The 276,912-nt window shown below is 39.0% G+C and overlaps 2 protein-coding genes across 21 annotated transcripts in view; both read right to left on the reverse strand.

Moving 5' to 3' along the window:
• kdm4aa (lysine (K)-specific demethylase 4A, genome duplicate a) overlaps positions 1-8,791 on the reverse strand; it is a 27,032-nt gene extending 18,241 nt beyond the window's left edge. For all 7 annotated transcript variants that reach the window (XR_005707582.1, XR_005707581.1, XR_005707580.1 and 4 more), the window contains exons 1-9: positions 8,690-8,791; positions 6,969-7,138; positions 5,193-5,368; positions 4,893-5,007; positions 4,493-4,686; positions 3,451-3,500; positions 2,068-2,171; positions 1,756-1,893; positions 367-593 (exon numbers count right to left, since the gene is read on the reverse strand). Coding sequence is in view for 4 of the 7 variants with exons in the window: in XM_040128739.1 (XP_039984673.1) it covers positions 367-593; positions 1,756-1,893; positions 2,068-2,171; positions 3,451-3,500; positions 4,493-4,686; positions 4,893-5,007; positions 5,193-5,368; positions 6,969-7,106 (1,142 nt within the window). In the remaining 3 variants the exon portion in view is untranslated. The remainder of the gene's footprint in view (positions 1-366; positions 594-1,755; positions 1,894-2,067; positions 2,172-3,450; positions 3,501-4,492; positions 4,687-4,892; positions 5,008-5,192; positions 5,369-6,968; positions 7,139-8,689) is intronic.
• A 4,318-nt stretch (positions 8,792-13,109) lies between these two features.
• On the reverse strand, positions 13,110-234,789 carry ptprfa (protein tyrosine phosphatase receptor type Fa). 14 transcript variants are annotated; one of them, XM_040129771.1, is made up of 32 exons: positions 234,646-234,789; positions 226,615-226,756; positions 176,916-177,104; positions 168,618-168,728; positions 149,646-149,915; positions 137,579-138,160; positions 132,096-132,232; positions 131,434-131,578; positions 126,930-127,235; positions 117,029-117,222; positions 91,698-91,815; positions 89,974-90,555; positions 86,875-86,972; positions 84,602-84,858; positions 82,960-83,041; positions 79,572-79,784; positions 68,257-68,420; positions 61,818-61,829; positions 58,933-59,042; positions 52,674-52,706; positions 51,956-52,053; positions 42,322-42,445; positions 41,887-42,062; positions 34,430-34,549; positions 32,983-33,137; positions 30,266-30,551; positions 28,488-28,666; positions 21,444-21,570; positions 19,562-19,687; positions 18,001-18,155; positions 16,694-16,829; positions 13,110-15,969 (listed from the first exon to the last, which is right to left on the reverse strand). In XM_040129771.1, exons 1-32 carry the CDS (start codon positions 234,787-234,789, stop codon positions 15,901-15,903), a joined length of 5,640 nt encoding a protein of 1,879 aa, XP_039985705.1. In that variant the 3' UTR covers positions 13,110-15,900. The 14 variants fall into 14 exon arrangements, with proteins under 14 accessions (XP_039985705.1, XP_039985703.1, XP_039985702.1 ...); XM_040129769.1 differs by having other exon boundaries at positions 68,257-68,417; positions 86,875-86,984; XM_040129768.1 differs by having other exon boundaries at positions 86,875-86,984.
• Between the last annotated feature and the right edge of the window lie 42,123 nt (positions 234,790-276,912).

A 276,912-nucleotide genomic window follows, 5' to 3' on the forward strand; every position in this document is an offset into this window, starting at 1 on the left:
TCTTGAGTACAGGACTAGTTTTGTAGTGAACTGAATCTGAAACCGTTTGAACTGGCAAAAAACTGATTGTACTACTGAACTGAAGACAGTCAAATTCAGCACAGAAAATTTGGCTGCATTAGCGGTGACGTGTTCACTTTTGTAATAACATTGTGTATATCTAATTTAGGATTAAAATATATCCTTAACACGAGTAGTGCTGCAAAAATATGCCATGTAAATAGTTTAAGTAAAGCTTTCAGTGAGGAAAATTCAAGGCATTTCATAATGAATTACTGATCATTAATGTGGACAACGATTCACATCCACAGTAGAATAACCACTGAATGTTGTAGAGATGTATTAGTTGCGATTGTAAATCCAGACCTTTTGCCCTCCTGCATGGGCGCAGTGGGATTCTCAGATCCAGCTTCACTGTCTTTTGAAGTCTCAGTCTTGTCTTCTTTCAGAAACTCATCAGCCTCTGGTGTGGGTTTGGTGTGGTCGATCGGAGCGTTGTCTTTCCCTGCCTTCCATAACTTATAACGGTTGGGCTGAAACTTGCGTACAAACACATCCATGGAGATCTTCACCATGTCCTGACGGCACGAACACTGGGAGGAAAACATGGATCAACATTTTAGTCTAGGTTTGAACTGTGGTACTCAGAGCAGTACAGAATAATGCTTGGAGAAAAGCTGAATTAATTGTTGAGATTGATAGTATTCTCTTCAGTAATTCAGATATTCTTGTTAAGATTTGAATATTTGAAAATCTAAGTTCCGAGAGAATGATTCTAAGAATGTTTGGGGCCCCTTACCTTTCCTCTAGAGCAACCATCAGGTCAAAATTTTCACTTGTACACATGCAATGTTAAAATCTAATGGTTAGATGGAAGACATAATTTACTGAGCGCGCTCACAGTCCCCAGAGGATGAACCCTTTCAAATATGGAAAGTCCATGAGCTTCCCCTTTTACTCACCAATAAATCTGTCAACTTGGCACACGAAAGATCTCATTATATAGACTACCATAAAATATTATACGGACAACAATGGTCCCCTGAGGATGAATTCTTCTTATTTTAACCTCATGACCTTTGTGAAACTCAGGATTATTTTAGCCTTAGCATTTTGGCCTTGTAAGGCTTTAAGAACAGGATAATAATCAGTACGCTCCATCCAACACTGTCTTACATTTTGCAGGGTTTAATGAACACTGGAACTTCGGCGGTTCAGTTCAAACAAAGTCTGGTTTGACTTCCCACTTTACAATGATAGATGATTTTATGATGACAGATCTTGGCATGAATTCAAATGGTAAACAACTATTAAATCCATCTACTGATCATGGGAACTGTCAAGAAAGCGATCTCCCAATCTGTATAGGTGAATTTTCCTTCATATATTAGAAAGTGAAAAGCAGATAAACGGAGCTCTGTTGAGCTTGTGTCCTCCTCCATGTATTTAGCAGTTCATCGTGAAAAGTTAGAAAACATAGCGACTACCACTTGAATATTATAGTACGACGGTGCTCTTTTTTTCCACTTGTCCATTATTATTCATGACCCAATAATCAGCAAACAGGTGTGTCAGTAACCTTACTCTTCTTTTGGTAATTATTACTTGGTACTTGCAAGCTAGGTATTTTGACAAAATAATGTGACATAATAAACCACGATCCCTATGAATTTTTGAAATTTTGCAGCAACGAATCACTACATAGATGTGGCTGGAGCTTTTGCACGTGATTAATCACAAGCTGTTCATGTGTACCAGTGTTGCCTGTTTGCCGTAATCAATCCATCGCTCGGTGGCAAAGTTGGTGGACTCAGCACAGTTGAAGCCGTGGTTGAAACCAGCATGATAGCCAAATGGGAACGTTACAATGAACTGCCCAGCCTCCTGAGTGACCTGAATTAAAAACAACACACAGAATTACAAGGGCCCACACCTTTTTAGCTGAAAACTTCCACTCTTAATGATTAAATAATAATAATCTCATCGTTATTATTATTTAATCATTAAGTTTATTTTCTTTTTTCTCCACAATGTCATGAGGTCAACACAAAGTAAAATAAAAGTCACCTTCTCAAATGGTATGCCATATTTTTTCAGGATTGAGGGTGAAATTAGAGTCATCTTGTGGCGCAGGAAGGCTTCACAGCTCTGAGCATTTCCTGGGAAGAAACCTGGAAATACAGGAAACCATCAACACAACCAGTGCAGATGACCCTATTGCTTGTGTTCCTGTATTTTAATTTAAACTGTTAAATGGGATATGTACACATACTTGCTTTTGTGGTCTGCAAGGTACTTTCTACACAGTATAAAGGTTCACTGAAAGCAGTTTTTCCTCTTTAGAACCACTGAGCATGACAAGCTGAAGAGACATGTGGCAATGTGCTACTAATAAATGGAGAAATAAATCTATCTATCAGTCTGTCAATTTGTCTGTCAATCAGTCGGTCTGTCTGTCTATCACACAAACAGTCAGTCTGTCTTCCTTCCCTGTGTCCTTCTATTTTATGGACAACTACTCATATTATCGACTTCAAACTTCACCTGTGTATTCTTTACTTTTTATCCCCACGCAAGCATGATGATATATCAGGATTATTAACAGGAGGAACAAGTCATTTATGCCCCGCTGCTGTTATGGTAACATTACGTTGCACCATGTGTCATCTAACGTTGTTATTTGGCTGTTGTATAGTTTCTGTTTCCTTTAACGGCCTGGTGTGAGTGGGAAAATGGCTTCAACTGACGTTAAATAGTTTCAGATATTTTCTTCGCTGATGCAAAAATCCATTTGGCAGGGATTTTCTTAACTGCACATTACTCCAGTGAGGAAATAAATCTGACACACAGTTAGTAAATTAATCTACACTCACTTATCAGTTTATTAGGTACTCCTAGATAAAACTAATGCAGTATAATACAACAGGCCTGCAATAAATCCTCCCTTCATGAGGATTATAACATTCAGTTTTTATTGAATCTGTTGAAGAGGATGTTGATGTATTTTAATGGTCATTTTGGAGGCTGTAATTTGTGGTGCTGTTGAAATGCACTGGGTTATAGTGAGACGTGTTCCTAATCAGCCTTAATTCATATAAATGGATTTTATCTAGATGTGCTTAATAAACTGGCGAGCGAGTATGTGTGTGTGTGTCTCAGCAGTCCTTTTGAATTTGTGGTCCAGTATTTTCTGATCAGGTATCAAATGACAAATAGGGTTTAGTATTATTATTTATATCATAACACAGCACTGACGTGGAAATTAGATGATGATGATTGGATGATTGAATAAAATATTTAACTATTTATTGAGATAACAAGCACATTTTCAATGGGCACTGCACTAATTGGTTAAAATGAGAGAAATAACAGTATGAATGGTCCATTTTCATGTGGGATTTATTTAGATTAAAATCCCTTTATGGAGTTTTGCAAGAACCCATTACATACCCTTGGCAAGTCGTTCCAGTCTTTTCCCATGCTCTGGTGGGACAACATACCTGGGGAGCAACAAAAGTACAAATGTATCCAATATGATGATAGCAGGAGAGCAAACCTTGCCTCCTCTGAATACTACAGTCTTTGTAAAGTATGTTTTACTCTGGATGACACCTCTGCTTGTTTATGGTTTTTTGTTGTTTTTGAGAACGAAGACTATAAGTAATAACCAAAGAGAAGAACAACTCCTCTCAACAACAGCTCAACATTCTCAGGGTTACTGTAGTAACTTTAAGGCAGGGAACACCAATACATTCAGCAACAATTATCACTATCTTTGTGGGTTTTATCTTCCACAAAAAATGTTCAATGTATCTAAAACGAGAGCTGTAACACTACTATTTTGTTTCTATTTATCTCCTCCAGCAAAAAAAAACCTCATTTAAATGACAGTATTTTTTTAAACCATATTTCATAATTATTTAGCAGAAAAGAATATTGTTTAAATCGTTTTTTTCCAAGTTTTTCTTTCTTTTTTCTTTTTTTAAATTCTAGTTGCCGTGCCTAATGCTCTCTTCTGGTAAATATGAAAAATACAGATGTATGTGAATATTTTATACACAGATACACAGAGCTGTTGATTGTTCCGATTGTTCCAGTGCTAATGTCCTGATAAATCTAGAATCTTTCTGATTTTACTGTTAAAATCATTTCTAGGAAACTTCATAAATTTACAGGGTATTTTGGGTAAAGTGATTTCCAGAATGCACTGAATCAATGTTAATATAGGAACAGTAGGATGTTTTCTCATTATCTCAACAAAATCATTATATAACTAGGCATGTGAAATGTTTTTGTTTCACATTCTTGTATCTGCAAGTGACTATATGTCAGCAGTGGTAATTTAGAATTGTTGATAGTTTTATTGTATTTTTACATTTAGGTTATTAAAACAGATGCTGTGATTACATTTGCAGCAGTGAGAAGCTAAAAAGCAGAGACAATGTGTGAAGTGTCTGTCCAGCACGGTGTGACGGTGTGTCATTGACTGTACCAGGACTTTGGCTCTCCAAAATGCAGGTAGTTGATGCTGTATAGATCCATGTCCTCAGTGTGCCACGCAAAGGCACTCTTCCACATCCCAAAATACAGGTATGGTGTGTTGACTCCTTTGATCTTGATCCCACTCTCATTCTCCACAGTATCCAGAATGGTGTTGAGATGGCCAATGTTCCATTCAGTCACATCCTGCAAAGGAGGGGTTCATCAGAGGCTGTAAGTCACAGTAACACTGATGTAAAAATGAAACATGTAGCACGTTTAACTGATCCAGAAAAAAGGGGAAATTACTAGAGATGGCTGGGTGTGTGAGAATAAAACTGAAGGGTTTGTTTTAGTACAATGAAGAGATGTAAGTTCCAGTTGGTAGCATTATCCAACCTATTACCACTCACTGGATCGTACAGTGTTCCACTGACATCAGCCCCATAAAGAGGTGGGTTGAAGGTCAGGTTCTTCCAAAACTTCCTCTCCAGCTCGTCAAAATCCACATATCGTGGATTGCAGAACCTACAAAGAGAAATGTTTTGGGATAATTAGTGAAAACCATCTGATGTCCAAGGAGAGAGCTCATTTCAAAGATATAGGCCTATGGAGATCACATACTCTAACAGGTTGTCTTATAGTAAATGTGTGAAAAACATTTATTAATCAACTGTTAATCAGTCAACTATAATTTGGCTATGAAAACTGACTTGTCCATGTTGGAGGTCTTGCGGAACTCATGGACGGTCATTGGTTTCTTCTGGATGTTGTACTGTGTGAACAGTCCTGACTGGCCGGTTACCACCTGCTGAATGGGTGCTGGAATCACCAGGTCATCAATATCATCATAGGTCCGTCTAGGTTTCCAGCCTTTAGGGGGAATAACCTGCAAGAGGCAAAGAGAACATAAACACACTGACAACAGCATTTAGAGAAGAGCACCTCAGAGCAGCAGAGTTGCGAGAATGACATGACTCTGTTGTACTGATGAAAATATATCAAGACAACATGTCATGCACAGTTCAATAATTATTTCCAATTGCTTCAACTTTGCTACTGCTAGTGAAACTCAAATAATCCTCATCCGTTCAACATCAAACATCAGATTTTTCACATTAAAAGACTTCCAACAGCTCAAAGGGCATTATCCCTCCCTTGACTGGTAGGTTTTTAATGTGGAACATGCTGTTTCACTTACAGTAGCTTAACACCAATTGAAAAATTGACAAAGCAGATGACACTAGAATTATTATGCAAATATTATGCACAATGTAGCATGTAAACTATTAGAGTATAGATAGTTCAACTGATACATTGACACAAAAATGTGCCAATGTGTTCTGATTTAAAACCTGAGCTAAACTGTTACTCAGACAATCTCACTCTTGCCAACGCTGTCTGCTGTCGCATCAGACCTGGCAGTGTCTGTGCTTCTCATTTCGAACAACTCGATTAGCAACGCACTTCTTAGACTGCTCATTCTGCAGTAGGCAGCCAGTTGTCAATCAGCCTTTGGTTCATGATTCCAGCCGGAGAGATGTTTGCTTTAGCACTGCATCCATTCTTAATCCACCACTTTTCAACTCACCATTACACCAGGCTGAGCTAAGTATCTGCTGCTGTGTTGCTTGTGCTTTCATTCATTGATAACAACATGACATGTTTTGGCTCAGTACTAATTGTTTTTCATTTGCAACGCCAGAAAGTTAGCTATGTCTGCATCATTGGTGGCTATTTCTCAGTTTAGCCTGGCTGCTGTGCTGATGCTGTAAAGATGAAAATTGTGTTAAGCATGAATTATTGGCATTTATGGCTTCTGCATGCTTGCAGGTGATGTTGTGCTGCTGGCTACTCAGTTTGCTATTATGCCGCTGAATCTATGCGTATCTCTGCGGAATCTTTGTAGTCCTTGCAATGTATGGTGGGATCCAAAAGTCTGAGACCACCTTAAGTGGCATTTGTATTTATTTATTTAAATTGCAACATGCTTGTTTCATATTCAAGATGGTGGATTGCAGTGGTTCTCTTGTTTTGGGGGTTTCTATGCATTCCCTGCTCATAATTATCAAGCAAGGAGCAATAATTTTGTTTTGGGGGGTTAGATCCATCAGTGGAATCCACATCAATGCCTGGATTCACCGAGAGTTCCCTCGACACAGCAGAGCCTTTTTTGGCAGGGATTTGGTTCAGGTAATGTGTTGGGCTAATCATATTTTCAACTTGAATCGGGAAGCTGCAAATGTCCATCCAGCATTCTTCCATCTGTTCATCAGTTTTTATGTACTGCCTGCTCTGTGCACGATGAACTAGTAATTATTAACTACTGAGTCAAGCATGGCTAATAATGATGTCTTGTTTTAATATAATACTGCTTATCCCAAATACAAACAGTATAAGCTATAGGACATAAATTACATTTAAGGAGAGATAACCAGTCAACACTTTTTATCATAATAATGTGAAAAAACACAACAGACGCTACTTACTTTTGCCATTCCAGCTTTGTGTGCTCCTTGTGACTCCATATAGGCAATGTAGCGGCTGAAGTCCTTGAACTCCTCTTTAGAGGGGGTGAATGTCATTATCCTGGAGGCTACGCTTTGGGCTTGCGTGTCTGTGGTCATCTTGCCTTGGGTTTGTTAGTTTGACCTTAACTCTGATTGTTGGAAAACATGGACATGATCATGAAAACATCTAGGTTAAATGCGTGACAGTTACGTTTGACAGTGTCTGACTTGCTTTAAAGCAGTATCTTAAACTCTTTTCAGCCTGTGACCCAGACTGCATCAGTTTTGTGTCATCACTTGACAGTAACCCACTGGCTCAAGCACACTGCTGAAGTTGCTGTACAATTAAGGAGTTAAGGGGAAACTTAAGGGGTAATATTTCCTGGCCAATTCTATGTTGGCCATTTAAATGTATTGAAATTGTACTAAATATCATAGTAACAACCTTAATGCTGTTAAACTCCTTGTCAGATTAGTTGAACTTTTAAAATGGGTAATTGCACTGCTTTTTCTTCATCCAGACCATATCTAGCTCAAAAACCACCATATCTAGACTTAAAACCTGGATTTGGTTATAAAGTTCACTTCAGGGACTGTTTAAAACCCTACTTCAGTGTTGTGGAAGCTTTATTCTATTTGTTGAAAAAGAAAAAGGGAAGTTTTACTGTTTTCTCCATCCAGACCACATTAGACAAGGTCCAGAATAAAAAACAATACTTCGACCACATTAGACCAGATCGAGTTCAAAAACCACCATACTCTGACTTGTCAAACATGAACTAGATTAGCAAGTAGACTCCAGAGACCTAGTCCCACATTTGTAAAACCTTTATTCCATATTTAAAAATAGAAAAAAGGTATGCTTCTCAATTTTTATCAATCCCAAAACACACAAGACCAGGAGTAGAACACATACCACTACATATTTCGAATAAACTAACATTGAAACCCAGAGAACTATTTATAACCCAATTTAAGATATGTGAAACTTTTATTCTATCTGTGTAAACGGGAAAACTTTCTCCAAAATTGTATCCAAAGTATAAAGTTGTGTAATATAATAAAAATTGTTATTTTTTTTCGTTCACCGAGGTTCCATAAACCTCCACTGACTAAATTAGTTAAGTGATGTGCAACTACGAGAATCTCTTGCTGTACGGTAACCAACAGAGAAGATGATCAACTTTCAGCTTGCAGGTAATATACACTAAACCCTGGCTTTACGGACTTTACTTTGGGGGTCTGCCGTTAATCCTGACTGATTCTGTTCCTCAGTCTGTGATTGGGTGAATACCACGTCTGTTACACACTGTGGCCCACTGACAGCGCTGCTCCTGGAAAAAATATTTAGCTAGTGCGCTAGCTAACTTGCTAACAGCAAGATAGCTTGTTCTGTGTCCCGGGAACTAAAAGTGTAGTCAACAAAAACCAAACCATTGTCATATTCAGGAGTAAACGGCAAGTAACCAGCATTTACATGCAATGCCAGTTGCCTTTGTGAAACCGGATAATAATTTACTGAAAGCACAAGCAACCGCTAAGTGTGTAGCGGAGTCCGAGATCTGACAGCTGCCTTCGCTCAAAGCTAACCGACTAGCAAACACGGCTTGTTGCTGACCGTCAGTTTCTTGTGTACAAACTTAGAGTTATTTCTCCTCTCAGCAAAAGAACAAACTCTAAAGTGACAAACATTAACTTACACCCGCTGAAATGCAGACGAGTTTTTTTTTTTTTTTTTTTTTTTTTTTCCTCAGATCACAGGTAGTGGAGCAGAAATACAGCCATCATCAGGGTAGGAAAGACGGTCCTCCATTATTCCAGTGACGCATGCCCAGTGTTGTGTTTGTTTACATGGTGCTCAGAGAGGAGGGGCTTCCGTAGTGTCCTTAGCCAATCACAACGCCCTGTTTTCAAGCCCATGCCTCATTTATGTTTTAGTTGCAGAAAGCTCAGCTGATAAATGAAACTGCACCAGGGTTCGCAGTCTGTCAGAGACTAAAACAAACTGGTGTAAATTCTGATATGATAATTCTCTGAATATAAAGTTTCTTTGTCAAATTATAAATGTGCGCATGTATATAAAGTTTCTTTGTCAAATTATAAATGTGCGCATGTAGCTGTATAGTAACATATACATAGTAATTTTAACCAGTATCGAGACCTCCAATTATTAAATCTGATTCTAACCATCAAACTATTTTCCGAGTATGAATTGCATGAAAAAATTTACCTACTGTGATACTGAGATAGGCCCATAAGGCAGCCATTGAATGACATCAGCCATCCAGATCTGTCATAGGCTCGCTATAAGAAATGCAATATATTGTATTCCCAACTGACAGCCTTATGTTGTCCAAAGACTTAAAAACACTGCAAATAGATAGATAGATAGGTATCATTGAATCATTGTACAGATGGATGTTTGCTGGCAGGAATGACTTCCTGTAGTGTTCATTGTCAGAGTGGAGCTGAAGAAGTCTCCTGCTGAAAGTGCTCCGCTGTTTGACCAGCGATTGTCGAGGGGATGCGAGATGTTCTCCATGATGTTCAACAGTTTGTTCAGCATCCTCCTTTCCACAACCAACTGTAAGGGCTCCGGAGAAGTCTCCATCAGTTTGTTCACTTTGTTGGTGTCACTGACTCTGATGCTGCTGCCCCAGCAGACCGCAGCAAAGAATATTGTACTGGTCAAAGCAGACTGGTAAAAGATCCTCCACATCTTGCAGCACATATTAGAGCTAACATAAGGACCTAAGCTTCCTCCAGGAGTAGAGTCCGCTCTGTCCCTTCCTGTAGACAGCCTCTGTGTTACATGTCCAATCGAGTCTGTTGTTGAGATGGACTCCAAAATATTTGTATCCCTCCACTACCTCCTCCCTCCTCTCTGAAATCTTCTGCAGATGTCAGGACTCAGTTGCACTGAAAGTCAGAGGTGTATAGGGTGAGGAGGAAAGGTGAGAGCACAGTCCCCTGTAGCGCTCCTGTGCTGCTGACCAGCCGTTCAGACGCACAAACTGTAGTCAGCCCCCATTGGTGATGGGGGACTGTGTTGAAGTTCCTCCAGAACACCCCTCATGATTGGAACAATGTTAGCCACTGCAACTAATCACTGGAAGGTTGTGAAGGGGAAGCAGTTGTGGGGGCAGGGAGGGGTGTGTGGTTTATGTGGCTGGAGGAGGTGGGGGCAGCATTGTTTCGCTGGAGCTTGTTTTCCAGCTCCCTCCTGTAAATATCTATGCTCTTCCTCAGCCTCACTTTCAGTTCCCTCTGCACACTCTTCAGTAATTTCGTTACATAGTTTATAGTGAAAATGCCCAACTTTGAAAATACCTATTTCAGTTTACAGAGTGATATCTACCTGCTGTACTTACACAGGTGCCAAATTACAAAATAAATATCCTTACAGGACAAAAGGGATCACTGAATGGTTTAATTAGTATGAAAATGATGTGAATCATGTGCTGTGGCCTTCAGTCACCAGATCCTAATCCAGTCGAAGACCTATGGGAGATTTTGGACCGACGTGTTAGACAGCGCTCTCCACCACCATCATCAAATCACCAAATGAGGGAACATCTTTTGGGAGAATGGTGTCCATCCCTCCAGTAGAGTCCAGAGACTTAAAAAATATGACAGCGTGTACTCTGAGCCATAGCTGGGACTGTAGAAATACTAGGGTTATGAGACTTTTTGAAAGGCTGCAGGAAAAAAGCAAATGTTTAACTGTTAAAACATTTTTTTTGTATATAAATGTCAAGTTGAGTCATTTCTTTTATATAGTTTGTTTTATATGTATGTCCTATGATGCTTTTTCAATGCTGCATCCTCACTGCCAGGAATATTGTCCCTAGAGTGAAGAGAAACACTGAATCCCTTTTACTGATTTTTCTGCTCTTGAAATCATTTTTTTAAAGTTTTATTTACTTTTTTTTTCAGCCTCTAAATATGACACATTGTTATAACCTAAATGAAGTGGTTAAAATCAGCTCCACTGTGACCAATTTTAAAATTAAAATGCTGCTTACATGTGAGTGCATCACTAATAAGAATAATAATCCAATAATATATCTATTATATAACACTCTGCAAAGGGCCATTCTGCGTTATAAATAAGTACAACTTTGTATGATACTTGAAATATGATACTTTACTATGAGTATTTTTTTTAAATTAAGTATTCCTACTTTTACTTAAGTAAAGGATCTATTCCAGTACTGCACAATACTGCATTGCACTTATAACACTGATTTACATTACAAAAAAGTCACTCAGAAATATGTTTCACTTGTGAAGGAGTCTTGTAGGAATTATGCAGGATAATAAATAGTCCTGCAGGACTTGTTTGTAACTCTTGTTTGTACTCTAGTATACAGTGCATTCATAAAGTATTCAGACGCCTTCACTTTTTTCACATTTTGTTATGTTGCAGCCTTATGCTAAAATCATTTAAAGTAATTTTCCCCCTCATCAATCTACACTCAATATCCCATAATGATTAAGTACAAACAGAATTTTAGAAATTTTTGCAAATTTATTAAAAATGAAAACCTAAAGTATCACTCTGACTTAAGTATTCAGACCTTTTGCTTTGCTTTGACACTTTCGAAATGTAGCTCAGGTGCCTCCCATTTCTCTTAATCATCTTTGAGATGTTTCTACACCTTGATTCGAGTCCACTTGTGATAAATTCAACTGATTGAACATGATTTGTAAAGGCACACACATGTCCATACAAGGTTTTACAGCTAACAGCTGATGTATATCAGAGCAAAAACCAAACCATGAGTTCGAAGGAACTACCTGCAGAGCTCTGAGACAGGATTCTGACAAGGCAGAGATCTGGGGAAGGCTACAAAAAAAATTGTGCTGCATTGAAGGTTCCCAAGAGCACAGCGGCCTCCATAATTCTTAAATAGAAGAAATGTGAAACAAACAGGACTCTTCCTAGACCTGGCTACCCTATCCGACCTGAGAAATCAGGGGAGAAGGTTAAATCACGTAAGAGAAGTCACCAAGAACCCGATGGTCACTCTGGTTGAGCTTTTGGAGTTTGTAAAAAAGCACCTAAAGAACTCTTAGAATTGGAGAAACAAGATTGTCTGGTCTGTTGATACCAAGATTGAACAGTTTGGCCTCAAGATTGAACAGTTTGGCCTCAATGTCCGGATTAAACCAGGCACCGCCCAATACCGTCCCAACAATGAAGCGTGATATCGGCAGCATCATGTTGTGGGGGTGTTTTTCAGCAGCAGGGAAAGGGAGACTGGTCAGGATTGAGTGAAAGCTGAACAGAGCAAAGCACATAGAGTTCCTTAATGAAAACCTGGTCTAGAGCGCTCAGACTGGGCCGAAGGTTCACCTTCCAACCAAACAGCCAAGACAATGCAGGACTGGCAAAGGGACAGCTCTGTGAATGTCCTTGAGTGGCCCAGCCAGAGCCCCAACTTGAACCCAATCAAACATCTCTAGAAAGACCTGAAAATGGCTGTCCATGGACCGTCCTGATCCAACCTGACAGAGCTTGAGAGAATCTTCAGAGAGCAATGGCAGAAAATCCCCAAATCCAGGTTTGCAAAGCTTGTCGCTTCAAGAAGAGTAACCAAGAAGACTCGAGGCTGTAATCGCTGCCAAAGGTGCTTCCTCTAAGTACCGAGTAAAGGGTCTGAATACTTATGTCAATGTGATATTTCAGTTTTTGCTTTTTAATACAGTTACAAAAATGTCTATAATTCTTTTTTGGCTTTGTCATTATGGAGCATTGAGAGCAGATTGATGAGTGAAAAAATGAATTTAAGCGATTTTAGCATAAGACTGCAACACACCAAAATGTGAAAAACTCTGAATACACTGTAAAATTCACTCAGATGAATGTTCTCTTCGGTAAATTTTTTCATAAATTGGAAACACTGATAATCTAAACTCTGCTTAATAGGCAACAAAAGAGAGAAAAAGGGGAAGGAAGAGAAGTGTGTTAATGTGTATAATGCAACGCTGCATAATTTTAAACATCTGTCCTTCTCAGAGAAGCAAACAGGGCTGCAGGTCCACTGAGTGTCACCTACAGGTAACACGGAGCTAAGAAGTGAAAGAAATCCACCACTTTTATATTAAAAACCCAGTTATACAACTTTATTAACATCAAGGTTTTCAAGACATTTTTCTCTGCTTTTTATTAACAAATAGAAAACAGATCATGTATACAACAGATAGGACCCCATAGACTCCACCCAAAACCACCTCACTGTGTCATCTCATCCATTGAAAACCACAGATATCCACCACTGAACACTGATGCTGCTCTGAGTTACTAGTCTGTCTGCCTGCAAACACAGTGATAAAATAATTAAACTGTAAATATATCATGAATTGGGATCCTGTAAACTGCTTGTGTGTCATGTACATATAAAGCCTCGTATGCGAACAGAAAGGTGCTAGTCCTATGATGAGTCAGAAATGTGTGGGGATCACAAACATCACTACACTTTGCTGCATGATGTCGAGCGTCCTGTTGGGTGCAGTACATGTGGTCCATGATGTAATGGTACACAGTCCATACTCCATTGACTTGACAACAAATGCGTTATTTTTGTATCAACAAAATATCCAGAAATTTTGTGAAATGAGTATGAGCACAGAAGACCAGATTGCCATTTACACACAGCATTTTTTAATTATAAAAAATCTGGTTGGCTGAAGGCAACCTAAAGGTAATTGATAAAATAGGTTTTTTCTGTGATTTTGTTGAGCTGGCCCGTCATACTTTTTGATTTTTCGCACATGATCTAATAGTGCCCCCCAAATCCCAAATTTCCTCCAAACTCACTGTTAATGCTTTAAAATTCAGCTGAGAACTGTGTTGGTTTGAAAACATTGACAGGTTGTTAGCTGTTCTAACAAAATCAAGGAATATAGATTTAAGCTTTGTTCAAAGGAAAATTCCAATGATATTCTAAATGTTTGCTCTATCAAGAAATCCCATGTGCAGACCCAAACCAACAATGAATTGATTCTACTAACAAGTAGTGTCTGTGTATCAAAGAGAGACATATCTTATTCCTCTGTTCCACACAGCTCAGTTGTTGTCCATGCACTATTAAAACACATCAGAGAGCCACGCTGATCCACTGGGTGAAAACACTGTAGTTTATTTTGACTCAGTCCCACATAAGCTGTCCTGCTGCCCCAAACACTCACTAGAGCATCAAATCAGGATGCGTCCGGTGCTGAAAATAGTCCCAAACAAATGCATTTCCTCCTGTTTTGAGAAATATCCGCCAAAAACTACAGTGTCACCCTGTTATAGGAAATTACTGAACCTTTTTAAAAATTTCAGTAAAAAATGTATGTTTTTGATGGGAACAGCTTGGTGCTAAGAGCCACAGACAGGGTAGGGAAGTCATAAAATATTGAGAGACGGACTAACAAATTGTTGGTTTAAGTCTTTACTTGGGATTAGGTGACACAAAGAAAATATAGAAGAAAGCCAGTCTTACCTTTCAAGGTTTCGCAACTAAACCAATTTGATTTAAGTTCGGCATTGAGTCTTGGTCCAGTGCTCTAAGAAGAAGACATCTGGTCATAAACTGGGGTGATGGAATTCTTCTCTGGTCTCATAATCGATTTCTTTTCTTTTTTCATGCATGGAGCATGTGATCCGCAATTTACATCGTCACACTTATTTCACAAAAACTCTCAAGAATAGGGTGTCCGGTCTGCCTGAGTCCATGTTAAGAAGGGATGTGAAAACTATTGTGTATCCAACCTTTCCAACAGCTTTCTATTTCTTGTGTTGGAATTTTTCCTGGTCTCTGAAGGCTGTGAGAAAATCAGTCAACATTTATGGACAAGAAACTCTGTACATGCTAGCAGTTGTTCAGATGTGGCGGCTGTGGCTCAGGAGGTAGAGCAGGTCGTCCACTAACAGCAAGCTTGGTGGTTCGATCCCCGGCTCCTTGGGTTGGCATGTCAAAGTGTCCATTGGGCAAGATATCGAAGCCCAAATTGCCCCCCAACTGTGTGTTTGTGTAGAAAGCGCAGTATGTATAGAAAAGAGCGCTGTATGAATGTGTGTGTGAATGGGTGGATGTGGCAGTAGTGTAAAGCGCTTTTGAGTAGACGATGAGACTAGAAAATTGCTCTTTAAGTGCTGTCCATTTACCAAGTGCAGCCCACGTGACTAGTCTTTGCAAGTTTATAGCCATAGGTTTATTTCACACTGTAATTCACAAACTTTGTCTGTTGGTAGATATTATCATTATCACTCTGTTGGAAGTAAAGACATTAAGTCAAAACCCACATTTCCCTCTAAATCAGGGCCCACTAAGTAATGATCACTTTAGAATATCATATCTATGGTACAAAATAAAATTATTAGCAGCTGTGAGTATATGCTCTCCAGTATTAATAACTTTGAGCATGTTGAAAATACATGTCATCTGTGCTAATAAAAATAATAAAAAGATAAGTAAAATTAAAAAAAGACCCATTAAGACATATAATAACCATGGTAAGTGATTACAAAATAATTTCTAAATATTCATAACAACATAGTAATGATGAATATAAACGAAAATAGCAAAAAAATAGTTTTTGCTATTAGGAGGAGGCAGAAATTGGGAAGTGATGGAAGTATTCAGTCAAGAATCAGAATGCGGCATGACTACGAGGTTTTCAGGGTTAGTTTTTGGGAGGTTTGGGTGTTGGGTCAGTGGCAGAATCATGGCACAAGTCCAGTGGGAGGCGGTCCCATCTCCTCTCCTCTTTCTTCTAATCTTCCCTGTTTCGTGCTGTGTTCACCTCCTCATCAGTCCTCCTTGTAACCTCCTCATCAGGCTGCAAGGACTGATGGAGCTGAGTGGATATGGCTCAGAGAAGACACCAAATTCTTCCGAGAGTGTCTTTCTGGTTGGGGTTATGTTGCATAGTGATCAAAGCTTCCCAGGTACTCCAGAGCAGCCCGGTAGCACAGTTGGTACTGGTCCTAGGGACAAACAACAAAACCTTTTGGTCAGTGGGAAGCCAGAATTCAGACAATAATGAATATAGAATGAAGAATGTTGTAGAGATATTTCAGGTAGGACTTATGTTTGCTTTTGCAGGACTGCAGCTGCTGATCATGTACAAATGTTGGAAACTGTTATGATCTCAAAGTGTAATGGTGGAAGGTAACTTCAGTATGTTTACTTAAAACGGATTTTTTTTGGCTACTTGGGGGCAGCAGAAACAAGATGGGAACACAACACTGACATATTATCACCTCTTAAAGTGACATGTCAAACCTGTGACTACACATTTGTTGATCTGTGGATCCAGCAGACATGGAGCCTTCATCGAAACTGGGTTAAAAGTGTGATACGGCACACCACATGCCCCCATCCCTCCTCACCAACAACCACAAATAAACTGTCAACCTGTGAGAAACATTGCCTTAGCCAGAGTATAATGATTACTGACACTCTCTTTTGTCAGTGCATGCCCATTCTTAGATCTCCTTGCTATGCTTTGCTGCTGTGTTTTTCTAAACTTGGTACATCTGGGTTTCCTAGTATTTTTGAACCCAACATTCATCTTAACTTGTTAATATACTGGTATTTTTCAGTTGCATTTTGTTAACCCCTCGATGTTCTACTCTTACTGACATGACATTTTCTTATGTCTTCCTTTACGTCCTGTTCCTCATGCACTCCAGCAGTGGGTTATCATACCTCTGTCTGCACCATGGCTGGCCTCTGAGTTCGGAGCGTCTTGACGGTCTGGAAGAGGTCGACCACTCCCTCGTACCTCATCCTCTCCAAGACGATACTCAAGGTGATGAACACACCAGTCCGCCCAACACCAGCACTAATTGACACACATTATTAGACCCTAATGACAAATCACCATGTTCATCACACACACACGTATCTGAAGGACAAGTCAGCATGAAAACAGGAGCCTGATAGCCTGTAACACATGGAGTCAACAATTTCATAGCTGCTCAGGATAAAATCACAACTTCAGAAAATCTCCAAAGGATCTTGACATTGTAACTCAACTGTTTGTAAGTGTATTTGCCCATTCTGTCAAGCACTGTTCTTTCTAACTTTTTCGATATTCTGAAAATTCCCCTCCAATAGACCTGTTGTATAAAATAAAAAAATAAATAAAAAAATAGAGATAAATTAGTCAATTAATCAAATAATACTTGACTTCTTCTCTCTCCCGTAGTTTTGTGCTTTCTCGTCTCTCTCCTCCTGTCGCTTTCTGCAGGTATTTCTGCCCCTGGTGCTGCAGAGTCTGGATCTGTGACTGCAAACTACCTACTGCCCCATGATCCTGCTCAACACCCACTGCTTCAAATATTACGATTATTATCTATTATTATATTTTGTTTTATTAATATTATTATTCACCCTATTATTATAATTATTAGTTTTATTATTAGTCTCATTATTGTTACACATCTTTATGTTATACGTCTACTGGGTACCCCCCCCCTTTTCTCTCTCCCTCTCTCTCTTTCTCTCTCAACCCAGCCGGTCGAGGCAGACGCCCCCCCACCATGAGCCTGGTTCTGTTCAAGGTTGCTACTTGTTAAAAGGGCGTTTTTCCTTGCCACTGTCACCAAGTGCTTATAGGAGAATGTTGGGTCTCTGTAAATATAACTATAAAGAGTCCGGTCTAGACCTGCTCTACATGAAAAGTGCCCTGAGATAACCTATGTTATGATTTGGCGCTATATAAATAAAAAATTGAATTGAATTGAATTAGAAAAAAATCCATGTTGCATTAGACACAACCCAAAAAGCTGTGTTTTTTCAGGGGTTCCTTCATAACCTTGTTCATGCAATAAGTGCCTTTACAATGCATGCCTACAACTGAGTCAACCTTTACATTATGAAAAAAAACAAAAACAAACTATGTCTGTCTCTCTCTCACACACACACACACACACACACACACACACACACACACACACACACACACACACACACACACACACACACACACACACACACACACACACAGGTACCTGCAGTGCACAGTGATTGGTCCATCCTGTCCAAATTGCTCCTTAGTTTTATGAACTTGGCCAATGAAGTCAATGAATCCCTCGCCAGTTTTTGGCACTCCTTGCTCTGGCCAGTCAGTGAACTGAAACTGCCTGATGGTCCTCGACTGACCATCCTGTCAAACACACAGGGGAATGGAGACAGATACTGTAAGTAACTCACACACAAAGCTACAGCCCACTCCTGAAGTAGAGACCAGTGTTGGGGGTAAGGCATTGTCATGGACTAAGGTATTACTGTACTTTCACTGGCCATCATTTCCATAATACAGACTTGAGATTTTTCTCTTTAAGTCCAAGACATTTTGTCTAAATTGTTTATTTGGAATATTGTCACACACATATACCTAAATATGAAAGCAGTAGGTAAAAATTCCCATAATTTTCTATCTTTTCAACTAAAGTTGAGAGAAAAGTAACGACCAAGAAATAACCAAACTTTATATCTAAAGAAGAAAAAACAACAAAAAATTCTGCCCTAAACAGTTACAGAGCACATTTTAGATTTTTCCATCACCGTCAGCCGTCAGAGTTTCTCTGTTCATGCTCCTCCTTTGCAGTTAACTTAATTTTACATGTATTTTTTGCCAAAATGTCAAGAATGTCAAGAATGTCTTACAATGGTACTTATATTATTATTTTTTTTCTTAATATTTCCCTAATTTTGTGTGTTCAACAGGATTACCAATATAAAGTATCTTTATATTGGTAAACATTAACAAAAAAAACAAAAAAACAGGAGGAAAATTGAAAATGGTGCAGTCTGTATGTTGTTTTGAGCCCATTCTTCTCAGCCAAGAGAGGGGGAGTAATGGTGTTACGACGGGGTGCTTTCTGCAATGCTAACCACTGGGAGTCACCAGACCTACACAGAAGAGCTTTAACGCACAGATTACTTCTTCAATTGACTTAATTTTTGGACGGATTTCTAAAAGAAGCAAAATTGCCATTTTCCCTTCACCTCCTCTGCTGTTCTCCTCTGCACAACAGTAGTGGACTTCTTTAGCTAAAGCTTTCTTTAGCTAGCCAAAAGAGACTAAAGGCTGTATTTCCATGAACCAGTTGTTTATGTAGCAAAGCAAAGCCCCAAAACACAACATGGGTACATGAGACATAGTAGCAGATTTTTGGAATAAATTTTTGCAGGGAAGCATACTGTGCATCATCAGCAGATGTTGTAGACCAGGTCTCAGTCAGGACCAGTCAAATCACCATTTCTTCTTTCCCAGCAGGGGGAATTTCTTTCCCCGCACTGTGCCCTGTGTAGGGAATGCACAGCCCAAATCCTCCCACTTAAGTGCCGGGAAATTTGAAAAATGCTAAATACACAGACGGTAAAAAAAAAAAAGAGGTCTGTATGCCGTGAAAAATGTCACTCTGCCAGCACAAACGAACTCCGTTGGAAAAATAGCGCCCTAGGTGGCACTGATGTCCTTTCCAATTAAAACGAGCTGAGCTGAAGCCATCTTCCTGCCGCTGCTTCACGCAACAGCAGCAAAGATTTGCTGGGGTGAACACCTACCCTGGCGTCTGTGACCTTGAACTCTCTCAAGATGTACTGAGGCATGTTGTACTCTGCCATGGGGTCCACAACAAAGTACTGGTAGCGTGCAGAGCGCTCGGCAGGCCAGTACTGATGGCACTTTTCCTAAAGAATGGAGGGAGAAGATGTATCACAACATGTAGTGCATGTTATCAGGACATCTGAGTTTTTGAGTTTTGCAGGGAATTGCAAGCGACACCAATATTAAACAACTAGAATTATAAAGACCGTAAAAATCAGGCAACAGATTAATGTTTTGAAATGGACAGTCACTCTTAGGGGACAAATAGTAAAATATGTTCAGAGAAGGCAAGATCGGATTAACCTGTTAAGGCCCCTGTTGACCACCCCCACCTCCCTGTGTCTGTACTTTGTGTATGCACCCTGTTGCCTCCAAGTACATTGTACATAGCAAACAACTTCATTATTTGCACAGAAAATAAGCACTACTCCTATTCTACCTGGCTCCAGGTTTTCTGTATGTTAATTAGTTTGTGGCGATTTGACAAAATTTGATTTTGAAACACAGTGAACTGGTGGTTTTTGGGGGCCCTGGCAGTCTGGCGCCCCAGGCCAGCATTTGTGTTGTTGGCAATCCAGCCTTGAGTATGTGAGATAGATGTACAGTAAATGTGGTATACTGTGCAGCGGTTGTGGCTCGGGAGTTTGTCCAGTAACCAGAAGGTCGATGGCAAGATACTGAACCCTAAATTGCCCCTGATGGCTGTGCCATCACTATGTATGAGTGTGTGTGTGTGTGTGTGAATGCAATGTATGAATGTATGTGTTAATGGGTGAATGTGGCAGTAGTGTAAAGCGCTTTGAGTGGTCGATCAGACTACAAAAGCACTATATTCCATATTATAGTGCTATAGTCCATATTTGAGTGATATGTGTACATGGGTGTATAAGTATTTCTTTATATAAGTAAGGTCTCAATTGAGATCAGTTCTACAGGTGTATTATTTGAAAACCATGTCAACTATGGAATACAGATGGCGGAATTTTGGTTTGTTTGAGTTGAGCTGTGACTGACGGAAGGGCCCAATGTCTGAGAGAATTTTAGCTAATTCGAAAAATATTTATTCTGAAAGGAACACAGCAATTGGACACAGGCTAATGTAGTGTAATCTCATCTCTTGCCTGAAATCCGAGTAAGTGCATTTAATATAAAATGGCAAGCAGGTAACTGCGGGATTGTAGCGCTCTGAAACAACTTGCCATGTCATTCTTGATGGATCATTCTCGTGTGAAGTAGTCTCTGCTGTTGTTTTCTTCACCATTCGTCACTAGACATTGTAGATGTTTATATACTGCAAATGTGCATGTCCACATGGGTATGTAATGACTTAGGGAGATACCGTACATGTGACGATATGTTCATTGTGTGTATTTTGTGTATCTGTATAATGTCTCAAAATAGCACCACAGTCAATTCTAATCTAATTATAGTCAAATATATAATCAATTACCATATATAAATATATATACATATACACATATAAAAATAAACACATATAAAATGCCAGATTTAGCAAACTGCAGACACATTTCATATCCTCCCGAAAAACAACACAATCATGGTTAATCATGCTACAAAGAAAGTGAACCAAGTACTAATCTTAAAATAAATTCAGTATTTCTATATTTTGTGCATGTTTTATCTGGCTAGGAACCATGAACATTTTTAGCCTGAATTAGCACATTAAAAACAAATTTAGCTTTTTGTCAGAAATGTAGTATATTTACGAGTAATATCTTTTACTCTTTGATATGATTTAATACTTTAATTTTAGTCAATTTAATGTAATACTGTTTTATACTTGATGACATGATATAAGGCGTGATTGTGATGCGTTACCCGTCCCATCTCGCGGAGTTTGGTGAGCATGACTACAATGGTGGAGTTGTGTTCCCATAACATTCTCCAGAAGTCCTCTGTGGTCTCAGCTAATGGGCCCTGGGTGGCCATGTATGCTTTCTGCTGCCTGCAAATTGGAACAGAGACACGTCTGTGTTTACTCCTCAGGGTTCTGGCAGCACTGCAGTTATTTGGATTCCATTTCAGCTTTCTTCCTTTTCGGCCCTAGTGGTTGTTCTGGTGCAGCATTTCAGTATACTGTAATAAAGATATGGGTGATGGCAGATAAATAATGATGCTGTGGTCAATTATGACATCCTGTCATAATTATGTCATCATAAACAATCAAAAGATTAACATTCTGTTGTTTAGTTTGTTTTGCCAGGCTACGACTGGATGATTTTGTTTGTGGACATAGCCAGAGCCCACGGCTCTGCTGCGGGCTGCTTTCACCCCCCCCCTTTGCTCCTGCTCTCTGTAAGTGTTCCCAGATTTGACTAGCGCCAAAAAGGCTTTTCAGAGGCTGAAACATAACCAACTGTTGTAAAAGTAGCCCAATTTTTTTTTCATATTTTCCATTTAGGGGAGAGATTTTCATCCATCTGACATGTATTAAAGTAAGTGTAGCCTTTAACATTTCATTGGGGGAAACCGCCCAAATAATGCAAAGTAGCACAAGAGAGTGGAACACTGCCCAATCTCCAGACACTGTTCTCTATGGAGTAGTGCACACAAGTACCCATCTATATAACCAAACGCAGCCAACCATATAACCAACGCAGTAGAGTACAAATGGCATTTTAATTATGTTTTACCTGCAGCAATCCCCCTACTCTAGAGTATTACCTGGCACCTTTTCTTGTTAGTCATTTAGTAATAATTTATTTAATTGCAAAATATGTGCCATGTAAACACAATGTTAATCCAAGTAATAAAGGTCTTAAACTTTTTACACAACTCTATTTTCCTCCAAAGCATAAAACTTTTCTGTTTGCCACTGACCTCTTTTAAAATCAATTTGGGGCTATTTGCACTGTGATGTAATTTTTATTCTCCTGTTTATTCTGTACAAATAAAATGCAAAATACAAATACAATACCTGCTTTGCCCTCTACAACAAATAATGTAGAACCTATCACCGTGTCCTTATTGTATCAGCTGATAATGTACTTTAGTAGTGTGTAGTCCCAAACAAATCTGCAATTAACCACATTTTGGGCCCCTGAAGTTTGGGTCCATGGGGTGGTTGCCCTCTTTGCCTGGCTGTTTTTTGAATGTGTAAACTGTGTATATGTTAACTGAAAATTTAAATGAAATCTTAGAAAATGAGCATTAAGTCTTGTTGTTATCTTAAAAGGTGCAAACATTCTGCAGTATATATCTACCTATATTGTACATTAAGAATTACTGGCATTAACAGTATGTGAGCCTGCAATAATATTGCAAAAGTTGACAGAGTTAATTCACTTTAGCTGGATTTACCCTTCACCGCATCCCTTAATAGCTTCTAGTTCAATGACATCCCACACCTGTTGAATGAACATCTCAGGTGTGAAATATTGATTTTTACACACCCCCTTTACAGTAAATTTGATGAGTCAGCTGTTGGGAATATGTGCACTGATATTTTGATGGTTTTGCTTGAACACAGACCTTTGTTAACAGCACTGTAAACTGACAGATACCATCCCAGCTGCTCAGCCAAGGTCTGGGCGATCTGCTGGAGTACATACTGGACGTCGTCAATAGGGGGCGGTGATGGGCCATTCAGCAAAAGGCTTTGGTAATCCTCTCAAACCTGTGTGTCTGAGTGCGAATGCAACACATAGTAGGTATTTCTGTTGCCTGTATAAATCAGCGCTCTATCATTGGTGTGTGCCAGTGATGGCTGGAGGCACTGTTGTTTTTGGTTGTGTGTTCGCCCCTGTCCGGCTCCCAGGTTTACCTCTGCGCTGGAACAGTTATTTCAATACTTCATAATACAACAACCGAATATAAACTCAGAAACCAAAGCTAATGTATTTTGTTGGAACTCAAGCACCTCTGGCAGTGCTGCCCCTCTACCTCCTGGCTGCTCTTGCTCACCACTGCTGAATGATTAGAGGAGATTTGACCGGTAGCAGTGGATCCTGGATGAGTTTGTTTAAGGTCAGATGTGGGAGGTTGAGTATGAGAATTGCGTCATTATTGACCTCTGTGCATTCAAGTAAACAAGTAGTTTGGCTACTAATAAGCACCCCAAACTTTAAGTAGTTTTAACCGGCCAATGTTGCCATATGATTGATAAAAAATATATACTGAAAACTGAAAATTTAATTCAGAAATGTGTTTAAAGGACATGCTTGACTTTATTCATCTACTTTTCTAAATGTCTAAGAATCCTGTGAAAATTCCAAAATCAAAAATGGCTTTCCCTTCAGAGCAGTAGGTGTTGTTTGGCATCTCTTCCGGCAAGAATTTGCACGTTCCTACTTCAAGTTAGACCTACTGTAATTATTTTAGTTGTGTGCACACAGTTTTCTCGTGTAACGAGGGATTATCAGCAACATTTCCGGTGCACTCACTTTCAGTTTGACCTCCAAATGATGCTTTAAACAATCTGAATAAACTGCTAACCCATAGAAGCAATGGCCAAACCATCAAAAAGTAAGATTCCAGTTGCAGCATGTCACATTCAAACCAATCAACAGTTACACATTTTAATCAGTCTTCTAAAGGGAACCATAACAGTGTGCTATCAAAAGATAATCAGTGGTTTAAGCAGGGAGTCTCTTCTATTTAAGTCTTCTCTAATGTAGAGGTAATGATATGCTGGTATGAGGCTGCTATCTTACTCTCTATCTTGCATCACCATGGACAGGCACTAAGGTGAATGACTACAGCTGATATAGGTAGAGGTCACTGGACACCTACACTAGTCATCATATTCCTGTCTATCCCCCTAACCTTAATCTATCCTAATCCACACTGTGCACTTTAAAGAAATAAATCAGAGAGTGCCGGAGCTCCCTGTATCTCATGCCTCTCTTAATTACTGCAATAGGAATTAGAGAGGAATTACAGGACACCCCTGCCTCCTTCCCCATTCTCCCATAGGTGGGGGCGCCCAGGGGACTTCATTAGGTGCTGACAGCCCAGAACAAGATACACCCACCCTTGCTGCAAGTAAAAGGGGAAGTCCTGTTTCATTAGCCTCTGCTTTACTCTGCTACAGCCCTGAAAAGTATTTGCAATTAGTGTTTACATTTTCATAAAAGATATGCTTCTCTGAGCAGCCTGTGATTGGCTATTTGTCTGACAAAGAACTATATCAGTGCTGATGTGTAATATGTAGGGTTGCGTTAGCATATCAGCCAGACTCGCTTTACCTCTCTGTGTTTAGCTGTCACACAAGTGAGCACACATGCAAATATAAAAAATAAAGTTGACTTAGACAGAGGATGTCTTTAAATGATCATTTGCTTTATTAATTAATTTAACATTGAATGATTTTCCTTGTATTCAACAAATCCAATGTGCTGACCAAAAGCAACATTAAATGTATCCTACTAAAAGGTATCCAAGTATTCAAAGCCTGATATATCTTATTTTTCTGTGCCATAGAGCTCCACTGTTGTTCAAAAACTATTAATAGCACATCAGTGAGCCACACTGGTATGACTGGATGACCTGTTCATCACCATGAAAACACACACTGTAGTTCAGTTCGACTTAATCCCATATATAAAGTCCTATTACCCCAAATATCACTAGAGCAGGGACAGTGTGGGAATAAAAATCGGACCTTTGACTCAGACTGACCCACCAAAAACCCATCTGGAGACAAACACCATCACTTACGACCCATGTGTTTAGTAATTAACAGAGGTTAAATTACCAATGATGATTTGTAGAACAACAGATGACATAGAAACACCTTCACATGTATATTTATATAATTTTGTGATGTTATAATGTGATTGTTATTTACACACTTCAGGTTCAAGTTCTATGATGATTTTGTTGCTGTTGTTCGTAAAGAAAAACTCAGTTTTTTATTACAGTCCACAACTACGACAACAAAGTAGCTACAGGCTCAAAAATGATCGCATAACTGAGTCCAAACACGAACAAGTATCAACAAATACTGAACTGCTCCTCAGATTGAATTGTATTGAACCTTATTACTATTTTTCACTTTCCATTCTCTATAACTACAAGTTAGTATCTATAAAGAGTGTGATATTAGAATTCAAACTGGACAATCCAGCAGTAAATACAGCACCAGACATATTTTAAAGGTCCAACATATTAACACTGTAATGGTATTCACAAAAAAATAGTGTTGATTTGATTTCCCCCACTTTTCTGAGGGCCTCATTCTGTCCCAGCCAAACATGGTCAACTTTTGCTGCCAGGCAGAGGTAACCACCCACTATTCATCAGCAAATGTTCTGATTAGCTAAGCACAGATCAATTCACAAGGCGGCCTTGGACCAGATTTGGTCGAAGGTTACAGTAAACATGGCTGCAGGTTCGGTAAGATGCAAAATGTGGGTCATTATATACACGTATAGCTACATTCACAGCTCACCCAGTTCTGAGCTCAGCACACCTCTGTCTTCTCACTCTCACTCCACTAGTTTACTATTAACCTTTAACCTGCACACTGCAGCTAAAACGCTATTGGTACCTAGAACTGTCAAGACCACCCAAATGGCAAAGCCCTTGATCTTCAACACAACTGCTAACAAAACTTTCTGTCCTTAGCTTTCAGTTACCGACACAAGTTTGTTTACGATGTCTTACCCTCCCACAGACAACTCAGCTGCCGGATGCCTGTTGGTTATCAAGTTTTGACGAAGAACTGGGTCAAATTCTGACTGGCTTAAGCTTAAGTAAGTCACTTCATATTTTCATAGCTTTTACTGTACACCTCAGAGTTGATAAAAAACACAAAACACAATCCAAACCCATTTTCACGATATGGGACCTTTCATTTTAGTGGCTTTTTCCTCCTTCATTGGATCGTTGTGAAATAAAATCCTGTAGGTCTCAGCTGATCATACACACTTTGAGTACTTTAATTCATGTATTAAAATTTATGATGAAACCAGAGTAGAAAGGAAGGAAACTATACATTATCCTGCTGAATAAACTCAGACTAACTTCACCATATCTTCTGCTCACTCCTGTTGTAGACTTGACTGGTGTTTGTACTGAACTCACTGGAGCTATGGTCCTGACCCCACTTTTCTGCTCTGCTCTTCTGCTCCACAGTCTGCAGAATTATAGCTGCTAGATCCACAATTATTTGAAGCATTTGGATTTTCCTGGATTTTCACTTCTTTTCTCCGAGCTTTTCAGCCACTCCTTTACGGGATTTTCACTTCGTTATTCATGCAAAATGTGAGTCAGTGACCGTCCACTGCTGGCTGCTTCAGTGTTTACACAATGATAAAGATACCGACACATAAACGGTAAGCGGGTGGGTGTAGCTGTGGGATCGAACCAAACCTAGTTAGCTAGGGAGAAAGACAGATGTTGATAGCCACAGAGAACCACGGTGGGCCGCGCAGTGTGCTCAGTCACACAACTAGACATCAGACACATCTATCTCCCTCCCTCTTGCTCTCACCCTCTCTCTCTCTTTCTTTGTCTCTCTCTGATGTTTTACTTCTTTCATACTGAGCCACCGGCCCAATTTTGGTAGTCGCCCACCAGGAAAAGTCCTGGTTCTCTCGATTGGCCACTTTACCACTGCACTGGAGTGCCAAATGTGTAATAATTCTCCACAGAAAATAGTCCCCAAACAAATGCTCTAAAAATCCATTAACAAACAGAAATTTAAAATCGATCTGTGGAAGTGTTTCTTGATCAGATAAAAACCAGGGGCAGGGAAGCTGCATCAGAACTACTTGTCAGACGGTGAAATAGCTTGAGACACTTTTCTGATGTTGAATTAGGCAGGTTATGTACGATAATTACTGTAACTTTCTGAAACCAATGATCTGACATTCACACCCACTTCATGCAGCGATTGGTCAACTGTGTGTTGGTTAGAAAGTCAGGGTTTGAACTTCTTGCTCTATTTTTTTTTTGTTTTGTTTTTTTGTTACTCAAATTCAAAATTAATTGCACTTTTCATATGAACACCATGGATTGCCTTGAATGTCTTCCAGGAGAGAGACGGAAATTTGAGACGTCTCCCTCCTCTCTATGATGCCAGCTTTTCACTCTGCCTTTAAGTGTGGTGGTTTGGAACAAGTATAAACACTTTTTGATTTCTGACGAGGTCAGACAAAACGTTGTACGAACGAGTTCTTTTTTGAGCATAATCTGACCAGCACAGTAAAGCTCTGATTATACTCGAAAAAAGGTTTGGTTCCGTTGTGTCTGCACAGAGGCCAAAACTCAAACTTTTGTTTTTACTTTACTGCTTACTTTTGAAATTTGACACAGCCAGGCTAACTGTACCCCTCTGCTTTCAGTCTTTAAGCTAAGATAGGCTAAATACATTCTGACTCCAGCTCTGTAGTTAACACACACACATGAAATTGATATTTGTCTTCTCATCACATTCTTTGAAAGAAAGTGAATAACAGTATTTCCAAATGTTGAACTATTCCTTCAAAGTAAGACTCTGTAAGTGACATCTGACCTCTGTCTCTTGAGAGCATTGAGTGAAAAAGTCTTGCGCTCACAATAGGAGCAATGTCTTAGTAATGATGGAGATATTGGTTCATTTCTCTAGCTTGTCACCTGTCTCTAATAGGCTATCTGTTTATAAGGGGGAAAAACAGAAGAGAATTAACAGGCCTCTCAATAAGACCATTTGGCTTTGACAATAGACACAACAGAAGGATGGTCAGCAGTGAAACACTGGACTCTGTGACATCCTGTTATTTAATACTGTCATCTGCCAGAGAAAAGGTCCACCTCCTCACTCATTAGAGGTGCAGCCGCTGAACAGATTCTGTTTTGCAGAAGTTCAACCATCCCTTGAAGAGTTTTTCAGTGTTTCACATTTCACATTCCGCCCTGAAATGATTTCTGTGAACTCACCTATATCCGTCAATGAAGCTGGCGTTGATGTAGTCGGAGCCCTCCACCCCTCTGATTGGCTGCAGGCAGACACGTGTGGACTCAAAAGGCATGATGTTCACCAGGCGGTTCTTGAATTTGTTACACGGCAGGTTGGAACTGATGAATCTTGAGGTATGTGCTTTAGAATTGGCCAGTTTCTGTGGACACAGAGAGGAGGACACATCTGTCTCTGATGATCCCCAGACACCCGATCCTCAGCCCAGAGGTGACTGCACTGCAGCTTCACAAGTACATCCACAGTCTCAACTGTCCGCCGCCAGTCTTTCAAGTGCTAATACAACCAGTCTAGGCGGAGTATCATGTACATACAAGGTTGTTAAAAGATACTGGGAGCTAACATCCTTATTGATGCATGGAAATTATGCATTTTGAGCTGATCCTCTTTGTTCTCTGACTTCAAAAAAAGCTTGATGCTGTGGTGTGTTAAAACTCATTCTGAAACAAACTCACTCACATTTACTGTGAGCAGAAGTAGACAGACTGGTGCCAATGTATATCAAACCAAGGAGAATTAAACTTTTGAAAGCATCATCCCAATTAAGTGTTTTTTTTTTGGGGGGGCCAACTTTGCTGACAGGCCCTAATGGGATTCCCCTGCACTGCACGGGCAAGTGTCAATTTGCAAAGTGCTTGCAAAAGAAATTTGCAGTGAGCGGAGGTTTTAAAACCTAATTATACTCTGTCCGGATTTACAGCCGCCCTGCTTGCTTGAACAAGCAGCATAATTTAGGTTGCCTCCCCCCCAAGACGGGGCTGGTTAAATCCCTGAGGTGTCGCTGAGCACGAAGCAAGCAGTCGGGGGTGGTGGAGTGCTGCAGCTGTGTAAAAAAGCCACCTAACCCATGTCCACATCTGACCATATCTTTAGGCTGTCAGACATTCAGTTCATCCTGGCCCTCTCCCCTTCACGCTATCACTCTCTCCCTCTGCATTTCCGGCACTCTCCTTCTCCTTGGGCCTGTTGTCTGAAGCTCAAAAGTTAAGCCCTCGCGGATGCAGTAACACGTACACATGCATTGTAAGTTTTTCACATCTAACATTTTCACTTGTCAAACACAAATTAAATTAAAAACAGGCAATCGTCAATTGCTGGATTCCATTGCATTAATTGCTGTAATGGAGAATCATTAATATTATTAGTTCCAGCTGTGCCTTTCCTTATAAGACAAGTCAAAATGCGTGCCGTGAAAAGGGGCGTATAAATCAATCTCAGCAAGGCTACTGAGAATCAGGTTATCAACATTTATTTAAAAAGCAAAACATGTAAAGTGCAAGACTGACAAAATTTTGACTGGGAGGAAGAGTAAAACAGGTGACTTTATCGTTCCAAAATATGAAGAAGCTTTTCTGTGTAAAAACTTTGGCAGTTTGGACAAAGTTCAACCTGCATTCTTCATTTGTACAACAGAAAAGTGAAAAAATAAGTTCCTGTTTGTAAAAAATGTTATTTAAATAGAATTAAAAATGTTCCGGGCTCCTTTAGTAAGTTGATTTCCCAGTTACTGGTTGACAAACATGCAACGAATTTACACCTCAGATTGGAAGGAGCATGACAGAAAAAGGAACCACTAGGTTAAACTACAACACCCTTCTAATTGGTTGGTATTTTATAATGCCACATTGCATCCCAAAGTCTGTCAAGACAAACACAGCAGAGCCAGAAGAAGACTATCAAGCTGTACAAACTTACTATGCTCTCCAAATTAAAAACACAATCACAACCAAAAGGCAGTTACCTTAAACTCCAGTTCCATGGTGGAGACAGTGTCTCCAGGAGGGATCTGGGTGAGCTTCTGGATGTGGGCGTAAAGGTTGCGGGCAGGGACCTCTGTGTTGCCACATGTTGCAGCTTCAAGCAGGGCCTCGTGGATGAATATGTACTGATCCTCTGTCTGCACCATATAGTTCCTCTGGGCTCGCATACATGTGACATGACCGTAAATGTCCACCGACTTCTCGTGTTTCATCCTCTCCAGCATGGCTTCGATCACAATGAAGCAGCCTGTCCGGCCCACACCAGCACTGACAGAGCACAGAGAGAAAATATGGTTGACACTAAAAAGGAGCTTCAATGTGAGGATAAAGAGGATGCACAAGTCTTGTTTTCTCTGTTCACACTCATTATTATGCTCTTACAGTCTGAGGAATAACAAAATACAATATAATCTTGAGTTACTGTAGTTACTATATCAATTGGAGGAATTGGAATTATCTAAAGCAAGACTGTAACTTTTGAGAGAAGAACGTAATCTTCCTCTTACAAATAAAAAGTTGAAGGCATGAGCATTAAAAACACCCTTCTTTAGTATCTAAACCCTACTAAAGCCAGCTAATGTTAGCAATTTTTTGATAGACTGTGCTGCATAATTCGTGTAAATATTACTCAGTCAGTTTGCTGATTTTGTTACTCTTCTGTACTTGTTACTGATAAGGTGTGTTCAGTCTGACTTTAAAATTAGCAAATTTTAGAGATGGATTGTGTAAAAAGCATAAAAAATTAACCTAAAGATGTGAGTGGACAGAGATTCACCCTGGGCAGATTGGAATGAGGTTAAGACTCGTCATGCAAATTGAGAATGTCTCAGATTGAGCAAAAAGTATGTGCTTATCAGACATAGTATAGAGTTCCCAGTGAGTTCTGAGATCAGCCATAGGCTGAGCAGTTAACGCAAACAAAGACCCACTCTACACAAGGTTGTTGTCTAGATTGCTAACTAGGAATAGCTAATGTATATATACTCGTACACATTGGCTTTTTCGAAGGCAATAAACCCAGATGAACAAAAACACTACAGCAGTCAAAATATTCCAAAAAATAGAGGCGCAAATTTGCTTTGCCTGCAGTCTGAACACAGTCTTATGCTATGTTTTACTATATATGATTATCCTGTAGTTGTCACTTGTGTCCACAGTGGCTGCTGTTTAGCAAAATTAAAGATCCAGTGTGTAGGATTTGGTGACATCTAGTGGTGAGGTTGCAGATTGCAGCCAACTGAATACCCTTTCCCTCGCCCATCCCTTTCCAAGCTTCTAGTGAAACCTTTGGTGGCCTTAAGGTAACATAAAACTGTGAAAAGCCCTCTCTAGAGCCAGTGTTAGGTTTGTTCGTTTGTCCATGGAGGAGGATCCGCTCCCTACGTAGATATGAAGGGCTCATTCTAAGCTAACAAAAACACAATTCTTAGTTTCAGGTGATTATCTGTAAATGCTAACGAAAGCAACTGAACTTGCTTGAAGTTCTTGAAGACGTTTCTTCAGTTAGAACTGACTATTGGGGACTTCCAGGTATTTATTCTCTGGTAAGATCAGCGACACTTGTGAGTTGTTGAGGTCACATGAGTTGTTGACCCTCCTGGTCATCATGTGAGTCATTAGGATCCTAAAGACTCGTGACCTCAACAACTCACAAGTGTTGCTGATCTCACCAGAGGATATTTACCTGGAACTCCCCACTAGTCAGTTAGAACTGAAGAAGCCTTTCAGATGAGAGGTGAAACGTCTTCAAGAACTTCAAGCAAGTCCAGTTGCCTTCGCTTAGCACTTACAGAATACCATGACCTGGATGACTGAGAATCTTCACAGACATATTTCAGGTGATCACACACTAATAAAAACCTTATCATGAGTATTATATTCAAAATGTTTATAATACATAATTAAGAATTAAGTGTCTTTTGTGTGTCTTTGTAGCTTCAATCAAATTAATCATACAAATAGGGATAACTCACAGGTGTCTGTTGACTAGCCTTTCTAATGTCAAGACTGGTCATTGCAAGTTACTATAGTTTCTATTTAGGCATTTAAAAATGTATAAAATTTTCAAAACAGTCTGATTGTTAATGGATGAGTTGGGTATTGGCTAACTCACTTTGCAATGGCCTTGGTTTGTAAGTGCTTGTGTGCTTGTGTAACATTCTCTCTTATAAAGCCAATTAGGTCAGACAGCTGAGTGTGAAACCACTGAGTGCTAAAAAACTATAGTACTGTCAAACAACATTAAATACAGGAAACAAGTTTAGTTCATGGTCAAAGCTCCTTACTTGCTCCAGAGTATTTAATTCTCTATTCATCTTCATTTGACAATGTTAATATTCCCCTACTATGTTGACCTTACTGTATGATGTTCCCACAAGTGCCCAGAAATTACCTGTGGGTAAACCCCTGAGCACCCATGGTACAGGCGCCTATGATTCATTGTGTTTTACTCAGTTTTACACACAAACAGTGACAAAAGTAGTTGTGTGAAGAATGAAAAAAGATCTCCTTTCACATGTCCATACAAGTGACCAATAACTGCATAAAGTGAATGTTCTCGTTAGTTTGTCTGTTTCAGAAAGTTACGCAAATTGATGGATGCCATTGCAAAGGAGATTTCAGACTATTTTGGACGATCCGACACACACTCTATCTGAAGCATAATTAGGCCTTTGTGTTGATGTAAGAGGAATTTCACCTGCAGTGAACCACCATGGGTCCAGCGTCTGGAGGGTTGCAGGCCTTGATTCTGCGTAGAAAGGCCAGTGTTGGGGTTGGATACTCAGGCACTCCATGGTCAGGCCAGGCCATGAACTGGAACTGTCGAACTTCTCTCTTCTCACTCGAGCCATTCTGTTCAAACATATTTACACATGTTTGGTCATTGATACAAGTGCGATTCAATCATTCATCAGACTGATTAATGTGAGAATCTCACATGACAAAATTACCATGCATCACAAATGCATAAATAGAACACTTTCCAAAGAGCCCTTGATGAAATATTAACATTCAGCATTGAGTACACTTGTATAACCCTATCAATCATTTTATCAAATCTATAGTAAATCCTTGGTAATTTTTATTCAGCAAGCTGCAGTTTTCATATTTTCTCCAGGCAAGTGCAAATCTTCTTAGACTCTTAAGTCCTTGTCAGACATAAAATTTGTAACAGTGCTAGCTTCACATGTCTGTTAGTGATATTTTTTTGTCATTCAGATACAGGTGTCTTTTACATAAATGTTTCTTATGGCGTTCTGCAGACATGACAAAATTTACGGGAAGAGCTGTGCGATTGTGTGATATTTGGTTCCTGGTGAGGGAGTGAAAGAGAGAGAGACAGAGCGAGAGAGAGAAAGAGACAGAGAGAGAGAGAGAGAGAGAGAGAGTGAGGGGTGAGTTGAAAATGTTATGACAGCAAGGAGGAAGACTTTTTTTTTATTCTCTCAAAAGGCTGCAGCAGTGATTGATTTTAAAACCGATTTTGCCATTGAGGCCTGATACTTGGAACCTCTTTTAACAGTTCGCATGAATAAAAATTGAAAATATGGGAAGAGACTACATGACTTTTGGACTGCTGGTCAGAATATATTATTATTATTCCTATTCTTATTAATATTATTGTGTGTTTTTAACCTTTTCCGCTGCAGTCTCACCATGAGGGGAAAATGGTTTTTGTAGACTGATCTGATCTAAGAAGAATCTCCTAACAATTTAATATTGGCTATTTTTCTGTGTTTCCTAGTTTATTATACTGATCGTGTGGTATAGAGACGGTGATTGAGATAATAGATTTATTACAGTCATGTAAAAGCCCGATCAAGACACGGATTTAATCTCTTTCTCTGCATGTCTACACTTGTAGCTGCTGCAGCCTTTATGTTAATCTGATGGCATTTAATTCAGACTGGTACCATGTTGAAAGTGTGGAAATGATAGTAGCTCTGACCTAGTAAGACTGCCATCATGACCTTTACATAAAAGCGACTCCAACACGTTAAACTGCCATCACATTTACGTAACGAGGTACACATCTGAGAGGGCTTTAATGCTCTTTCAGTCCTCTGCTGTCGATGAGTTATGCCTTGCTTTGCTCTCAAACACAGTCATATCCCATATATACAATATACATATAAAGTTCTCACCTTATAGAGGGCAAATGTGCGTAAATTGTACGTAGCCAGCTCCACAGTGTCCAGCATGGTCACCTGAATCATCCCATATGTCTCTGTGCCTCGACTGGGCCAATACTGGTCACACTTAACCTGCACACAGACACACAACACACACAGACACACAACAAACACACACACACACACACGCACACATACATACACACACACACACACACACACTTTTTTCACTAAAAATAGTGTTACTGTTGAAGTTAGAGGATAGAAGGAGAGCTAAGTGGTGAAAAGGGTCTGAATCTTTGATTACTGTTCTGAACTTTTACATTTTCTGGCCTGCTAGCGATAGCTCATAACGTTGGTGATGTTGATCAGATCATCTGACCATCAAGCTGTCAATACAAACATCTAACACTTTCGTCCAGGGCAAAATGTGTTGACTACTGCTCAGATTGACATATATTTTGCTGTGGATATCCCCAGAGAATGATTCCTACTCATTTTGCTGACCCCTCATCTATCTTCTAACACCATTCTTGGGCCAAAGTCTCAGTTTGAAAACAAGACATCTTAGATTTCCATGAAATTTACTAAGCACACTCAAGCTTTCGACAAGATAAAACTTTTTGATTTGAATCACCTCATTGCCTTTTCTTTTGTGTCAATAGCAACTCATGTCTTTCTAACTCCACACCCCAGACTTCTTTCCTTTTCAAACTTGTAGTCTTCAGCCCCGACCAACGCTGACTCAAGGGACATCACTTGAGGATATTTTTCAGACTTTGTGCAGCTCTCTCTGAAGACATGAACTTTTTTTGCGTATAAGCAGTAGTGTTCCGCTACAAATGTAAACAGACTCTGATGTGTAAAATTGGTGGATTTCTCTTTTAAGGGTAACACATTACTGATTAGAATTTGTTATTATTATTAATAAATAATAATATGCAAAATTATGTGTATTTACTGAGGAGTGAGTGAGGAACAATTCGGGAATGACCTAATAGTTGATGAGTCATTAATAAGCAGTTCCCCAAAGAGTCCAATGCCCGGACTATGATGACGATAATGATGCGTCACCAGAGAACAGCCTGGGATATTTTATAGTAATGAATTAATAGGTAATTATTAGTCCATAAATGTGAATTGACATACTGACCATTTTTTTCATGAGTCGTTCCTCATCGAGTCTGAACCCAACGCTGAGCGGCACAAAACAGTATCTGCTCATGCATTACAGATCACTTAAACATTATTGTTTTTGTGCACCACAAAGTAAAGTGATACATCCAATACAGTAGATACTGAGAAGCCCCTCAGTACTTCATTGTTATATCACAATAAGTTCCTTAACAACAAATCAGAAACAGCAGGTTTCCAAACAAGTATTTTAATTATAAAATTCAGACCACATACATAGAAACAATATAATGTTGATATACTGACGTTTGTAAGACTGGAATTTACGTTGGCCGAAGAACTGAGGGTCTATCCAGTAAATAGTCCATACGATATGATCACTTTACATTTGGCTGAAGAAAAATGGTAGGTAATGGTGAGGTAATGAGAGACTACTTTGTAACTAATCGGTAGGATGTATCACTTTACTTTAGAGTGCATGTAAGAGTAATGCTTAAGTGATCAGTAATGCATGAGCAGATACTGTTTTGTGCTGATCAGTGGTGCTTTACTAGCTACCTCATGATTCATTAATATAGTATCTCCCTATCTGTTCTCTAGTAACTCATCATTATCCAATTTATAGTCCTGGCATCAGAGTCATTAGGGAACTACGTATTAATGACTCATCAAGTATCAAGTCCTTCCTGAATGGTTCCTTTTTGTGTACCGTACTGTAAAGTGTTGACCTTTCAAGTAAGCAGCCTAGCTGAGCTGTTGGATCCAGCGTTTGCTTTTCTGAGTCAATCTGTGTTTGAGTAAACAATCTTCTGTTGTCGGAGTCAAGTGCCTTAGTGCATGAAGCTAGTCAACAACATTGTTAGTGTTTAAGCAAAGGCCCTCAGTAGCCCCACCCAGCTAAACAATCAACAGCCACAAGTGATGATCGGTATGCCCTTTTTACCGTAAAAGACTTCAGACTATCCATTTTTGCACTTTTGTCCATACTGTGATTCTACCTCACACATTACTTCTTACTTTTTGCATATTTACATTTGCACATTTTTCTGTTCACCTACTTGGAATTTATTATCATCACTATTATATAGTAGTTTTGTAGTAGATTTTACTTTTTTACTTGTTTTTCCTAACTGTGTGTTGAGTGTTGAGCAATGATAACAAAACAATTTCCCTGTGGGGATCATTAAAGTTTTTCTGATTCTGATCCTGTTTGTAACCACTCTTTAGAATGACACACAAAAGGGTTTTCTGATCTGAAGCCCCCATCAGGATGACATCTGTCACTGTTACTAATTACTTATGAAAAATTAATCAGTTTATGATGTGACAGTGTTCTGGTTAAGATTTGGTTTGTTTAGGCACAGAAAGAATGCGACTGACGGAGGACAAATCACAAGACTTCCCATGTGCCAGCGATAATCAATGTTGTTTAATTAATCCATGTCTTTTTCAAATCCTTAACTGCATGTTTATTTTTGTAACCATGATAATGAAGGTCATGTAACCATGGGGGAGTATTTATTTTAAACCAAACCACAATTTTTCCTTAAACCTAAACAAGCAGTTCTTGTGCTTAAACCTAACCAGCCCATGACTGTTCCACAATCTTAACCGCGTGTTCATTATTTTTACCATGATGATGAAGGTCTGGTACACCTGCTGCTGGTATGCTCCTATGGGTCATTTTATTGTTACTGTGCCGACAAAGGTCCGGTATGCCTGCCGCTGGTACATGGTTGGTTGTATCCAAGGGTAGGGACAAATGACCTGTAAGGCTGTTTAGGTTGGACGACTTGTCGATAATAGCATAGTTAGGGTTAAGGAAAGATCATGGTTTGGGTTAAAACAATAACTTTGTTAAGGGCAGAGAAACGTTGTATGGGTTAAAATGACTAAGTTGTTAAGGTAAAGGTCCTTGGTTGTCATAGTTACAATAATAACTACTTGGTTAAGGTTATGAAATGATCATGGTCATGTTTTACAAAGACAGCTTTTGGGAAATAAACAGCTCTCAATTGGAGTTGTGTTTCCTTCCACTGCATGAACTGAGTCCAATATTTTACCCTCTTTTAGCTCTGTTTTTGGTCTTTGTGGGAAATATCTGGCTCTTTAGCAGCTAAATGCTCCACTATGTTCACCAGCTGGTCCCCAACTATGTCTGTCTGCTGTTTGGTGCTGAGCAGGTAGTGGACAGTGGGTTTTTAGAGCTTTTTTCGCTAAAAACAGCTGCTGCTGCGGCGGAAAACGAGGCTACAGTATGAAGGTGGTAAGGGTGAACCAGAACAGTAAAGTTATGGGCCAGAGAGATAAACAATGAGCTGAAACTCTATAAAGTTCTGTAGAGCTGAGGGAAGCTGCAGATTCAGGTGATAATTCTCTGTAGGTTCATCATTATGAGCGACCCCTTTCACATCATCACATTGTTTTCACATTTCATACATTGTTATTATAAAAATAGTAATAAAATATAAGAAATTAAAAAAATAGCCATTTTAAGCACTTTGAGGACAAAAGGAGTTTAAATTAACACTGATATAGCAACTGCTGTTTTTTCTTAATGAGCTCTTTGGACTTCTCCCTTGCTAACATTGACAATCAAGAGTTTCAGGGTAAGTAAACACAATATAATACATATTACTTGATTAAACTTGAATTAAGAAGAAATAAATTAAATTCATAAATTAATCAGTTATGAAATGGCAGATTTAAAATATACTACAAATACAAGTTATAAATACACTTTGTGAGCTTTGTGATGCCAAACAAAAAGAGATATAAAGTGAGACAGAGTTCAAACAGGGTTCCTCAGATTAAAAAGACTGAGTCATAGAACAAATTGGTACAATCAGCGTGTGCCCTGTTAGTGTTGCTGTTGTTATTCCAATCTTGGCTGTGGGAGGGTTGGACACAGAGGATGACAGGAACACACATTTGGATATCAGTGCTGACTTTAGGAGACTGCTGGGTGCAGGTCGCAGGAGATTGGCATAACAGATGGTACGATTGCACTTCATAGACCTGGGTAGGGGTGTCAGTGTGGGGAGTGGGGGTTGTTTGGTGAGGCCTGTGGCCAAGCACAGGGCCACATGGCCATAAGTCAAAGTGATGTGAGGAGCCGGTTCACCAACTGTACACATCACACACAGCTCATTAAGTGTTACAAGAAAACACAAAGTTAACTACAGATCTGAGAGACAATCCTCACTAGAAAAACAACAGCACTGGCCTTTTATTAGAATGACAGTGATGTACGGTTAAATTTTCCTGACAAGCGACCTGTCGTACTCGTGCAAGTAATGCCTGCCTTTGTGTGGTTATTCTTAGTGTGATGCTGTTATAGCACTGCGAAATTTGTTGGGCAAGAAGTCTGGTAATGCATACGAGACTTTGACCCCAGTGACCATGGGTCATGTACTACTAGTGGTCAAAGTTGTTTTTTTTTTGCGTGGAAAAGGGGTGGGAGGTTGGGTGGTGGGGATAGCAACCAATTAAGACACCACTACACCACTGGCCTTGTCTATGTTAAAAGAGTTAATGGTTGCTGTAACTATTCCTCATTCCAATTACCTTAACTACACTGTAAGAAATGGGAGACAGAAATCCTCATTACGTACAAAAATGTATCCAAAGGTTCTGCCAAAGGGAATATGAGGCTTCAGCAGTCTGAGCTGGTCAATTAAAGTGGATATGTAGGTCAGGACTGTACATTTACAAGATTAGATAGACTGCTTTTAGGTAGCGGTAGTCATATTAGTTGTTTAGTGGTAGTAGAGATTTTATTTGTTTAATTACCATATGGATGCTTTTAATAAATGCAAAATGTGGTGAATGTTTTGTTTATGGTTTTGTAAGTTTTCAGCTATGGAAACCAACCAGTACTGCCATAATGGAACATTACCTGGCATAGTTGGTGCTTAGGTGATTAAACACAACTTTATTTAGATATGTGTAAGATGGGAGCACTATACATATACATACATACATATATGTATGTATATATATATATATATATATATATGGATCCTTCTACCAGACAGAGCAATTGTTGATATTGTTCTGTATTGTTTATGTTGTACAGATGCTCAAAAAAAATTTCAGGTACCCTAACGTAGTTCAAATTTGAATATAAATTAAGCAGTTACTTAATTTCTGTCCATTAAATAATTTTTTCGAACTGAAAAACTTTAACTTCAAGCTGTTATTGACCCAGACTCAGCATCACTGCTGTTAAATAAAGTTCTTGGTCTGTTTAACACTTTGGTACAGTGCCGACTACATTGAAAGCCAGTGGTCAGATTTTCACTAAATTTGCAGTGGATATTCATGTACCCTTGAGCTTTCCGTCAATGCTGCCAAAATGCCAGGCCAAAATTACACACTTTTACACAACGAAGATCAACATCTAGTGGGCAGGAGGTCGAAAAATTACTTAGGATCATTAATTTCTTGTCCTCTGAAGAACAGCCACATCATTTTTTTGTAAAAATGCCTTAACACAACAAGGTCAGGATTTTCTTAGACAACATCAATTTGCAGTAATAGTGTGTCATTGTTATACAGCCTCAAAACCTTGCAGGGTGGTAATTTGGGGTGAATGGAAGGGTTACCAAAGTATGTGACTTTAACATGGGAGACTACTGTTCTCCTCCTGTGTCCTGCCAACAGTCATAAAGAACAGTATCAGTAGAAACAATTTGGTTTTCTGATACTAGCATCGCATCAGAAAGTACTTGTATACTGCAGGTCATTTTAGAAGCCAATGAGGAACAACAATTTGTTGTTTAGTTTGGAGAACCTTGGAGAAAAGTTGTTGGCATGGTGTTTTTTCTTTCTGTCCATCATATTAGTATGGTGGGGCGTAGTTAACACTGCACTGTTGACACTTACAGAAAAAATGTAAAGTTTAGACTTGTTTCAAATTGATATGTAATTAATCACAGAATATTTAACATAGCCGCTTTGAATTAGGGACATGTAAACTGTAATGCATGAGTCCCTCACATCAGCAGAGACAGTGGACAAACAGGTTGAGTTGGGGTACCAGCAGCAGCCACGGACGGGTGTCACTGGCTCCAATAGAAGGCTGATTGTTTCTGTCACAAAATAATGGTACGCTACTGTGGCACTCGGTTGTGCCCTTTGGTGTGGTTATTAACAGTGTGAAGGAGGGCTGCCACCATTACTCATCACTTCCTCTTATCTGCCATGTGACTGGCTGTGAATGCGTCATACCTCATGTCCACCAGCAGGGTGATGCTGTTGTAAGCCAAGCTCATCTGTAACACCGGAACTAGTGCACTACATGCAGAACAGTATATCACTAACAGTGTTGGAGTGAATGACCACTGCCCTTTGTAATGTTATCATCAACTGTACCCTTCAAATACATTTACATTGAACACATAAGACAAAAAAGACAAAAAGACAAAGAAAACAAACAAACAAAAAAAACTCAAAAATTATAAAACCTAAGCAAATGGGTAGAACATTGTTTTACAACATGCACACTTAGCATTTTAGGTGGTCAAACACTTAGCGTACACATAGGCTGGCCACACTGGAGGCATTACTATTGCTGGATAGCTGGATAGACAGGTTGTTTAGAACACTGCTTGAGGACTGAGTGACCAGACTTCAAATCCCAGGAGGAGCACTTCAGCAAAAATATATTTGGCAGTCAGATAGTCGATTTGATGAGGTTTGCTTGATGTCCAGGAATGCAACTTCGGTGATATGTCTGATTCCACCAACATGCTGTAATTGCAAGTCATGACCCTAGTGATAATAACATGCACAGGCACTAGATAACAAGCCCTGCCCCTTTAGAGTTGTAAGCCCCATTATTGGCATGCGACATAGTGGCCTACCCGTTGCAAAAGTAGCAAGCTCTGCCCACTGCTAGAACATGATGCCCCACCCTTTTTTTGTTAGTAACAACTCCCACCTCCTGCTGCACATATGGACTCAATCCTGCTGATAACAAGCCCTGCCCCCTGCTACAATGTGTTACCATGCCCCCACATTTTGCATCATCAAGCCCTAACAAATCTGGCCCACTGTGATGGTTCCCCGTGATGGCACTTGGCCCAAGCTAAAGATGGCAGTTATAATGATTCTAAGGGAACATTTTGAGTGGGCCTGAGTTTGTCTTTAAAAACGTAGCCTTTGTTTGTACGAAATGAAGTGGTTAAATGTCTACTGCTGCTGAAAACTAAGCTTACTCTATTTATTTACATAATTATTCACAGGACTTTGTGCCTTTGGACTTTACGCTGTATACCATGGCCACTGTCACCAAAGTATAATTTTAATTATTTTAAAAATGAGAGGCTCACCCGTGACTTCTCCTCTAGGCGGGTCATCATAATGATGGTGCAGGTTCTCTGCTCCCACACCATCCTCCAGAAGTCACTCAATGTCTCCGGCAGTGGCCCCTGTGTGGCGATGTAAGCATTCTGCTTCCTGTAGCCATCAATGTAATTAGCGTTGATGTAGTCGCTACCTGGAACTCCTGTGGTGAGGACCAAGTTGGACAAAGTTAGCAAGCAAATTAAAATGGGAGCCAATCAGATAACAGGGAGGTCTTCTTACTGAAATATGATAACATACATTTTATAAAACAGGGGAAATCAACAATAAAGATTTGTCTCCAATATAAGCCTGTTTCAAATAAAGGCCTGGTTCTCTCTGCATTTGAAGTAAATAAAGCACCTTGCCACTATTTGAGAATTTATGGTATGTAAAATCCCTTCTCTTGAGATGTCTCTCACCATCCACTGGTGTGAGGATGACCCTGGAGTGGTCGTAGGCGATAACATTGGCATAGCGGTTCTTTGGCTTGTTGACCTCCAGGTTGGAGTTCTCCCAGGTGAACTGCTGTCCTGGATCAATAGACTAGCTCACAGGAAAGGGGGGCAGAGAGAGGGATACATGGAGGTGGTGGTGGGGGTGGGGGGGTGGGGGTGGGGGTAAACCATTTATTGCAATAGTGCCTGTATTCTTTTCGGTGGTTTACAGTCTGTTAGAGTTTGGAGTGCAGAGTGCAGATCAATAAATGTGACACAGAAACTAATTTGCCATTGCTCCTCCAGCCTGCAGCTTTATAATATGAAAAGCCCTGAATGATGCTTAAGCCCTCTTTAAGGTATACACTGGACTTTTTGGACAGTCTTAAAACCCCCTCCAGCCTTCCACTTACTAACTCAGTGCCTGAAAAAAAAAACAGAATAAAGAACTGATGAAGGGAGGAAGGGTTTGGGACAATGATCTTGGATGTATGTTTCCCCACAGCCTACATTAGTTTGAGTGATAGTACACCACTAACAATAAATCAAAAGTGAGGAGATGCGGGCTTGTGATGGATTTTATTTTTAATATAAAGCCAACAGTTAAGCAGAGGAGATAAAGTAGTGATAACTCAGTGAAGTTTGGTTGTCTGCATTAAAACACAGTCTGGCAATGCTTGGGAAGCACCAAGTATAGCTGTGGATAGGCACTGTGTAAAACATGTTTTGATCCACACGTGGGCATGGGTATAGTAGGGAAAGTAAAACAGGTACTGAGATACTGACGCCTACTGTATTTGAAAAACCTGTGTCTGTCAGACTTCATCATTTTGATATGCCAACCTTTCTACCTAATTGAAGCCTAAAAACGTTTTTGTGATAAATTGGCTTTTTTTTTTTTTTAATTTTTGTTAATTCACTTTTATTTTCAAATTATAAATGCACATAAAAACAGGTGGGTGAAAAAAATACTCTGCCCATTAATGCTTTACTTTTGGCCACGCTACGGGAGTGGCTAAATAGGGATGGTGATGCCTGTCAACCATTTTGATCCAGATTGAAATATCTCACCTACTGGGTAAATTTGCCATGAAATTTGGAGCAGACATTCATGAGCCCCAGCGGATGAATCCCACTGACTCTGGTGATATACTGACTTTTCTTCTAGCACCAATATCTGGTGAAGTTTGGTTGGTTGTTTGGTTGTCACAAAGCTGCTAACATGTCTGTAGACTCTAGTCTAGTCAAAATTTATGATGAGCTGTATGTTTTATGAACAGCGGGGTGTAGTCATTGTGTTAGTCTGGCCATTTACATACAGTAATGATGTAAATATTTCACACGTACTGCTTTGATGCTTCAATATCTTGTGCTACTTTTATTTCAGTCTCTCCTTGATTGTTAGATCGATGCTTCATTATACAACAGACAGCTGAAACTGCAGAAATTCTCAATTTTATGTGATTCTTTAGGTTTCAAGACAAAGAAACATGCGATTGTGAAAGATGCTTCTCTAAAAAGTGTTTTCTACTTATTTATTTGTACTTTAATGAGTTGCGTCAGTGGTGTGAGAACCCATGCCTGTGATAAAGTGATAGCAGTGATGGTGTGTGATATGAGCTGGCCAGGTTTTCACTATGCTGCCTGAAGATTGGTCTCTATTGATGGCTGGCTCTTAACGCAGGCGCACCTGAATAATGTCATGTTGAAGATTGTTATTCATGACTGATCTTTCATGCTCTATTACATATCTTACATCATCTGGAAAACAAACAGACACCTATGCACATTTCACACATACACAGGCAAAATGAAGCAGCGATGAGGAATGTAATATCCTGCTGCTTTTCCTCCTGACTGGCTGGATGACTGCTCAGCCCCCTACTCTACAGCTGATAATTATGAGAATGGAGGAAGAGGTTGAATGCACATCTTATTAAATAGCCTGTTAGGTAAGGCTTCCACAGCACTACACTGACAAACAACTCACATTACTGCTATGCGCTCTGCAGACATGTAGATCAGTTACTCAGCATGTCAGTGTAATCACAGTCACAGAGCTGTGTCTTCCCCAACAAAAAGCAAAACAGGTAAACAGATAGAGGAACAGCCAGGCGTGAAGCCTGTGGATCTGTGTATGGCAGAGCTCTACAATAATCTGGTCAGCAATCAGTACCTGCTGCCACATTCACTGAGTTAAGAATGATAATTGAATTTAGCTTTGATAAACATTACAGGAGCCCTGACTAGCTATGCACTGGCTGCTCTTAACACTAAACCTAACTAATTACATTGGAAGTCATTTTCATCAACTTCGGTGAATGTTGTTTAAATGAAACAACATAAAGAAAATAAACTGGTGATTTCTCTCTGTTTCTTGATGTTTTCTGTAACTTACAGACTTACTTTGCATCACATGTATATGGATGTGGAAAAAACACATTTCTAATTAAAATGGAACTGTACTTTTGTTAACAAACACACAAATACAGATCTACTGAATATATGTATAGGTTATATAGTCGCTGTATAGTAAAGCCCAACAACTCCCTACAAAACAACAACATAAATCACTTGTCCATGCCCTCTAGAATTAAAAAAAAAAAAAGAAAAAAAAGTTAGGTTTAGGGAAAGCTCATGGTTTGGGTTAAGATAAGTAATATGTAAAAGCTGAACATGTTGAAGTTAGGGGACCTTTGGTCACAGTAATAACCATGTGGTTGAGGTTCAGGGATGATCGTAGTCATGGTTTAAAAAAAACAAAAAACAAAAAACAACACTGAGTGTTGGTTGGAAACAAAAAGCAGTCTCCCATGTTAAATAGGTTTTTTTTAAACCTTCTATCCACCCTAACCCCTTCTGTACGAGAACACTGTTGCTCTTTAACAATGTCACCTGACTTCCTGCTTTGTTCTCTTCATAATTAGTATGGCTGCTGTTGCTGCCTTGTCACTTGAATGCAAACATAAGTTTTTTTTTAAGGGCACTTGCTGAAATGACTGATTCAATAGTTTTTTTTTTTCTTGGGAGGACAGTCTCGTAAAGTTATGGGTCCTCAGCTGTTTTGTGCAGGAATCCACTTTTCTGTTGTGTCGTAATTAAGCAAACCATAAGCAGAAGTAGTTTGATGACCACGACCAAGATCGTTCCCTAACTTGAACCAAGTAGTTTTTGTGCCTAAACCTAACAAAACCTTATCCATAGCGTTGGCAGATTAGGAAACTATCATATGAATCATAACAATTTTGTAATCAAATCATAACAAACTTGGAAGAGTTTTGAAAGTAACTCACAAATGTCGTTAAATGTCGACCTGCAGATATGAGATATCAGAGCAGAAAACACTAATATGGATTAATTTTAAAGGAGATGAGAAACAACATCTTTTGTTGTTTCATTTAGAAGATATGTTCAGTCACTTGTAGTAACGTGTGTTAAAGGAATACTACAGTTTATTACAACTTTGGTTTTATTTGTTCAGTTCAGTTGGTCATGATAACATTGCACTATCCAAAGTAACTGCTGAGATCTTAGAATTATCTAAAAATCGGCTCAATGGGGAAATAATAATGTACAGTCAGACAATCAGACAGGTACAGGACAGGATTGAATCTTTCCATCAGTGGTCATATTCATAGCATTAGGTTACAGATATTGCTACTTAGTAAGCAGCTGTTGTAGGTTTTGGTTTATCTCTGATCAACCCCCCCGACCAGCCATCCTGCTGTGCTGGTAACAGAATCCTGAAAAAACAGCCCACATGAAAATCATGGCATATAGACATGCCACTCCTATTGTTAATACTTGTGTATGCTTGTCTATGTGTCCCTGTACTGGCCCAATGAGCCTATTTGTTTGCATAAAGAGACAGTTATAATAAACTCTGGGCAGCTGTCCAGTCTGAGATAGATATTAATGATAGCAACATAGACAGTAATCCTTACCAATGCAGAGGGTATTGGATGTGAATCAGATATTGAAAAGGCTGTGCCAAGGAGTCCTGAGGCTCAGTTAGCAACCTAAAATAGGTTTTACTAGAGAAAACCAGCTTTTACTCATTTAATGCAGCTAAAAAAAACAGACATAATTACTACCATGTAACGAAGAGAATTTGCTGTTGTAGAGGCCATATGCATTATATAAAGTGGTCTCCAGTAGTCCCCAAACAGCCTGGCTCATTCATCAGATGTAACAATCTGTGAGATCCTCTGGCAGGTCTCAATTTCAACACTGCTATTATCAGCTTTTCATTTCAAGCCCTGCTGGTCTCACCATGGACTAATGGCTGAAAACCCCTATGCAAAAAGATGCAGGGGGTGGGGGTGTGGGGGGTTGGGTGTGTGTTTGCCTGTTAGGGAAGGTTTACTATATTCGTGTGGGCCAAAAACCGGAGCCCATTATACCTGTGGGGTCTGAGACTGGGTTTTAGGGTTCAGGTTAGAATCTGGTTTAGGTTAGGGTTAGGTCATTTGTGATGGTTTAAGTTATTGTAAGGGACTAAGGAATGCCTTATGTCAATGAGCGTAGCCACAAGGATAGTGGAACAAGTCAGTGTGTGTGTGTGTGTATGTGTGTTTTTGTGTGTGTGTGTGTGTGTGTGTGTGTGTGTTTGTGTGTGTGTGTGTGTGTGTGTCTTCGTGTGTGTGATAGAGAACTAATGCCACTGTCATTGCAAGTCTACATATTGAGTTCTTGAGAATCAGATAGTTGCTGAGCATCTTACACATCCAAAAGTAGGACCATATATGTACCTTGGGTAAAACTATCCAGTCTACAACATGTGTTTTTTGGTGAGTGACGTGTTTTGTGACACATGACATCTCGAGCACACTGGGTCAGTTTGTGGCCGCTTGTGAAATGGTTGGGATGAGAGTCATCACATCAAAATCTGAGGCCATTGCACTTTGTTAAAAAAAATGTATTGCTTGCTCCAGTGTGGGAACGACTTTGGGGGTGAGGGTAAGTTGGAATGCAAGATGAATATTGGGTTGGTGTAGCATAAGCAGTAATGTGGGTATTGTACAAGACTGTTTTGGTGCGGAGGGAGCTGAACCTGATGGTGAAGCTCTCAGTTTACAAGTTGATCTACGTTCCAGCTCTCATCTATAGTCATTAGCTTTGGGCAGTGACCGAAACAATGAGACTATGTATAGAATTGGCCAAAATGAGTTTCCTTTTCAGGGTGGCTAGGTAGAGAAATGGTGAGGAACTCAAACATCTGAACTCCACATTAGCTGAAGTAATTTGAAGTAGGAGAACTGCTGATTTGCACTGAATTGAGGCAGTTGAGGAGGTTCAGGCATCTAATAATGTTGGCTACTGAACGCTTCACTGTGGAGGTTTTCAGGGCACTATACAAGTAGAGAGCAATGTTGGGGCAGACCCAGATAATGTGATTACATATCCCAACTAGCCTGGGAACATTTTGGCATCCTCCAGGAAAAACTGGAGGATGTAGCTGAGAAGAGTGATGTCTGGATACCCTTGACATAGCCTGCTGCCACTGCCAACAAAACCCAGAAAAGGGGCTGAAATTGGTGAATGGATGAGAGTGTGAAAAATGGGCCCCTAGGTCATATGTAAAAGCAGCTTATTATGACCCATATTTACTTTTTATTGTCAGACGACATCTAGCGGCCTTAGTAATTATGGAGCAAGGGAGGAAGTCGGGTAACGGAGCATATAAAGACAAAGTACATGTTTGTAGGAGGTTGGGGTGGTTGGATGGGTCGATAAAAGACAGGATTTTGACATGGGAGACTGCTGTTCATATCCCGTTTGAAACTAACAGTCATTGTTGTTTGTTTTATCCATGACCATTCCGCAACCTTCATTGTGTTTTTATTATTGTAACCATGACAATGAAGCCCCTCTAATCTTAAGGAAGCTTTTATTTAAACACAAACCACAATCTTTTCCTAAACCTAACCATGTAGTTTTTTTCCCCCAATCTAACTAAACTTTGAGCGTTCAATAAGCTTAACTGCATGTTTATTATTATTACCATGACATTGAAGGTCCAGTATTCCAGCCGCCAGGAGACTCTCCTATGGGCTGTATCAGAGGGTAGAGACAAATGATCTAAATGGTTGTTTAGGTTGGAGTACTTGTTGAAATGGATGAATGGACTGCATTTATACTGTGCTTGTGTCCAAAGTACTTTACAGTTCAATTACAGCATAACTATGGATGAAAGAACTGAACAAAGATGTGAATTCTGTGTGAAACTACAGTAACTAGTTACGATGTAGCAGTTAGTGTTGATTTTAGACTTGAACTTATGATCAAACTTACATTCAGCTAGTATAAAGGGTTGCTGGACTGCATCCTTACAATCCCATTGAGGGCCACACTGGAAACAAGTCTTGGACTTTTGTGTCAGCGTTGACATTTTGTATGGAATACGATTTAATGTCTTTCTTATAATAACTAAACAACAAACCTCATCTTTTTAAACATCCCCACTCTAGTACAAATGTGTACATCTCTCTCTCTCTCTCTCTCTCTCTCTCTCTCTCTCTCTCTATATATATATATATATATATATATATATATGTATATGTATATGTATATGATCTGACCTGAATGCTATCTTTTGGCAAACAAAACAACCTTTCTTCAAAATTTCACTCCATTTCACCACAATAGGTAAGAAAAAAAACTGGGAAAGGTAGAAAAGTTGATTCAGTTGCTATTTCATAATTTATATGCCCCCTTACTTCTGCTGTGCATAAACAGTGCACCCATCTGTCCTGGTTTATCCGTTTAGAAATTCACCACTTTAAATGCAAATTACCTTCCTCTGTAGGACTTCCACAAGCCATAATCCCTCACCGGCTTTTACAGTAGGTAAAAGCAGTGGAATATTATTCTTGGAAAGGAGGCAGAGAATTCATGCATACTTAGCAGCATCCTTTATTTTTTTTATTTTTTATTTTTTTACCAATGCTGAACTTAAACTCTGTAACAGTAAGCCAGCTCTGTGCATGAGTATAATCATTTCGGGGAAAAAAGCAGTACATAAGTATTTGGACAGTGACACAGTTGTTTTGTAATTTTGCCTCTGTACACCACCACCACTTTGGTCAAGACTAAAATAACTCAACACCTATCTGATGTATTGCCATGTAATTTTGTACAACCATTCAGAGTCCCCAGAGGATGAATCCTGATGAACAATAAGCACTATAGGAACTATAGGTAAAGTGATCCCCTCACTTTTCCTATAGTTCCACCAGCAGGTAAATTTTCACATATCCTGTGAAATACAGTTACGTACATAAGCATTCGGACAGTTTACAATTTTTGTAATATTTTCCTCTGTACACCATTGTGATAATGGATCTGAAATGAACCTATCATGATATGATGACGTGTAGACTTTCAGCTTTGTTTCGAGGGGTTTAACAAAAATATGACATTAACTGTTTAGGAATTACAGACATTTTTATACATAGTCCCTCATTTTCAAAGGCTTCAGAACACAATTATAAATATATGGATTATTTTTAATGCTTGGATGAAAATCCTTTGAAGTCAATGACTGCCTGAAGACTGGAAGCCATGGATATCACCAAATGCTGAGTTTCCTCCCTTGAGATGCTTTGCCAGGCCTTTACTGCCGCCTTCAGTTGCTACTTGTTTGTGGGTCTTTCTTCCCTCAGTTTTGTCTTCAGCAAGTGAAAAACAGGCATGAAGAATATTGGTCATTTGGGTCATTATCAATCTGTGATAGTGTGAAGCACCATCCTATCAATGTTGCAGCATTTAGCTGAATCTGAGCAGGTAGTAGAGAACTATACAATTCAGAATTCATCCTGCTACTTCTATCAGCGGTCACATCATCAATAAACACCAGTGACCCAGTTCGATTGACAGACATACATGCTTATGCCATAACACTGCCTTCACCATGTTTGACAGATGATGTGGTGGCTTTGGATCATGAGCCGTTCCTTTCCTTCTCCATACTCTTCTCTTCCCATCCTTCTGGTACAAATTAATCTTGGTTTCATCTGTCCAAAGAATCTTGTTCCAGAATATTGCAGGCTTTTTTAGAGGTTACATTCATGAAGGCGTCTCTTATTTGTAGAGTTTGACAGTGATATGCCTACCTCCTAGAGAGTGTTCTTAACCTGGCTAGATGTTGTGTAGGGTTCTTCTTCAAGGAACGAATTCTGCGATCATCGACTTGAGTGGTCTTCCGTGGTTTTCCAGGCCTTTTGGTGTCGCTGAGCTTGCCAGTACATTCCTTCTTTTTAAGAATGTACCCAATTGTGGATTTGGCCGCTCCTAAAGTTTCTGCCATCTGTCTGATAAGTTTGTTTTTTCAGACTAATGATGGGCTCCTTCACTTGCATCAACATCTCTTTGGATCATATATTGAGAGATCCCACAAACAGCTACCAAATGCAAACTTGGTAAAAAAAACACTTGGAATCAACTCCAGACCTTTTCTCTGCTGAATTTGTCATGATATAACGAGAGAACAGGCCAAACCTGACCATGAAACTGATTGTAAGTCAACTGTCCAATTACTTCTGAGCCTCTGAAAATTAGTGGCTATGTATAAAAATGGCTGTAATTCCTAGACGGTTAATGTGATATTTTGTTAAAACTCTTGAATTAAAGCTGTAAGTCTATACTTCAATCATATCTTGATGGCTTCATTTCAAATCCATTGTGTTTGTGTACAGAGGCTAAACTACAAAAATTGTGTCATTGTCTAAATACTTATGGACCTAACTGTAAATTTAGCTTCCAACATTAAACACACTATATAAAAAGAAAAAAGAATCCTGCAGGGGCAATAGAAAAAACTCCAAGGACTGTATACTATATTTCATTTTGAGTTGATAGTTAAAACAGGGAATGTCATTGTCTGCAGTCTCTAAAAGCTCTAATGACACCTGCCTCACCTTCCTGTAAGGAGCAGCTCAATCACATTAAACTGTTTTATAAATCTGGCTTTCAGTGGACAGCTTTATAATTCCTGAGTTGCTGCTTCAGAGGCGTTTTATCCTGACAAGAATTAATTATAAATAAATTATTTATTTCTTCAATTTGACACTATAATGGTGCTCCCATTAAAAATAAGTTTATACCATCATCAGTTATATACCACCACTGATGATGGTAGTACCATAACCTATTCCAAAACCAATATTACAACATGAGAGTGTTTTTTATTTGCATCCTGCTCCATTTCATAATTAACTGAAGTGATTTCCATAAAGTTGTGGGACTTGCAACAGACACAGAAAAAATATTGAAACTGGTGCAGGTGAGGCTGAAATATCCTGACCTTTTCTCTCTAACATGGACAAAGCTACAATGATGCTGGATCCTCCAATGCCCATATTGTTCCTCTAAAGCATCTTTTACATAATAATCCTGGTGACATTACTACCACATCTTCAGGATATTTTGACATACTAGATTAGATTATATAAGCAGCAGTAATATATTAAATGCATCCAAAATGTGTCAAACCTAAAAATAATCAAAGGAAAGCAATTCTGTCAATCATTTATTTAGAGCTGTAAAATAAACAGGAGACTTGCTAAAAACGGTGTGTTGCTTCATTTTTAAAGCCATGTGTGAGAGCATTAAGTGTTACCTCGTATTCCTGAGAGAAGCGCAGACCATCGTTGGCCCCGAGTCTCTCTATGTGGTCTCCCAGGTCAGGGACAGCAATGGGAGGATGTTCTCTCATCCCTGCAGTGAGAGGTGGAGCAGTAAGTACAGTCTATCAAATACAAACACACACACACACACACACACACACACACACACACACACACACACACACACACACACACACACACACACACACACACACACACACACACACACACACTCACACTCACAGGAACTGGACAATGTAACCAGAGTGCAGATGCATGTCGGAGGCTCAGAGCTAACTGGCCAAAGGGGATATGGGGTGACAGTGGGGGTGCTGTGTGCTGAGCAGACGGATGAAGTGTGACTGTGAAGCTCTTCAACAGCATGCTATACCCACACTACTGATATGAGCATCAATGAGCATGCTGATTCGTTAAAGGAATCCTACAAAGCAATAGGCGAGTGGGAAGGTTTGGGTGTACGAGTATACTGACATTTGTTTCTATGTAACTTTGATTTATTGATGTCTTTCTACTGCATTTCATTTCAACTCTCAGTTTTGATGATAACAATTCTGTGTAAATGGCTGACATGGACAGAGCACGGGGAGAGGAGGTGATGGGGTTAAATAAGAGGGCAAAGAAAAAAAAGAGAGGGAAGGAGGTGGGAATGGGAGGACACATTAGTAAAACACAAGAGGAATGAAAACTAACTTGGAGTGTTTGGGCAACTGAGGCCACTGGAACCTGTGGGGAAAAGACCATCAGAACAAATAAGCACAGGGGTCAGTTAGGAGGAGACAGAAAAAGAAAAGAAGACAGGGAGAACTGAGACAGGAGCTGTATTTCTGTTTTGTCCTCTGCACTGTCCTCATCCACCACAGCATGGATGAAATCACTTCAGTTTTTAGCCATATCAGTGGGATGGCTCTAAGGATGGCAATATTGGTCAGTGGTTGTTGGTCAGTTGGTCAGACAGTCCATCACCTAAGTCCAGATGGAAATATTGTGATGATTATTGGATGATACTCAAAGTCCCCAGAGGATGAGGCCTAATAAATTTGGTGGTCACCTGACTTTTTTTTTTTTTGTATCGTTATCAAGTCACAATTTTCATTTGTCCAATATTTTGTCTCATGACCAAATTCCTGCAATACTAATGACATTCCCATCAGCTTCAGCTGTACACTATGCTGATTTGCATGTCAGCAAATGTTAACTCGCTAAACTAAGATGGTGAACAAGGCAAAACATACCTGCTAAACACCAGCGTGTTAACACTGTCAATGTGTGAGCATGTGAGCATGACAAGCTCTACCTTACCAGCCACAACCATTTGTACATTTCCTTCACCACATCTGCTAAGGATCAAAAACATGCTGTGAACCGTACAATTTTTCTCCATTTTACAATGTGGTTTTCTTTACCATGAGCATTACAGCCTCATAAAGCTGGTGGCAATTAAAGAACCATATCACAGTGTTTGCAAGTTTTAGGTCCTTACACACAAATCATGTCACATTTTTGCTGACCAGTTTTGACTACAAGCAATAGGTGTTTGTTTTTTTTCATATATCTCTCAGGCATCCTTAGGTTTCCATCATTTTCTGTTGAATGATATTTCTGTTGTGTGATAATCACTAAGCAGCGTCTTAAAAGTTGCATTTTTCGTCAATGTTACAAAAGTATACCATAGCAATGGTATAATTATTGTTCACTGTAAGAGATTACAGAACTCAAGCTAGTTTCAAGTCATTGGATATCTGGAATGGTAATAAACAAACAAACAAACAAACAAAAACATTAAAACTTCTTAAACACTGCAGCATGGTTAACAAAATAGTTTGCTAATAACAAATATACATAGTTTGCACAGTTTGTAATAAATGAGCTTAAACATGCAAAAGCCCATATATAGCCCTTTAGAGTCCTTTCAGACAACAGCTTTCAGATTCTTCTATCCAACCTGTACTACAGTGTATGCTACTGGTTGTTGCTACCCACTGCCATATTGTAGCCAAATAGAGCAGTTTGTGGCATAAAATAGAGAAAATGGTTAGCAATATAAAGTTAAGCACTAATATTATAAGCACTATGTATTTGCTCTTACAGGATAATAAAACTTAAAAGCTGATGGGGCTCCAAGAGCACTCGCTTATAATTGATATCTTTGTTCACTGCTGGTGAAGAGGTGTATCATTCTAGGAAAATGTATCTTTCATCATTTTCTCCTTTTCCTCTGTGTGGTTTCCGTATTTGCAGTCATCACACAACAAGCCACTGCAGAATGTTTAGCATCATCAACTCACATGGCAGTGCTGTCGTGTTTACACTGAAGTGGAGGCCGTGGCAACTGTTTGCTGCCTGAAAGTGCCTTAATACAGATCATTCCGTAAGAACAGTAGGGGAAAAAGAATTCAGTCAAGCTAAAGTAGAAATGCATTGTAAAAATACTCGACTGGAAGTAATTGTTTAAAATACTTTCGAAATGACAAAATGAGGCTCTGGGTTTCAATCTGCGTCGTTACCAAACAGCAAGGACGATTTAACATGTCATCTTCTAACACAAAAAGCAAGAGGCTAACTTGCCTGAGCACGCTTGACCAACAGATTAAACTTTGCTTTAACTGCAGTAGAATCAAGAAACATAAAATTGAAATACAGAACAGTAAAGTGTCATTAACATTTGAATTCGGATTTTACTTCATACCATGATACTATCATCTTTCAGTTTGTTTGTGTTATGAGCTTTCACTGAAGGGGGAACAAAGGTTGGCAACTAAATGAGCTGATGAATTTATGTTGGTGTAAACAACATCTGCCAAATCCCCTCCTACTGCTGCCAGGGGTAAATGCCAGCCATGTGATTGAGAGAGGATAATGGACAAAAAACAATGACAAACTGAGTTCAAAACCTCCCACTGAACGACAGGTGGGGAAAAGGGATGAGAGAAGTAGTTGGAAAGGTGTAGAAGAGATGAAAAGGTACCAGGGATCAGGGAAATAGTCATACAGGAGAGTGAGTGAGCACACAAAGAGAAAGTAAAACAGAGAGATAGTTGTAGACAGAATAGAAAATAAGAAACAGGTTGCGAGGTTCATAACACTTTACGATGGGAGCAAAGGAGGAAGTCAGGTGATGTTATTATAGGGCCACAAAGTTCTGGGCGGACCCAAACCGGAATCTTTCCCTGAAACCTGACCAAGTTGCTTTTGTGCCTAAAACTAACAAAAAAACAAACAAACAAAAAAACCCCCTAAATGTATTTGTCAACAGTGATTTGTAACAGGAACAGACAAATGATGTCATCCTGCTGATAGGGGTGGCAGATCAGAAGAGACTTCTGTGTGTTATTCTAGAGGTCACTGACAAATTATGTATTTTGTTGTTTAATTTGAAGGACTTTTTGCTCTGGCCATAGTCTTTACACCAATTTCTAAAATAAAAAAGAAACAACAGCTTATATTCAAGTATGACAAGCACTTTATTATTCTGACCTGAGGTACTAAGGAAATTTTGCACTTATGTTTTCCTAGTCACTAGCACTAGGTTAAGCTTTGGCTAGTGATATTTCCTATCTTGCCAATCACTGTTTTAGATACAGTATATCACCACTTGATCTATGAAGCAGCTAATGAGATATGTTTACTGTGGGATTAACCTGCAGGATATTTTGAGTTAATAAAGAGTCCTATTTTAACCGCAATACGTCCCCTTAACATATATGAAAAATGCTTTTAAATCCAGAGCACCCTGGAGTAAACCCACTATTCTGACGTCATTCCAGTTACACATGTATTATGGCAATAATACATCTTCCATCAAGTTGTACCTCAGATGCCAGAGTTTTAAATTCTTCTACAGTTGCCAAGCATCAGGATGTATTTGCTGCTACTGAATTTTTGTGATAGGTGTTTCTTTCAATCAGTGCGTCATGCTCGTTTTTGTAACTTTCTTCCAAATCTGTATTGCCATTTCACATTTTTCTTTAAATGATACACTCAGCATTGCTTATCATAGAAACTCAGAACCCTCTTGGATGATGTGACAATGCAGGTTTATGCTATGTCCACCAGCTTTAAACACCTTGAAACCTTGAATTTAGCTCAATTCTCCATGTATTTTATTTATTTATTTATTTTTATCAATCACGCTTTATAAACTTAGCAACTCCCAGTAACTTTGTCTATACGTTGAGTCAGCTGAGCGTAAATCCACCCCTATTTTCCTGATTCTCTATTAGAGACTTTTAATCAGTTGTGTCTTTTCTGAATAGAACAGCTCCTCTTAGACTTAGAAAAAAGCAAGCAGGAAATACGTATGTTCCTTGGCTAAATGACCACATCTGTAATGTGAAAAGAAATGTTGTCAAGCTGAGCATAATTGAAGAGCACAAATTTAAGTGCATTACATCAGCAGTTCATGGAGCTTATGCTAGTTTACAATTCAGATGTAAAACCTGCTAGGAAAACTTATCTAATATTATCTCAGAGAACTCCCATAACCCCTGAACCATATTCAAAACTATTGGCCATCTTACTGCCAACCCTAAACCTGCTCTTGAGAACCCATTCCCCTTATGACTTTGAAAATTACATTCTTATCTGAGAGAGTAGAAAATATAAGAGGTCAAATTGTTCTCCAAAATTATGAGTCAAATCATATTCATAATGTTATATAGAATAGGAGTTGTTTTCAGTTTTGATCTTGTCATACTCTCTAAACATTGTGTCTTCTATAAACTCATCTACCTGTTCGTTCTCCTACCTGACATTCTACCTACTAAACTGCAAAAGGAGGTTGCTAAATTGTTAAAGAGTTCCAAAAGTTTCTTTGAGAAATTCTAATCTTGTTTTAGGTCTGGGTATAGCACGGAGACATCTTAACTTCTTGTCTCAAATGACCTCCACTTAGCCGTTGACGCTGGCCTTTGTTCCATCTTAATTCTGCTTGACACTAACAGCTGCATTTGATACTGTTGATTATAATATCCAACTTAGTCAATAATAATGTCAATACTGACAGTGGAAATAGGGACTTGGCTCTTGACTGATTCAAATCCTAACTCTCTGATAAGCAGTTCTCAGTTGAGCTTGGTAACTCCATATCCTCTTCAATGAAATTGTCCTGTGGTGTAACTCAGGGGTCATATTTGGGCCCCATTCTTTTCTCCACCTACATGCTTCCCCTTAGTCACATAATTGAAATTGCAATTTATTATTTCATTTCTGTGCAGATGACAAACAGTTATTCTATTTGTTCGTGTCAACTGATCTCTGTTGCTTGTATACCATAGAAAATTGCTTTCTTGATATTAAGTGTAGGATGTCTTGCAACTTTCTCCCGCTTAACAGTGATAAAAAAGAGATAGCTGTATCTGTCCCACCCAGCCTAACAATTTAAATAAATGGAAAACTTGGCTTCATGCCAACCAAAACCAAGCCCGGTGTAGATTGTGACCCAAGTTATCTAATCTTGCTTTTATCAGTTGATAACCATCTCTAAAATCAAACCAATTATTTCTGCTGTTGACCTGGAAAAAGTAATTCATGCTATTTTTTCATCCCGTTTCCACTATTGCAACTCTCTGTATACTGCACTCAGTAAAAAAATAATGAAATTCTTCAGCCGGTCCAAAACCCAGGATCTCAGCTTTTTACTGGAACTAAGAGAAGAGGACACATGATACTAGTTTCAGCATTCCTTCACTGCACTGCTATTGCATTTAAAATTCAGTTCAGAAATTCATTAATCACTTATAAACAGTAGGTGGATCACTTATAAAACTTTGAATCGTTCCATGCTCCATGCTACATCTCTGACCTTTTGGTCCATTACACTCAAGGACACACTCTTAGATAAGCAGAAAAAGCTCGAAGGGTGACTGTGCTTTTGCTGTTTTAGCTCCTAAACTGTGGAATGACTTACCACTCAATCTGCACAGCTACCTCTGTATTTTCTGTAAAATGTCTGCTTAAAACACACCTTTATAAATCTGCCTTTAACTGATCTTTATAACTTAACTTTTTCTAATTATTATTGTTTTTATTTTATCTTATATTTTAATCATTATGTATTTTATGAGTTTTTACTTTTAGTGTATAATTTTATTACTGTCGTGCACATCCTTTATATAAAGGATAAACTGCTATATAGATCTTAAGTTATTATCATTATTATTATCATTATTTCAACTTTGTTTCTGAGAAATCAGGTTTTGTTTTGTCATTTTGGCGGATGGCTATAAATACTACATTACCGATGAGCCTTGGCTGATGTTGCCATGGAGAAGAAGCCAGTCAGAGGCACGAACGAGCGGTAGAGAATTCAAAACACTTTGCTGTTGCAGTTTTGAACAAAAGACAGCATCATAGTTGCTGAAATTATTCGAATCGGCCAAGAAATTTAAGGTGAACTGGTTTAAGATGCAGTTTGTAAAATCAGTTTTTCTCACTAGTGCAGTCTTTAAATTCTGACCGCCAATAGTGATGCATATAACAAAAAATTTCAAGCTTCACGATTGGGAGTCGTAGCTAACTAATACCCTGAAGTTTTTATGTACACAAGCTTTTACCTTTTACTTTTTTTTTTAACTCAAAGCCAGTTGTTAATCTCTTGTACTGATGATTCAACTGGGCTTTGGAACCAGGGGTGTCCGAATTAACTCCTCCCACTTCACAACTCGCAGGTGAAGTACAATAACTATTTGAGAATTTATTTCAGAGTATGTGCAGATAGGGCCAGGGATAAAATCTTGGACAGGAAAGACAAAAAAAGAGAAAAACCTAAGCAGATATCTGCCAGGATTATCACAGCCACAAACTGTCATACTTATAGGGTACAACGGAGAGATCATTAGGACCTCTGTAAGAGTCTACCTGCAGGCATGATTGTATGTGTGGGTTTGTATGACAAACATGAACTTATAGGTGCTGGGAACAGTTGTGTGTGTGTGCGTGCGTGCGTGCGTGCCTTGTGTCTGATAGTTGAGTCTCCTCATCTCCACAGGGTCTGAGGAGTGATCCAGTAGTGAGTCCTTGACCCCTGCGATGTGCTCATCCTTGGCTGGAGATGTTCGCTTCCTGGGAGAAAGCAGACGTTGCATGATGAGAGACGGTAACCATGTAACCAAGTTGGGACAGGCCGCAATGACTAAAAGTTAGTACGTTTTCACAAATTAGGGAAAAATTTTGAATGAAATTTTAAAACACAAAGTGGAAATAATGTAATAAAACATTTTTGTTTTATCAGTGACACGATTTGCTCCTCAGTTCCTCTCAGCCCCTGTCTCCAGCCCTTGCTTACTCCCCCCGGCCATGTTTGTCCCTTTATCTCCCCAAACATGCCATTTTACACATTTTACATACAGACTTTTTTCCTGTCTCTATACCCACCTGCTCACCTGTTTATCTTCAATCTCCAGAGCTTCCTTGCCCACTCACACACCTGTTCCCAGTTACCTCATCACCCAAGCCACTATTTAAGCCTGCAATTGTCACCAGTTCCTTGTCAGTTTGTGTGTTTATGTTCCCTTGTGTTCTCCTATATGCTAGCTACCTGCCTTTCGTAAGCTGTTGTCTATAACTGCCTGCCTGCTTGTCAACTGGTCTGCCAGAGGCCTCTTTTTCACTGAATAAAAGCAACTTCACTGCATCAGTCCATCTGTGTCTGCGTTTGGGTCCTCATTGCCAGTTCTATTACCAGCAGTTGTGACAGTTGTTCCATATCAGGATTGATAGAATAGATGCACAAGAGCTGCCAGAGTGAGGTAGAAAATCTCCCAATATCTTGTAAAGGAAAAATATTCCCCTTAAAGCTACAAGTTTATTTGTTTTATGCTATGATTTTATCTGGAGACTTTATCCATAGCTACTATATAATCAGAAACTAGAGGAACGGAATTTGACAGAATGTAAAAAGCTTTCCTAAGGAATAATGTAGCATATTCAGTAATACAGTAATTACAGTATGTAACAACATAACCCAGATGCAGGACTACTACAGTATGTATCACAGTCCTGCATTGCTATTTTGTGGTACTTGGATGTTTCACTCACTGAGAGGCTCATAAAATTCATTCAGGGAAGAATGTTAATCATACAGGGAGGAGAGAGGAGCTTTGAGAGAGGAACCACAGGTGTATCCCATGTGGAAGTTTTTTTTTTTTTATCAGATGGCAATGCCCCTTCAAATGGAATCTGTTTACTGATTAGTCAGCTGATCAGATGGGAGAATAAAAGGAGTAGCCAGGCTGCTGTGGAGACAGCACTACCATAATATAAATAATATTGCATGATTTTCTTTTAAACTGTTATGTTAGTTTTTATATGAACAAAAATAATTGAGCAGCTTTAAGTGTTGTACTTTATTGTGATGTGAGATTAGCCTTTTTTGCACAAGTAGAAAAAACAATTACAAATTGGATTTTGAAATAACTGTGTAATTTTTTTTTATGTGAAAGAAACAAGCTAGTAGTCTAGCCTAAGCAAAAGTAACAGAAATAAAGATTAGGATGAAGAAACCAAGCAACTGATATAGGTGCAAAATCAAAGGGGTTGAAAATGGATTACGGTGTATTTTTGAACTTTTTCAACCTGGACAAGGCCAGGCTGGTTGACTTCCCTCTGCCTCCAGTCTTTATGTTAAGCTAGACTAACCACATCCTGACTCCTGCTCCGTTATTAACACACACACGACATTAATAAAAATCTTCTCAGCTCACTCTCAGAAAGAAAAAGACTATGATTAGCATCCAAATGTTGAACCATTTCTTTAAATTAATACTTTGTAAAATCAAAATACTTCCCTCATATTAATAGCAATATGTTACGACCTATATTATGGATTTGATAGTTTGTTTTGGTTTTGAGCATGTCTATTCTTAAGCGTTTGGCTATAAAGTTCAATGCCCTGTAATCTGAACACTGACAAAGGCATATTTTGAAGTGAGGGTGCAAACTACGAGTTAGAGCAAATTTTGGTATGTTCCAGGGCAGAAAATATTAATTTGGGGGAAAAAAAGTAAGTCATCTTGAGAAAAAAATGAAAATACACACACAAATTAACAATTTGAGTAGAGAGAGGATTAATTAAATATTATTCCCAGACACTTATCAAGCTCTATATTTATGAGTTTCTGTTGAGTGGAACTTTTACTATAGTTATATGACAGTGACTGCAGCTGGTTGTTATGGCAACAAAAGTGACTTTTTATCGGTAGATAGTTCAGTTCAGACTTCAATTTTTCTAAAAAACAGACCAAAAAAAATTACAATTGACTAATTCTTTATGTATTAGTGATGAAGACAGTGGATATGTATTATGCAGGTCATGCAGGTAAGACAAACAGAGGAGTGAAAAGGTTGTTACGATGGTAGTTATTGCCACTAGGTGATATCAGGATTGGGTTTGTCAGGCGTGGCGTTTGTTTTACAGGCGACGCTGCAGGTGTGTGAGGGTTTGAGAGGTGAATAAAGCACTGAGGGAGGATTATTCTGAGGGGAAGATCAGTGGGATCTGTGAACTCGGAACTCAGAGCTGAACAGCAGAAAACACATTCAAAGAAAAAATGCAAAAACGTCCTCAGATACTCTGACACACGAAGACACACATGCTTAGAAGTCCTGTAAACTGAAGCTGATACGTGTAAGAAAAAATTTCAGAGAAGCTGGCAAGACGATGAAAGTCTTACAGAAAGAATGAGCGTCCGTCGCTTCTCATCATCACTGTCAGAAGACACAAACACATCTGACCCAAAAGCATGTTTTACACATTGGGAAGGCTTTGCAGAGGCGGGCCAGCAGCTAAAGAAGGGGGGTGGGGGGTGAATTGGTGTGAGAACAGACAAAGTCACTCACCTTTCTTGTTTGCTGCATCCACAGAAAGAAGGCAGACAATGAACAAGGGAGCAGAGAGACAAAGGAATCATTTACTAGTTGTCAGAAGCGGGAGCACCACACAGTATGGCAGTGAACAGGAAATGCACCTGACAGAGCACATTACAGCTCCTGACTTACTAATCGTACTCCAACCTGTGCTCTTTATCCAATCCAGCTGTGTGGCGTCACCTTCCAGCTTCTGAGAATTTCAGCTTACACACATCTTCATTTTTTGCTGTTTAAAGTGCCACATCTATCAGTTTGATACATCAATATGTCATCTTCAAATTAATTAATGTAGTGATGTTCACATGGCCAAATAAGAGACGAAAGGCAGTGTTATTAATTTACTTATTCTGATTTAGGCCCTGTTCAGACCTGGCATTAACATGCGTTTTGGGGGATCCGATCACAAGTGGACAGCTCTGAGTATGTGAGTTCACACCTGGCATTAAAATGCATCTCCACATGCGTCTCGAGTGACCACTTGTGATTGGATCTTACCTTCCCGCTCTATATGCAAATATACATCAATTCTGTTTGCAAAGAGTAAATGCATTCTTGTTGTTAACTGGCAGGAGGCAGCAATGCACTTCCTGTGCCTAGTTTGCAGGAAAGAAATTTAAAAAAACATACTGGGTCTATTCCTTTGGAGTGTTCAACACAGACCAAAATGCCCTAGATGTTTGATGCACTCGTAATATATCTCTATGGACTTTTTAAAATTTCCAGATGTCATGGACAAAGCCACCTTACACGATTTATGCAACTTGTCTTTGTTTGCGAACGAGTATGTACATCCACTTATGCAGAGAACATCACTTGAGTGGGTGGTCCTTCAAGTGTGGCCCAGGAAACATTGATGTACACACTGCCTAAAGAATGTGACCAAATACGGCCAGGACCACCTCTACATGTGGTCTGAGCGATCAGATATCGAGCATCATCAATGCAACTTGGGCGTGGGTGCATTCACGCCGCTTGTGATTGGATCACCCAAAACGCATGTTAAGGCCAGGTACAAACGGGGCCTTAGACAAACACAGTGACGTAGAATAAACCTGGCATCATGACTCTGCTCCTGAGTCTAACAGTGAATGTAGAAAGAGTGACTGCAGCTATCTTACATAAAAACTATATATTTACTATGTAATTTCAAATTATTTGGTCAGTGGACATTTCTTATGCTCCCATCCATGAACTCTACTCTTATCAACAGTACTGATACTAAATTGTGGCACAAACATAGAGTGAAGAGTGTTGCAAGGGCCAGATCAACCCCAGGGGGACTCATGGCCATTATAATAACTGTGGGCCCCTTTTGACACCACCTCGCTCCACCCCTCTCTGCATAATACTCCTTTTTAGGCTGAACATGCCCCTTCCACATATACCAAAAATAAATTCTAATGCAAAGCACAACCCTCTTCCAGTCCGATGATATTGCAACATGTTCTACTCCCAACTTGTCACATATGGACCCATGGTCAAAACTCCTTGACTGACCACTTTTTTAATGCAGCGGGTACCCCTTTAACATCATTTCCCCATGTGGAGGGTAAACTACAGCATGAATGAGGCATTACATTTATTAACGGCAGCACAGCTGCAAGGAGGTGGATGGGTCGGATGGTGGGTTTACAAAGCGCACAACTGTCACACCAGTGACCAGGGTTCACATCCACAGTCCCGTCTGTGGTTTAGACAACAACAGCGCTTCGGTTAATGTTCAGGGAAAGATGGTGGTTTCGGTTCAATGTAAACAGGTTGTGTCTGAAGTCACTGTGAATTTTCTCTGTATTAAACCAGACCAGGATCTTTCCATGACATGAACCAAGTGCTGTGAGAGTCTAAACAGAACCATAGACCAATTTAATAATGCTGGAGTCACTACGAGTGGATATTGTTCTGCAAGATCAGATACTGGATGTAAAACAAATACTCTATAATGTCTGTTAACAATTTGCCGGAACAACAATGCCCCATTTTCCATTTTCATAACTTTTTATACAGAACAGTGAGGGAGAATAAAGGCACAATATTCCTGCCTTGAACAGGCTGTATAAAGGGGGCTATTGATTCGCTCAGCCCCTCCTTACCCCGCTCTCGCTCTCTCTCACATACGCTCTCTCTCAACACATTGACAACGAACCTGTCTGTGAATAGCCCCTCCTCTCCGTGCACACTCTGATTCAAAACATGATCTTCCACGGCAGGAAGGATTGTTGTTGCCTTTTCCCCACAGAGAAGGCGGCAAGCATAGCTACTAGTCAATACTAACTGCCTGTGCAAGTGGATAAAGTTAATGTTAATTCTTTAACTCTGATGCAGAATGTTTGCTCCTTCAATCTAGATTGCTCCAAATATATTTTCAAAAGCTCAAAAAGGCTCGTCCTGAGAAGGCGCAAAGACAGTCTGGACCAGAGATATTAGCAAACAGAGTACCTAAAAACTTAAGAAAACGTGTGTGTAAGTTGAACCGTCCGACCAGTGTTATTAGTTATCCAATACATTTGTTTCGTATTTCCAGGCTACAACCACTGCTGCTGCGGTAGCTGAAGCAGCAAGAAAGGGCCAGGTAGGCGGTAGCTAATGAAGAGAGAGACACAGGAGAGGAGGAGTGGGATAGCATGCTGCTGTCGGAGAGCCAGCTAGGGTCGACAGCCCCCCCCCCCATAATGTAGTGTCTCCAATATGGGAAACACTGCTGTATGGATGTAGAGAAATGTTAAGAATTCAAAGATGAACTTCGCACACACAGATGTAAGTCAGCATGTGAAATTTGCCTCATTTTATCGATATCTGTTTCTATCTGTTTCTACGCCTGTCCTCGGCTCAGCATGCCTCTGAAAATTCTACAGGGTCAAAACACAAATTTAAAATAGTTCACCTGACTTTAATGTCTTCACATATGCTTATGGAAGAAGAGTGAGTTTGGGACAGGTCTTGTGTTTTCCACAAAAAATGGACAAGATTTAACTAAATATAAATGGAAACACAGGAAGACACTGAGAGCCAGTAGGCATAGTTTTCCTTTCTAAAACTTATTTTTATTTTTCATTGTTACGTTTACAATCATTTTAATTTCAATCTTAAGTTATAACACTTGTTATGGGTGTGAGGACACTGAGCTTTGTTGGTGAACACATTTTTGTTATGTTGTAACCCTGCAGGAAATATAGTATCTATTAGCTCCTAAACTGCACTTTACACCCTATTTTAATGCAACTAGGTCAAATTTGGTGGGGAAGCTGCTGGATTGCTGCTTCTCCAGCTATAATAAATGGTGTTTATCTTTTCATATATTCCAATTTACCAGGGTAGGGAAGAAGGGAGCGGAACAAATAGGGTTTTATAAAGAAAGCGGTCCTGAAGAATAGGTTTGTGTTTTTTCAAGTCTGTGTTTAATACAGTGCTCACTTTCCCATATGTATGTTGAGTTTTGTATAAAGGTGATCAGATAGTGAAGAGACCCCTTTCCAGCAATATCTCCCTGTGAAAGATGGGGAATAAAATCCTCAGTCTTCGTTCTGTGTGAAAATGCATTTTCAAGTGCAGCTGAAGTTAATACGAGACAAATCAAGTTACAACCTCTTAAGACAGTGGCTCTCCTGAGCTGCAATAGAGGGATAGGAAAATGTACTCCACACACACATAACCTTTTGAACTTCTGTAGTGGTGTATTTATGTCCACGTGGACAGCTACAGGCCAAAACTTTGAGACTGGATCATCAGAAGAAATCATTTGAATGTGTCTGCCAAACACCTGTCTCTTTGTGAACATCCCTGAAAATACAAACCATTTTCTGTGACTGTCCTTATTATCCATAGAGTTCGGACAAAATAAGAGAGATTCTAGAAAATAAGAACAACAATGTTTTATACTGGGTCTGAGTCTCACACACACACACACACACGCACACACATACACACACACACAATTGTGGATCCTGTGATCGCAGCAATTCCACTGGAATACATTGATTTCAAGGCCAAACTTTGCTGTTCTATAAACAAAGACTCCTTTGTCGTACTCAGACTGCTGAAGACTCATATTAGCTTCAGCAACTCTAAAATCCAGAACATATCCAAACTGTTCACAATGCTGCTTGCATGGAGTAGAGGTAATGATTATATAGACAAACCATACTGTTATTGTTCTGTGAAACCTCATATTTCCAAATTTGAAAAGTGTCATGTTTTCATATAAATGCTCCTTTATGGGTGGAGAAAATTCACCGTTTTTCATAGGTTAACAAAGCTGTTTAATAACCCATCGGGTGAACTCCAAAATGCACAAAGATAAATATATTATTGGATATTAATACATTAAATGAGTTGTGTTTATATCCATCACATCAATTTTTACTTCTGTACCCTCTGGATTTGTTTTTCTCTCAAAAAAAAAAAACACTCTTCAGCAGCCTATTCATAATTCAGATTTGATACTCTTACAATGAGTCAACGGCAGATTTTTGGATTACCATGCAACCATAAGTTAACTTTAGATAAAATATAACTACATGTTATACATTCTACATTCTTCGTGATGGATTACTTAACTCAAGCAACTTTTAAGCCCTTAAAGTAGATTTTCATAGTGTACTGAAATAAATGGAAACTACTGGCTTCCTGGAAGATATGGAAAACACATTTAACAATCTACGCTGCTATTATTTGTTTGGGACATGTTGGGCAGTAATGTAATAAATATTTGGTTTATAGGAATAAAAGATGCAAAACATCATCTTGGACTTAGAAAAGCAAATAATTTCAGTTGGAGATGCTGTCTACATAGACTCCCCAAGAAAAATATTTCTGAACAAATTCAGACACATCAGGAGGGAACAAGAGCAAAAGGAAGAATGAGAAAAAGACAAAACGAGTGTTCCCATTTGAGCAGAGCAACAGCCATATGGAAGCCCCCATCAGCTCAGTCAGCAGCTCCAGATGTTTGACCTACGCACAGGACGCACGAGCCAACTGTTCGCCTGGAAGAGCAGGGCCATGGGGCAACTAACAGTGCCTTGCTCCCATATGCCATGGAGGACCTTTGCCTCCAGGCCTGTTCAGCCAAGTTGCATGTTTGTCTGAACTCTAGAAATACTCCACTCTGACCGTTTCTTGGTGCCCGACTCTTCTCTACTTGTCATCTGCTGTTCTGAAGAAAATGCTCCAGGTCTCTCTCTGGACTTTGGTAAAATGATAGATGATATGTGGAGGAACATAATGAACGTACTCTGCCTTCAAGGTCCACTGAAACTGTTGCTATCTTTTTTATAACAGATGACATAAAAGGAACATTTGTATAATGATACTACTGTTAAATGCTATTTCACTTGCAATGAGTGGGAGAGTTTGCTCTCTCACTCATTGCAAGTGACTACCATTATTATGGAAATCAACATTTCCATTATAATGGTAGTCAGAAAAAAGATATTTCTGTAAATGTCTGTATTATTAATGCACCAACACTAGTTACTTTCACTGATAGAGACCCAATACTTTGCTATGTAATGTTGTGTTTGCATTTTTACCAAAAAGAGCACTCCTTTACTGCCTCATCTTTGATCGATGTTCAGTTGTAGTGTCTTTTAAGGGGAATAATAACTGTAATTCAAATATATATTAAATGTTTAGTCATTAACACATGAAATGGTTGCAACCTTAACAGATTCGAATGTAGTGTTCTGATTAAATTTAAAAAAAAGACGTATACAGATCCCATTTAACTGGGAAAAGTAGGGCAGGTTGCTGTTTTTTTTCTTGGTCACGGAGAGGGTCTGAAAAAAACACTACAACACTGGGGAGGAATTTGTGTTTAAAAGGTGAAACATACCCAACCTCAGTGTTTTTCCTATAGTGCTTTCACAGATGCACTGCAAGCCTGATCTTATCTAGAGTTTACCCGGGGAGCAAATGTCTGAATCATTAAACGGACTGTACCCTACCAGCGCCCTAGTACAGTTTGTATAATGTCCGATTGAGCCGACGCGTGAATAGTGCAGCTCATTGTCTGGACCATTCACAACGTGCGAGTGGGCATCTTGATGACGTTTCTACCCTGCCTCCTGCACACTCTCCCCAGGCGCCACACCTGGCCTGCACCAAAATGAATATTTCCAGTAGGTGAGAACACGTCTGACCCAGACAATCTTCTACATGTGTGAAAGGGCAACTCCAGACCTGTTTTTCTGGAGAATCATGCCCGGACATTGTCGAGAGTTCATATTGTATGTGAAAACGGCTCTGTACTCCCTTGCCATATCCAGGGTTTCTATTCAGAAATAACTCTGCAGGAAAACTGTCAAATGTAACCATGCTCATCTGCAAAAAACTGTGGCTTTCAAAGGCTTCACCCCTAAAATAATAAGTATCTATTGTAACATATTTCTGCTGTTTTGTCTGTCATACTCACCTCTTGAAGAGTAGAATAGCAATGACTATGATGATGATGAGAATGACAGCCAGGACTGGACCCATCACCCACAGCATCTCTGGGTCCTCAGTTTGTCGGGTCATCCCACTCTGGAGCTTCACCATGAATGGCTCGGAGAATGGGCTCGCCGCAAAAGTTCTCTGCTGCAAATGAGCAGAGGATGATCCAGTGTCAGTTCAGGCACTAATTTATACACAACAGAACAGATTAGACTAGGGCCCTATTCAAAAGTGGCTTAACTACTTCAGGCTAACATGCTTTTATTAGGCTAAAATAATCCTGTTGATTCTCATCCAGGAGTGGTTCTTTGAAAGCAAAGTGAGGGTTGATTTGTTAATCCTGGATGAGTTTATCCTGAATAACAGTGTGCTCTTAATTTGAAATGAAGAGACAATGAGTACAGAGTTGAAACCATGATCAGCATTCATATAACTGGCTGAGTGTTGATCGCAGTTATATGAGATACAGTATATGTGTTGCAAACCCTCTCAGCACGCACTGCATTTTATGTATGTTCTGCATTGATATTGGTGTTATCTTGTTCTACATTGTGCTCCAAATAGGTTCCACTGTTTCCAGACATTCAAATTCCCATTTCATTTTCAGAGGGCCTTATTTTTGTGATGGTGCAATGACCGACACAATTTTCCCTGACTTTGAAATTTGTTTTGCCCGTCTGTGTGGTATTTTGGTGCCAAGAGCAGGGTGCACAATACGCAGATGGGAGGAAAGGCACAAACAGGTGAGAAGTTCATTCAAATGAGGCAGCACAGTTTGATTTGTTGGTATTTTGGTGGGAAATGTGTCTTAGATGTTGCTCTCAGAATAGATGTCTCTGAACTGCGTCTGTAATCTTAATCAACCTCCCCCAGCCAGTAGATGCATTTAAATTGCTACCAAAATGAACTTTTAATGTGGATAAAGCACGCTGAAGCATGAAATCGGTAAATCAGTCTGCATTGATCTATAAACGAATAAGATTAACTCTTTCAGTATCTGTTTTCCACAGCTGCTCTATGAAATACTTCACCTTTAATTTATTAAATCCCCCAATTCACAACACCTCCCTGTTTCCACAGCTACACTGCCCCATCCTGCCGCCGCAGCACACAATTGATTAATCCTGCAAGGCTATTGACCTTGTGCCTTTCTCCTTAGGAAAGTAACACCAGTAATTGTCCCACCTATGAGAATTTGTTAAGACGAGAGCATATCAGCTGACAATTGACCAGTCGACTGGGAGACTGCAGCCCTAGAAACTAGATTTACTGAGGAGAGTCAGTCAGATAATAACAGGTAATGGTGCCTTTTTGTGGTCAGTGGCCTCAGAATAATTTGAAGACAATAAAAACAAGAATGAATGACAAAAAGACCAAAATATTTCTGAGATGAATTTTCCTGAAGAAAGCTCGACTAGTGTAGTTTTTGTTGACAAATAACAAAAATCGAATTACTAAAATGTGTGTAAAACTAATATAAATTTTTGTCAAAAGACTAAAACGAAATCAAATCCCACTCATCACTGTATATTCATTTTTCCCATGAACCAATCAAATCATAGCAAAATGACGACCTTTATCAAACAAGTTAATTGTTTTCCTGCAAGTGTATGTTTCTCTGATGTCTGGAATAGTAAATAATCAAATTCAACACAAAGTCAGCTGAAGACATGGAAAAGAATGAATGAATGAATGAATGGGAATAAGGAGTCTTAAATTGAATGGCTTAATCTACTTGTGTTTTTTTAATGTCTTATACACTCCAGGGAAAACAGGTAGGGGGAAATACTGTATTTTGATGAAATATACAAAAATACATTTGGTAGCTATACTTTTTTCAGTTTACCGGTCCTTGATAGGCAACCCAAAAGGTTAAATTTGAATACTGGTGGACACGTGTTTGGTGAGGCAGGATAACATATTGGGGTATGGATGAGCTTTAAGTCCTGCATACATACACAGTGTGCTGGCAGGTTGCCTCAGGTGGAGGCAGCTGGTTAACTAGGACAGCGGTTAGGAAGCAGCAGGGGGATTCGGGAGCACAGGAGGACTGTGAATCAAAGGGCTGCTGTGTTGTCTATCCTGGATGCGGGAATGTATGGCTCATTGTGAAGCGTGCCCACTGAGCCCAGGGAGGAAGAAAGAAGCCCAGTGGAGGATATGCATCAGCAACATGCTTTGAGGACAAATCCAATAATGCCGCTAACTTCACTATACCCTTTGGACAGCAGTGGAGACCTGCAGCTAGCCCTAGCTATTTCCCTGCCATCATTAAAAAACATGGCAGCCTCTCCTCTCCAGACCACACAGGAGGAAGTCACACTGCTGCTAGGAGACACAGAATGTCTCAGAAGGTGTCAGGCTGAGCAGGTTGAGCTGTAATTAATCATTATCCATCACTCCTATCCAAACACACACACGAAAAAAAGAGCCTCTGAGCACCGTCCATCCAGTGATTACATTACCACCACGTTGTAATTGGGAAAACAGTTTAGCAGTATATGAACGTCATTTCTAAAAGACAGGGTTGTCTGATGTCTGTCCGGGTTGCTCCAGCCTGAGACTCCTGAGGTTTCTCAGTTCTATGCTCCTTTCAGGAAAAAGATGGTCAATTAAGGGATAAGGCTGGTTTATCTATCTCTTACTCTCAACAAATCTACTCTTAAACCAATCAATTTATTCTAAACCAATGAATTTCAACTTCTATAAGTAGTGCTTATAGTAGTAGTAGTGCTTATAGACTGCGCCTATATTATAATGCCACATACACCCATTCACACACACATTCATACAGCACCTTTCTATACAAACAGCGCTTTCAATACACACACATTCACACACCAATGATACATCAGAGGCAATTTGCGGTTCAGTATCTTGCCCAAGGGCACTGCGGCATGTGGAGTTGAGGAGCTGGGGAGTGACGACCCCATTTACCTCCCGAGCCACAGGAGGTACATCCAATACAAGTATTGATGTAGCCACAGCCTACTCCAGCTTACAGCATAATGCAATAAAACTCCACTGTCAGTCAACATGCAAAAATACGTGATCTGTAGTGGACAGATGGAGTTGTCGGTCTGCTTGTTTGTTGGAACTTTCGTCTATTTTCTGTACTTAAACATTCAATTTGCTGTATATTGCTTTTCAACAGCAATGTACTGTAGTATAAAGGATATAAACTGAATATAAAAATAGGTAAAATTAATACCTCTCTTCAGTAACCAACACAAAACAAGTATTAATGTGAATAGAAGTCTGCTTCTGTCAATTTTCATGAAATTTTTTTATTTACCTGAAGAGTAGAGACACAATCATTTATCCATTTTGCTACCATCTGTTGCTGCTCAGAAGAGTACTCCAGTAATTTAATATTTCACTTCCATTACATTCGGGGACGAGAGACAGATTTACAAAAGAATGGTCAAATCGAACCTGAGATGCCCTGGCTTTTAGCCCCCGTAGCATGGTCCAAACTCTAAAACCACTGGATCTTTTATTTCCCTCATGCAAGCCAATAGCATCAGTTTGCTAGCCTGTACATGCCCACATGATTCCATCTCCAGACCCCAGTTTCACACTTTCTGTTATTAATGTGTAGTCTCTGTGGAGTCAAGATTTCTCGAGTGATTTGAGTTCAGTAATTTTCTCAAACTTGACAAACTGCTCCGGAGCCACAGAACACACTATACAACTGTTTTCATAGACCAAGTCCCCCTTTAGTGGAGTGCCCCTTTAACAACATAAACAGCTGGCTATCAGTCTAAACAGAAGATAAGCACTTTAAGAAGTTGAGCCTTGTTCTAAAGACCTTACGCATGACGTCCTTCTTTCCTTGGAAAAACTCCTCTGGTGCATGGGAGTGCAGAACATAATATCATTAGAGGACATGAAAAATATTATTGCATCGTTAACTTTCAAAGTAAAATATTTTAGTTCTTGTCCATGAAAAATCTTCCCATCTTGAGTTCTTAGTTGCAGTTTTGTAAGTATTTGGATATTGGCACTATGATAAGCATTAAATATGAGTGGATAAATTTGGCATAATTCACTTTAAGTAACTATGCTGCTTGTCACTTTCTGTTCTGTGAGACAAGTGTAGCAAGTTGGACTGTGTTAGTGAATGAGACAATAAATATTCCTGTGAGCCTGACAGGGTTCTGGCTCAACAAGACTACAGCAGCTCCTGCTCTGGCTGCAGCTATTCTGGGTGAAAGCTGTGAACACAATTCAAGTATGCTGCTTTTTAAAACAATGTCACCACAGAGCCGGCTTTGCTTCCTTATTGATTAGTTAATTTCAACATATTTTTTTCACATTCTGACCACCAGAAATGAATTATACAGAAAAGATTTGTTAAACATTTGTCACGTTGTGGAATGCTACAATGAAACAAATGCAATTTGACCTGTGTGATCCAAGACTAGAATAATTAAGCTGGATGTAAAGTGGAATGATAAGTTGACTGAGTACTGGACAGAGGTACCTTGTTGTAAGGCATTAAGGATACACGCATAGTTCTTTTTTGTGAGAAACTGATAGAGTTCCTTTAAAAAAAGTAAAAGTCTAATGTATTTTACTTTCTGTGTTTTTATCATATCCATCTGGATAATGGAGTGTGATTAAAAACAAAAACATCTGTTTCCTGCATTGAATTATCTATTCATATCTACTATACTGTCTGGTCAACATCTAAGTTGGACTGCTCTCATTTTGCATACCCTTATATTATTGATATATTATTATTTTGCGGTACCTTTTTGCTGTTGGGGTTAGAGGCAACGCCAGAGTTTGAGATACTGTAGGGCAACGGAACACCCAATACATTACATTACATTCATTTAGCTTTTGCCCAAAGCGAGATGAGCCACCACAGGGTCCTCACAGCGACGGGGCGGCCAATCGTCCAGGGCTGGTGTACTGTACAGTTTGCAGCCCAGCCTCCTAAGAAATTATATCATGAAGTCCTCCAAATTAAATGTCAAAATAAGCTGCTTCTTCGTGGTGACGCATGAGCATTTTCTGATGACATCATTTGTCAATGCCTTCCAAAACTGTTCAAATTCACTGTTGAAAAATAACCCTTTTATGATCATTGGTTAAGGTTTGGTTAATTTAAAAGGGAAAAACAACTTGGTTGGGATTAGGAAAAGGTTTTGGTTTGGGTTTAAATTACTTAGTTCAGGTTAGGGAAAAACGTGTTATATGGTTGAGTCCATGACTACAGTCTCCTGCATTAAGTTCATACTACATGTCTATCCACCACCCGGCCCTCCAGATCCTTAATTTCCTCTGTGATTTATAAAAGACAACTTTCTGCCTTTTATATAGGCAAACTTTCTGCTTTGGTACTGAACATTGGCCTTTGATGTGAATCCTAAAGCGTATGTATGGACCAAATCGAGACGGTCCAACTAAGAACAACGATAGCTTTTGCCATTTCAGCAAATGCCCCGAAACATTATGACAATGACATTATGACATGACAAGACCCTCTAGCAGCTGTAGTAATTATGACTCTTGCCTGGCGGGAGCAAACAAGGAAGTAGTGCGACATTGTTATAAAAACAGAAGACACAAAATGTGGGAATTTAACATTGGGGACAGCTGTTCATTTCCTATTTACAACTGACACTTGGTTTCTTTTAACCATGACCATGGTCATTCCCTAACCTTAACCAAGTGATTATTATTGTAACCATGATGACGGAGATCCCCTTACCATAACTAAATAACAATCTGTTATATACTTATATTTGTAATGAAGGGTTTTAGTATCTTTATCATAGTTTATTTGCCATAACCACGGTATTTCCCTAACATTAACCATTAGTTTATGACTATTTAGGTGCGCAGAGATTGTAGAAAGGGAGAATTTGAAAGTGGCATTGATTGTAAAAAGAAAAGAAAAGAAAACAAACAAACAAAAAATGTGTCATTGAACATAATCCTGGGTTTTGCAGAAACTGCAATATTGATGTTGTTGTCCAGATGATAGGGTTTACGGTTTGACCATGGCTTCACAATATTTTTTGGCCTAAAATATTTCCATGAAATTGTATTTAAATTAACTGGAAGAAAAAATACTTCTACACATACTTTTAAATTTAGGTTTACTTCAGTTTATTTGGGGTTATGTTAACTTACTATGCTTCTGGAGAAACTAGAGAAGAATGCAGCCAAGTATACCCAGGTTAAAGTGAAATTAGTCCACAGACACAAAAGGGTCTACTTAGAATAACAGTGATAAAAGAAATTTGTGTCTTTCATTAGGGTGAGTCCCTCTCTGGTCAAAGACACTGCCTGTAGTCTCTTAACTTCTAACAAATTGGAACATTTCTTTAAGAAGACTGAGCATAGCCAACTTTCCCAACTCTGGGAAAGTAATAGTGTTTAGAAGAAACCTTGAAGCCTTAACAGCTAAAAGTTATGGAGCTTGATAACATGTTAAGCTCATCTGTCTCTTCAGCTTTTTCAGCTTCCTTTTCTCAGTAGCACTTTTTGGCCCTTTTAGCAAAGTACTGCATATGGCTTAGATTTTTTTTTCTTTCTGAAAAATGACAGTTTTCATGGATTTTAGACGCTGCAGAAGCATATTCGAAGGGATATTTAGATATTCTCAGGGGGGAAGTTTGGAAGTGATCAATCTCAGCAGCACTACCCAATAGATAGTAATCCTTCTGGGGTGAAAAATGTGCTGCTGCTACATCTGCAAGCTGGAGAGAGGAGGTGGGTTGTGCAAAGAAGAAAAATCATTTTAATAGCAGTTGGAGGATGCACATTTTCCAGAATCTCCCCCCAAAAAGTGGAAGCGACTGATAAATAAGCAGAAATGAGCAGCTCTGTTACTTCCAAGAACTCAGAAGATTTCCACCTCAGCTGGCACCTTCTGCTCGCAGTTTGTCTCTCTGCAACAAACTGGATGATCTCCAGTAGGATCAGTGTGTTTCCCACAATCCCCAGTCCTCTCTGCACTGCCATCCTTCTCTCCTTCTCTCTGTTTTTCTCCTCAAAGTTCGGCATCTCTCTTCCTCCTGCATCAGAAACTCTTTCAAGCATCCGTACAATTCTCTGCCCCATGATTGCAGCATTACCTGCCTTCTCGTCTGCGCATTCACCTCAGGCTACCCCCCCCAGAACCGATCCCCCACCCGATCTTATCCTCCCAGTAAGCTCCCCGTCTGTTCTCTCTCCACCTCTCACTCTTCTCCTCACCTCTCTGTCACTCCCACATGGCTTTGCATTCATAGAGAACTATTCCTCCTCGTTCCTCTGCTGTAAGTGATCACACTGTTTATATACTGTGTAGTGCCTTTTCTTTTATCCAATTTCACACATCCCAGCTTGTTTATCAGCATCGGGGGCCACAGAAAGCTGCAGTGCCCTTTTGCTTCAGTCACCCCCCTTTCTTTCTTTTCCTTCCTACTCTCCCCTTTTCCTCTCGCCTCTACCCTTCCAGCAGCTTTGCAGTAGCGATAAAAGCTGGGCTTACTTCCCGTTTTCAATGAATGTGATTAGGCTTCTATTTTTGTACAGGCTTGCATCACATTCAGCTGATGTCATTTAATGAATCTGGGATCTGCTGCTATGTTCCTAACACAATGAAACATGTATTGTTTAAGGCTAAATATTTTTGACAAAAGCTATAATGAGAAGGGGTTGAGAAAACTAAGACACTGTGGACTAAAAGCATGTAATTGCAGTGTTATCTGTTTGAATAATCTCAGAATGTTAGTTTAATTTAATGAACTAAAATTGATCCATACTACGCAGGCTGCAGGAGGAGGTATACAAATGTAAGACCGATCCCCCTCAGATAAATAACTAATCCTCTTTGACGAAGTTCTAGTGTGTTTTGCACATTAATGTTTGCGTTTGCACCAAGGGGCAGTTTAACCCACCAGGGGGCCCTGAGCGCAAGATAAAATAAAATAATGATGGCTTTAAACCGGGATTTGAACTCAGTGCCAAGACTTTACCCCAAGATTACATAATAAAGGAGCTGTGAAGGTAACAATATTACCAAATAAATTTACAATTAAATCAAATTACCACAACTTTAACTTTGTTTTTAACGTCAACAAACATGACACGAAATTCCATTCCATGTCCGATTAATTAATGGTACCTAATGCTGCTTTGTGTGTGAATGAAGCCGTGCACAAGTTGTAGCAGCCTCAAAGTTTGTGTTTAACCAGTGAGCAGTGGTCAGTACAGTAAACTCCACCCTGATTGTTCCTGTGCCATTAAACTTTCTGGCACCTGGAACTGTAGCAGTGGAACTAAATTTCACAAAGAATAGGTTCCTTTGTTTCTCAAATGGTTCCTAAGCTCCTACAAAAGTTCTTGCAAAGATAATGAGCTACAGCGCAAATTTACTTTTGGTGAGGACACCAAAAGTTGATTTAGATATGTGCATTTTTGACTAAATCAGTGGGTGATTTAGTCAAAAACGTATGTATCTAAATTTACTTTTGGTATCCTCACTTTGCCTCAAAGTTTTACCTCGTAATTTCCTACATCTCCCAAACTGACCAACCTTAAAGATACACATGAATTTGCTGTCCTACCCAGATAGGTAAAAAAAAGGTCAATACTTCAGTGGAGCTCTGTTCTTCCAGTAAGATCTGGGCCATATCTAGCCTAGCTTAACAGAGATATTGGAAGCAGGGGTAAATTGCTACTAGCTCCATTCAAAGTAAAAAAAATAAACCTCCCAACAACCCTGTTGGTGTCTTAATTACATGTTGTGACTGAAAACTCCTGGGTGCAGTCTTTTCAGTGGGGTTGCCAGGGTGAACACTGAACAAAGCTCAGGTGACTCCAGTGGACAAATATGCTCAGGCTAACAGTAGACTAAATCCAGCATGGAATGCTAAATAACCTGCCAGATCCATTGGGCTCAAGTTAGGCCGAGTTCTGCACTTCATCTGGAGCTGATTACCAGGGCCAAGTCCATCGATCAAAACCTGAGCAAAATCTGTCAGAAACTGAAGGACCAGAACTGGTCCTTTAGTCCTCCAAAGCCAGAACACAGCCCAGTGCGCCAACAGTCAGCTGCAGTTGGAGCTAGTTATTGACTTTCAGGAAAGGAGAGAGGCAGCAATACAAATTTTCATCAAAAATCTTCATTATATTCATATCTCATTTTTATCAGTGTTATTATGGAACTGAACTGGTCAGAAAACGTTTTTGCTGTGTTTAATAAGGCACAGTCCAAGTCACCTTTCCCTAAGGAAATTAAAGTTCTTGGAGGTCGGTAAGAAGCTTTCACGTTTTCTACTAGAGCTTTGTTGAAAGTGCATTGCATTATGCTGGTAATGCTAATGGCATTAATAAGACTCATGTGTTTATTAAAGGGTTTGGTCTTTAATAGGTTAGACACTTGATTGTGTAGAAATGCTCTCAAAGAAAAAAAAGGTAAACTGATTAATTAAGTGGCTTAACTACTGTTCTCTTGGAATTTGGCTTGATTTGTGTATTAACGTAAGTATTGTAGGCTATCGACAGTATGTCTCTACTGTTGTGGCTTGTCTGATTTTTGTGTTTGTTTCTTTCTTCTACATGGACAAGTAATTAATTAAGGCACTTCCAAACAACAAAATAGGATTAAAAAAATGGTATAATGGCATCTGCTGTTTTAAAAAGAAGGGCACTCTCTCAACACAGTTTAGTTGAGACCTTCTGGGGTTCTGTAAGGAATTACTTTTTAAAGGAAATAGGACAGAAGTCCCATCTGCTATTCAGGACCACAACCCTTCCCTCAGATCTTAACACATTTAAATGATGATGCCATGAGGGCAAATGACTGATCTGAGAAACAAAGACATTTGAAATTAGAGAGGCAGTCTGAAGATGCTATGCTCTGGAAGCAAGATGCCTGAGAGATATACCTACAGATGCATGCATGGCTCAAGGACGTGAGTCGCATCACTGAGAATGCCTGGCATGTGTGCACTTCTGCCCGAGGGGCTGCTCTTTTGTTCGTCAGATAGGGAACACCGAGGAGGAGAAACAATGCCATTCATGACAAACTCTGCTCCGCTACACACTGTAGATACAAGTACTATGATGATCTGGCTGTTGGCTGAGCAGATGGATTTCTGGCAGGTCAGACATTTTGGTCAGCTGTCTGCAGTTTGAGGAGTTCTAATTTCCCATATGGCTGCTGTCAACAATCTGTTATGAACTGTCATGAATTTATTTTAATATTATTGGCGTAGTATTTTACATGTTGTGACACAGAGTTCTTGACTGATACTGTGCTATGAGTAATAAGAAATAAAACTGACCAGACCAGACTGTCCACATTTCTTCCTGTCATCTGCGGCATTACATTATTCTTTCTTTCCTCGTGCTTTCCATTTAATGTAGAATTGCACAAAGTGATGTTGCCTCTCTCTTTTTTGGCATTATTTTCGAGGATGGCATCATCATCTTCAATGGTTTTTGGAGTTTTCAATGGTCCAAACTGATTGGGGCTCTGTGTTTATATTCAGTGTGAGCATCTCGTTGTCACCGCTTTATTGAGCAGTAGAGCGTAAGCATTGATGTCATATGTCTTAGATCCTTTGAACCTGTCTCATTAGTCTGGTAATATATACTGAGGTAGACTTCCCCCTGCACCAAGTGTACAGAGACTTACATAACAACAGAGAGAAAAAAAGCATATTGAAAGGAAGAGCAAACTTTAACAGGGTTCATCTGTGCAGAGAAAGAGTACAAAACATAAATAGAAAATTTAAAATTTAAGAAAAAGCCAGGAAATGAATACAATGAGATTATAGAAAAATTGAATATGAACAAAGTCAGTTGTTCCTGTGGGTTAAAGAGATAACTTAAGGATCAATAAAGGAAGGAAAGAAATATAAGTTTGATCTATAGTGAAATCGAATGGCCCAATCCGGTTTTTTTTTGTATGAATATATTAATCATTTTTGTTTAATGTACTGCTTTATTCTACATGATTTGTTCTGTGCATCTGGTTGCCCTGGAAGCAATAACTATGATGTTATTATAACACTTTTTCAAGTCCTTATACTTCTCTGTCACCTCACGTTTATCAGAACAATGTAAAGTACAGTATATAGTAAGAGAACTATAAACCATTTAGGCCCTGATGAAAAACCATGTCACCATGTCCATACAGCATTAGCGGGGAAGGGTGGTTCTCTTTTGAAAACATGCAATGAACGTCTTAAGGCCTAGACCCCTGAGCTCAACCACTGAAGCTTGAAAGTGTATTAAAGGTGCTCTACATGCTCATATCCTTATAAATACACAGGGGTCACTCACATACTCGTTGTCTGTCAGGTCAGCCATGACAAAGCAGCGATACTGCTGCTGGCCAGGGAGAGGTTTGTTGTAGTAGCCATTGTATTTCTTCTCATCACCCAGAGTGAAGATCTCAGGCAGAGTATCCAGCTTTGCTGCAATGTAGGGCTGCAGGAAGTCCTGGCTCTGTCTCCTCTTTCTCTGCAGACTGCTGTCAGCGCCAGCCTCTAGGAGCTGCCAGAGGGATGACACAGTAGGAGACTTTGGAATGGACATATCATGAAGTGGAATGACAATGGAAAATAACACAACATGACAGAACAAAATTGATCTCTGTAGGAGAGTGGTTTTTCTCATGCCTCCTTCCACACAGATGACAGGGGACACTGAAATGTTCTTCGCACATTATTTCTATTCTTCTTTTCCTATTTCATTTATTCATTTTTCTTCCCAAGTAACTTCTGTTGCTTCCAATCCCATCCCTATTCAGTGTTTTTTAATTTTGATTTAATTTTGCCCACATCTGTACAACGAACTTTTCTTTCAAGGTTTGGGAACTAATAATACTTGGTCATAAGCACAGCAAAATATGTTTATTAATAGTAAATCAATTATAGTTAAGTTAAAAGAATTGTTCATTATTTTGGGAAATACACTTTTTCATTTGAAAGTCCTTTCCAAGAACAAGATCATAATAGTGATATCAATCTCATGTGTGAGCATTAAGTGTGAGGCTGGAGTCAGGATGTGGTCAGCCTAGTTCAGCAAGAAATAGCCCCTGCATAAAATTCACCCTCAAACCAAACATGTCATTTTACATTTCTGGTTTTATACATATAATACTAACAATTCAAGTGTGTTAATAAACATGTTGGTAGGTGTGTTTCTGAACTTTGGGTAGTACCAGGCTAGTTGTTTTCCACCTGCTTCCAGTCTTCCAGTAACACATCCTGACTCAAGTTCTGTACTTAACACTACAATATGCAAGCTCTGGAAATCAAGTAAGCACTAGCAAGAGGTTCAAAGATGGACCACTCCATTCTTCCCAGCCCTACCCTCCCCCTGCTCGTTTTTGGTCCACTCAGCCTTTCACCTACATCCTTGTGGTGTTTGCCGTCTCAGCTATAGCAGCAATCGGGAGCTTGCTAGCCTGAGAGTCAGCCATAGTGATATCTTCCAACGGCAATTCTAGCTTGAAGCTTCAGTGTGACAGTTGGTGACCCCTGCCCAGCCTTTCCCCCATCACCATCCCAACGACAACATTTGAACTTTCTCAAGATTTCCACATTTCCATGACACTTACTAAACACTATTTGCTCTATGGAGGATCAGTGTCCACTTTGGTCATGGGATAAACATCCCTTTGGCACCATCATTAGGCTAAATGACCAACTCATGGCATTTAAGGGCCAGATTTTTTAACTAACTCACTCTAACTCTACCCTTAAATTAAAGTTTTCTGTTACACAGGACAAATAATATAGCGCAAAAGGCTGATTACTTTAAAAGTATCTGAGCACAATCATGCTCCTCAGAGGAAGAACCCTGTGCAATTTTGTGACTTCTTGACCTTTTTTGGGCATCAAACATTATACTTTCAGTCCCTGTAAAAGCAAAGCTGTAAAAATAGTTTAATCATCGCTACATTGTTTGCCCCATCCAAACTTTTCATATTGTTTTGTGTGATGAATATTACAGCCTCGGGGCTGCTAGAAGAGCTTTAGACTTTCAGTTAAATTGGCTGTGAGATGTCAGCCTGGAGCCAGTTAGTGAAAATCAAGATACAGGAAATAACATGGAATAAGATTGTGCAGTACAATAAACAGCCAAAGAACGCCAAAACAAATAGCAATGTGTTCTTCTGTAATCTACATGAATGGGGAGAGATTGCTTCATAATCACAGTATTTCCAGATCAGACCATGGCAGTGATATTCAAAAACTGCCAAAGTGTCCCTAAATTACAACACATGATCCCCATTTATGCTGAAGTGAAGCCTCTATACATTAGACTGACATTACGTTAACTGACATTAATTGGAGACCTAACTAAAACTAGCTCCAAACTTTAACCAAACCTGCCCTAATATAGTGCTTTTTCTACCTTAATGGACAAAGCGCTTTACAAATTGCCTCTTATTCACCCATTCATACACACATACGCTTATGGCAGAGCTACAATGCAAAGCACTGGCCTGCCCACCTGGAGCAACTCAGGGATCAGTGTCTTGGCCTGAACACATTGACAACTGGGGCTTGAACTGCCAACTTGTGCTTGGTGGATTAAGCTCTAACTCATGAGCCACAGCCACCCATGTATGATGGTTGAATTCCATTTAGGGGCTTCAGTTTCAGGGTGCTGACATTTTTCATGCTGGTTCATTGTCACAGCTTACTGGAGCAATTGAATAGAACAGTCACTATCAATGTTAATAGAAAATAGAAACCCGTGTTTTTCCTACTAGGACAAATCCAAATGTCCAAAACGAAAAGGTCTATTGTATTCACGGGCAGGTCCCTGTTTTCTTTGTATCACATGCTCTACTAGCATGTGCCCAAAGAAGCACAGATATGCACAAAGCATGTGGGTGTCACTACATACAATCCTGCCCACTACAGAGATCGATGATGCAATGCATGGTTAGACGTACTTCCGCTGATCGACAAGTGGTGAATTTAATGCAGAAGGAAAAGTATTAATTTCTTGAAAAAGTAGCAAAGAAACTTCTAGCTAATAAACATGGATGTAAAGAAAAATCAGGTTTTATCCAAAAAAGATGCTTTACAAATGTAAAAAAAGAAAATACATTCAACTCTTCTATTAGGCATCAAGGACTCCAACAATGTGCCTCATGCAAGATCGTTTTGAGATTTTTCATCATTTTCATCAGCTTTGCTTGTACACGTGTGAGGGATCAGACTCAGAACACCGTTCCAACAGCACAAACTTCTTGTAAATCATTTCAACATGGTGAGGTTTGATTATTAGCATAATTGATGCCCATAAAGCTCTGTATAAGACTACATGTGTTACTCTACTTGTGGGCAGGTTTCCCTTAAATTAATGTCATCTAAGAGTAAAAAGAAGAACTTCACACTGCGAGAAAGAGAAAAGAATATGTATATAAGAATATTCTAAATATGTACAAATTGTACAAGTGGTTCTTGCATGAAGTCTCAGTGTGTTTTGATGAGAAACACTGAATTTTAGTAAAACTTTTTTTGGTTAGAAGGAAAGGGTACTTTTAATGATAACCACTACATGCCTAACCCCAACCCTAACCAAAGCATTAATCAACCTGCAGCATTAACCTGAAAAATGTAATTATTTATCTTTTTGCGAGCAGCTGTGACTGTGTGGATAGACTTTGTCCCCTTTACATGGCCTGTACAAGTGTACATCCCCTCACCTCATGCATGTCCATGTCTTCTGGGTTCTCCCATCTGCTAAGAGAAGCCGGGGTGACTGGGACAACCACTATGTAGTACCACCTGTATCAAACACAGATACACGACTGCATCACACACACTTATGCCATGTAGTGTACATAGACACAAAACACAGTTTCATACATGCGGTGTCATTTCAGTCATCCACTGCTAATGTTTGGACGTAGTGTAGTGTCTTGAAGCGCTTTTCCGAATATTTGTTCTAAACTTTTTACATTCACTCTTCTCCACACCTTAACACCAATGGGATAAGTTTGGCTCTGGGACTGATGAAAAGGTCTGGGTTCATATAGAGATTGTATTTGGTTTTTTTTTCTCAATCAGCCCCACTTCTCTTATTACGGCTTACTTGTGGGTGATTTCTTCAGAGAAACAAACACTTGAAACATAATTAAGTCCACATAATTTGCAATGCCTGTCTTCTTGACCAAGCTGGGTAGTAATAAAAAGTGACCTTCAACTGAATTGTAGCCTTTGCATTTGAATTCTCTTGGCTGATTAATGGTGGTTTTAAAGCTCGACTCTTAAATAAATTGCTTTCTGGTATCAAGAGAGAGCTGGGGAGCAGTAGTGGGTTATTTTTAATATGGTCATGTGGTTATGGGTTGTAATCATTTCGTTGTTGAAACTGTTTTGTTTGTTCTTAAAACTACTTTGACTTAAAACAACTCTGTTGCAGCAGATAAATGGCTGGTTATGAACCGGCTAGAACAGGACAGCAAAGTAAATAAACCGGACTTGTAATGACCATTGAAAGAAATTTTTTCTATGATTTCTAAGCAGATTTATGTTTTTTTATGACTGTTTATTCCTGATGGACATGTGAGATAATGATATCCTCGGAAAGTGGAAGTTACACTGAATGATATCAACATGTGTTTAATTTCTGCTCAGATTTGACAGAGTTACGACACTGAGGAGTACGATTTTTGAGTCAAATTCACCTCACGCCATATCTTTGCCTCCCTTTCAACTCTCTGGCCCCGCCAAGGGAAGCTTTTGGCTTTCCCCTTTGCTTTTGTCCTGCTGAATGTCCATGTCTATAAAAGATCATATCCTATAATTAACTGATTTACTGGTTAAATGCTCTCCAGAGCGATGAGTTGAATTATTGAGGAGCACAACAAATATTTTACTCCTCTTGTGCCCCTGTAATGTTTATCCCGTCCAAATTGGGCTAAATATAGTACGGCAAAAACCAACAAAGAATCAAACAAAAAACAACAACTCAGATTCATGTTTTTAAAATCAAACCACTTGAAATGACTTATTTGAAAAGAGGGGATATCAAACCACGTAAATACAGAGAGGTAATTTTCAAAGTAAAAATATCTCAGTGCTTTAAATTCAGTGGTACGCACATTTCAACATTAAGTTGAAAATTAATTCAGTTGTGGTTAATTTCCACACTACAGTATTACACTGTAGTCATTAGAGCTATTATTTGCCTTTATACAAAGTCAGCCTTAATTACTTTCCACAACAATAAAATCAATGTGATATGTGCAGAGAAGAGAAGATATTTCAGAGCTGTCTCTGAAATCATGAATCATCCATTTTCTTTCATTATGGTTTCCCCTCAGACATACAGACAACACAGACCTGACAGGGGCTCCAGCAGGGGCCCTGGGCAGACTGACAGTCACTCTACTACCGTCCTCCACATCGTGTTGGTATCGAGCAGGTTTCATCTTTAGCAGGTCTGGAGCTGTTCGGATGGAAACTTGCTGCTGGAGGCCGCCGGCACTGTTCCCCCGGCTCATCAGCACAAAGGAATAATCAGTATCTGGCTGCAGTTGTGTGATCAACTTCCTCTTCAGGTTACCTTGAACCTCCACACTCTGCTGGTTATACAGGATCTGAAGGCAAAACGAAGTTTCTCACTAACACAGATACAGTTTGATTGAATAAGTAATGTTTACTACACTGGTTGTCTATGGTATGAATTGTAACTAATTCCAAGAAAAAACATGATTTTTTTTCTTTGTCTAAATCATAGGAATAGTTCAACACTGTGGGAAATTCATTTATTCTTGTTGAGAGTTAGATGAGAAGATTGATACTACAAGAGGTAGGGGGAAACAGCTAGCCTGTCTCTATGTAAGGTGAAAAAGTACGTCTACCAACACTTACAAAGCCCACTGATTAAAATGTTGTAGCTTGTTTGTTTTATCTGTACACAAACAGAAATCTAAATTGACCATTTCTGATTTTACAAGCTAGAACTAGACAACAACTGATACATCTTCCCAGCACTGTGCAGCCTCTCCGACCATAGCACAGGTTGACAGATACAGTGGGAACAGGTTTTGGTTTTGGTCTCTGTACAGGCACAATGGTACCAAACCTGGCAACCTCACTGTGACAGTAAGAATTCTGGAAGCTGCTCAGTCACTGCTCAGGATGTTGTTTCTCAAGAAATTGTTTCAGCACATAACTCCCCCTAAAACAACCCTGTCTCCTAGAAATGACATTTATTTACTGTACAACTAAACTGCAACAACAAATACATTTTTTGGAAATGTAATTGCGACCAGATTATCTTTCTAATTTACATACTTGGCAATTCGCAATTATGCTCATACTGAACATATCATTAAAATGTTCACAGACAACATATTTGTTTTCCAGCTAAATATCTGATCTTGAAGCTCAATATCCACTTGTAGTGACTCCAACATTATTAAACTGGTTTATGGTTCTGTTTAGACTCACACAGCACTTGGTTAACGTCGGGGAAACATCCTGGTCTGGTTTAATACAGAAAAAGTTCACAATGACTTCAGACCCAATGTGTTTAGGTACAGTAAATTTAACCAAAACCACTATCTTTCCTGAACCGTAACCAAAGTGCTTTTGTTGCATAAACCACAGACTAAACTGGGAATGCAAACTCTGGTCTTTGGTGTGACAGTTGTGCACTTTGTATGTCCACCATCCACCCAAAACATTTGCTGTTGCAAATGAGCCAGGCTATTTGTTTTGTCTTGCGTCCAGTCATTATGATGAACTAAACTAACCATGACCTCATTCCAGCTCCAAACTAAATGCACATGACACAAGACTGATATCAATCTCACCATCGGAAAGATAGTGACTAACTTGCATTCCCAAGAATATTGAAGAATTCTTTCAATAAAGATAGCTGTGCAGGTTGCTCTGGCTGTTGAACGGCCTTCGTGTTAGACACCAATGGTATCATAACCTTTAAAGCAGGTCAATTTCAATTTTTTGCTTTCTGTGGTCTGTAAACAAACTTTCATTAGTATTTCTTTATGCCTTCCTGTATAACATTGTTATTTATAGCCCTAATTCACTTTGCACTTGGAACCAACTATTGTGGGCAACTATTATTAGTTGCTGATTCACAGTCTTAAACTTGCACTTCAGCTTATCATTAGAGCTACATAGTGCCACTGGCTGAGTGACAAGACAGACAGGCACCTTAACAAATGGCCAGTCATAAAGTACAGTTAAAGGCAGAATTTAATATGGTACAAATTGATCTTCGTGATGATTTATGAGGCAGCTGTTCTTTTAAGGAGGCCAACACAGCAAAAAGTTTCACAAAGTGTGGAGTAATTGTTTGGTGATTGTATACATTTGGTTGAAATGTAAAAAATGTGTTTTTCATATTATGGTCATTACATTATGTTGTTTTAATGGTACCATGTACTGTCTGCGTATATAGTTCCTATGCCACAACTTATTTTATACCTAACACGAAACTACAACTCATAAATGGTTGAATGAACACTAACTATCTGGTCCTAGATCATCAGTAAAAAACCTTGTTCAGTTATTAAATTCAGTGTCTGTAATGTTTGTCTCAGTGTTGCAGCTTCTGTATGGCATGAGCTGTGAGATGATCTTACCTTAAGAGGCACTTGAGATTTGTAGGATTCTGGCACTTCCCAGGTCAGCAGGACAGAGGTTTTCATCACAGCCTTCACACCAAAGTTCTTGGTGAACACTGGAGGAAGGTCTGGATGATTATTAGGTGGTTAATTTAATTGTGCATAAGACTCAGATGATTCAAAGTTGATAAGGTGGTGCAATTTTTACATTATGCACCAATATTCATCAAAATAAGAGCAGTCTTCTTATTTTTTGACAGCATCATCTCAGTATTATTTTCTGTGATCATTTATAAACAAAATACCAATATGACTTAATGCTGCACTAATAATTAATTTTAATATCAATAATGGATCAAATGAATATATGTTCTAATAAGAGGTCACTTATAATGATCTACTCTACAGCTCTACTGTTTTAGCATTTCTCAGCTCATTGGTTTGAATTTGGGTTGAGTTTCCTTCAACTGTACTGTCTAGGTTCAGTCTCACAACTTACATTGTGCATGTTCATTTATCATATACTGTAATTGTAAACCATTGTGTTGAAATATTGCTTAGTTAGCTAGCACTTCACCATGGAGCTTTGACTGAAAAATGTCCATTGCAAGACCAGAAGAGACAGTAATATGGTGAGACAAAATGACCAATGATGCCATTAAATCACAGCTTCCAGCAAATTTAATTTAACAGAGCAAAGTTTTGATCTAACAGAGATGTTTGTCAGGCATCATCAAATAAACATCACTAAGCAGATACAGACACAAACACATCCATCACTCAGGTAGTTGTGATCTGCATGACTGAGACACCATCTGCTCTCGAACTGGACCAATCAGGGCAGACCTGGATAAAACTGTCTGATAGACCTGTATAGGGGACAAGGTGTGCCTCTATGGAAAGGGTAAAACTAGAATTTTTTTTAAAAATCGTCCCAGAACATATAAAATCTAATCCATCAAAAATACAATATCCCTCTGATGAGAGAAGCATTCTACACCTTTTGTAAGTATCACCAGAAATTTTGACCCATTGCTAGTTTGTATTTGCTATTGCAGGTTTACCCTTTTAGGCAAGTAATATATGAGCATTTTCTAATTTTCTACTTTTTCTAAATATTTTTCTATGTAGTAGTTTCTGTGATGACTTCTTCTGTGTGATTGTTGTGATTCATGCTTTACATTTGATTGAAATTGTGATGTATTAGATTCCATCCGTGCTGGTACCATTTTTTAAAATATATTTTCTAGTACCCTTTCCATAGAGTGTCAGACAGTGTTTTCTAGCTTTTTTCGGATTGGTCCAGTTTGAGAGTAGGTTGACTCAATCATGGAGATCATAATCTGAGTGATGAATGCGCTTGTGTATACATACTGCATATCATTCTTTTAATGTCGATATCGAAATGTTGCCCTGTTAAATTAAATTTGCTGGACACTATCATTGCAGCGTCTGGATCTTTTGTCTGATGTTTGCCTTCAGCTTGTTTTGTGATCCAACACCTGTAGATTTTTTTTGGATGTCTGTGTCCTACACCTTGTTTGAGTATACAAGCTTTTGCAACCAAAAGCTGATGCTTGGTAGCTGACTGACAGCATCCTTAAAAATACTATGTTAAATGCCTTATAATAAGTATTAACTGACAATAAAAAGCTGGGTTTTCACTCTGTTAACAACCTGTCTCTGTGAAAGAAAAGAACTGGCCACCTGTTGGTTAAACTGTTTCAAATGAAAAACAGACCACCATTTTGAGTTGGCTGAAAGTATAAAACCTATACAAGCAAGCATTAGTAGCGCAAGGTAAGAAGGGTTTACAACGTTTGAATGGAATATTTCCAGAGACTGCACCAAGTTGTGCAACACTTCTCTTTTGCTAGATCTATGTAAAATCTGCTGCTTTAGCCTATGGCAGACACAACTATGTCTTATTGGGACCATTTCATTTATTGGGTGGGAAACATGCCCAGATGTCTTCCATTGAAAAGCTTAGGGAAGCAGTTGTGCAATACTCTTTAATGAAAGCAAGTAAGTTAGTCTGACGTACATTTGCCAAACCAACCAGTTAGTCATCATCTTTGAAAACATACTTGGACAAACAAGACAAAGGTGAAATTTAAGCTCTATTTAAAGTGTTTTCAAAAAGTAAATTTTGGTTTTACAAGAGAAGAGACTTGAACGATGAGGTCTCTGTATGACCATCCAACATACAGTTTGGACATAAATCCTGCTTAACTTGCGCAACTCTGATAAAGCTGCTTCCCTAAACTTTTCTTGAGGAAACATCGATATTTCAGTTGATGGGACAGTCCCAGATGTGGCTAGCCAAGGCAGTGGCATAACATACATAGGAAACAAGAAGTCAGCAGATGTTGGTAACATTACAAAAATACCAATGAAAATGCAACCTGCTGCTGGATGAATGGTAAAAAAACATGTTTAGATGTTCAAGGTTTCCATTGAGAAGACTAAGGGCTCTATTTTCCTCCCAGTGTAAAACCAGACAGTTTTATGCAGTTTTCTTTCAGGTGCAAATTTTACAATCTCTGACTGTTTCGCTTATCTTATCTCTTATTTCAGACGCTGGGACAGTTTTTGTGTTTAGTTGACAGAGTTGCACACACACACACACACACACACACACACATACAGACCTCTCCAGAATCACAAAAACAGAAAACGCGTTTAATATGTGTTAAGTTTATCCTCCTTTCATCTGCTACACATTTTTTTTTTGATGATCTGTTTGATTTATTAATTGTTTAGACATCTATAACCAGCTGTGACAATATATCAGCAGCTGCAGCACCAACATACCTCAGCTACCTATTCATTCTACCATTAAGAGCATATTAGGGGTGTTATAATTTAATATTTGTGAATTTTTGTGGTTATGTTGTGTAGTTCTACTTTAGAACTTAAGGTACTTGATGGAGATGAACTTTTTTCTCTCTCTCTCAGAGACCTTAGCATCTCTCCTTCATTTCACCTGCTGCTGCTTTTAATGGGATCGAACTTCAACTAAATGTTGAACTCACAGAGTGCTGAGGTCACAGATGAAGCTACAGTAAGCTGCCCACAAGCACAATGCAGCACTGATAAATAGCTTGTTGTTCTCACCTGGCATGGAAGTGGACATGGTCCTGCTCTGGATGCTAGGGCTGATGGGACCTCCCCCCTTACTGGTGAAAGCTTGGACTCTGATGTCGTAGGTTGTGTCAGGCTGCAAACCTTTGACGGTCATCTGTGTTTCTGTGGTAATGTTGGTGTTGTTGTGCTGGCTATTGATATCTCGATACACCACCATGTACTTCACAATCTTCCCGTTCCTCTCGGCCAGAGGAGGGGGGTCCCAGGCCAGCTGGGTGGAGCTGGCAGTTAGGCCTACCACACTCAGATTCTGCGGGTAGCTGCTGGGAATGTCTTCAGGGGTGCTGATCTCCTTCACATATTCCTCTCCGTTGCCTGCTCGGTTCTTGGCGCACAGTTTGAAGATGTAGGTGGCTCCCTTGTGGAGGCCGGTGACTGTGAAATGATCGTCTATCTTTCTGAAGTCTTTGATAGTGAAAGCTTCCTCCTCTGCTCTCTTGTACTGCAGCTGGTATCCCACATGCTCCCCCACCATCTCCTTAGGGGGCTGCCACTGGATCAGTGCAGTGTTCCCTATGGTGGTGCTGATCATCATAGTAGGCTTACCAGGCACTGCAAGACAGGAAATATTCCTCAACATTCTCATGTCTCAACTCCTACATTACCAAATTCAAGAAACACTAAAAAAAAAAACCTTTTTCTTTCCAACTGTAGTACTTTCTCAGACGGGTGGAGAAAATCTGAATTTTTTAAATAGATCTCATAATTACAAGGTTATGATTTGGCTACCTGCACTGTATCGCCACAGTAATTTTTATAATTGTAATATCGTTAAAAATAGGTCAGACAGGGCAACAAGCATGAGTAGTCAGACTATCGTAAAGTAAATAAGCCAAAAGTTGCCTGACTAACCACCACTTTTGTGGCGGTAAAAATTAAAGTAAACGTACCCATAATGTCAAAAAATATCAATCACTGCTCAATAAAACTGTGTGAACAACTGAGGCAAGTGAGTTAAGTCAATGTTAAACCTGTAATGTTTGATGTGTAATCTGTAATGGGTGTTTAGAATAGACACTTTGAGTTATAAGTTCACCTTTGTTTCTTCCTCAAAATAGTTTGTAAAAAATTTTAAAAAAGTTTTACTAACCTTGGGATTTGTTTACAACATGACCAATAGCGCCAATGGCAGGAACAACAAAAACAGAAACCATGGTTTTCCTTTAGCCATGACCCTCACCTTTTAACCATGATGAAATCGGTTCCCTTACCTTACCTTTTGTTGTTAACCCAAACCATGATCTTTCCCTAACCCTAAGAAAGCAGTTTTTTGCTTAACCCTGACCAAACTTTAACCATAACAACGGAAGATCATGAAACTTTGGTAACAGTGATTTGTTATGATTTTGACAAACAATGTTGTCCCAGCGATAGGAGTGTTAGATCAGAAAATGCTAATTTTGGACCTGGACTTTTTAATGTCAATTAAGTTTGCAAGAAAGGTGGTTGCAGTAGAACTCCTGAGGGTGTTAAATTGAACTAGGTTATGGTTTGCTTATGAATTCACCTTATTCATTTTAAGAGGCAGAATTTGTTATTCCTTCACAGCTAACCACTGAATGTATGACGTTGGTGTTGGCAAAAATGTGAAGATGGACTCCCCTGTACTTTACAAAATGACTAAAAAGATGGTAAAAGAGTTTAATTTCATAATGTGTGTATGCAACACACATAAATCTACATACAACACACACCTGCTCCTGTAGTGGTGACCACCTTGGCCTTGCTGCGAGCTCCATCGCCTTTGGTGGTATACGCAGCCACAGTCAAAGAGTAGGTAGTGTCTGGGAGCAGACCTATTATAATCGCGTCCTGCATGGCAGGAGACACAGAGAAGAACAAAGAGGGAAGGAAAAAAAATAGACAAAGACACAGGGAGAAATGGAAACAGAGGGGAAGGGAATGGAGGAGACAGGGAGAAAATGGCAGCAACATTCAGTTTGAGAAAACGTCCTCAGTTGAATTGGTGTGTTGTCAGCCAGTTTACTGTACCAGGAACTCAGGCACATTATACAAGTCAAGCGCACATGACATGCATCAGCTTCACAATTACAGCACTCCGCACTACAGGCGTTTAAACTGCCCTTTTGAGGAAAAAGTCAAGTGAGGGTCATGAATGTAAACCTGGAGTGCATTTAGATGAAATGCTCAATGAATTTCATGGTTCCTGGTTCTCAACCGTACTGTTAGATGGTCTATAAGCTCACTCGAACCATGAAAAGAAAAATAGCACATTGCATATCATATCAGCTCCTAAAAGTAGGTATTGAATAGATACACTTTTATAGATGCTGCTGACCTATTAATGGCTATTCCAGACAATCTAAACCCTTTTAGATGGAGGTGGAAATGGCGGTGAGCACATCCAAATGTTGAAGATACGGTAGTACGATAGGTCACGGGTCTAGCAGGAAGTGGGTCTGTAAACTGTGGAACTGGATTATTACCTAAAAGGCAAATATTTTTACCCTTTATGTTTATTTTCCCCTTTAAATAAGTCTGACTAACCAGGAGGTTTGTCGAACTTTTTTTAGTGATGTTTTTGTACTTCCAGATGTCAGAAATTCCTGTAACTTGGTAGGTACAATGTTATTTCAGTCAGCCAACTCATCCAAAACAGAATATTTTGTGAATGTAGAATATGTATAGAGTAAATTTAAATTTGGCTGCTAGGCTCTGTCCTCATCACTCCATCACTACAGGTATAGACTGAGTTCAACACAGCAGGAATTGGAGAGAGACTATAATAACTTTGACTCATCTGTGGGGTCTATGGGGGGATGGTGGGGTTTAAGTGGTATCAACAAGTGACAGCTCCGCTTTCACTTCTGCACTCATGGCTTAAGTACAATGCAACAATGCAAAAGGTGAATTGGATGTATACTGTCGTATGTCAGGTGAAATAAGAAACAGACTCAAATGACTGCCTAAACTAGGTCCCAGGCTTAATTAGCCTTATTATTACCAATAGGAATGCCTGAAAATCTATGAAAGTAAGACCCGAGTCACAAGTGAACCAGACTTATCCTTTAAATCAGAAATCTATTAGAAAATTTGCACAAGTGTTTCTAATTAACTGGTAATTTCATATTCTCCTCCACATATTACAAGCACAAACATATATACGTTTTTGAAAACATCCTTGACCATACAGTAGAAAGCACACAAAGGCAAAACAGCATTCACAAGAAATATCAGATACATATCAAACTTCATAAATCCCCACAAAAAAAATGTCTGCCCACAAACATCAGAGAGCACACGTTCATACATATCCCTCCACTGTTCAAAAAGCCTTGTCAGTACAGCAACATGTACAATCTGTCAGCTGCTGGGAGTCCTTTAAAAGGCTTGAAAAAGACCCACTTCTCTCAGAGAGCAAAGGAAAAATAACACTGGGATGGTGACAGAGGTGTGTGGGGGTATGATAGTTCCAGCAGAGAACCCCCCCCCCCATCACACCGGCACCTTTGCCCACAGCCCAGTGCTTGCTGTGCAATGGAGATGACAGTGCAACTTAGCAAGGCCCTGTTAAAGCAGCCAGTGGTTCCAGAAACAACCAAAGTTCTAATTATTAATTTATGGTTGGCAATTTTATGTCTATCACAGGATGTTTAAAACGTTCCTCTTCTGCTAATTTAAGAGCAGACATGTACAAAGCAGATTTCAGCCTGGGCCTTAAGAGTTAAGATATTTTCCCTCCTTCCTGTCTTTTCTGCAGGGCAAAGAAGGTGAAAGATAAGAGGGAAATGTGACTCATGTGAAGCTACTAAAGTCTCTAAAAGCCTCATTATTTTAATCTGGTGGTTTTCCTTTTTCACTTTTGTTGCCAGAGACTTTCTTGCATTTGGAAAGAGAAGAAAAAGATCTAATTGGGCTTTCATCTGTCTTTTTGAAATGCAGAACACCAGGAGTCTTTGGGGATGTGGGAATGAATTCCCAAGGACTGAACAAATGAAACATTTTACATTGAGAAAGGAGAAATATCTCCTGTGAGGGAGAAGTCTGCTTTAACAGGAGCCAATCATTCAACAGTGACTTCGTGTTTGTCAAATAGCTACTGTTCTCCACCTCCCTCCCTTTTCAACCTTCATGGCCAGTCGGGGGGGGGGATTCCACTAATGTTGGGAACAACTCCACTACAAAAGCTCATCAGCATTTACTGCACTGTGCCAATTCATCCCCACTGGGACATCACGAAGGGAGGAGCACCTCTGACTGATACAAAATAAATACATACATATGGAAAGATTCAGCATTTCTCCCTACCCAAAATTTTTATTCCTGTCAGTGTGGCAAGGGCTTTGAAACAGCATTAAGGTATTTCAGACAATGAGCGGCAGTGCTGAGAGGGAGGACGGGAGCTACCACTCTCGTAAACATGCACGGCTATTTGCCACTGCAGTCTGATTATGGTTCAGCTTTCTCAAAATGCTGCTCACAGTGTGACCATGATAACCACTGTACCGATTGGAAACAATACAGGAGCTATATGTTTGATTGATTGAATGATCAATAAAGACAAAATTATCTTGGAGCAAGGTCAGCATTAAAGTTCTGTCCAGTGTGGAACAATAAATATTATTTTAGTTAGATTATTAATTTACATTTATATTAATTGTGTAATATTGCTAACCATTCCTTCTACTTTAAGCTACAACCCACTCTATTTGACTACTTGACAAGTGAAGGTTAATAGCACCAACTGTAGTGTATGCTAGACTAAAATTCAGTATGTCTCATTTGTTAGCCTTGGTGGGTCTGTTGTGCGCTAGTTCAGAAACTATTATTTTAGTTAGACTTTAGTTAATAGTGTGGAGTTTTTAGCACTTGTTTCTTGAGATCACTGCTCCATTTAAATAAACTTGCAGAAAATATAAATAACCAGCTAACTGAATATAATTGGAATTTAAAAAATCCAAATAATTAAAATATTTAGACACTTACTTTTTGGGGTTGTGGTTGTTGCGGGGATTTTAACTCGTGACTTCAGTATTTGTAAAATCCTGTATCCAGCCCTGTCCACACAGAAAGACTGGACCTTCTTGCAATGAGGCGACTAATACAAAAGATGAATGGAATTTCATTTGTAAGCTCAAATAAAGAAAATTATGTTCGAAAATTCAACAGTGATATTTCTCCCCAAAAAGAACATTGTCAACAGTTATTAAAGCAACTTTTCCTTCAGCAAAAAGTGGTTCTTGTACAAACTGTGTGCAGTATGTTCTGTGGATTCTCCAGAATAAACATGAACACTGCTTCTAGAAAGAGATCATGCTGCTGAATTTCTCACATCATTTTGAAAAACACCTCCATTGTGTTAAGGCAGAGGAAGGAATCAAGAAACAGATATCCTGTTCAAATGAAACCAAAACTATGTGGAAGGAACCACAGAAGTAAGTGAAAAAATATCTTGCTTTGTGATTTGGGTAAACTCACACTTTCTTTTTCTCAACGTATTTTGACTAGGAAGGTTTTTTGGTTATGTTGAAAATAATCAGACCACTTTGGCGTGACATTGTGCAGTAGTCAGTTCTAAAAAAGGGCTGACAGAAAAACAAAAATAAATAAAGTAGTCTTCACAACTGCACTTTCATGGTTAAAATGACTCAGTGGTCTACACAAAAATCTCTGACGAACCTCTGTCAATTCAGAAAGAACAAGCACTGACTGCCAATAATTTTATCAGCGGACTGAAAACAATAAACCTGTACAATTGATAGTTGGAATCTTGAGGCTCTGAACAACTAAAAGGACTGCATAGACCGAACTTGATGTCTCAGACAGGAAATAGCAGATATCAGTCTCTAGTAAGAGCAGCCATGGCTCAACAGCTCATGGTAAACATCTCATGGTCAGTATTCAGATTTCCACTCTCCCTTGTTTCTTTCAAGTGTGATTTTGTCAAATTTGCAACACCAGTGACTGGGTGAGAAGTTAATTACAGCCTTTCAGGGCTTCCAAGTTCTCTCCAAGCCTTAATAGACAACAAGACCGTTTAAAACTGTTACAGAAATGTTGCTAAAAGAAGGGTTGCACCCATCTTACTTACCTAAATTTCCACCAGTTTATTTCACATTACTTCAACCTAATTAGCTACTTGCTAGCAAGCTGTTAAGTCACCAAAATGATGTAACATTGTGAAAGGCAATATGAAAGCTGTGAGAAATTAAATCATGTGCTTGTTGAAAACTTTGTAGCTACATAAATGCAATTAGTTTCTGAATCTGTCCACTGCTAGTCACATTGAGTCATCAACATAGCTGCAGTGTGGACAAGCAGTGAAACTGACACTGCCATCAACTGGGACCCACATACTAGACATGATGCTGTGACTTAAAGAAACAGTCCATACAAAATACAAAAAAAAAACAAACAAAAAAAACTTGTCCTACTTTTACAACCCTAACCCTCTAGAGATATCAAGCCAAACAAACAGAAGCATTGGTTTTAGTAGTTTAATTGGAACTACTTTTTATTTCATAAATAGTCCCTGTTGACTGGGTATTCTGTGGATTACCCAAAAGTATAGGCACATTGTTTATGAAAAGATATGTTGCTGAACTTTTAATGTAATTTTTCAATGCTGTGGAGGCAAAGATCTCAAAAATGAATATCTGTAAACCTTGGCACATCAAACCAAAACTATCTGCATGGCTATAAATCACAAAAGGCATAAGAGAGAATATGTTTGTTTTTGTAATTTGGGTGAACAGACCCTTATAATCTTAATGTAAACAACATCTCTATGTCTACGGACATATGAAATGGTACAGGGCCCAGGAACAACAGAGACAGAAAGAAAAATAGAAGAATAAAGTATATAAAGTGTTTTCTGCTTTATATGTACATCATCATCAGTGGGCATGCTACCAAAGATTCTTGCGCCCAGAGCATGGCTATAACACTAAGTGTGCATTTGTGGTAAGTGTCTGATAAATAATGGAACCAGGAGCCCTTTTTTAATACTGGTTCCATACTGAGGAACTGCCCTCCAATAAATATCAAGTTGTCATAACCTAGAGGATTTTTTATGGGTGAGGTCAAGGCTTATCTGCAGTGACAGGTCGTTAATGAAGATTTACTTGAGTCATCAACTAGAAAAGTGTCTTGGGTCATAAACATGTATATGTTTCTTTCTGCTGGAATTTTATCATTCTGATGTGGGCATTTATGTGGGTAAGTTTGCATTGATGTAATTTGGTTTATAAAGATATTCAACTTTATATGTTTTTGTCTTAATTGTTTTTTAAAATCTTGGGACCATGATGAGAAAATGTGGTTTTACCTTGATGTGTGAGTCAGTGAACCTCATCTCTATTAACATGCAATCTTACCTACACTATCTGATAATGTGGTATTTGCATTTAAAATATTAATACTATTAATAGGCACTGTCATTAAAATGATTCAGCCCACATCGATATGGGTTCTCAATTAGCAAATTATGTAGGCAGATCTGAATGATCTATGAACACATTTGGTGTGTCTCAGATCCATGGGAGCAATGCAGGATACTACAAGAGAAATAAATGCTGTTTTCTTCCTGTAAATCCCTTATAGAGCCTACATGAAAACAATTTTGGTTTAGTAAATTCCTGCTGTCAGTCAGCCTGGTGAAGAAAATTGGCCAGCTGTAGTCTTTTCAGCTGCTGACAGGATAGTTGATCTTGACAGAGATGGCCGTCAGTGTGGATTGAACAGACTGGACACACTTATGCACCACTTTCACTTTGCTGTCGATTTGGACTCCCAGTACAAAGGTAATCAAAGCCAGTGGACAAGCTTGCTAGCATTAGTGCTAGCTTGGCTACCTCTTTCTGTCATGTGACCCTCTTGACCCTTGTTGCACTTTAAGGGGGAAGTGATGCTGTCACATGGGCTCTAGAGCCTGACAATGCAAGCTACACCATATCAATGTTTTCCGTGTGCATTTACACCTATACATATACAGATACATGTCACATCTTAATACCAGGTAGAAATCAGTGTATTGAACTTAAGGGTTAACAGTTGACAAAACATATTCCCATCTTGGTTCCTAGATGTATAAAACCAAGACAGACACTACATATAACATTAAATAAAAAATCTTTAAAACCCAAATTACATTAATATCAGCTACCTCCACCTTAAATAAAATAAAAATGTGATTGCTGGGATTCAAGTGAGGTGAGAGAGAATGCAAGAGACACTGAACTAAAGGCTCAACATTTGTTTGACAATTACTGGTGTAAACTCTGGGGTATATCTGTGTGTGTGTGTGTGTGTGTGTGTGTGTGCGCGTGTTCTGTAATACCATGGCAGGAACACAGATATTCCTCCCTGAGCCCATACAAACCATAACAAAATCAGAAGAGTGTTTACAGACAAAACTTCTCAGGGACTGGGAGGCTGTAATTCTGTCAAGACACACACCAACAGACTCACACACACACTGTAATGAGCTGTTGCAAAGGCCCATTATCCAGATAGTGTATCCAGATACAGATCACATGCTAATACCAGGTGGAAATGGAGCCATGATGAATGTACCGTATCTGTAGCTACAAATAAGATTTGTTTGGATAACTGCTGCCCACTCTGTCAGGTTTTTCATTTTAGAGTGGTGAAAAGACAGAAGGGCAGGTGGAAAAACAATTGTGTTAGTACACACACACAGAACAGAAGATGTTATGACAGAAAACACACTCCCCATAACCCCTGTCCACCCAACACACTCTGTGGCTACTCACGTAGTCTGCGGAGATCTCATCAGTCCACTGATGAAAAGGATAGACAGGGGAGAGGAGTCAGAAAAACAGATTGAACTTTTTCTCAGCTGAACTTACTTGAGGCCATTCTATAAGACGATCAACATGCTTGAATACTACAGCTATTAGTAACTGGTGGAGAGATGGAGCTGTCAGGATGGGGTTACTTTAAACTGCATGTGGTATTGGAGGTAATGTGTGAATATGTGTGTGTACATAACGAGGACTATTCTCCGTAGTGCCACCTGGTGAGACAAGTCTGATCTACGCTGATGAGGGTTCCCTGCTGGCTGACTCGGCAGGGTGGAATTCAAACTAGAAAGGCAATATGGCAGCTAATGTGAGTCTGCTAGGGGACCTATCTGTATATATACAGACAGATGTATATATACAGATAGGTACGTAAATATTTGGTGACACAGTTTTCATAATTTTGCCTCCATACGGTACAACAATTAAACTGAAATGAAGCCATCAAGATGCAAAGTGTAGACTTTCAGATTTAATTATTAGGGTTTCTTCACCACGGAAGGAATTCTGAGATCATCCACTTTAGTTGTCTTCTGTGGTCTTCAAGGCCTTTTGGTGTTGCTGAGCTCGCCAGTGCATTCCTTCTTATTAAAATAGTACCAAAGTGTTGATCTGGCCACCCCCTAAGTTTCTGCCATCTGTCTGATAGGTTAGTTTAGTTTTTTCAGCCTAATGATGTCCTCCTTCACTTGCATCGACACTTCTTTGGACAATGTATTGAGGGTTCACATTAACAGCTACCAAATGTAAATTAAACACTTGGAATCAACTCCAGAACTTTTATCTGCTTCATTTTACATTAAATAACGAGAGAACAGGCCACACCTGACCATGAAACTGATTGTCAGTCAATTGTCCAATTACTTTTAAGCCTCTGAAAAGGAGGGACTATGTATAAAAATGTATGCAATTTCTAAATATATTTTTGTCAAATCCATTTAATTAAAGTTGAAATCAACACTTCCATTACATCTTGATGGCTTTGTTTCAGACTCATTGTGGTGGAGTACAGAGGACAAAATTTTGTCACTGTCCAAATACTTAGGTATCCAACTGTATGCATATATATACATATACATACACACACACACGCACATATATATACACACATATATATATATATACATATATATATAAATACGCACAAACACACACACACACACACACACACACACACACACACACACACACACACACACACACACATATATACATATAAACTACAATGTGTATATAAATATATATATATAAACTACAGCGTGTGTGTTCATGGTAATGAAGGAATATGTCACCCAGTGCAACAGTGTGACTCATCGATGTGTTTTCAATAGCTTTTGAACAACAGTGGAGCTTTTGCCATTATGTCCATATATTTTCAAAACACCAGAAGTACACAGATATTAAATTAAAGTGTTGTTGTTTCCTGTAATATATATACCCCGCTGATAGGACATTATGGGTCTGGGTTTGTGGTGCTTTTTATGTTAAGGACTTATGAGGGTCTATATACAACTATAAAAATACTTTGATAAACATTTATAGCCTACATACTGAATAATTGGACTCAAGGTTGAAATATTAATTAATCTGGACAAAAATCTAGAATAACATTTTATTACAACATGACTCTGACCGCTTACCACCATGTCCTCCAACGTAAATGATGGTCGTTAAGGAGCTTACCAGTGGATGGTGTACTGGACCTTTGTCATGGTAACAGTAATAAAAATGCTTTTAATATTGTCGAACTGTCACAGTTCGGATAGGTTTAGGCACAAAAACAATTTGGTAAGGTTTATGAAAAGATAGTGGTTTCGGTTAAAATAAATACTTCCTTAAAAGGTATAGTCAGAGATTCTAACCCCATACACTTTTTTCCCCACAAAGCCCTGGCTCTGTAAATGGGAAACAAACTAAGTGGCTTGGACCGAGCCACACAACACTATTCCAGCCAATCAGCAACAGGGAGCATTCATGCTTTTGCACAAGACAAGGGAAAGAGAAAGGAGAAGAGGGGGGATGGGGGAAAGGGGACAGTGAGAGCAATGGACAGTAAATTTGGCAAATGCTCATGTGTTGAGATCCAAAACATAATCACATTGTGAATGAGAGATGGCTGAGAAACGGCCAAAGAGGAGAAGGTCAGAAGAACCAAAACATAGAGAGGAGTGCTATAATCAGGTGAGGGTGAAGAGCTGCATTAAAATCGGTGATGCTTTCCAATGGTAGAGAGACCTCAGAGAGTTGAAAGGGATGAAGACGTATGCAGAGGTTGCTCTCTTTCAGCTTGACACGTGGGTAACACTTATTTTGCTCTGATTCACAGATCCAATAGGTCAGTATTGTTTTGTCCCGTTTGCTAACGTTTGTGATAGCTAATCCCAACTGGTTAGTTAGCAAGCACATTTGTGTGTCCAGTAACATTAAATTTCTCTCTCACAGACATTCAGCTTACTTTCTGGTGTGCCAAGATAAGGTGTTGGTGTGGTGTAGCAGGAGAGTTTTGAGTATCGCTGTCTGCAGCTGGTGGGTAGCTAAGGTAAACTGTCTCGTCCTCTCTGCAGTTGGCTAACACACAACTTAGTTAACGTTAGTTACATTACTTGCTGTCTAATTGTTTGCTCTATAACATGGTATTTAATCGTGCAACGTGTGAAGGATTTTATAGCCACGAAGACCTAAAAAATCATGTTTGCTAGTACAGTGGGATTATTTGGATTGATACATAATTTGAAATGCTGCGCCAGGTAATGTTACCTTCCTTTAGCATAGCTATAAACTGACGGTCCTCTCTTCTCTCACTGTAGTTTTGTCAAAACAACCTAAACAAGTAACTCTCGCTAGTTTTTACTTCCTTGTTGTTTGAATGCTGTGCTTGTGTGCACGTCATTTGTTTGATGATGTTATATATTACACTATTTTTCTGCTTCAGCTATGAGAAACAGTATCCACTTCCACACCGTATAAGATGCTGTAGATTCTGCCATTTTTCTCTCTAGGTCAGCTAGCCCAGTTGTTAGTGTCATTGTGCTTTCGTGAATTTGGGCGTTGGAGCTCCTGAAGGAGCCCTGAAGGAGCCCCAGTGGTAAGGATTCAGGGTAAAAAAGTGATTGGTATGTTCTATACTAGCTGATGCAAAAATAATAATAAAAAAAACAAAACAAAAAACAAAACAAAAACAAAAGCAAAGGTTGGCTGTGAAAAGTATGAATGGACTGAGATATGTGTTCATTCTATCAAAGGGAAGTACAAAACCAGTGTGCCTGATTGGCAATGATACTGTGGCCTTTGTGAAGTATGGTAGAATATACCTATTATGAATCCCCAGAGCCTGGTGGTAAGGACTCATATATCACTCACTTAATCCAGCACCTGTGACACTATGGAAATTTGAACCAAGTTAAAATGGTTCTTTATAAAAGTTTTACAGCACTAGTAGATATCTGATACCACAAAGGTCTGTACAGAACCATTTGAGCATTGATTATTATAGGACAACAAACGGTTATGCACATTGATAAGCTTAAAATACAATTACTCCTAACTTTAAGGAACCCTTATTGTCAATAAAGTTTTGCTTTGTTTGCTTACTGATGAAGGCCAAAGAACATTAGTCAGTCTGTGTTACTCCCAACACATGAGCAATTGCTTTAACAGCAGTCATTCACAGGCTCAGGCATTTATATTCTGCTCCACGACCTTGCTGACTAACCAGAAATCAAAGAAAAGACAAAGGGCTTCGCCTCCACAGCTTCTTAGAAGTAAATACAAGCCGTTATCATAAACAGTGTTTTCCTAACATGCAACAAACAAACTCTAGCAGATAGAGCGTGAAAAACTGATATACTGTGAGTGATGTAGCCCGATGAGGGGATGAGATGTTTTTGTGAGATGTTCTTATGATTTCACCCTCTAAAAATTAGCAAGTTTTAATAATTTCCTCAGCTACAATGATTGTTTTTTGTGACTGGTACACTGTTGTGTTTTATATAGGCTCATTATATAGGCTATAATCAAGAGTGATGTTGATTAACTGTCGGTTACTGTCAGTTACTGTCACTTAGGCTACTGTCAGAATAACTGAGTTATCTTACAATCTAGCTAGCAAGTAGCTAATAGCCAGGTTTAAATTCACAGGTTTAAATCTAGAACATGATATGAAAATAGGTTGGAGGTGGGGCAAGTGCACGAACCTTTCACAGAAATAGAGCCAGGGCGAGCGTTTTCTCAAACAAAAGACACGTCGCTCAGCCTGTTTGCTGACACACGGGGCAGGTTAGGACATCTTCATTGGGAAATACTGAATCAATCTGATGTTCGCTCGCTCACTCGTTTTATTAAAGAAAAGTCCCATTTGACGTAGAGGTCTAATGATTATACAGTAAACAGTAACCAGGACACTGTTTCTGCTGTTGAATATAGTAAATTTAATTTTGAGCTCTTTAATTTAAACTCCACAAACTCAAATCAATTCACCTCAACTGCATTGGTTTATAGACAGAAATCTTAGCGATAGATATCCCAAAACCTTGCCAAATAAAATCAAAACTATCTGCATGACTGCATAGTAGAGGTAAGTGAAAAGCAACCCTGTCTCCTAAAATGGTAATCAATTATGTTCAATAAGTTCATCTCAACACTGTTGCAGAAATTCCCACACGTGTTACACTTGCAGGTTGCTTTGCTTTCAACCTCTGTCCAGTTTATCCCAAACCAGCTCCATGGGGTTTAAGTCTGGAGATTGTGTTGGTTTTCCATTAATCCGCTGTCTGGTTCTTTTCTTCTGTTTTGGGTCATTATCTCTCTGTAGGATGTACCCCTGACCAGAGTCTGGCTTCCTTTGTCACTTGCCTTTTTCCTCACTATTGTGATAGCAATATACAGTACTACTTACTACAGTACAGTATTATCCTAATAATGCGTCAGAGGGTGTAGTACCTAAGTTTGTTCCAACTCTGCCTTTGTACAGACAGAACTGTTTGTAAGTCATCAACAAAAGCTGGATAAACTGAGGAATTTTTTTTTTTTTTTTTTAACTTTCAAGTCTTCATTTACTTCCAGTGCAGCTGGAAAGCAGTAAGGTAACAATTTTATTAATCCCTTAACAAAAAAAAAAAAAAAAAAATCACTTTGACATTGACATGATTTTCAGTTTTTGGTTGTCTGTAGACTGTGTTGTTTAAAAAAAAAAAAAAAAAAAAAAAAAAACCTTGGGCAGTTTACTGCTTACCTTTCGTAATATCTGGACACACAAGGCAGGGACTCATAATGCATGACTCAGAATCAGATTTCCAGAAATCAGAGTTTTTAGTTAGCAAAAGGTTTGGTACACAGGTGAGCAGTCAGACAGGCAGACAAATCCAAAAAGGGCTAGGCAGAGGCAGGGTCAAAAAACTATGAAAAAGTCACACACAAGAGAGCCAGACAGTAAGAGTGGCTAGACCGCTTATCATGGGGAACAAGGATAGACTGCCAAAGAGGGCAGGGAGCGCAGAGACTAAATACACTAGGAGAAGGGAGACAATGAGACACAGGTGCAACACATCAGGGAAGGACAGACAATCACAGAGGGGGGGAAACCATGAGGGCAGGAAGTGTGGATCTGAAAAGAGAGGGAAGGGTAAGTTACACCAACATAAAACAGGGAATTCTGCAAACTGAAGGAAAAAAAACGGAAAACATGACCTAGGATAGGATGTGGGACTTGACACCTTTTTACCACTTAAGGATATTCACTGGAATTAAATTTCTATAAAAACTGACAAAATTGGGGTTTTCTAAAACTTCTGACTGGTAGTGTTATTATAAAGCTCTACTGAGTCGGAAATGAGAACCAAGGGTAATATGGCCTATACATATCCATTCTGTATCTGATTAGCCACCAAGGTTCCCCAGGTCCTAATTTAGTCATCTACCAATGTCCACGGACCTCTGAATGGATGTCGTGTGTAGATATGTCCAGAAAGTGTAATGTGGCTAGTGAAGGTGAAGGGAGTTGACAAAATGTACATAGTAGAAGTCCTGGTCTGCTAAGTAGTTCAGAGAGCCAACAGATGAAGCCTGGATGGGAATTTATACACTGTTACTTTATTCTTCAGTACTTAACATTGACCATACAATGCAAGGTCTGCACAGCACTACATTCACTAGTCGCACATGAGTAGTAGAACATAATTATCAGAACCAGGACCAACTCATTACTGAGAGATCATTCTCAACAGTGTTGGTTGGAACAATATGGCAGTATCTCCATACAGAGCTCTCAGCTTTTAGTCCATCACATCAAAACAGAAGGAGGCACCACCTTGTCTCACAGTTCAGTATTATAGTAGATGTACAGTACAAACTCGTGCTATTAGAGCCAGGTTGTGCCAGAAAAAAAGAGTCTATTTGACATGTTGTCCAACCTTGAAAGAAGGCAAAATTGTTTATAGTTGCTCTGAATGGCGACACTATAAGGTGGGGAGGTGCAATATTGTTTAAATATGGCGATAACAGCACAGATTATCAGACAGTATCTCCTGGAAGGGGAATTAACAGTGTTGCAATGGGCGAACAGAAAGCTCTGAAGCTGTTTGACCATCCGACAAGCACTTGACTATACTGGCAGCTCTATAATAGCAGACATCCAATGTGCTCTAAACAAAATCAGATAAAAGTCCCATGTCTATGGCCATGTCCATTTTGGATTACATCAAGGCTGGAAATTATAGCCATTGTCATTCTAAATGTCATCCTATCTGGTGTTATTTTACTCCACCGTGTTCAGTTCTTGATGTAGGAATTCTATCAGCATCAATAAAAAACTCCAAAGGAATATAAGGAACAGGAGTTTGGTGAGCCATGCTAAGGAGCTGCCTTTTAAGGCTAAAGTATAAGGCATCTGTGGTTTAGCAAAGAACTGTGAAGGAGCGGGATTCACTGAACAAGTAGAGTGTATTGTTTTGTCATATCAAAAAACTCCCTATAACATTTGTATAATATTCCTGTGGCAATGTAACCTCATCATACTCTGTGGCGTTTGTTGTTTTCTTTGGGATCAATTTAAATTTTTCATAAAATGCCAAAAGGGACCAGGTGTGCAGTGCTATTAAACAGTTTGTAGGATGATTGGTTATTTTGGCAGGTGTCACTCCCTGAATTAGTAAATCAACAGCAGCACTCAGAGAAAACTTTAGCTCAAGAAGACAGAGAAAAGCTAACATCTTCCAGGGTTAAATAATACCTCTTTTCTTGGGAAACTCTTTAATTTCATCTTGTGAAACACAGACATGGTCTGACATTCAGTTAGAAATGAAAGAACAGTTGTTTGCTACGGCTAACAATAGGTGAAATAAATAAAATTAAAACTGCCACAGGATGCTCTACATTATGAATTTATCGTTGCAGTAACAGCCTGGCAGAGCCCACCAAGACTCAAAACGTATGTTTCCCACCAGTGCTACATGTTAACATTGAGAAAGAATCTTTATGATAATGTCCTCTGACATCAGGGAGTGACAACCTGGAGTCAATCAGTCACGCTTGTTTTGAGTCAAGGTAGCCCTAATGTCTTTCTCCTCAGCCACGTCCTACAGCTTCTCCTGAGGGGTCTTTGTGGAGGAAACTCATTTCAGCCATTTACACCTGCAATCTCTTTCATTCAGTTATTACCCAAAGCACATGACTGTAGTTTGGGGTATGAACCGAAACAGTGCCTGCATTGCTGATGCCACACCCATCCGCTTGTAACTCTCATGCTCCATCTTACCCTAACTTGTAATGTAGGCCCCAAGACACTTGAACTCCATCAGCTGGGGTTGCAACTTATTCCCAATCTACAGTCTGAAATCCACATCCACTTGAAGTTACTGACTCTGATGCTGACTGTTTCATAATTTGGCCTCTTTTTTCTTATACTCACACAAAGATTTGCCATTCTCTTAGCTACTCTCATGACATAGGCTTTTCTTCCTAGGTGTGATGGCCATCAACATGTTCAATTTGAAAAGTCAGGGAAAATTGCAATGTTTGCAATTTTCTTTTTAGCATAGTGAGCTGAGTATGTGGTCTGTGTCACACTAATATACGTAGAAAATATTATGCCAGGTTTGGTATCAACTGCCAATTCAGTTGGTACTGTTTCCTTTTAACCAAAGATCTTCACTTTCATCAAAGAGAGAGTTCTGAGTAATCATTAGTGTAACAAAACATTCAATAGAGTTTTGGTGGTGCTCACTGTTTAACTGGATAAATTAAGCAGCCATTAAGTTGCTGAATGGTGACTGGAGGATATGGGGAGCTGTTCACAGCAGGAACCAACCACCCTGTATTGCTGGAAATCCAGAAATGCAACCATTAAAAGGAAGAATAATTAGTGAAAGTTATATTCTCTTTGCCAATTTCCTAAGGGGGTCATTCAAATTTCATCTTACCTTGTATTATTACTTAACTGTCCTCCTTAACTGCCTTTCCTTAGCTGTCCTTCAGATTTGCACTAATGGCAACCAACAGAGAGAGAGATGAGATAGGGGGGAAAAGAGAACCGATGACTTAGAAGGGTGAACACAACTTGTTCCACACTGAAATCTTCAGCACAACTACAGTTTCTAGGTTGCTTATGATGTGGTAACAACATGTAGAAATACTAATATTAAATATTAGTTCACATAAATTGATTTGAGGGTTTTGAAGTTATTGAGCTACATATTTTTTTCTTAAGATAATGAAGAATTATTAGACCTGCTTGGTAATGTAATTAACATTTGCAACTGCACTGTAAAGTAACAGAGTATGTTCTGTCTTACATTACTGAGATCTGGTCCTACATCATATATACATAAGGTTACTATATTACTGTAAGCAAATACTGTATGCTCCCCATTGTGTGATGTTGAAAATAATTTGCATACAACGGTCTCAATTTAATTTCCAGCAGTAGCAGGCAGCTGTTTTCCATGCCTTTCTGGTAAATCCTCTGTATAGTACCTGCCCAGCACCAGCACCATATGTTTCCTTTAGGCTGGTGTCAAAAGCTGTCGATTGAACTCTGGTGTGGAATAAATAACTGCACCAAGAGCGCTTATAAAGGAGGGTCTTGGCCCACTTCCAAGAAGACTCTGGTAAGGTTTATGAGTGGTCTGAAAGGAAAATGGACCAACCACAGAGTTTTATGTACGCATATACGTATGTGATTTTAGCTAAACTATTAAATCCATCTGCTGACTGTGAACTGTTGTTGAACTGATCTTATAATAAGCAATCTGTAAAACTGATGGGTATATCTATGCATATAATTTGGTAACCATGGTAATATGTGTGTGTGTCAGTATATGTGGGGATTTTCCCTTATACATCAGAGTCAAGTAGCTAAAACTGTGGTGTGTTGTGCTTGTATCCTACTTTGTGTACTTTGGTAGTACATTAAGATGCCTCTTTTTCATTCTTCCTCAACGTGTCTTTCATTATTCATAATGTGTTGTTTTCAGTCCAATAATACCATTAATGCTAATAATCAGTTATTTCTTTGTGAACTTTTTGTGACACCAGAGAATGTAAATGTACACATAAGGCACTGTACAGTTCTGCATAACTTGTCCCTGGAATTTGATTTCACACATGGGTCTATGTTGTGCCCAAACTGTCCAAAAAGGTCAGCTACCTGTCAGTCCATATTACTTCATGCCTACAGTTCTTGGTTTGTTTGTAAAAAAGTAAGTACAAACAAACCAGACCAGACCCTTGGTTTGCCCCAAATGAACCAAACTATACTGTATTCACATATAGTATTTTGTGGGGGTGCAATGACTGACAATGCAATTTGCTGTTTCGGTAGCATGTTGTTTTTTACTTGTTTGAGAATGTCCTGTGAAAAATTAGCCCATAGGTGGTCTGTGCAAACAGCTTGTTACAACTCATACTTACATTTTATTGTCTAGAGTGACAAAGTCCATTACTAGAAGGAGGTTGGGGGCGATGGATCGGTCGACAAAACAGGAATTTCACACAGGAGACTGCTGTTTGTTTCCTGTGTGAAATTAATAATCAATGTTTTTTAATCAATGACTTTTCCACAACCTTAACCCTGTGTTTCTTAATGTGACCATGGTGATGAACTTCGTCTAACCTTAATGAAATAATTATTTTAACCCAAACCACAATCTTTCACTAAGCCTGGAGGTAGTTTTTTGGCATAAACCTAACCGAACCATGACCGTACCACAACCTTAACCGTGTGTCCATTATTGTTACCATGATAGCGAAGGTCCACTGCCCCTCCAGCTGGTATGTTGCTGTGGGCTGTATTCGAGGGTAGGGGTGGACAACCTATGTTCAAGTTGCAGGACTTGTTGTTTTGTTTTGAAATTTCTGGGTTAACTGGATCAATTCTCATTGAATGATTCAGCCATCTTGTTGTGAATATATAGACCTGGCTTTTACCTGATATTACACCCTGATGAAGGACCTACACCAAAACATGTTGGTTGAATAAGGAGCAGACTATCCAGTAACTCAGTCTTTACCTTCAGAGTATTTTTAAACAACTAGATATTACCAGGCTTTGATACTGACACTGTCTACTCATTTGATTGAAAATCTATTAAAATGGTCAAATTCCAGATCTGCACTCACCGACAAGTTTAGTAACACCTGTACAACTGCTTATTCATGCAATTATCCAATCAACTAATGATGTGGCAGCAGTGCAATGCATAACATCCTGCAGATTCAGGTAAGGAGCTTCAGTTAATGTTCACATCAAAAATCAGAATGGGGGAAAAATGTGATCTCAGTGACTGTGACTGTGGCATGATTGTTGGTGCCAGACAGGGTGGTTTGAGTGTTTCTGAAACTGCTGATCTCCAGGGATTTTCACCCACAACAGTCTCTTAAGTTTGCTCAGAATGGTGAGAAAAACAAACAAACAAAAACATCCAGCGGGACTGGCAGTTCGAGCAGTTCGCTGGATGCAACACCTTGTTGATGAAAAAAGTCAGAGGAGAATGGCCAGACTGGTTGGAGCTGACAGAAAGGCTACAGTAGCTCAGATCACCACTCTTTACAACTGTGGTGAGCAGAGAAGCATCTTAGAATGCACAACACGTCCATCCCTTTAGGTGGATGGGCTACAATAGCGAAAGACCACGTCAGGTTACATTCCTGTCAGCTAAGAATAGAAATCTGAGGCTGCAGTGGACATAGGCTCACCAAAACTGGACAGTTGAAGACTGGAAAAATATAGCCTAGGTTGAAGAATCCGGATTTCTGCTGGGGCACGAAGATGGTAGTGTCAGAATTTGGCTCGACAGCATGAATCCATGGACCCAACCTGCCTTGTGTCAACAGTCTAGGCTGGTGATGCTGTAATGGTGTGGGCAATGTTTTCATGGCACACTTTGGCCCCCTTAATACCAATCAATCACGGTCTGACTGCCACAGCCTGTCTGAGTATTGTCCCGGACCATGTGCTTCCCTTTATGGCCACAGTTTACCATCTTCTAATGGCTACTTCCAGCATGATAATGCTCCATGTCACAAAGCAAAAGTCATCTCAAACTGGTTTCATCAACATGACAATGAGTTGTCAATATGGACCAGAAACTCAAAGGAATGTTTCAAACATCTTGTGGAATCCAAACCACCAAGAACTGAGGCTGTTTTGAGAGCATAGGGAGGCACTACCCAATATTGGTATGGTGTTCCTAGTAAAGTGATTGCGAGTGTAAGTCATGATGACACATTAAGGCTCTGGTTAAATGCTCTGGTGCTGTTACTTTATGTGACCACAAAAGACAGACAATGGAGACATTGTCTCTGGCATTTCCCTCAGTGCTCTGCCTAGGGCTGGGAATGTTTTTACTGGGCTACAACAAACAGAGATGAGCCACAGAGAGGTTGCCATACCTTATCAGATCAGGCAATGCTCACGCTTCACAGCCATCATTGCTAAGGGAGATAAGAGGCTCCTTCGAGCATTCTTCAGCCATCCAATACGCCTCACTGGGATCTTAAAACCCGCAGGCTTGCCAGCAGAAAAGCAATAGAGATAGAAGGAGTCAAGTTTAAAGCAAAAAGCGGCAGCATCAGAAAGCCAAGATTGGCAATGAGCAGCCAATTAAAGCTTTGCTTCCCGCCTGTATGCTCCCATAATTTGGCATGACAGAATTTATTTTGTCATCAAGGGCTTTTTGTGGCAAAAAAGCACTAATCTGTACTGACTGTTGGCAAGCCAAGACTCAGTGAAACAACTGATGGATTTTCAGGCAGCTTCACTGGAGACAACACACAGCTCAACACTCACAACCCAGCTCAGTGACTTTCAGAAATACTGTTTTTTAGTCTTAGTGACATCACACTGAAGCTCAGAAACTGGTGGTGGACTCCAGAAGCTCATCAGTGGAGCTGAGGGCTGGTGTCTGTCACCCTGACAAGGACACATGGGCTGTAAACATGGCTGGACACAACAGGTTACAATTGGTTCTGCTGGCACAGAGATCTGAGCCTCCTTCTGAAATAACTCATCAGGACACCAGAGGCTGAATCCATTCATCACAGAGAATGTGTGATGTCAATACAAAAAGCCTGTCACAAAGTATAACCCAGAAACTCTCTGCTCCATGCTGTTAAGGGAACGTATGCTCAATCAGAAATGCATGTCCAATGGTCAGATAGCTTGGGAAACACAAAACAAAATCTCTGAAGTGCTTGATATCAAATTATATTTACATTTGAGTCCAGTCTTAAAATATGGATTTATAGTAAGATCTTTTAAATCCACAGAGAACACGATGTATTTCATCAACATAACCTTGAGCAAAAGGATCAAGGCACTTGATAATCTATTCTAAAGCAAAACAATCCACTGGAGTGGACTGAGCTCATAGAAGGTAAAAGAAAAAAAACAAAACACATAAACTGGTACAAAGTTCAACTTGTCCAGATGTAGCCAGCTCAGTTAGTGGATGGGTCAGAGGGAGTGGTGTCTCTATGTGTGTGTTGTGCAGAGAACTTTGTCTGTGGGGTCACTTCATAGACTGTGTGCTGACTCTCATCACCATCACTTATTCCAGGGGTAAAGACTAAACTTATTACAAATGAGATTTGAAGACAGTTCCTTAAAGAAAAGTCCCCTCAGCAGTGAAGTGTGTATGTGTGTGGGTTAAGAGAGAGAAGATGTCGATGGGTTGTGAGATGTGGGCCCCTTATCAGGCCTCCTGCCTTGCACAGATAAGACAGGAATGCTGCTTATAAAGAAAATCAGCTTAAACACTCCTTTTGGAGAACAAAACAAGTTGAGAGGAAAGGAGCTGATCACCACTTCACTGAGTGCTGTTAAACACCCTTTGACTTCTGCTTCAGTATGCTAACTCTTACTGCTGCTAACTTACTAATCCATGACACTGTTTTTTCTCCTTTAACCATGTCTTTGTCTTTGGTAAAAAGATTTCATCTCCTGTCGTTGAAGCAGTCTGCTTTTTTGGATATCCTGGGATGAAATTTTGAAGGCGTTGCTCTTATTTTTCTCTTCTAAGCGAGGCTGCTTATGGCTGCTCATGTTAACTCATCCCAGTCCAATTTCTACATGAATCAAACCTAGCACTGATCACTTGAAAGACAGGTGAGCTTCCCTGAGTGAGCTGAACTTAGAAAGTGAAACACAAATACAGCTCAAAATTACAGTCTGAGCTCAGTTTGTTTTCAACAAACAAGCCTTCACGGAGCTTACAACAGCATCTCACTGATTTAGACATCCGTCTGTTGTCATAACTTGACCTAAGTATTGAAATGCACATGATAAAAGGTATCATACAAGAAAAAAATTCGAGCTTGATTAAAGATTATCCTTTTTTTCCCCTCAATTTTCCACCATGGTCTAACATTACATTGAAGCCAAATTTGGGAAAACATCCATAAATTTTACTTAGAAATCACAGAAAGAAATCACTCCGTATTAGTTCGAATCTTGCCCCTCTATCATCACGCTTAGATATTTTTTCAGAATCAAAGGTAATCTGATGATAGTTCTCTGTACATTCATGGTTACAGTGCAAAACACAGCTGCTAGTAGCTAAAGGAGCATTACTTTTTATCATGCAGATTTACCAAAATATACATTAAAATATAAAGTAAAAAACAATCCCCACGCCCTAGATCAATGACTTCATGGCATTATCCCTTATTTACTGTCATATAGGGTGGATGGTTAACATAGAAAGATTCCCATGGTTTCGATTTGGGAGAGTTTATCTCATCGGACAACTCAAGTCAATTGTATGACTGCAGAATTGGTCTGTACATGTTCAGTATACATCTTATTATTTAAAGTTTGATTTAATTACCTTTATTAGGAGTCGATGATTGGTTTTCAGGCAATTCCATATTATTAAGTGCCAAGTTGGATATATTGGAGCTTTCTGAAAAAGTGAAGTTTCCTAGTTGAATTATCACTCTGGTGTTTACATGAACACTATTTACAAGTAAGCCATCAGTGATTACTTAAAACTGACACCCATGTGACATGATCATACTTGTATGATGGTCATACAAGGAAAAACAAAGGGGTGAAAAACCTATGAATGGAGTTGTGACATGAAAGGAGCTGCTGGTTCCAGAAAGGTTTTTCTCAATTCTGCATTCCCATTTAAAATCCATCTTTGAGCAATATCCTCAATGTTAATTCACATACAAACGCATTAAGCTCCTGGATAATGTTACAATTAGAGATTTTTTTTTTTAAGGAAACCAGTTTTAATTATTTCAACTCTGTTTCTGAGAGGTCAGGCTTTGTTTGTTATTTCGGATCTATATGCTACAACACCCATTAGCCTCAGCTGGAGCAGAGAGAAGAGGCATGAATCAGAGCGACAAAGAGTTCACAATGCTTTGATGTTGCAGTCGTAAACAAAAAAACCTTTGCCACAGTTGCTGAATTAATCCAAAATTGACACAACACTGAAATTTTAATTGACTTAAACAACAGATAGTGTTTTCGGTTCAAATTATCTTGAGTTACCACTGAGTGTTAGCAATGCACATAACAGAATTTGATTTCTGTGATTGGATATTTCTTGCTGAAGTGCACCTTGGGAGTGGAAGTCAATTTCTGCATCAACAATTTTATGTCCACAGGCTACTGTCAAGTTTTTGTCAAAGAACCAGATATTTTCTGACACAGCTGTTATATTTTGTACTGATGATTTAACCGCGAGAGTTTCATGCTATTCCAAGCTGTAGAAGATTTCCAGGCGTGAGTCAGATAACCTTTGTATATGGAGAAAATGTATGCATCTTAATGTTCTTAATTCAATTCATTGACATTTATAAGCCATTGTTTCCTGTCATTAGAAGCACCATGGCAGTGAATCAGGTGATCTTTTTCACCAGTAAAGCCTCCTTTGATAAGTGGGTGTGTTTCTGAAGCCCTTTAGTGTGTGTGAGATTGCAGATGACTGTTACAATATTATGATGCACTTAATGTGTATGCTTAATGCTGCTGATACTCAGCAGATACTCGGCTAGTCAACAGAAAGAGAAAATCTTCATTATTTTGGTGAATGTAGATCAACTTACATCACAGCTTCCCTTTGACAGTTTCCTTTAATGCCAAGTATAAAATGACCCGATTAACCCTGGATTAGAAAAATCCTTATTACTTGGTAGATGTAGACCAACCCTATGGATATTTTCCTTTATTTTATGTGGTGGAAAAATGCAATTCACAGAAGCAGATCTATGATGCTGGAGGTGAACTGCTTTCATTACATGTCAAGTGCTTAACTATCTCAGACACAAACATACATGCACACACTTGCGTTTGCATTCCTAAACAGGATTATCTAGGTTTTTCTATTATTCACACGTTCATATTCTTAGCTGTTTTTCCACCACTGTAGGCTGGAATAAAAATATAATAAAAACATGAAATGCAATTCTTCTGATGGAATAACAAGGCATTGTATGTGCATTCTCATCATAAAAATGCCACCGCATTTGGATCTAATCACAAATGCATTCTCATCAGGATATAGCAGACCACACACAGTTATTTTAATCTGTTTCATCCCTTTTCTATTTCAGGGGAAGACAAGAAATAATTTGCACATATAAGGTTTCTGAGGCACTTGCTGCACAGATCCCAAGGAAAGACATTTTTGGAAGCAAATTCAACATCTTAAAAACATCTTAATCTGGTTATTTTGATGTGCATTAAAACCCTTGTTTTATGGACATACAGTGATGTTCATTTCTAAGCTTGATGTTATTAATATTTAATGCCCTCAATCACCATTATTTTGCTTATTTTGGATTTTATTTAAATCTATTTAATATATTTATCTCTTCTTTAAGATTGTGTTACACTGATACACTGTATCCACAGCAATTTAATGTTACTCTTCCTGTTTTCAAGTGTTTCTGGAAGAGCTAAATTTTGTCTCAGAAGTTTGGGTGGAGGGGTGCTGTTGGGACAAATCAGATGTTGACAATAAAAAATAAATAACTAAAATAAAGTAAAATAAAATAAAAAATATGAAAAAAAACCTGAAACTACACGGCCTATTTGATAGGGCTGTCACTTCGGCTGTTAATTTTTTGAAAAATCAAGTTCGAACGAAGGTTGAAGGACGAGCGATTCGTTCTTATAAATTTGAATGTGCACCTCCCTCCCCACATATCCTTGCATATATCTTGCTATTTTATACAAGCCTCTGGCAAGGGGCCTGCTGAAGCTGAGTCAGATGAGGTTGGCACCTCCGCTGCCTCACAGCAAGGTAGCAGGTGAGTCCGCAGATTTGTTGTGGTTGGAGTGTAAGACAGCGGCTTTGTACAAAGTCCACAAAAAAGCCTGATCTTTGTTAGTTACTTTGCCATCTACAGTGTGGAACCCGAAATACTTCAACACACTGCTTCTCCGATGCTTTGGTGCGTGATTGTCCGTTCAGGACAACTTCGCTTGTTAATGTCCTCCAGTTTTATCGCAAACAACATAACATTACTAGCTTGATAGATCAATAGGGCGTGCCATAGGTCAAGCTGATTGTGAAGTTTTAGAGCGCCCTCTCCTGGACCGCAAGGTAAACTACTTCCAACTGTTGCGAGAATAGACTGTAAATTTTGAACATGTCATTACAGTTCGAATATGAACTTTTTCCCCCATGTTCGAACGAATGTTTGAATTTCGAATAAAAAGTGACAGTCCTAGAATTTACTGACTTTATATACATTCCTATCAATGTCACTAATATCACATTATAATGAAATTAGTCATGCTTTCTCCAATACTGGTGTTAAGGTGTACATAGCTGTATTATTAATGCACTGATCCCACTTAAAATCAACATGTGGTTTTACTGAGACGTGATACTTTATGATGGATAATATTGCATATTAACTAAAAGAGGACAACATGGAGTATATTTACACTGCTGGCTTCATCTATCTGTGAAGTGATGCTTCTTGTCATTCAGACACAGGTATCTCGTACATTAATGTTCTTAATGCTTTAGTCAGACATGACAGGACAGTAACAGAAGCACACTGCTATCAACATATTTCCCACCTAGTGTGTGTGCGAGAGAGAAAGAGAACAGCAGTGAGTTAAAGATGTTATGATGATGAGGAGGAAGAGTGTTTTCTTTTCACTCACAGACTGCATCAATAATGGATGACCATGGATCAGAATGACCATCCCTGCTCATCCCTGCTTGTCACAGTGAATCCACTGATTTTCACATCAGTTTCATCATTTAATGTTTATTAGAGAGTGAATTTTTTCTGTATTTTGTAAATATGCGACAGTGAAAAAATGTTAAGTTGAAACTCTCGGTTAATTCATATTTGCTCACATGCTGTATGTAAGGAGTTTTGCTGGATATTCACCCATTCATCCACATAGCTGGCATGAAATGTACAAATTTTGGACTGTGAAGTGACAGGATATGTCCCGCCTGTCCACAGTGGAAGTTATGCAACTGCATTTCTATAATGCAATGTTAAATTCACATGGTTCATTGTGATTACTTTTTGGCTTCCTGTTTTTGTCCCGGTTGTGTGGTTTTTCATCAGTCAGCCACAAAAACACTTATTCACCAGAAGTAACTCAAATAGGCATTTGTCAAGTAATAGCTTTTCCCAGTGACTCCGGGGATTTGAACCAAGCTCCCCCTTCTTCAGCTCTTAGTCAGCCCTTGCTCCCACCAAGATAAATAAACAAAAAACACCTGCTTAACGTGTCACTGAACTCAACTGAAAGAGTGTGACAGTACCTGGGCTTCAGGGAGGGAAACGTCCATAATCATCGGTTGGCCATGAGGCTCCCCTTTCTCTAGCCTGGAGTAGACCAGCTGGTAGCCTCTGATCTGGCCATGCTGCTTCACGGACAGGGGAGGTTTCCAGGTCACCCTGAGGGCAGTGGAGTTGAGGGTGTCCACCTCCACCTTCCTGGGAGGAGCTCCAGGCACTGCAGCACAACACAGCACACAACTTCCACTTAAAGTCTTTAGGGAAAGATGAAGGTGTCTTTTTTGGTATCTGTGTTTACCTTCTGGTTACAACTTACATAAGCTCACACTGCAAAGGTAAACTCGATTCCAGTTTCGTACATACTGCTGAACAAAGTTTTGACAAGGATGTCCTAAAAAAAAGGTTTTGCATTGGATTCTGATCTGACTCCTTATTGAGTATCTGACAGGATTTATAGAAGTTTGAAAGTTGAATAGCTCTGCATTATAGGGAAAACTAACGTATGTCACAGCTTTCCTTTGACAGTTTCCTTTAATTTCAAGTACATTTTGACCTGATTAATCCTGGATTAATCCTGGATATGGGTCCAGGAAATTCCCAGTACAAGGTTGGTGGTTGTTTTTCCAGTTTAGAATGGATTGATAAATAACATTGCAAATATTGTCATTTTGCTAAAAATGGTCAGGTCAGTTTAATTTACCTCAACTATGATACCGATTACATGATTACATATTTGTAATTTCAGTCCAAAAGTTTATATGCCAGTTTCTGTGTGAAAAACCCCAGATCACTCAAACCCAGATCGTTACTTGATTGGGTAATGACAGCTGACAGATTAAAAAAAACAACCCAAAAAAACAAAGAAACAAAAAAACAAGCAAAAAAAAAGAACAAATCCAAGCCCTAAAGGTGTTGTCTGAGGTGTAAGGGATGAAGTGTAACACAGTGTCCACAAAGAGGGCATTGCGTTAGCAGCACGTTAGTAGAGCAGCAGCTCCGGTGCTCCCTCTGTTCCTACGCAGGAGGCATTAAGGTACAGCACTAAGTTGTATGCCAGGTGTTTTGGGTGGGCTAAGAGCCCAACACACAATCACTGTAGTTTTGTGTGTAAAACAGAAGAAAATAGACTTGAAGAATAAAAATACCGACCTATAAAAATAGGTTGTACATACAGCACATACTGTATAGCATGAGTACAACATGAGCTGTTATGTGTGCTGTGTAGACAGCTAGATTGATAGAAAATAGGAACACATCTGTTCCGTCAGGAGCGGGATATGGACAACTGAAAAATAAGATGAAATGCTATCTCTGTAGATATGCCATAACAGATGAAAGTAATTCAAATATTGACGTTGAAACAATCGAAAATAATCAAATTCACTTTATAATTGAAAGGGTCAATGACAGATACACATCGTTAAGACTACATATACACTAAACCTTAACTTTTAAAACACTTGCGTCCACACTAGCTTTTCCAAGTCGTTTTAATAGAAACTTCTGTCCACAGTTAAAGACCAGAACATAAAAACAGCTAAATCTCTTTTTCACATCACAGCAAACATCTGATGAGGAGTGGGACAGACAGGCTGGTTGACCAATTTCATGGTTGAAACATTCTCTGACAAAATCAGCATAAATACAGGTTGATGACGACAGCTGTGCTGGAACATCAGTTTATAAAGCCATTCAAAACAAGTGATCACAGAGAAGGTTTGAGGTGACAGAAAGTCCCTGACCCATTGGGCAGGTTTACGTCATCGTGTTGTAAAAGCTCTCTTTTCCCCAAACACTCTAAATCACTAAACCAGCAATATAAGATCGATACACTCTGGAAACCGTTCTGAAAAAGGATCAGCTGTTTGGGCAAAAAAGAAAAAAAAGTAAGAAAAAATACGTTCACACATTTAACCAGCTTAATGTGGACATTCTATTTCAGAAGGATTAAACATCATATTGACAGTTAGAACACCCAACATGCCAGCAGAAGATTTGCTGTGCAAATGCAAAGCTGAGTGAAGGCTTGTATCCAAAGATACAATCCAGTGGTTTTCTCTATCTCTATCTGATAACTGACATCAGAGTTTGAAAATTGGCCTGACCCAATGAGACAGTTATAGACATGGAGGAGTTACAGGGTAATGTGAAGGTTGTAAGTTATCTTTGCAGGTTATACATATCAAAGCTTGTCACATGGAGCCCCAGGATGCTGGGAGCAGGGTTCAGAGCTCTCACTTTCTACTTTATAGAATATCAAAATAAGCTTATGAAGACTCCTCTAGAATGCTTGGTCAGCTTCAGAGGGAGGTATAAATGAATACAAATTTGACTTCAATAAAACTGAGGAGATGAGGCTATGCAAATATTAGTGGAAATTCAAGGCAGACAAGGTGAGAAAAGGAAGCGTTAATGGTTAAAATATACTGCATGAAGAGAGATTAAGACATGGAGAGAAGAGTGTTAAAAACCACACAAGTATCAGCCAGCAGGGCAGGTAAAGAAAAGCTCTGTCAGCACTATGCACTTTAGACTGATTAGAATCATTTAACCTCATATAGTATAAGCAAGCTTCCAGAATCAAGCGTCAAGCTTCAGAGGAAAAATATCAATAAACCTGTGTGTTAACAGCGAAGTACAAAAGCCACAGTCTGTTAAGTTTGGAAGAAGAACAAAAGAACCATATAACAGACAACAGAATCCTCCAGCAGAATAGGCACGTCTTTGAAGTTAGTCTGCTGCCATAGATTGAAATGATCACTAGTCAGAAAGAAATATTAGCAACTTCTTGAAGTTCAGTGCTGCTGTAGCCACTTTGGTAGTTGCCTCATTACAGAGATAACCAATTTACTCTCGCACACGTCATTCATAGTGGGCTACCCTATCACCAGACAAAAACGTCAGCAATGGATGATTTTGCAAAACCCTGAATTACATTCAATGACAACATTTTTTTGATGTCCAACACCAACATTCTTCGTAATTCTTGCCTTCTACAATACCTGCATGACTACTATTGCATGATTAAGGTTATGGAGAGAATCTGGTTACTGCAATGAAACTATGGTTAAGGTAAAGTTGGAGTTGGAGAACTGAAACACTTGGTTAAGGTTAGAGAAAAAATGTGGTTATGGACTAAAAAGATCCAATTGTTTCTGTGCCAGTCTCCTCCGTCAAAGTCAGACATGCTACAAGCCCAATCCCGACCTTGAATTACACACCCTTACTATCTGCTTCACTATGTAAAATGTGTACTATACCCGAACCCGAACTGGCAATGTTGGCATTGGACATAAATTATGATCATTCATAGTGAAACTGGGCTGATTTGACCATGAGGAGCAGGTGGGGACAAAATGGTTTAAGCAGCTGGGATAATACCCCAAGTGTGTCTGACCTACTTGTTACCACACTATTGTAGTATGCTGACTGAAAGAAGGGGGAAAAGAATAAGCTCAGCTGGTTCCCTAGATGTTTCAACATGGACAGAGATCTTTACAAAACCACCCCAAGTGGAGATGATTGCACATAATTTTCACATGTAAACACTACACTAAAATGAGCCATTTATAAGAATTTCCCTCGGAGTGGAGAGTGATCTGTATGGATGACAGGATGGCATGAGTTACTGCTAATGACAGTGAGCACACTTGAGTAGGGTGTGATCCATTCATGGGAGTTGAGGGATAGATGTTTGCTAGCTATCTTAGATTCAGCGGTGGATTTGAACCACAACTCAAAAATAAGATTCATAACTATGTGGGGTCATCTACATTTCAGCTACGGTTGTGGATTAACACTGATTTCTGTGTTTTGTCTTTTGTATCTACCTGTTTACCTGAATTCCATTTTATAATGGGCTTATTGTCTGCAGGAGTTTTCATGCTGTAATTTATAAGATTTCACTGAAGCTAAGATTAACATAATTACCACTGTGGGTGTGGAGATGTGTGATGCTCTGTGATGCTCTGTGAGGCTTACATAGTCCATGCTGGGTTTAAACCTGTACGGCCGTTCCGATTGACAGCATGGAGCCAGATCATGTGTCTGTGGGTGCTAGGAATTCTCTGCAGCAGCTGTCAAATGCTGCTGCGACCACTAATTGTCTCCTCCGTACGTCTGTGTCCACTGTGTGTGTCTGCCTGCATTATCTTTCTTCTGCCTCCCTCAGATTAAATAAATCCACCATGCTGCTTGTAGGGAATTTTAAGTATATACAGTATTTCAAGCAGTCAGTCAAAGGCAGGATCTGATTTGATTACTTTCTCCTTGAGCGTATACAAAAAAGATAATTGACAAATTTGTAAAAGTAATTGTTTAACTGTTGTTAACATATTTAGCAAGGCTATGATTCACTGAGCCTCGTTGTGCATCAATTTTACATTCAATCACATTTGAGTAAGAGGAAGTAAGCAGCTGTTTTTCCTAAAAATAAAATAAAAAAAAAATTGGCAGGTCATTGAATAAACCTTAATGTGTTTTGATTACATTTCCAACTTTTCTATCCTTTTCTTTTTTTTTTCTTTTGGTTGGTTTAATTTTTTGAAAATTTATATTGGTGCAACATGACAGAGAACATGAATGAACTAGACAGAGTGGGTGATTAGCCTGTTAGAACGTACAGACAAATACTACAGTGAACAACTTTAGAACTATCAATTTGTACATGTGAAGACAGGGGTGACAAAAGATGCTGTGCAAAGGCAGGCAGACTATCCTGAGCGGTTACAAGTATGTGGTATGTGGTATGTGTGAGTGTGTATGTACAGTACACACATCACACATACAGTAACTATAATGATGATAATGATTATTACTGTTATTATCAACACCATCACCATCGTCAGCCTGATTGCTTTGGGGAGGGAAGAGGAGTTAGGGCTGAATTTTAAATGTCCATCATTCTTAAAGGCACTTCTTCCATGCTGCTACAAAAAATGTCTTCCATTGTACAGTGACTTGTGGTCCACTTCTCAAGGCGTGTCTCCATTTCTTGACCCAAAGTGGCAACTTTGGATCAGTTAGCAGATATTGTTTCCAGTTGCCATACTCATTTGTGTCATGGAAAGACACAATTTGAGAGACAATCTGAGAAATGGGTATATTCTACTTCCCTGTACAACAAAACTAATTTCAGCTTTCAAAAATAAGGTTTTTTAATTGACTTCCTGAGGGGGTTTTAAAGTTTTCAATTTTTTTTAGTTTTGACAACAGTTGTGGCTGTTGTTATTTCTGTGACCTGAATATATTCCTCAAAACTCAAAATGAAAAACAGCTACCATTCACCCTACTGCATAAGTGCCGTACTAGTGCACACAAGATGAAGAAATCTCATCTTTCAGGACTCCAGATGTTCCATACTTTTACATTTCAAATGCAGGAACTTAATAACCCATGACCTAGGGATTCCCATAACCTGAACTTTATAAAATTTTGTGAGGCTTCTGCACAAGGTTCTTTTTGTGTTTCCATGGTATTTTACAAAATAGGATCTTTCAAATGTACACCATTAAAAGGCCAATGCTGGACCGACAGCATCATTTTTTTTCTTCTTTTTTTTTTGTCAGGTAAGTGAAGTAAACAGTTTTGGGACAGACAATTTTGTGTAGAAGCTGGCTGTGATATATTTTCATTCATTCTGCCCACAAGAGCCCTCTTGCTGGAGTCCATATCCATGAAAATGGACCTAAGGACATAAGGACCTAGGATTCGTATATTCCTGACTAGTGATGTGTTTAAGACCCCATGCTACAGAAGACCCAAGCTCACTCAATGGGCTCGTTGGCTCAGACCAACAAGGAGTTGACTGAGCACTAATTTGATGTACGTATGTCTCAGAAAAAGCAGGTCCAGATCACATCCCCGTGAAATGTGATGAATGGTGTAAAAGTGGAAGCAAAGAGGTCTGACAGAAGTCTGCTACAGAAAATTAACGCTACTTTTACTGCTTATTGTGAGACAGCAGCTTTGAGAGCTGTGCTGTTAGCTACTCTAGGTGCCAAGGAGCAAAATGAGAATGTGTAGCCACACTCTGCACTGGGAACGGATGTAACATGCAAGGAGGTTTCATGGGCAGAGCACAGAGAAAGCTGCTATACTCTGTGTGGAGAATGGACATGCTGCAGAAATCCAGTCAGCAATGATGGCTCAATGTCAAATGGGGTGCAGAGAGATGGAAAGAGATGAAAAGACTGTGAGATTAAAATTCAGTCGATGTGCAGAAATAAAGTGTAGGGTGAGAGGCTGGAGATTTAGAGAAAAGGATAGCAGGTGGAGAGGGTTAGGGCTTTGGAGTGAGGAAGGAAACAGTGCTACCAAAGCTATTTAGATTTGGCTTTTCTTGGGTTTGACTCATAAAACACTGCTGTCTGGCAGTAAAACAAAAAGACAAAAGAGAAGACATTTGTTTTGAAGTAATGGTAAGGTCATAGTTGAGCATTGGCAAGTAAAACATTAAGGTTAATGTTAAATTAGGCTGCTGAGTCACTGTTGGGTAGGTCTGGTGTTAAAAAAAAATATATATATATATATATATAGATATATAATTTTAATTAAATATGACTCAATTCATTAGTTTGTTAGTTTTAGAAAAAGTATTTAGGTTTGGGTAAAACAGACACAAGGCCCAGCAATTTAATGCCACTATACAGTGTGTAGAACTTCTATGTAATTAAAGCAACATTCATGTCCGTGTGTACAAGGCTGGAGAGGATGTGGTTAGCCTAGTTTGACTGACAGTGGGGGAAACAGCTAGCCTGGCTCTGTCTAACGTTCAAAAATACACCCACCAGATCCAAAGTGTACTACTTAACCTTTTATATCTTGTTTGTTTACTCTGTACACAAACAGAACTGTAAAAACTATAATGTCTGGTTTTAGGTTGTAATTAAGAGAAGGAACTATTTCTTGGTGAACAACAGTTTCATGCAATGGCTGTGTACAAGTTCCTGAGTTCTTGTGGTCACATTGAGGTTGCCAGAATTGGTACCATCGTGCCTTTACAGAAACCAAAACCTGTGCTTACCGACTGTATCTGGCAATCTGCGCTATAGCCCGAAACAAATCTGAATGTCTCACTCTTGGAAAGAATGAGACTTAGCATATTTTCCAAAATATTCAAGTATTTCATAAAAATAGAATTTCCTCAAAATAAAGTCTTCATTTGGTAAAAACACACAAGTTGGTAACTGAACCCTTGCGACTGGAGTTAGAGGAAATGTTCATGACCATTCACCCACCAATGACCTACACAGTGCTTTGGAGGCCAGTGGTTCCCTTCCAAAGTGCTTTGGAGTGGGGAAAGGAAACCCTATTTTGATTAGCCTTTGTTATTCTAGAATTCTGGGATTTATATTTAATCATTCTAACATCAACAAAGAGAGATCAGATGGATCTGGTTTTAAGTCATTTTCCTCTCATACTTACCACACAGGCACAGACAACTCAAAAACAATATGAACGTGAGCCAATCAAATTGATCCAGACATGTAAGACTAATGTGATTAAGAGGTAAATGAAAGGAAGGGGTTAGGATCATATCAAAGGCAGAGCTGGAGTTCATTTGTAAGCATACAAACTTGCCAGAGCTGGTCCGAAAAGAAGAGAAGAGAGGTTCCATGCTATGCTGTTATACTTTCTAAGCGTCCATGACATTGTCAAGGACTTATCCTTTGACATTTTATTTTCTCTACCGGCTCCAGAAAAAGAGCCCATTACTCTTTGCACTCATTAGTCATGATATGGCAAATTGTGCCTCCATAAAAAAAGGTGAATCCTCTTTTAAGGATTTGTTGTAATGCTTTCTGACTTATAGCTATGAGCATCGGGCTGTGCTGTGTCCTACTTCTGAGTTGTCTTCAGCAGCGACACTAATAACGGATGTGTGCTACGGATGGCAGACACTAGCACCTAAGACTACTATCAGACTGTGGACAGAGAAGGCGCATGTCATGTTGCCACTAAGGCAATTTTCCAGACACCTTAACCTAGCAGAGCAGAAGCCCAGAGGCTAAAGCCATGTCATCATGCTGGGAAAAAGACAGGCAAGCTGGCAGTGAGAGGCAGGCAGGAGATCAGTGGCAGCCAAGGTCTCACAAAATGTTGCGAAATGAGCACAAGCTTGTGCTGTGACTTATGAGCTATAATATATCAAGAAGTCAACTGGGCATAATATTAGATTTAAGAATGGCTAGACTCCTTGTTAAATTTTGATGAGTAAAAAAATCATTTAAAGTCCCTATGTGTAGAATTTTATGTGGTTATACAACCCAATCACCAGACAGAATGTTTATTATGAACAGTTCTACAAAACCCTGAACTACGTTCAGTGACAACGGTTTTTTTATTTTTTTATTTTTACATTCAGTGTCTTTGAAACATTATAGATGATTAAACACAGTAAATAGACTATGGCTAAGGTATGGTTTGGTTAAGGTACCAAACCCTGGTTAGTCTCATTACTGAAAGGTTGTGGTGGTTGTCGTTTTTTTTTGGTGTTGTTTTTTTTAACTTTTGGCTTGTGACAGAAAGACAACAGTCTCCTACAAGTTTGGATGCACTACAAGATTCATCAACTTGACCTCCTTTTTCTTTTGCTACACTATTCTCATACTGAATAAAAATCTAGCATGAACTTAATTCAGAGGGATAATGGTCCAGGTTTTAGCATCTTATTAATTAATGTAATGGCACAAGCTTTTGTTTAAACGGAATTGATAAAAAAAAAAAATCCTGCGAAAATTATCCATTGCACATTTTTATTGTATCAATTCTTCATTAGCAGCCAGTAATCTTTCTAGGAACTGAGTCCCTTCATCTACATTTTGACCCCTGGAACTTTTAGTTTTGGTTCCTGGGCTGCAGTGCCTTCCCCCGAAAACCTCCTTTTTTCAGAAGTACAACCATCTGTGGGCCCAGGCTGAGGAGGAGTTTGCCGCACTGACAGTTCCTGACTGATCAAACATAATCCTCAAAACTCTTTCAACTTGTGTATAGCTTTTATCCAGGCTCTAGCAACCACTGTTTGCTGCTGAGTACCAATAGTTTTGGGATGGCAGATGTCTGTGAATATTCTCAATCATCCAGGTCATGGTTATCTAAGAAGAGTTGAATTGAGGGCAACTGGACTTGGTTGCAGATACTTGAACTAACCCTTATTGGATCCTCAGGTGGCAGTAATTTTGTTAACTTTAAACAATTGGGTGGCAATATGCATTATTTTCTACCGCAGTGTCCTCTTTGATCTTACAAGAATTAGTCAGTAAATTTAGAAAATTTCAAATCCCACACTAAAGGGCTTGGGCAATAGAACCAGTGTTTGGTAAATTTAATGGTAAAACAGGTCAAGGTTTAGAAAATTAATCAGGTATAGGAAAAATAGAATTTAAGCAAACCAAATCATTTAGTTAAGGTCAAGGGTTGGATTTTGCTCCTAAATAAAAACAATGTTTGAAACGAATTACTACAAATCCTAATTCCGAAGAAAACTTAATGTCATATGTTGTGTCTTTGCTGTTGGACTTAAAATGAACACACTTGACTCTCCACCCACCACTGACCTCCATACCCATTGCTAGACTAAACAACTAGGAGGCCCCAGGACAAAAATGAGCTAGGTTTACTAGGTCATATAAGTTTACTTAGGAACATGGACCATGTGAATTGTTATGCAAAGCCCCTATAAAAGACAGGTGGACAAGACAATACATATTGCAAGACTTGCCTTACACTTCTTATAAATTTGGTTTGTACTTTGCTTTAGAGGTGCATGTTCCTAAACAAATTTGAAATAGATAAATTTACCAGAGGATCACACATTTAGTCAGTGAGACTAAACTGCAGCAGCAGGATAAAAGCAGAGTGAGTGTTAGAGGGTTAGTATTTCCAGGAAGGCCCAGGCTGCTACCCATGACAACATCAACATACCATCTTCCTTGGTTCTGATGCGGGCTGCGGGGCTCTCTGGGCCAGGCCCAACGTCAGTGTGAGCCCTCACCCACACCATATATTCCGTCCACTTCTCCAGGTCCTCCAGCACGTAGCTGGTGACATCAGCACCAATCCCTGACACCTGGTGGCGCTCCATGTCCTCCCCTGTGAGTGCTTGGTAGGCTAGGGAGTAGCGCACTATCTCCCCATGGCAGCTGTCCGTGGGTGGTGCTACCCAACTCACCTTGATGCCGGTGGAGCTGAGGCTGAGCAAGTGTACCTCCTGGGGAGGGGCTGAAGGGGCTGATTGGAGGGGAGGAGGGAGGGTAATGGTCAAGCAGGGTGGATAATGGAAGACAAAACTACTGAACCTCTGAACTGATGAGCGACAGTTTTACAGAAACAGGCTAAATATTCAAGCTGGGTTTGACAATGTAAACTGGCAAGTCTGTGTCCCACAAAATTTGTTCATATCCTACTAATTTGCTTTGCCATTATGTTTGAAAAAAAACATAATCTCTGCCCACTTTATGTTCCGTGATGTGTGACATCCTTATACTTCACAGAAGTCATGGGGAGGAGGTCTTGCATGTGCAAAGCTTAGGACTTTGAGACTAGAGACTGGGGTTCACATCCCATGTCCCACAGATTTGGGTATCAAAAATATGGTTCCTGAAAGATGATTGTCCTGATCGAAGATTGAAAAAGTGGATGCATCAAGCCAGCATTTACTTTTTCAATATCTAACCAAGACCATGATCTTTCACCTTAAAGGATAATTCCATTTAATTTAAACCTCAGTCCTATTTTTATAGTTTTATCATTTCAATCAGTTATGAGGAAAGCAGTGACATTGCTAAAAAGAAGTTCCATGCAGCAAGAAACAAGCAGTCAAATAATCAGACAGCCTGTGAACAAAGTCAGTTTCTCCATATTTTCTAAAACACTTTATTTGGAGGAAAACTGCAAGTGATTACGCGTGAAATATTGGTTATCATCCCTCACTGCTCAGAGATCAAAGAGTAGGTTAAAGTCGAAGCTGAAAAGTTGTTTGCAACAAACTGTTGATATTCTTTTTCTCTTCCAAAGATGTTTAACTAACATGGGGGTTTGTTTGCAATCTGTCTGATCGTTTCTTTTTAGCAGTCATATTGTTTTCAGATCTCAGTAATAACATTAGTGATTACAGTGTAATTCATAATGATTAAACCAGTAACCTAACCAATGAAAATTAGGTTCAAGTTGTAATAAACCAGAAATATACCTTAAACAAGGTGTCCCAATATAAATAAAAATATAATTTGGGCAGCATTATGTTTTCTACAAGTCAAACTGATAGTCAAATTAGTTGTATAGCAATATAATTTTTGTTGAAAATAGATATTTAATTATTATGATTTAATGTGTGGGTAAAAAAATTATTTCATAGAACATCATAGATGGTAACTGGTGTAATCAGCGCTTTCTGCAATCGATCGTCACAATCCAGTGGGCAGACCAAAAAAGGGTATTACGTCACAATGTAGCTACATTTCTGTGAAAAGACAGTGATGTCATGGAGACATATAATACAATGTGAAGTTCCACCTTGAAAAGTAGAACAAGCGCACTGCTGTACAGATGAATGCATGTATGCACAGTGATACACAATAGCAGAATACAACAAAATACAACTTCAAACCCAACAGTTGAATGGAGTGTGGAGAAGGTGGGATAACACAGGGGACTGTTATGATTTTTGGACAGGGTTGGGGGCTGCTTTACTCGCTTGCTGCAGGGTTGCTTGTGACAAGTTGAAAGAGACACGCAAGAACATAATTCCATTGCACATACAGGAACCGCTGGATACATCAGTGCAGGGGTGCAACAGATCAAAGAGACAGAGATCCATGTGTAGGAGATGCAGTGCACATTGAAGTAAAAATGAACCCCACCAATCTGATAGATGGAAAAATGCTAACACCACCATACAGGCCTATCTGAGAATCAATATGATAACAGGAGACATTAGAAGCCATCAGGGTAGCAACACCCTGTAAAAGCTCATCAAATATGCTGTTGTAATGTCAGCTAACAGCCACATTTTCTGAGCCTATACTTTTTTACATTTTGGCAAATTGAAGCCATTAAAAGTATGCTGAATTAGCTCCTAGCAGTTCCTCTTTACAGTGTGGAGTGTTGATGCAAAGACAACTTTCACTGCATTACTTTGATACTGAAGAAAACCTAAAAATGTCATGATTCTCAGGCAAGTTCTAAAGTATCTATTTTCTATGATTTCTAAATAGATTTATGTGCAATGGACATTGGATATAATAAAATTCCCAGCCACACTGAATGGTATCTATACGTACTTTGTGTCTGTGTGTTCAGATGCGAGTTATGACTCTGAGAAGGAGTGTGATTTTTCGCACAATTCACCAATTTTTGAACAAGGAAGACAGAAAAGGGCAGGCGGATGATAAGAAGGGAGGGAGATAACAGTAGTGGTCAGGGTCTTTAGACCTGTTTGAAAATTTCCTGACATGATGGGTCTGGCTTCCAGAAGAGTCATGAGAGAGTGGAAATCAAAGTGACTAGTTTGAACTCCGTTGTTTACAGAGTGACTGCTGGCTCAGTGATTCCACTCCTGACAGATAAAACAAGTAGCTGAAAGGGGGCTTAGATTCCTTCTGGGAGCTGTCTTAAATATTACAGCGATATCTTGCAGCATGCCAGAGTGGCAGAAGTCCAATGCTAGATATACAGTCAAGCTCTGAATTAAAGGTGTTCGATACTATTAGTGTCAGTAGAGGAACACTGATTGAACAGCAGAATTAAAGTCCTGAATATCAGCACACTCTAGGCCATGATTTGCAAGACAGAACATTATTTTGAAGGGACATGGTAGTCATGATAAAAGCTGTCTCTCTGTGCAACAGTCTGTTGTTGCTTGGTCTTACATCAAAATATGCTGTCTGTATCAACACAGAGCGATTATTAGACTATTTGTCAAAATGTGCAGTGTGCAGCACCTGGTGATTTATTACGCAAATGCAGCATAAAGTGGAACATATCTATAAAAATCAAGCAATGTGCCTATATGCCTATGAAGTCCAGCCTGTGTGGAACAAGGGAGTTTATGCCTGACATAGAGCTCTTTACAATGACATTTTCTTTTGTTGTTGTCTTGGTGCTTGAACTCTTTAATTGTGCTGCATGTTCAGCAGGAAAAGGCTACTTAAAATTAATGCTACACTGGTGATTACATTTTGTGAGCTTGAAACTTGAGATTTGCAATTACACAGTTCTGTGAGCCCCACAGCTGCTGCTGATAGTATTACTGTGTTATAATAGTTGGCTAGTTGGTAATGGCTTGTTCTGAATAGGAGGTTCTGCTCCCTCACAAAGGTGGGAGTCAGTGTTACAACGCTCTGGATAAAAGCAAATCTGTACTTACATTTGCAAAACAGATGATAAAGAACAATGACGTCAGGTGTCCCAAAATCTCCAACCTGTCTTTGAAATAAGCCTATGTATGAATAATATTCGCTGAACAAATTATACACTATAAATTATACTTATACTAAATGCCGATTTGAGCAAAGTCTAAAACAATAACTCACATTATGTAATGTGTGCTGCTTGAATCACCTATATGCAACATGAAAATCTTGAGAGCAAGGTAAGGCTACAGTCTAATGAAAGATTAATGGACTGTCAGTCCACTAAAGTCATTGCTCTGGTTCCTACATCACAAGCATTTTGATGCATAATACACAGTTTCTGCTTTTAGAATATTGCAAAATGAATCTATGTTTCCACACACCTCTTTTATGCACATTATGCGTGGGTACATAGACAAGCCAAAAATTAAATTTGAAATTTTTTATTAAAATGAAATTTAAAAACCGGTTGATATGACAAAATAAATGTAACATAACTACAGTGATTGTGTGTTGAGCACTGGCAAATTGGGGGTGACAATACTGTGCCTATTTTCTTTTTAAATTCTAGTTCTTGTTTAACTCTATCGTGGTCTACACTTGTTCTGTCTTATTATTGGCTTACCAGTCATCTGGAAGCACTTTGTACTGCAGTATCCTGTATGAAAGGTGATATACAAATAAAGATTGATTGATCGATTGATTGATTGATTGATTGATTGATTGATTGAATGCATCCTGTAAAGACGGTGTCAGGTGTCTCTCTCTATACTCTTGCCATTCTCTGGTATCTGCCCTCAGGCCGGGTCATATTAGGTAAATTCTGAGATTGACAGCCAATCAAAACAACAAATGACAACCTGTCACCGTGACATTTGCCTTCTTTAAAAAGTCTTTTTTTGAGCTTGCACATTAATCAGCTTCATTTTGAGAGGAGCCATATCTCCTGTTTGGTTGGAAAAAAAACAAAACAAAATAAATTAAAAAAAAAAAACTCACATAACTTTTCTTTTCACCTATGCTAAATAACCTGAACAACATGTGTGAAATTGACATTAGAAAGCAGTAGGACTTACTGGATTGGGCAGTCCTGGCCTCAATAGGCTGAGTAAAGACTCCTAAACCCATCTCAGATTGTGCTGCCAGGGAAAACATGTAGAGTGTATCTGGCTTTAGACCATCAACTGCATAGGAGCCTGCTGGATTAAAAGTGACACGATGCTGCGGGCAGACGAAAAACATAATACCATGAGGGCCATAGTACATACACATGTACAAATACACACACAAATGATCCTTGTTACAAAATAGATTAACTATTGGATACACTATTAAAATCGTTGGTTTCATTTGATAGTTCCAGAATTCATTTCAAAACCAACACAATAAACTAACTAAAATCTTCTCATGTGCTTCCCTGAGATAAAGCTAATCATCTAATCGACCTGATGCAGGTGCAGTTTGGGCTCCATAACATGGACCTGTTTGTTCTAACACTGTTTGTGGGAAATAAAGGGAAAACATGCACTCAGCTGTAGAACATATCCTATACAAACACAATAAACACATTTATTACATATACTATACTCACTGTACATACAGTGTGTGTGTAAACACATCAAATAAAGGAACATTCACAAAACAAAGAAATTTACATGTATAGTACACATTTCAGAACTAAAATCCATCTAATCAAACTATCACAGTAGAATGAAAATGTTTTTAAAGTGGTTTTTACCTTGTCTGTGGGATTGTTGGCCTCCCAGTAGAGCAGTTCAAAGCTAATGATTGGCTCCTGGACAGGCCAAAGCCATGACAGCATGATGCGTGAATCCAGCTCAGCCTCAGCCTCAAAACCAGATGGCTGAGCTGGAACTGGAGGCAGAAACAAAGAGACGAAGAGAATTCAAGAGAGAAAGAGAGACAAACAGTGAAGGGCATATTAAGAGTTGCAAATACAAAGCGAGAGAGTCAAGACGTGAAGTGGGAGTCTGGGCATAGAATAGTTGGGTATTAGGTGAAATAGTGCAGTCAATACTCATCAATATTCAGAACAGCAACCAAGCTGAGGAAGTATAAAGGATGTCATCACCTTAAAATCCTCTGAGATGATGTCGGTAAACTATGACTCAGATTTACTAACAGGTGACTTTACTGAGTGCTATTATGCTGACATTACTGGCCACAGCTTCTCCAAACACCATTATTACAGCCAGACTGTTATGTTATCCACTTTTTTTTTTTCTGGCTGTTTGAAGCTTAGTCTTGGTTTACTGCTTGCTACCATCTTTGTCTGTCACTGGAGCCAGAAAATCCTAATTATGGCGTAGCAGGGCTGAGCTGAGGTGAGACTCCTATCAAGCAAGCACACTATATTTCTTTTTAAGTATCTTTTTTTAATATTAAAGACTCCCTCCAGACATGTTTCAAGACATGTAAAAAATACTCTGCTTTGACCAATAACTTGTGTCTCATACGGATTTCCTAACAAACGTTTCCTCATTCTAGCTACTTTCCATTAAAAATAGTTGGTAACACTGGCACCAAACAACAGGCAGACAAAGTTAGTGACTAGCTGGTGAACCTAATAAAGCATTAGCAGCTAAAGAGAAAGATATTATCCTCAGGAATTGGTGGAGACCAAAACAGTCCAAAACATAGTGACTATTGGACTTACATTTATCCGATGGATACAAACAGCACTCCAAATTAATTATAATTGTGCTCTGTGTCTGCTGAAGGCGTAAACAGACAATCGCCATAACAACTGTATAACGTTATTATTGAGTTGTTCCGCTACCCCAAAGTGGCCAAAACAGTTAATGCAGCTTGAATCCCCTACAGACCCACTGTAAACTAAGGCAGGTGTCTTCACTTTTGCCTGATTAGAGTTCTTCTCAGGACAGTAGGCATGTGTGGAGACTTTGCTTGATTTATCCAGCTTAAATTAGTTGGCTGCTAATACATGCTACCCTCCATCTGATTGGACCAGCCACACCAGGTTTTTACAACACCTTAGCAAAACACTGTAGCTCAGTTATCGGAAGGCCAGTGGTTTGATTCCCGGATCCTCTAGTCCGCATGTCAAAGTTTCCTTGGACAAGAGACAGAACCCCATATTGCCCCCCAATGTATCATCGGTTTGTGACTATGTATAGAAAAGAGCGCCGTATGAATGTGTGTGTGTGAATGGGTGAATGTGGCGGTAGTGTAAAGTGCTTTGAGTGGTCAGTAAGACTAGACTATATAAGTGTGGTCCATTTACCATTATTAAATCAAGGATAAAAATTAAGTAATATGTGTGCAAGTTATGTAATTTGAGGGTACAAATTAATATTGCATGCCAAGAAATTGTCAAAGTTTTTACCCCAATAACTTCCAGGCACTGTAAAGTCCTGAAAGGTAACAGTTAAATGATGTGAAAGGTTTGTTAAGTAAGATCAGTGCCTATTTACACCACATGTAGACACAGAGCAACGTGTTTCTAAGGAAACAATTGGTCAGTTGTTTAGTGTAGCTTGTTTCAGAGCACCCAAGTAGCCAAAAAAGCTGTACATTTTATAAACCTTCTGACAATACACTGATCAGCCACAACATTTAAACCAGTTAACGGTTACTGGTTAGTTACCAAACACGATTTTCCCATTTACTTGAATGAGTGAATGGGAAAGACTTTTGGACCCCATTGTAAATACTGTATATATACACCCCATTGTAAATACTGTATATAAACACCATTCAGCCACAGCATTAAAACCAGTAACTGCTTTTAATGTTGTGGCTGATTAGTGTATATTAAAATTTGCACCAGTCTGAAAAAGAATGTAGGTTTTTGGACGGCGGCTGTGGGCGGCTGTGGCTGGCTATGTCTCAGGAGGTAGAGCAGGTTGTCCCTTAACCAGAAGGTCGGTTGTTAGATCCCCAGCTCCTCCAGTCCGCATTTCTAAATGTCCTTGGGCAAGATATTGAACCCTGAATTGCCACTGATGGTTGTGCCATCAGTATGTGTGAGTGTGTGTGTGTGAATGCGATGTATGAATATGTGCGTGAATGGGTGAATGTGGCGGTAGTGTAAAGCGCTTTGAGAGGTCGATAAGACTAGAAAAGCGCTATATACGTGCAGTCATTTTACCATATATCGTATTTTATTTATTTTGAATCTCCAGTTATTGTTAACAAGTGATGCGTATGTGCGTGTTACCTTAGACACAGAAGAATGGTCCCAGTCAGTTTCACACAGTTACATATAGAGATTAAGCATTAAGAATAAGGGCAAAGGCATTAGATCAGTTGGTGGTATTAGCCGATTACTCTTGAGTTGTAATGCAGTCAGTATCATGAGACAAATAATTGTGACTTTAGCATCCCTACTTATAGAGGATGATATAGCTTCAAGATCAGTAAGGATAGGACTTTGTCCTGTTGCAGCGCTACTGTTTTGTATAAACAAATGCTTCCTTGAACAGATTTTGGTGCAGGTGTTTTTTTGAAGGCTCCTATAAAAGTTGCCAAAAATAAAGCATTCATTGCCTGTGCTGTTGTCTTATAGCACATGCAAACAGCCCATTGTTCCTGATGATATGATATAGTGGATGGCCACATAATAGATGATATGACTTGGGACAATTTTTCCAGCAGCAATGTGCTGATAAAACAACGTGTAGAACCAACCTACCCTTCTCAGTCTGATACTAGTTACTAGACTTTATATGCATTCAAGCCAAAATGATTTATGTGAGTCTGGAAGGGTGCTGAACTCTATTCCACAAATAAATTAAGTGGGTTGGCTGACTCTGGGTGGGTTTATCTTCTACTGCAGCTCTGGTGTGATGTCATATTTCTTTCAGCCAAGCACAGTAAGCTGAGAGGGTTGAAAAACAGGCTTTCTGTGAATGAAATACGGTTATTATTCCTCTATATACAGTCAGCCGCTTTGTTCCTTGGGATAAAGAATGTGAAACCTTCATATTAGAAACACATCCACACATACAATATATGCTCCTGAATATCCTTGTACAATAAATTACCCACTATGTTCATCTTAGCTGGTGAATATTTGACAGGCTAATGGTTCACATTACAACTCAAATTGATGCAAGTGTAACAAAGTGTGAATAAATGTATCCCCAACAGTTCTGCTGCTACCAGTAAGTTCTACAGACACACATTTAACACAAGTACACATGTAGCTCGATACAAACAGCCAGGCATCAATCTGAATTACACAACTCTCTAATTGCATAATGATTAATTTTTTCATGGAGGTGTCATTTGAAGGTGCTACACGTAGATGACTGCTGGTTACATCATTCTGCTGGTTTTGTTAGTGTTAATGTTTCTGACCCCAGCCCAAGAGGTGCAATGTAACCAAGTACAAAGTTACTCAAAACTTTTTGTTAAGTATACCGTTTTTGCAGTTAACATACCACACAATCTACATACGTTCACACTAACAATATATATGCACCGGTGGATTTTAATCAACTGTGACTTTTTAATGTCCTATAACTGCCAAGAGGAAGCAGAATGTAATAATTTATTATTCTTTTTTTTGTTATTGTTTTCTTACATCCTTTTGTAGCTGTCTTACTATTACCCGTGATTTGTTTACATTTTTTGAAGCTGTGAGTAGCCCCTCAGTTTCCTTTGAGCATTACATTGTGAGATAATTGTGTATATAAGCAGCACAGTCAAAAGCAGATGTTTTTCTGTACATACTGACTGTTTTGAATACACTACATACTCAAAATTTGCTCACAATTAGTGTCTAGTATGGAACTGGGACACAGCTAAAAAATTAGCGACTAGGTGTTGAAGAATGTGGAAAATCAAGCTAAATGTTGCAGTTATTCTTTCTCAGGAGTTGGTGGAAGCAAAAAGCAGACCTTAAAAGAGTGAATGTTAGACTTCGGGTGTTTTCACACCTGCAGTGCATTTCAGTTCTGATCACACTGTGTTCACACTGAACGCATTTGTGTTCACAATTACTTTTTATAAAAGGACCAAGAGGAGTAAACACAAAGTCGTCAGACTTGAAGGAAACTCACTGACTGGACTGGTTTGGTGATGTCGCCTTGCATCATCATTGCATCCTCAGGACCCAGTAGGAAATTATGCTACCAGTCTGCACTTTAGTGCTTTTAATGTGTTTATTAATGTTCTCTGGGGCCACAAAGAGCTCATTAAGACACAAGGGATTATAAGCATTCTTAGAATTGTTAGGATTATTAGACTGCATGTTTGCATGTCGTGAACAATGTTGTGAACAATGACAAACAGGTAGATACATGATGAAAAAGAAACATCTTGTACAGCACTATTCTGAGGGTATTAAAATGGGATTGATATGTCACTTCCAGTACCTACTTTTAAATTACTTAATGAACTAGGAAAAGTACATAGGGGATACAAACACAAGAGACAGCAGTTTTAACAGCTTTTGACTATCTGGTTGAACAGGGTAAAATCCCCACACTCACGTGCTGATGCACATAAATATGATCATGGTTATCAAATGATTTGCTTCCTGAACAGTTCCTGATCAACAGATGGATGTGATAGTTAATAGGCCTTTGAATTTCAAAAAGGAAATGCCACATATACTGTATCATATCACAAAATCTTGTGGTTGGTCCATTTGCTTTGGGGCCAAATGAGCCAAATCAGCGTGGAAGCAAACCAAGACCCTCTTTTCAAACGGTCTTGGTCCAGTTGTTTGGGCCACACCAGGGTTTGGCTTTCTCACCAGCCCAAACGAACCGTACTGAATGGGCAAACACACCAGAGTTTGTTTTAACCAAACAAACATGACTCCAAATTAAGGCTAATGTTGCTCTGTGTCTGCTGGATGTGTAACTGTTTGCTGACACACTGGCCATAACAGCTGTTTAGGGGGATAATACGTCAGTGTTGTGTTAACAGCTTGTTCCACTGCATCCAAGTGGCCAAAAGGAATCAATTAGTTCAGCTTTTAGTAACATTCTGAATAGAGGACTTTAACATGTAAAGCGATATTTTACATTGTGGAATTGCTACTTAGACATAAGTAAATGATCTGAATAATTTTTCTACTCTGTACTCTCCGACACTACTCTTGTTACCATAAAACTGTCCAGCAAAACTTGATCTAGTCGCACATTGCTTAAAATGCAATGTGACTGTAACACCTTCAGAATTGCCTTTTGCCATGGCTTTGCAGCGACATAATCAACATGTTCTCACCTCCCTGCTGGGTCTTGATCTGCAGAACATCAGAAGGAGGACCGTCTCCCACAGAGGTGAACCCCAGCACTCTCAGGCTGTAGGTGATATCTGTGGTCAGGCCTGAGATGGTGGTGAGCTGGCTATCATCTGTGTTGTGTTTCTGCCAGGCGTTGAGTGGGACGTCATGTGTGGAGCTGTAGTAAACCCTGTAGCCCCGGATTTGGCCATTGGGCTCCTCTGGAGGTTCCCATTGGACTAACATGGTGCTGGAACTCAGCATGCGTGCCTGGACGTGAAGAGGAGGTGATGAGGGTGCTTGCTCGCTCGTACGGGTTTCCACAATACCACCGGGGGGTCCCCGGCCGACGTTGTTGACAGCCATGACACGAAACTCGTATTCAGAAAAGGGGCTGAGGCCACCGATGCTGTATCGGGTGGTGGCTACTCCGTCTACTTCCTGGAAGCCGTTGTCAGACAGTTTAGCACGGTACTGGATCACATAGTAGGACACCGGTTCTGGGTTGCCAGAGTCCCAGGTCAGGGTGACACTTGTTGCTGTGGTTTCTGTCACAGTGAGGGAAGTGGGTGGCTTGGGCAGTGCTGTTTAGAGAGCAGAAACAGATGAGAGAGTCAGACAAACAAGTCTTGCTACAGTCTTCTTCTTTTTCCATCTCTCTGGCATAAAGATCTGATAGGATGAACACCCGCAGAATCGGTATATGCCCACCCCTTGAGATTCCATCTATAGACTACTAAGAACACAGCAGAGCCTTCTGTCTGAAATTTTTAAATACCATAAAATTATTTATCCATTTCAGCTCAAAAAAAAAGACTTTTCGGGAAAAAAGACTTTAATTAATTTGTGCTCCTGACTTACATAATTTGTTCTCAATTAAAGGACCAGTGTGTAGGATTTAGTGACAACAATTAGTAAGGTTGCAGATTGCAGCCAACTGAATACCCCCGACCTCACCCCTCCTTTTCCAAGCATGTAGGAGAGACTACGGTGGCTTTCGAGTACGGTAAAAACGTAAAAGGCGTTTGGTTTGTCCGTTTCCGGTGCAACGTGGCAGGCTCAGTCCATATGCAGAGATGAAGGGCTCGTTCTAAGCTAATGAAAACACACCAATTCTTAGTTTTAGATGATTACACACTAATGAAAACATAGTTATGAATATTATATTTCATTTCTGCAAATAGATCCCCTAAATCCTACACACTAGCCCTTTTAAAGAAAATAAAGTTAATCGATTGCTAACATATGTTTAAAGGATGTCAATATAACACAATGTTGTTTAACAAAAAAAATCTGAATGTATGCATGTATGCATGTAATGTATGTTCAAAGTGTCTGAGACCACTTTCCCATTCTGGGAGAGTGAACAAAATTGCCAAAAGAGATAAAAGAAGATAAGCATTAAGCATTAATTTGTGCATATTGATTATTAATTCAAGAGCAAGAATTAAGGAATTTGAGAGCACAATTCAGTGATTGGTGTACACAAATTAATCACTTAGGAGCTTGCAATAGAAATCTGTGCACATGCGTCGATTTGACAACATGATTTACTGATTTGTGCAAACAAATTCATTTTTTATTTCTCCATTACATCTGCCAAACTCTGTGACTTCACTCAAATTTATATAAAAAAATGTGTAGATTTGTATGTGCATTTTCAAACTAGGTCTAACAAGGCAGCGATTTTCTTAATTCTGTCAATTCACACAGTATACACTACAGTTTACTCTGCAGTGTCACTGGTGGACCACTCAAGGGGCTTGGTGGATCTGGTAGATCAATTCAGACAGTTCACTTTAATACAAGCCTGCAGTCTATAACAAAAACGGTAAAAGATAAAAAAAAAAAGGAGATAAAAAACACCTTACATGGCTGAAACTAATTTTTCATTTCAATTTTTTTGACAGTTTTCATTGTTATGTTGTCACCTTGATGTGGGGTAAAACACGGCCATTTAATTCATCTTGAAACGACTGTATTACTTAACATAATATAGTAGAGACAGTCAGCTCATACTGTATCATGAAATGTGTAAGACTTTCTCTTGAATGTAATGTGAATTTAAAATATTATCAAAAAGTGGTGATGGTTTGGACTTTGTGCTGCTGGAGTGCAAATGAATGTGCTGTAGTAAGAAGCAGAGCAGTGGGGTGTGTAGAAATGCTCACAGGCTGCCATTTGGAATGAACCGCTGCAACCAGAGGCTTTTTCCTCCAACCCTCTGCTGCGCCAGTCTTGACATCTGCTTTATTATCATGCAGTATATCCAATGCTTCTCCAGTACAGACATGTGAACCTGAGCAGGGTGTGCCTGAATGAAGCTGCAGATTCTCAGTGTTCTCATTGATCTATTACTATAAAGCTAGAATGTTATGTAGCTCTCTGTGAAGAATGAGGTCTTTGAAATGTTGTTCATTAAACATTTAAAGGATAATGACATAATTCTAAAGTGCACTGATACCTTACCAAGAACTTCTTTATATGTCCCTGCTGATGATGTGTATCAACCTGAATATTTGTTAAATTAGTTCATGCCACTGTCTGGAGTATAATGTTAAATTAAATCATTTATGTTAAACGCATTGCTTTCATCTTCCTCATTTACTATATGTACTTATATGTGACATTTTTGGACATTTTCCTCACCCTATCTTCTACAAAATACATTCATTTCTCTTTTTCTTTGCAAAACATGTTGGGATGCTAGGCTTGTGTTCATAGGCAATATTATACTGTAGAGAAGTTGTAAGGAGGAAATCAATATGGATGGTTGCATGTAAAAGCTTGGGACAATTACAACAGGCTTAATGTCCTGTGTCCTATATATTGGTTCAGAAGAGATTGTGGTTTTACTTAATACCCATTTCCACAGCACTATTTTCAATAGTACAATGACTGAGTCACATGTCATACTCATACACGTTATACACAAAATACTATTCTTATTTACGAATGACCTCCAGTCACTTTTACTGTTATGCTGTTAAGCTACTGTCTATTAAACTTAACACTTCCTCCAGATGTTTCACTTTGAAAACCAAAATAAGTGGATAAGTACTCTAAGTATTAACAACACTGCAGAAGAAAATCTTGTTAAAGTCTACAGGCAGCAGGATTAGAGCGCCATGGTAAATTGGAACTTGTGGGCTCTGTTCAAGAAGTAAGAGATCCTTTTTTAAAATCCCATTGACATTTGTAACCATGCTATAAACTACAAATCCAACCGTGGAACAGAGCCTTTCTCGACAGTATGTCATGAAGCTCACTTCATATGTTTAGATAAGGACATAGCTTTTCTTTAAATATTGTTGTCTATTAGATATTTATGTTTTTTTTTTTTTTTAGCAGCCTCTAATGAACACCATTTCCCATAAGCCCTAAACGTTTGGAGGCTAAACATCACAACTCAACAGAAGAGCCAGAAGTCCATGAGCAAGTCGAGTGCGCTTTGCTAGCTCAGACATGTATGTAACTAAAACTGGACAGAGAGGACTGAATGCTGTAGAATTTTTTAGACTTCAGAGAATACAAATAAAAAACTGAAAAAATTACTTTAGTATATTGTGCTGGTCAGTTTCATGAACATGGACAAAATCGAGTTATGTGTCATGATCTGCCCTTCTGTATGACCTCCAATCTGGACTCTGTAAAGTTATTTCCTGTTTTATTTTGAAATTACTTACGTTATGTTTCTTTTGTTCTTTTACTCCCTGCCTTTTTTGTTGGACTTTGGATTTCTGTATGCTGCTTGCTGTATTTGTTTCCCTGTTTGGACTGTTTTCTTCGATTTTGACATTTGCCTGCCTCACCATGTGTTGTTTGAACATGAACTTTATGTATTGCCATAAACCCTCATATGCAATATGGAGAGTGAAAGAGAGCCCCTGGTAAGGACTAGAAAGCAGCTGTTCTAACGGTGGAATGCAGGAAAGTGTCCTCCACGACGTTGTTAAATAGGTCATACACTTTTTTAAAACCCTTAATTCCTAGCCAGTCTCCCAATCAGCTAGCCACCAGCCAGTCTACCAGCCTGCTAACCTTCGCCCCGCTTTTCAGATGGTAAGGCTTGTGTTAGTTTGCCTGCAGCTGTTTCCCTCCATTCTGCATCCCACCCTGCTAGCCTCCAGCCTGCCTCTAGTTGGCTAACCTCTGGCCTGCTAGCCTCCAGTCTGCTACCATCCAGCCAGCATCCTAGTTGGCTATCCTCCAGCCTGCTAGCCTCTGGTCTGCACCCCAGTCAACTGGCCCCCTGTCAACCCTAGAAGGCAGCATGTGTCTCGCAAATATCGATCCCCCAAGCTGCCTCAGCTGGCCAGTGCCCCCAAGCCTCTGCTGCCCAGCAAAGCCCATGGTTGGACCCCCTGTTGGCCATCCCTGCCATCGTTCTGTCTGTTCTTGCGTCAGGGGTCCTGGCTGACATCTCACCTGTTCCTCAGTCAGCTGCCCCAAGCAGCGTCTCGTAAGTTCCCGAGCCTGTTCCTGAGTTGACCATCCGCCCTGACTTTGGTACGTCAATGAATCTGATATGCCCAAAAGTTCCAAGTCCCAAGAGTAAAATATGATTCAGTCACACCCAAACTGCTTTAAAACTAACTTTGTCACACATTATTTGAGTTAGTTTGTAATGTTTTTTTTTTTTTTTCATTTTGACTGCTGGAAGTTGGTTTGATAAAACTAAATCACTGTTGGACTTAATTTTGCATATGGCCTTTTCCTGAAGGCAGTGTGTACCCGTATCCAACTCCCAAAAGAACTGGAACAAAAGATTTTTAGGTTCAGTTTTTGCCAGCATTACCTGGCTCTTTCTGTTGTTGTCAGTCAAGACACTGGCACTAAATTTGCTCTTGATTAACAGACCACAGCTTACAAAGAATGGTGATATTAAAATACAATACTGCATGTGGTAAGATCGAAAAAAAGAAAGTGACATATTACCATTTCAAGTACTTTTCCCAACCCTGGTAAAAGTAAGAAATCTGTTGATTCAGGTTAAAAACATTTTATGAGTCATTACCTGATCATTAGCTGCATTTCTTTTTAGTTGTGTCTAAGTTTAAATTCTTTCAGTGAGTATTGCTGACTACTGTAAGTGTACAAACAAAATCAGTCTACCTCTATTCCTCATTTAAGATCAAAGACTACTAATTATATTTCTCAGAGCGAAATAATGCAGTTTAATTCACACATCTGTGAGTTTAAGTGTTTAAGTGTTTTTAAGGTGACTGTTTATCATAAGTATTACTTTTTATTCAATCATACCAAATCCATAATGTCTTGTAGGAAGTATTAAGGTTTATTTAAGGGTTTTTTGCACATGAACTTTGTGGAGTTTATCCACTGGGATTACTATGCACTCCGAGTAACACTCAGGATTTGTTTTTGAGCCTCTGTCCATTTATGTCTACTTTGGAGCTCCTTGTAGCCTGAAATAATTCCTATACATCTACAACCTACAGAAATGCAAATCTTATTAATTAATCTTGGTTTTTAAGCAGCAACTTTGTTGACTTGACTTTGTACTTATGTAAATAGAATTCGTTTATCTGACGCCATCAGACAGAGGATTAGGGAACAGTAGATCTCTTTGTTAAGAACAGTAAATGACACGCTGGTTTCATACGACAGCTTCTTATCAAGCTGTCCAAACATGTTCAGATATTGATATTAATGACTGCTCTGTCAGTAGGTGCAAATGTGAAATTTTTAGGCATACTGTATCTGACCCCACTGTCACTGTCTCACTGGGGCTGAGGAGGTCAGAAAGCGATCCCTATCAAAAGGTCGGTTCATCCAAATTACAAAAACAAAGAAAAAAACATATTTGCTTATTTATCAGAAATTGTATCGTGTGTGCGTGTGTGTGTGTGTGTGTTTGTGTGTGTGTGGTTGTGGAAAGCGCAGTATGTATAGAAAATAGTGCTGTACGAATGTGTGTGTGAATGGGTGAATTTGGCAGTATTGTAAAATGCTTTGAGTGGTCAATAAGACTAGAAATGGACTATATAAGTGCAGTCCGTTTACATTTATTTTCATTTGAAAAATTCTGAAACAATGTCCTGATTACTCTGGATAAACAACATACCTCACTATCAACATCTTTCATAGGGACTATTTCTTATGTAAACATAAGAAAAATGAATTATCCAAGAAACTCTTTTGAGAGAAAGGACTGGCGTCAAAACCATGGCCAGAACCAAAGCAGTATAATTGTGTCTTCTGATTGGTGCTTTTCCACATCAGATAACTAGTGACTAATGTAAAGCAGTGATTGTTAAAGATAAGTCTAGCCATGCTCCATAAAACCAATGATGACAATGCAGCTGAAACTGCATCTAACAGTGAGGTGCAGTTGAAAGCTTTAAAAAAAAGCTAGCGAAAGGATGTTTGAGTTAATTACTTCTGGATCTGTACCGATCTCTTCCGGATCAAAGAGAATGAGGGACCTTGACTCACTGGCCCTAGAAGCCTCCCACATTTGCGACAACCACATCATGCTTCCCTGGTTTGATCCCTCTGTAACCAGGCCGCCGACTGTCAGGCCGTATGGTAAGGTAAGGATTTATTCCACACCCGCTCTTTCAGAACCCCGGGTGTTCAAGAAACAAGGCTGGAACTCCCCCCATACTCCACCAACGGGGTCTGCCCAGCTGAGTAACAAGTTTGATGTGCAGGGGAAGCTTGAGGAAAATCTGTACACTGTCAGTCTGGAGCCCACAGCCAGTCCAGTGCCGCTGCCCACAAGGGCGAGTGGTTCCGGTGCTGGTCCTGGAAGCCATCTAGGGACTGGAGCCCTTGGACCTGCAGCTTTTGGTCCCTGTGGACTACACTGGCACTCTGCTTCCAGGGTGACCAGCTCCAAATCCACAAGACAAAACCCACGTCAGGAAAAAACCCTGGTCATAGGTGAATCCCTCCTCAGAAATGGTAAAATAAACTCAGCAATAACTTATTGTGTCCCAGGTGCCACTGTCCTCAATATAGAGGACAAAGCTATTGAGATCCTCACTAACGAACTGGACACTACAAGAGTCGCTGTCCACGTAGGTATGAATGACATCTGTAACTACTCGTTACAGATGTTATTCATACCTGAAGTATTGAAAAGTGACTTTGTGCACTTGTTCTGCTAACTAAAGACATTGGTGAGGCACATTATGTGGCCCCACCCCCTCCTGTGACTGCCATGTTGATTAGTTCAGCAGGCTGCTGTCCATGCACGCCTGGCTCTCATCAGCCTGCATTGCCCAAAGTGTTTCATACATTCGACATTTCAATCTCTTCACGGAACGCACAGTTATTTAGAAATGATGGCATACATCCGAACTGGCTGGGGGCAAAACCACTGTCCTCGAACATCTCATACTGCATTGCCCACCTGTGGCTCCTCTCTCAGACAGCCAACACATTTCCTTAACGTCTACTTGTTTTGACAAGTCCAACCATTATTGACATCCCCAGGTCTAGTTGCTTCCTCATGTTTCTCCTCCATTGCTTATGTGGAGCCAAAACCCTCTAACAACTCACGAATTCCCCTATTCTTCTTTTCATAATAACAATTAGTTCTGGACCTGTTAACTAGGCCTGCAACATAGCCACAATTCTAGTCAGTGTAACCAAAAGACCTCATAGACCATTTTTAAAATCTTATCAGACAAATTTTTAGTTTCCTATAAGATCTAAACTCAAAATTCACAGTGGAGTAAATTTTAACAACCTTGTATGCATTCCTGTATCCAGTGGCTGTGGCCAACCACTTATAGATCAAAACAAGACAGTAAATCTGCTAATGGCAATTTTGAATTTGAAGTCCATTTCAATAATTTTGTTAATTAATGATCTTATTTTAGAGAATTAGTTTGACTGCCTATTATTAACTGAAACCTGGCTGAACACGGACGTCATATCTTAGACCATGTCATTAAGTGGGAACTCTGTTGTCATTTCATCAGTTAAGGATGTGGTTCTGTCTGATCACCATTTAACTGAATTTACTGTCTCTCTTCATATGCTGCATTGTAATTCTAGACGCAGTGTAAAAAGACGATATCTTACATCTGAAACTGCAGAAAATTTTATATTGCATTTAATAATGGGCCTATGGCTTTGCCAACTCTCCCTTCATCTATTGATGATCTAATAGATAATTTAAATACAAAATTACAATCAGTTATTGATCATATTGCCCTAGTAATGTAAAAAAACAAAAACTTAAAAACAAAAACCACCATGGAGAAAACAGAATATCAACAGACTCAAAAGAAATTGTTGCAAAGCTGAATGGAGATGGAGAAACACAAAACTTTCAGTCCAACATGATATCTTAAAAGAACTCCAGCAGGATAAAATGCAGCGGTCAGAAATGCCGGGTAATCTTATTTCTCTGAATTTATAGATAAAAATTGTAACAATCCAAGGGTTCTAATTTCAACTGTTGATTGTCTTATAAACTCCGTCCCTAACTTTTACCTGGATCACTTGAGTGCAACTAAATGCAATGAATTTTCTGCCTATTTTAGAGATAAGATTGCTGCCATCAGAATGAATATTATTCAGAAAAGGCTGGACAATGAACCACAAAGTATTGTTCCAAAATTCAAATGCACTATGCACTTCTTTACATCAATGGACTTGGAAATGATCAAGAAAGTTGCCAGTGAGTTTTTTTTTGCAGTTAATGATTAATCACTCTCTGTTCACATGCACCTTTCCTAAGGCTTTTAAAACCTTTTTAATTAAACCACTGCTTAAAAAAGAAAATTTGGATTGACCAATCTCCAACCTGCCTTTTTAGAAAAAAAATTATTAACCAGCTGAATGATTTCCTCTGTGACAACACTGTTTTATTTTAAATTTACAGTCCGATTTCAGGGCCCAGCACAGTACGGAAACAGCGCTAGTCAAAGTTGTGAATGACCTCAGAATGAACACTGAGTAAAAGCTCTCTGTGCTTGTCCTGTTAGATCTGTTTGCTGCATTTGATACTGTAGAAGATGATATTCTGCTCGGCAGACTTGAACACTGAGTTTGTCTCCCTGGCACAGTTCTTAAACGGTTCAGGTCTTATTTAACTGGTCGACAATTTGGTGTGGCCATTGAAAACCACTCCATCACTAAAATAGACCTAACGTGTCCCTTAAGGTTCCATCTCAGGCCCAGTTCTTTTCAGACTGTATTTGTTACCACTTGGCAATATTATTAGAAATCGCAACATCAATTTCCATAATTACACAGAAGATACTCTATATAGCTACTATATAGCTGTATATACTATATATCTCTGTAAGCTCAAATGATTATATTTCTTTCAATGACTTGATTGCATGCATCTCTGACTTAAGTCTGTGGATGACTCAGAACATCTTACAGCTAAATCAAGACGAAACCGAGATCCTAGTTATTGGAGCAAAGCTGAGAGATAAAAAACTGTCTGACCACCTAAAACTACTCACACTAATCACCAAGGAAGAGGTCACAAACCTTGGTGGAATCATTGACTCTGACCTAAATTTTGAAAGTCACATTAGAAATGGGACCAAAGTGTGCTTCTATCATTTAAGGAAGTAGTACAGTGCCCGTTCAAAATATTCTTGTTATCTTATTAATACTGTATAGTTAGATATTGCCAGAGTCAGACCACTTCTCTCCCAGACACTTAGAAACGTTAATAGATGCTTTTATCTCTAGCAGGCTAAACTAGTGTAACGGTAGCACATGTTCTGACTAAAACCAGACAGAGAGCCCACATTACTCCAATCATAAAATCTTTACATTGATTACCTGTCTCTCACAGAAATAATTTTAAACATTTTTTTCTTAGTTTTTAAATCACTAAATGGCTTTGTACCTTATCTGCCAGACATGGTTAAGACATATGTGACTGCTAAGTCCCTTAGATCATCTGACTCAAGCCTCTTGATTGTTCCTGAGGTAAGAACTAAAGGGGATGGAGAGCAGCCTTTGTTAATTATGCTCACAACTCTGGAACAGTCTGTCTGAAAGTCTTAAGGGCTCTAAATCTGTTGACGCTTTCAAACGAGATTTAAAGACATCTTTTTACCATTGTTTTCTCCTGTGTTTTTTCTTTTACCTGATGTTTTGTCATATCCTGCTGTTTTACTCAGCTTTATTTTATTTTGTCTTGTTTTTATTGCTTTATCATAAATTTTATGCTGTAAGTGCTATGCGAAGGCAACTGGACTTGCTTGAAGTTCTCGAAGAAGTTTTGCCTCTCATCCGAAAGGCTTCTTCAGTTCTAACTGACTAGTGGGGAGTTCCAGGTAAATATTCTCTGGTGAGATCAGCAAAAAAAGGGAGTCGTTGAGGTCACATGAGTCATTGAGCCTCCCGGTCATCATGTGAGTTGTTAGGATCACATGGGTCAAGGTGTGGATGAGTGCTAACACCTTGAGGGTTGTTAGGGTGAGAAGTGATTTGTTGATGCACCCTGTCATCAAGTGAGTGGTCACATGAGCCCTGGTGTGGATGGCTGTTCAGCTGTCTGGGGTGTGAACCTAGAAGTGCATTGTAGGTGGCTCACAGGTGGTGTCTCAGACCACCTCCTCTGTTAAGTGACAGTTGTTCCAGATTGACAAAAAATGGCTTCTTTCACTCCTCTTTCAAATTATCGGTCTTCTCTGGCCAAAATGTCCTTGTGTCCTTTGTCCTTAAGAAGCAGATAGACTGAGTCTTGGCCTGAGGAGCTGGCTCTCCTGTGTTGTGCCATGCGCTTATGTAGCGGTTGTTAAGTTTCCCCAATGTACAGGATTGTGCATTCCTCACTGCATTGGACTGCAAAAACTACATTGTTCTGCTTGTGCCTGGGTATTTTGTCCTTAAGGTGGACAAGTTTTTGCCTCGGAGTATTACTGGACACTAAAAGCAGAGGGATGTTATTGTTTGTGGAAGATCCTCCTGAGTTTTTTAACCCAGCAACGTAGGGAAGGACAATGTTGTTTCGTTTATTGCAGTTTTCTTCTTTTTCTGTTCTGCCTCTTTTTGTGGTTTTGACGAAAGGCCCAGTTGGGATAACCACAAGTTCTAAGTGCTTCCTTGCTGTGTTTATGTTCCTTCTCTTTCCCCTCTGACCTTGTGGTAACATTCTGAGCCCGATGGTGTAGGGTTCTGATGACCCCCAATTTGTGCTCCAGTGGGTGGTGAGAGTCAAACATTAGGTATTGATCTCTGTGTGTGGGTTTCCGGTATACTGCAATGTTGAGGCTTCTGTCATTCCCATGGTGCACCGCACAATCCAAGAAGGCTAGGCTATTTCCACTGACATCCTCACGAGTGAACTTGATGTTGCTGTCCATTGCATTGATGTGTTCCATGAAGGATTCAATTTCATGGGTTTTGATTTTGACCCAGGTGTCGTCCACATACCTAAACCAGTGGCTAGGGGCAGCTCCTGGAAAAGAGGTCAAGGCTCTGCTCTCTACTTCTTCCATGTAGAGATTAGCCACTATAGTTGACACCGGGGAGCCCAGGGCACAGCCGTGCTTCTGTCTGTAGAAACCTTCATTGAATTGCAAATAGGTGGTAGTCAGGCAGAGGTCAAGCAAGGCGCATAAGTGGTCAGGGGTGAGGTTGGATCTGTTGGGTAAAGTGCTGTCCTGTAGCAGTCGTTTCCTAACAGGAAACGCCTATCATCCAGTTGTCTTTGCATAGCAGTTACAGAATACCATGACCTGGATGACTGAGAATCTTCACAGACATAAATGTTATGATTATTTGCTTTTTATGTTATGCTCTTTGTGTTGCATTTTATGCATGAATTGTGCTATATAAATAAAGTTTATTATTATTGTTAAGAATATTTATTTGCACATACTGTTCCCAAGGTCAAGAACTAACTTGCCTGCATCGTTAGGCACAAAAAAAATCTCAAATAACTCACAAAAACAAATAATAATAATAATAATAATAATAGCATACGTTAGCACTCAGCTGCTTTTCATGTATTTTTTTTTATCCAAAGAAATGTAAATAATCATTTTTTCAAATTCTGTTTTACATGAGCTCACATTCTAGGAGATACACCTACCCCCACAGATTCATAGTGTTTCTCACCTTTGACAGTGATCTGGGCCGTGGTTTCAATCATGCCCAGGGATGATATGGCCACGCAGGTATAGTTGGCAGACTGTCGGATGTTGGTGAGCTCCAGGACGTTGCGGCCAATAGGCATCTCCTCCTCTCGGGTCAGCTCCACCTCGCCAGTCATCCACTTGACATAAGGCATGGGAGCGCCGACTGCCACACAGGTCAGGTTGACGCTGCCGCCAGGCATCACCTCGTGATTGGTGGGGGGGATGGAGAAGCGGGGAGGCACACGACGAACTGCAGGGGTAAAGAGAGAGGGTGTGAGAGGAGAAGGAGGGGGGTGGGTGTCACTGGACCAATGTGCTGACTCCATGTTTGACTGGCCTGGCTTGCACTGTGTGTGAACTGGTAAGGATGGATGAGCCTGTATAACATAAAATCGGCCTGGTGGAGTTTTACTGTCCCATCGTGTTCTAAAGCCTGTTTTAGACAATTTCATTGAGCGTGGTAGTGTTTTTCTACTCTGAACTCAGTTTAAAGCCAATTTATAGGCAGGTTGTTTTTTTTTCACTTGCTACCTAAAAACTCTTTATTAAAACTGGGTTCAGTTGAGAATTTTAGTGCTTTATTCTACATTTTATATTAGAGATTAATGTTATTGTAAGTCTAAATTGCTTTATTGTATTTGATGTCTACAGGAATCTATCAGGTTTTAATGTTTCAAAGGAGAGTTTTAGTGTCACCAAGTCTTAGTGTTGTTTCAGACAATGTTATTACCAATGATTTAACTCAAGAGTTTTGATATATATCCACTTTAAGAGAGTTTTGTTAGGTGTCTTTATGAGACCTTCAAGTGAGCCGGTGGTTTTATTTTTTATTTTTTAATTTATAATTTTCTATTTATTTAACTTCTGTTTGTAAATTGATGTAATTGATTATCATTGAACCCAGTGAACATCGTGTCTAATTTTCATTTTTTTCATAAAGTTACTAGTGCTTGCAGTGCAGACCTTTCAAGTCAATCTGTTTTTACAGCTGCATTACCATGCAAAGATAATGTAACTCTGACTACACTAGACATAATGTTCCATGTCATGGTTAACCTAATGTAAGCAAGTCTCAAGCCTCTGCAAGTTGATTTTGATATAGAATAGCAATGAATGGAAAACAGTGACTGCTAGAAGTAGTAAGTAGTAAGCAGAAGTAAAACATCTAAAATCAATCTAAAACAGTGTGCTATACTTTGAATAGAGAGTTTTAGGACAGATTAATGTATAATTTGTGCTTGCAATCTGTGTGTCATTAGCCCCTTATGTACTAAAGCTGGTTTTATACTGGTTAATAGCAGTACTGCTATTAGCAATCCTTCTGTAGGTATCTATAGCAGTTGTTTTGATTTGATTTCCACAACAGAAGACAAATGTATAGTATGTATATATATTTTTTCTAGATATATCCCCCACAGTAACTGCGTTTACATTCTTTCATTTACTTTATAATATCAACGACAACAGATGACAAACATACTTACAGAACTGCAATTACATCCACACAACTGCTAGTTCTCCTTGTCTCATTACTGAATTGGAGGTGGTGATGGAGTGGTGATGATGCAGAGAGTTGAAGGTGATGTCTTTGTTAGTTTTGTCCTACTAAAATGTTACATGTTGTCCTCACTATCAACAATCCCAATCCCAGTTGTTTGCGGTCTTCACGTGGTATCTTTGTAGCCGCTGATGCTCTGATGTGTGGTTACATTTTTGAGGAAGTGACCATCAGCTACAGTAGCTACATGTATAAGCTCTGTCGCTACATTGTTACCTCTTTATGCACAACTCTCTCCTTGTGATTCTTCACACACATCTACTGCTGTCACTATCTGTGTGCAACACCAGGGATGTCTTCAAGGAGAGACTATCTGAAAGTTGTGCCATCTGTACGATTCATTGTTTCTCATCCCTCTCTATGACAGCCTACTGTCTCCATGAAAGTAGGCTTTATGTCCTGCCATTAAGCGTGGCTATTCAGAACAAATATAAACACTTTTGCCTTTCCATGTGTTTGGACGACACTTTGTACAAACTGGTTTGTACAAAGTGTCTTCCAAACCAACTCTTTGGTGTCATAGCTGGTCTGTGCTTTCAAGCCTTCTTGCAGGAACTCTTTACTACAGTCTGGGGCCAAACAGCTCTCTTCCTTGGAAATCTCCCCTTAGTGCTGGGATTGGCTTCCGCATTACTCTACATCTGAATTAGTGCAACAGTACTGTTTGAGCATGAAATATGCAGATGGCTGTGTTGCATAAGTGAAGTCCTCACTCTCTTGACTCAGCAGAGCACAGTCAAGAAAATCTGACTCCCCAAGTGTAATTTAAGGTGTGGGCTAGAGTACGAGTATGAGGAGCTTACACTGTGGATCAGAGACTTTTCCAAGGGTCTTGTCTTGGTTAAACTAAAGAAGAGCGGGGTTACAAATTCTACCACTCTACCTCTCAGTCTAGGAAAGTCTGATGTAATGTGAGAAGTGATGATGCTGAAACCGAGAACTAAGAAGTAGCAGAACAACGACAAACATGTTTGCTAAATGCATCTTTTTGGCTGCTGCTCATACAAGAACAGCATTGTCTGCTGGCATGGGGAGCAGCAGGCTCTGAAATGCAGATGGTTGGCATTGAGAGATTCCCATGGAGGCTGGAGTACATAATGTGGAGAAGAAGGAGATAAGGGGAGTCTTAGAGCTGGGAAAGGAGAAGATGGAGGAGGAGGAGGAGGAGGAGAAGGAGCTGGAGGAGTGAGATTTAGTGGCAAACTACGAGGTCAGTTAGGCAGGCGCTCAGGGGAAATATTTTTCACTGTGGCTGGTCATGCATATAATACTGGAGAACATCTATATTGAGGCTTTTATTAAAGGCAGAATAAGGTCAAATAAGATTTTTACAACCCCACAGAAAAAAATATTTATTTTCAGGGTCAATACCATTATTGATCAATACCAGTGACTTAGTGTTGTTGTACTTTATGCTGAGTACTGACTTTAAAAGCCCAACTTGGAAAATAGCCCAACTCTTTTATTAGAAGTCTGGGTTCAGTCTCTGCTATAATTAGTTAGCATACATCAAGGATGAAAACTGTGACAAGATCAACTACAGGTCACTGCAGTGTGGAAAGTCAACATTTCCTTATTTATAATCCTAAAAGTATTTTTGTGTCTATGTCTTTTCCCATTTTTTGTACTTTACTCTGTACTCTATATCATTGTTATTGTCATGGATTAACCCTCTTTTACTGGTGTTGAATTTTACTGATGCTGCTAAAAACAGGTCCAAAGGGCCAAGAAACACAACTAGTCAGGCTATCAGCCAAATTGTAAACAAGCAAAACATTTTTTCATCTTTATTTGAAATAAGAAATGAAAGTGAGTGCACATTAGACAGGAAAACAACTATGATAAGTATGGTATGGTCAAGATTCAATGAAGAAGTGGGTCTGTAAACTGTGATGGATGTTTACAATGGACAGGTAATAATTCATTTTGTTTTTCCTAGTTTGATTAACCTGGCGGTTTATTTATAACCCATCTTATTGCCTGACTGCTCTTGTTTGTTGCGCCATCTGACTTATTTTTAGCTACATTGCCGTGTTCCCAGATCTAACACACTGATGTTTAGCAGGTAAAATTTACTGCTTGCCATCTTAATTTATCATGTTAACATTTGCTAGTTAGTACTAAACATTAAGTACAGCTGAGGCTGGCGGGAATGTCATTAGTTTTGTAGCTATTTGGTCATAAACAAAAGAATTGGACACACAGAAGTTATATATGGAGAACTGACTTTCTCATCCCAGCCTTTTATTGCATGGCAGTAGATGGGACAATAATGTAATGGCAGGGGTAAATTTTCAGCAGGTGCACAGCAAAAGCCGAGCCTTGACATTTCATTTCCCCATTGATCTTCTAATAAACAACACACGTCTGAGTCTAATGTGGCCATGTGGGAAATGTTTCCCAGGCACCTTGGCTTATAACCTCGAATAATTTCAAAGCAAGACCGGCTCTGATAACTAAAAATACGATTATAATATTTTATAATTATTAATTATGATTATTATAATTTTAATGTTGCTATATTAGGGGAGGGTGCCAATAGGAACACTTAAAATTTGAATGCTAACAGAGGGGGAGTAACGAGGCTCGGTGTGTATGATAGCAAATGGAAACACTAGAGCTAGTAATACATACGATTCTTACTGATAGAAATCATAACATTAAAATGAGCTGTTTATATCCTTGCCACAGCAAAGTGGGGGTAGGTAGGATACTGAAATAGGATGTATTAGCCTCAGCTGGCCAGGACCAACATCAGTACTCTTCCCTCAAAGTACTGAATCTGAATCTTGGATCAAAACTAGCAAACCATTCAGAAACATTTCAGTGTTATGCAACATGAATGCAGTATGAATTGTTCTTTGTAGCCTGCCCAAATTAATCATCCTCATAGGACTACAGCAAAAAACGTAAAGACAACATAGCAGTAATGTATTATGGGAGGTTATTTAAGGAGCTGGATTGCAGAGAAGTGCCAATACATTCTCCCATGTTGTCTACAGAGCCCCTAAAAGGCCATGGAAACTTTTTTTTGCCAGTTAATTTGTAATTAAAAATTTAGACTCCTTCAAAATTTGTATTCCCTTTTTCTTCCTTCACAGCTCTGGTGGTGCATGGGGTGCAGTAGATATTGTACGGCCTGTCTTGTGACAGTGATGTTCTTCGATGGCCTGATGGTGTCTGAAGCACACCAAATTAATCCCAAATATATAAGAAATATGATATGAAGACGGATTATATCATTCGTACTTTCAATTAGACCTCATATCATTTGAATACAAAATAACCCAGTTTTCTTTTGTTATTTCTGTCTTGTCAGTGGTCATCACATTCATGGCTGGATTCTGACTCAAGCTTTGGGTAAAGCTAATGTATGTGTTGTATGTAAGAGCCTTTTTTTTTTTTTTTTTTTTAAGGAATGGATCACGTGTTATACCAAATGTTATACCAAATGACTGGAAAATAATATTAGCTATTTAAGTAATTTCATGACAAATATCCATCCATCCACTCTTCATTTTCCATTGTAGCTTAATAGCTTGCTTATTGTTGCTTATTATGGTCTGTGTCAGAGCTCAGCGTGGTAGTTCATACATCTTTCTCCAGCTCCTCCCATCCTGAGGCATTCCCAGGTCAGGGGGGATATGTGATCACTCTGGCATGTTGTGGGTCTATGGCAAAGTATGCTTGCAGTTGGATGTTCCTGGTATATCTCCACAGGGGGGCCATCTGAAGGCAGCCTTATCAGATACACTCCCTGACCCACCTCAAATTACTCCTGTCAGTGTAAAGGTGCAGTGGCCCTGCTCTGAGGTCCATCAGGACGTCTGAACCTCTTACCCTATCTCTAAGAGCAAGACCAAAACTGGCCGCTTGTATCAAGGATTGTTTCAGTCACTACCCAAACTCATGATCATACTGTAGTTGTGGACTGGAATGTAGATTGACCAGTAAACTGAAAGCTTTCCTTTCAGGCTCAGCTCATTCTTTGCCATCACAGTCTGGTGCAATGACCACATAAGTGTTTATGCTGCGCCAACCCACCTTTTGATCTTGTATTTATCTTACACTCACTCCCTGATATTTGAACTCCTTCACTTGGGGGAGTGACTCAAACCAAAAGGAACAACACAACACCCCTCTCCCCTACTGCAAGGAAACCTAAATGCATTTGTTTTGTCCCAATGTGAATTTTTAGGGACTCCTGACATCAGCACTATGTTCAGGTGTTGTAAATGTATTTTCTTTGAAAATAGACACATTGTTGTGTGTGTGAAAGTAAGACCTTCAGTTTGATTCAAGTCAGGTAACAATGAGATGCTTGCTTTTAGATAATTAGTACAGTTCAGGTCTACGTTCTGATGCTGGATGATATGGATGTGCTGGCCAGAACTAAGGGAATCATCATGTTCTTAAATTAGCCTATTGGTACCCATGAAGTTACGTTGGACATGGATGATGGTTATGATACAATGACAATAGTTTAAGTCAGTTGTTAAGAGTGATGTAATGTTATTATTGCTACAGTTGGTCTGGATATTTGCCCTATGGGTGGATGACTGAGGGACTGACATCAGAGTGAGACTATATTTGTCACTTATTCACCATTATGACATGTAGGAATAATAGATGCACATTGGCAGCTGCTGATATAAGGCAGACAAACTCATATCTTTTATTGACATGCCACACAAAAGAGACAGGAGAAGGAGGGGTAGGGAAGGAGGGATGAGTGAAGAAGATTTGGGAGGCCAAGTTTCAATAAAGAAAAAGCTGGAGTTGTAAGAGAAGCTACGATGGTTGGGGAAGCAAAAATCTGTATGCATTGTCAGGTAAGTCAGGCAGCAGCGGAGGTGGGGAGGTGTCAGCATGCTTACTGCAGGATTCTCGGATGGGGATTAAGCATACACAACTGAAAAATGCTGTGAATGGCATCACAAGTATAAAGAATTTTTTTCTTCAAATGGACTGATATCTCAGCTTCAAGTCTAATGTTGATTATATAATTTGATTGTAATTCCACAGTTGCGAGACAGAATTTTCCATTTGGCCCTGTAGGTTTCAATTTCACAAAGCCTGCATAGATTCTAACTGCACAGCTTGTAAAACCTAGAAAGCTACATATAGCCATGGGAGTTTTTCTATGCCCATATGTAGTATTCACTGTGCAATTTCATATTCAGTATATTTAACAATATTTGTTTCAAATTTTTACCTTTGTTTTTTTGACAAAGCTGATGTAATACTGTAAGAGACAGTGCACAAAACAGTTATGTGTATACATCCAGGCAGTTTTGGTGTGATTTGTGGAGGTCTGAGTTCTCAGCTCTATCTCTAAAGATGCAAAACAGTGCAGCAAAATGACAACTGGCTTCAGGTGTTCCACCAAAATAATTTGATGACAACATCTCATTATAACTCTAGTCTGATAATCAGACTAAATTGCCTTTTCAGTTAACTTAATTCATTTGGTCTGGCATCATCCTCATGTTAGGCCATTTCTGTTTGACAGAGGGGGTCCTTTGGTTTTACCCTAACTAATCAGTAGTGAGTGATGTAATGTACATCCTGCAACATTTTCAGATCCCACAGGAAGTATGGTAGCGGCTGCTTGGAGCAGTTGACTTACTGTAATGTTTTTCAAGACAACATAAGAAATACGATGATGTAAGAGTTGTTACTTACCCTTACTATAACCTGTGAAGCTGAACTAATCTCATCCATACCTGTTGCTATTTTTGTGGCAATTTTTCTGTTCTGGGTGTAGCTGGGTAGCTAGCTATGTCAGATCACAGCCTACAGAGGCCTCCAAACCTCTAGATTTTTTTACTTTTCAAACTTGTAGTCTTCAGACCCAACCAATGCTGACAAAAGTGACATCCTTTGAGGACATTTATCAGACTTGCTATATTGTTGCTATATTAGGGGAGGGTGCCAATAGGAATACTTAAAATTTGAATGCTAACAGAGGTGAGCAACGAGGCTCGGTGTGTATGATAGCAAATGGAAACACTAGAGCTAGTAATACATAAGATTCTTACTGATAGAAATCATAACATTAAAATGAGCTGTTTATATCCTTGCCACAGCAAAGTGGGGGTAGGTAGGATACTGAAATAGGATGTATTAGCCTCAGCTGGCCAGGAACAACATCAGTACTCTTCCCTCAAAGTACTGAATCTGAATCTTGGATCAAAACTAGCAAACCATTCAGAAACATTTCAGTGTTATGCAACATGAATGCAGTATGAATTGTTCTTTGTAGCCTGCCCAAATTAATCATCCTCACAGGACTACAGCAAAAAACGTAAAGACAACATAGCAGTAATGCATTATGGGAGGTTATTTAAGGAGCTGGATTGCAGAGAAGTGCCAATACATTCTCCCATGTTGTCTACAGAGCCCCTAAAAGGCCATGGAAACTTTTTTTTGCCAGTTAATTTGTAATTAAAAATTTAGACTCCTTCAAAATTTGTATTCCCTTTTTCTTCCTTCACAGCTCTGGTGGTGCATGGGGTGCAGTAGATATTGTACGGCCTGTCTTGTGACAGTGATGTTCTTCGATGGCCTGATGGTGTCTGAAGCACACCAAATTAATCCCAAATATATAGGAAATATGATATGAAGACGGATTATATCATTCGTACTTTCAATTAGACCTCATATCATTTGAATACAAAATAACCCAGTTTTCTTTTGTTATTTCTGTCTTGTCAGTGATCATCACATTCGTGGCTGGATTCTGACTCAAGCTTTGGGTAAAGCTAATGTATGTGTTGTATGTAAGAGCCTTTTTTTTTTTTTTTTTTAAGGAATGGATCACGTGTTATACCAAATGTTATACCAAATGACTGGAAAATAATATTAGCTATTTAAGTAATTTCATGACAAATATCCATCCATCCACTCTTCATTTTCCATTGTAGCTTAATAGCTTGCTTATTGTTGCTTATTATGGTCTGTGTCAGAGCTCAGCGTGGTAGTTCATACATCTTTCTCCAGCTCCTCCCATCCTGAGGCATTCCCAGGTCAGATGGGATATGTGATCACTCTGGCATGTTGTGGGTCTATGGCAAAGTATGCTTGCAGTTGGATGTGCCTGGTATATGTCCACAGGGGGGCCATCTGAAGGCAGCCTTATCAGATACACTCCCTGACCCACCTCAAATTACTCCTGTCAGTGTAAAGGTGCAGTGGCCCTGCTCTGAGGTCCATCAGGACGTCTGAACCTCAGACTTCACACAGTTCCCTCTGGGGACACTAAAGGCTTTATACAACTTTTTTGACATGTACAGTAGTACTCCAGTAAAACTCCCTATATCTGTAGCAGACTGTGTAAAATATATGCCTCCTCTTGACAGTGTGCCATTGTAACGAGACAATCCATGTTATTCACCTCACCTGTCAGTGATTTTAATGTTGTGGCTGATCAGTGTATGTTTTTCTGATGGTATGTCAATACAGAGTGACATACAGAAAAACATACTTCATCTCTGAAACCTTGACCATCCCTGTAATCTTCCTTATTCACCGCTTTATTCAAGTTCGACTTTCAAATTATAATTTTCTAAGAGACACAATAAGCATTTAGGCAATGAATGCATTTAAAGTAAGTGGAAGGAGGTGGAAGGAGCAAGATGATGCAACTTCACTCTTACCAGTGCAAGTTGCCTCAAGGAGGAGCTAATTCCCTTTTTGAATTTGGTCCATTTAAATGAAGTAATTACCTCAAATAAATAATCCACGTTGTTTCATCAAAAACGTAAACCTACAGCACTAATTATAATGGCTACTTTACCATCATGCAGACAATCGCATCACCTGATTCCTTGTGATTTCTATTTTTATTTTTTTAATTTCTGTGCTTACGTTTCATGAGATGTAATCAATACTGTGAGGTCAAAATATGGAAATGTTGTTTTTTAATTTTTTTTTTTAACCACTTCCTGTCAGACAGAGAGGTGAGTTTGAGGAGGTGAGGAGCTTGTGACGCAGCAAAGCATGAGGTTTCCTTTGATTAGCAACTCAGCATGTTAAGCAGAAGGTCTGTGCTGATGAACAGGTTTTGCTGTTGTACATAACATCCAGACAGCTACATGCTGTCCAAAGCATCAATCAAAATGGAATGACAAATGTGATCACGGGATCCACCATCTAAATACACCGTCTTAGATTGAAAGCACTTTAGTCTACCAGGAGTTCCACCTGTAATCCTGGACAAAAGCCCTGGAACATGTCAAGGATCAGATATTCATAGTGTCAAAGCTTTCGCTAAGCATTTCTAGTGGCACCCCTGCAGGGAGCAATACACGAGAGTACAGAGGTCATCCTTTTAATTATCTTCCTTTTCTTTCTCATCGGATAAAAAAAAAAAGAAAAAGGCAAGACACTGGGAGGAGGGAGGTTTAACACTGGAATATGCTGTAGCTCACTGAAAACAAAAGTTCATTCAGAATGACTTCTTATTCTGAATATTTTTGATGCCCATTTTATGAATGATACATTCAATCCCTAAGCTGACAGGAGAATGAGCCTTTATTTCACCTTACACCGTTGTTTGTTTGTTTGTTTTGTTATGTAGCTCTGAATTAAGTTAAATTAACCTGAGTTATGTTAAGCTTAGTTATGTTACTCTACATTACTTACAGATTACACAACTTTAATCAAACAAAGTAAAGTTTTGTTCATTGAGATGATATCAATCAATTGCCTTGCACATTTACCCAGTCATCCAGTATGGGATGCTTTATATAAAAGGTTACCAAAGACTGGACTTTGGTGAGGCTAACGGTCTCCAAATTGCACACAGTTTAGAATTTTTCTGCTGAGTTTTGATTCATCGCTGGATGAACAGGGTAACCCGAGAGTCTCGGTTCGTAGAAATGTTACACCTTCATCTCATGAAGACACACTACACTTTTAGACACAGGTCATGCCTGGGATAGCTCACGTTTCTCTTGTCAGTCTGCTGAGTTGTATTGCCTTATATGGTTTAAACATGATTTTATATTGCGTTGTACTTCTGCAACAACATTTTTCCATGTTCTTACTGTGTCAGAAATAATCTTACTAATAACTAATAATAATTTTTCCTTTATTTGGATTTGACAGGATTACATTTGTCTATTCAGATGAAAAAATCAAAAAGAACACAAAATACATTTTGTATTGAAAAATACTTTATCAAAATTATATAATAGCCATTCTTCATTCTTTACGGTCTCCTCTGGCATTTTACTGTCACTGCTTCTCTAGTTTTCAAGTCTGCCATTATTGCAGCTTCTAGAATCAAAACCGCTTTATCTAGTGTTACCATGCTTGTTGGAGTTAACAAGAATCTTGCACATCCTTTTCCTAAAAGAGAAATTTGAAATTATGTGTGAGATCCCTTGCGCTCATACCCTATGTGTTCTCTGACCTCAGACATAAAGCCATGAAGGAACAACGAAAAAGTACTGTTTCTGTAGAATAACAGACGAACAACATACTGCATCACAAGTCTGAAAATTCACACATCAAACACAAACACTTCAGCTAGGGCTGCAGTTCTCTCAAATAGTAGTTAACTCCCCCTCAATTTTTCAGCTCCTCCAAATTCTCCTATTAATGACCCAGCAGTAAGAGTCTTGGAAAAAGATGTAAACATGTTTTAGGCTATTTTGTTCTCTTGGAGATTCTAGTTTTCTAGGAGACACAGATAAGAGGGGAGCGTGGTAAAAGCAGCGTGAGCTCAGAGCCTGCTGGTCAGTGTAATGATGGTAAGACAGCAGATGAGAGCTGAGCCGAGCCATGCCTTTGAATATGCCAAGACAATAAAAACATGATTAGCATGCTGGAGAGGAGCTCGTGGGACTGACACAGTTGCAAAAATTTTGTGAAGTGAGCACAAACTCTGAATTTAGATTAAGGCGTGGGCACAAATTATGTAAAATGATGTTCCTTCACCAAGAAAGGTGTGAGGTGTGTGACAACAGCAGAAAGTGGACACATCATTATAATTTCTTTGTCGCATGTAAAGAATAGCCAAATAATTTGTCTGGCTTTCATCAAAATTAGGTTTTGTTAAAGAGTACACAACGAACCCCAAAGAAAACAGTGTGACACCCCACATATACAATGTATGATACAATTATACAATGTTCCTCAACATAGAAAAAAAGGACTCTTGCTGATTATTTTGTTTATGTTACGGTCATCAGTTTGAGCAATTTCATCTTTGTTTCTAAGAAATGGATCAAATATTTTTTTCCATCAGTTTGGAATTGCAGATGGCACTAAATAATATGATACCCAAGTCTCAGCCACTTATCTAATGGAAACAAAAGCCTGTCAGAGGTGTAAAAAAAGGAGTTTTAGAAAATTCAGATTGCTTCACTGTTGCAAGTAGGAACAACCGATCCACCACAGTTACTGACTTCATCCAAAGTGGACCCAGACATTGAAAGTGAATTGTTTGACATGTTTTATCGAATAACCAGATAATAACAAACACAGTTTTGACTACAGTGTAAGTTTTGTACTGATGATCCAACCAGGACAGGTCCATGCCCAATCAAGCAAGTGCTCCAACTGCCAGTGAGCTACAGTAACATTGGGCCTTTCTTAATCTGCATTCTAGACTGTATTTGTCTGTTCTCATTTTCTTATGAAATATTAAGTACGATCCCAGTTCAGTGTGTCTTACATCATGTAGCCAAGTACATTCCACATCCTCTCGCTGTTGTTTTGCATACTGTGTCTGAGATGCTTTGGGAGCTGACTTGTGTTAACTTGGGGTATTCAACTATCCCTGCATGTCAACCAGCAGCAATGACGGAGGATATGCGCCAGACCCACAAATGCTGTAATTTATATACTGCGTTCATTTTTACTTTGTTATAAGTGTTATTGTGTCACCACATTTAGGTTTGACATTTTTCAGGAGAGAAATTAACGGTTTAGATATGGAATAGGTTATGGATTTGTCAAAACAATGCATTCTTGAAAATTTACTCCAATATTTTCAGGGATGTGAGGAACCAGTAGCTGGGAATGACCAGCTGGTCAGCGTCTATGGTCATTCTGGAATGAGAACAGTCTAATCTCTGCAGCCCTTTGGCAATTAACCGGTGACACTGTGGCTCTGTAATGTTTTAAACATAAAACAAAATTTTGGAAGATAAACTTTGGTCTCAGAGTTGAAATGTAATATTTAGGTATAGCAAAGTTATTGTTAATTTTCTTTATGGGGCACTTAATGTACTACACATGTGACTGGCCTGTTGTGGCTCTGTGAACTAGGGCTAGGGTTGGCGCGTTATATGTACAGATCTGCTACACTTCAGTAGAAATTAATAAATATATATGAATGAAAACTAACACAGGCAGTATGGTGTATCATATAGCATAACATGTTGTTTTACGGTAAATATTTTGTATTTTACAGTGACAATAACAAGTGCATATTCAATTAATTCAATTCAATTCGATTTTTTTTATATGTCACCAAATCATAACAGAAGTTATCTCAGGGCACTTTTAATGTAGAGCAGGTCTAGCCCGGACTCTTTCTAGTTATATTTACAGAGACCCAACATTCCCAAGTGCTGTCACCAAGTGCTTGCTTGCTGAGCAAGCACTTGGTGACAGTGGCAAGGAAAAACTCCCTTTTAACAGGAAGAGACCTTGAACAGAACCCGGCTCATGGTGGGCGGCCGTCTGGACATATGTTGTGTTGAGGTCTGATCGCCTGGTGACATTAGTAATAACGTTGTTGTCCCAATTGCAAATTAAACGTCATTTGTCCTCCTTCCCTGGGACTTCAACTTGCCAAGTTTGAACGTCCAAGATCATTCATTTTAAACTCACTGTAGTCTGTATTCAGGAAGGCCTACTGCCTATGTAGGAAATAAGAAGGAATTACAATGGAACCCTGCACAACTAAAATTACATCACCCACTTTGCAACATTTGGGGTTTGGTCACCCTTTAGTTTGAAAAAACAGGAAAAAAAAGAGAAAAGAATTTCTTTTCCTACTATGCCATTTCAGTTTCACATCCTCTATGTAATCCTTTCCTGGTTGGGACATACATTTTTTTTTGTGCAGACAACACATTACTGGCAATTAAGAAATGCTCATTTCACAAAATTTCAGAGGTGCAGGCTGCATGGAGCAATATGTGATGTGGTGCAAGGCAGCATATACTGTAGCAAATGGTTGGGGTGGGGTGCAGTTGGGGGAGCAAAGGGGTTGCACTGTGGGGTTGGGGTCCTGAGAAAGAGAGGCCGGGACGGGCCTGAGGCGCCTAGCGAGATGCTGGCGCAGCACGGCTCCAGTCTGCCAGGCCTTGGCGTTAGGAGGGAAAAGAGTGAAAAAACCAACCTTCCCGTTGATCTGAGTGGTGAGATTTGGATTTTGTTTTTGGATGGCAGAGTGCAATGATGATGGAGGGATTTAAGATAACGTGAAAAAGAAAAAATAAACAACAAGAGGGACAAAATAAGGAGTGAGAGGAAGAAGACAAGGAGAAACAGAGAGAGTAAAACAGGAAAATATCTGCTTATCCATTAAAGAGTGAGAAAATCACAGTGGAGACAATAGCCTGTGCAGTGCAGTGAAAAACACACATACATACACACACACACACACTCACACACACCATATGACACAAACAATACCGTGCAAACCCATAAAGCACGCACAGCAAAAGGCCATGAAGGATACACTCTCACATTAGCAGAAAAAGAAATGTAGAAAGAACATCAGTGCTAATCAAACTTACTGTAAAAACCACACTATTCCAGTGTATCCAGTCAGCATCCACACAAATCGACGCACAGACGCACATATGGACATACAATTGAGTACACCCACTTTCCCCTCCCTGTCCTTAACTTTGCGGCATTGTTTGAGCCTACCAGAGCCTGTGAATTAAGACAGCATTAAGGAGGCCGAGGCTTGCTGACAACCAGACTTCATTAAGCACACAAAGCAGACAGAGTGTTACTGCCTACATTACTGCTAGTTACTGCTCAGCCACTGAGCCCTGAAATTAATAAGCACATAAACCTGGCCCCTGACAGAATTAGTCAAACACTCACCTTGGAAATTTGAGCTTCTTTTGCCATTTGTCCAGTCCTAGCTGTTACTCTATTAATGGAGCACAATAAGTCCTTGGAAATAGTCCTGTTGGTCCACTTACCCACTAACTGATGAGTGATCTGGGAGTGACTCCATCAAGTTGTTTAAATACATCTTAGCAACTCATATTCCCATTTCCATGCTACCAAGGAGAGATTAATGACTCAAGATGCCCGAGTTTCCCTCCCTTATTTGACATTAAAACAGCTCTGTGTGTCTTGAGTATACTGATTTGGTACTGTGGATTAAATCACTCTTTTTATGGCTATTCATGAGAATGGAGCTGGGAATCGACAGAGTGATAACAGAATTTCAGCACCAATAACAAAAATATTTTCAGTATCTGACTTTGTTGAGTATAAACAACTTGATCTATGTAAACAATTCTTTCTCAATGTACCAAAATTGTATTGGCTAAAACGTTAGCCACCCTATTCCCAGGCTCTCAGAATCATGAGCCATGGTAACATGGTAACAATCGGCAACAGCTCCAGCCAAATCAGTTGGGTATCTTCTAAATTTAGTCTTTTAAGTCCGAAATTCCCTCTTGGTCTTCTACAGATTGTGTTTCTTTGCCGAACCTCGGCGGAGAGGTACGACGTGGCAGTCACATGTATGAAGCATTGTGGCCCGGCAACAAACTTACACGTGACAGCCAGAATCGACATACGCATTTCACTTTTCTTGCTGAGATTTTTTGAGAATTCACAATGCACTTTTGTACAGAAAGAGGACTGTGCATTTTGTCCCCCCTTCTTTTACAGCTGTGAGATGCAGTTGGAAGCTCCAGAAGAGTTGGTATGTGGACACTCAGTTGAAATGAGTTAGTTATACAATTCAATCACAGTCTCTCTTTAATTACTTTCCATTTGTTTAGTTTTAAAGTATTTCGAATTTTCAAGTCATTTTCTGTATTTTTATTTACTCTATAAAGCACCACATACTAAAATGTTATGGAACCTTCTGTCAATCAAATTAGTGTATTAAAGTATTATTATGGAGCACTGGAGCAAACTATCTGCAGTGTGTACATTTGATATCATAATTCTCATCTCTTAATAGCTAAGCAGACTAAGGGGACATCTCTCTGTTCCAAGTAATGTCTCGTATACTGTATGTACAACAACATTCACAAACACACCCTCTCACGCACGACAAAGCAAACTAAAGATACTCTCCCATTTGTCCAATACATGAGGCGCAAACAAAGTAAAACACATAAAACAATGAGTTTTAACGGCTGCCTTCATGTGGAGATAAAAGGATAAGCCTTTGACCGATGAACAGAAACATACTGTATACAGGCTTTGTATATAACTGACACATGAGTGGAAGACTGGGGAACCGAATTCAGAGAAGAAAAAGACACGACAAACTAAAAAATTATGAAGAGAAATATAGAAAACAACAACAACAAAAAACCCCACACAGACACACAGACACACAGACAAAGACACACACACACACACACAAACACACAGACACACAGACACACAGACACACAGACACACACACACACACACACACACACACACACACACACACGCAGACTTGGGAACATATGGCACGTTGCAGTTTTTGCTGCAACATGAAGCCACACTGTGAGACGAAAATGGCAACATAAGCTACCAGCATGCGTGGAGATGTTAAAGGTTAAAGCAACACAGACAGGAACCTTGAAAAGAGAAACAGAAATAATAAGTCATCTACTTCATAATCTGACTTTGTTGGCTACAGCTCTGTTTGGTTTAGTGGAGGATACTTCTTATTAAAAAAAACGATACGAGTACAATATTTATTTTTAACAATACTTATCATTAACAAATCAGCTATGTGAAGAAGCAGCAAACAAAATATCTTCAAATCTCTGTCTTCATTTTTTGTTTTGAAAGATTCTTGGAAATAGTTTTTTAGCTCTCAAAGGAATTTTTTATTTTGGATGTGAGCACTCTGTGATGTGTTTTTGGGAAACTGATACATCTGTTGTGCTGAGAAAATAAAAATGTACATCTGTTCACACATACGTATCTCCACGACACACGCACACACACAAACACACACAGGACATTCTGCCAGGAGGAATAGGTTATCTCTTTTTGCTTCACATGAACTGTAAGTTAAAATGGGACGAGTGTTTCCCACAGAGTCAGTCAGTCTTACACTGGTATTGGGATGGGGTCGAAACACTGAAGAAACATACGAGAATGATTCCTTACTGTTCACACTGTATCGTTTCCCTCAAGGATTACAGATTTTAAGGATTTTTTATCAATATTTTCAGAGAAAAAAGTTTTAGTTTTATTTTTTTTCAAGTCATCCTACCACAGCGCTCAAATGTCATTTATAGAATGAAAATACTGGATACTTGTCCCACATTGCAAGTATGACCCCCTTCTCAAAATTATGAGGACAGTGTGCTTGTGATGCTTGATTAGTCCAGTCTTGCTTAAAAATGACCGGTTTATATGCAGTTTCTTGGTGAGTAGGCTATTTTTTGTGTGTGAGGGTTGTTTTTAGATTTGCTGCCATGCCAACCTGTTATAATTTCTTTGTCGACTCAAATCGATTTGCCTTGCATGAATATTATACTTAGCATGTTTCAATATTTTTTACTTTGTTGTTCGTGTCTTCCGCACTGCCCAGCTATCTTTCTGCACCAACTTAATTAACTGTATATATCACTTACCTATAAAATCCAAGCTTACTGTAATACTGTCTGCACTGCATTGTGAGGGAAATTCCTGTAATAATCATATGTTTTCTTAAATGGTTGTGCCCTTATTAGTTTGAATGGGTGTGTCATATAACCCGCACGATATTACAGTGTTTTTGTTGGAAAACTAAACTCAATGAAACTCATTATAAAGGAGTTTAACCTGCAGGGCATTGAAACCTCCCTCCTGTGTATGTGTGCTCTGAGAATGTTGAAAATATATACCTGCACAACAACAGGATATGTGTCTGTAGGAGTTTAAGGACGATGTTGTGGTATTGGTGTGTATTGTATCAAATTACTATAAGAACTGAGGAAGATACTGCTTCTCCTCAGCCATGATCTGCGTATCTGTGTAACTGTGTAACTGTGCAATAAAGATCTATAGAAAACATGAGTACTGTGTAAACTGGCATTTGAGTACCAACTGTCAAGAATTGATTTTCCGGTTTCCGGGAAAGCACGCACACGCACATCTAGAATTCATTTTTGGAATGTTTTTTCCAGCTTAATTCTTGCAGTGTCATTGCTCTTTGAAGGTATTGTATCATGGTGAGTACGGCCTTTTTCACTGTGCATATGGCATGTGAGTATTGTATTAAGATAGACTTGAAAAAATCTAAAACCTATCCTTTAAATAAGGTTTTTTGACTATCTAAGTATGGTGTTTCATATGCTTTACAGCTAAGACAAAGGGATATAGGGAGATTTGTGACACCAGGTCCTAGTTGCCCAACTGTCCTGATTTATGAGAAAATGTCCAAAATAGTAGTAAATATTGTAAAATGGCACTGAAGATTAGGTAGCAACTGTGTTTAGCATGCAGAAGCTTTGAAATTAATTTTTTTAAGCTAAACTACATCAAAGAGCATTATCAACGAAAACGTTAAATGAACAACAGGCTAAAGCTGTAATGAATCACCCACATGCTTTGAAAATTGCCTTTGAGAAACTGATGTTGGGTTTATGCTAATTGAGTTATTTGTTGACAAGACCTACTTATGAGAAGCCCCGAGGCTTGCTTTCACCCTGCTGGCATTTGTTGTAGCACATCGAGCCGACTGGAGCCCACATTCAAGGGAGTTTCCTGCCTGTCTTCTCCCACATGGGACGTACAACAGCAAAGGTGTAAGCTTCTCTTTCTGGCAAGACTCCACACGTAAACCTCCACCTCCCCAAGACAAAGAGGCAGAACCACAGCCAACCTCTCCTTCACCCCTGATAAGTCAACAACCCCCCAACCAAATCAACATGAAGTTAGGCAGGTCATAGAAAACTAACAGTGGAGGTAGCGGAACAAAATACATAAATCTTCCCCCAAGAGACAAAGACGATACAGACAGACAGAAAGCAAGCACAGGGAAGACAGTGTGAGAGCAGAGACTGGACAGGTAATAACAGGTTTGATTTTCACTGCAGTTGAATCCAGGGAGCCAGTTTCCTGATTAGGAGTCAGGAGGCAGAGCATCGGTACAGTGGAGGTGACGATAGACCTTACTCCTGGAGGTGATGACCTGAATGGCAGCAGGGAGCGGTCGGTTGGGGTCAAGAGGGATCTTACCTCGAACATAAAGGTTAGCTGGAGCCGAGTAGCGAGTCCCGGCACTGTTGACTGCCACGCACTCGTACTTGCCCTGGTCTGATTCCTCGCTGTTCTCAATCTGAAGTGCTCCTGGGGAGGGAGGCCAAAATGTTACAGTTCAGGTCTGCACAACACACATTCAAACAATACACACACCTGATTCAGACACTCTAACACTAGTCCTGCACACACCTATCTGTCCATTTCCTTGCCAAAATGATCCTAAATCAGATCCTGTATTGTTTTCATTCCATACATACAAGAAGTGAAATCAGGACCAATGTTTCTTCTGTGTTAAGTATTTGGATTTGGAGTGCTACACTATTCTGATCATTTATGGCAATGACCAAAAATTATTAGGCTCGTGTAAGATTATGCTGGACTTTTGTCCAACTTGCTCGTTGTTTGTTTTATCGTCACGCTAACCCTGTCAAAGATAATCTCGTGAGAGCAACAAGGCTGTGTTTCAGAGCCAGGTGAAACAGCTGCTCTCCACTGACTGCAGAAGCTCAAAGGATAAGGCTTGCAATAGTCTAAATGTTTCTAGTTCTTGCACTGTGTGACATGCTCATTCATTACAATGATCACAGGCACTGTATTTTCTTATTTTTTCCTTAGTTCTCACTAGCACACCAAGTGTATATTAATCCACAGCTAAAAATAGTCTCACAGCTGCTAGCATGGCTGTAGAATGTTAGTCTTTTTGGAAATTATTTGGCTTTTTTAAAGAAACTTAATAGCCAAGGACAGGGTATGGAAATCACAAAATTTTGAGATACAGATGGAACTTGTTGACAATTAGAAGAACATCAGCTTTATCCTATGATGCATGATGGAAAAAGACTGATCTAAGTGCCCATTGTCTCAGATCTTTCATTTAGGCATTGTACATTTTTCTATTCACTTACTGTGTATTTATATTTATTAATATTTTATTTTTGTAGTAGTTTTTCTGATTTTCAGTCTTCCAATGTGACAAGGAAACTGCACAGAGAAAAACATGGAATACTTGTCATTTTTGTATGTAATGTTGATTTAACTAAAGCAACTGGTTTGTTTAAATCCAAATTTAGCAGCAATAGCTTAAAAGCTTTGAATGGTCAAAGCCTTTAGTATAACACTTGTGCTATATTTGTGTTTCCATTCAATACTCTCTTTCTTCCATAACCCTAAACTCCACTTTTCACTTCTCTAAAAGCACAGAACACTCCTTATGTACACTAAAACCAAAAGCTGCGGTTGGCAGATTTGATTTTGGGGAAAAAACATGTAAAACATAAACTGTAACTTACCTGAAACCATGATTTACATCCGGTCATTCCAAATAAATTTCATAAAAACTTAATAGCATTTATACAAACATTTCATATTAAGTTGTCAGTAGAGAGTCAGTTAATAGGTTTGAGATAGAAAAAACATGAATGTATCTTTAGCAATTATGTATTATATAATGACTATGAATGTAACATACATCATGCAGTTTTGCAGTGGACAATAAGAAATATGAAAACTAAAATGTTAAAAATGTACATATTTCAGACTACAATCCTGAAATGCAGCATGGGATGGGTTTGTAATACAATGTTAAGTGCTAGTTTAAGAAAAAAAAAAAAAAAACAGGTTGGAACAATGTGTGTGCAGTAACATTGCTGATGTATCTGGTGCAGACAGCAAGCCCAAAGAAGGAGGAGGCGTAACCTTCATCTGAGATGCAGGCAACAAAGACATTCTGCCTGAGATGTAGTGTATGTCCTTAAACTCTCTTTCACACACACACACACACACACACACACACACACACACACACACACACACACACACACACACACACACACACACACACACACAGTATGTAGGTAAGCCTTTCTCCTATATATTACAAGACACTGTGTCAAATTGATAACGAAGAAGCCGTGCATTTTTTTTTTTTTCAAAGTTCAGGAGACTGTGGACCAATCCTCACACTGTTGCTGCAGTGTACAGCGGCCACTGAATCTCTTTCTCTCTTTCTCTATTTCCACATTTACATTTTGTAATGATTGTCTATCTCAGGCCTGTTAAGAGAAAATGCTTCATTCTCCCCTGAGAGTTGCAAACGGATGCTCGTGGACATTTGCACTGACCTCTTGGCATGAAAAAGGCTTATCAGTGCTGCTGCAGAAGGTGTGTCTTCTTACAGATGGAGACTATGAAGCCCTAAACTAAATATTAGTTCCAAAACTTCCAGAGGTCAAACCTTTACGCCTTAATGACACAAAGTGTACTAACAGCCTGTTGCCGTTGTTGGACTTCCGTGTCGCTTGTGGTAGCAACCTTCGTGGAGCAGCTGATGGGTTGTAAGGCTGTGTTCACACATAGAGATAGATTTGGTTTAGGGAGCTTTCACACCTAACATGTTTTATGCAGTTCATCATGGTGGTTTCTTGCTTTTCTTGGTTTGTCTGTGTGTGAAAATCTGGACCTAACAACAGACTGAGAGCACCTGAGAATGTGGGTCTCGGTCCACTTCTAATCTGACCCTGATGTGTTTCCTTTGTGGCGTGAAACCAAATCAGATAAACCACAGGACTGTGGGAGAGTAGAAATGTGATTTTAGAGGAAATTCAAGCAGTAAACTACCATCTGCTGATCATGGTAACTGTCAACAAAGTGATCTGGACAGGTAATCTATATAATTATGCAAGAACATTGGGCAAGCATGGTAACGTGTGTTTGTCAGAATGTGAGTTTGATTATAGATTATGCCCTCATACATTTAAGTGAAAGGGAATTAAAATAGGTGTCTTGTATCTACATACTTTTTGTATTTTAGCAGTTCCCCAGTAATATATACTCTATACTACTGCAGCAGCACTTTGTCTTTTAAAACTGTTCATAACAATGTGGGTTGTTATGCAACATACACTAGGTTTCACATATTTCTCAGTGCTGAATTCACACTTTGAGGGTGAGCTCTTCTTTTCAAAGTGTGGGTTTGTAGTGTTTGTAGGCCTATACTGATACTGTATGTGTATGGTTAGTAACGTTGGATAAACATCAAACATTCAACAGAAATCAGATAATTCAGCTTCTGGTGATGATGGACTACAATTTAGAGCTGAACCAGAAACCGCTTTCTGAGTTTGAGTTGAACACTCTTAATCTGCACCAAACATGTTCGATGTGAACACACGGACATAATGTATGTTCCCTGGTTTCTAATGAAATAACTTTTTGATTGTTGGACTTGTACCTGCCTCTTGTATTTGTCTCTTCCAAGACCCTACACACTACTGAAAGGTTACATGCTGAAGGTAGAGAAAGTGTCGGAGCAGGCAAAAAAGGCCAGAGGGCTGGAAATGGGGACACTTTGAGGTGACAGGAGGAGGAGGAGGATGGAGGCGATGGAGAAGAGGAAGCAGTAAGGAGGAGAGGATGATGAGTGACATTTTTGTACCCAGCATTCTTACCTCTGATTGGTGTACCACCTGGTGAGGTAATTTGAATGCAAATAAGATTAGAGATAACCATTAGTATAAAGAGAAGATACAGAAAAAGTTAAACAGAGAAAGACAAGAATGGCAGGAGAGCAAAGAGAGGAAAAATAGCAGTTACAAGAATGACTGCTGTTCTCACCCAGTTAAAAAAAACCTCATCTATATATATGTAAAGTATTATTTGATGTTGAAAAAGGTAAATAAATAAGCTTAATTATTACTTTCAACCAAAACCAATTTCAAAAAATGTATTCTTGATAAAACTGTTTTCTTTAGTACAAATTTGTCTTATTTTCCCCACAGGCTCTGGATAAGCAGAAAATAGTTTCAATAATATTGAAAGTCTGTCATTGGTGCAATCTAGGTATTTGCTTTCACTTGGTGCTTATTTGTATTATGCACCTGGCTATTTGCTCCACAGAGCTGGCATCCTGTTGTGATCATAAAGCTCCATATTCCCCACGCCTGCTTCAGTGCTGGAGTACTATCAGGCTCCAAAATTAGCATACAATGTATTTCTATAAAAGTTGTCATATTTTTGGGGTCATCTAATCATTTGCCAGCATTTTCCCTGTGCAATATTTAGGGCTGAACGATTTGAGGAAAATATCTAATTGCAACCAATATTGTCCTAGCAATTTTAATCCTATTATTTTCTATAAGTTAAGTATACAAAAAAGTTTTAAGGAAAGTTACAATTATACCAAACCTTTCTATGTGTTATCACATAAAATAATACATTTGCTCGTTGTGGGGGTCCTCCCTAAGTTCTAACCAGTCAGTATATCCGATCTTACAGTATAATATCCACTTTTATTGAATACAACATTATTAAACTTTTCTATGGTTATGTTTAGCAACTCATAGCACTTGGTTAAGGTTAGGGAAACACTGCTGTCAGGAGAAGTTAATAAGAGACATCCAGGTACTGAGCTTAAAATTCTGTTCCATTCACCACTAAGGGAGAGTGGAAGCTCAGGATTACGGTGCTGAGAAAATTAACAATACAACCGGCAGCTTAAATCAATCCACTTTTGATTTCAGGATAAATTCAGCAACATGTTTGTTCTCAACTGCATAGATAAAGTGTTTTGAATTCCCCACCGCTCTCATTCACACCTCTGGCTAACTTCATCTCCACAGCAACAGCTGCGGAGCCTCGTAGATATTGCAGTATTTAAAGCTGTCCACAAACTGATGGAAAAACTGTGAATTGTCAGAAACAAAGTTGAAATAATTAAAGCCTGTAGCCATATCAGAAGCCTAAAGGATCGTAATATTATCCAGAAGAGTTCAATGTTTTCATGTTAGGTAACATTGTGGATACTGAATAAAAAAATCAAAATGGAAATAGAGAATGGCGAAAAACACTTCCGGAACCAACGAACATTGATGTAAGGTGATGTGAACACCACTCTTTTGGTGTTTTTGCATTTAAAAAAAATGCTTTTCAAACATCCAAGCTATACCAAGTGGGTTTCCTTCAACAACACCATCTTTAGCTGAGTCTAGGATACAGCTCAGTAGGTTTGCTGAATTTGTCACTAAATCTATGGATAATTCAGGGTCACCAATTAACCTTTCACCTCTGTAAAAATAATGAATCGTTCAGCCCTAGTACTATTCATTTTAGTAAGACAGTGGTAGCATTTCTAATCTTGCAGATCTCTGGTATAAGGAATCATTAGTAACTGGGGCAATTAGGGCATATCAGCTCATACGCAGCAAACGGAAGAGAGAGGGATGGTTACTATGCAGATTCCAGACATCTGGATAATAAACCAAGCTTCTCTTGAGTCAGTAGAAACACAGAACACAAGAATTTCAGATAGGTGGTGAGAGATAGCAGAAGGGGGAGGCCCTAGAAGCTGTGTGTCCCCTCGGGTCTGATGAAGGGGACATCAGCAGCTTTCAGAGGGCCGGGCAGTACTGAGACCTGCCATGACTTTCCCTCATAGCTGTTTGACAGCTAGATGAAACCCACGCCACTTGAGCATGAAATCAGGGTGTCATGACAGATTTTGGGGTTCATTGTGAAAAATAATAGGACTTTATTATATTTTCACAATGTCTGGACTGGAAGGATTTTTTTCTGTAGTAGTGTCCATCAAAACAGGATGTAGCCTTGGATTGGCAGTCTTCATATTTCAGTTGAGAACATCATAGCCACTTTGCACGAGTCACTGGATTAAACTGATGGTGTATGGTGCCAGATGCACCAGTTGCTTCCAGCTCTTGTCCATTTTGCCCTTTCCAAGGAGTAGTAATGAAATCAAAACAAAATCCCATCACATGGAAATCTGATGGCTATTGATTTTATACATCGCTATCAGTTTTCTTGCCATGGGGAGTAGTACTCAGCCTGCGAAAACAGTTGTATAATGTTTTCTATGGTTGTGGAGGAGCTTTGAAAGATTCACACAGTTTCCTTCCTTGCCAACACTTTTTTCATTATAATGTACTGGAAAACCATAACGCCATTACATCAGAGATTCATCCAGCTCTGGTTTCTCATTTGTCCTTTCCATACAGACTATACTCACTATGAGCCCAACATCCAGAGCTAACCCATCTAACATGGTTTAGATTACGGACAGAAATTGTTCCACTGTCAAAGCTTTCTAGGTGGAACTAACACTTTACAGTATATGTTCACACATTCTAAGTCCTAGACCTAATTAAAGAATATTATGCTAATGTGACAGAAATTATTTGGTTCATAAGGTGTATCAAAAAGTGGAAAGTCACATACTGAGGTCAACATTCTCAGGACACACTAATCCTCTTCTCTCCCAATCCCCTTGGCCAATCCGATCCTAGGACCAGCAGTCACTCAGCAGTGCTCATTGGTCGAGCATCTCGAGAGTCAGTTGCTGGCCAGGGTCACCTCACTCCTCCATGGGCAATCTTTGGTTGCAATTATTGGCAGACAAAGTGGAGTTTTAGGGCACCAGAGGAGGCCTTACAGGACACTTTTTCCCTTTTTCTAAAAGAGAGCAAAGGTCTCAAACTCAAAAATGAAACTATTAGTGTTAATAGATCAAAGTCATTTGATAGGACTAACTAATTCATGAGCAAATCTAATGACTCCTCTTTAATGAATTCTATTGGAACATATAAATTGAATAATGTGAAGTCCTGACTTTACACAGAGCTATATATCTCACTGGTCTTGTGTTGCACAGGATAAGTGATTTTTTTTATTAAAGGAAGTCGGCCATCTGTGCTTGGCTGCTGTGGGACTGCACGTAACGACAGGGCCCTATCAGCCAAATTGAAACAAACTGCCAAGCTGTTTGTTTAATAATACATGGCATGTTTGTCCTTACCTTAGGTCTTGACTGTAACTTGGGAAAATCCTTGGAGTGGACTTCAAAGCAAGTGATTTCCTAGAGCCTGGCTCTCAGCCTTTCCTCTCTGCCTATGTTAAAAGGAGAGCAACCACAGGAGGGGCCCGGGCCCACAGTGATGGGAAATCTGCTTCTTACCCTTGCTGCAAGGGCTGACAAGAAAGTGTGGCCCTGGAAAGCCATCCCAGTGTTGTGTAGGAGCTTGTGGTTTGTGGCAAAAAGCAAACATTTCTATTTTCTCACAGAAAGTGAGAGAAAAGGCAGCTGACAGGTTGTGTGGAGCTTGGTTATTCAACCAGCAGTGATCCAGCTCTGCTGCTACCTGCTGGGGCAGGTTTTGTGGAGAAAGATGTCCTATCTGCTCCTCTGGATGCTGCCCAACTCCTCAAAGAGCTGCTTCACATGGCTGCCTGTGCTTTAATATTCACCACTGTGTTGCACGCCAATACTCCCAAACGGGGGTTGCTCAGGTAATTACTGAAATCTATGATGTTCCGCTTAAAGTAGGGAACATTTATTTCCATAAGCTTTCAGTATATTTTGCTTTCTGAACATTGGAAGCAATGTCCGCCTTCAGATATCACCCTTTCAAAATTTATTTTGATGGATGTGATGTAATCTCTTTTTTGTGCATTGATACTCCTCAACCTGAGTGTATGTTCTCATATATAGCATAAAAACATACGTGTTTCATATGTGTTGTTGCCATGATTTCTTAAAATTTCTTTGCTACCTTTGCCTTTTTTCCAAGGCATACCTAATAATGAAAAATGACTGCTTGATATCATATTCTCAGGCAGGATAAAGTATTTTTCAGCACTGACTGTATGACTCCTAGGGCTGGGTACAGTTTGAAATGTTTTAATACTAATGCTGATACACTCCCTGAATTTCAGCGGTGATAAGCTTTTTTGATAACTTACTTTGAGATATATAAATAATTAGCTGATTAAATGATAAAAAAAAAAACTTAATTGACAACATGATCGCTCAATTCTTCAAACCATTCATCAAAAGAATTGCCAAACATCATTTGGTCCCACCTTCTCAAATGTGACGACTTGCTGCTTCTCTGTTTTATGTCATTTAAACTAAATATCTTTTTTTTTCAACAAAACTTGAGTTGACCAGACATTTGATTCAATACTTGACAGTTTTTGATATTTGAATCTATGGACTCTTTTTACTTGGTATCAAAAATATCCGACCCTTGTTACTGTAAATACAGATGACTGTCTTCCAGACAGAACTGGCAGGCTTCACATATCAGTGTTATATTATGCATATACAGTTATTATCATGATGTGTGGCTTCCTCCAAATCTCACCCCAATTCCACCCGTGCCTTTTTTTTAGTTTCACAAGATTATCAAAAGTCAGTTTTCTGAGCCACCAACATCTGGACTGCTGAACTGAGACCTTTGTGTAACCATGTTGAAATGATTGCTTTACCTGAACGCAGCTGCTTAATGCGTCCGTTGCTGCTGCTGATGTCCACAGGTAGGAAATCTTTGAACCAGTAGATCTCTGGGTCAGGGTTGCCACTGGCTGCACACAGCATCGTAGCAGTACGGGTTCTCTCCACAACCTTGAGCTGGGGCCCCATGTCTATGGTAGGGAAACCATGCGGGATCTGGTCTTCTGTGACAAAGACAGAGACAAACAAACATTGGCACTCTGACAGCTGGGCATAAGTGGGTGATGACATTTAAGACCCTTTGGTGTGAGATTTCAATGCTCCTCCCACAGCCTTGAGCTTGTGAGGTTCCCCACATGAAATTCAAACATAGTAAAATCTAGCTGTAACGTAAATATTTCTGGGCCACTGCATGACTAATCGTTAAATGGAATTTCTCGTCATGAATCTGTGTGAACGAGAGCGAGGGTGAGCAATTTCACCCCGAGAGAAATGTATTCTGACAGAGAGAAGCCCCTACCATGCTCCCATAATCTTAAATGTTTAGTGTGGTCAAATGCCAATCCTGCCAAATTATGGCTGAAACTTAATAAAATCATGTGCTGAAAATCCGTTTTCAAACCTCTTTCTATTCAGCTGAGAACAGACAAAGCAACAGCTAGAGGGTTAACACTTCTCCTTCCCTCTCATACCTTATACATGATTTATTTGTAACTGTTACATCCAATATGTAAGGGCACAGATTCATGTTTAGGTGTATTAATGTTAAAAAAAACAAAACACCCTAATATGTGGCATTTACAGGTGTAGAGAATTCACATATTAGATGTATTTTACACGATGTAGACTGTATGTGCATTGTCTCACTGTACTGTTCTGCCCCAGACTCTGGCCTTGTCCCAAACAGATCCCTAGCCCTTTAAAGGTACATGTCACTCTGCACGAATTTACTAGCTGTGGAAGGCTCCCCAAATTAAGGCGAGGGTATAAACACAAACACGTAAACCGTGTGACACTGGTGTTGGGAAGTTCGATTAAGATCTCTAAGTATATTAAACTTTGAAGTTTTCAGGGTATTTTGAGTACAGGGCGTTCCTCACCTTTGAGGCCATGAGGTCAAGAGCACAGGGTTAATAGGATGTGTTGGTACTGAGTGGAAGTGATGCAATTTATGCTTCAAGAGTGAGTTGTAGGCTACATCAGCAAATACAGTTGCATGCAAAAGTCTGGGCACCAATGGACAAATTAAATATTTTGCTGATTTTTGAAGTGAAAAGAAGTAAATAGAACCCCTTCAGCAAACAGACATTAAAAAAATCTTCAATTGTTAATGCACTGGTACATTTCATTTCATCAACTGATAAATTGAGTTTTAGGACACCTACTAAGTTACTAAGTCAGTACTTAGTAACTTCCCCTTAGCCAACTGTTAAGCATGCGGGTTAAATATTATACTTTGGGGTTGTGTGGCAGCCAGTGGCACAGGAGACACTGCACAGATAGAGGGGGAATGGATTCCACTGAATATCAACAAATTCAGGATGCAAATGAAGTGGAGTCAGTCAAGATGGTGTAAGTGAAAAAAGAGGCTGACTTAATAGGGGACCCAAACCTTTGCACATAACACAATTACTGTTTAATTTAAAACAATTTTTTTTTAACGTTAATGAAATAAAAAGTAACAGCTCATTAACATTTGAAGAGAGGCTCATTTTTAATGCCTATACGCTGCAGGGGTTGTAAGTACCCCCTTTTCCCTTTGAAAATGAATACAATATGTTATTCGCCCAGGGGTGCCCAAACTATTGTATACAACTGCAAATTATAGAATCATTAAGTTTTTTACTTTGCTTAAAGTGATAATTTTTGTTATGCGATCAGTGTATTATTTTTTTCAGTGAATAAAAATCAAAACAAAAACAAAAATCTACCATCCTCATTGTATAAATAGTATATGATGTATCATGACAGCAGTAGAAATATGAAAAGACCTGGGGATAATAAAGTATTTAAATCAGTATACAAAATAAATATTAACACTATCAGGCACTAAAAGCTTTCTAACTATCAGCCAAACAGCAGCAGCCAGTCTAGTGAAAGTACACAAGCTAACAGGCTAACAGCTCACTGATGGTCAAGATCAAATTCAAGTTTGATGAACACAAACCACAACATCCATCCATTATCTGTTTGCATTGCATTTCAGTAATTACATGTTGTTGTCATTATTAATAGCCAAATTGCTTAATTTCTCTTTATAATGTCTGTCTCTGAAAATAAGAGCACGGTATATTTAATGCACATTTTTTTCTCCACTACACCCTTTCTTGTAGCTCTTGTAATCTTTGTAAATTCTTATTTTTTAAGCCTGATTTTCAGAGCTGGGGAATTTTGCATAATCAATCTCTGTTAACATTTCTCCTCCTATTATCTGCCAAATCCTCCTCTCAGTGCATATGTAATAAGGAGAGAGGTGGACAAACAAACAACAGCACAAATGACACTGCAAACTGCATCTTCAGTCTGGTATATCTGTTTGATAAATACAGTACATGTGTTTGGGGCAGAATGCACCTGAAGACTGTCAGTGTTGAGGAGAGTTGTGATCCCTAGCAGCCTCACAGAACTGCAGGCTGCTGTCAGATGTAATGAGATGACAGCTGGGAATAGTTGTTTTATCATCTACTCACAAAGGTGACTGAGACATTTCGAACTCATTTCTAGAAATGACTGCAATCATTAGAAATGATGGTAATGATTACATGGCTACAAGGACATGATTAGCCTCTGCTACAACCATGGGGAATACTGAAGAAAATGACTGCATGATATTTGATATTCAGCCAATAAATTTTATCCACTAGACACTTGTCAAAGTATGGGGGGGCGTTTTTTATACGTACATTTAGATTAACTTGAAAACTTTCACTTGATGAGTTGTTTATTGAAGTCAGCCAGGTAGTTGTAGGTGAATACATCCCCATTAATCCTTACATCTATATGATACTTCAAAGGATATCGATGGGAGAATCGTCAGGCCATTTCCAATATTTAATATATATGTTCAAATAAAATATCATAATGACAAGAATAAAGTTACCGTTTTAAAAATCTAAGCTTGATAACACAACAGAGAGGATTTTCAAAGATTAGTTTTACTGTGCTTGTTTAATCTCCATGGCACTTCCTTACAGAAAGAGGATCATTGTCTGCCTCACTCTTTTTTCAATAAGTAACAGCATTACCAATAGAAAGTGTTTGTATACTGAAATATTGTCACAAACAAAAACATCCACACACTGCAATTAAAGTAGGATTGTGGTATGGCTATATTTATGCAACTAAAAGCACTTGGTTAAATTTAGGCAAAGATATAGTCCTCCAAACTATATTCAAATAAGTACATCATTAAGGTTAGGGGATCACGAGAAACAGCAGGAAAGAGAAACAGCGGTCTTTGAGTCATCCATCCAATTCGACCTCCTCCGTCTGTGGACTCTGTCACTCTGTGTTAATGTCACCTGACTTCCTCTTTGGCTCCAGATGGACAAGATTTATAACTACTAAAGCCACTACAAAGCTTTGTCACTTCAACTTTAACATGTTGTTTGTCGCTACAGTGACTGATTTTGTCGTGGGGGGACAGTCTGCATAGTCGTAGTCATAGTCAGCCTTTTTTTTATAGCACACAGAGTGACATGAAGTCTGAAAATGGAAAGTGAAATTGCTGAAGCCGCAACTGAAAAAGGAAAAGCTTAAATGCAAATGCTCAAAAGCTTAAATGTGGTGAAAATGGCAACAGAAAATAATGACTGATGACTGGATAATGACCACAATGATCAAAATGGTCATCAAAATTTACATGGAAGAGCACAGATAGAAAAATCTAATGGAGAGGAAAAAGAAAGCATCTTTTAAAAAACCTGTGGTTTTGGCTTTCTTCCCTGCCTGTTGCATTTATTATTTACTATTTGTATTTTTTACTCCTATGTAAATGAGGAGGCGTGACCTGAAGAGGGGTAGGTGGGGTGGAGAGTTTTTGGGCACAGAGGCAGCTTGTAGAGATCAGGGGGAGACTGACTACCAAAGAGCTCCATGACCAACCCACAGGGAAGCCGGCATACTCAGTAAAATCACCAATGCCATCCATATCAGTTAGGCAACAACAAACCCAACAGCATCTGTCTTATTAAAACAGACCCTAACATGATGTCAAATTTTCAGACCCTTCAAATTGTCCATTTCATTGTAGATAGATCATTATCCATTTTCATACAGAGCTTTTCCATTTCGGTTATTTTCATTTAAGCTCTTCCATTTCAGGATTTTCAATTAGCCTTTACATTTTCAGTGTTCTATGTAATGATAACTGGTATTTCAATGTCAATTTTCTTTTTTCCCATGTAGTGGAGTAAAACAACGCTCCCCTCAAAAGAACAATGACACAAGTTTTTCACAAATGCAGCATGCAGTGTGACAAACTCCCCGTGCCACACTGCTGCGATGGGGGGAGGAAAGATCCCATGGTGATAGATAAAAAATTCAACTCCAGGGAACATAGGAGAGGTGACAGCCATGCTGGCTGAAAGCTAGTGGGAGGCTCCCAACCTCAACAAACCTCCTCATCTCTCCGCACAGTAAGCAAATGAGACCAGTGCTCTCAGCCGGCACCGGGGTGCACAGGAGTAAAAATCAAAAAGGGGCACATGTGCAGAGTGACTGTTGGGATACCGGAAGGCATGAGGCTGACTGAGGGGGCACTTGTCCAACTTAGGCTAAGACAAAAAACATTCCCCAGAACATTTTGCTGCCAAAAACTTTACGCTGCCAAACAAATCGGTTTGTAAACAGATGTAATAAACTGTGGATTGGTGTCTTTGCACTGTGCTTGATCACTTTCAAAGCTATATTTGCCTGTGTTGTCAGTATTAGGCTACTTGCCAGTGCATATAGATTCCAGGAGATGTATTCATTGAACAGCGTTAAAATAAGAGTAGCTAGATGATTCTGAAGAGATGCCTAACAATCCTTTCCACTACAGGAATTTACGAACCCATAAGCGGGGAAATTCCATAATCTGAATATTTATGTTCCTTGAAAGGGTTCTTCCTTGTGTTTCGAATATATTTTCAACGTTGCTTCCTAGAAATTAAGTTTATATACAACTAATCTGCAACAGTTAATATGCTTTGAAGTTAACGTGATGCTGCCTGGATTACATTTACTACAACATAATAAGGGAATGTTGTTAATTAACACATCTGGCATGTCACAAAGATGCTGATACTGAATGTACCAGTAAGTACCGAGTACTGTAAAAGATCACAATTTGAAATTCAGTGATTACATTACAGTTCCTAATCCCAGTAATGCAATGTTACTTTGACATTTGGGGGTCAACTTGTTTGCTGTCTTACTGGGAGTTTAATAGAGGGTTGATATTAGTTTGGTCTCTGTGATCACTGGGCAGACTGGTTTGGGATTAGGTTGAGGTGTGGGATAAAGAGTAGCCTTTACCAAAAGCAGAGAAATGTGATTCCTGGTAATTTCAACGTTGTCTCATTTAAGCTTTATGTGTTCTTGGCTGGCTGATGTGACAAAAGTCAGTCACAGGTACATGTGCATTCAGGAGTCACCTCTGTTTTAGAGTTGAAAGTCATGTCGAGGGTATGTAGAGCAATCAGACTCCACAATGCCACATTACCCAGTATCTCCTACCTCCACTGACTGAGACTCACAACCATACACCATACACAGTTAAACTGTCACCACCACAGATATTGCACAACAAACGAACATTGCTCATGTACACATGAACATTCCACATGTATGTACACAAGAATATTGCACATGTACAGTGGCATGAAAAGGTATGCATACCTCTGGTCAAAATGTCTGTTACTGTGAATAGCTAAGTGAGTAAAAGATGACTTGATTTCCAAAAGGCATGAAGTTAGAATATTTTAGCAGGATTACTTTTTTATTTCCATCTTTTACAGTTTCAAAATAACAAAAGAGGAAAAGGGCCCTAAGAAAAGTTTGGGCACCCTGCATGGTCACTACTTAGTAACACACCTTTGGCATGTATCACAGCTTGTAAATGCTTTTTGTAGTGGCTAAGAGTCTTTCAGTTCATGTTTGGGGGATTTTCACCCATTCTTCCTCATAAAAAAATTACTGGGCCGTCTTGCATGGACTGCTCTCTTAAGGTCCATCCACAGTTGTTCAATGATGTTAAGGTCAGAGGACTGTGAGGGCCATGGCAAAACCTTCAGCTTGTGCATCTTGAGGTAGTCCATTGTGGATTTTGAGGTGTGTTTAGGATCATTAACCTGTTGTAGGAGCCATCCTCTTTTCATCTTCAGTTTTTTTACAAATGGTGTGATGTTTGCTTTCAGAGTTTGCTGGCATTTAATTGAATCAATTCTTCTGTCTGACAGTGAAATGTTCCCTGTGCCACTGGCTGCAACACAAGCCCAAGGCTGGATGATTGATCCACCCCCATGCTTAAGACTTGGAGAGGTGTTCTTTTCATGAAATTCTGCACCCTTTTTCTCCACACTTTGCTCATTGCATCCAAAAAGTTACATTTTAACTTTATTTATATTTTAACTTTTATTTATTGTTTCCAAAACTCATCAGGCTTGTTTAGATGTTCCTTTGCTGACTTCTGACGTTGAACTTTGAGGTGAGGATGCTGGAAAGGTTTCCTTCTGATGACTCTTCCATGAAGGTCATATTTGTGCAGGTGTCGCTACACAGTAGAACAGTGCACCACCATTCCAGAGTTTGCTAAAATTCCTGAAGGTCTTTTGAAGTCAAACAGGAGTTTTGATTTGCTTTTCTAGTAATCCTACCAGCAGCTCTCTTTGAAAATTTCTTGGTCTTCCAGACCTCAACTTGACCTCCACCGTTCCTGTTAACTGCCATTTCTTAACTACATTACGAACTGAGGAAATGGCCACCTGAAAATACAATGCTATCTTCTTATTACCTTCTCCTGCTTCGTGGACATCAGTTATTTTTTATTTTCAGAGTGCTAGGCAGCTGCTTAGAGGGGCCCAGGGCTTCTGATTGTTGGGACAGCTCATCCATTTACTATGCAGACAAACATTTAGGTCAATAAGGCTACAATGCGATCACAATGCCGCATCAGAAGATTTAAATAATTAATGAAGTTACCGCTGTTGTGACACATGCACACCACCCCTTACATTCTATATTTGTTTGGTCAGTGTGAGACAGTGTCTGAAAGCAGATGTTTCAAACCAGAAGTATGGGAGTTAGCAACACTTTGATGCTGAAGGAGGCGGAGGTGACCTCTGACAGTGTGGCATTTGGATGTCAATTTAACTGCTGACTGTATGCGCAACGATTAATCAAGCTTCTCAGTGTAACATGTGCTTGCCAGTTTCACTGTCATGATTCTCCCCACCCATGGTGCTTGAGCTAATTGTAACTAGCTAAAGCACAACTTATTACATTTTCTTTTTTCAGTTTTTCATCTGGATTTGCTGCACAGTTCCAAATAAATACAAGTTAGTTCTTTGATGGAAAATTCTTCTTTTTGGCAAACATGAGAAGCAACAACATGTGAGGTCTAGGGCAGGAGTTGTTCATGTACTGTCTGCTGACTAAAACTGTGGAGAAAGACAGTCACTGTTTTCCCAGGGACTGCTACAGACTGGGAATCACAAGTGGCTTTGCATTTGTTTTAAGTGACTAGGACGACTGAAAAGAACACCTCTCAGTCATTCTGAAACTCTATAACCTCTATGCTGTCTCAGATGATGTGGTCCCACTACAGAGAACTGAATCTTCGACATGCTCCATGACAATTGAGCAAAGCTGGTTATGCATGTAGGAATTTGTACCCCTCCCAAGACACCTGATATGCATGCATGATCTCTGTGAGTGTACTACGTGCAAGGACTTCACGGTCAATGTAGATATTTCAAGGCTAAACTGCCAAACACTTGAGAGGGGAGGAATTACCATGCTTTTGTAAAGGAGACTTTTTTCACTGCGACTAAGAGATTAAAAAAATTGACAATGGTTATTAAATTAATAATGCTTAAACACAAAAAGAGCTGTCATTGTGCTGCAGCTGATTGGCTGTCAGTCAAAGAGAGTTTACTGGCATTATAATTGTGTTCTGACATGTCCACTCTGTTTACTCCTGTCAGTCATCCTGGCCTGCCTCCTCTTATTTTAATTTCTCTGGGAGGACAAACAGTAACCCAGTCATCCTCCTGTCCCTTAGGGAATACTGTATACATGTAAATCACTAAGCTGCAGTTTAGAAAACCCGGTTTTAGTGATTTGAAAATAAAATCATAAAAACAATATTATAGAACTTTTCAGTGCTAAATTACCAGCCTGGTTCGATACTAATTCCATACTGGTTTGGAACTCCCTCTGAACTCTCAAACAATGCTAGATTTGTTTTAATATAACAGTCCATCACTTTGCTTAAGCTTAATGGTTTCACAGATGCCACCTCAGACAACCTCTAATATTCAGCTCAGCTCAGGCTCTTCATTGAGCACACTGTCACTTCATTCAGTTGAGGAAGTGGATTTTCTTCACACTCAAAAAGGAAGTACTTTGCCTTTAAAGGCATTTTATATCAAAGCCACGCAGAGTTTGTTGAGAAGGTAGACTGTTCCATTATGAGGTGAACTTAATTTTCTATTTACACTTTGAATCGAGTTAACTGTTAAGTGAATGGATCCAGAGGTGAGTCCCAGAGCTTTGTCCCTGCTGAGAATGGTAAAGCTTTACTGACAGCTGTGGTAGAACAAATTCTGTGTTAGCGCTGCAGTGATACTAATATAGCGGTACTGGATGCCAGAATCATATCAAGTTTAAATATTAATATCTCTAACCAAGACATGTCCACAATCAAAATATAGGACCCCCCTTTCTAAAAAAAAAAATAATAGTACATTTTGATAAGTTGCAGGCCAACTTTACAGATACAGAATCAATACTGAGGGACTGACAAGGGACAACAAATTTACAATTGTACAGTTGCTGGTAATTGCTCCCATGTTGCTTCTTTACCTAAATTTTGTCTGGTTTGGGTTTTAAAACTGAGAACTAAGTCCAAACATGAAACACTGCTCTAACCTGGACGGTGTTCCATGTTTCAAAGTAGTCACTCCGGCAATCCTTGTAGCTGCTGTAACATTTTGAAAGAGATGACTACCCGCACCACATCCTATCACAAACCTTATTTTTCTCCACAGCTACAGACATAAATTCAGCATATACAGATCCATAATTTGCTTCTGGCTGTAGGTTTATAGTGCTGTGTATTTGTGCTTTGCCATTCTGCATTAGCCAGACAACAGTGATATTTTCCAACCTGGAGAAGACAGTGTGCACTCTTACTATTAGGTGAGGTGTTATCCTCTTTCTGTGGACTAATACTAATACTAAGTAATGTAACTGGGAGCAGTTGGGATTAGATAGACATGCATTGTCCTTATGGATAAGACATAAATGGCTTTGCTCTGGTCATCACAGTTCTTATAAAGTATGTGCTTATAAATAGCTTATAAATGATCTATACATGATTATTAACTGCTTATAAATAACCATTAGCCACAATTCATAAACATTTAAAGAATACCTTCTTAGATGGAAGAACCAGCTGATTTATGACATCTCTCAGCATCCCTTTCTTATCAGTAGGTGCTGTGACAACATTTAAAGAGCTTGTTCCTTTCTGGTATGGGGTGGGAGTTTTTGTTCCACAACAAAGACTAGAAAGTGATAGATAAAAAATTCAACTCCAGGGAACATAGGAGAGGTGACAGCCATGCTGGCTGAAAGCTAGTGGGAGGCTCCCAACCTCAACAAACCTCCTCATCTCTCCGCACAGTAAGCAAATGAGACCAGTGCTCTCAGCCGGCACCGGGGTGCACAGGAGTAAAAATCAAAAAGGGGCACATGTGCAGAGTAACTGTTGGGGTACCGGAAGGCACTAGGCTGACTGAGGGGGCACTTGTCCAACTTAGGCTAAGACAAAAAACATTCCCCAGAACATTTTGCTGCCAAAAACTTTACGCTGCCAAACAAATCGGTTTGTAAACAGATGTAATAAACTGTGGATTGGTGTCTTTGCACTGTGCTTGATCACTTTCAAAGCTATATTTGCCTGTGTTGTCAGTATTAGGCTACTTGCCAGTGCATATAGATTCCAGGAGATGTATTCATTGAACAGCGTTAAAATAAGAGTAGCTAGATGATTCTGAAGAGATGCCTAACAATCCTTTCCACTACAGGAATTTACGAACCCATAAGCGGGGAAATTCCATAATCTGAATATTTATGTTCCTTGAAAGGGTTCTTCCTTGTGTTTCGAATATATTTTCAACGTTGCTTCCTAGAAATTAAGTTTATATACAACTAATCTGCAACAGTAAATATGCTTTGAAGTTAACGTGATGCTGCCTGGATTACATTTACTACAACATAATAAGGGAATGTTGTTAATTAACATATCTGGTATGTCACAAAGATGCTGATACTGAATGTACCAGTAAGTACCGAGTACTGTAAAAGATCACAATTTGAAATTCAGTGATTACATTACAGTTCCTAATCCCAGTAATGCAATGTTACTTTGACATTTGGGGGTCAACTTGTTTGCTGTCTTACTGGGAGTTTAATAGAGGGTTGATATTAGTTTGGTCTCTGTGATCACTGGGCAGACTGGTTTGGGATTAGGTTGAGGTGCGGGATAAAGAGTAGCCTTTACCAAAAGCAGAGAAATGTGATTCCTGGTAATTTCAACGTTGTCTCATTTAAGCTTTATGTGTTCTTGGCTGGCTGATGTGACAAAAGTCAGTCACAGGTACACGTGCATTCAGGAGTCACCTCTGTTTTAGAGTTGAAAGTCATGTCGAGGGTATGTAGAGCAATCAGACTCCACAATGCCACATTACCCAGTATCTCCTACCTCCACTGACTGAGACTCACAACCATACACCATACACAGTTAAACTGTCACCACCACAGATATTGCACAACAAACGAACATTGCTCATGTACACATGAACATTCCACATGTATATACACAAGAATATCGCACATGTACAGTGGCATGAAAAGGTATGCATACCTCTGGTCAAAATGTCTGTTACTGTGAATAGCTAAGTGAGTAAAAGATGACTTGATTTCCAAAAGGCATGAAGTTAGAATATTTTAGCAGGATTACTTTTTTATTTCCATCTTTTACAGTTTCAAAATAACAAAAGAGGAAAAGAGGAAAGCAGCCCCTCAAAGGTGGATTATTTTCCCACTTTAAGTTGAATTTATGTTTAATGCACTGTTATGGGCATTAAAAAGTGTAGCCCGGGTGCATCCTCAGTGTAGTGGTGTAAAGCAACCTGGCTGATGAGAGCCAACAGACTTGTGCACACTGAGCTCATTGTTCTGCTGTGATAGGGTGTTTCTGCTCCAGTTGGGCCACACATTCCTGTTGTAATGCAAGAGCCACAGCTCTGGGAGCTCAGGGGGAAACCTGATCGGGCTTAATGGCGACAGGTGGGGGGGGGTCGGGGTGGGGTGGGGCGGGGTTGGAGGTATATACAAAAAATTGGTCTCAATACAGGTAGGCTGGATTTACAGGCCTGAGGGGTGTCAGGACATTCTGTTTGCCAACACACAGGCACAAACTCAACTTAAAAGATCTTAAACCCACAGGAAAGGGGTTTGTTCATTGGTTAATTCTGTGTGTTGAGTTGGACCCTTAGAGTAAAGATCAGAACAAATTATTTCCAATTATTTCATGGTAGGGTACGGAACAGCCATAATCAAATGAAAGTAAAACATTAAAGTAAAGCTGATCTGGGAAATGAGGCTGTGTCTGTACTCATACCATCTGAGCTGTCACCCCAGCATCAGCAGGTCGGCTTGACTTCTAATATAGACTGCCTGATATGATCTGGAAGTAACTAATCACCTCAGTGGCGAGTCCAGCTCCTATTTGTATTCCAATGCATGCATACTTACATAAACTGTATGTGAGTTGTAACAAACAAATACTAAGCATTACTCTGTCTTATCAGTATTAACTCTTTAACTACATGTTGTACATGTTTAGCTACGTGTTGGATGTTCAGTAAAACACAGAACACAGTATATAAGGACCATGTTCACCCACCCATGTTTCACCCATGAGAGTGTGTGCATTTTGACCAACATCATATTGCGGGTCAGTTCACTGTGACACTTTGGCACAGTTTAGTGACAAATCAACTACAAACCCCAAAGGCAACTGACTGACTGAAACAGGTCCCGACCCAATTGGTTAACAAGGGCAAAGGATAAAGAGCAACCAAAAAATGCACAGCTGCATTTACTGTTGCTGGTTGACGTGTACACCAACATAAAGAGGTTTTCAGTTAATGCTACACAGTGCATTTTATGTAAAACTGAATATTAATGGGAACAAATTAGCTTACTTTCAGGTTTTGGAGGGAGCTGATGATGTATCTGGTCAATTACAAATATTGGGGAGACAAATTTGCAGCTTGACAAGGGTCATTTAGAAATATTCCCATGGCTGTTTCTTTTACACTGGATCAGGCAGAGCCTCGCTTGATACTCAAGTTTGTACAACAAGTTTTTGAGTTTGGGAAGTTTGAGGGGCTCATCTGCAAGCCTCTGTGGCCTGCACTTACCCATAACAATCTGACAAACTCTTCAGTTGAAGCATACTGATGGTACAGTTACCAAGGGTGTGATGGGTAATACATCTAAGTACTGTGTATCTTTAAGAACCATTCTGCCAGGTGGGTGGGGTGGATGGTAGGTAACTGCCACACCAGGGTTCACATCCACAGTCCTGTCTGTGGTTTAGGCAACAAACATGTTGTCTGTGAATATTTTACCAATATGTTCAGCAGCAACATATTTGCGACATGCCAAATATGTAAATTAAAGACATATCCTCATTACGTTGAGAGAAAATGTAATCCTATCACAATTATGTTTCCTACAACACGTATTTGCTGTTGCAATTTAATCATATATGAACATAATTTTTAGGGGACAGGGTTGAAAAGGCAATTGTGCTTAATTTCACATTTGACCTATCAGTGATGTTCACTATGGCAACGTTGTCAATAGTTTGCAGCCCTTTAAAAAGCTTTTTTCTTTTTTTTTAAATTTGATTGTTTTTAAATGTGTACGAACTATGCCCAAAGAACCAAAAGGAAACCAGGTTCCTTTTGGGAGAAGTAGGTACACTTACTGAGTCTTTGAAAAAGTTGCTGTGGACCTGGGGCCTTAGATCATTGCCGCTGCAGGCTGCCATTATTTAGCAATTTTCCTGCTGATGCTGATGTTTTGGGAAGGAGAAAGAGAATTCCCTCGATGAAGTTTTGCAGACAGATGAACCTTTCTGCCATGTCAGGCATGGCAGATGAGGGTCACTTACATACAGGACTTTCCCAGACTGACTGTGGCTCCGAGGGAATACTTTGGGCATGAAACAATGGTGCACATAGAGGGAAGGTTTTTAGCAGAGAGACTATACAATTTATTTCTGCTTTTGCGGGGCAAATTGCTTCCACACATCCCATGACTTATTACATGAAGTACATTATCCGTTTAATTGCGTGCAATCTCAAAATACAAAGGAAACAGGATGTACCTGTATACACTGCTGCTGAACTGCGAAACATCTTTTCATAAATTTGCACTGCTAATTAAAAACAAATTTTTACCAAAAATGAAGTTTGATCTAAAACACAGAACTGCAGATAATTTATAGTCAAATGGAATTGATGTTATTCTTTGACATTTGTTAGATTAAATGGTATTAATTTAGTAGAAAAAAGGTTCCTCATTAAAGTACACTTTCATTTTTAAATACCCTTTAATGCGTCTGAGTGGTAATATGTGATAGTTTGACCATCTTTAAAGTGCTGACCTGTTGACCTTGTTGGAAGGTTATTTAGTTTTTCTTTTATGGGGATTTTTTGCCCTAATTAGCATACCTGACTAACCCATCAATCCAAGCTGCGGTGTTGTTTGCTAGCAGCAGTTAAAGTTTTCATGATGATGAAAAACACGTCGATTTAAAAGATGTTATTTCTTTATCGACCTACAACAAACCTGTACTGTTGAGTTGATCTCATCCTAACTTGTCACTATTTTGAAGCCATTTTTCTGTTGCCGTTCACATATATAGCTGGTAGCTAAATAGCTATGTAGGAAGATGACATCCCAATTCTTCGTCTCACCTGCAAATCTCTGATTGGTCAATTGTTTCTCCAGGCAGGGGAAACAGCCATCAAAGAGCACAACAGCTGAATAACTGAGAAAATTTGAGAGACTTTATGTGCTATGGGAGTAGCAATCAGGCTTGTGTACATGGATATTTCTGCTTTTGTGTGTACACAGAGTTTAGCCATGAATCTGCACACGCTATGTTTCTGGATGTAATTGTTCTGTTTAGAACAATGAATATAAATGTTTTAATGAATTATGTATAGGTAAAATTACTGCGTCACATCATTACTACAACCTTTACAATTTAAGCCATAATTTTGCAAGATTTGATGCATGCCTTGTCTGGGAATGCAGATCTAATTTGACTGTTTTGTATCTTACAAATGTTATGATTTTATGTTTTTTTTTTTTTCAGTATCAGAGCCTGAATGCTCAGAATGTGGCCGTTAAGAGTAGCTTGAAACTTATCACTGAAACATGTCAGTGACGACGTACTCGAATGGTGTCAAGGTACGGTGCAAAAAAGGATCTAAATGTCATTTAAACCTCTCAAACCACTTCTTCATTTCAGATACGTGTGAAAAGAATGATTTATATAATATTATACGGTAAAATAAAGATAAAAGAGCATGGTTCTATATTTGTTCAAAATCGGAACCACAGTTCGATTTCTTTGGTTGGATTGAGAGCATCTATTTCAGTGATTGGAGTACTCCCCTTGGTAAGTACTACGGCTCTGCTCTCTCGACCCCAAAGCTGCTTGAAAACAATTATTAGCTTTTGGGAGCCATTAACCAATGTCAGCCTTGACAGTCATTAGAGTCCAGTCAACCACTGAGTAAACTTTTGGCATTCAAGCAATGTCACAACATTTTAATCTTAGGCCAATGGCATTTTCAATAATGCCAACATTTCACCAGTGTGGAGTGGGAAGATGGAGGGTTACTGGTGAGGCTTGGAACAAAACACAACACACCTCTTTGCTCCTTATAACTTCTCAAAGACACCCCTTCCCCAGTTCTATCCGTCTCTTTAATCAAACAAATGCCTAAGTGCCTCTCCAAAGGAGTTATGCTCTTTACAAGATCCTCCTGGCAAATTGAAAGAGGCAGGAAGCATCGCAGTATGAGTAGAGAGGAGGGGAGGCTGGGCAGGACCGGCAGAGAGGGAGAGATCTTGGCAGGGCATTTAGAACATTTGCCCGGTGCAGCACCAATTAAAAGTAACAAGCAGCTCCCACATGTGCCCTGTACCTTTCTAATAGGGAGACATTAAGTCCAGCAAGTAGAGGAAAAAACGTACACATTATGCTTAGGAAATGTCCATATATTCTGCTGCTGCAATAATTGCACACTGATGTGGATAAGAAACAGAAAAAACGCCCTAAATATTAATTTATAAACAAAGACAGATTAAATTAATTGAATGTAGGTTACTGACACATTATTTATGAAACAATATCCATCCATTGTATCCATAGGTTATTTATCCCTGCTTTTCTTTTGCAGGATTGAGGGGCGAGAGGCAGGGTATTTTTTAAACAGATGCAAAACAATATGTGTATGAGAAAATTTTCAGAACTTTATACTCTTTTGCATAAAATATTCAAAAAAAGTTCCTCCCCCTGGGAGCATGAATTTGCTTAACACATTTCAAGGTGATCTTGCAAGAGGATTTTGACATTTGTTGTAAACATGAAGAGATTTCGGCCTGTTGGTTGAACTACAGGGAAGATCACAAATTGATATGATTCATCCTTTGGTGACTATCAAAACCCACAGCAAATTTCCTGAGTCTCCCGGACAGCTTCTGGAGGCACACATAGATTCCACAAGTCTCTACTGGAGTGATGAATAGCATTCTTCCACAGATATTCCATCAGGTGGTGTTTTTAATTAAGATGATGAAGAGCTGACTAAAGACCCATATACCCTGTGTGATTTTGGCCTGTCCCACACCAAAGTTGACAATCAAGAGTGAAATGTGGCAAAATCTTTGTTCATCAGTCCAACAAGGTGTCTCTCGGTCTCACAGAGACATGTCCACCAATTTGGTGGTGACTAAAGCCAGCCTGCATCAACATGATATTGTCCTAAATTTAGGAACAAATTCTCACAATATGACTGCTACACACTGGGTGATTCCTACATTGCCCATTACAGTACAGTACAGACAGATACCACTACGGTATGTTATCAGTGGCAACTACATTACTGTTGGCCTCAGTGGCAACCCTAACCCTAGCCCTAATCCAGTGCCAGGCAGTGCTTATCATAGCTATGCACAGGAAACCTCTGTGACTTCCTTGGCCAAATATCGTTCATGGTGGAAGTGCAAACTGTGCAAATATATGGTGTTATAATTTATAATATTGTAGTGTGTTTTGGCTAGGTGGGTGTGCTGAGCTTCCTAGCATGCTCTGAGGCAATGTGTTTATGGACATAAGGTTAAGTTAAATTGTGTTTTAAATCATCACAGATGTAAATTGGTACACAGTCATTAGCAGGGATGGAAAACCTAGCCTATTGGAAAATTGTACTTAAAAAAAAGTACTGTTACTTAAAATAAATTTTACTTAAGTCAAGTACAAACTAAGTCAAATTAAATGTCAAATGTACGTTACTGCATTGCATTTTTAAAATGGGGAAAGGAAGAGTAATAAATGTTATATGGTGATAATAATAATATATGATAAAACTATTAAATTAAAGAACATCGTTAGGCTACCAGGCATGTATGCAGGTGTACATGCATGTGTATTTCAGTATATATAAGCTGTTCCCAGGTTAGAACCACACTCAAAGCAATCAATACATTTCGGTCAGGCAATTTGCAGCCGTGCATACAGCTGATAATTCTATGGACACCAGGGCGAGTGTCCATATTATTATGCAGCAATATTAAGCTACATAAATAAAATATCTGCCACTTCTTATAGAATTAAAAACAGAAAAAAGAAAGAAAAGAAGAAAATGCGTATATGTAAAAACAACATAAACGCCACAGTGGCTGCTGCCAACAAACACAGACAAAACGCTACGCTAGGCAATGCAATTGTTTTTGATGCTCTCCTCTGTGCAGTGAGTTAAAACAAACAATCAGTTGTTGCACACACCTGTCTGAATGTGTTGTGCACCGCAAAGTCCTCCACAATCGGCTCTAAATCCTACTTCTCCGGTAGTTCATTCTCAATGCAAATTATAAACTCACCACTCAGCCACTCTGGTCTCACTGCGGTCCTCCAAGTTTTCAAACACTTAGCTAAATGAGTTACAACAGGACTTATCAAAAACACTTTCCACGGTTGTTGGGTTGTGCATTCAAACAGCAGCCTCTTCTCTTCTTCTCCGTTGCAACTGCTGGTTTGGCTCTTTTCATTTGTTGCGTTCTGTCACAGTTAATCATAACTTCATCATATGATTTTTGTTTTTCCTCTATAATGATTAGTAACTTAAATGTAGCGAAATAAAATAGTTGCCCTAAAAAATACTGATTTTTTTGGCCAACTCCATGTCCAAAGCTTGTTTTTTTTTTGCGAAGATCAAAATTCACACGCAGCTTACAGGTGCTATATGTAAGTGTTTGCTATCGCTACATAGCCAATGTTAGCATGAACTGTGTCCAGCAGTGGAAAGCAACGCCAATGTTAACTCTTGTTTTGCTTCTATTTCTATCACTTCTTTTCCTCTACTGAAGTTAGCATGCTAACCAGCTAGCCACAGCCTGTCCTGTCTTGTAATACCGCTTTGTGATAGTGAGTCACTGTAGTGTCCAATCTGCCCAGTTAAGCATGAGAGGATGATAAAGTAGCACTGCCCAGAAGGCGAATTCTAACCGATTGTCTAATAAACACAACAATGGCTGAAGGTCTTAGTAAGTAATCAGCTGTTAATGCTAACGTTAGCTATGTAACAATAGCAAAAACTTACATATAGCACCTTTAAAGTCACAAGAGTTGTTCAGATAGGAGATGTCGAAATCTGACATGCTTCAAAATTTATGTTGTACAACAAAGATTCAAAAAAGATTATTTTTTGGGGATCTATTTCGCACTTCACATGGAATGAACTTTTCAAGACTACTGTTATCTTGCAGTGTATGGGGACCTTAACACCAAAATCTCACATAAGTAGTTAATTGGGTTGGGATCAGGTGACAACGAAGGCCATGCGGATAACCATTCAGTGTGCCCTTGTGCCCTGAGTAGAAGCATCTATATTCCATATGTTTCTCCCCTCATTAATATAGCTTTTTCTTTTAATTTGATGCCTGTTTGTATGTACACATACAGCCACACAAACTCTATAACCTGTTCCATGCTTTGTCCTCAGGTATTAGCACATAGCCTGCCAGAGGACTGACCTTCACTTGTTTACATCAAGAGTAATTTGTTGCAAGAATTTATTTGCATTTCTCATTTATCTCTCCCTGCCTGTGCTATTATATGTATCGCACACACATAGGCATGTACATGAATACAAATAATTGAACATACACACAGGCAACCATATTGTCCCCTCACACACTCATTTCCTAATAAGATACTAATAGGAGTTTTTTTTAAGCCAAGCCTTTGAAGACACATCCCCCTGAGCATCTCAAAGGGCTGTGGAGTTTACTCACAGGCCACAGCTTTATAATTTACAGTTTTGGCACATCTTAAGAATTACCAATAAAATGTTTGTATTTTTAATTATATGTAATACAGAGCCTCGCCACCGCCAAGCTCTCCCTACACATACACACACATAGACAGTAAGGGCCAGATGACAGAATGTAATGCATTCACTACCAAGTCACTTCCATTTGCAATTGCACACAATCAACAGCAACAATACCGCCATCTTTAGGGGTGCTAAGCAGCGGAATGCAAAAAGCAGGAGAACAGTAATCTGATTATAAAGAAAAAGTGAAACCCATGTACACCTGCTATTAACATGAAATCTCTATCTGGATAACCCTAGCCCTGTATCCCTTGTAATTACATCCACATTGGACAATTCCAAAACTTATGATTTGGAATACAAACATTCAATACCAGTGCTGATGCAGGAAGTATTGTGCCCTATCTGGGGAAAAAAAAAATGTAACGCAGTGTAACTGCCAGGGTATACTAGAAAAGAAACCAGGGGGATGAAGAGAGCTGCCGACAAATCTGCATGAAATGGGTGTGATATCAGACAGCCAGTCTCGGAAAGTTACAGAAATGGACACAGGTTGCCTAATTCCGACATCAGAAAAGAAGGGAGGGGGTGTTTGAAGCTGTTTGATCATCCAACAAGTAGTTCTGATGAAGCATAATGGCATCTTAAAGGTTCGGAGGTCATGATGGTGGATGGGCATGTAGCATATCCAACATTTATGCAGGCAACATCAGTTTGTGTCCCGTCAATTACATATTTTTTATTATCATAACAATCTTTCCCTAACCTTAACCATACCGTAGTTGCTTGTTCAGATAACAGAATCGTTCAGCATTGAATAATTCTGGCAATTTGGTTGGTATATTTTATCTTGATCAAAAAGAAAAAAACACATTAATTCAGACATAAAGACACAACACATTGTAAGTGGACTGCAACTGAATCAGACCAGAACACATCTGGAGATGGTCTGGACTGCATTGTCATCCATTCTCAGTAAGGTATAAATGGCATTTGGTTACATACTCAAGAAAAAACAATCCAACCAAAATTTAGAAAGGTCACCTACCTCTGTTTCCTCAAGCTGCCTGTCAAAAAACTGCTGATGAGTCCTTCATCTCCAAAGGAAAAATTAGTAGGGCCCATAGATCACTTTAGGAAACAGTCAAGGGTCCCCTACAAAGTTCAATATAGGGCTTGCGAAGCTAGCACTAGTGCCAGCAAGCTTCTCCACTTGCTCTGATTACTTTCTTACAGAAGTAATATTAGCCAAGGGAAAATAATATACGGATGATCTTGGCTTTCTCAGTCTGTCCCTTCCCCTGCACATTGTAGTGTACACTTCTTGAGTGTATGCAACATCGCCATGTTGGTTGACAAATATGTCAGCCCCACCCATCAATATGCATATTTTAATCCAATCCACTGCAGGCAGAATCAAGATAATGAGAACTAATACCTGGTGTAAATGCAAAAGCCAAAAATGAGGAATTGTAACTCACAATTAAATCTTTAAAAAAAAAAAAATTGTTTATGTTATGAATCTGCTGAGAACATGCAGATTTTTGGGGAACTGAAGGATTATATTTCCAGCATATATCTCTAGCATCTCAGACTTATTATTTAAATATGCAGTACATGATTTCCATAGAAGTGCATTCTAAAAAGGGGATTTTGGGCCCTCAGAGTGGAAACAGCCCTGAGTGGGATTCATCATTACTTGCAATGGCTTCAGGCTATCACGATATAATTTTGGAATAATGTAAATATGTTCCTGGTGACCACTCTGGACTGCAACAACAAAAAAGTCCCTTGTACACCCCCAGCCCTCTGTGGCTAACACAAAAAAAAATGTCAGGCAAATTAAATAATGGAGAGTGCTGCAGTAATAACACAGATATGTCTTTATGTTGTAATGCTCAATGGAATTTCATTCTTTTGTGAGGCTTCCATCTGTTAATAAGCACTTGGAAATTTAGTAATGTAGTAAAACCACCCTTATGCTGATTTGTCTTTCTGTCTGTCTCTGACTCTGTCTACAGGAGGACTGCAAAACCTGCGTAACTATGAGCATCACTGGATTCATACTGTATGTTTGGGGTCTCTGGGCAAACTTGGCTTTTGGGAAGCCTTTAACCCCCCCACCGTCCCACTCCATCTCAGCCCACCTGATAATGAAGGACCCACTTTAATTGACATTATAGTTTAGTGGTGAGAACTTCCTGATAAATTTCCCTGATAATGTTAGTGACAGTAGCAAAAAACTGTAAACGGTGAATTTGGGGCCCAGTTTACATGCTGGAAATCCAGGCGAAGGTTTGATGATCCCACCATGGTTGACAAGCACCTACTCCAAAATGTAACTACGCCTCAAGACTTGATGGGCTATAGGAGATGTTTATATTTTGATTAAGCTGATAGTGAAGACAACATGAAGCCAGTTGAAATGAGGATAATCTTGGTAACTCTAAAGAAATGTATATTTTGTTACTTAAAAAGTCTATCTACAGGGCAAACCTTCTTCTCAGTGCAAGTGTCACTCTCAATACCAAAAGAAATGAAAAATTTAATCCATGATACATGTGTGGAACAACCATCAATGGGGTAAATGCTCAAGTGAGCTATAAATCAAGTAGTATACCATAGAAATCAATTGTAGCCACCTCCACCACCTAGACAGAGTGATTTCATTCAGCCTTTACTCTTGCAATGACTCTTTTTTCCATGGGAATCTTTAGAGTGTCATTCCATCTTCTGATACCACTGCAGGTAGCTTCCTGGCAGATGGCTTGCACAGCATGACGAGAAAGTTAAAGAACGTGTCCACAAGTTGAGAGATGACCTTATTGAATGCAGACAGGACTATGCTTCACATACTCTGTGGAGCTCTGACTGAAAACGTAATCTAATGAGATAAATAAAGTAATTCTCAATGTCACCAGTGAGTAAGGCAGAAATCTAGGTGAATAAGTAAATAAACATCTATTCTTACACAAGACTGAGATCTGATGGCTTTAATTGCTTCTTTATCAGCCTTCAACACCCAGGCACCATATGTTTTGTGTGGGTGTGTATGCATATGTGTCTTTGTCATTGTACAGTATCTCCCTATGCTTCTGTGTACTGTAGGCTATGTTTGCCAGTATGAGCTTGTGAGCCTGGAAGCTGAGTGTTGGCCCTGTTGTGGGGAGATAAACAGCAGAGAAAGATGGCAGATACCAGTTGAGACCAAAATCTCTTTACTGCAGGGGTCACTACAGCAGCATTGACCCTCTACTAAATGTGTCCTCTTACAAGAACATAAACTGGATTGGGGAAGGAGAGGCAATCCCTACAACCCTTGTATCTATGTTTATTTGGGTCTAAGAACAGAAGTAAGAATGCAATATGCACATCTTACTTTAAAAAAAAAAAGTAAGATTCAGCTAGTGAAATTAATGCCGGCTTAGGAGTTTACTTTCTATCTTGTCAACAGTGTTGACAACCACAGGGGTAGCTCATCCTCTGCAGATAATCCTGTCTCCTACAAATGAAGCTTCTATACGACTAAATTGCTATATCAAATATGTTGTGTAGGAAACGCAATTGCAATGGATTACTTTTTCCATAAATGTAATGACGATATGTTGTTAATTTAATTTATTGTTAAAATACATTTATACTGAACATATCAGTAAAATGTTCCCATACAATGTATTTGTTTTCCGCCAACATATCTGATCTTGCAGAACAATATCCACTTGTAGTGACTCCAGCATTATTAAACTGGTTTATGGTTCTGTTTAGACTCACACAGCACTTAGTTCAGGTTGGGGAAAGATCCTGGTCTGGTTTAATACAGAAAAAGTTCACAGTGACTTCAGACACAACATGTTTGTTTACATATTACAAAAACCATCATCTTGCTCAAATTGTAACCAAAGTGCCTTTGATGCTTAAAGCACAGAAGGGACTGTGGATATGAACCCTGGTCTCTGGTATGACAGTCATGTGCCTTGTACACCTGCCATCAACCCCAATCAGCTCCTAACGACTGCGCTGCTCTTAATAAATGTACGACCTCATTCACTCAAAAAATACTTTGTCTCTACACATAATGCAGCCAGCTATAATTTCCTACAAAACATATTTGCTGTTGCAGTTTAGTTGTACAGAAATGCAATTTCTAGGAGACAAGATTGCTGCAGACCACTGCTCACTTACAGGTTGCAGTTCTTCCTTTACGCAGTACCTGTGTGCAAGGATATATGTATGGGTGTGTGCACTGGTGTGAGATTGGGTTTTTTGAAGGGCATAAATATGTGTGGTAAACCTCCAATCTGAATGGGTTCAGTCAGGGTTTCAGTGCTCAGTGTTGCAGAACCAGAGGAGCAGGCCGGCCAGCAGACCTGAGCTGCAGCTGTAATTGGCAGTACTGCTTTAAAATGAAGGAGGATTTTCCCATCTTTAGAAAGCATTATGTGTGGACGGAGCTGCTTTCCATCATTCTGAGCAAGGTGGTTTTGACAGACGGAACAGGAGATCTCCTTTTATTCAACCAAAGTGAGGCTCAGTGCAGCAGGCCTCTGCACACAGCCTCACACCCTGCTGCAAGACCACAGAAGATAATTAGATCCTTCACAGACAACTCATTTATAGGTTAGGCAGAGACTGTCCTCCTATTAAAAAACAAACCCATAAGTTGTCAGTGCAAGCAGTTTATTACTATCCATATTTTACATTTTTTTCTTGTAGTAATTATGATATGAGCAAATGAGGAAGTCCAGTTACGTAGTATTAAGAGTGACAGAGTCACATTGGGAGGAGGATGGGGTGGATGGATTGGAGTCCACAAAACACATTGACATGGGACACCGCTGTTTGTTTCCTGTTTGAAATCAGTAGATATCATTGTGTGTTTTATCGACAACCTTAACCCCATGTTTATTACTGTTACCATGATGACAAAGGTCCATCTAACCTTAAGCAAGTACCTATTTTAACCCAAACCACAGTCTTTTCCTTAACCTAACCAAGCAGTTTTATGCATTAACCTAACCAAGTAGTTTATGTGCCTTAACCTAAACAAACCATGACCATTCAATAATTATAACCATGATGAGGATGGTCCGTATACCTGCCGCGGTAGGAGTGCTATTTCAGGAGACGCTCCTATGGGTTGTATCAGAGGGTAGGGAAAAATGACCTATGGACATTCAGGCTGGAGGACTTGTTGGTTAGCAGGGACATCAGCATATATCTGCCCCATTAACGGCTATGAAATATGTCTCTTAATACTTAGTTTGAGCTATTCTAGCTATTTACATGCTTGAAGGTTGTACTATAGAATTAGGCAAAAACTGTGGTTTTCATTAAATGTATTCCTGGTTGAAATTATTCGCAACCCTGAATTTTAAGTACACATTTTAGAAATAAATGCAAATTAACCAATTTTGCAGAATATTTAACACAATGTCCAAAGTTACTGAGCAGAAACAACAAAAAATGCTTTCATATAGTGAAATAAAAAATACAGATATAAAATGTAAGTTTGACACAATTGTTGCCTCCCTATTAATGAATTTAAATGAGTTCCTCAAACAAAACAAAAAACAAATAAAACTCACCCGTTCTTAATTTTAAGTGTTCGCAAAACCTGAATTAACCAATGAATGATGGTTTCATTTCATGAAAAGGGGCTGATTGTTTCTAGATTCTTTTTCACAATGATGAAGACAAGAGAGCTGTCTGAGAGCATCAGAAATGCTATAATCAAAAAAGGCTACACGGCCAAAGATGTTGAAATCCTTGTTTCAACAGTTCTTCCAGGACATGGCGCTAAGGAAGAACTCAGTTGGAGAAGTCTTTAAAGGTTGTTGCGTATTGTGGAAAAAACACCACCGAAGACATCTAAAGAGCTTCAGTCTGACCTGGAGCAATCTGGAGTGGTGGTTTCAGTTTGTACCATACACCACGCACTAAACCAAGTAGGGCTCCATGGGTGAAGGCCAAGGAGGACACCACTACTGAAAGAAAAGCACAAAAAGGCAAGACTAATGTTTGCAATAAGCTTTCATAGATAAGCATCAGTTTGTTTATAGGCAACGAAATGAAGCCCATAAGGAAAAGAACATCCTACCTAAAGTAAAACATAGTGGAGGTATTATCATGCTGTGGAGCTGCTTTGCTGTTGTTGATACTGGAGGTACTGATGTACCAAAGGAATGATGAAATCAGAAAATAACCAAGGTATTTAAGAGCGAAATGTGTTACCCAATGTCAGAAAAACTAAGTTTGAGGCAAAGGTCTTGGAACTTTCAGCAGGAAAATTACCCAAAGCACACATCCAGCAGCATAAAAGAATGCTTGAAAAGGAAAAGATAGACTGTTAGAAACTGGCCAGCAATGAGACCTGACCTACTGTAAAACTCATCGAAAACCTTTGGAGAGAGCTGAAATCTGCAATTGCAAAAAGGACTCCTGCAAACTTAAGAGGTTGAATGCATAGCAATGGAAGAGTGGCAGGAAGGGTGCCAGTAATTGTGTTTAGGATACGCTTTACATTTGTAACATTTCACTATTATGCAAGTTTTTTTTTCCTATTGTTCAGTAACCTTGAACATTTTATGATTTTTTAAAAAAAATATTAGAGATTATATTATAGATTATACAAAATTGGTTAATTTGCATATATTTCTGCAGCTATTCTGAATTCTGTACTTAAAATTCAGTTGTGCCAATAATTTCAACCAGGACTGTATCCACGGGATTTGCTGTAAATATCTGATATATGATCACATGAGAATAAATCCTAATGTTCCAATGACCTTTTACCTATCTCCCACATGAAGCAAAAGTTTCTCAAATTTTTTAAACTTTAAAAGACAGGGATAATGAAAATTCCATGGTCCCTAGAGGACTCTAATGACTCTCTAATGACCTCTAATGTTTACTCTAAAATCATCTTCAAGGTATTGTATTGTAACTTTTAAAAAAGACCACTACAGACAAAATAGGGCATTGAGCCTTGTTTTTTTGTTTTGTTTTTGTTTTCTTGTTCATTTTACAATGTGGTTATCATTTGAAGACTGACACATATATACTTCACATGTAAAAAATGGTATGAATCATATAGGATTTGATATGTATTGTCTAAAAACTATTGTCTGTCCATCTAACTGATTACTGCATGTATCCTATGACAGAGGATATGAAACTTTCAAAAAAGAAAATACTGGAATCTGTTTACCTGTGATGCTTTTTTCAGCAAAATACTGTTAGCATAAAACTTACATAGCTTTATATGTGTGCCTCTGTTTATCTGTTTAATCTTGAACTGATCTTGAACACTCTAAGGCCGCCAGAGTGAGTGCATTTTCATGAGGGGATTCGATCTCTGGTATGATACCAACATGTGCCTTAATGTGTTATGCAAACTTGACATCCTTTTTTTTAAAATCCAGTTGTATCTTAAATGAAAATATTGTAAAAAAAAAAAAAAAATCTCAAACAATTTTATTGCATTGTAAACCACGTCTACCCTTTAATCATATCAGAATCAAATAAATCACTGTCCATAACTCTTAATCATTTAAACAGGAAGATATGGCTCATAACTTTCAGCATTAAGCTGATCAATCAACCAAATTATCATTGTGCAGGATTCCACTCTATTTGCAAAGGAAGGGGAACCCACAGCAGCTCCCGCAGGGTTACTGTCACTGCTAGCCACCACATCAGGCTCCACTGTCCAAACACAGAGCAGCTGCCAGGACTGATACATACACACACACACACACACACATACACACACACACGCACACACACGCACACACACACACACACACACACACACACACACACACACACACACACACACACACACACACACACACACACACACACACACACACACACATTTACTGAGACACATCATTAGCCTAGCAGGCTGCTGATAATCCTCTGGATACAACATTTACTCAGGCCGCTTGTCTCTCTCAGCTGCTGAAACTGTTGTCACATTAACAAACACTACAATCCTTACATCACATTACATTTACCCATTCGGCAGACGCTTTATCCAAAGTGACTTACGGGTGAGGGACAACACTAAAGCTTCAGTTTGAGACCTTGATGTAAGTGCAAATTACTAGATCTATTCAAAAGAAAAAGCGCAAGGAGATCAGGTAAAGAAGTGCACTGAAAGTGCACAGTAAGTGCTAGTTAGGCATGTTCACATTACATTTACTCATTTACTCATACACTTTTATCCAAAGCAATCCTATTGTCATAGAGGGTGAATCCAGAATTGAAATTTCAGATATTTGTACTTTCAGTAAATGTATTTTGCAAGTAAAAATAACATTTCTGCATCAACACCAGAGGGCACTTATATGTGGACTGAATAAACCTGGAGAGCAACCAATGGCGTAGGTTTATTTTTATAAATCGGCTGGAGGCAAACAACACATGATGAATTCTAACAGAAAAGTGACAGTTATTGTTGTATTTTCGTAGTTACTGTTGCACTGTCCTTTCATTCCTTATCTTTGGGTTCATTCAAAGGTCTTCTAAGGAAAATGTGAAAATTACACAGTCTAAATCAAAACTAAATCAGAATACTGGCTTTTTTTTTTTAGCCCTGAGTATATATCTTTCTCACACTAATCACCAACCACTGCCAATCACTAATTAGAACAGCCTACCTTAAAGATGATAAAGCCCAGGGCAAAAAAAGTAAAAAGAGCACTTCTTGCAACCAAATGAAATTTTTGAACATTTTTTACTTAACTGTCAGACGATATCAATGACCACTGGATGGTCAGAGAACACTAGAGACATTTTAGCGAGTAAATCAAAGTATGGGGGCAGGTACACTAGTCCTCATTAGAAATCATTCCAATGAGAGCAAGACAAAATGTCAACAGAAGTCCTATCCTACAGGAGTTCTTAGCAAACTGAAACCTGACCAATGTGAGTAGAAGTTTGTCAGCTGATTAAAGTTGGTAACATGTGAAATGAGGGGTGATTAAATTTCTGTTTTGCTTCCTTTTTTTTTTTGCAAAAGCAGTACTTTTTACATCATTTTAAAGTTCTGTCCCATATTGTTGGAAGTGCATGTTTGCACTATTACCCATTGATACCTGATGGAACTCCCATCGACAGAGCAACAGGATTGGCTTGAGCACCTTGTAAACAACCTGAAACATCTCTGTCTAATGTTGTGTGAGTCTAAGAATCCATTAAGTAGATGACTTGAGGCAAAAAAAGGGGACTTGCAAATAATTTCCAAAATCGCTAGGTGCCAATGTAGTGTATGATTGAAGGGTGTCCACTGCACTAGAAACCCCTTCCCAAAAAGCAACAAGAGATAATCCTGCAGCTGGATTTGATGTAAGAAAGATGGCTGTGATGGGGATAAACAGTGAGTTGTAGTTTGGTTTCAAACAGTTTTTTAAAGCGATAGATACAAAGGGTATTTGGTATCAAACCTAAACCTTAATATATGTTTGGCACTAACCAAACTGTATCCGTAGTTCACAATTGAGAACTGAAGGCTGGCATCACACATCTGGTCAGATTTGAAACAAGGCTTACTGTTTATTTATTTATTTATGAGATTGTTTTGGCATCCAATACTTAATCCCAAACAGCCATCAGTGAACAAAACACCAGACCTTTTTGAATCTTTGAAAAAATCAGAGGTGTTGACAGAAGTCTGGAACCAGGCTAATGATAGTCAGCCCTAGATACAAAAGGTGCAAATTCAGAAATTACAAACTATGCACCAAACTGCTAAATATAACACAAAGTCGACAGAGGACCGTGCATACAAAATAGACACAGGTATTAGGATAAAAGTCTAGGAACTAACTAGCTTTGGGACATTGTATTTGCTCTCCCCCACTACCAAGCAGTTGTAATACTTAGCCAGTTGCCTACCTGTGTTACACGTTTACTTTTAATTACTAATAATGCTGAAGTGTAAGACTGAAAATGTTGAGGGATTTCCAGAACACACTGGGATAATAAAGGTTGATGAAATCCTCTATCATGCAGATAAATACGGCATGAGGGGTTTAATTAGGAGGAGTAAGGGAAGGCCACTCAGGTTCACCAGACAAAGCAGTGACAGAAAGCACTAAGGCCTAGAGCTGAAGGAAAAAACAAGCCCCCAGTATAGCCATAAGGCTGAGATTCATAATAGGCTAGAAGCATCAGCCTCCAACCAAGTTCTTAACAAATGTTAGTGAGCTAAATGGCTTATCTGGTGACAGATCACCCGATAGAGACCCATGCCCATGTGCCATCACACCCTCAGGATGAAATAGCACAGCTGCAAATTGGAGAGGCTGATTGTATCAAGTCAAAGCCCACCAGGTCTTAATATGTACTTACAGTTCAACTGGCACTTTAAATGCTACACCTGCTCTGACATTAGCTGACACTTTGACCCCTTTCAGAAAACCTTAACTCATTTCAGCACTTACACTTCAACTGACACTTCAAGTCACTGCAGCTCCTTTTATCTCTCACACTTTCTCTGTCATTTCAACTCCTCTGAATTCTTCTACTTACATTTCGACTAAATCTTCTGCTCCTTCCACTTTACTCATCTCCTATAATTGAACTTAAATGCAAGCTCCTTTCAGAACGTCTGTTTTAGCTGCCACTTTAACATATTTCACTGCCTAACTTTCATGTGCAAATTAATTCCATTTAATATCTTAAACTATCGCTGCCATGCAAACATATTCCAGTGTGTTGTAATTTCTATTTACTCACCTTTTCAGTATGTGCTCCTTTCTGAAAGACTAAAACATCTGTGTATGTTAAAGGAAAATATGATATGCTGAGTGTCTTGTCTTAATCCTTAGGCCTGTGCACACTATACAACTGCCATGTTATTGTATCAAATCTTGCCCAGGCCCTTTGCCACATAACTATTGTTTGCTAAATTGCTCCTTGTTCTTTCAACAGTGAACTGCCCCTAGACCACTACAAATACTACTACATTCAACATGGAGTGCCATAACATATTGTAAGTGACTAGTGGCATTGTGACAGACTATGTGACAGAGAGAGAAAAATGGTTTATGGGCTTCCTGCAGCTCAGTGAGAGCATTTGAAGGCGGCCAGGCTTTGCTTAGCCTGTGAAGCCTGTATGGGTGATGGATGAGAATAATTATGTAATTTAACATTCGCTTGCATTGTGTGTGCAGGGGGATGGAGGGGTGAGCTGTAGGGGGGGTGTGGGGGTCAGACTCATGTCCAGGACTCCACTCCTGAGGTGGGGTCCTGGCCTTTGAGCAAGCCCACCTTTGAATACAATACACTTCAACAACACCAGCAGCCATCAGGATGCAAGAGAGCAGGAGAGGAGGGCACCTGGTCAAAGTGTTACCTGTTATAAGGACATGAAATCAACAGGAAACACTGACACTGATTGCTGTTAAGAAATCATAAATTATTGTCTAGTGGATGGTTGCAGCAGCAAAGGCCATAGGATGCAGCAACAACTACAACACCACTTCTGCTACTGCTAGTACAACAAATAAGTGTTGCTGCTAACAGTCATAACTTGGTTTTGTTCAGAATTCACTGTTAGAGTTAAAAGTTAGTGAAGGACTGTTTCTGAAGCGACCTTCCTTGCTGTTGCTCAGTTGGTTTGGAGATGGTTTAGTTGTTATCATATGGCCAAATTATGGTATTTTTGTCACATTAGAACAGTTGGTCATACATGGGTAAGGTAAGCCCTATCAGTGGGTAGAGTGGTTGAAGGTTATGTAACCATGGCTGGCTGGAGAAAGATGAATGAGGATACTCACGTCCAATGCCAGAGACCATCTTTGAACAGAGACAGGGGTTTTAATAACCCTTGGTTATATGTTACCACCAGTAATCATCAGTGATTATAATTACACACTTAGGTTTAGGGATTAAAACTAAACTAAGCTTCATCCATCCAAAGCTTCAGAAACAACAAGCAAGTGCACCTTTTGATGAGTATTTTTTGAAAAGTCAAGAAAGAACTTTCAAGCTCAACTATTTAATTGTTTAAAAAAAACTTTTGATCTATAGTTAGTTTTTCATTTATACTCAAATGCCCATTTTATTCTATCATTAAATTTTAACAAAGTTGCAAAGTTTCCATTAAATTAAATTACATTTAAATTAAGAGAATAAGTGAGTAAAAGGTGAAGTGTTTTTTGTCTGGCACACTTACAAAGATTAGGTAAAAATGGATCTGACATGAAGGAATAAGTTCATATTAATATTTAGTTTTTTGATGACAATTTCTCTGAAGCCAGAGTGATGGACTGCCTTAATTGTCTTTTAGGTTTTAGAGTTAACCTCTTAAGGGCAAGAGGAAACAAGATAAAAATGATAAACAGCAGCAAGATATTTGCAATATGTACATAATTAGAGTTTTATGAGTTAGTTTTTATTAAAGAAGTGCTTTGAAAAAGCATAAGCCATAAAGCCATAAATATGGCTAGCATAGCATCAAAACTGGGGGAACATTAAAAAAACAAGTCATACAAATAAAATAAATGACTACAAATAAACCAAGGATAAAAAAAAAGAATTGAGAGGTATTAAATGTAGTCTGCTGGCCATGTTTCTGGGCTGTATGATTCACCCTCCTCCCATTTGTCTTTGCACAGAGATGTTTCCTTACAAGAAGTAGATGGCATACAGCTTTTAGACATGAGAGATATATGATATCATCAACCTTACAATTATGTTACTATATGTCAAATACGTAATTTGTCTTTTCCATTGCTGTGCAGTAAAGGAGCAGTCAGTCTGCAGTTTTTTTGGCTGGCTGCTACAAGCTGTCGGTTCACTGTAGCCTCCAGGTAAAACAAATCACATTTACCTTAATTCACAAGATAGACACAGGGTGTGATTTCATCTAAAAACTGAAAAGCTCCTACATCTGCATATGGTCTCATTTACATGAATTCATTTCTTAAAGTTTTGTTTTAGACTTTCAGTTCCTTCTTGCAAAAGATCTAAAGAGCCTGTTCTCTGTTATTTGAGCATCATTAGCATACAGGTTGTAAAGCAAAGATTTTACTGGAAGGAAATTAAAGAGGTTCTACTTCCAAGTGTGTGTGTGTTTGCGGCAGGCATTGAGTTAAGTTAAGTAGAAAAAAAACAATAACAAAACAAAACAAAATCAAACAAGAAGGTTTTTTTTTCTATTTTCCTGGCTGATAAGTCCTCAACTCAGGTTCATGTTGAAGGTGCTGGGCTGATGTCTCACTCATAGGACCCAAAATGTCGTTCTTACCGGCCAATGATTAAGTGGTTCAGGACCATTTGAACCGCTAACTTAATGGTAGATTAGCGTTCAAAAGATGCAGAAGAGGTGGAGAGAAAGCAGAATAAAAGATATGGATGAGTGATAATGAGGGTGTAAATTTGCCACAATCTATTACACTTAACACTGGAAAATGTACACTCATAACATACAACTTTACATAGCCACCAACTGCATTTATCACATCCAGACTTGATCACTGCAGAAGCATCCTCATTAGCATGTCCTCAAATCTCAATGACTTCCAGCATGTCCAAAACTCTACCACTTGTCCTTTCACTCTGTCTCACCCTTGTGACCACATCACCACCATTCCGTGTGATCTATACTGGCACTCCATCCCCCACCACATCCAATTCAAGATCCTCCAAATCATCTACAAAGCCCTCAAACAAATGGTAAATGGTAAATGCCCTTATATAGCGCTTTTCTTGTCTTATCAACCAATCAAAGTGCTTTACACTAATGCCACATTCACCCATTCACACACACACACTCATACAGCACCATTTTCTATACATACTGCACTTTCTACACACACAGCCACACTCACACGCCAATGATATGTCGGGGGCAATTTTGGATTCAGTATGTTGCCCAAGGACACTTCGACATGCAGACTGGAAGAGCTGGGGATCGAACCACCGCCCTTCCGGTTAGTGGATGACCCGCTCGCTCTACCTCCTGAGCCACAGCTGCCCCAAGTCCCCCGCCTACCTCTCCGATCTCGTCCACCATCACACCCCTGCAGAAAACCTCCATTCAGCTCATTCAGATCCGCTTTCCATTCCCCAGAAGACCTAACACCGAACATAGGGTGACAGAGCTTTCTCACTACCCCCACCCCCTGGAACTCTCTCCCCATGGACCTTGAACACTCTACCACCCTCTCCAGCTTTAAAAAAGCATTCAAAAGTCACCTCTTTAAAGTTGTTTTTAATCAACACTCAGCCCTGTCTCTGATGCCTGTATATGAGAATAGAGCTTTTATCTTTTTCTCTTTTTCTGTATGTGTTCCTCTTCGCTACTTAGTTTTGATTCTGTGCTTTTTTCTGTTTGTGTTTTTGTGTGTAACTTCTTTTTGCTAATCGTTTATCTATGTAAAGTACTGAGTGCCAGCTTCATTATTATTATTATTATGATAAAGAACAAATGTTCTCTGATCACCACTTCTATAGCATCACAATTTCCTCCTAAACCAAATCCTACATACATTTCTCACTTAAACGGTAGTTCCAGTTTATTACTACTAGGGTGCTATCTTTAAAGATTTGACCATCATTACTTTTATCAGTTACGATAACACTGTTCTTGCCAGAGTCATAGCTGAAGTTTGACAACACAGTGACCTCACTACAAGAAAAGTGACTATCCAAATGACTGAAGTACAACTGAAAGTGCGCACTCCTGATATGGCAATAATCTCTCGTTGTAGGAAAACTGTGTGCACACAAGTACAGTAAGTACAGTAGGTCAAAGCTGAATCAGGAAGTGGGTCTGTAAACTGTGACGGACATTTACAATGAGAGTTTGGGTAATCATTTGGTCATTTGCCTCTGTTTTCTCTCTTCCCCTCACCTGGGGATTTGTTTACAACCTGTCTGACTGTTTCTAATAACGACAGACTCCTTCATAGCATCGCTGACATATTCTATGATCTCAGCAGTATGGAAGTGTTCGTTCATTTAGTGAATACATTCTTAAGGACTGGTCACAGCAGCATTAAAAACAAAGTTTTGCTGTAAAATAGATCATCTTCAGTGCTTTCAACTTTCGTGAACTTTGACACACAAATCTGCAACCCTGCCACCTAGAAATTAAAATTCTTTACAATTAAATTGTAACAGCAAATACGTTTCGTAGAAAAAATGTATTCCCTGGCTGGATAATGCTCAGAGGCAACATATTTTTTGAATGATTGAAGCACTACATTTATTAACAGCCGCATAGTCGGTGTACAAAGAGCAGAAGTTTCACAACAGAGATTGGGGCTAGCATCTGTGGTTAGGTTTAGGCAACAAAATCCCTTTTGTTAAGGTAAGGGAAAGATGGTGGTTTCGGTTAAATGTAAATCAACGTGTCTGAAGTCACTGTGAACTTTTTCTAAAAAAGTTTAATAATGCTGTTGTCACTACAAGTGGATATAATGCTGAAAGATCAGATATTTTGGTGGAAAACAAATTTGTTGTCTGAACATTTTACTGATATGTATGAATGTAAATTAACAACACATACTCATTATGTTAACAAAAAACCCAATCTGGTCGCACGTACATTGCCTGAAAATTGTATTTGCTGTTGCAGTTTAGTTGTATAGAAATGCAATTATTAGCGGCTTGTGTCGTTGGCCAGCAGCAAACCATCTTTGCAATACAGACTTTTGAGGGAAGGCAGAGCTGGAGAGTGGATGGAAGGAGCCATCATATAGCCATCAAATGGAGGAAGCCATCACACTAGTTGTATTGGACCATCTACCTTTATGTAAATCTCCTCTGCCAGGTACAAACTGCTCCAAAAATAACAAGTACGAATATGTCTCTTAAATAAACTGTTAACATTTTGTCCGGTCAGGTATCGAGCTAGATTTTTAACTGCCATTAGCAATTGGCTAGCTTGGAGGGCTATTTTGACTGGCTAATGCTGGTATGGACCCAACTAGCTGGCATGAAATCAGTGTGGTACCACCTATTGTGTGAAAATGGACAGAATAATTTTGTTGTGGCACATTCTGGTTTGACTGGGAATTTTTAATTATTGATACGAAGGAAGGAAGTTCTGGTATTGGCTGGTTTCTGGTTTAAAGTTCTGTAGGTATAACATCAAAAAATTGTCAGATTTGGGTTCATAATAAGAATTACCTTGAGCATGAACATAAGTTTTCAATGTTTCATGGTCTCTCACTGGGTTGCTCATAGTTTCTCCTTCATATGACAATGACAATGAACACTGCTGGGGGAGCTATCATTCATACCAACATGTCTTGTTACACAGAAAGTGCCAGGAGTCTAACTCTGACCCCTTTTAATTCCATACTCTGAAACATCACTTTAGTCAGAGATAACTCAGAAATCTGAATTTCAGTCAATTACATTTCTTCACCACTTACAGTGTGAGGAAAAAGTTTCTTCATTTGTTTTTTTACTGGCTAATTATGAACTTATGAGACAGCTTGTTAGTGCCCCCTTGTTAGAAGCCAAAGAGCTGGCCTGCTGCTGGCAGTGCAATTTCAGCTCGACCCAAAGGCCCCATTATAGAAACTTCCACATTCAAACAAGCAGCTGCTGAGGAAAACATGCTCCTGGCACTGGTAAAACACCAAGGTATCCCTTTAATGACCTGTGTGTCCATCCACCTCTGTGGCCAGGGTCATGAGACAACCACAGATTCCAGAAGGGATTTGAGAGCTGCTCTGTCTAAATTTTCCTAATATATTGGCAGTGTGTGAACATGAGGCCCTGGTGTATTATGCTCACCATTTATGTAATCCCATCTGTAACATAATAGTCTGTACTTAGTTAGGAAAACAAAAGCACTAGGCGGGAAAGAGCTTAAAAACATTGCACTGGATTCTGTCACATTTATCTGTGGCATTCAACATTGTCTGCTGAATTTCTGAAAGGTTTTCCTCATAAAAAGCCAGCATAAGAGTGCTAACTACACGGGACCACTGAAATCTAATCACAAACACAGGTAAACAACTCAGGTAACATGATGATGGGCTCAAAGAAAAGAAAATGGGCTTAAATTCAATGATGTTTATGATTGAGGTCATAGTTAAAGGTGTTGTTTCACTGGACTACATTATATTGAGAGGTGTTCCTAATTTTTTTGTCTTCCCTATTTACATACATGAGGTGGGCAGGATATTAGAAACACCTCTGAAAATAAGGCAGTCCATTTATGACTGAAACTAACTAAAAACGTAGAACTTCAAACGCAAAACAAGGCAGCAGCAAAGATGACAAAGATCATGTCCATTTTTACTAAGAGTAAACCTCTTAATGGCAGGTGTCTGATTGACTGATGGCCCTGAAATATATAATGACAAAATAAAATCATGAATTGCTTTGTTGTATCTTTCTGTGCTGTTTTAATAAGTACCTAATAATGTAGCTTTGTGTTTGAAGATGTTTTTACTGGTATTATACATGCTTTTACTGATATTAACATTACCCAGAATGTTTATAACATATTTCACTAACTGCTTTAATTTTATATTCTTCATATGCAACATCTTTCTGGGGAGTACAGATGAAGAATAGCAGTTAACTGACACATTAACAGTTAAAATGTACTGTGCCTTTATATAAACAAATAAATTAATTAGAATTAATAGCCAAATAGAAATAAAAATATTGACCTCAGAATGGTCTAAACAAAATATATAAACCCATTTTATCTCGGTTATTTTGTGAGGCAGATTAGTTTTTCAGTCCCTCACAGAGAGCAGCCTCACTGCCTCAGCACATGCTCAGTGACAAAAGGCTGAAGTGCGTGAAGGCATGGACAGGAGCATGTGACTCGCAGTAGAAGTGGCAGTTATGGCTGTTAGGTCATGTCCTCCTTCAAAAACAGGTGTGTAAAGCTAACACATGACCCACACACGCCAAGGGCCCCTGAGTCAGGGTCAGGTCAGGGGCCCTAACCCTACTTGCCTCCCTCTGGCTCCCAGCACTGTGGGGCCACAGGTCACTTCCACAACTCTGTACTTTCATTGTAATGCTGGTACAGTAACCACCACCTCCACACAGCCAGGGAAATGAGAGACCTTTTAAATTCTTCTGCTCCACTAAGTAATTCCAGCCCAGAGATTTGCCTCTCTCATTTTACACCATTTAAACTCCTTTTCAGCTTTTGAAGTTGTGAGGGCATGCCAGCTGGCTCACAACACCGGCTTGATGATTGATTCCCCATTAATGGTTAACTGCTCTGTTAGCAAAAAAGCTTTTTATGCATGGCTGATAAGCTCCACCACTGAAGACGTTAAGCAGTTTAATGTTGTTAGTGCATGCTGCAGGGATGTGGTGAGGAGGCACTGGGCTTTTCATGTCAAATTTTCCTCAGTTTTTCCTTCTTGACTCTTTGTGATTTTTACCACAGTACCATAGATCTCAAGAGGCAAATTCAGACAAAGAAGCAATTTGGAATAGCAGACTTGGTTAGCAAACCTTCTGACTCTCGTTCTGGAAGATAAATTCTGTCAGCCTCTTCTTTCTTAATAGCTAGAAGGCTGAAGATGAAACAGATATCCTTGTGTTTGTGCAGTCTAGACACAGCTGCAGCTGAGCTGTGCTCAGGTGAGGACAGTGCAGGATATTTACAGAAAGCAGAGGCACTCACTGCAGCAGACAGCCATGCCTCAGCCCTATGGATCACTTACACAACTATTTGTGGAGCTTTCATGATCCTCAGCCAGACTACACGGGTGCCATGCATCACCATGTCACAGTTCTCAGTCACACGTTAGCTCAGTGAAGGATGACCTAGTTACCTGTATGCTGGACTACTACTCAACACTCCAGCAAGAAAGAGACTTGCAGGACTTCATGTAAGCGTTAAGATGGTGGCTTGCAAGTGAAGCTTTTTTTGTATGTCTACGTTACATGCAAAGGTTTTCTAAAAATATTTCAATTACTCTATTTCAGCATTATGTTACATACTACACACTCAAAAACTTTTTTAGGATTTGCATAACATTCAAATTTGGGTTTAGAGTGATGTAAGAGGTACTCCAAAATTTAGTATCACATGGTTATGAAATTAGGAGGCTGCTGAGAGAAAGTCCCTAGTATGGGCCCTGTTACAAAGATTCTGAATCCTACAACTGCATAATGTAAGAGTACAGTTTCTCCAAAGAAGGACAGATGAATAATTGCTTCTTTTAAGCTCATGGTTTTACTTTGAAACCATCATCAGGAGCAGGTAAAAGTGTCAGGAAAAAACAGCTAACAAATACCAGGCATTTCAGCTGATTAGTCAGTTGCATCGTTAAGGCTAATGATGTCACAGGCCTATGTTGTTTGTAACAAAGAACATCAACATATATCAGCATCTGGGTGCTCTCAACATGTTAACAACTTCAATTCCTTAGATGCTTCTAATGTGCTGAAGTTTCCTGACACCTCTACCTGTTCCTGCTGCTGGTTTTCAAGTGCAACAAAAAGCTAAAACTGAAACTTCAACAATACCCCTGTCCTTTATAGGAACTAACTCTACTCTTATATATTTTTGACATGAGTGGATTTTCTGTTTCCCATAATGCAACTCAATATAGACTCTCCTTACTTGGTAAACAACCATGTCTGACTCTAACTCCAAAGCACATAGTTTGTATCGCAGGCTTTCTGTTAAAAGTTCGTAGCCTCCACACCCAAACTGACTGAGACTGAGATAAATGATGACATTATCAGGGTTATTTGTCAGACTTGACAAGGTTCTCCAGAACCACAGAAGACATTATACAACTCTATTCAGCCTGTGAATTTAAACAGACTCCTTGTGATGAATGAACTGATCTGTAAGTGTTAACTTAGTGGAAAATCAGTGTGTTGGAGCCCAGTTTTAAACTAAAGGTTTAGACATCTGAATCTTCAGATTACCAATCCATGCATGCAGTTCAGTTTGTACTGGGTATCTGCATAAGGGTAGTGTTCACACATTTTTTTTTAAGCGGTCGGTAATAATGAAGTGTGGGCTTCATGCAAAGGTCCATGCGGACCTTCAACAAGGGCAAAACAACATTTTTTGTCACTTTTAACTCCATTGCTATGCAGACACAGAAAGCATAATTTGCAAGAAGGAGCAAAATGGATGTACAATCACAATGACTGGTGTTTGCCTCATGTTACGTCTATATTTAGGAATCCATCTCTGCCTAAATAAGAAAGTATCCTGGATTTCCAAGATTAGGGTTCCTATGATATGGGTTTTTGAAGACTTTAATCATAGTCAACATATTAAATCATACCATTTTCATGATAAAATAAAATCAGAAAAAATGTTTTCTTGACAGAGTGAATTAGACCATGAGAAAGTCTTCTTAAAGTAAAAAAAATCCAATAGATCTAATTATGAATAAAAACCTCAAATTATGTGCAATCAAATCAAAATGCTGCATTATCTAATATTCAGACCAAGGGCTTCCTATATGCCAGCTGACTGTCTAGTGCAAATCAATTTCACAAAAAAATGACTCAATATCGATAATATCCATTATATAAGATGTGGACAACCAGCAGCAAACTGATAAATCTAGATATCCAAAGTTAATTGAGATATCCAAAGTTTTCTGTTGGGAAACCAATTTTTTAGTTAACAGCAGTACACACCTCAAGACAATGTGCATTTTCAGGCACCGATTATGCCAGACACTGGCCAGTCATTGGCCTAATGTTCATATTTGGCTACTGGCCACAGAACTATAAAAATGTGTACAGTTTTTCAATTCCTCCTTTACTGAGCAGTTTCTACACCAACAGTATTCACCATAATAAGGCCATTCAAGATACTATGATTATTGCTAGTGACATTGAAAACCAATGGAAATGGGTAACACTGGAAAGCAAAGTGTATGGCTTTGGTTGTGCCTTGCATTCAACAGCTACGAAGTTTGGGAGATTCTGTTACATTTGTCCATCCTGAATAATCGACCCTCAACCAAACAACTGCACTGGGAGCTGTTGGCCAGTGTGCTACTGCTGGCTGAGACTGTCCTCTCTAGACAGGGTTGAGCTGGGAAACTGGTCAAGAATGAGTTTTGAACCTTGACTTTTAAGTCATCCTGACGACAAAAGTGTAGATGTCAATAATATTACTTGATATCACATAATACAAAATGACAGTCTTTCAAATTCAAATTAAAAGGTGCTTTATTGGCATGAAAGTTTCAAAAGCAATGCTGCCAAAGCATCAAAATACAATTTAACCAAGTACACAATAACAGATAATATAATATAATAATAATAGACTTTCCCTGACCTTAATAACCATGATGGCAAAGGCTGTCAGTACATTCAAATATACTAAATACAGTTGATTTTTGGGTGTGCTACTGATGGACACTATTCTACGACAATGCGATGCACAATGGGGATGGAGGAGGTGCTCACAGTATGAAAAAAATTTAAACAAATTGTGGGTGGTACCAAACCACATCAACTGGCAGTGGCATTCGAATGGAGTTTAACCGATTTCCGACATTCCGCATAATGTACTGTTTAGTTTAATCGTAAAATGGTTAAACTTGCAACATCAAATTTTTGGCTACTTGGTGACAGTGGAAACAAGTTATGAACACAACACTGACATATTCACATTGCTTTCAGAGTTGATATGGGAAATGTGTCAGCAAACTGTTGCATTCATTCATCTAGCAGACGAAGAGCAACATTACCATTAATTTTGAGTTGACCTAATGAATGTAAGTCCAATATTCCCTCTGTTTTTAGAACTGACTTGGTCTCTACCAACCCCTTAGGGAAATATCTGGCTCATTAGCTGCTAAATGCTCCACTATGTTCAGCAACTGTGTCTGTCTGCTGTTTGTTGTGGTACAGGTAGCATACAATGGGTTTTGTCAGAGCTTTTCACTGAAAACAGCTGCCCGTTGCTGATAAAAACAATGCCATGACAGTGGTGAGACCGAATCAAAACAGTAAGCTGCTGCCGTAAAACCAATTCAACAAAATTTTCCCCTGCTTGAGTCATGGTGCAACAATCCCCGCAGGTCAAAGGCTCAGTTTCATAAACTTGCTGGATGTGTGGCAGCGGTGCAGCTATCATTCATCTTTCATAATGTGTCATATATCACTGCTAGTCCAGCTCAGTTCTCTCAGACTGCTCTGTTCCTCTAATTCTCTGTCTCTCTCTGCTCTGAACATCAGTGCGCTCTGTGGACTTTCGAAGCTTTTTGGAGCTTAAATGGCCAAAGGGATGGATGACTTCCATCCAGGAGATGGAGAGAGCTTGTGCAGGAAAGGGACTATAAAGAAACTAATTAGCTGTATCAAGTCCCTGGGCTGCAGGGTGGACTCATGGATGGTGAAGTCATACTGGGCTCAGTCCCCCATGATGTAATATTTGCCAGACTAACCTTAAGCAAAATACTTAACCTCCAGCTACTCCAAAAGTACAAGAAAACTTGGCTCACCCTGCATTCCACACAGGGAACAAATTCCCACCTCTCCCCTTGTGTAAGTAATAACATGCTGTAAAAAAGTCACAAGCAAAGATATGATAAAAATGATTTTCAATCTGAACCATGATACAAACCTATTAGACACTACCAGGGACAAATGGCAGAGAGCTTAAGTAAATGAAGGGCTGATAAAAGATATGCCCTACTTCCTGTGTTTCTCCTGGATGTAACAATAATGTCAAGTGTTTGCTACATATTAGCTGTGATAACTTAATAAGCTGATACTATCAATGTTTGCTGCTGTGATTCTGCTATGATTTGGGAACTCCGTCCTTGTAAATTTTCAGGGAGAATACAATAATGTTCACTTAAAAAAACATCTTTAACTTCATTGCAATGAAATCAAAACAAACAAAATGCGTCAGTTGATAAATTAATTTAGCATTTTTATATATGAATTTCAAAGTAGCAGGAGGCATCTAACAAAGCTTTAACTGAAACTAATACCAAGAATATGGACCTTCTCATTTGTGTATTAACGCACACTCGTTCACACTGGATCATGCAAGTCACATCAGAGGTCAGGAAATCCTTGATGTACAGTTACACTATATGCATATGATGCTTCATTCCTGCCTAATTGACCAATTTAAAATTGGTTAGTTATTTAAATGTCCTCCTGTGTTTAAATCAGTTGTTCCCAACATGAGGTTTGTGACCTCCCCAAGGGCTGTCAAGATAAATCTGGGGTAGTAAAGATGGAGAAAAACATATCTCTGCCACACTAACTTGCATTTACATTTTTGATTTGAAATATTTCATAAGGTGAGCCCCTGGTTTTACGTATCTGTCATTTTCAGTTCACATACTGTAGAAGCTGTGGTAGCGGTTGCTACAAGCAGCAATGTTTATCACATCAATTGATAATATGCACTGATTTAAGAGGTTATATTTCTGTGAGTCAACTTCTAACAACCTGTACAACTGCACTGTTCTCATTAGTGCTTGTTACTATTTTAAGTGATGATGTTCTCACTCTGTCTGCCAATGATTACAATACAAGACTTACAATATTTAAAACACTGAATAAATCAGAGACTTGGGCAGAGTAGCGGTCTTTGTGTTTCAACTTTAAGCACTTGGTTAATATTAATGAAAGACTGTGGCGTGGTTACCAGCGTGGCTGGTATTGTTTTAACCTTGTGAGTATGTGCGTCATCATAGCAAAATGTGGTCCTGGAAACACCTACTGTAGCGGAAACTACCACAGAGACAGTTTTGAGTGTCTTTCTGTCACCATGATGGTGTCACAACTGTACATGATACAGTCACATAACTTTACAGGTGTGTAGTTGAGATCAAAATGACGGCCGAGTTCAAAAATGGGTGCAGTCTGAGAAAACGGTTCCAGAAGTACGGGTGTTTGGAAAGAGGGAACGGGCCATTGCCCCCCTCATTTTAAGCTTCCTGCCCCACTGTCTTCCTTGTAAAGTCTGTAAACACAGAGATCTGTGACAGCTTGTCTAACTTGCTAAGTCATCCACCTGTTACCATGAAAATCTTGTTCACTCTCCTCTGAAGTCCAGATTTTGTCAGAAAGCATGCACTCTATTAAAGATGTTAAAGAGCAGTCATTTCTCTGGGGTATGGCTTTATTTCACTGAACTGCAGCCCAGAGACACTCAGCTCTGAGAGCCCTAAAGGACCCTCCCAATGCAGCTGCTAATTCCTTCTATGCATCAAAGGTACAGTAGTCTCTTATGGAAGCCTGATCTTACAGCTTTGACTCTGCATACAGATGCAGAATAAGTCAATGCCAGACCCACAGAAAGTGAGCCACTTGAATGTACACAGTAATTTGCGATCACCTGTACTTCGGGTAACTGTTTTCTAATGCTGCAGGTGCTAAACAAGTCTGAAATATCTTATATGTGACCATTTATAGTCAGTGTTATCCACATGCACATACATATGTATTCTGACAGAACACATAGAGAGGAATAGCACAATTGCATCTACGCTACCCACCTTCACTTTCAAAGTGCCCTTAGGCAGGGAGTCTCAGAGGTAAATATACAAAAAAGAAAATGAAAAGAAATTCAAGTCCCCTCACAGAGATGGGTTATTGCTGACACAGAGTGAGCAGCAGAAGACAGGAAAATAGTGGGAAAGAAATCTAGCACTTTAAAAAGCACTGATGTTAATTCGGTTCCTCTGCTACCAGCAGTACCACTCTGGGCCATAACAAGTGCAGGAGGCCTGTTTGGAGTGATGTGCCTTTGCTTCTCTTGAGTTTCACAATCACCCAAAAGAGAAAAGAATATATGATGTTTTCTGCAGAAAAGGCATACAACTCCCACGCGTGCAAAGTACCTCTCATCTCAGTCTGCATTGTACTGGCTGCAGCTCCTGCTGTCTTCACCATCTCCCTCCCTTCATCCCCCTAAGCTCTCTCTGTCAGTTCTCTTCATGACTAATGCTGCACTCTCATTACCCAGAGTCCTGCTGTCAACACTGCCGCATCTTCATCTTCTTCCTCTCTTCCTCTCTCTCATTTCTGCTCACTCTCTGTTATTGCTCTTGCTGTTTCGTATTTCAATTCTCTGACACACACACACACACACACACACACACACACACACACACACACACACACACACACACACACACACACACACACACACACACACACACAGAAGCTCAGAGTGGAGCATCACAGAAGAGTTCTTTTTGAAAAAGGCAAATAGACTGTGTGAAAATAGTGAGATAAAAATGGTGACTAGAATGGAAGTAGGTCTCATTATGAAATATAATGAAAACGAGCTTCAGGTTTACTGGAGCATAGAAACACATATGCTTGCAAAAAATTGAGAGGGATACACAGTCTTGTGGAGCACTTTGTACGATTTACACAGATTCATGTAACCAGCACATCTCATGCAGGCTACGCCCTCTACAAGTTTTGAAATTTGACTGCTGACAGAAATGCTTTTTTATGAAGCAACTGTACTGTGTCTAATGTCATCGTTGTAGTCTATTAGCAGAAACAGTCTGTTATTCTGAGGAAATACACCTGTTTGATGTCTCACTGAGAGTCAGATGAGAAGACTCAGTACAGAGATAGCCATTAGTAGAGGCTTTAACCTACAGACGGGTGACAAATTAAAGGAAAAATCTGAAAAATTAGTGGAGAAACACAATGAAAATGCTCCTATCCATAGGGCACGAGGGGTCACTGAGTGGTTTGATAAGCATGACAATGATGTGACTTATATGCTATGGCCTTCACAGTCACCAGATCTCAACCCAGATGAACACCTATTAGATATTTTGGCCTGACGTGTTAGACAGAGCTCGCCACCACCACCATCAAAACACCAAATGAGGGAACATCTTTTGGGTTCAATGGTGTTCATCCCTTCAGTAGAGTTGAAAAATTTAGAGAATCAATGCCAAGGTGCATTGAAGCTGTTCTGGTGGCATGTGGTGTCCCAACACCTTACTAAGGTGTTGGGACATTGATGCACATTTACACATGTTAACTGATGATGAGTGATGCAGATATTTTTATTATGGGGCATCTGATAGCCTATGTATTTGACTGTTTTCTAAAAAGCAATATGAGAAATCTCAGATTTCAGCTTTCCCCAAATGCCTGTCAGAGTTAGATTACCGATGAATCCTGTCACAGAAGCCCAAGTACGATAGATAGCAGTTCATTAAGGTACTTGCTTAAGTGTAACCACTATATTGGTCTGCATGGACTTGCAATGTTTCATTTTAACAATGATGAAGAGAGTTTGTGAAAAAAGCTGGATTGGCTGGATAGCAGTCAGGCAGTGAGCTACATGTCTGACATTGTAGAAATGTCTCCTTGACTATAACACTACCATTAGGCATTTTTTCCCCTTTTACCATTACATTGGTGCATGAAAACTAACTGATAAATGTCCATGAAATTTGAAGTGATTTTTTTCCATGAAAAGTAATGTTTATTATGGTCCCTAATTTGTAGATTGATGTAAAATTTGCTAAAATTACTCCTAAGGATGAACCCCTCTGCATATTACATGAGCTTTCTTGTAATACCACCATCAAGCCATAATGTCATAGTATAGTGTATTTAGTATAATATGAGAAGTAAATTTTCGCTCAGTTTGCCCAGCGCATTCATGCTCTCAAGGGGATGGACCGCTTTAATTTTGGGCCTTTATTGAGAAAAAACCTTCCTGTTTTATAAGTATATTTGATTAGATTAAAGTAAGAAATAAGATGCTTTCTGATTTGCTCCTCTTTTACTTTCCCAGGGCACTAACACATAAGTACAACAAGAACTGTGTTGTCACCACTTTGCGAGCAATGTGGCTTCTCAGTGAGAGCAGACTAAAACTTATTTGAACACAATCATGGTCCCCTGGCTCTTTATTAACTGCATAATGCTCATAAATTTAATATTGGGGCTTATATCTTGTCAATAATTTTTTATTTATTTCAAATAATAGTGGGAGCTACGTCTTAATATTTGAGCGATACAGAAATACAGTTTTTCCCCACCTGTAAGGTGCATAAATTAACAAGAGGTGTAGTCGAAAGTTTACTGCACAGTGGAATAGAGGATTACATTGTCTTCACGGTGTGCCACAACCAGTGGTTTAACATCGCTGCGGGAGCCTATGCAATATGTGCAAGATATGGACCTATTATAAGAAACAAAGGAATTGAACGGGTATGAGTCAAATGACCTACTAGGCTATTTTAATTTACGTATAAGCTACATTTATTTCTTAGATATTACTCTGTTAATAGCGATTATCAGTCTGGCCCATCACTCTCTTAACAAGACCCTGAGTGGTTTTAGAGAGAAAAGGCCTGTTTGTTTGGTGCAACAGGCTCTGAAGCCCTGGGCTGTTTACTGCTGACAGTATCTACATGGCAGAATAAGTATAATGGGTTCCTGAGTGATTTGGAAAAGGCATCCAGAGAGAAGGCCGTTTTTTTGTTTGTGATTGTTTGTCTATCAATTAGAGTGTCGATTAAATAAATGTGTCTTGGCTCCATCTTACCATTGGCAAAGAACAGAGTTGTCTAGAGACACACCTACAGGAGGATCCCAGGCAAAATCACTTTCAACACATTCCTGCTCGATAACACAATCACACAGAGATACTGGGCTCTTTTTGGGACTCTCGCAGCCAGACCACATACTGACATTCTGTTCCAACAAATAAGGAGCTTAGTTCAAAGCTATTTCTGGAGTTTAGTCTGTAGCAGAAATGACTTTGGTAGATATACAATGTCAGGTAAAACATAAAATTAACTGTTTTGAATGAAATCATAACAAAAAGAACAAAAAATGTCATTATACATCAACTATTTATATGAATTAATACTAGATTGAAATGCAAAATTCGTACTTGGTGACAAATTATTGTAAGGAACTTTGATGTTTCGAATCATTTGCTGAGAAGTGCAAATCTTATTTTGCCTGTCGAATCACTCTGTAGTGGGTTAGGATTTTACAACTGAACTGTGACTAAGATGCAAAGTTTTATCTAACGGTATCAAACTAAGTACTACCAAAGTAGGACCGGGCTGTCTAAATCTCACTCGGTCTGCTACTTCATCCCTGGATTGACCTGCTTCATCTCCTTTTCCCATAGCGTCAGGCCGAACTCCACCACCCCCTCCTCCATCCACATTAGTTATTGGTGACTCTATTATAAGAGAAGGGAGGAGAAATTCTACAGTGACCCAATGTTTTCCTGGTACCAAGTTTTGAATATTGTGTAGAGAATCAAGATGGCTTGGGCTTGGGCGCTCACATTTTAATACTCTGTTTACTCTGTTTTTCCTAACAGCGGCAAGTGCCCTCACCCACACGCCTCACCCACTGTCTACCTGTAAAAACTGAGCCCATACATTGTCTGTCCAAGCAGTCTAGAACCAACCATAGTTAGGTTTTATTGTTAGGTGGTCGTTGTAAAGGAGGAAGTTAAGTGATGTAGTATATAGAGTGACACAGTCCAAATTAGGAGAAGGGGGTTGGGGTGGACGGATGGGTCAAAAAAACACATTGCTTTGACTTTGGAGACCACTATTTGTTTTTTAAAATATGACTATTCCACGGCCTTCCTTAACTGCATGTTTAATATTGTAACCATGACAACAAAAGTCCAGTACAGAATTGAACACATCACTCTCCCTAGCATCCCAGAGCACTTTTGGTGTAGCAATTCTTGTTGTCACCGTAATAACTCATCCAAAGATGCTTCAAAATGCTGTAGCCTGTCCACAAAGACAAAGCGCAGGGAACACATTACTGAAGTGTAGGCATCTCTCGAGGGGCTGCCAGTAGAATTTATAATTCAATAATAAAAAAAAATTTTGGTCAGTACCTATCTGGTACCTACATAATACCTACATAATGAAGCCCCTGAGTACATTTCAGGATTGTTGTATCTGTATACTCCTTTAAAGTCTCTCAGATTGGCTAACCTGTGTCTACTGTATGTTCCAAGAGCTCATCTTAAGAAGAAGGAATACCAAGCATTTACTGTCTTTGCCCCTAAACTTTGGAATAATTTACCTCTTAGTATTTGACTATCCAGTTCACAATTTAAAAACCTTTTCAAAATTCAGTTATATTCCCCCGGTTTTTTAAACTGATGTTTGCTGTTTTTTAAAAATTGATTTTGTTTTTAGGTTGTTTTTATTTCTGTTTTGTATACTCTATTGTATCTTCTATTAAGTAAATATAACCTTGTGTTACTATCATGTTTGGTTGATGCTTTTAATGTGAAGCACTATATAAGTTTTGTTTTGAAAAGTTCTGTATAAACAGCAGATCATATCCTTTTGTTAAAGGTCATGTGCAACAGTTTTGGAAGGCACTGACAAATGATATTCTTCTGACAGGGACGCCGGATCAGAAAACAGTAATAATTCGTGATGTGTTAGAGTTGCATCAAAGGAGGCAACTTTGCAACAGGAGGTCATAATTTGTTCGCCAATCTCCAACCAAAATGTTGGTTTCTTTAAACAATGGCCACTATCATTCCCAAGACTTAAGCAAGTAGTTTTTCTTGTAACCATGGGGATGGGGGGATTTGGTGATTTGCGGCTGACAGGTGTGCAAGATCAGAAAATCATAATATGGTACATCGTTACAGTTAATGTGAAACAATGTATATTGTCATTTGGTTTTGAGGACTTGTGTTAGGAGGACACACAGGAAGAAATGGCAGACTTATTGAGACATACTATAATATCTATATAATAAACATAATATAATATTATAATATCTATATTTCTATCATTATTCTGTCACTGTGATTAGACTACATATCTGAAGCAAACTAACTGAATTGTAGAAGATAGCACTGAAAGCTGCCATGGAAAAAGCTACATCCACAGCCTTTCATTCCTCTAATCTGTGCACTTTGAATGTCTGGAGCAGAACTGGCAATGCAAGTGAAGCAATGGCTGCCTCATGAGCAGCTTAAGGTAACATCAGCGCTTTCAAAGCTGCCATTTGCTTCCACTTCAGACCTACTGCGACTTCACTGCCTCAGCTGAGAACAGCAGAGGCCACATGCAGTCCATAATTATAAGGCAGTGCTGCTGATGGCCTTTTTACTCATGCTAGATAATGTTATTTAACTAGGCTTGATGCTAGTAGGGCAGTAGGTCAAGAGTTGGTTGTCTTCTCACTGCCTTCAAAAAGGAGGGAGATTGGTTTAGAAATTTCGTTCTTGGTTTACAGTGTTCCTACAAACCCCACCACAGTTGGCTCCAAAGAAAAACTCAGGGACTAGACGAAATACTAAATTAAACCAAAATAACTGCTTGTGTTTCCACTCTATCTGAACAACCATGAAGATTAGACAGATTAGAAATGACAATTTAGAATAACCATTTTAACAGCATTTCAGATGCAATTTTCACACAGGAGTCATCATGGTATTCTTTGAATTTAGTTGTACCCCGTGCACCCTATAGTTTCTGGACCAGCTGAAACCACTACCCCAAGAGCATGGAAACTGGTGTGAAATGGTTCCAGGGGTTCTTAGGCCCCTAGAAAAGTTCCTGTGGTAGGATCAGGCCAGAGCTTCACTAGAACCCACCAGCAGTAGTTTTCAAATCATGTATCTTTGAAATACTGTGACTCAGTGCAACACTGATCCACTCTAACTGGATTGAGTTGACTTAAATGGTTAAAGCTGAACACAAACAGGCATGTGGAGATGAGTCCAGAAGAGTGTTTAATGTGTTGTCTGTACACATAAGGGGACAAGCTCTAATGTAAGGGCAACATGGGTAGGAGTAAAACAGCTAGTACACGTGGCATCTGCGGACAATTGGTGAGACAAGGAGGAAGACAGGCAGTCGGGTCTTACCCTCTAAGACAGTGAGTTTGGCACTGGTGTTGATCTCTCCCACACTGTTGGTGGCTGTGCATTCATAGATGGCTTCGTCACGGTGGGTCCTCAAAGGCTGGATACGCAGCACTGAGCCTGAGCCGTCATCAAACTCAATTACCTGGCCAGACAACAACAGAGCAGGATTAAAGTAATGATTTGTGACACGTCCATTCAAATTCATGCCTGTTGCACTCCTCTCCACTGCAGACCCATATAACAAAATTATTTAACCCATGATATGTTTCACGGAAAATCTCCAGACAAATATCCTAAAAGCCTTTAATTCATAGCTAGACCCAAACTATTTCTTGTTTTAACCCTTGAACACCCAGCCCCTTATGAGTGTGGTCAACCAAATTGAAAACAAACTGACTATTTTTGATATTTAGACCCTTGTGATGAATTTGGACCTACATTATATTTCTTGTCTGTGTGTTAAGTACATAGCAGGAGTTAAGACATGGTTAGCCTACATTAGCACAAAGACTGGAAATGGGTAAACAACTAGCTTTACTCAAAGTTGAAAAAAAAAAAACCTCAATACAATCTCTCCATGAGTAATTCATTGGCCACTCTGAAAAAGTCAAACATGTTCTCGGGCTTTACTATCCATATTCATAAGATGAGTGGGCATCTACCAAAGCACTTTCAATTAGACTGTATTAACTTGTTCTTTATAAAATGTACCACTCTTATCTAGACATATCGAGTGAACCACATGTTATATTCCAAGGCCATACATTTTTAGGCATTTGTGTTATTAATAATAAAAAAGCAAACCAAAAAATGTTAAGCAGTGAACTTTAGAGGTGTTAATAGGTGATACGTGTTGAATTTTGAACTATGAACAGAACCATGTTAGCTGTTTCAACTTGCTTCCAGTCCTTGTGTATTGTAAGGTGTTTAGAAAATTTATGGATTTTGTTTTTCACGGCAAAACTCAAAGAAAATCTCAAGATAACAAAAACTCCCAACTGCCTTACTGACTGAGTGACAAGTGAAAAAATATACAATTTTAAAGCTTTTACTACTATACAGTACATGGTGTGCACAGTAAGATCATATGACATTATTAATTTATTATCAGTATACACGGCACCCTTCTATCACTATATCATTTACCATGCATTGTTCTGAATCATCAAATCTGGTATGAGTTGTGAGAATGACAATGTAAAATACACAATTGTCACTAGAGATTTGTGAAATGTTGCTGCTATATTAATTCGTAACTGCAGAATTTATAGAGAAGGATAATTCAAGTTTATTAGGATCTGAGTCACACTTTTGTCCATCATTCCTGTCAACTTGTAGTCAGCAAAGTGGTTGCTGATATCAACTGTTGTGCCGATTGATGATTATCAACTAGCAACCATTAACAAGATAATTCTTGTGGTAGTAGGGCACAATGAACGACTTAAAATCTTAATATTAATTAAGTAATAATACATTATTGTAATTTCCTAAATATTTGATTTACATTCAGAACTAGAATACAATATAAAACCAGTGGTAGAATACTGTATGTAAGTTCATTTACTTTTTACATTTTACTAGTACTGTACTTGCGAGTCTTTTCTGTTTATGCCACTTTCTGCATCTGCTCCACTACAATTCAGAGGGAAATACTATGATTTTTACTTAATTGACAACTACTTAGCTTATTTTTAATAACTTTGAGGTTTGGATTATTGGTTGGTCAAAAACAAACATTGTGAAGGTTTCACTTCGGGCTCAGGGTAATTGCAAAGGATATTTCTTACAATTTTCAGAATTTTCACAAGCCAAACAATTGCAATGATTATCCATGAAAATAATCAGCAGATTAAATTCAGAATGGAAATAATCATTCATTGCAGTCCTATGAAAAATGGATCAAATCAGCTTCAGCTTAACCAACTACAATAGTAAAAGCTCCACATTAATCTATGAGAAATAATAATATAATGATATTAAACATAATAATATAACACTCACAGAAGCCAACTCTCTCCATTGGGTACCTTTAGTTTTGATCCTTTAAGTACATTGTCCTGATTATACAATTTCAATGCATGATGTTTGCTTGTAACACTGTTGTCACACAATTCGATTTCTTCACAGTTTATCCACATTATCTAAACCACTTTATTTGGAGGTCAAACTCAACATACCTGAAATTCCAGTAATAGTCCCTTATTGCAGAGGAAAACTGTGAGTGTGCACATCTACAGTATGTAGGTACTTAGTTTACTCGGAGGATACTGTCTTTATTGGATACCATATATCTAAAACTCTCAATAATGGAGCTAGGGAAAACACAATAGGCGCCTCATCCGAGTGTCGACAGTTTTATCTTTTTTTTCCTTGTCTTGTTTGTCTGTTTTGGTCTGGTTTGCTTGCCCATCTAGGAGCGGAAGATAGAAAAATATAAAGAATTGGACATAAAGATGAAAATGAAAATAGAATTAAGAAATTAATTTTTTTTTTTTTTAAACTATCTTAAGTTCTTAAGTACAGTACCTATTGAAACTGAAAGATGGTCTATAAACTGAGATGGATGTTTATAACAGACAACCTGTCTAATCATCTGACTGCTCATGTTTCTTCCTTTCTTGATTTCATTGCATTCCCAGAGCTCAGCAGTTTCAGTGAGTACAACGTATGGATTGGTATGGTGACCAAAACAATGAAAATGACTCAAGTTGAAATAAACTGGAATTTAGAGGACCTGACATGGTGAAAGTAGACAGATCGAGTTCTTAATGGTTATGATCACGATGCTTGGAGTGACCCGTGTCCTGACCCTCAGAGCAGCTGAAGGAAGATGTATACAGTTGTAAGCTTGGGTGGATAACAGGTATGTGAGAGGCTATAGGGATGTTGGGGGCATAAAGACTCAGAGGTCATGGCACTGGGCCTTGTACTTCTGCCCCACTGCAGTGTGTGTGACCCAAGAAGTCGACTGGCAGGATTCACATTCTTGCTCTAATGAAGGAGGTACAGAGCTGCACTCCTGCCTTGGTAGGAGGTCTATCCACCCCACACAGGGAAGCCATCAGTTTGAGTAACACTTAGCCCAGAGGAGAAACATTCCTATTACTCAGAATGCCATGAGCTGATTATATAGCCATTGTAAAGAACTTGGAAATTGAAAAAAGGTGTTTCATATGAACAAGGTTTTAACTTCTGAGATATATTCAATGAGATATAAATACTTAGTATAGGATGAAAGTTGAAAAACAGGAGAAGGACAACAAAAACGTTTAAGGACACCATGTAAATGGTGCTGAAGATATTAGGTGAATAGTCACCTCTGTTTTGATGGCTGAACATATAGAGCAGTGGCCCGACAATGATTGCTCTGAGGGTCCAGCGCATGGGTACCTAACATTTCAGGCCTGCAATTAGGCTAAGAGTCTAAGACCAAAATTAGGACCCTGTTTTTACTTGATATTAAAATTTTATCTAATTAAAGAAACTTAATTTAGGTTTAAATTCACACAGTACACATTGCAGTTAGAATGCAATTAAATCAACCAGCCTCTAACTGGAGGTGTTCAAGTGACCACTGCAGGAAGAGTCATGTGACCAACAAGGGTAGTCAAGCTAGTACTGATGTTAGCAAGCTTCTCCACTGGCTTCGATTACCTTCTTAGAGTAAAACTAATGTTAGCTAGATTAGCAAAGGTTGTCTCTGGCTGTCCGATGCATGTTGTAGCAGTCCCACACATGCCGACATCATTTCTCTTGACCTGGAAAGTGCAATGTTTGTTAAGTCCACCAGCTGCACCTGATTTACATATTGGGGTTAATCAAAGAATTGAGATAATGAGAAAGCTTATTAATACCAGGTGTAAATGCAGACACCCACGATCTGATGCCATTATCCAGATAACACATCCAGATACAAACCACATGTTTATTCCAGGTGGAGAGGGGTTCTAAGATTTATCCTTACTCTGTAGACTGGTCTAATATAAATATATATGAAAAGATATCCACTCAACAGTCTGCATATCTAAATCCTAAAATTTTAATTAATCCACAAACATTTCACTTTGTCAGCAAAATATATTTAACATTCCTTCGACACTGAATTAGATTAATTCATGTGAGATATGAGGAACACTGCAGTGATGTAAAGACAAGACAATGGAAATTGGACCCAATTAATAAATATATCTTTGAAATTTTTAAGGTAGCTGAGAGAATGTGGACATTCAACAGTGGTCAAGACTGAGATCAGTAAATGTGACACTTCTGGGTATATCAAGATTGTTTTCTGTGTCCCAAGAAGATCATGGGTTTGTGTTTTTGGATGGACACAGAGGCTTTCCAGTGTTTGGTTTGAGTCACCCATGTCTTCGACCACCGATTGGCCCTGAGTAAGGATTCTCTTTCTATTGTATTACTCAATCAAAAACCTAATTCTACTGAATAAAATTGAATAACAAGGTAGTAAAAAGAGAGGTGGAGAGCTGGACTGCTACTTGCTTGAACATGGCATATTACAAAGTATGCCAAGTTCAAAGTCATGTTCTTTGGAGTTCAAACTTGGCCAGAACGAATGTAAGTGTATGAAGTATACTTAATTCATAATCGGGACAGCAGCATCACCAGCTATGCTGGGCTCAATTGAATACATTTCAACACAACTGTCTACACCTGATGTCTGACAAAATAATGTCAACTACATTGACTAACCTATTGAATGTTTATACTGTTACAGTGCCTCAGGTAAATGGGCTGCTGAAATAAGACTGTTCTCACAGGAGACGACCATGAACATTGACCAACTGGTCATCTCAGTGGCTGGCCTGTTTACTCTTGAGATGACCAGTAGGTCCTCACATCTCTGGAAATGTATGTCAACTTATCAAATTTGAAGGTTAATACCTTACCTGAAAAGATCTCAAAATTTGAATTTAGAGTCAGAGTAACAGCTGTAACATATAAAAGCTGAGAGTCTGGTATTAATCCTGGTTGATGTGACTGCATGCTTCAATACTTGCCTGATATTTCAATTCCACAAGAACACAAGTACATACTGATGTAAATGCAAATTGAAATAGGCCCAGTATTTTTAGTACTTCTATCCTTTGATTTCATACAATAGGAAAGCGATGGCTGCAAAATGATCTTTTCTAAAAGGGAAACAACTATATGATCTGGGCTCACAAAATGGCAAAATTAAGCAACAATAAAAAATAAAAAGGATAAAATTGGTGTAATCTCAATAACAAATATACAACAAAAACAAATGAAAACAGTAAATGGATCCTACTAACATCTATTGTCTGTGCAGCAACAGTCTGATAACCTGTGCCTGCCTTTCTGCCATAATATGCTAATAAAAGTAAACAGAACCATACTGTAACACGGGGTGACATGCTGCTTCATTAGAGAAAACATAGCTAGTGTATTTCATTCTAAAGCATTTCTGATAACATTACTGGCAGGAAGAACCCAAACACAGGCATACAGACAGACACTGAAGTTGCAGTGAAGTTGCTTTAATCTGTTAAATATGGCTTACAGGCAGACAGGTTGACATGACAGATTGACAAGCAGGCAGGCAGACACAGTCAGGTAGAAGGGCAGGCAGGCAGGCAGATGTCGACCAAAGGTTACAAAACACAGGTCGCTAGCATATAGGAGAACACATGGAAACATAAGCAGACAAACCGACAAGCAGTTGGTGAAAATGACAGGGTTAAATAGTGACCAGGGTGATGAGGTAACTAGGAACAGGTGTGTGAGTGGGCAGGGAAGGCCAGCGAATTGCAAATGGCAAACAGGTGAGCAAGTGGAATTGAAGACAGGAAAAAGTCCGGGGGCTGGGCGGATAGAGAATGGCAGGTCTGGGGAGATGAAGGGATAAACATGTCTGTCTCAGGCAGACAGTCCATGGGTAGAGCAGAGGCTGGGGAGGAAACCTCAGGAGGAAGGCCCGGAGAGTCTTGCAGTGGTAAGGACAAGATCCCTCCGGAGGTTGAGCATAAGGCCTCAGGAACAGATCGGGAACAGGCTTGATATCGGCTGGAACCCCCATCTCAGGAACAAGGAAACTGATGTCTACGCGAACCATGCCACCTTCAGGAGTATCTGACCCCTAGATACTTCCCAGCAAAAGTAAGGTGAGTCCCAAAGAAAGGGGACTAATCAAGGTCTTCAGAGTCAGGAACAGACAGGATGCTAGCTGGCTGGGGGACAGGGGCAGACAGGACTTGTCGAGCGCAGGCTAGCAGGCTGGAGACTAGCTGACTGGAGCGCAGGCTGTAGAGTAGTTGGCTCACATGCAGACTGGAGGCAAGCAGGCCGATTGCTAGCCAACTGGGGCTTCATGCTGATGATTAGCCAACTGGGAGAGAGGCTGGTGGCTAACAGGCGCTGTGGTAACAGGCCACAAACACTGAGATTGCAAGAACTTTCACTGGCAATCTACAAATTATCTTCCAAACGTTTTGCCAGTGAAAGTTCTTGACATGACATGGCTGCAACTTCCCCTTAAAGCTGGAAGTACCTTGGCAGTACAGTTGAAGTGAATCAAGGCTGAGGATCAAATATGAGGTCAACTCAGTCTACTTTGGTAGGGTTGTACGGTCACAATTGCTGATAACAGCAAAGGCAGGGAGGACCTGAATGCAGACACAAAGACAGGCTGATGTAGTGAAGTTGCTTTAATTGATGAAATATGGCTTGCAGGCAGACAGGCATAGACAACAGGTTACACAACGCAGGACGCTATGATACAGGAGAAAAAAAGTGACCACAAACTGACAAGAGGGCTGGTGACAATGGCAAGTTTAAACAGTGACTGAGGTGATGAGGTAACTGGGAACAGGTGTGTGAATGCAAAGGGGCACACAGGAGATTGCAAATGAAAAACAGGTGAGCAAGTGGAATTGAAGACAGGGGTTCATAGAAACATGAACAGAAAGAAGACTTCCTGGAAAAAGAGTGTGCATCCAGAAGTCTAAAAACCTGAAGTAAGCTTTCAATAATAATTGGCAGTAAATTGTCTTTAAGAGGATTTATACAAATGTTTGTAGTCTAGCTTTCTAGTTTCTAGCTGTAAAATGGCTCTCTATTCAATATCACTTTCAACTCAATATGCTTACATTTTGAACTGTTGTTTAGACAAAACCTGACATCTGAGGATACCACCTTGGGCTTCGGGGACTAGTGATGGAAATGTTTTACTTTGTTCAGATATTTTGTAGACTAAACAATCAATTGTTTAATTCCAAAGTAAATCAAAGGATTAACTGATAATTAAAAAGATTTGCCAGTAACAGCCCTTTTCAGTCTCATTAATGTCAACTTTCCACATTCATCCATGAGCTTTTCCACCAGTACACAACCCCTTGAAACTAAAGATGCCTAAAATGCTTTTCAAACATTTCCAAGTGAAGAATAAAACTTTACTCATTTCACAAATGAGTCAATACATCAAATTTTAAGATATCAACAATAACTTTTGGAACCTTGTAAGAGTAGTCATGGTGCTTTTGAATAAACTTGCTCTTGCACGCACGCACACACACACGCACACACTCTCTAAATAAACCTGACAGCCTATGGGGTGCTGGCCTCTGGCTCAGCGACAGTGAGTTATCACAGTTCTGCTCTCTAACCTGCCAGTGCCACCATTTAACCTGCAGACACTGAACTCTGCACTCACTCTGTTGTTGAGCCTCAGGTAATCTCATTTGAATACTGAATCTACCTCAATTTGCATTAAGTGGTCTCAAGCAGGCATGGAATGGAGGAAAACTGCTGTGTAGGTTTTTTTTGCATGATGGTAATTGGTAAAAATTAACCCACCCTACAGCTCAGCCTCACTGCTGCACACACATCCACCTGAGAAGGTATGTTGAGACAATGTAATTGCAAGTCTAGAATGACTGCACAAATCCTATGCTGCTCTGTCTCTCTCTTAGACAAATACAAAGAGCTAAGGAACGTGCTGACACATTCTAACACATAAGACAGGGAGCTCTGAGGCCAGCTCTCGAGTTGTACCTCAAAGCGCTGAGAGCTGACTTTCTTCCCTTTCTTCATCCAGGTGATGCGAGGTTTGGGCTCACCCACTGCCTGGCATACGAATGACGCCACTCCACCCGATATCCCTGTCTGATCGTCGGGGGCCTTGATGAAGCTGGGCATGCCTAAGGGAGAGACATGGCGAGGGAAGGAAGAGAGAGAAGATAGGATAACCAGTATCAGATGAAGAGCCCTGTCAGAGAAACAGCTCCAGGCAAGTTACAGGGATTTTACATCTCTACATCTGCTTTAAGTCTTGCAATAACAATATGCTCTTTCAAAAGCTATATCGTGCATGTAGCCTAGTCAAATGTGATGCCTTACAAAAAAAACAAGCAACATTCTTCCCCTGTTAATAAGCACCACCTGTCAGTTTTATTAATAGCACCAGGGAGCAGACAGATGTGAATGGACAGATAGAAACCTTGAAAAATCTGCTTTGAATGCATGAATAAACATGTATCATAAACCAATACTGAGGCCCACTGTCACTGAAGGTGAGCACTGGGACCACAATACTGTATATCAGTAAAAAATAAAAGCCTGAAAGGCTTACTGTACAATCTGCATATTTACATCTCATATGTTAATGGTATGCTGTCATGGTTTTGATCACTAGTGGAGCTATGGAGCAATGTTTTGATCAGAAGGCAACCATTTTGGTCTATCTATTCTGCTCTCTTAGCAAACGCACAACAACGCATGCATATGCTCCCAAGCACGCAGGTGAAGCAATACATATTCCTGCCAATCCGTAGAGCTTGGAAGCTTCTTTCAATATCACATTATTTCAATGTTCAAGAGTTTGTGGCGGTAACAGGAGAATAAATGATTAATGCGCTAGTAAAATTGGAGATGGTATTGCATTGAATTTCAAAAAGGGTTGGGGACACATTAAAGAGACACATTAATAAAAGAAAAGGTCAAAATCAAAGCAGCAGGGGCTGAGATACCCTGATTTTTAAATATATGGGGTCAAACTTTGAAAAACACTGGATCTTACATTTCCCATAAAGCACCACAGTCCCATAAAGCACCTTGAATTACAGGTAAATGCCCATGTCTTTCAAATTCTTTGTTTTTAAATTTGAAGTCTCAAACCCCATCTAAGTTAACCCAAATGAAATCCTTAGTGTTCTCTTCTCAGACTTTGGAAAGCTCCCTTCAGAGTCACTACTGTACAACTGAGTAGTACTCCCCATGACCAGTAAACTCATCTTAATGTGTTAAATTGGAAGAGTGCCCTATTTTTTAAAAATTGGCTTTGCAAATGCTTTTATGAGGAAGGAAGTGAACATAGCATGTTTGCAAACCTCAAGGAAACCAACAACAACCAACACTGTGTTTTGGTGAGTGTAAAAATAAATTATTTGCATGTAAATTACAAATTTTAGTCCCTTTTTTTTTTATTTATTTATTTATAATTATTTATATTATAAAATATTATTAATTTTTATAATTCCTGTTGATTACAACATGGGTCTTAGTAGCTTTGGTCTTCATTTCTATCACTTCTGACAACGCTGTACTCGTCAAGTTATAGATCTGAGAACAAAGTGACATCCCGAAAAAAAAAATCACGCTGGTCCAGAAGCAAGAGTAGTCAGATAATCACAGGTTGTAAACAGAAGATAGAAATTTAAGTGTGGTTCTAACAACTCTGACTGCCAGAAACAGTATGTAATACCTTGATCTGCATCATTCACATGCACAGTAGACCGTATATCATCAAAGTGACATGTGCAAATGGACCGGATAAATAAGACTGGTGAACAGTGACCTGATAAAGCAGACTGACACCCAGCAGTCATGTCCTATTGATCTTCTCACTTTTGAGCACAGATTGTCTAAACAGTTGGCATTGAGTAGCACTAGCATCAGCTTACGCTTGTAGCCTTGTAACTGATTGGTTGAAGCTATGTTTCAAACCTCCAGAGGCTTCATAGCTGTTGTCATTCTCTAGTGGTGACAATTACGCATTTCTACTGCAACTTAAGTCCTAGTGCTTTTGTAGTATTTCAGGAAACTAGCTATACCCCAGAGAGAGAATTATAATATGTGTTTTTGTTTGGAGGCACACTTGGCTTCTTGAGTGCAGGGTCAGTGGCAGGGTTTGTGGGGAGGCAGGCTGAGACAGGTGGATGACAACTGGAAGTGTCGTTGCTCAAAGTATTGTCATCCAGCAGTCATCAATGCCTTACTGCTGACCTCAGATTGTCCTCTGTCAGCACTTCTTCTCCAATAAGAGTTTTTTTTTTTTTTCTTTTTCTTTTATGACTTTGAAAAGTCAGTCTGCTTACACGTTGCTGCCTCCCTGACTTCTACTTGTGTGGTTTGTGGTTCACGGCTCCTTTCCATACAGTATCTAGTACTAGAGACCATCTTGCCATGGGATCACACTAGCCGTGACTCCCGCTGACCCGTGAGTACTCAGTACTCATTATTACATTATTACTCAGTACTCATGGCTAATACCACAGCCATCTTCTCATTTTGATATCAAATACACACGTGTAAGTTTTTTGACTGTATATTGTACAGTTGTGACGCTATCATGGTGACAATCTGTCTAGACAGACAGAAATATCAACACCTGCCAAAGTACTCAAAACTACCTCTGTGGTAGTTACCGCCTAGGGAGGAGTGGAAATGAAAATCAGCTAGTGACTTTTGACTCTGACTAGCCCAACAACACCCATCTGGTGACACACCATCATGTACGGCCCGTATCACACTTTAAGGGAATCGTGTAGTGAAAGAGGTTAAATTACCAATGATGATTTGTAGAACAACAGATGACAAAGAAACACCTTCACATGTATATTTAGATAATTTTGTGATGGTATAATCTGATTATTTACACACCAAATTCTATGATTTTATTACTGTTGTTCGTAAAGAAAAACTCAGGTTTTTTTTTTTTATTACGGTCCACAACTACGACGACAAAGTAGCTACAGTCTCAAAAATGTTCGTATAACTGAGTCCAAAGTATCAACAAATACTGAACTGCTGCTCAGATTGAATTGTATTGAACCGTATTACTATTTTTCACTTTCCATTCTCTATAACTACAAGTTAGTAACTATATAACGAGTGTGAGATTAGAATTCAAACTGGATAATCCAGCAGTAAATAAGCACCAGACACTTTCCTTCTTTATTGGATCTTTCTGTAATAAAAATAGATCTGGGCTGATCATACACACTTTGAGTACTTTAATTGACGTATTAGAAAATTTAATGATACCAGAGCAGAAAATTCAGCCCTGAAAATATTATCTAGCTAAATGAACTCAGACTAGCTTCCTGTTGTCTTCTTCCAACTTCTGCTGTAAAACTTGTTTGTACTGGACTCACTGGAGCTGTGGTCCTGAATGCAATAAAACCTTTGCTGCTCTGCTCTTCTGCTCCATTGTCTGCAGAGTTACTGCTGCTACATCCACAACTATTTGAAGCATTTGGATTTTCCTGGATTTTAACTTCTCTTCTCCGAGCTTTTCAGCCACACCTTTACAAAATGTAAGTCAGTGACAGTCCACTGCTGGCTGCTTCAGTGTTCACACGATAGTAAAGATATGAACACATAAATGATGAGCAGGTCAGACCGAGCCGAACGTAGACGATTTAGCAAAGACAGTTAGCTGAGACAGACATGACGGCCATAGAGAAACATTGTAGGACATGCAACCTGCTTTGACTGTGCTTTGTGGCCATCAGAACAATCTATCTCTCTCCCTCTTGCTCTTTCTGCCTCTTTCTCTCTCTTTAGCCAAAGTTTTTTCTTTTCATGAGCCACTGGCCCAATTTGTGTAGAGGGCACAGGAGAAAGTCCTGGTCCTTCCAGTGGCCATGCCGCCACTGGTTCCTGCTACAGTAGGTGTCTCGAAGACCACAGTTTGCCATGATCACATGCACGCGCACACACACAAAAAGTGAAAACAATGCCAGCCACTCCGTCGCGACTAGTAAGTAGGTAATTTGATTCAGTCAGCTATACAGAACCACACATACTTTACATGTTGACTTTTGAACGACTTGTCTCTCCCTTTTGAACATTGCTGATGCGCCCTTGAGCAAGGCACTTACCTCACAGCTGCTTCCAACAGCTGTTCTGTGGGCAGCTCATCCGACTGTGGTTATGCTGGGCACTGTCCAGATGTGAATGTGTTTAACTGTGTCTGTGGGGCAGGATGTGTGTGAAAAAGAGGAATTTGTTCTCAACAAAACTACCCTGGTCAAAGATTAATTTAACACTAAATCCACACTTATGATCCCAGTCTAGTGATCATTACCTCTGCTGAAAGGCTCGAAATGTATGTCTAACTTTTTAATTTTCTTTGTTTAATTTACATTTTAATATTCATTATTTTTTTATGTAAAGCATAATGCATATGTTTTTTATGCTGTGTGTGTATATATAATGGCCTATGTCTTGCTCATCAGTAAAGGTGAGAGACCTCCTGCGGGACTGAAGTCAGTGTCAGCTTTATAAAAAGATACTTCTGAAATGTCAAACAATGCTCATATGCACCCCAACCAGATTTATGTAACTATCAGAACAATGAGGAAATACTTCTACACACTGTACCTGCCAATAAGTGTTCCCTACCGATAGCAAATGTATCTGCTGAATATTCCCTGTCAATGTATTTAATCTTTTCCCACAGTATCCGCACTGGGAAACTAAAGCATCAGTTTTCATGGAGCCATCTTAAAAGGATAATCATGACATCAAACCATCTGAAAGCTAATGTGTGGAAACATTTTGGATTTAACACTAGAGTTGGACAAATTGTGGAACATGACCCAGCTCAAAGAAAGGAAGAAATGTGGAGACCACACATTACTCTTAAAAGTAAAATTACTGTATTTATGGAAGCTAAATTAAGTATGCCGTCAGTTAATCAGTAAAGTGTATAGTATGTGGATGAGAGAAAATGTACAGGTCTAAGAACCAAAAATAAATTTTAACCAAAGTCCAACCGTACCAATTAATTGGATTGGAGTGAGGACATTTTGGGACTTGGTTTTAGGGTGCAGGTTCGAGTTAGGGGTAGGCATTTACACTCCTCGATGAAATTATTGGCATCCCTGAATTTTAAAGAATTTTGAATATCTTAGGAAATAAATACCAATTAACCAACTTTTTATAATCATGATATTTGAATAAAAAATCTAAGGTTACTTAAGAAAATAAAAAAAATTGCATTATAGTGAAATAATAAACAAACACAAGTATCCCAGACACAATTATTGGCACCCTTCACTAATATTTGGTTGCAGAACCTTTGGCAACAATGTCAGCCTGTAAATGTTTCTTGTAGCCATCTAGAAGCTTTTTGCACCCGTCTGCTGGTAGTTTCTGCCACTCATCCATCGCTGTGTGTGTTCAAGCTCTTAAGTTTGCAGGAGTCCTTTTTGCAATGGCAGATTTCAGCTCTCTCCAAAGGTTTTCAATGGTATTTAGGTCAGAACCCATTGCTGGCCAGTTTAAAACAGTCCATCTTTTCCTTTTCAACCAACCACTCTTTTATGCTGTTGGATGTGGGCTTTGGGTTGTTGTCCTGCTGAAAGACCCAAGACCTTTGCTTCAAACCTAGTTTTCTGACACTGGGTAACACTTTTTGCTCTAAAATGCCTTGGTGATCTTCTGATTTCATCATTTCTTTGATACATTCAATGTCTACAGGACCAGAGGCAGCAAAGCAGCCCCACAGCATGACAGGACCTCCACCATGTTTTACTGTCGGTAGTGTATTCTTTTCCTTACGGGCTTTATTTCATCGCCTATAAACAAACTGATCTACTGCATTCCCAAAGAGCTCTACTTTGGTTTCATCTGTTCATAGAACATTATCCCAGAAAGACTGGCTTATGTACAAAAGTTTTTGCAAACAGAAGTCTTGCCTTTTTGTGCTTTTCTTTCAATAGTGGTGTCCTCCTTGGCCTTTGCCCATGGAGGCCTACTTGGTTTAGCATTTGGGCGCATGGTACAAACCCCCACTCCAGATTGCTCCAGGTCAGCCTGAAGATCTTTAGATATCTTGGTTGGTGTTTTTTCCACAATCTGCATCAACCTTCGCAGACTTCTCTCATTGAGTTTCTTCTTAGCAGCATGTCCTGGAGGCGTATTAAGTTTTATGACTGTGAAACTTCTCAACAAGATTACCAACTACTGAAATAAGATCTTTGGCGATTTCCTTGTAGCCTTGTTATGTTTTTTTGATAATAGCATTTCTGATGCTCTCAGGCAGCTCTCTTGTCTTTGGAATTGTGAAAAACTTCTATTAATAAAACAAGTTTTTTGTTTTTTACTTTTGTTTGAGGAACTAATTCAAATTCATCAAAAGGGTGCCGATAATTGTGTCAAGCGTACATTTTATGTTTGTATTTTTTATTTCACTACGTGAAAGCATTATTTACATCTGAAAATATTCTAAATTCTGTACTTAAAATTCAGGGGTTCCAATAATTTCAACCAGGACAGATACAACAAATCCTCTTATGGAATTGCTCTTTAAACCTATTTTTCCATTTTCTTTTCATCATAAATGGCTGTCCTTGTGGATTACATGTGATAAGTCAAATCGACAATATATAAGGAAGTAATTCCAAGAGAAACAGCAAGCACAGTGTCAGAGAATGCAAGTGAGAGACAACTCAAAGTTGCCTGTGAAGTGAGGTGAAGGCACCAGCATGTTTTACATTTTAGAATGTCAAGCCTCAGGGTCAGCCAACAGCAGCCATGGGAAATAAATATCCATTTAATCCATAATCCACTCGCTTCTTCACCCACCTTCTCTGCCTCCTTGAAACCTCTGATAAAATCCTTTGTGCTGGCTTGACTCTGAGATGCTACCATATTTTGCATAGTGCTGTAAAGGGCAGTATTTCCCTGCTGTACACTGACCATACTGTAACTCGTTGTACTGTACGTACAATGTGTATGCCTTGATTTCCAGGGAAATACACCTGGGGAAGAGCCCTTGGCTCCGACTGCACATATGGGTTTTGAATCACATTGAACTATAAAGAGCAAACTTATTATTTGCCAAAAATTACTGTTAAAATGTCTTGCCTTGCCTTCAAAATGCTATTCATGGCTCCTTGCTGGGATTTAACCTGCTTGGAACATTCATTTTCCTCTTTTCAGCCTGCCATTTTGACAATGTTGCCATCACAGTACTGTAAATGTGGAATAGTGATTGAGGGTATGGACTCCCTGGCTTCTGCTGTTTCATTACAGGTAACCCTGTCTCCTACAAATTACGTTTCTATACAGCTAATTTGCAACATCAAATAATGTTTTGTAGGAAAAGTAACTAACAGGATTAAATTTTCTATTAAAAATAATAAGGAAATGTTCTTAATTTACATATTTGGCAAGTCCAAAACACATTGATACTGATCATATCAGTAAAATGTTCAAAGACAATGTATTTGATTTCCACCAAAATATCTGATCTTTAAGCACAATATCCACTTGTAGTGACTCTAGCATTATTAAACTGGTTTATGGCTCTGTTTAGACTCTCACAGAACTTGGTTCAGGTTGGGGAAAGATCCTGGTCTGGTTTAATACAGAAAAGGTTCACAGTGACTTCAGACACAACACGTTTCTTTAACAAAAACCACCATCTTTTACTACACTTAACCAAAGTGCTTTTGTTGCCTAACAGCTAGGACTGTGAATGTGAACCCCGATCTCTAGTGTGACAGTTGTGTGCTTTCTATGTCTGCCATCAACCCCAAACACCTCCTAGCAACTGCACTGCTGCTATTAAATGTTAAAATTAAATTAAATATTCATTCATTCAGAAAATGTGTTGACTCTGAACATAACCCAGCCACTGATTTATGTTTTACTACAAACTTATTTGCTGTAGTGCACACATCACATCATAAAGCACAGAATTTAATTTAAGATTCTTTAAATTTGTTTTTAAAGCTCTGCATGGACTGGCATCAGGTTATACTGTATCTCTGAATTTCTCATCTCGTATTCCACCTCCCGACCCCTCAGATCTGACCACGGGTGATCAGGCATTTTCCATTGTTGGCCCTAAATTGTGGAATAGTTTGCTGCTCACTATTAGATCCTTCCCCTCCATTGCTATCTTTACAACCATCTAATGACCTGCTTTGGTATTTTGATAGTCATCACGAAGACATGTTTGATCATGCTCCTATATTTTTTTATTTTTTATTTCTTTGTTTCTTTGCAAAAGTTGTTTTTTTGTGTTTTGTTTTTTTTAATCTAGACACTTTATGCTTGTGTTAATTTACTTATCCCATTTTAGTTATGTCTTTTATTTTATTTTACTCGAGACCATCATATGATGGGATTACACCAGCTGTGATGTCTGTCATCATGTTGATTTTCCAACCAATGAGTACTCGGTAGTCATTACTAAAATTATTAAATGAGTTTTCATTACTCATGAGTCTGATCACATCCATCTTCGAACTAGGCCTTCATTTTGATCTCAACTACACACCTGAGTTTTGTATATCTTGCACGGTTTTGATGCTATCATGGTGACGAAATGTGTCCAGACAGACAAACGCCTTTGTGGTAGTTCCTGCTGTCTCCAGGACCACAAAACCCAAACCATCACAGCTAAGGTCCTGGTTGAAATTATTGGCAGCCCAGAATTTCAAGTAAAGAATTTACAATATCATCAGAAATAAACCCAAATTAAACAATTTTGCATAATCAGAATATTTAATAAAATAACCAAAGTCACTGAAAAAACACAAATCCTTTCATATTGTGAAATAAAGAAAAAAAAAAGTACACTTGACACAATTATTGGCACCATTTTGAATTTAAATGGATTCCTCAAACAAAAATAAAACAATTAAGACTCACCTGTGCTGACTTTTTCAGCGTACACATGACTTGAATTAACCAATGAATGATTTTTCTTTTTTTTCTTTTTTTTAAAAAAAACATTCTTTGTCAGCTCTCCTGTCTTTTGTTAATGTGAAAGAGTAACATTTCTGATGCTCTATCAAAAAAACATAATTCCAAAGGCTACAAGGCACTCGCCAAAAATATTGAAATCCCTGTTTCAACAGTTTAACATAAAAACATCAAACTGTTAATACGCCTCCAGGACATGCTGCTAAGAAGAAACTCAATGAGAGAAGTCTGCGAAGGTTGATGCAGATTGTGGAAAAAACACCAACCAAGATATCTAAAGATCTTCAGGCTGACCTGGAGCAATCTGGAGTGGGGGTTTGTACCATGCGCCCAAATGCTAAACCAAGTAGGCCTCCATGGGCAAAGGCCAAGGAGGACACCACTATTGAAAGAAAAGCACAAAAAGGCAAGACTTCTGTTTGCAAAAACTTTTGTACATAAGCCAGTCTTTCTGGGATAATGTTCTATGAACAGATGAAACCAAAGTAGAGCTCTTTGGGAATGCAGTAGATCAGTTTGTTTATAGGCGATGAAATAAAGCCCGTAAGGAAAAGAATACACTACCGACAGTAAAACATGGTGGAGGTCCTGTCATGCTGTGGGGCTGCTTTGCTGCCTCTGGTCCTGTAGACATTGAATGTATCAAAGAAATGATGAAATCAGAAGATCACCAAGGCATTTTAGAGCAAAAAGTGTTACCCAGTGTCAGAAAACTAGGTTTGAAGCAAAGGTCTTGGGTCTTTCAGCAGGACAACAACCCAAAGCCCACATCCAACAGCATAAAAGAGTGGTTGGTTGAAAAGGAAAAGATGGACTGTTTTAAACTGGCCAGCAATGGGTTCTGACCTAAATACCATTGAAAACCTTTGGAGAGAGCTGAAATCTGCCATTGCAAAAAGGACTCCTGCAAACTTAAGAGCTTGAACACACACAGCGATGGATGAGTGGCAGAAACTACCAGCAGACGGGTGCAAAAAGCTTCTAGATGGCTACAAGAAACATTTACAGGCTGACATTGTTGCCAAAGGTTCTGCAACCAAATATTAGTGAAGGGTGCCAATAATTGTGTCTGGGAGACATTTTGTTTGTAATAGTTCACTATTATGCAAGTTTTGTTTCTTTTTATTTTCCTTTGTTCAGTAACATATTAAAATAGTGATTTATACAAAATTGGTTAATTAGCATTTCTCTCTGAAAATATTTGTAAAATCTGTATTTAAAATTTAGTTGTTGTGCCAATAATTTCAACCAGGTCTTTACATCTCTTATCTGTAACGGAGATTGTGTTTTCAGTAGAAGTACAACTTGGCAAATGAGATCTAGAGTTCACTAAAGATGTTTGTTTATCATGAAATTATATGGTTATTACTCATAGTGTATACCAGCTCAAATAAGACTTGTTATACTGCTACTTAATATTGATTCAGGTTGTACACTGCTTTTGGAAGAAGAAAATTTTCTATTTATTCAGTGTGTGATCTGGACGAAATAGGAAATAACTATAATGTCCCTGTATTGGAAACTGTATTGTGTATATTTTTTTTATTAATGAAATAAGAGATACAAATGAGCTGATTCTTCACATTCTGAATGACTCAGATGATTTTGTCTGAAAGAGACCTTCAAATATCAACTTCATAAATATGTTTTTCAGGAAGAAAACCTTGTATCAAGAAGGAGTGGATCACTATCATAATTATTTAACATAATTTGTTACTTTTTTTTTTTTTTTTTTTTTTTTTTTTGGGTGTCAACGTTGATGTATAACTAGCACAGTTGGACACTCTTTTGTAGCATCAATGTTTTGTAAAGACGTCATAAGTAAATGGTCACAAAATGGCATTACAAATGAAATACAATTTTATTAATTCACTTCTAAATTCTAAAAATTCCATCAGGGATGATTTATTCATGCTTCACCATCAGTGGCTCATTAATTAGTTGTTTGGCTACCAGCTGACTCGTAATATCATTTTCATACAGGTGTATATTGTAGAGTGGCCTTTGTAACCTGACTGCTGTGCTGATACCTTCCTGGCAGCGCTGCTTGTTTCTGTAGTTCCCTCCACCATCCCAGTCTCCTCCTTTTTGTGCTAAGCTTTTGTATTGTTGCCTCTACTAAGATCTAATGTTCATGTATGTGTTTGCGTATCTCCCCTGGCAGAATCCTCTTTGCCACTTGGATTGTTTTAAGAGCTCTCTCTCAAAAAGCAGAGCATTTTGTGAAATCTAGCTGTATAACCATTGGCTCTATTTGACTGACTGACCTCAAAAAAGCTTTGAATCAAGCAAACATACACCCGATGAAAATCATCTTAAAAAACTATCTTCTAAATGGAACAATACTTTTCAAAACTGTATTACTTGTTACTGCTGAAAAATTTTCATTGAGCCTACTGTTACCCAACACAGTGTACACTAAAGTGTTAGCATAGGGTTGTGGAGCCAATAATCAGGAAAGCATGTATAATTTGTTTGGTAATTGATGTAATGCCAAAAATGTGTAATGTTGGATCATTGTGACTGGAGATCAAAATGGCCAGAGGCAAAGCTACAGCTGCTGAAAATCTCATACATTGTGAAACTCTAAATGCTTAGACAGCCATTATACTTCATCTGGAAGAGGTGAGAGATCGAACATTGATTGACAGACATAATTATCCAGCACCCCTACAGTAAGTAAAGAACCACAAAACGGCTATAGATAAATCTGCCTTATTTTCTAGGGGGCCTGTCCTCGGCTTCCTTACAATTTTTTCCCTCACTATGCCACAGTCAAATCTAATCCATCTCTAAGACATTACTCTCTGCCCATTATAGATTCTAAAAAAACAAATTCTGCCATATGCTGACAGCCAGATACCGGCAAAACTGTACTAGAAACCATATTCTGCAGACATAAACACAATTAGGCAGCAGGTAAGAGCATGAAATCAATAAATATACCGGAGTCCAGCCCAGTTTGTCCACATCAATAATGGAAAGGCCACTTAAATTCTTTTAAAATCATTCTAGATTTATTTATTTTGCCGGCAAATAACTACAACCAGACAAACCATTACAGTGGTTTTCAGTATGCAAGTACAGAAATGCAAACTGTGTTTGGGTCAGTAAAATTCTCTTCTGCAAAACAGCATTACCTGGGAAATGTTGAACATCACAGCAGTTAATCATAACTGAATTCATATTTGAATTCAAATATGAATTCTGACTTTTATGCTGCTTTGGTCGTGTTGCTGTCTTCTTTAAACCAAAAAAAACAAACAACCATCAAAGCAAAAGAGCTTTAAAAACCTGGCCGTTCACTGTGATATGCACAGAGATTAGTGAATAATACATTTAGGTTAATTTTCTGCAAGTGAGGGCTTTTAATTGCTCGCCTGAAAATTAAAAAGATGTGAATAGATGAGAATTATTGCACTCATTAATGGCTCTAATTCCATTATTAAAATTACAGAAGCATGTCATTATTTTTCAATGTTTAGATGATCTCTGTTGTGTTAATGACAAGTCAATATGATACGTTTCATTTCATGACATGTATGAGAAACTTGAGCGAGAATCCTGTTTTTTCCATATCTATATGTAGATGTGATGTTATATAATTACATATATCATCAAATAAAGGCTAAAAATGATAAGTTTTTCTCCTGGCTGTCACACAAGTGCAGGTGCCAGGGTAGTATGGGCGTTTGTAGCATATTACGTGTGAACAAAATTGAGAACTGCAAATCAATGTTGCATAGGTTGCTATGGTGGATACACAAACACAGCGTCCTGTAAAAGCAACAGTTCAGACTTCACACTACAGAGCAGTTTCAATAAGTTCAACTCAGCAAGAGGCAAAGATAAAAAAATTTTGTGCTAAACGCTGACAGAGGCCTTAGACAGGTTTATGACACATACACAAAACAACTTCAACAACCCTGTGAATGACTAAACAAGCTCTCTATTTAAATTTTTGTGTATTTGAGGAACAAGTTCATTTTAAAGGCCCTGAAAACCATTTTTTCTCGATCAGTTTGTGACTATGAAGAATGGGCTTTGACATGGAAATTTTTGTCCAAAGGTAATTTTGTTATTTCACATTAGAGCCTTTGATTTATGTTTGTACTTCTCTTACTGGTTTGAAGCAGGTGAGGCAGCTCATCGCTGCAATTGCATACCTTAAGAAAAAACCTGACCTGCTGCTAAGCCTCACAAGACGCTAACAATAGCCTTTTGCAATATATCTTCCCAAACAGCCCATATTGTTTTATATCTGTATCTAACCGTAATTGAGTGCTGCACACAAATAATGTTTTTTTTTCTTTTTAGTTCTTTGAGTAATCATTTGTCTTTTTTTACTGTGTGACAAAAAACTATTTTAAAACCCAATATCCTAACCAGGAAATATAGAACGTAAAACTGAAATAATGAAACATTTATACAATTAAGAGCAACTGATGAAAAGTATGTCATCCAATAATTCACTTAATAATTCAAGTTTCCTCCAACTTTGTTAAAAAAATAAAAATAAAAAATCTCATCTACTGTGTATCTGAAACAGATTGGTGTCACCTAAGCATGGTAACCTGGTTACATGTATGTGTAATCTGGACTCCCACTAGCTCACAATGTATTTCTCAGCCCAGCCTTTCATATCCAACACCCTCTTCCCTACTGAATAATTGGTGGAATAAAGTGTATTGGTTATGAGCTCATGTCTTCACGGGTGGTTTAGCTCAAAGGAGCAGAGTGTTTGATTCATTCAATTACTCCAGTAAATGATGCAACAGTAAACAGGAGATGCTGCTTTTCAACACGTGCTACAGAAGCCCATGGCAGGACAGCCTCCTCCACTCTGATGACTCTGACATCAGCCGTAGAATCCATCCACACAGCACATTATGCTGTTTACATGCTACAACTTTAACTGCCTTGTACTGCTGCTTGTCCCTCTCCATGCCAGTCACAGTGAAACATTGTCAGTTCATACTGGTTTTCTCATATCCCATACTCATAGTTACTGTGTGGCACTGGGCAGGCAAACATTTGTGGCAATTCCATTCTATTTAAAATTTCAACATTTGCATACTAGTTTACCATTGGCATGCTAGTTCATAAAATATACAAGTATTTAGTATTTTCTGTCAAGTTGAAACAGCATTTACACCATCATCGCAACTATAACTCACTGACGATGATAAAGCAGTTAGTTGCTGTTTAGACTGACAGAGTGTCACGCAACGTGTACAGTCAATCCCATCATGATTTGGGACTGTCATGAATAACAAATTTGGCATGAATAAAAAAGTGACTGCTGTTACAGCTTACATAATGTGCAGAACATCAATTTTCAAACCATTGAAAACAAGACTACATAGTTCTGTTAAAGGCATTGTAAAACCACGTGAATTAATATGACCGATTAAGAACATGTCACACAACAAAAAGAAACCTTGCCCCCTTTCCTGTTTTCTGTATTCTGTTTCTTCTTATCAGTAAATTCCATGAAAATACCAAAAAGAACAATGTATTACCTGTCTGTGGCTCTCAGCTCCAAGCCCATTGGTTCTACTGATGAGATAAATTAAAACACCTCACAAATGTTTTTTTTTTTAAATCAAATGTTACTCAATCAGGAGGAAACGATGCATTTGTTGGAGACTATTTTCAGTGGTGTCTTAATCCACATTTGTTTTGCAGTGCAGTTTCCGTGGTGAGAAAGTGTGTGAAAGAAGGAGAAAAAACTGTTGTTCCGTGTCACTGTACTGAGCTAGAATTGAGTTGCTCTTTGTCACAATGTTGAGCTTAAGAAAAGTTACAGTATGAATGATTTCAAACAGTAAGTAAAGTCAGGAAATTAACAAATAACACTGAAAAGGTTTCTTTGCAGAATCTGCCAAAGTGTTAGGAGTGCCCTTTACATCTTAAATGGTTAGTCACTCTTCCCCTGTCTCAGTAAGATAGCTTTTCAGGACTGTTTTGCTAGTTTTGTCGTGTGCTAGAAACAAAGTAAGGCTTAAGCACCATTTTGGCATTTTACTGAATAAGTGTCTAAAAAGAAACTTATTGAGGCTTAAAGTAAATTGCTTGATAGGAATATAATTACTGTTTCTAAGGAAAAAAACATAGAAAGCGTCTCTTATGTGGAGCATTTTACCTAATTGAGGAAATGAGTGCTGCATATCATAGTAAACCTCATAAAAGTACTTTCCTTGAGTCTGTATCTTATGGTGTTCATTTGCTTGTTTCAATATTTAGTACGCTGAATACAGTTGAATGCAGTTTTCATTGTTTATCTGTCTTGTTTAACATTTCAACATGAACTGTTTATATTATCACTACAACATCATTCTAATATCCATTGCAGAATTTGGAAATTGAATTAGAGTGTAGCAAATCCTTTCAAATGTGAGGAATTCAGTTTAAGCCAGTCCTTGATTTATGCCATTCAATTTCATTTTGTGCTACGAATGAATGGAGACTCACTAATTGTAAAATTTTAATTGCTGAATTTGTTTTTCACATGTTGCCTATTAGTGTTTTAGAGTAACTATCGTCTTTTTTGTTTTGTTTTTGTTTGTTTTTAAAAAAAAATCTTGCAGGCCAGTATTTATAGTCTTACAGATGTCAGTCGGCCTTAGATGAAAGGTAAGCAGGTGGAAAATTACTGTTGTAAAGAACCTCTCAAAAATGACTGGGCTTTAATACTTTTCCTAGGTCACAACAATTTTTCAACAAGACTATTTCTCAACCCCTGATTTTACAGCCTTTTGTTTTACGTTTCATTGTCACTACATCGCACTTTTCTTACAGGCCTGTTTCTCGTCTGAGCTCAAGAATTTGACCGTGTCTAGGCATTCAGCCAGCCAGTCAAATGTTGTGCGAGGCAGAATAAAGCTGTGTTTCAGAGGCAATTCACAGTGACAAGTGACAACAGTTTCACACAAAATGTCTTCTCCTCACAAAGACTCATTAGGCTGTGGAGCTAAGAGGGAGCAGCCATGCAAATCAACCTCTGATCAGTCAAAGTGACATATAAATAATCTGGTTCCCTACGGACACCCGAGGTAGAAACACTGCAGTGCCTTTCAGAGTTCTCTTACTGGCCTTCATCTGAGGCGTGGAGAGCTGCTCATGGAAAGTTATTCAATAAAAAGACAGGCTTAGTGTTTATGGAAACAGGAATTGATTTAGTTGTGTAGAGGTGAGTAAAGTTTACCTCTTGCAGGAATAGAACAGTGGTTGTTAATGCTGATATGGACAGAGTAAAATGCTGCAACTTCTTGTTTGGTGACAGGATTGAACTTGTTGAGTACAATGGTATTACTGATTGGAGTGGTGGCCAAAAGTATAAAGCCCAAGTTGCAATAAAGCATAATTTGCCCTTCAATTATTAATAAGAACTGTCTAGATGAATGGTCTTCTTAAAGTGTTCTATGACGATGGTATCCCATAAACATCAGAACATACAGAACATAAAAAGCATATTTACTTAACCATTCAAGTGAGCACACTATGCAGAGGGTGGAGGGAAGAGCAAACATTTGCTCATTAAGTTTCATGGCGCAACTTTCTTGCCCTCTAATACAGAAAACCCTCCCAGTTCCCAAGCGCTTCTCTCTGACGGGCCTGTCAGCATAAACTGTCAGCCACATACAGCCGGTACCATCCCGCTTCCGTGGTGTAACAGAGAAACCAGGCAGAAGTCTGATACTTGACTGCACTGAGGGAAGACTGAAAGTGTCCCTGAAGAGCTGGCTCACTGCTTTCACAGCTCAGACATACAGTGGGACTGAACTAGACGATGCACCAAAAGAACTCAAAGGAGCACCTTGACATTTTGGATTTTAGACTTATTTCTTGTCAAACGGCAATTTCCAGAGAGAGGGAATACTTTCTGTTTTTGGTCTTCAGAAAACTCAAAAGTTGGTTATTAGCTCTGCATTAAAGGGTTTTTCATTCAAACCAACAGCTACCTAGTTAGGCAAGGCATCCGATAGTCAACAGGACAGACGGTTTGTTCATTTTAGATGAGTTTTCAGAATCTGCCCATTGGCAGGGGTTATGGAGCCCGCTGTGAGTGACTAGGTGCAACCCTGTTTTATTTCCAGCCCAAGTAGTAGGTGTTTATCACTAAATCAGTCACAACAGGCTTAGACTCTCTTCCAAATTTTATCTTCAACAGACTGATGGACACCGAAAAAACGTATGTTTTCTTAGTTAGCTTATTTTCCTGTTGTAGCTGTATGTGAGACAGTGGGCTAGGCCCAAATATATTTCCAGTCAATTAGTTAATAAGCCATGCTATCTTCTGACCAATGTGGTCTAATGAGAAGGCTGTCACAGCTGATGGTGTTTATGATATAAGCACGGGTTCATTTTATCCCACTGTTTTATATAGTAGATAGAGTTCAGCATCAGGTAATGGGCTCACTTGATTGTTAAGGTGACAAAATAGGTGCATGATGGGTAGAGAAAAGGACTCTTTGGCAAGTAGTTGCACATTCATCCTTACGCGGTGTATCAGTTGTCAGGAACGTGGCTCAAGTAGGGTTTTTCGATTTCGTGCACTGAGTTGTTTAAATGTTTGTGTCACTTGTTGTTTAAATAAAGATTTGAGAGATGGCTAAGGTCACAAGATAGCTAAAAGAGCTAGGTCACATGCTCCCTGCACATGTCCAGGCCTGGACTCCTTGTAGCTGCCTTGGTTTTGACTGACCGGTGGGTAGTGCCTGACAAATTTGAACAGTCATCACTCAGTAGACGAAGGGGCCAATGGCATAATTTAGTAGCGGGCACTGAGACTGAAAACAGCCCTGCCTCAAAGCAACATGAGGTGCTGCATTGGTGGCAGCATGCTGTTTCAGGTTCAGGTGAGCAGTTTTAGGTAAGTTGAAAACTGAAATCAATCACTCATTATGCATCAGTCATGGAAAAAATAATTACTAATTACCCAGCAGCAAAAGTAATGCTTTACATTACTTGTTACTCTGTCAAAGGTGCCTTTTTAAACAACTCCAATCCACACGTCTCGGCTTTTGTATTTGACATATGTAGAAACAGAAAATGAGATAATGTGGTTTAACAAGCATTCAGTCCCACAATTTGGAGGGATTTACTGACGATCCATCTTAGCTTCAGAGACTGCACACAGGTCTTCATGAGTCCTGACTTCAGCAGGCTGGTAGCTACACGCTTTCTTTAAACTTAAAACAAAACTAGGTGACTGGGAGTCGCGTTTCTTCTCTTTTGGTGGAGGTTAAATGCCTAACCGCTTAAGCTAGCACATAAGACAGGTCTGTCCACTGAAAGCACAGAGGCCAAACTGATATTCAACCACCATCTAACTCACATTAAGACAATGAAAAAGCTGTTAGTACAAATGTTAAAGTAACAGAACGTAACTGGGATTAGTAACTGTAATGTGATTGCTGAATTTCAAATTTTATTTCAAACGACTGACATAAAATCACATGGTTCTTTCAATTCTTTTATGAAGAATAAACTAGCTAACTGTATGTCTACAGTGTCTACAGTCTCAAAAATACATTTTACTAAAGGAGGAAAGCAAACCATTTTCCAATTCCACCTTATGATATGACAATCAATACATCAAACCCCTGCCAAGAACAGCTCATCATAAATCAAGACGAAGCTTTACATTCTCGTGAAACCAATTTACAGTCTTGTGATTGCAAGTCTGACAGCAAAGACACTGCAAATCCAATCTATTCAACTGAGCCTGAGTAGCAGGCTGAGTGGAGATATGAACAGCAGAAAGGTAAATGAAAACAGTTCAATAAGTCATCACAAAATAATTTCTGCAATTAGCTAAGCCTGACTGATTGATACATTACTGTGGTTTGAGTCTTTTGTTACAGTGGAGCTTTTTGCAAATGGAAAAATCCACTTACTAAGCGTGCTTGGTGATAAACAAATATTGGCTAGTAAGAGAGAGAAAGCACCAAGGCAGAATTAAGCATTATTAATGTCCATACTGAATAGTCTAAACGGACAATTTTATCTTCCTGTTTTTCCCCATAATCTAATACCCAAAAGCAGGCAGTCAGCCTGGCAGAGTCAGCAATCTTAACTTCCATTTGGAAGTTAGATGCAGAGACACTGCAGCCACCTATGTTTGATCTTATAAATAATACATTGTTCTCCTCAGCTCCTTGTTCATGACCCGCAAAATTGCCTCCCACACAAGTGCGGTGGCAGTACCCACACGCTGCATGAAAGCCGGAAGAGGGGGGCAAAGAAACTTTGCAAATCATTATTCCTATGCGACCCTGGGAAGCTGCAAAACCAAAGACAGGCTATGAAGTGGGAAAAGGAAGGTTATAACATATGAGTCATAAAGTGAACCCTGGCTGGATGAGAACATTGTTTTTGCTCGAATTAGAATTTTTGTTTCCTGAATTACACTACTGACTCGCAGGAGCGCGTAAAACAATACCTAAAAAAAAAAAGAAAAATCTAATTAAGAGGCCTTTAATCACATAAGGAAAATTCTGATGATCATGGTGGATGCTATATTTAATTTTCATCTAGGCTCAGAAATAAAGTCCATTACTTTCAGTTCTTGTTTACCAGAACTGAATTATTTTAAATAAATGAATTAATTAATGCTATTCATTGTGCTTTTAATAATATTTATTTGTGGTCTAGCTTCTGAAACATTTCTGAAGCACTGATTTTGCCGAGGAGATGTGAGACCACATGTAAGGCAAGTGTGTCCTCTGTTGGGTACACTTAACAGTACACTTAACCTGCACTTAATTCACACTATTCCTAATATCGCTTCAAAGCGGCATTCAGAGTTAAGTGTATCCCACAATTCACCAGTCCAGTTGGTGCAGTGAAAGGGGAATAATGTTGGTGCTGCCAGTTGGAACAGCGAAGCCAGTCTCTGGCACCTTACTGATCACCTCTGTACATTATGCAGATCACGAAAGACAGCACAGTCTGACTGGGGTGAGTCCGACCTGTAGTCTGCCCCTCATCCAAGTCACAGCAAACATTTTGGACTCTGTGATTACTTAATCTGACACAATGACTTATCCTGACATCAGAGGTAATAAATTCTAACCCCCAGACTTGATGGCTCACTGGAAATGCTTAGTGCTTCATTCATACTTGGCAGTCCAAAATGCATGTCAAAGTGATTCTTTTTATTTTGTATATACTCAGGGAAATCAATGTTGGTCATGTAAGATTTTATGGAGATGGATATATCAGTGATTGAGTTGCATAACATGAGACACCCCTGAAGAGCTAGGACTACCATGGCAAAAAATAGCCATTTGTGTATAAAAATATGTGGTACTGATCTTGCCAAATTTCATGGTTGTCATGGGTTCAGGTGTCATCTCAAAGTTGAGTCTTTTTCAAAAGTATTTGGCTGTGGATTTATGTGTTCAGGCTGTTCATTGGCTTAGAGCTGAGTGGTTCCTTTTTGAAATTTGGAAGGTCTTGTCTGCGCTAAGTGCTACTAATTTTGATGGTTAGCATGACCTTGGTGGCTGCTGTTGGATTCATGGTTGGTATGTGTTTTTAGAATGCAGTCAGGGCCAAGAAATTGTATAAGCTGTTGAGCTAAAGTAGGGTGCAACCAGAGTGCTTCAGGCTGAAAGACAAATATTATCTCATTTAATTGCAGGATTTTTAAAAATTTGTGTCATGTATTTAGTTGTTTGGTAAGTACGATAAGGTAGTACAGGAAATTTTAAAACAGTGTGCCCATTTCAGTAAAGTAAATTTTGAAAAAAGTTTTTTGAAAACTTCACTGTATTTAAAAGTTTAGAGGTTTCAGCTCAACTAGAAATAACATTTACTGTACATCAACTGTGCTCAGCTTGTCTATTTGAAGTCAGTCATTAAATAACCTAATGTTTTCTAAAATATCTACAAAGTATTATTTTTGGCTTATGAAATGTCCCACTTTCAAAAATCAACTCAGATTCTCAGATTTTTCTACGATGAGTATACTCAGGAGGGTGAGCTGTACTCTGTGTGGCATCTGGTAAGAATTCATTTGCGACAGCATTATGATGTGAGAATGAGCTACAAAGAGGTTACGACTGTAAAGCGCTCCCTCTCGCAGAGAACAACTTCCCTGTCGAGAGATGGAATTTGACATGCAAACCAACTCACACAGACATAATGTCACATTGTTCACGGTTTTTACACTGAAAAGAGGTCATTTTCATCAGCAAATGTGGAGAACATTTCAGTGTTTGTATACATCTCAATCACATTGTCTCATATTTGCATCAGCAGGGAGATCCACAGTATCAAATCAAGTGCTAATAATTTCTCCTTAAACTGAATCAACAAATCTTGAGACTGTATTACACTACATGATGAATTGTGCACAAGCAAAAATATCACCACAAAATGCAATATGATCAAGCTACTAAAGCAGAGAAACTGCTTGCTGCCCAAACACACAAACATCGACAGCAGAGTACTGTAGTGCATCATCACAACCAAAAAGCTTCTGTGCAAGGACATCACAAGGCTGCATTTTTTTTTTTATCCATTTGTATCCTGGGGTGTTTTTCCTTGGTTTTAACTTCCTTTTATTCACAAGCTTATGGCACTGTCATTACATGCATTGGATAGATGTGTCGTGTGTGTATATATACAATGTCGTAATATTGTTATTTTAGGTTGGGCTACTCCATCAATGGTTAAGCCAGTGGTAAAATACATGTTCTATGTTTGATGATCTAAGTTTTGGCTTAAAAAAAAAAAGAAATGACATTCTTCTAGTAATTTCCATGTCCCCACTGGAACAACCATGCTGATGAGACATTCTAAGCTTAAACCCTGTCAACACAAACAGAAGATAGTGTAGAAAGAAAAAAAATGATTGTCACGGATTTTGTGACTGCTATTGTCAATTTCTATTCTTTTATATTTTACTATTTTTAACCCACCAGGGTTCCCATGATGCTTAGAGTGATGTAAACAGTAGGTATTAGGTTGCCATGGTGTCATTCAGTTGGCTGTGGGCCACACCTAGGCCCCATCTCATAAGGATGTGAAATGCAATTAACAGGTCCACTAAAAGATAGTGAGTGAATTTAAGATAAATTTGCTGTAATTTCATTAGTTAAGAATGAACTTTGCTCAAATATACTTCTTTACATTTTGGTGAATCTGCACCATGGAAAGTCATGGTGCTGTAGGTGCTGGCAGTTTCTCTTTGCACTGTAACCATGGATGAATTAATGATTCCCATTTTCCCCAGAGTAGAGTCCTTACACTGGAAGGTAATTGCTAACACAGCCCCTATCATGAATACCTATCTTCTAAATTATAAAGGGAAATTACACAATGTGTTCATTGTGGCCATGAAGCCTCTAACCTGTTGATCAGAAACCTTGCCCTCCGTGGACCACCTCCTCCTCCTGAGGTTTAGGCATTGTGCTGCCCCTGCCTGGCCTACATCCTGACAACTGCTACCAACATGTACCAGCACAGTGTTCTCAAATCACTGCCGTTAGAGCTGCAAGTGCACCTGCTGTTCCTTTTTAAAACGCACAACACACACAAATACATAGACACGAAGAAACTGACTTGTGATATCATGTTTTACTTTAGACAGGAAAATGAGTAATGCGCTATAAAGGGATTTGCTAAATACAGTGACTAAATGATTGGCAGATGCTGAAATATTGTTTATTTTCATAAGGACTGATGCCTATAAACCACCATATTGCAAGTTTCTGCTTCCCTAAATTTAGTTCATATTTTAGAGACCTATATTTCATTATCTGTTCTGCGAGCTAACAGTACATTTGGGAGATAGGTTATTTCACTTGGGGGCATACAGGCTGTAAAATACTGCACCAGCAAGTAACAGCTACATACAAGTAGGTGCTAACAGTTACTATTGTCTTACGTTTCCCCAAAGACTAGAAAAATTTCTCTCGTTGTATTTTCTTGCTGTTTAAGCATGCTGAGTGCTCAACAATCTATAAAGACTATCAAAAGTGGGTAAGCATCGTATAAATTATGTCCTTGAGTGTTCTGCAACACTGTGGTGGCGCAAATGTGCCTTGAAGAAAGCTCTTCTTGCTATCAAAACACACGTCTCAATAATACATAGAGGGATGTTTCAAGTAACTAGTTTGTACAACGTGGCGTCCAATGTCTGTCTAAAAGGAAAAATGTTTTTATACCGTAGCTGGTCTGAACAACCACACTTCAAGATGAGGCAAAAAGCCTGTTTTCATAGAGAGGGGTGACAAGCCAGTAATTGCTGAAATGAGGATAACATGCATACTTTCAGACAGTTTTTGGTGTTTTTTTGTGGTGTTGCACTTGCTTGTATACATTAAAAGTCACAAGAGCAGTTCTTTGTGAAGCCCCAAGATGCTACGTACAGTGTGTGCACTGTCCGCAACAGCAATGTGTGGATATTCGCATGAGATGTGCTCTTGTCTGCGGAAACATTGTTGTTGCTCTCCAACACTGTAGTGGACTCTGTGGTATAGTCAACAGCCGCACACAGAAAAGGGCTGCTGTAGAAAAAAGGAAGAAAAGCCAAATGTGACAGTTCTTTGTTAAAGGTTTAACAGTTACTGTATAGCAGTGTTGTACAGCATGTGTGCTGGATTCTGCTTGCTCTTATGTTCTTCTCATCTTTACGTTGGTTGTCTAATAATCGACCAATCAGCCAATATCGGCAGATCTTTACGCTCAAATTTCAAAAGGCACGCGCTGGGTCTGAGGACCGGCCACAGTTACACAACTTCAGAGTTTTGCGGGCGCGTTTAGGTGTTTTGCAGAACCCGCCATAAGAAAAACACATTGATGAACACATTGAGGCTCCAGAGAGCAAGAATGAAAATGAATTTTCCTCCAGCACAATTTGGGTTTACTTTTTATAGCTCACCAGTGATTCTGGTTCTCTCTGGTTCTCTGTTATGATAACATTGCACTCACCAAAGTAATTGATGGGAACAGTAACATTTTGGGGGAAAAAAAAAAAAAAGACCAACTGGGCATCATATTATTTAATGCTCTAATTAAAACAAAATCATCCATTTTTATTTTTTTATTTTTTTATTATGACTAGCACTTAATACCAACATCGTAGCCTCTTGGGGATACTCTTTTTGTCCTCTTTGTTTCTGAAGGGATGATAAAATATGTGCATTTTGACTGGATAAATCATCTGAAAACTTCAAACCCTTTGTGTCTGGTAGAGTACCCTGGTGCCTGAGGAACGACACTGAGGCACCATGCTCTCCTTAGCTGACTTTATAGGCAGTTAGTGTTATAAAAGATAAAACAGTAGACATAGTAGCCTTCTGTAGATGTGTATTTTGTTGTATGGAATGCTATGTCATCTAGAATTCCTCTAACGTTTCTTTAACTGCCAAGCATCACAGATTGTGTTATCACATCTAAATGTCTGTTTTCCTAAGGCCAGACTTGATTAACGACCTGCTGTCAGCTGTATATAATTCAATTGCATTTCACTGTCTTACTGAACTAATATGAAATTCTATTTTCATAATGTTCCGACTCAACCTTTCACCTCGACACCCTGTGCCTTTACCAGATGTGATGATGTGCTCATTACACATAGCTGAGTTGATTCAATGGGATTCTCATGGGTGAACCAAAGAACCATCATTGCATTAGCCAGGGTCTGTTCAGTGCATGCAGATCATTTTTTAGTCTTCGAACCCAGCCATGACCCTGCTGTCTGAGTCAGTACTCACAATGGGAGCAGCATGTTGTTGACCTTTTTTCGTGTTTTCCCCATTCACATTACTGGACCCAGGATAAAGCAAATAGACTGCGTAAAGCAAGGGTTCTCAAACTTATTACTCAAAGGTCTGCATCTGATTTTTATTCAAGGTCAGAGGTCTGGAACGATTTGCGATCACAAAATAACATTTATTCATTTGTGATTGCTAGACGGAGACCAGTATTCATTGGTCAAGCTGATGTGGTATATGTGGTTGTCACCATTAATTCAACTGTCAGCATTGTTTTGGCACACACGAAATGTGATCCCTGAACTCTGAGGTGTGATTACAACACAAAGGTCACATCTCTTGTGGTTGGGCCAGCACGAAACTGAGGCAGACACGGCTCAGACAGTTAGTCCATATTTATTTCTGACTCAGTCATAGAAATTGTGTACTAGAGAAAACGAGACACATTATTAGTCTGTAGTTTAGGAGCTGATAGCAAATTCTCTGATGTAATGTTAATGCGAGAATTTGGCAGCAACAACACACAACTCTCCCCCTAGCACTTATGACAAGGATGACAATGTTAGGGAAATAAGCTACATTAAAACCACATTCATCTGGGGACAGGATCGCTGTGAATAATCTCCAGTTACTCTGTATATTCAACAACAGCATCACTAACAATTTATTGATAGACAATTTATTTCAAAATAGAAAATGTTAAACTTCATAACTTATTGTATTCATAAGACGAGGTATGGGTTGTGTCCAGATTGACTTGCCGTTTGGTCCAGATGCGGATCGCGGTCCAGACTTCGAGAAGCCATGGTGTAGAGTAACCGAGAGTAATTCGAGTGTCGGAAGGTACAGTGGCTAAACATGCTGACAGGTTTTAGCAGCCACAACCAAACTTTCTCCATTTAATCTTTAACAAATCCAAAATTTTAGGACATAAGATATTTGTGTTTTAGCTTAAAGAGCATCTTCCTGACATCTCCTGGGCTATGCTCTGTTTCACTAGCTTCTCTACTTCAATACAGTTTCTAATTGAGGGTTTTTTTGTCATTGATATTTTTAGGGGCCTCACGATTATAGGATTCTGTTTTTTTTGGTTTTTTTTGTTTGTTTTTTTAAAATCGCTTTTTGAAACCCCAGTTACATTTCCTAAAGAAATCATTTCAATTATATTAACCTTATTGTGCATAATCAAGGTCATATAAAAATGTATTCAATTATTCTTATTTTCAAAATTTATTTTATCAATAGATAAGAGTTCATTTTATTCTGTAACAAATGTCAGGATGTGAAAGTGCAAATGGTTGTGTGAGCATGAGTTGGGGACTCAGAATAGGAGGAAAACCTTTTTTTTTTTTTGTGAACATCCTTCCTGGGGACAGTAATAAATAAAGGGCGGGTAAATCCTACCTTACCTCACCTACTCTATTACAGACATACATAGGCCATGATGACAGAAATATACAACTACCAGTCTCCACCTCAAAAAACATTCTCGACTTAAACACAATTGTACAGACAAGTGAAACAAAACCCCGATTCACTTGTTTCATTCCCATGAAAGCAACTCCTGCAGTATTTACAGTCTGCCTGCTAGCTTTAGCATGAAGGGTGCGTTTTGTCCTGTGTAGAACGAGTGGGTGGTGGGTTGCTCCGTGTTGACAGGATGCAATGGTATTGACATAGGGATGCAATGTTCCAATGCAAAGAAAAAATCAGCTATCCTTGAAATTGCAGAAGAAACTGAGAAAGGGAGACTCATTTATTCACCCTAAGAGTTGGAAAGTTCGTAAACACTGAGGGGGGTTGCGTAAACAGTATTTCAGAATTTGAGAGACAAATACAACAAAATACACTTTTGACCACAGCTAATGGGTGTGGTCAGTTGATTGGCTTAGCAGAAACATACCTGAAACTTTTTACCAGAGAGGGCAGTGAAACATTGCTTTTCACCCTGGTGTTATGGTAGCCTGTACTATGAAGAGTTATGAAGAATGCCAAAGAGACTGCTTGTTCATATACCACAGTAGTGCTTTTTAGCCTGTTAGCTTGTTCGTGTGTTATCCTGTGGATATTATGTCTGCTGCCTGCAGACTTTGGAGAAACTTAATGCTGCAGTTTAATTAAGTTGCGTTTAAACTGCAATCGTATATCCGTAAGCAAAATAAAAACTTTTTGATTTTCATAAGTTATCAGCTTTATAGAGAATGCAGCTTAATATTTTGGGAGGACAACAAAACCTATTGTTTTACTTCCACTCGATACCAGCACATATTAGTGTGTCCTATATTCTGTGGCCTGAAAAGTGCACAACATTCACTGCTGGAAAAATCAAAATACTTGAATAGTCAATATAGTTAGAGGGCCGCATCCGGTATATAACGAGGGAAAAATACAGTTGAATCTCCTGCTACTATGTGAAAAGATTAAATTACAGTTTTTGTGTATAATAAATTACTAGGAACAACGTGTGGAGCATTAATGATGCGAGAGCATGCTTTTAAAACATCCTACCTGAAAAAAATACAAAGTAAAAAGAAACTCCCACCATTAAAAATGAGTTATTAGTCCAATATGTAACATTCACCAGCACTTTTCTCCTGTGCTCCCACCAACTTCAATACAGTGAGTATGAATTGGAAAGGTCTTGTGCATTGCACAACAGTACAATGAGACTGATGGAATAATAATGTTTTGAAGTAAAAATGTTTTGAAGTAAAACCTTAACAGCAGCAATGTGTTTCAATCACATAACAAGGTTCCATTTAAAAGCTATCTCTGCAGACTTCATAGCAGTTAATAGATAATCTATGAGTGAAATTGGTGACATGTCTGCAAAGCCCTAAGTTGTGTGGCTAATATTAGTACTCACTCTCTGTGTGAGATGGCAGCACCAGTCTGGCCAACAGCAGGAGATGAAGAGCTCCCCTGGTGAGAGGCGACAGCCGTCTGAATCTAAGGTCCATACTGCGACTGTTGGTACGCTCCCCTCTGGTCCTGACACTGCTGCTGATTGGCTATGACCTTGCAAAATCATAAAATGACACCTGCAAAGAAAGAAGAGCACTGATGTTAAAGGCAGACGTTCTGCATATGTCTTGCGTGGTCACGTAAAGCCTTTAAATCTCCATTTTCCAACACTTTATTAAAGCTTTCCATCTTGCTGTTCCAAACATCTGCTGGGTTTGATAGGTCAGCTTAGATATTTCAATTTTTCATGTGCTTCTGGTTCACGCTTTTTCTTATTTATAGAATTTTTGTTTTGTTTTTATTAATACTCAACATTATCACAGATGTGTTTTTTTTTTTTTTTTTTTTTTCAATGCACCTTACTTACAATTGTGAGATATATATCATTCAGCTGTACGCCCAGTTACAGTAAAGTCCAGAACATCTGCAGAGCAGCCACCCACACTCATCGCATCTATGATGTAAAAACAGCTGCCAATTTACTAGGTACAAATATCTGAAACTAAAGCAGTCCAGCACAACAGCCCAACAACAAATTATACCTTTCTTGAAGGTAGTAATGTTCAGTTTTGTTGAAACTATTTTTTACGGAGGTGCTGGTTCAACTATATGATCATTTTGGCAGCTACAGTTATAGTTCTGTTGAATTATACTGTTATATTTTTTAAGTGTTGCTAACATTTGTCCACCCCATTTATACCAATAAAGAAACTAAATAATCACCACTGGGTACAACACAATACAGTTCAACAGCACTGCAAACTACAGCCTTCAGAATGTTCAAGTAGAATCATCACCTCTCTCGAACGCCTTCAACAATAATTAAATGTTAAGCCCTCATGAGGGTAGGATTTACTGCAGGACTATTGTATTTGGCTGCATTCAATTAAGCTCATTTTACCCAATAAATTGGCAAATGAGTGTATATTTGTTACATACTTGGTTTAATGTTATAGTTGCTGGAGTGCAGATTTAACACCTTGTTGCATTGTTAATTCTTCCCTCCCTCTCTCTGTCTGTCCGTTGCAGTGGTACACATATTGTCATATTGTCTACATATCAAGTCGTTCTAATGCATAACAGTACATAACATTAGTTTTTGATGCATGCTTTTGTCCATTCACATACATTAGGAGCAATTCTGGGGTTGTTCCCCAAATATGCCTATTTATGCCAATGTATGCGTCCCTATCCCTATTTTTTTCATTTATTTTTTTTAATCATTTTGCCTTCATTATTTGACGTGACAGATCAAGTAGACAGGAAACATGGGAGATGACATGTAATGAAGGTCCCCAGCCCGAATCAGACCAGGGACACTGTGCTTATATGATATGCATCTTACAATACTGCTGTGCATTTCCAGGTACATTAATACACTCCAACTTTTAATTGAAACCAGTGCACAAATAGTGGTTATTAAAAATAGTGCACTGATGCATGTCCCTGGAACACAAGTCTGGAGATTCTCGAGTCCGGGATTGGAGCGATACAGACCACTCCCTTCTGCCTCAGCACACAAACAAATTACAGAAAGAGCAGTGGTAAGGCTGTACTTTCCCCTGATTTCCCTCCTTTCGCTAATGAAATCCAGAGCAATATGAATCACATCAACATTGCCATTAATGCAGACGCACACAGCCAGTTCGAAAGGGACACACTCAACCAGTTTATCTGCTTTTCAATATACTATATGTTAAGTCTACTGCACCACTAAAATGTTTATTTTGTGGAATAGATTTAATAGAAAAGAAACCAAACGTACACCATTCATGAAAGCTTTGAATGTTTCCACACAGTTGACTAAAAACCCACTATTGAAATTCAGTCTGAAAGTTGAACAATTACAGAGTCTCACAGAAAGGGTTCAGAGAAAGTTTGGGGACAATTCCAACATCTTAGACGAGTCATTAGGTGTGATATGACAGGAAGCAGGAAGTAGACTAAGTGCTGGATTTCAACAGCATTTCTCCATACCATTATTCTATGTCTGCCAACAGCACTGCAGAGACAGCTGCAACAACACTTTTATGTGCACTCAACCATCTGACAAATCACAACACATCTATTCTACCGCACCTCAAACTCTTCAATTCACCAATTAGGGGGATTCATGAACGTTAGGATTCTGTCTGGTTACTTTTTACATTGCAGCACTGTAGTGCTTTAGCATATACGCCATTCAGCCAAACCATTAAAACCAGTTAATGTTGTAGCTAATCGGTGTATGCAACAGGATTTGTCTCAAACAAGAGTGTGAAAATTGACACTTTTTTAGTTTCAAACACTGACTGGGAGGACCTTTCGAATGGTCAAATAGGGACAGAGTAACTACCGAAAAAGTGAAAATTAAAGGAAGAACCTGGAAAAATGAGTGGAGAAACAGGATGATGACACCCCCATCGATAGGGGAGGAGGTGTCACTGAATGGTTTGATTAGTATGAAAATTATGTGAATCATTTGTTGTGGCCTTCACAGTCACCAGATCTCAACCCAGTTGATCACCTATGGTAGATTTTGGACTGAGGTGTTACACAGAGCTCTCCACCACCATCATCAAAACACCAAATGAGGGAACATCTGTTGGAATAATGGTGTTCCATCCCTCCTGTAGATTTCCTGGCGCACTGAAGCTGTTCTGGCAGCACGTGGTGGTTCAACACCTTACTGAGACATTTTACATTGGTTTTTCCTTTAATTTGTCACCCGTTTGTAGCTCTAGGTACTGTGGCTATGACTTCTTGTGCTAACATTAGCTGGTTGACCTACTGAAGCACAGCTAGTTTAAGTGTGCTAGGTATTAATGCTCAGAGAGAGAGAGCATTTTACATGAGACTCCCTGCATCAAAGGTCAGCTTTAGCTTCTCTCATGTATGTTAGTTGTAATGCAGAGATGGTGTGCACAGGGATGGTTGTTGCTAGTGGCTTATAAGAGCCCAAAATAACTGTGCCACAGACCATCTTTATAATGTTCTGTGCAAACTTTCTTCCTTTAAAAAAGATGATTTTAACTAATGATTTTAAAACCAGCAGGTAAACTTAACTAGAAAGTACTTGCACCACACTTTTATGGACAGGTGTTTTGGATTGTAAACTGAATTTCATCATGAAAAATTCATGAATTTTGAAAACATGAATGGGAGCATAGACTCTAAGAGACATAGTACTGTCCTAGGCTTTTAATAACCAATAAGCTTTTCTTTATGCTGTTTAAGTGTATACAATGTTAGTTCATTTGCAGATTCCAAAAAAGCTGCATTACATTGTTCACTGTTCAGTTAATAAAAACCAAGACAGTCATGATGTGAAGATATTTTGCTATATTTTAGAACTAATAGTACTTTTTCAGAAAAGTTTTATGATCAATCATAATTAACCGTAGCTTGAAATTCAAATCCCTCATTTGCATCACTTAAATTTGATAGAATTAAAACCCTTTCAGCTTTTAAAGAGGAAATCAAGATTTGTACTACTTCATACTGGGGCACAAAATGACATAACATACCTGATAAGTTTGTTGGTCAGTATTGCTGAGTCAGCCATTACTTTGGCAGGTAGAGACATTTTACACAGTAGACAATTTGACATTGCAGGATATTAACAGATGTTGTTTATTACACTGATTAGAGCTGCATTCCTTAGTTTTGTCATTCCCATGGCAAAACTGGTATTTGTGTGTGAGCCTTCCTGGGACAGTTAAATTGAAAAAAACCATTGTTAATGTTATTAGTTTCACCTGTGCTTTCCTGCTGTCAAATGTGTGCTGTGTAAAAGGCCTATTGAAGTTAGGAAATGCCTTCAAAACACTGTATATTTTAGGATTATTTGATAAGGTTAACAGCTTGCATTGCAGTGTGTGCATCGTGTGTGAATGATAACCTGTGACTTGAATTAATTCTATGACATGAATAGCAGGCATCTATTTTCAGTGGAAAAAGCTCTGTTAAACCCACTGTATTCTACCTATCCTGCACTGTCCATTTGCTCACACCAAATAATACAACTTTGAAAGTGTTGCTCCAAGCCTATTTTAAAAAAATGATATTTCTGTACATTAACAAGGTGTCTTTTAATTAAGCGATTAAGTACCAGTCAAACTAGCTTCTTCATTACACACTACAACAACAACAAAAACATTTCACAAAACGCAACAAAAAAACACATCAACATTTCACAAAACAGAAAAACAACACAGAAAATACAACAATGATTTAGGAAAAACAATAAAATAGCACAACAGCATTTCAGAAGAAGGAAAAGTAAAGGACAACAATTCTTGCACATGAATGGGGATAGTGCTTTGCCCAATAATGAGTGACTGGGTATTGTCAACTGGTATTTTGTGAGTTTTATAAGAATCGAGTTTTCACTGGTATGTACTGCCTCCAGGACGAAGTCTCAAGAAGGCACAAATAATTAATACTTTGTTGCTGATAGCATTGCACAAAATCTATGAAGTCATCCTCACTTGACAAATTAAATTAAAAAAAATTGCACTATTTTTCAAAGGAGTCTCGTTTACTGTAATTGTAAAATTTGCCGTCAGTACAATTTTACAAACTGCAGTACATTTGTCTTCTTTCATATATAGTGTAAATGTTGTAACTGGTTAAAACAGACAGTTTGTTCCTTATTTTGTGTCTTAATACAGCCAATCAAAATATACTGTGTTTTGATTGATATGTAACAAATGGGTCTTATTGTGTCTACAGTATAATCTTAATCAAAACCAATGACAACTGAAACATGTCTGGGAGACAGAAAGCAGGTGTATATTGGTTCTGCAGCTGCTGGTATGCATGCACTGCCAGTTATAATTGTGCACATAAAGCCTAATCAATATATGTAAACTCTACGGTCTATTTCTTCTCAAATTTGAAAAGACACATTGGATTTTAAAGACCAAAAAACAAACAAAAAAAATCAATCCTTGCATTATCCAATGTTAAAAAAAAGTCCTTACATAGTATGTATATCATTAAAAAAATATACAAAATACAGTTTGGAGATTTGCTGGTTCGTGTTTAGAAAAGCCCCAAGTCTTTACATGCAGCAGTGGAAGCTTTAAATGATTAATTCAGGTATCCGCTCTGTGCGAGCTGTGCACAATATGCACATATAGGTCCAGTGTGTGCTGCTTCCAGCGTGTTGATCTGAGTACGTGGAAACACAAGTGAATACAATACTTTGCAAAGACAGAAGCACCGTCCACAATTTTCAATCTGCATGTATTACCATGTTTCATGTATTTAATTTATCATTTTTTTTATTTCCTCTGGCTGACATGTGCCCCCAGGGCTTTTGCCTGCACTGCCCAGCAGCAGCCTTGAACCCATTTGATCACAAGTCAGATCAGGTCCTGATATGATTTAAATTTTTTCCATGTAGTGAAAAATTACTTATGTAGAAATGGGTGCAAGTTTCTCACCAGGATGTCCTCTTTCTAGCATTTGGTATCAGAGGTAGTGTATTTTGTATGTTTATTTAATGATATACAGACTGTTTACGTACTTTTAACATTTTTATTTGCATTTGATAAGCAAGGACTGATAATTTTGGACTAATGTTTGTTTATTGGTCTTTAACCTTTAATTGTATCGGTGTTTTTTCAAACACTCCTGTACCTCAGGTCACTAAAAATCCAGCACTTACATAAAGCAGATTAAGCCATATAAAAAATCATACTGCCTGAAAACTTTTCAGAAGGTATTATTAGCAATAACAAATACACAAAACATACACTGAAATTTTTACAATCATTTATAACTTTCAGAAAATTGTTTTTCTAAAACTAATCAGTTTTTTACAATTGCTAACTCACATTTTTCCACACTGAGTTTACTTTTTCAAAACTCGAAACCAGCACAACAGAAGTCAGTGTGGACTGAACTGTAGTTCACTTTTCATTGCTTTGCTACAAAATACATACAACGACCACATCTTTCAGAATTCATCAACTGTTTTCTCACTCAAAGACAACCACCACCAAACCCTGTGTAATTACGTTCGATTTTGTACATTTATACTACTGTAAAGTCTATATTTTAAAACCTACTGCAACATAATACAAAATGACTGCAAAATAGACTAAAATACTCTGCCACATATACATCTAAAAAGGTATTCAAAAAATAAAACTGCATAAACTGTGCCTTACAATACTGAACACCTATTTTCATCCCTTTATGAGCTCAGTGAATGGGGGCAGGCGAGGCTCAATCAGGAACAGTTTGTAATTGTATGGGACAGTGTGATGTTTCATGTTCTCTCCCAGTCACAGACTGGTTTACAGCCTAATTTAAGGTGGTGTCACTTTTCCTTCCAGCTTAATCTCCAATCAACCAAGCATTCGCATTATCGTATCATGTCCCCATTAACAGTCAATGTTTTTACTTTAGAGTCTGCCATATAGGTCTGGCCAGGTCCACACCGCTCTGATAACATGGCACTTTGTCACTTGTTTACGAATAGTCGCTCCTTCTCTTCAGTCCTTCTTCCTTAAAGTGTGTTGTCAGAGATTAAGCATTTTGATATCCTGATATGTTATCAAGAATGGTATCATTTTAATCTCCTTCACTGAAATACCCCCTTATGATTTCAACATATTCCATCCTCAAAAACTCAATTTTAAATTGGCCCAGTAGCATCCTAATACATCTGTGGCCAGTCAGTGCATCAGTAGGGTTTACTTCCGTATAGTATCTGATCGTGAACTGGCTGGGGGACTATCCAATCATGAGCAAGAATTGTTATCCCCTCCTTTTCCATCAACTTGAAAAGTCATTGTTTTTTTTGTTTTTTTTCTTTTGTTATTTATTCTGAACTGTTGTTGTGCTTTGTGAAATGCTGTTTGCTTGTGCATCTCGGGGCCACTGTAGCAGTGTGTGCAGTGGACACATCCAAAGGAGGCTGTGGGCATCGTCTTCCATTGTGCTTAATGGCATCCAACTGCAGCTTCGGCAGCTTTAGTATTTTACTGTTATATGCAATCTGCGATGCATGTCACCTTCATTTTAGAGACATTAGACACAGTTAGACCTAATCTGTGTGGATAGCATCCATATAACAAACAAACATACACACACTAGCTAGGTTACATATTCACTCCTCGAGGAGCTATTACTGTAAATGCTGTCTGGTACACTATGTGGATAGTAATAATTAAATCTGAAATTTCCCCTTTATCTCTTTTAAGATAAGTTTATTATAGTTACATATATACTATGTATGTAAACATGAATATCAAATAAATAATTTACTTTAAATCTTTTGACACAGTTTGCTTTGCTTTATGTATTTCCTCAGAATGCTACAGTCTCCCAGGCTATCTGAAGTACACACTCTGCTGTCTGCACTTAGTTGAGTTTTTAAAGCCCAATGAACATCATTTTCTAACTGTTTTAGGACTCCCATCAAAGTATCAGTACCTCATCAAATACAGTATACATAATGGCTATTCTACACTTTCATCTTCCAGGGAAGTGATATATTTTTTTGGTGTAAACATAGGTTGTAGTAGAGGCTTCATTCTGTAGCCTACATTTTACATCAATAAGTGATATTTTTTATAACAAAACTATCAAATGACAATGTGAAAGGGTTTCCACATAATGATGATTATAAGCGAGAATTATCTCCCAAGTCTGCAGCTCCCCTCAGCTGTACATACACTACCTGCTCAGTAGACTTACTTACTGTCTAGTAGGAGACTAGCTGGTGAGCTTAATAGTGTGTGTCTGTAACTGATGGATCTGTCAATAAGCAGCTGTTTGTTCAGCATAACTAAAATTTCATCATACTAAGATAAAAGGTGATGATATATCACTGTTTTGTTCACAATTTTTTTCCACTGTCCCCAAGTGGCCAAGAGCATCAGTTATTGTAATTTTGCAACCAACCAAGAATAGAAGAATGTAGGAAAAGAATGTGAAAATGATCATTAAAATGATTACAAACCATCCCGTCCCTTTTTGGCTACTGTATCAGTAGCACAGTGACAGCAGAAGTGCTTCATACGTGTACCCTTTTAAGGCTAAAACACTTGGCCAAAGAAAAAATCTGCTGTGTTTAGTGTCAAACTGAGGTCATAAAAGCAAAGCCTCACAAAGCATAACAGCTAAGTAGTCTGAGTTATGAAAAACAAATGTATTAGTACTCAAAAGTATCTTGCAACATTTTTTAAGCTGAGAGGCACAGGCTAAGACATTCCAAAGAATTCAGAGTGATATGGCACAATAGAGAGATGTATCATCACTCTGCTGCTGAGTGATTTTAAATTCCAGACAACCATTAGCAGAAATATTTGTTTTGGAAGGAGTGCCTGGAAGGCAGCATTGCTTTCATATTTCTAACAATTCACTATGAACACTGTCAGCAGTGCTGAATTAGGGTATAATACCAGGAAGACCTAATGTAGACAGCTAGACTCGACAGTATGTGTTCCCACAAAACTGACTGATGAGGTGACTGGGTTCAGAAAATATCAAAGCCAAAGGATTCTTCAAATCAAATACAGACAGACAAGAAGTCGTAGGGCACGATTTCATCATGGATAAGTATGTTTAGGATGTTTTGTAGTTAATTAAGTAGTTGTTTAATCTATATAACTTCCGATAGTAATTTAAAAAATGCCCATCAAAATTTCCCAAAGGCCAAGGTGATGTCTTCAAATGTATTGTTATTGTTCAACAATCAGTCCAAAACCCAAAGCTATTAACTTTACAATGATATAAACCCCACATTTAAAACACTGGATACAGGGAATGTTTGGTATTTTTCTCAATAAATCACTTAAATGATCTGATTATCAAAGTTGCTATTGATTCATTTTAGATCAATTGATTAATTGTTTCAGTTTGCTCTAAAAATGCATCTACCATTAAGGCACAATGTAGTTTCCGCCAGTTAAAGGGACATCTCTGACACAGTTGAGACTGACCTAAAGGCTAACTGAAGATAAAGTAGTGCACTGACTGGGGTTCCTGGATGGTGCAGAAAAACAAGACTAGGTCAAAACCTAGTCTATGGCTCGACCGCCCATCGGTTTGCTTCTCTCCCACTGCCTGTGCTCACATATACAGCATTTTAATACAGCCAAATTCCCAATTAAGTAAATGGACTGCATATATATATAGCGCTTTTCTAGTCTTATCAACCACTCAAAGTGCTTTACACTACTGCCACACTCAACCATTCGCACACACATTCATACAGCGTTTTTCTATACAAACAGGGCTTTTCTATACACACACATTCACCCACTGATGATACATTGGGGGCAATTTTGGGGTTCAGTATCGTGCCCAAGGACACCAACACGCGGACTGGAGGAGCCAGTGATCGAACCACCAACCTTCTGGTGGTTGACTCACTCTACATGCTGAGCCACAGCTTCCCAATAAAGCTGTTCTCATTTACATATTTTCTATTTCTGTTGTCAGACAATGGAGCAAGTATGAAAAAGTGACTGAAACACGGCACATTGGGACTACATGTTGACCAGCAGTCACTTCCAAGCCATTTCCAAGCTGCAGCTTTGCTCCGCTAAAATCCTGATTTGTCATGTCAACCGTGACGTTGTCTGACAAGATCACTGTAGACCTGAAGAAGTTAAAGACAATGGATGAAATGTGATTTCAGCTATATTTATCTGTAAAATGATCACTCAGAGAGAAAGTAAGAAGCCATGATGACAATAGAATTTTTTTGCGCCAATTCATTTTGAAAGAGCAACAACCAATGGTGTGACTTCATCACTCACTCACTCACTCACTCACTCACTCACTCAACGACATTCGCATTTAAAGGGCTGGCATCGCTGTTGTGGTCCAACCAAAAATAAGCAGAATTTAGGCTATTACTCAAGTCAAAGCAACAGTGGTTTGAGCGAACTGTTAATGGTCGGCAAACTGTGGGAAGCCTGTAAGTGACCATGACCTATTAACTGCACATACAACAGATTTTCTTGATAATGCATGATGATATTTGTCATTATTTATGGGTACACTGTGGTCACTTGGGGTTCTTATTTATTTTATTTTATTTTATTTTTTTGTTTTGTTTTTTTTAAAGGTAGAAACTGTAGAGGCATAAAAAACAAAAAATCTTGCAAAACAGGCTACCATACTGTACATGTAAAAATTTCCCAACAACAAGCTTGTGTATTCTAAATTCATTCTTTGATCAGGATATGTCCTCTAACTTACACATAAATCAAACTTCAAGGACTGTCTTTTTTCACCTACATAACACTGTAAAAAGCCTGTCTTAAAAAAGATGCAGAAAAACTAGTCCATGCTTTTGTTACTTGATTATTGCAACTTATTATCAGGCTGTCCCAACAAATCCTTAAATATTCTCCAGCTGATCAGGAATGCTGCACCACAAGTACTGACAGGAACTAGGAAAAGAGATCCCATTTCTCCTGTGTTAGCTTCTCTGCATTGGCTCCCTGTAAAATTCAGAATAGAATTTAAAATCATCCTCCTCACCTACAAAGCCCTTAATGGTCAGGCACCATCATATCTGAAAGAAGTCATAGTACCCTACTACCCCACTAGAACACTGCACTCCCAGAACTCAGGCTTGCTTGTGGTTCCTACAGTCTCCACAAGTAGAATTGGAGGCAGATTTCTTCTACTGTGGAACCCTCTTCCAGTTTTGGTCCCGGAGGCAGACATCCTCTCTACATTTAAGAGTAGGCTTAAAACCTTGCTTTTTGATAAAGCTTACAGTTAGGGCTGGCTCAGGCTTGTCTTGAACCATCCCGTAGTTATGCTGCTACAGGCCTACACTGCCAGGGGACTTCCCATAATGCCCTGAGCTCCTCTCTCCTCCTCTTCCTCTCCATCTGCACATATGACGTCAATGCTCGTTACTAACTTGACTTCTTGTCTCTCCTGTAGTTTTGTGCTTTCTCGTCTCTCTCCTCTCTCCTCCTGTTGCTTTCTGTGGATATTTCTGCCCCTGGTGCTAGAGAGTCTGGATCTGTGACTGCAAACCACCTACTGCTTCAATTATTATGATTATGGTTATTATCATTATATTTAGTTTTATTAGTATTATTATTCACCTGTACTATTCTACTTTCTAAATTTTTTCATTGTTATTAAATTATGACTTGATAGAACTTTTTTTTCAGTTAAGAATATATTGTATTAACATGGGACCCAGCACTGCAGAGATGTGGGTCCAGTTCACTTCACTTCAGACACAGTTGCAACACCATGAAACAATTTAAATGCACTTAATCATTTTATATTTTGCTTATTATTACAATTAATAAACGAACTAATTATAATTATTAAATTTGTAATGGAAAAAAACATTGTGCTGGTTATTTTGTTTTTGTATTTATTTCACTGATATTAAAATGTAACAATCCATATCACATGCAAAAGTTGTTGCATTATGTGCACAAAATATTTGTTTCATTCTAAGGTTATTACAAGATCAATTTTAATTAAGCCTTTTATTAAATTATCCACATTATCAGTTTCTAAATACTTTAAAGGATCTTGCTTTGTTTTTTTCTGAGTGCAGGTTTTTGCTTCAAAATTTTATAGTACAAATTATTTCGCCAATCTGACAAATATTAAATTTGTAAACCTTACATTTTATTTATGGAATGAAATCAATGCTCCGTATTCTTAAACCTGCAATAATTGATTTTTTTTGGCAACCTGGGGTCAGCAGAAACAAGTTGTGAACAAAACATTGACATATCAACACCTTTTAAGTGGATATGGTGAACTTGTTAGCGAACAGTTGCTAATTTAAACATCAATTTACTAAACCAGAACAGTAAAGCTGTGGTCCGAACAGAAAACAATGAGCTGAAACTCACTATACAGCTCCGTAAAGCCGAGGAGAAATGCAGAGTCTGGTGACCATTCTCTGTAGGTTCATCACTACATGCAAACCTTTTCACACTGTCACATTGTTTTCACATTGTAATTTGATACATTATTATTATTAGAAAAATATCAATTACTTATATGCATATACATATATATACACACATACATCAGCCACAATGAAAATGCAAACTGCTGGCCCACAACCAAAAAACAAATTTAAAAAGTATTTAAATGTGCAAATCCTAGATGTTTACGAAGATCCTTCGGTTATGTATTGAAACCCAAAATAATATTTAAGATAATAGTAAGCTTAATATATAAATATATATATTTTTTTATATTTATATGTATATATATTTATTTATATATATCATTATTTATAGGGTACTTTCAATTGAGAGGTGGCTGTCCCGAAACCAACCCCTCAAATTTCAACTTATAAAAATTATACTGAAATACTTTTTGCAAATTTTTCCTTTGTTTTTAAAAATCTTTTTGATTTTTTTTTTTTTTTGTAAGAAAAGTTCAAACAAATACATTTTATATATTTCTTTTTAAATCATGAAGCTTTATGTATAAAACGTTCTGCATTTTAATGTCATTAGCGAAAATTTAGTTTTTATGTTTGTACAACTGTTCAGAACTGTGCTAGCTAACCATGTGCTGACTAGAATCGTTGAGATAGGCTCAAAATTATCTAAAATTGTCTCTACCAGAACAGTCATGGCCGAAATGTGGTAAAGTTTCACTAAAAGGGAACACTTAATCTTTTATTTGGGTGAAATCCTTTATTTGGGGGAAATACACAAAATTTAGCACAGTTATGCAAATCACTGTGTGATTGTATATTTTTGTAAACAATTATAACGTGTCATGTGGTTGGAGCCGAACTGGTCGCAGAAAGTGACAGCGGTGTCAGGTGTCAATTTACAACAATGTCACATCACAGATATGATATAACCATATGCCCAATTCATTAAACATTTGCATAAATACTGAGCTAAACTGTCTATGAGCAATTTGGTTTGTCTACATGCTACTTCTGCTTACACACTAATGTTGCTAATGCTGGTCAATGGTGTTACCAATATGAAATAGCCTACTGAGAGTGCCAGTTTTGTGGTTGCTGCTGTTACTAATTTATCGTTTTTGGGCCATCTTTTTTTGTATTCCTTTCTGACATCCAACAGCACAAGACATTTTTTGTTCTTATTTCCCTCCACTCCGCTGTTCTTCTGCCACCACAATGCTCACGCAACTGCAGTGATTTAACTGTGACGTCCAATCCAAATTGGTCTATAGATAGAATTGTGGACTGCACTTACTTAGACACAGGAAAGATGACCTGCAGTTAGACGTTATCACTGTAGTTTTAAAAAAAAAAAAAAAAAAAAAAAAAAAAAAAAGGTTTTGAACAGTTGTAGACGGGCTCAGACTAGCACTGTTTTTGCCACTGCTTTCTAGTAAATATTACTGACTTCTTAAAATGTGTCAGGTATGTTAATCTCTATGTTTAACTTAGAATAAAACACAGCCATGCCAAAACAAAATAGAAAAACTGGAGCAATGAGACTGAGAGAATACTGAGAGAATAACTCTTCTTACTTGCACTCTCCACCAGACCCAAAATATTCAATAGTTCTTCAGTGAGGTGTAATCTGAAAACCAAGTAATGTAATGTTTGTAGTTTATATACAGTTAGGTATATAAGTATTTGGACATTGACACAGTTTTAATGATTTTGCCTTTGTCCACCCCCAAATGGATTTAAAACGAAAATATCAAAATGTGATTGAAGAGTAGACTTCCAGCTTTAATTCAAGGGTTTAATAAAAATATAACATTTACCATTTAGAATTTACAGCCATTTTGATACATGGTCCCTCATGTTCAGATGCTCAAAAGTAATTCGATAAACCAACATAATCATAAATATAAGGATTATTTTTCAATACTTTGATGAAAATCATTTGCAGTCAATGACTGAAGTCTGGAGCCCATGGCCATCACTAAATGCTGGGTTTCCTCCCTTGAGATGCTTTGCCAGGCTTTTACTGCAGCTGCCTTCAGTTGCTGCTTGTTTGTGGTTCTTTATTCCCTCAGTTTTGTCTTCAACAAGTGAAAAGCAAACTCAGTTGGGTTGAGGTCAGGTGACCAACTTGGCCATTGAAAAATATTGAATTTCTTTGGCTTGAGAAGTTCTTGGGTTGCTTTTGCAGTATGTTTTGGGTCATTATCCATCTATACTGTAAATTAGTTTTGCAGCATTTGGCTGAATCTGAGCAGATGGTATAGCCCTATATACTTCAGAATCCATCCTGCTACTTCTATCAGAAGTCACATCAATGAACACCAGTGACCCAGTTCCATTGGCAGACATACATGCCCATGCCTTAACACTGTCTCCACCATGTTTGAAAGGTGATGATGTTGCTTTGGATCATTAGCCGCTCCTTTCCTTCTCCATACTCTTCTCTTCCCATCATTCTGGTACAAATTAATCTGGGTTTCTTCTGTCCAAAGAATCTTGTTCTAGAACTGGGCAGGCTTTTTTAGATGTTTTCTGGCAAAGTCTAAAGTCTGGCCTCTCTGTTCTTGGGTATTACCAAAGGTTTGGATCCTGTGTAGAACCCTCTGTATTCACATTCATGAAGGCCTCTCTTGATTGTAGACTTGGACAATGATACACCTGCCTCCTTGAGAGTGTTCTTTACCTGGCCACATGTTGTGAAGAGTTTTTTTCTTCACTGAGGAAAGAATTCTG

The sequence above is a fragment of the Xiphias gladius genome, chromosome 6 (genome assembly GCF_016859285.1).
Source record: "Xiphias gladius isolate SHS-SW01 ecotype Sanya breed wild chromosome 6, ASM1685928v1, whole genome shotgun sequence".
Taxonomy (NCBI): domain Eukaryota; kingdom Metazoa; phylum Chordata; class Actinopteri; order Istiophoriformes; family Xiphiidae; genus Xiphias; species Xiphias gladius.

What these genes read in the sequence shown, in the direction of transcription:
- ptprfa (XM_040129768.1), bottom strand. Translation starts at nt 234,789, where the DNA reads ATGCCCAGCTTCATCAAGGCCCCCGACGATCAGACAGGGATATCGGGT. An exon ending in GGCCCAGATCACTGTCAAAG is followed by an intron (nt 138,161 to 149,645) that starts GTGAGAAACACT and finishes CTCTCTAAACAG; the next exon opens with CACTGCCCAAGCCACCCACT. An exon ending in GCTTCTCTCAGGAATACGAG is followed by an intron (nt 42,446 to 51,955) that starts GTAACACTTAAT and finishes CCTGTGAGCTAG; the next exon opens with TCTATTGATCCAGGACAGCA.